Raw genomic sequence first — 288,358 nt, 5'->3', positions numbered from 1 at the left:
ATGCCATCGGCGCCGTACTAAGCCAAGGCGAAGTAGGCAAGGATCGTCCCGTTGCCTATGCCTCAAGGATCCTGCAGGGCGCCGAAGTGAACTATTCTACAATAGAGAAGGAGTGTTTAGCCATAATATTCGCAGTACAGTATTTTAGACCATATATTTACGGCCGAAAATTTACACTAATCACAGACCATAAACCGCTGGTCTGGATGACGTCAGTAAAAGACCCTACGTCGCGCCTCCTCAGATGGCGCCTAAAACTGGCCGAGTTTGAATATAAAGTCGTCTACAAACCCTCTCCCGAAACCCAGTTACGTTGCCCCTCTCATGGAGCACCCCTGGAGGCACATCGCCGCCAAGAGCACCGTTATCAAATCCAGGAACCCCTCTCTTCGATAACCGCCGAAGGAGATGGGCCGACTCGCATCTTATGCCACCGCCTCAGTCAATTCCCCCGAGGAAGAGGAAATCATCGTCAAACTCAACATCTGAACCACCATCGAAAACGCCACCACGCCCTAGGGCGAGTTCAGATGACGATGTCACGTCCGTCACTGTGTTTTTGTTACAGGTACCAGGAGAGAGAAAAGAGAACAGTGACAGACGGACGGTTGAGATATTATGATTAAATGAGGAGTGGTCTTTCGTGCCGAGACAGCCGCGGGCTGTCATATGCACTAGGACAACCGATATTGCTATGGATGCAGTCAAGAAGAGAACGTCCGACGCGGTTACAAGAAGTGTCCCGACAAGAATCACGCGCGAGATGATGCAACGAGAACGGTGAGTTTACAGGATTCAGCAATTATACAAGATATTATACGACTCACCGCAATGTTGTATTAACACCTAATAATATTGTTGCAGCAGGAACTGGCGGTACTGGCAGTAGGTGTCGTACATCGGGTCTTCTATACAGATGTCCTCGAGGTGGGGAAGATCTGGCAGAGTTGCTGCTGCTCTCCTCGGGACGACATTAGTGGCCTTGGATGCTGGCCGCAAGATGACACGTTGATGAGTTGGCAGAGGGACGTCACTGATGATTCGGCAACGGACCCTGGGAACGATGATCGTGTCTCGGCTGTCGTCGTCGTCGGCAATGTCGATCACCTCTGGACAATCGACCGGATGTAGAACTGGCGTCGGAGCTCGCGAGAGGTCCGCGTGGTTGACCTCTTTAGGAGGGTTGCAAGGGCAACCGTATACAGAAACGTAATCGGACGCGTCACACGGAATGTGCTCGGTGGTTCCCAGAAGCTGTCCACTCGGTAGTGGCAATGATTTGATCGAGCACCGCTTTATTTCTCAACGCGCGTCTCAATTTAGCAAGTTGATACTTGCGTCCCGCTCGACGTGGGCGTCGCATGGGTAAGGAATAGTAATGATGGAATATTAATAATAATATAATGAAAATGAACTTCCACTTGTTATTAACCTTTTTGGTAGTTAACTCGCTTCACGTCTATAGTGGCGGCTCAGCGTTTCCACTGCGCTCTTTAGACCAATTCTAGACGTGGCACGAGAACTTCTCTATGACTCGCTTCAAATTCCTTATTGGCGGCTCAGCGTTTCCACTGCGCACTTTAGACCAAGTCCGGATATGTCACGAGTTTAATATATTCTATGCAAGAACTGAATTGGAAGATGGTGTTGAACTAACACAAGAATAACAAGATCGAAGCACTGGTATAACAACGATATATTAAATAAGAACTGGTAAGTACACTGGTATACAATATGTAAGTAGTATTATAATAGGAGTAGTAATTGGATTAATGAATAATGGATATTGTAATATGTTATAGGAATAATGTATGAGAATTAGGACTTGAGTTGAGTTGAGTTAGAGTTGGAATTGGAATTGGAATTAGGAGTGAAGGATCGACACACTTCACTATCGCGGAGCTAGACTGAACACGTCTGCTCTTGAAGTCGGAAGAAGCCGGACTGGCACGTCCGTGCGAGTCGCTCGCTTGGAGCGGACCGTTCGAGTCGCTGTCTGGAGGCGGACTGATGCAAGCGTCCGCTCTGCCTTGCCTCCTTCGGTCGGAGTGGGGATAGCTGACGCTGCAGTCTCTTTGTTCTTCAGTCGTCGGAGTGGGAGAACCGCTGACGCAGCAGCGTCTTCGCTCCCGGGGACTGCACGTGCATTTCTGCTGACGCTGCAGTCTCGTGGCTGTCCTATTGCCCTCTACGAGCGTGGGACTGCTGATGCAGCAGTCTTTGGACTTCTCGACGTTTCTAGAAGCTTCTAGATGCTTCCAGAGTGATGCAATACTTTATTGCATTATGTGTCGTGGTGATGGGTTGAAACTGAGGTAAGGTGTTGATCAAGGTGAAGTTATGGTGATGGGTAGAGACGGAGATAAGGATTAGAACCTTATGTCTAGGGGACGGTGTGTGGATCTTATGCAGATCAGACCTTGTATACATAGTGTGTGTACAAGGCCAACGTCGTACATCGGACGACGTAACACCTCCCAACGCGGAAAAGAAATTTCTTACAAGGAAGAAATTTCTCGCTCAACACTCGACCACACACTCATTCATGCGATGCATCGTCCGGGGGTACTCCGCGCAGGGAGCACAGTTCTCGGCGAGTATTTCCTATATTTGTACGAAACACTGGTCGCACTGAAATGTTGTCGGTGTCGGCACGTGGGGCTGGGGCTGGTTTTGTAATGTCCGACAAGTCGTATTCGCAATGTTCATTTTTCGACTGTCTTTTCTCGGGGTTTAGGGTGGGTGGGGAATCACTTTGTTCACTAACACTTTCACTTGCACTTTTCCTGTATCTTGCTGCATACGTGTAAGTATTGTCCTTTTGCTTCAGGAAGATGAAGAATCTTGTGAGGGAGCTCCATACGGCGACTGCTAGATGCAAACTCCATCCGTAAAGTGAGTGCAATGCAATACCATTGATTATGGTACTTATGATAGTCTTTATTGTTCGGATTGCTATATATATTCCTAGCACTCCGGCACTGATTGAACCAAATGTGGTGAATCCTGACCACAGTTTTTGTGCTGTTGACTCCGCTATCTGTTGCAGGGAGTTTTCGTCAAGCAGGTTGAACATATTAACGTTCCCTGTTGCGTAATCTCTGCCGGATGCTCCTTGGGCGATAGAATTTATTACGGCCACTCTTTCCACTGGAAACATGATGTGGTCCTGTAGTTTGTTGAGATCCTCTTGGGAATAAATTCCGCCTGTTGCGATATTTGTTGGATCCACGTACTTCCACGTGGGTTTGATGAGCGGTTGTAATGTTGCTGGGGCAACGGTCTCTGTGAGTGACGGCGTTAAACGATACCAAATTCCGTTTATTTTGTAGAGAGGCGGCAGGAGTTCATTGCATGGCTTTTCTGTACCTGTGGCAACTATAATATGGTCTCCTGGCTTTAAGAACTTGGAAGAATTCTGGTAAGTGATCGGAAGTTCATCGAAACACTTATCCGTTTTCCGAACTTGTACGGTTACTGGAATGCACTTTATAATATGCACCACTTCTCCAGCTGGAACTGCGACGAATCCTGGTTCTCGCATAATGGCAGCTGCTATTTCTTCCGGTGATGAGTGTAACATCGTTAGTGCGTTTTGAAGGACCTGTTTCTCCAGTTCGCACTTTTGCCGGATGACATCCTGGTACAACTGGGTAAGTTGACTTTTCAGATGTTTTTCTACGTAGATGAACTTACTATTCACGTAGGTGAATATGTCCAGATTGCTTACTATGGTGTGAGTGCGTTCCTTGAATTTACCGGACAGACTTGTATCCAGAATAAAGAGCTTGGGGTGCTCCGTGCGAATAATAATATAACCGCAAATTGATGTACGACCAGATTCTGTCAACGCGAATGTGGTGTCTTCAGATTCCACCATATATAGTGTGGGTGAGAACTTTGTCTTTGTAGAAACTCTGGTAGCTAGTCCTTCGTAGAGAACGTCGTAGCTATTGAACTTGCAGTAATCGTTGGGAACGACGTCCCAGAATGTATGTCCATCTTGCGTATCAAGGCAGCTTCCTTTTGTGAAGGTGCATATTTGTCCTGACTGTAGATGGATCTGACCTGTAGAGAGCTTCACTGTTGCTGTGTAGTCCCTCAGGGTTATTCGAACAATGGCCTGTACAACGACACTGGTCCAAGTGCCGAATGGGTCGTTGTACGTTGTTCCCGCGCATTGCCCGTTGTTTTGAAGTTCTCCCGCCAATGTGAGGCTGCGGGATGTAGTAGAATTGGGCTGGACTCCCGTGACCTGGGCGGTCGGAGTGATGAGGATTGTTCCGGTCTTCTGCAACTCGGAACAGGTTTCACTGGTGGTTGCCAGTAAATATTCTTGTCGTCCGTTCGTGACGATGGAAACATGTGAGTGCATGCCACAATAGAATATCGTGCGGTCGATTTCTATGTGGCACTGGATTACTCTCGTCTGAGTAAACTCTGCTAGTTGTAGCAATTGGATTTTTACTGAGTCCTCCGTGGGCTTGATTTCTTCAGGCTCGCAATCAGGAATATCGATGATGGAGAACGTTGTCGTGTTCAGTGTAGATCCTCCACAATCGTATCCGATGAGGGTGTACACTCGCGTGGCTATAGAGAGTAAGATGGCAACTTGGATCGGCTGCATGATTACAGTTTCGTGTGTGTCTAAGGACTGACGGTCTTCTGAGGCGATTGCTGCTTCGGAGGAGCGGTGTTGCGATGTGATATGCTGATCTTCCAGTGGTGGAAGGAGATTTTGCTGACCAGAGGTTTCGTATTTCGCTCGTTTAATCTGGTAGGGGTATTCGTTATCGCGAGGGTACTCGGATTTATATTTCCTTCTTGCTGACGCGTATTTCGCTGTAGCGCAGAGATTAATTTTATCGTATTCGTTTCGCTTCGCATGGCAACGTGCAGATGGAAGTTGAAAGGAATCGAGTTTCTGTGGATCATCAAAGATATGATTTCGAAGTAAGTTATGAAGTTCTTTTACTTTGGAGGCTTTGATATCCTTCTCTGGTTTAGAACTGTCGCTGGATTTATTGTGCAATATAGAACAGACCTGCTTACATATGGGTCTTGAAGATCTTTGATTGTCGTAGGAATGGAGTTGGTCTTGGAATTGATCGGGCTGGTTACCGGAGTTAGAATAATGATCGGGCTGGTTACCGGAGTTAGTATGAGAATCGGGCTGGTTACCGGAGTTAGTATAAGAATCGGGCTGGTTACCGGAGTTAGTATGAGAATCGGGCTGGTTACCGGAGTTAGAATAAGAATCGGGCTGGTTACCGGAGTTAGAAAGGTCGGGATGGTTACCGAATACGTCGGGACGATACCCGGAGTTAGAAAGGTCAGAATGGTTACCGAATACGTCGGGATGATACCCGGAAGTAGAATGGTCGGGATGGTTACCGAATACGTCGGGATGGTTCCCGGAATTAGAAAGGTCGGGATGGTTACCGAATGCGTCGGGATGATACCCGGAATTAGAAAGGTCGGAAGAGTACGACTCGATTTCTTCCATCTCCAATGGGGGCAATCGAAATGAAACTCTTTCCGACGAGGTGTTAAAACACCGGAGGCTCGCTTTGCCTTTACGATTGGTGACAACGCAGTCACCCAGGAATACATCCGGCGCTACATTAACACGGCGGATATATCCCTGTTTAGGTCCTTCGACGTCGACCGCTATGCACGCAACGGTACGAGGTTCGAGGACGAATTCTTCGGATTTCGGAGGAGTCTTTGTTCGGACTCGATCCTCACGCTCCACGATCCGACTTCTCGCAGTGTACTCCGATATCTCTCGAGTCTCCTTCGATTCCGGCCGGCTTTTCACGGCGTTTTTCTCTAGGGAGTACTCGATCGAATCCCGAGGAGGCATTGAAATAACCTCCGTCACCGGAGCTCTGCAAGGTCTGACCGCGGGTGCACGAGGATTTGAGGAAGACACTCGAACGTTCCTTGCCGAATGTTCCTCACGCTTGGCGGCTGGAGTTTTAACGAGATCGTTGGTCATAGACGAAGGCATTGAAATAACCTCTGCTGCCAATTTATCGCGAGGCTCAGCCGTGGGCGCGCAAGGGTTCGAGAAGGGAACCCGAATGTTTCCTATCGTTATGTATTCATTCGCAAAGGAGATCTCGGCTCCTGTTCTGAAGAAGGGAGAACCGAGGATTCCGTCGATGTTAATTGGGAAGTTTTCTTCCAAGACATGAAATTCGATAGGGTTTTGACCCTGTAAATGTATTTTAATTTGACCTAGAGTTGGAATGGATCCCTCGGTTATTCCTTGGACTTCTATAATGTTCGTATAATCTATAGGTAGATTTGGTTCTAGACTTGACGCACGAATTAAATTGATCTCCGAACCCGTGTCCAACAAAAATTCACACTTCTTTTGTAATTGAGGGGCGGAGATTTTTACGCGCGGAATTGGTGAGTCTGCAGCAAGATTTACTGCTGAGACGAATCGTCGGACAGGTCGTTCGTCCGGATAGCTGTTTGGGTGCGGGCTGTAGTTTGGGTTGAAGATGCGGCCTCCCGCCTTGGGTTGGCTTCGGTCGGGAGGCCGGACTCGTTTCCCGACCTCCTATTATTATTAAAAGCGCGCTTACGGCACTCGTGAATATCGTGCCCGGGGACTTTGCAGTAGTTGCAAAATTTGTTAGGGCTTGAGGGGCGATCTGTGCGACCATCGCGGTATGTGTTTTGGTCGCGAGGATTATTTTCCCATCGCCGTTGCGGCGTCGGGGAGCGATAAGAGTCCCGGTTTAAGTTTCTTGAGGACTGCTGAGACGAGTCCGGTCTGTTATCGCGGCGTTCTTGAGTTCGCTCTGGAATGTCACGAGCGGACTCGTACGTGGAACGCTGGCGATACGGCCGGTTATCAGAGAAGCTGACTCGTTTTTCTTCGCGGATCAGTTCTCGTCGACGAGTCTGGTCTGACTCATACTGCCTGTAAGCAGAGATGGCTGCTTCGAAAACAGTGGCAGGATTTCGCGAAGGGCAATGAAGCACTTCGGCACGCAGCTGGGGAAGGAGACCTCGTAGAAAACAATCTACTACGAAGCGATCTAGTTCTTCGTAATCAAGGCCAATATCTGTGGCATCTTGAATCGCGGTTCGAAGGTCTTTGACGCGATTGATGAAGTCTAGGATGTGCTCGTTTGGAGCTTGGAGTACACTCGCGAGATCGCCACGGTACTGGTCCACGAATTTGTATGGGCCCAGTACTGTACGTAACTTTTCGCATAGTGCAGAAACTGTGAATATGTGCTGGCCTTCTATAGCGGCATAAGCACGATCGTGGAGTTTATTGCAGAGCAATTTTGTGAGGGCACGCTCTGCAGTGGCCGGTACGGTGTCACGCGCGCGTTTGCATGCACGTATGAATTGTAGGACGGAAGACGAAGTTCCGTCGAATCTAGGGACAAGCTCGGCGGCTTGTTTTAGAGCAAAATTGCCAGTAGGTTCATACTGTGGGATTTCGCGTGGCTCTGGCGGTGAAGGTTCCCGCATATTAGAGACGTTACTAGGGCCTGGTGTAGGCGATTGTTGACGTAGGGTTTGACTCGTGATTTGGATGTTGCGAAGCTCTTTTCGTATTTCGTCGAGCATATTTTTTTGGTTTTGTGCGTCTTCTTCATGTTTGAGACGCAATTTGGCAATGAAATCTGTTTCCTCTTTGAGATATTGCTCTCTACGGGCGAGGTCTTGCGCATAAAGGAGTAGCTCTTCCTCGGTCATTGGAGGAAGGTCTGCGTTAGGATCTGCTCGGAGATCCTTTTGAGATCGCGTGATTGGGCGAGACATTTTGAAAGATATGAATGGGATTTAAGAAATGTGAACTTCGCACTGACACGCGTCGGGGCTTATTAATGCAAATATCGGCGACCACTTCGATGTCCTACCGACTGCGCCAAATTTGTCACGTCCGTCACTGTGTTTTTGTTACAGGTACCAGGAGAGAGAAAAGAGAACAGTGACAGACGGACGGTTGAGATATTATGATTAAATGAGGAGTGGTCTTTCGTGCCGAGACAGCCGCGGGCTGTCATATGCACTAGGACAACCGATATTGCTATGGATGCAGTCAAGAAGAGAACGTCCGACGCGGTTACAAGAAGTGTCCCGACAAGAATCACGCGCGAGATGATGCAACGAGAACGGTGAGTTTACAGGATTCAGCAATTATACAAGATATTATACGACTCACCGCAATGTTGTATTAACACCTAATAATATTGTTGCAGCAGGAACTGGCGGTACTGGCAGTAGGTGTCGTACATCGGGTCTTCTATACAGATGTCCTCGAGGTGGGGAAGATCTGGCAGAGTTGCTGCTGCTCTCCTCGGGACGACATTAGTGGCCTTGGATGCTGGCCGCAAGATGACACGTTGATGAGTTGGCAGAGGGACGTCACTGATGATTCGGCAACGGACCCTGGGAACGATGATCGTGTCTCGGCTGTCGTCGTCGTCGGCAATGTCGATCACCTCTGGACAATCGACCGGATGTAGAACTGGCGTCGGAGCTCGCGAGAGGTCCGCGTGGTTGACCTCTTTAGGAGGGTTGCAAGGGCAACCGTATACAGAAACGTAATCGGACGCGTCACACGGAATGTGCTCGGTGGTTCCCAGAAGCTGTCCACTCGGTAGTGGCAATGATTTGATCGAGCACCGCTTTATTTCTCAACGCGCGTCTCAATTTAGCAAGTTGATACTTGCGTCCCGCTCGACGTGGGCGTCGCATGGGTAAGGAATAGTAATGATGGAATATTAATAATAATATAATGAAAATGAACTTCCACTTGTTATTAACCTTTTTGGTAGTTAACTCGCTTCACGTCTATAGTGGCGGCTCAGCGTTTCCACTGCGCTCTTTAGACCAATTCTAGACGTGGCACGAGAACTTCTCTATGACTCGCTTCAAATTCCTTATTGGCGGCTCAGCGTTTCCACTGCGCACTTTAGACCAAGTCCGGATATGTCACGAGTTTAATATATTCTATGCAAGAACTGAATTGGAAGATGGTGTTGAACTAACACAAGAATAACAAGATCGAAGCACTGGTATAACAACGATATATTAAATAAGAACTGGTAAGTACACTGGTATACAATATGTAAGTAGTATTATAATAGGAGTAGTAATTGGATTAATGAATAATGGATATTGTAATATGTTATAGGAATAATGTATGAGAATTAGGACTTGAGTTGAGTTGAGTTAGAGTTGGAATTGGAATTGGAATTAGGAGTGAAGGATCGACACACTTCACTATCGCGGAGCTAGACTGAACACGTCTGCTCTTGAAGTCGGAAGAAGCCGGACTGGCACGTCCGTGCGAGTCGCTCGCTTGGAGCGGACCGTTCGAGTCGCTGTCTGGAGGCGGACTGATGCAAGCGTCCGCTCTGCCTTGCCTCCTTCGGTCGGAGTGGGGATAGCTGACGCTGCAGTCTCTTTGTTCTTCAGTCGTCGGAGTGGGAGAACCGCTGACGCAGCAGCGTCTTCGCTCCCGGGGACTGCACGTGCATTTCTGCTGACGCTGCAGTCTCGTGGCTGTCCTATTGCCCTCTACGAGCGTGGGACTGCTGATGCAGCAGTCTTTGGACTTCTCGACGTTTCTAGAAGCTTCTAGATGCTTCCAGAGTGATGCAATACTTTATTGCATTATGTGTCGTGGTGATGGGTTGAAACTGAGGTAAGGTGTTGATCAAGGTGAAGTTATGGTGATGGGTAGAGACGGAGATAAGGATTAGAACCTTATGTCTAGGGGACGGTGTGTGGATCTTATGCAGATCAGACCTTGTATACATAGTGTGTGTACAAGGCCAACGTCGTACATCGGACGACGTAACAACGACAGCCTTTTGGTATCACCACCCCTAGTACCCGCCTCCAGTCATGAGGAGTCATCCATAACAGGACTAGAGGACATTTTAACCGCCGTCCCCAACCTACTTCCCCAACCAACGGGACCAAACTGGCTCGATGAAGAAGAAGAAACCTTACCCTCCGAGGACGAGGAAGAAGATGAGGAGCCAAGACGCCAAGGGAGAATAACGTACCTCCGCGACCGACTAATTATGAGGAAAGATAATTTAGTATGTTTCACAACCCTGGATGGTCAACCTATAGACCCAGGAGCCGTAGACCTCCATAGACAAAGGAAACTGTCCGACGGTCGAGATCTGACCTTATTCAAAGCAAAGATAAGTAATTTCGGTAGCAACAAGCTGATACAGATACCCATCAAACCATCCCTGACTCACGAGGTTTCAACTGACGACCTAAAAGAATGTTTCCGGACATTACTTGATGTAGCCAACGAACTCAGACTGCGAACATTTTCAATCTCTAAAACCTATATAGATGACAATTCCATGGAGTACGTCTCGAACCTCCTCATCGCGACATTCGAAGACACCCCCGTACACATATTCTTCTGCGCAAACGAAATCCAGATACCGGCCGAAGATAGATGGAATGATATTATCGCAGAAAATCACGTCTCTGCGTACGCAGGGCACAAAGGAATTACAAAAACCCTGAAGAGAATCCGCGAAAGATATTGGTGGAGCGGTATGAAGATCCAGATAACGAACTACGTTAATAACTGCCTCAGTTGCCAACGCAATAAACTGACCAGGGTAAAAACGCGCCTGCCAATGAGAATAACGGATACACCCGGTAGAGCGTTCGATAAGGTGTCCATGGACATTGTAGGGCCCCTTCCAACAACCAACGACGGAAACACATACATCTTAACCATACAGGATCTATTAACGAAACACTCAACCGCAATCCCTCTTAAATCCGCCGATGCCATCAGCACTGCGGACGCATTTATAAACAATTTTATCTGCCGTTTCGGAATACCTAAAGCCATCCTAACGGATCAAGGAGCGAATTTCACAAGTTCCCTGATGAAGGCCATCGCAAAACGATTCAGAATAACTCGGCTGCAAACAACAGCCTTCCACCCTCAAAGCAACGGGTCAATCGAGAGATCCCACCACGTCTTAGCAGAGTACCTGAAGCAATACGTCCATAAGAACAACTGGGACAAATGGGTCGATTTGGCAATGTTTAGTTACAATACGAGTGTCCACGAGGGCACAGATTTCACGCCGCACGAGTTAGTATTCGGCTCTTTGGCACGAGTCCCATCCGCCGATTCCTACTCCTACGAATGCGAAAACGACTCCTATACCCACTACCTCTCCCAATTGCAAAGAAAGATAACCGAAACCCAGATTCGCGCGCGCGGAAACTTAGTCTCCGCGAAAAGGAAATCCAAATCATACTACGATAGAAGAATTAACCCGGTAGAATTCAAGGTGGGAGAACAAGTATTCCTACTCAAAGAACCCTGCAAGGGCAAATTCGACGCGCAATATACGGGTCCTCACGAAATTTGCGACATCCTAGACTCAAACAATGTAAAAATCAAAGTAGGGAACCATTTTAAGATTGTACATGCAAACAAACTCAAGCGTGCGCCGAATAATGCAACGCAAACCCCGCGTCAGCGAAACGTGACACTCATCTGGACGCAGATAAGAAAAGACAAAAGTGACAGTGACACCAGTGATTCCCCACCCACCCAAAACCCAACTATGCAAAATGAACAAAGCGAAATAAGTTGCATAAAACCAGCCCCAGCCCCACGTGCCGACACCGACAACATTTCAGTGCGACCAGTGTTTCGTACAAATATAGGAAATACTCGCCGAGAACTGTGCTCCCTGCGCGGAGTACCCCCGGACGATGCGTCGCATGAATGAGTGTGATATCGAGTGTTGAGCGAGAAATTTCTCCCTTGTAAGAAATTTCTTTTCCGCGTTGGGAGGTGTTACGTCGTCCGATGTACGACGTTGGCCTTGTACACACACTATGTATACAAGGTCTGATCTACATAAGATCCATACACCGTCCCCTAGACATAAGAGCATAGTATTAAGATCTCATTATTGTATTGTTCTAATCCTTATCTCCGTCTCTACCCATCACCATAACTTCACCTTGATCAACACCTTACCTCAGTTTCAACCCATCACCACGACACATAATGCAATAAAGTATTGCATCACTCTGGAAGCATCTAGAAGCTTCTAGAAACGTCGAGAAGTCCAAGGACTGCTGCATCAGCAGTCCCACGCTCGTAGAGGGCAATAGGACAGCCACGAGACTGCAGCGTCAGCAGAAATGCACGTGCAGTCCCCGGGAGCGAAGACGCTGCTGCGTCAGCAGTTCTCCCACTCCGACGACTGAAGAACAAAGAGACTGCAGCGTCAGCTATCCCCACTCCGAACGAAGGAGGCAAGGCAGAGCGGACGCTTGCATCAGTCCGCCTTCAGCCAGCGACTCGCACGGACATGCCAGTCCGGCTTCAAGAGCAGACGTGTTCAGTCTAGCTCCGCGATAGTGAAGTGTGTCGATCCTTCACTCCTAATTCCAATTCCAATTCCAACTCTAACTCAACTCAACTCAAGTCCTAATTCTCATACGTTATTCCTATAACATATTACAATATCCATTATTCATTAATCCAATTACTACTCCTATTATAATACTACATACATATTGTATACCAGTGTACTTACCAGTTCTTATTTAATATATCGTTGTTATACCAGTGCTTCGATCTTGTTATTCTTGTGTTAGTTCAACACCATCTTCCAATTCAGTTCTTGCATCGAATATATTAAACTCGTGACATATCCGGACTTGGTCTAAAGTGCGCAGTGGAAACGCTGAGCCGCCAATAAGGAATTTGAAGCGAGTCATAGAGAAGTTCTCGTGCCACGTCTAGAATTGGTCTAAAGTGCGCAGTGGAAACGCTGAGCCGCCACTATAGACGTGAAGCGAGTTAACTACCAAAAAGGTTAATAACAAGTGGAAGTTCATTTTCATTGTCTTATTAATATTCCGTCATTACTATTCCTTACCTATGCGACGCCCACGTCGAGCGGGACGCAAGTATCAACTTGCTAAATTGAGACGCGCGTTGAGAAATAAAGCGGTGCTCGATCAAATCATTGCCACTACCGAGTGGACAGAACTTCTGGGAACCACCGAGCACATTCCGTGTGACGCGTCCGATTACGTTTCTGTATACGGTTGCCCTTGCAACCCTCCTAAAGAGGTCAACCACGCGGACCTCTCGCGAGCTCCGACGCCAGTTCTGCATCCGGTCGATTGTCCAGAGGTGATCGACATAGCCGACGACGACGACAGCCGAGACACGATCATCGTTCCCAGGGTCCGTTGCCGAATCATCCGTGACGTTCCTCTGCCAGCTCATCAACGTGTCGTCTTGCGGCCAGCATCCAAGGCCACTAACGTCGTCCCGAACCGAGCAGCAGCAACTTTGCCAGATCTTCCCCACCTCGAGGACATCTGTATAGAAGATCCGATGTACGACACCTACTGTCAGTACCGCCAGTTCCTGCTGCAACAATATTATTAGGCGTTAATACAACATTGCGGTGAGTCGTATAATATCTTGTATAATTGTTGAATCCTGTAAACTCACCGTTCTCGTTGCATCCTCTCGCGCGCGATTCTTGTCGGGACACTCTGTTACGTCGTCCGATGTACGACGTTGGCCTTGTACACACACTATGTATACAAGGTCTGATCTGCATAAGATCCATACACCGTCCCCTAGACATAAGAGCATAGTATTAAGATCTCATTATTGTATTGTTCTAATCCTTATCTCCGTCTCTACCCATCACCATAACTTCACCTTGATCAACACCTTACCTCAGTTTCAACCCATCACCACGACACATAATGCAATAAAGTATTGCATCACTCTGGAAGCATCTAGAAGCTTCTAGAAACGTCGAGAAGTCCAAGGACTGCTGCATCAGCAGTCCCACGCTCGTAGAGGGCAATAGGACAGCCACGAGACTGCAGCGTCAGCAGAAATGCACGTGCAGTCCCCGGGAGCGAAGACGCTGCTGCGTCAGCAGTTCTCCCACTCCGACGACTGAAGAACAAAGAGACTGCAGCGTCAGCTATCCCCACTCCGACCGAAGGAGGCAAGGCAGAGCGAACGCTTGCATCAGTCCGCCTTCAGCCAGCGACTCGCACAGACGTGCCTACCTGGCCTCAGCCGCCAGTCCGGCTTCAAGAGCAGACGTGTTCAGTCTAGCTCCGCGATAGTGAAGTGTGTCGATCCTTCACTCCTAATTCCAATTCCAACTCTAACTCAACTCAACTCAAGTCCTAATTCTCATACGTTATTCCTACAACATATTACTATATCCATTATTCATTAATCCAATTACTACTCCTATTATAATACTACTTACATATTGTATACCAGTGTACTTACCAGTTCTTATTTAATATATCGTTGTTATACCAGTGCTTCGATCTTGTTATTCTTGTGTTAGTTCAACACCATCTTCCAATTCAGTTCTTGCATCGAATATATTAAACTCGTGACATATCCGGACTTGGTCTAAAGTGCGCAGTGGAAACGCTGAGCCGCCAATAAGGAATTTGAAGCGAGTCATAAAGTTCTCGTGCCACGTCTAGAATTGGTCTAAAGTGCGCAGTGGAAACGCTGAGCCGCCACTATAGACGCGAAGCGAGTTAACTACCAAAAAGGTTAATAACAAGTGGAAGTTCATTTCATTATATATTATTAATATTCCATCATTACTATTCCTTACCCATGCGACGCCCACGTCGAGCGGGACGCAAGTATCAACTTGCTAAATTGAGACGCGCGTTAAGAAATAAAGCGGTGCTCGAACAAATCATCGCCACTACCGAGTGGACAGAACTTCTGGGAACCACCGAGCACATTCCGTGTGACGCGTCCGATTACGTTTCTGTATACGGTTGCCCTTGCAACCCTCCTAAAGAGGTCAACCACGCGGACCTCTCGCGAGCTCCGACGCCAGTTCTGCATCCGGTCGATCGTCCAGAGGTGATCGACATAGCCGACGACGACGACAGCCGAGACACGATCATCGTCCCCAGGGTCCGTTGCCGAATCATCAGTGACGTCCCTCTGCCAACTCATCAACGTGTCGTCTTGCGGCCAGCATCCAAGGCCACTAACGTCGTCCCGAACCGAGCAGCAGCTCTGCCAGATCTTCCCTCCTCGAGGACATCTGTATAGAAGACCCGATGTACGACACCTACTGCCAGTACCGTCAGTTCCTGCTGCAACAATATTATTAGGCGTTAATACAGCATTGCGGTGAGTCGTATAATGTCTTGTATAATTGCTGAATCCTGTAAACTCACCGTTTTCGTTGCATCATCTCGCGCGTGATTCTTGTCGGACACTTCTTGTAACCGCGTCGGACGTTCTTTTCTTGACTGCATCCATAGCAATATCGGTTGTCCTAGTGCATATGACAGCCCGCGGCTGTCTCGGCACGAAAGACCACTCCTCATTTTAATCATAATATCTCAACCGTCCGTCTGTCACTGTTCTCTTTTCTCTCTCCTGGTACCTGTAACAAAAACACAGTGACGGACGTGACAACTCCTTGTAACCGCGTCGGACGTTCTTTTCTTGACTGCATCCATAGCAATATCGGTTGTCCTAGTGCATATGACAGCCCGCGGCTGTCTCGGCACGAAAGACCACTCCTCATTTTAATCATAATATCTCAACCGTCCGTCTGTCACTGTTCTCTTTTCTCTCTCCTGGTACCTGTAACAAAAACACAGTGACGGACGTGACACAGGAATACATCCGGCGCTACGTTAACACGGCGGATATATCCCTGTTTAGGTCCTTCGACGTCGACCGCTATGCACGCAACGGTACGAGGTTCGAGGACGAATTCTTCGGATTTCGGAGGAGTCTTTGTTCGGACTCGATCCTCACGCTCCACGACCCGACTTCTCGCAGTGTACTCCGATATCTCTCGAGTCTCCTTCGATTCCGGCCGGCTTTTCACGGCGTTTTTCTCTAGGGAGCACTCGATCGAATCCCGAGGAGGCATTGAAATAACCTCCGTCACCGGAGCTCTGCAAGGTCTGACCGCGGGTGCACGAGGATTTGAGGAAGACACTCGAACGTTCCCTGCCGAATGTTCCTCACGCTTGGCGGCTGGAGTTTTAACGAGATCGTTGGTCATAGACGAAGGCATTGAAATAACCTCTGCTGCCAATTTATCGCGAAGCTCAGCCGTGGGCGCGCAAGGGTTCGAGAAGGGAACCCGAATGTTTCCTATCGTTATGGATTGATTCGCAAAGGAGATCTCGGCTCCTGTTCTGAAGAAGGGAGAACCGAGGATTCCGTCGATGTTAATTGGGAAGTTTTCTTCCAAGACATGAAATTCAATAGGGTTTTGACCCTGTAAGTGTATTTTAATTTGACCGAGAGTTGGAATGGATCCCTCGGTTATTCCTTGGACTTCTATAGTGTTCGTATGATCTATAGGTAGATTTGGTTCTAGACTTGACGCACGAATTAAATTGATCTCCGAACCCGTGTCTAGCAAAAATTCACACTTCTTTTGTAATTGAGGGGCGGAGATTTTTACGCGCGGAATTGGTGAGTCTGCAGCAAGATTTACTGCTGAGACGAATCGTCGGAATGGTCGTTCGTCCGGATAGCTGTTTGGGTGCGGGCTGTAGTTTGAGTTGAAGATGCGGCCTCCCGCCTGGGGTTGGCTTCGGTCGGGAGGCCGGACTCGTTTCCCGACCTCCTATTATTATTAAAAGCGCGCTTACGGCACTCGTGAATATCGTGCCCGGGGACTTTGCAGTAGTTGCAAAATTTGTTAGGGCTTGAGGGGCGATCTGTGCGACCATCGCGGTACGTGTTTTGGTCGCGAGGATTATTTTCCCATCGCCGTTGCGGCGTCGGGGAGCGATAAGAGTCCCGGTTTGAGTTTCTCGAGGACTGCTGAGACGAGTCCGGTCTGTTATCGCGGCGTTCTTGAGTTCGCTCTGGAATGTTACGAGCGGACTCGTACGTGGAACGCTGCCGATACGGCCGGTTATCAGAGAAGCTGACTCGTTTTTCTTCGCGGATCAGTTCTCGTCGACGAGTCTGGTCTCACTCATACTGCCTGTAAGCAGAGATGGCTGCTTCGAAAACAGTGGCAGGATTTCGCGAAGGGCAATGAAGCACTTCGGCACGCAGCTGAGGAAGGAGACCTCGTAGAAAACAATCTACTACGAAGCGATCTAGTTCTTCGTAATCAAGGCCAATATCTGTGGCATCTTGAATCGCGGTTCGAAGGTCTTTAACGCGATTGATGAAGTCTAAGATGTGCTCGTTTGGAGCTTGGAGTACACTTGCGAGATCGCCACGGTACTGGTCCACGAATTTGTACGGGCCCAGTACTGTACGTAACTTTTCGCATAGTGCAGAAATTGTGACTATGTGCTCGCCTTCTATAGCGGCATAAGCACGATCGTGGAGTTTATTGCAGAGCAATTTCGTGAGGGCACGCTCTGCAGTGGCCGGTACGGTGTCACGCGCGCGTTTGCATGCACGTATGAATTGTAGGACGGAAGACGAAGTTCCGTCGAATCTAGGGACAAGCTCGGCAGCTTGTTTTAGAGCGAAATTACCAGTAGGTTCATACTGTGGGATTTCGCGTGGCTCTGGCGGTGAAGGTTCCCGCATATTAGAGACGTTACTAGGGCCTGGTGTAGGCGTCTGTTGACGTAGGGTTTGACTCGTGATTTGGATGTTATGAAGCTCTTTTCGTATTTCGTCGAGCATATTCTTTTGGTTTTGTGCGTCTTCTTCATATTTGAGACGCAATTTGGCAATAAAATCAGTTTCTTCTTTGAGATATTGCTCTCTACGGGCGAGGTCTTGTGCGTATAGGAGTAGCTCTTCCTCGGTCATTGGGGGAAGGTCTGCGTTAGGATCTGCTTGGAGATCCCTTTGAGATCGCGTGATAGGGCGAGACATTTTGAAAGATATAAATGGGATTTAAGAAATGTGAACTTCGCACTGACACGCGTCGGGGCTTATTAATGCAAATATCGGCGACCACTTCGATGTCCTACCGACTGCGCCAAATTTGTCACGTCCGTCACTGTGTTTTTGTTACAGGTACCAGGAGAGAGAAAAGAGAACAGTGACAGACGGACGGTTGAGATATGAAGATTAAAATGAGGAGTGGTCTTTCGTGCCGAGACAGCCGCGGGCTGTCATATGCACTAGGACAACCGATATTGCTATGGATGCAGTCAAGAAGAGAACGTCCGACGCGGTTACAAGAAGTGTCCCGACAAGAATCACGCGCGAGATGATGCAACGAGAACGGTGAGTTTACAGGATTCGGCAATTATACAAGACATTATACGACTCACCGCAATGTTGTATTGACGCCTAATAATATTGTTGTAGCAGGAACTGGCGGTACTGACAGTAGGTGTAGTACATCGGATCTTCTATACAGATGTCCTCGAGGTGGGGAAGATCTGGCAGAGTTGCTGCTGCTCGGTTCGGGACGACATTAGTGGCCTTGGATGCTGGCCGCAAGACGACACGTTGGTGAGCTGGCAGAGGAACGTCACGGATGATTCGGCAACGGACCCTGGGAACGATGATCGTGTCTTGGCTGTCGTCGTCGGCTATGTCGATTACCTCAGGACGATCGACCGGATGCAGAACTGGCGTCGGAGCTCGCGAGAGGTCCGCGTGGTTGACCTCTTTAGGAGGGTTGCAAGGGCAACCGTATACAGAAACGTAATCGGACGCGTCACACGGAATGTGCTCGGTGGTTCCTAGAAGTTCTGTCCACTCGGTAGTGGCAATGATTTGATCGAGCACCGCTTTATTTCTCAACGCGCGTCTCAATTTAGCAAGTTGATACTTGCGTCCCGCTCGACGTGGCGTCGCATGGGTAAGGAATAGTAATGATGGAATATTAATAATATAATGAAAATGAAACTCCATTTGTTATTAACCTTTTAGGTAGTTAACTCGCTTCACGTCTATAGCGGCGGCTCAGCGTTTCCACTGCGCTCTTTAGACCAATTCTAGACGTGGCACGAGAACTTCTCTGTGACTCGCTTCAAATTCCTTATTGGCGGCTCAGCGTTTCCACTGCGCACTTTAGACCAAGTCCGGATATGTCACGAGTTTAATATATTCGATGCAAGAACTGAATTGGAAGATGGTGTTGAACGAACACAAGAATAACAAGATCGAAGCACTGGTATAACAACGATATATTAAATAAGAACTGGTAAGTACACTGGTATACAATATGTAAGTAATATTATAATAGAAGTAGTAATTGGATTAATGAATAATGGATATAGTAATATGTTATAGGAATAATGTATGAGAATTAGGACTTGAGTTGAGTTGAGTTAGAGTTGGAATTGGAATTGGAATTAGGAGTGAAGGATCGACACACTTCACTTTCGCGGAGCTAGACTGAACACGTCTGCTCTTGAAGTCGGAAGAAGCCGGACTGGCACGTCCGTGCGAGTCGCTCGCTTGGAGCGGACCGTTCGAGTCGCTGTCTGGAGGCGGACTGATGCAAGCGTCCGCTCTGCCTTGCCTCCTTCGTTCGGAGTGGGGATAGCTGACGCTGCAGTCTCTTTGTTCTTCAGTCGTCGGAGTGGGAGAACCGCTGATGCAGCAGCGTCTTCGCTCCCGGGGACTGCACGTGCATTTCTGCTGACGCTGCAGTCTCGTGGCTGTCCTATTGCCCTCTACGAGCGTGGGACTGCTGATGCAGCAGTCTTTGGACTTCTCGACGTTTCTAGAAGCTTCTAGATGCTTCCAGAGTGATGCAATACTTTATTGCATTATGTGTCGTGGTGATGGGTTGAAACTGAGGTAAGGTGTTGATCAAGGTGAAGTTATGGTGATGGGTAGAGACGGAGATAAGGATTAGAACAATAGAATAATGAGATCTTAATATTATGCTCTTATGTCTAGGGGACGGTGTGTGGATCTTATGCAGATCAGACCTTGTATACATGGTGTGTGTACAAGGCCAACGTCGTACATCGGACGACGTAACAAGGGCACGTTCTATGGATTCGGGGATAGAATCACGCGCGCGTTTGCAGGCGCGGATGAATTTTAGGACGGGAATCGATTGTCACGTCCGTCACTGTGTTTTTGTTACAGGTACCAGGAGAGAGAAAAGAGAACAGTGACAGACGGACGGTTGAGATATTATGATTAAATGAGGAGTGGTCTTTCGTGCCGAGACAGCCGCGGGCTGTCATATGCACTAGGACAACCGATATTGCTATGGATGCAGTCAAGAAGAGAACGTCCGACGCGGTTACAAGAAGTGTCCCGACAAGAATCACGCGCGAGATGATGCAACGAGAACGGTGAGTTTACAGGATTCAGCAATTATACAAGACATTATACGACTCACCGCAATGCTGTATTAACGCCTAATAATATTGTTGCAGCAGGAACTGGCGGTACTGACAGTAGGTGTCGTACATCGGGTCTTCTATACAGATGTCCTCGAGGTGGGGAAGATCTGGCAGAGTTGCTGCTGCTCGGTTCGGGACGACATTGGTGGCCTTGGATGCTGGCCGCAAGATGACACGTTGATGAGCTGGCAGAGGAACGTCACGGATGATTCGGCAACGGACCCTGGGAACGATGATCGTGTCTCGGCTGTCGTCGTCGTCGGCTATGTCGATCACCTCTGGACAATCGACCGGATGCAGAACTGGCGTCGGAGCTCGCGAGAGGTCCGCGTGGTTGACCTCTTTAGGAAGGCTGCAAGGGCAACCGTATACAGAAACGTAATCGGACGCGTCACACGGAATGTGCTCGGTGGTTCCCAGAAGTTCTGTCCACTCGGTAGTGGCAATGATTTGATCGAGCACCGCTTTATTTCTCAACGCGCGTCTCAATTTAGCAAGTTGATACTTGCGTCCCGCTCGACGTGGGCGTCGCATGGGTAAGGAATAGTAATGATGGAATATTAATAATATAATGAAAATGAAACTCCATTTGTTATTAACCTTTTAGGTAGTTAACTCGCTTCACGTCTATAGTGGCGGCTCAGCGTTTCCACTGCGCTCTTTAGACCAATTCTAGACGTGGCACGAGAACTTCTCTGTGACTCGCTTCAAATTCCTTATTGGCGGCTCAGCGTTTCCACTGCGCACTTTAGACCAAGTCCGGATATGTCACGAGTTTAATATATTCTATGCAAGAACTGAATTGGAAGATGGTGTTGAACTAACACAAGAATAACAAGATCGAAGCACTGGTATAACAACGATATATTAAATAAGAACTGGTAAGTACACTGGTATACAATATGTAAGTAATATTATAATAGGAGTAGTAATTGGATTAATGAATAATGGATATTGTAATATGTTATAGGAATAACGTATGAGAATTAGGACTTGAGTTGAGTTGAGTTAGAGTTGGAATTGGAATTGGAATTAGGAGTGAAGGATCGACACACTTCACTTTCGCGGAGCTAGACTGAACACGTCTGCTCTTGAAGCCGGACTGACTCTGAGGCCAGGTAGGCACGTCTGTGCGAGTCGCTGGCTTGTCACGTCCGTCACTGTGTTTTTGTTACAGGTACCAGGAGAGAGAAAAGAGAACAGTGACAGACGGACGGTTGAGATATGAAGATTAAAATGAGGAGTGGTCTTTCGTGCCGAGACAGCCGCGGGCTGTCATATGCACTAGGACAACCGATATTGCTATGGATGCAGTCAAGAAGAGAACGTCCGACGCGGTTACAAGAAGTGTCCCGACAAGAATCACGCGCGAGATGATGCAACGAGAACGGTGAGTTTACAGGATTCAGCAATTATACAAGACATTATACGACTCACCGCAATGCTGTATTAACGCCTAATAATATTGTTGCAGCAGGAACTGGCGGTACTGACAGTAGGTGTCGTACATCGGATCTTCTATACAGATGTCCTCGAGGTGGGGAAGATCTGGCAGAGTTGCTGCTGCTCGGTTTGGGACGACGTTAGTGGCCTTGGATGCTGGCCGCAAGATGACACGTTGATGAGCTGGCAGAGGAACGTCACGGATGATTCGGCAACGGACCCTGGGAACGATGATCGTGTCTCGGCTGTCGTCGTCGTCGGCTATGTTGATCACCTCTGGACAATCGACCGGATGTAGAACTGGCGTCGGAGCTCGCGAGAGGTCCGCGTGATTGACCTCTTTAGGAGGGTTGCAAGGGCAACCGTATACAGAAACGTAATCGGACGCGTCACACGGAATGTGCTCGGTGGTTCCCAGAAGTTCTGTCCACTCGGTAGTGGCAATGATTTGATCGAGCACCGCTTTATTTCTTAACGCGCGTCTCAATTTAGCAAGTTGATACTTGCGTCCCGCTCGACGTGGGCGTCGCATAGGTAAGGAATAGTAATGATGGAATATTAATAATATAATGAAAATGAACTTCCACTTGTTATTAACCTTTTTGGTAGTTAACTCGCTTCACGTCTATAGTGGCGGCTCAGCGTTTCCACTGCGCACTTTAGACCAATTCTAGACGTGGCACGAGAACTTCTCTATGACTCGCTTCAAATTCCTTATTGGCGGCTCAGCGTTTCCACTGCGCACTTTAGACCAAGTCCGGATATGTCACGAGTTTAATATATTCGATGCAAGAACTGAATTGGAAGATGGTGTTGAACTAACACAAGAATAACAAGATCGAAGGACTGGTATAACAACGATATATTAAATAAGAACTGGTAAGTACACTGGTATACAATATGTAAGTAATATTATAATAGGAGTAGTAATTGGATTAATGAATAATGGATATTGTAATATGTTATAGGATTAATGTATGAGAATTAGGACTTGAGTTGAGTTGAGTTAGAGTTGGAATTGGAATTGGAATTAGGAGTGAAGGATCGACACACATCACTTTCGCGGAGCTAGACTGAACACGTCTGCTCTTGAAGTCGGAAGAAGCCGGACTGGCATGTCCGTGCGAGTCGCTCGCTTGGAGCGGACCGTTCGAGTCGCTGGCTGAAGGCGGACTGCTCGAGTCGCGAGATGGAGGCGGACTGATGCAAGCGCCTGCTCTGCCTTGCCTCCTTCGTTCGGAGTGGGGATAGCTGACGCTGCAGTCTCTTTGTTCTTCAGTCGTCGGAGTGGGAGAACCGCTGACGCAGCAGCGTCTTCGCTCCCGGGGACTGCACGTGCATTTCTGCTGACGCTGCAGTCTCGTGGCTGTCCTATTGCCCTCTACGAGCGTGGGACTGCTGATGCAGCAGTCTTTGGACTTCTCGACGTTTCTAGAAGCTTCTAGATGCTTCCAGAGTGATGCAATACTTTATTGCATTATGTGTCGTGGTGATGGGTTGAAACTGAGGTAAGGTGTTGATCAAGGTGAAGTTATGGTGATGGGTAGAGACGGAGATAAGGATTAGAACAATAGAATATATGAGATCTTAATATTATGTTCTTATGTCTAGGGGACGGTGTGTGGATCTTATGTAGATCAGACCTTGTATACATAGTGTGTGTACAAGGCCAACGTCGTACATCGGACGACGTAACACCTCCCAACGCGGAAAAGAAATTTCTTACAAGGAAGAAATTTCTCGCTCAACACTCGACATCACACTCATTCATGCGACGCATCGTCCGGAGGTACTCCGCGCAGGGAGCACAGTTCTCGGCGAGTATTTCCTATATTTGTACGAAACACTGGTCGCACTGAAATGTTGTCGGTGTCGGCACGTGGGGCTGAGGCTGGTTTTGTAATGTCCGACAAGTCGTATTCGCAATGTTCATTTTTCGACTGTCTTTTCTCGGGGTTTAGGGTGGGCGGGGAATCACTTTGTTCACTAACACTTTTACTTTTGTCTTTTCTTATCTGCGTCCAGATGAGTGTCACGTTTCGCTGACGCGGGTTTTGCGTTGGATTATTCGGCGCACGCTTGAGTTTGTTTGCATGTACAATCTTAAAATGGTTCCCTACTTTAATTTTTACATTGTTTGAGTCTAGGATGTCGCAAATTTCGTGAGTACCCGTATATTGCGCATCGAATTTGCCTTTGCGGGGTTCTTTGAGTAGGAATACTTGTTCTATATCTTCCGGTGGTCGAAGGAGATTTTGCCGATGCTGGGCTTCGAATTTCGCTCGCTTATTCTCATAGGAATATCCGTTATCGCGAGGGTACTCGGATTTACATTTCTTTCTTGCTGACGCGTATTTCGCTGTAGCGCAGAGATTAATTTTATCGTATTCGTTTCGCTTCGCATGGCAACGTGCAGATGGAAGTTGAAAGGAATCGAGTTTCTGTGGATCATCAAAGATATGATTTCGAAGTAAGTTATGAAGTTCTTTTACTTTGGAGACTTTGATATCCTTCTCTGGTTTAGAACTGTCACTGGATTTATCGTGCAGTATAGAACAGACCTGCTTACATATGGGTCTTGAAGATCTTTGATTGTCGTAGGAATGGAGTTGGTCTTGGAATTGATCGGGCTGGTTACCGGAGTTAGAATAAGGATCGGGCTGGTTACCGGAGTTAGTATGAGAATCGGGCTGGTTACCGGAGTTAGTATAAGGATCGGGCTGGTTACCGGAGTTAGTATAAGAATCGGGCTGGTTACCGGAGTTAGTATAATGATCGGGCTGGTTACCGGAGTTAGTATAAGAATCGGGCTGGTTACCGGAGTTAGAAAGGTCGGGATGGTTACCGAATACGTCGGGACGATACCCGGAATTAGAAAGGTCGGGATGGTTACCGAATACGTCGGGATGGTTCCCGGAATTAGTAAGGTCGGGATGGTTACCGAATGCGTCGGGATGGTTCCCGGAGTTAGAAAGGTCGGGATGGTTACCGAATACGTCGGGATGATACCCGGAATTAGAAAGGTCGGAAGAGTACGACTCGATTTCTTCCATCTCCAATGGGGGCAATTGAAATGAAACTCTTTCCGACGAGGTGTTAAAACACCGGAGGCTCGCTTTGCCTTTACGATTGGTGACGACGCAATCACCCAGGAATACATCCGGCGCTACGTTAACACGGCGGATATATCCCTGTTTAGGTCCTTCGACGTCGACCGCTATGCACGCAACGGTACGAGGTTCGAGGACGAATTCTTCGGATTTCGGAGGAGTCTTTGTTCGGACTCGACCCTCACGCTCCACGATCCGACTTCTCGCAGTGTACTCCGATATCTCTCGAGTCTCCTTCGATTCCGGCCGGCTTTTCACGGCGTTTTTCTCTAGGGAGCACTCGATCGAATCCCGAGGAGGCATTGAAATAACCTCCGTCACCGGAGCTCTGCAAGGTCTGACCGCGGGTGCACGAGGATTTGAGGAAGACACTCGAACGTTCCTTGCCGAATGTTCCTCACGCTTGACGGCTGGAGTTTTAACGAGATCGTTGGTCATAGACGAAGGCATTGAAATAACCTCTGCTGCCAATTTATCGCGAGGCTCAGCCGTGGGCGCGCAAGGGTTCGAGAAGGGAACCCGAATGTTTCCTATCGTTATGGATTGATTCGCAAAGGAGATCTCGGCTCCTGTTCTGAAGAAGGGAGAACCGAGGATTCCGTCGATGTTAATTGGGAAGTTTTCTTCCAAGACATGAAATTCGATAGGGTTTTGACCCTGTAAGTGTATTTTGATTTGACCGAGAGTTGGAATGGATCCCTCGGTTATTCCTTGGACTTCTATAGTGTTCGTATGATCTATAGGTAGATTTGGTTCTAGACTTGACGCACGAATTAAATTGATCTCCGAACCCGTGTCCAACAAAAATTCACACTTCTTTTGTAATTGAGGGGCGGAGATTTTTACGCGCGGAATTGGTGAGTCTGCAGCAAGATTTACTGCTGAGACGAATCGTCGGACTGGTCGTTCGTCCGGATAGCTGTTTGGGTGCGGGCTGTAGTTTGGGTTGAAGATGCGGCCTCCCGCCTGGGGTTGGCTTCGGTCGGGAGGCCGGACTCGTTTCCCGACCTCCTATTATTATTGAAAGCGCGCTTACGGCACTCGTGAATATCGTGCCCGGGGACTTTGCAGTAGTTGCAAAATTTGTTAGGGCTTGAGGGGCGATCTGTGCGACCATCGCGGTATGTGTTTTGGTCGCGAGGATTATTTTCCCATCGCCGTTGCGGCGTCGGGGAGCGATAAGAGTCCCGGTTTGAGTTTCTTGAGGACTGCTGAGACGAGTCCGGTCTGTTATCGCGGCGTTCTTGGGTTCGCTCTGGAATGTCACGAGGGGACTCGTACGTGGAACGCTGGCGATACGGCCGGTTATCAGAGAAGCTGACTCGTTTTTCTTCGCGGATCAGTTCTCGTCGACGAGTCTGGTCTGACTCATACTGCCTGTAAGCAGAGATGGCTGCTTCGAAAACAGTGGCAGGATTTCGCGAAGGGCAATGAAGCACTTCGGCACGCAGCTGGGGAAGGAGACCTCGTAGAAAACAATCTACTACGAAGCGATCTAGTTCTTCGTAATCAAGGCCAATATCTGTGGCATCTTGAATCGCGGTTCGAAGGTCTTTAACGCGATTGATGAAGTCTAAGATGTGCTCGTTTGGAGCTTGGAGTACACTCGCGAGATCGCCACGGTACTGGTCAACGAATTTGTATGGGCCCAGTACTGTTCGTAATTTCTCGCATAGTGCAGAAATTGTGAATATGTGCTGGCCTTCTATAGCGGCATAAGCACGATCGTGGAGTTTATTGCAGAGCAATTTTGTGAGGGCACGCTCTGCAGTGGCCGGTACGGTGTCACGCGCGCGTTTGCATGCACGTATGAATTGTAGGACGGAAGACGAAGTTCCGTCGAATCTAGGGACAAGCTCGGCAGCTTGTTTTAGAGCGAAATTACCAGTAGGTTCATACTGTGGGATTTCGCGTGGCTCTGGCGGTGAAGGTTCCCGCATATTAGAGGCGTTACTAGGGCCTGGTGTAGGCGTTTGTTGACGTAGGGTTTGACTCGTGATTTGGATGTTGCGAAGCTCTTTTCGTATTTCGTCGAGCATATTCTTTTGGTTTTGTGCGTCTTCTTCATATTTGAGACGCAATTTGGCAATGAAATCTGTTTCCTCTTTGAGGTATTGCTCTCTACGGGCGAGGTCTTGTGCGTATAGGAGTAGCTCTTCCTCGGTCATTGGGGGAAGGTCTGCGTTAGGATCTGCTTGGAGATCCCTTTGAGATCGCGTGATTGGGCGAGACATTTTGGAGGATATAAATGAGATTTAAAATGTGAATTTCGTACTGACACGCGTCGGGGCTTATTAGTGCAAATATCGGCGACCACTTCGATGTCCTACCGACTGCGCCAAATTTGTCACGTCCGTCACTGTGTTTTTGTTACAGGTACCAGGAGAGAGAAAAGAGAACAGTGACAGACGGACGGTTGAGATATGAAGATTAAAATGAGGAGTGGTCTTTCGTGCCGAGACAGCCGCGGGCTGTCATATGCACTAGGACAACCGATATTGCTATGGATGCAGTCAAGAAGAGAACGTCCGACGCGGTTACAAGAAGTGTCCCGACAAGAATCACGCGCGAGATGATGCAACGAGAACGGTGAGTTTACAGGATTCAGCAATTATACAAGACATTATACGACTCACCGCAATGCTGTATTAACGCCTAATAATATTGTTGCAGCAGGAACTGGCGGTACTGACAGTAGGTGTCGTACATCGGATCTTCTATACAGATGTCCTCGAGGTGGGGAAGATCTGGCAGAGTTGCTGCTGCTCGGTTTGGGACGACGTTAGTGGCCTTGGATGCTGGCCGCAAGATGACACGTTGATGAGCTGGCAGAGGAACGTCACGGATGATTCGGCAACGGACCCTGGGAACGATGATCGTGTCTCGGCTGTCGTCGTCGTCGGCTATGTTGATCACCTCTGGACAATCGACCGGATGTAGAACTGGCGTCGGAGCTCGCGAGAGGTCCGCGTGATTGACCTCTTTAGGAGGGTTGCAAGGGCAACCGTATACAGAAACGTAATCGGACGCGTCACACGGAATGTGCTCGGTGGTTCCCAGAAGTTCTGTCCACTCGGTAGTGGCAATGATTTGATCGAGCACCGCTTTATTTCTTAACGCGCGTCTCAATTTAGCAAGTTGATACTTGCGTCCCGCTCGACGTGGGCGTCGCATAGGTAAGGAATAGTAATGATGGAATATTAATAATATAATGAAAATGAACTTCCACTTGTTATTAACCTTTTTGGTAGTTAACTCGCTTCACGTCTATAGTGGCGGCTCAGCGTTTCCACTGCGCACTTTAGACCAATTCTAGACGTGGCACGAGAACTTCTCTATGACTCGCTTCAAATTCCTTATTGGCGGCTCAGCGTTTCCACTGCGCACTTTAGACCAAGTCCGGATATGTCACGAGTTTAATATATTCGATGCAAGAACTGAATTGGAAGATGGTGTTGAACTAACACAAGAATAACAAGATCGAAGGACTGGTATAACAACGATATATTAAATAAGAACTGGTAAGTACACTGGTATACAATATGTAAGTAATATTATAATAGGAGTAGTAATTGGATTAATGAATAATGGATATTGTAATATGTTATAGGATTAATGTATGAGAATTAGGACTTGAGTTGAGTTGAGTTAGAGTTGGAATTGGAATTGGAATTAGGAGTGAAGGATCGACACACATCACTTTCGCGGAGCTAGACTGAACACGTCTGCTCTTGAAGTCGGAAGAAGCCGGACTGGCATGTCCGTGCGAGTCGCTCGCTTGGAGCGGACCGTTCGAGTCGCTGGCTGAAGGCGGACTGCTCGAGTCGCGAGATGGAGGCGGACTGATGCAAGCGCCTGCTCTGCCTTGCCTCCTTCGTTCGGAGTGGGGATAGCTGACGCTGCAGTCTCTTTGTTCTTCAGTCGTCGGAGTGGGAGAACCGCTGACGCAGCAGCGTCTTCGCTCCCGGGGACTGCACGTGCATTTCTGCTGACGCTGCAGTCTCGTGGCTGTCCTATTGCCCTCTACGAGCGTGGGACTGCTGATGCAGCAGTCTTTGGACTTCTCGACGTTTCTAGAAGCTTCTAGATGCTTCCAGAGTGATGCAATACTTTATTGCATTATGTGTCGTGGTGATGGGTTGAAACTGAGGTAAGGTGTTGATCAAGGTGAAGTTATGGTGATGGGTAGAGACGGAGATAAGGATTAGAACAATAGAATATATGAGATCTTAATATTATGTTCTTATGTCTAGGGGACGGTGTGTGGATCTTATGTAGATCAGACCTTGTATACATAGTGTGTGTACAAGGCCAACGTCGTACATCGGACGACGTAACAGGCTGAAGGCGGACTGATGCAAGCGTCCGCTCTGCCTTGCCTCCTTCGTTCGGAGTGGGGATAGCTGACGCTGCAGTCTCTTTGTTCTTCAGTCGTCGGAGTGGGAGAACCGCTGACGCAGCAGCGTCTTCGCTCCCGGGGACTGCACGTGCATTTCTGCTGACGCTGCAGTCTCGTGGCTGTCCTATTGCCCTCTACGAGCGTGGGACTGCTGATGCAGCAGTCTTTGGACTTCTCGACGTTTCTAGAAGCTTCTAGATGCTTCCAGAGTGATGCAATACTTTATTGCATTATGTGTCGTGGTGATGGGTTGAAACTGAGGTAAGGTGTTGATCAAGGTGAAGTTATGGTGATGGGTAGAGACGGAGATAAGGATTAGAACAATAGAATATATGAGATCTTAATATTATGTTCTTATGTCTAGGGGACGGTGTGTGGATCTTATGTAGATCAGACCTTGTATACATAGTGTGTGTACAAGGCCAACGTCGTACATCGGACGACGTAACAGGCTGAAGGCGGACTGATGCAAGCGTCCGCTCTGCCTTGCCTCCTTCGTTCGGAGTGGGGATAGCTGACGCTGCAGTCTCTTTGTTCTTCAGTCGTCGGAGTGGGAGAACCGCTGACGCAGCAGCGTCTTCGCTCCCGGGGACTGCACGTGCATTTCTGCTGACGCTGCAGTCTCGTGGCTGTCCTATTGCCCTCTACGAGCGTGGGACTGCTGATGCAGCAGTCTTTGGACTTCTCGACGTTTCTAGAAGCTTCTAGATGCTTCCAGAGTGATGCAATACTTTATTGCATTATGTGTCGTGGTGATGGGTTGAAACTGAGGTAAGGTGTTGATCAAGGTGAAGTTATGGTGATGGATAGAGACGGAGATAAGGATTAGAACAATAGAATAATGAGATCTTAATACTATGCTCTTATGTCTAGGGGACGGTGTGTGGATCTTATGCAGATCAGACCTTGTATACATGGTGTGTGTACAAGGCCAACGTCGTACATCGGACGACGTAACACCTCCCAACGCGGAAAAGAAATTTCTTACAAGGAAGAAATTTCTCGCTCAACACTCGATATCACACTCATTCATGCGACGCATCGTCCGGAGGTACTCCGCGCAGGGAGCACAGTTCTCGGCGAGTATTTCCTATATTTGTACGAAACACTGGTCGCACTGAAATGTTATCGGTGTCGGCACGTGGGGCTGGGGCTGGTTTTGTAATTTATTTCGCCTTGTTCATTTTGCATAATTGGGTTTTGGGTGGGTGGGGAATCACTGGTGTCACTGTCACTTTTGTCTTTTCTTATCTTCTTCCAGATGAGTGTCACGTTTCGCTGACGCGGGATTTGCGTTAGATTATTCGGCGCACGCTTGAGTTTGTTTGCATGTACAATCTTAAAATGGTTCCCTACTTTAATTTTTACATTGTTTGAGTCTAAGATGTCGCAGATTTCATGTGGACCCGTATATTGCGCATCGAATTTGCCCTTGCAGGGTTCTTTGAGTAGGAATACCTGTTCTATATCTTCCGGTGGTCGAAGGAGATTTTGCTGACCAGAGGTTTCGTATTTCGCTCGTTTAATCTGGTAGGGGTATCCGTTATCGCGAGGGTACTCGGATTTATATTTCTTTCTTGCTGACGCGTATTTCGCTGTAGCGCAGAGATTAATTTTATCGTATTTGTTTCGCTTCGCATGGCAACGTGCAGATTGAAGTTGAAAGGAATCGAGTTTCTGTGGATCATCAAAGATATGATTTTGAAGTAACTCATGAAGTTCTTTTACTTTGGAGGCTTTGATATCCTTCTCTGGTTTAGAACTGTCACTGGGTTTATTGTGCAATATAGAACAGACCTGCTTACATATGGGTCTTGAAGATCTTTGATTGTCGTAGGAATGGAGTCGGTCTTGGAATTGATCGGGCTGGTTACCGGAGTTAGAATAAGGATCGGGCTGGTTACCGGAGTTAGAATAAGAATCGGGCTGGTTACCGGAGTTAGTATAAGAATCGGGCTGGTTACCGGAGTTAGTATGAGAATCGGGCTGGTTACCGGAGTTAGTATAATGATCGGGCTGGTTACCGGAGTTAGTATAAGAATCGGGCTGGTTACCGGAGTTAGTAATGTCGGGATGGTTACCGAATACGTCGGGACGATACCCGGAATTAGAAAGGTCGGGATGGTTACCGAATGCGTCGGGATGATTCCCGGAATTAGAAAGGTCGGGATGGTTACCGAATACGTCGGGATGGTTCCCGGAAGTAGTATAAGAATCGGAAGAGTACGACTCGATTTCTTCCATCTCCAATGGGGGCAATCGAAATGAAACTCTTTCCGACGAGGTGTTAAAACACCGGAGGCTCGCTTTGCCTTTACGATTGGTGACAACGCAGTCACCCAGGAATACATCCGGCGCTACATTAACACGGCGGATATATCCCTGTTTAGGTCCTTCGACGTCGACCGCTATACACGCAACGGTACGAGGTTCGAGGACGAATTCTTCGGATTTCGGAGGAGTCTTTGTTCGGACTCGATCCTCACGCTCCACGATCCGACTTCTCGCAGTGTACTCCGATATCTCTCGAGTCTCCTTCGATTCCGGCCGGCTTTTCACGGCGTTTTTCTCTAGGGAGCACTCGATCGAATCCCGAGGAGGCATTGAAATAACCTCCGTCACCGGAGCTCTGCAAGGTCTGACCGCGGGTGCACGAGGATTTGAGGAAGACACTCGAACGTTCCTTGCCGAATGTTCCTCACGTTTGACGGCTGGAGTTTTAACGAGATCGTTGGTCATAGACGAAGGCATTGAAATAACCTCTGCTGCCAATTTATCGCGAGGCTCAGCCGTGGGCGCGCAAGGGTTCGAGAAGGGAACCCGAATGTTTCCTATCGTTATGGATTGATTCGCAAAGGAGATCTCGGCTCCTGTTCTGAAGAAGGGAGAACCGAGGATTCCGTCGATGTTAATTGGGAAGTTTTCTTCCAAGACATGAAATTCGATAGGGTTTTGACCCTGTAAGTGTATTTTAATTTGACCGAGAGTTGGAATGGATCCCTCGGTTATTCCTTGGACTTCTATAGTGTTCGTATGATCTATAGGTAAATTTGGTTCTAGACTTGACGCACGAATTAAATTGATCTCCGAACCCGTGTCCAACAAAAATTCACACTTCTTTTGTAATTGAGGGGCGGAGATTTTTACGCGCGGAATTGGTGAGTCTGCAGCAAGATTTACTGCTGAGACGAATCGTCGGACTGGTCGTTCGTCCGGATAGTCGTTTGGGTGCGGGCTGTAGTTTGGGTTGAAGATGCGGCCTCCCGCCTGGGGTTGGCTTCGGTCGGGAGGCCGGACTCGTTTCCCGACCTCCTATTATTATTGAAAGCGCGCTTACGGCACTCGTGAATATCTTGCCCGGGGACTTTGCAGTAGTTGCAAAATTTGTTAGGGCTTGAGGGGCGATCTGTGCGACCATCGCGGTATGTGTTTTGGTCGCGAGGATTATTTTCCCATCGCCGTTGCGGCGTCGGGGAGCGATAAGAGTCCCGGTTTGAGTTTCTTGAGGACTGCTGAGACGAGTCCGGTCTGTTATCGCGGCGTTCTTGAGTTCGTTCTGGGATATCACGAGGGGACTCGTACGTGGAACGCGGGCGATACGGCCGGTTATCAGAGAAGCTGACTCGTTTTTCTTCGCGGATCAATTCTCGTCGACGAGTCTGGTCTGACTCATACTGCCTGTAAGCAGAGATGGCTGCTTCGAAAACAGTGGCAGGATTTCGCGAAGGGCAATGAAGCACTTCGGCACGCAGCTGGGGAAGGAGACCTCGTAGAAAACAATCTACTACGAAGCGATCTAGTTCTTCGTAATCAAGGCCAATATCTGTGGCATCTTGAATCGCGGTTCGAAGGTCTTTAACGCGATTGATGAAGTCTAAGATGTGCTCGTTTGGAGCTTGGAGTACACTCGCGAGATCGCCACGGTACTGGTCAACGAATTTGTATGGGCCCAGTACTGTTCGTAATTTCTCGCATAGTGCAGAAATTGTGAATATGTGCTGGCCTTCTATAGCGGCATAAGCACGATCGTGGAGTTTATTGCAGAGCAATTTTGTGAGGGCACGCTCTGCAGTGGCCGGTACGGTGTCACGCGCGCGTTTGCATGCACGTATGAATTGTAGGACGGAAGACGAAGTACCGTCGAATCTAGGGACAAGCTCGGCGGCTTGTTTTAGAGCGAAATTACCAGTAGGTTCATACTGTGGGATTTCGCGTGGCTCTGGCGGTGAAGGTTCCCGCATATTAGAGACGTTACTAGGGCCTGGTGTAGGCGATTGTTGACGTAGGGTTTGACTCGTGATTTGGATGTTATGAAGCTCTTTTCGTATTTCGTCGAGCATATTCTTTTGGTTTTGTGCGTCTTCTTCATATTTGAGACGCAAGTTGGCAATAAAATCAGTTTCTTCTTTGAGATATTGCTCTCTACGGGCGAGGTCTTGCGCGTAAAGGAGTAACTCTTCCTCGGTCATTGGGGGAAGGTCTGCGTTAGGATCTGCTCGGAGATCCTTTTGAGATCGCGTGATTGGGCGAGACATTTTGAAAGATATAAATGGGATTTAAGACATGTGAACTTCGTACTGACACGCGTCGGGGCTTATTAATGCAAATATCGGCGACCACTTCGATGTCCTACCGACTGCGCCAAATTTGTCACGTCCGTCACTGTGTTTTTGTTACAGGTACCAGGAGAGAGAAAAGAGAACAGTGACAGACGGACGGTTGAGATATTATGATTAAATGAGGAGTGGTCTTTCGTGCCGAGACAGCCGCGGGCTGTCATATGCACTAGGACAACCGATATTGCTATGGATGCAGTCAAGAAGAGAACGTCCGACGCGGTTACAAGAAGTGTCCCGACAAGAATCACGCGCGAGATGATGCAACGAGAACGGTGAGTTTACAGGATTCAGCAATTATACAAGACATTATACGACTCACCGCAATGCTGTATTAACGCCTAATAATATTGTTGCAGCAGGAACTGGCGGTACTGACAGTAGGTGTCGTACATCGGGTCTTCTATACAGATGTCCTCGAGGTGGGGAAGATCTGGCAGAGTTGCTGCTGCTCGGTTCGGGACGACATTGGTGGCCTTGGATGCTGGCCGCAAGATGACACGTTGATGAGCTGGCAGAGGAACGTCACGGATGATTCGGCAACGGACCCTGGGAACGATGATCGTGTCTCGGCTGTCGTCGTCGTCGGCTATGTCGATCACCTCTGGACAATCGACCGGATGCAGAACTGGCGTCGGAGCTCGCGAGAGGTCCGCGTGGTTGACCTCTTTAGGAAGGCTGCAAGGGCAACCGTATACAGAAACGTAATCGGACGCGTCACACGGAATGTGCTCGGTGGTTCCCAGAAGTTCTGTCCACTCGGTAGTGGCAATGATTTGATCGAGCACCGCTTTATTTCTCAACGCGCGTCTCAATTTAGCAAGTTGATACTTGCGTCCCGCTCGACGTGGGCGTCGCATGGGTAAGGAATAGTAATGATGGAATATTAATAATATAATGAAAATGAAACTCCATTTGTTATTAACCTTTTAGGTAGTTAACTCGCTTCACGTCTATAGTGGCGGCTCAGCGTTTCCACTGCGCTCTTTAGACCAATTCTAGACGTGGCACGAGAACTTCTCTGTGACTCGCTTCAAATTCCTTATTGGCGGCTCAGCGTTTCCACTGCGCACTTTAGACCAAGTCCGGATATGTCACGAGTTTAATATATTCTATGCAAGAACTGAATTGGAAGATGGTGTTGAACTAACACAAGAATAACAAGATCGAAGCACTGGTATAACAACGATATATTAAATAAGAACTGGTAAGTACACTGGTATACAATATGTAAGTAATATTATAATAGGAGTAGTAATTGGATTAATGAATAATGGATATTGTAATATGTTATAGGAATAACGTATGAGAATTAGGACTTGAGTTGAGTTGAGTTAGAGTTGGAATTGGAATTGGAATTAGGAGTGAAGGATCGACACACTTCACTTTCGCGGAGCTAGACTGAACACGTCTGCTCTTGAAGCCGGACTGACTCTGAGGCCAGGTAGGCACGTCTGTGCGAGTCGCTGGCTGAAGGCGGACTGATGCAAGCGTCCGCTCTGCCTTGCCTCCTTCGTTCGGAGTGGGGATAGCTGACGCTGCAGTCTCTTTGTTCTTCAGTCGTCGGAGTGGGAGAACCGCTGACGCAGCAGCGTCTTCGCTCCCGGGGACTGCACGTGCATTTCTGCTGACGCTGCAGTCTCGTGGGTGTCCTATTGCCCTCTACGAGCGTGGGACTGCTGATGCAGCAGTCTTTGGACTTCTCGACGTTTCTAGAAGCTTCTAGATGCTTCCAGAGTGATGCAATACTTTATTGCATTATGTGTCGTGGTGATGGGTTGAAACTGAGGTAAGGTGTTGATCAAGGTGAAGTTATGGTGATGGATAGAGACGGAGATAAGGATTAGAACAATAGAATAATGAGATCTTAATACTATGCTCTTATGTCTAGGGGACGGTGTGTGGATCTTATGCAGATCAGACCTTGTATACATGGTGTGTGTACAAGGCCAACGTCGTACATCGGACGACGTAACACGATGTTCCGTCGAATTTGGGTACGAGTTCTGCGGCTTGTTTCAACGCGAAATTTCCTGTTGGCTCATATTGCGGGGTTTCGCGTGGCTCTGATAATGAAGGTTCTCGCGTGTTAGAGACGTTACTGGGGCCTGGTGTAGGCGCTTGGTGACGTAAGTTTTGGTTCAAGGCTTGAATATTGTGGAGCTCTTTGCGTATTTCATCGAGCATGTTATTTTGATTCTGTGCGTCTTCTTCATATTTAAGACGCAATTTAGCAATGAATTCGGTTTGCTCTTTTAAATATTCCTCTTTACGGGCGAGATCTTGCGCGTAAAGAAGTAGCTCTTCCTCGGTTGGCGGAGGAAGGTCTTGATTAGGATCCGCTCGGGGATCCGTTTGGGATCGTGTGATTGGGCGAGACATTTTGCGATATTAGTGTGAATTCTTACTCGACACACGATATAGAGAACAAATGTCAGACGTACGAAAACAATTTGTTAATGGTTCAACTACCGGCGACCGTTTTCGTGTCCTACCGACTGCGCCAAATTTTGTTACGTCACGCACCACGTCCTAGGCAAAGAAGATGACCCCAGGAGGCGGCACGTGGAATTGAAGAGGAAACGGTCTTTTACGCCAAGACAGCCAGACGGGCAGTCATATGCGCTAGGACACCGATAGTCATTTGGAAAAACCGGCACCCGCTTGCAGTCAACGCGGATGGCGATACTTATACGTTAACGCAACGAACGCGGTGAGTTGACATGGGGTAAAGATGGATACAAGATACTGATTCTCACCAGTTTGTTGTTACGCCTTAATAATACTGTCGCGGGAGTTGTTTCCTCTGCGCTGCGTAGACCTCGTACTGTGGGTCCTTGATGCAAGTATCTTCCAGGCGAGGAAGATTGGGAAGACGCAACGTAATACGTTGACGTGGTGACAGGAACGTGCTGTTGGTGATGACGCAACGAGGACGTGGCAGGATCACTGTGTCCTGGCTATCGTCGTCGTCAGAGATGTCTATGAGATCGATGATCTCATAGCGGGCAGCTGGTGTATCGTTGTGTCACGTCCGCTGACGTGTTGACGCCTTTCAGCGTCTGTATTATAGTCAAGATACTAGGTTATATTAATAGTTATAAGTACACAGATTATGTAACACGAACACCTAGTCTTAAGATCCTTACATATATAATTTTACTTACCTTTTTATACTTACCTTATACCTGGAATACTTACCGAGCAGTTGACCAAAGTTCTGTATTTTATATTGCATATTTAGTATTTTTAATAACATATTAAAGATTTTATGTTTCTGTTACGATGAACGCGCGAGCGCCTGAGACGCTCGCCAGTACGCTTCACGCGCTAGCGCGCCCCACCACTGTACAGCGGCGCGCCCCACTGCGTCGCTTCCCCCACTCCACCGGCGGCCAGTCGAACGCAGCGAGCGTGCTGAGCAGTCGGGCAGATTCGCTTCTCGACTACGAGCGAGCACAGGCCTCCTTCCGAGCCTGTCTCCTCTCTCCGATTTTCTCCGGTTCTAGTACTTAGAAATATTCCGACGTTGTATCTCATAGAGTTGTACTCTACAGTTTGCTTCAAATATATTTTATTTCCTGAATCTTAAGCCTAGAGTCACATTTATTCACGGGATCCCAGTTCGCCGTTTATTATATTTTATTTCAACTTCGAGTTCCATTTTCGAATCTTCGAAAGTTCTACGAGTGGAACAATCTTCATTCTTCGCATCGAACGAGCAGCTTCGCCGCTCGCAACGCATTCAAACAGTAATTTTCATTACTTCATCAACGAACGCAACGTTCGCATCGAACGAGCCGCTACGCCGCTCGCAACGATTAAATCAGCAATTATCATTGCTACTTATAACGCAAACCAGCAGTTCTCACTGCTTATTCTACAATCGAACGATTCCATCGCTCGCAACAATTGAACGGACGCATCGTTCACTACGTGGATTCATCGTACGCTTTAGCGAGCGTCTTCATATGCAGCAAGGAGAAGCTGAACCTCATCGTACGCTGTAGCGGGCGTTATCGTATGCTGCAAGGAAAAGCTGAAACGCATCGTACGCTTGAGCGAGCGTCTACGTATGCGGTCCGTCGCTTCCTTCTCATCACGACATCGAGGAAGCTCCTCCGCAGACAATTCTTCATAGTATTAACGGCGTTCTTCTCGGTGAGTCCGATTATATTGTATACGCGTGAAATTGTCAAGACTGTAGCTTCGCGGTTCCCGATTCAGACGTGGAAGTACTCGCCGCGTGGTTTCAAAGCTGGAATAATTTCGTGTACGTTTCTATCCGTGTCGCGGTCGGTGAATTTATATATTTTTAACCGTCCGACGTCCCGGGACGTAACAAATTTGGTGGCAGCGGTGGGATAGTCCAGCGATCGCGATGGCAGACGGTCCCTCAGACAATACGCGTGTCACGTCCGTCACTGTGTTTTTGTTACAGGTACCAGGAGAGAGAAAAGAGAACAGTGACAGACGGACGGTTGAGATATTATGATTAAAATGAGGAGTGGTCTTTCGTGCCGAGACAGCCGCGGGCTGTCATATGCACTAGGACAACCGATATTGCTATGGATGCAGTCATGAAGAGAACGTCCGACGCGGTTACAAGAAGTGTCCCGACAAGAATCACGCGCGAGATGATGCAACGGAAACGGTGAGTTTACAGGATTCAGCAATTATACAAGACATTATACGACTCACCGCAATGCTGTATTAACGCCTAATAATATTGTTGCAGCAGGAACTGGCGGTACTGACAGTAGGTGTGGTACATCGGGTCTTCTATACAGATGTCCTCGAGGTGGGGAAGATCTGGCAGAGTTGCTGCTGCTCGGTTCGGGACGACATTAGTGGCCTTGGATGCTGGCCGCAAGACGACACGTTGATGAGTTGGCAGAGGGACGTCACTGATGATTCGGCAACGGACCCTGGGAACGATGATCGTGTCTCGGCTGTCGTCGTCGTCGGCTATGTCGATCACCTCTGGACAATCGACCGGATGCAGAACTGGCGTCGGAGCTCGCGAGAGGTCCGCGTGGTTGACCTCTTTAGGAGGGTTGCAAGGGCAACCGTATACAGAAACGTAATCGGACGCGTCACACGGAATGTGCTCGGTGGTTCCCAGAAGTTCGGTCCACTCGGTAGTGGCAATGATTTGATCGAGCACCGCTTTATTTCTCAACGCGCGTCTCAATTTAGCAAGTTGATACTTGCGTCCCGCTCGACGTGGGCGTCGCATGGGTAAGGAATAGTAATGATGGAATATTAATAATATAATGAAAATGAACTTCCACTTGTTATTAACCTTTTTGGTAGTTAACTCGCTTCACGTCTATAGTGGCGGCTCAGCGTTTCCACTGCGCTCTTTAGACCAATTCTAGACGTGGCACGAGAACTTCTTTATGACTCGCTTCAAATTCCTTATTGGCGGCTCAGCGTTTCCACTGCGCACTTTAGACCAAGTCCGGATATGTCACGAGTTTAATATATTCGATGCAAGAACTGAATTGGAAGATGGTGTTGAACTAACACAAGAATAACAAGATCGGAGCACTGGTATAACAACGGTATATTAAATAAGAACTGGTAAGTACACTGGTATACAATATGTAAGTAGTATTATAATAGAAGTAGTAATTGGATTAATGAATAATGGATATTGTAATATGTTATAGGAATAACGTATGAGAATTAGGACTTGAGTTGAGTTGAGTTAGAGTTGGAATTGGAATTGGAATTAGGAGTGAAGGATCGACACACTTCACTTTCGCGGAGCTAGACTGAACACGTCTGCTCTTGTCGTCGGAAGAAGCCGGACTGGCACGTCCGTGCGAGTCGCTCGCTTGGAGCGGACCGTTCGAGTCGCTGTCTGGAGGCGGACTGATGCAAGCGCCTGCTCTGCCTTGCCTCCTTCGGTCGGAGTGGGGATAGCTGACGCTGCAGTCTCTTTGTTCGTCAGTCGTCGGAGTGGGAGAACCGCTGACGCAGCAGCGTCTTCGCTCCCGGGGACTGCACGTGCATTTCTGCTGACGGTGCAGTCTCGTGGCTGTCCTATTGCCCTCTACGAGCGTGGGACTGCTGATGCAGCAGTCTTTGGACTTCTCGACGTTTCTAGAAGCTTCTAGATGCTTCCAGAGTGATGCAATACTTTATTGCATTATGTGTCGTGGTGATGGGTTGAAACTGAGGTAAGGTGTTGATCAAGGTGAAGTTATGGTGATGGATAGAGACGGAGATAAGGATTAGAACAATAGAATAATGAAATCTTAATACTATGCTCTTATGTCTAGGGGACGGTGTATGGATCTTATGCAGATCAGACCTTGTATACATAGTGTGTGTACAAGGCCAACGTCGTACATCGGACGACGTAACACGCGTACGAAGCAGAAAGGTGGTGAAGTGAAAAACGCGAAAATTACCGAAAGCGAGTTGAACGCGTACAAGGAGTCACTGCGGTTGAAAGAGATTCGAATCAGAAACGAAAGTGAATCCGTGAGACAGAGCCGCGAGTTGCTAGATAAAGATAGAGCCGAAATTACCGCCGCGATCAATAAAGAGCGTGCGGAATTAGACGAGCTACGATCGCAGTTAACACGCGATAAAGAACTCGTTGATAAATTAAAGCAAGGAACTAGTAGTGTACAGACAGAAACCGAGGTTCTTGTCGACGATGAGCTAGAGAATATAGAAACACGCGATAACGTTACGCCGCGACGAGAATTAGAATCGCAGTCATATCCATTGAATAATTATCCGCTCACTACGCGAAGAGATGAAATGCCGCGTATGAACGCTTTTCGAGGCGAGAGCGATTATAATCGTAACGGGATGCCGCCGCCCGAAAATCACGCGCTTGAAAGAGAAGATTCGCGGTTAGTAATGCGCGCCGCGATAGACTCAATTCCAACGTTCGACGGGACAAATATCCCAGTTCTGCAATTTACCAGAGCTTGTCAACGCGCGCGTGACTTGATCCCTCGACACGCAGAGAAAACGTTTGCAAAACTAATTATTAGTAAGCTACGAGGACGCGCATACACCGCCGTAGAAGATGAATTAATAGAATATGTCGCAGATATTTCTAACCGTTTAAAAGATGTATTCGGGCCGCATCATACGGTAGAGTATTATAAAGGAGAATTAACCAGCGTTTATATGTACGCGAATGAACATATTTTACAATTTATCAGTCGTGTGAAAGATCTTCGTTCAGCAATTCTAGACTGTTACCGCTCTTCGCCGAACAAGACTGAAATCGACAAGTTAACACGCGATAGTTTCATTCGTGGTTTAATCCCGCGACTCCGCTCAGAAGTCCGTTCTTTCAGAAACGAAACGTTGCGCACAGTTTTTGACGAAGCTATTGTTAGCTACAAATATCTCGAGCTCGACCGCGTACGCTATGAACGCGCGGATAAACAAGTACGATTTTTAGATTCTTATGAAAATTATCGTTCCGAAAGAAATTCGTCTCCGTATCACCGAGAAAAGAATTATCGCTCAGACTCGCCGTACCAACGCGATAATTTCAATCGTTCTCCGTCGCCGTATCAACGCGATAATTTTAATCGTTCTCCGTCGCCGTATCGACGAAACGATTATTCAAGTAACTCAAGACAAGACTATCGGCGCGAAGAGTCTCCTTATCGAGAACGGTCGAGGATGTTTACACAAGCGTCGCCGGACCGTTACGGTGACGCATACCTGCGAGGGTCGAATCGGTCGACGAGCGCTTCCCCTAACCGTAACGCAGGGACAACACGCGTAGCCCGCGCGGACTTGTATACAAACCGCCCGGCGGGTGATGATTTACGACCTCGGCCTCGAAACGACCAGGGTTCTCATTCAAACTCTTATAACGGAGATGGAAATTTCGAATCTAGAAGTAGAAACGATTCGTACCGCGGTAGAAACGATAGTTATGTTCCGCCTCAGCGTCGCGTACAAAATAGCGATGACTCTCGTCCAGTACGCAAATTTTGCAATTATTGTAGAATCCCAGGGCACGATATCCACGAGTGCCGAAAACGCGAAGCCAATAATCGTAGCCAGTCGGGAAACGTGACATCCCTCCCGTCCGCCGCGAATTATCGACGGGAGGAACAGAATCAGAAATTCGTACGAACGATTTCGAACACGAAGAGCACCGCGGAAAACAACGAGTAACGAAAATTACGCTCGATCCAAACTCTGCCATTCCGCATGTGACTATCTCAATGCCGGAATTAACGCGGACCACCACGGTTATGGTCGACACAGGCGCCGAACCGAATCTGATAAAAGAATCGCTTTTGAAATCGAACGCTATCGTAGACCGACAGAATAAAATTTTCATTACCGGAATAACCGACGAAATTGTTCCGACGCTAGGTTCCACGCAATTAACAATCGCCAATACGCCCGTCGAATTTCAAATCGTCCCAGACGATTTCGGTGTTCCTTCCGACGGCGTCCTTGGATCAGCCTTCCTAACGAGAGGAGCGCTGATCTCATATAAAAACATGAGCGTCAAGTGGCAAGGGAAAGAATTTCCATTCATTCCACGCGGAAGCGAACAGTTAGAATTCCAATCTTCGACCTGCAAGCCAGAGTCTCTCATTGATTCTAGAAGCGAGAATTGGCGTAGAGAAATGCACGCGCCGAGAATGGAGATTCCCGTCGCCAGCATGTATACCGAACACAAAATCGCCGCGAGCAACGTCGATCGAGAATCGAGAAGAGAGGGCCCTTTTCCCACGAGTAATATAAATTCTGACGCTCGCGTACATTTCGATCCTCACACGAGCCACAAGAGAGCGAGCTCTCCCCGTGTTTCGAATCCACCGAGAGGTCCCTGTAATCCAGATATACGAATGCCTCATCAAGGGACAGATTCTCGCGAAATTCAAACGGATTCAGGGTCTTTAGATCTCCGTTGCGACGAAATCACGAATGTACGTAGCATCGATTGCCGTGACGAAGATATAGATTTCTCTTGTCACGTCCTGGCGGGGCTATAAGAGCAAGAGAAGAGAATACCGCGGCCCGGCTACTCTGCTCTTCCACTGACTGACATTTAATAAAAGTGTTGGTCTTTTTATCAACAGACTAGGACCCGATGCCGACACCTGCATGCAGTCTTACACAGATGAAAGATGCACGCGACCCTGAAACATACGCTATAATATGTTCCACTTACTTTTACGCTTCGCTTGTTTGTCGATTGACACGAGACATGAATTCGCAACGGATGAACAGCTACGGTTGCGCTGATGGCCTTGAATACGGTCCTCTCTGCTTGACAGGCGTTGATCCAAATGGCTGGAAACGACCTTCAAGGGTTGACGACTGCGCCAAATTCTGTCACGTCAATATTTGGCAGGAACGACCTCCAATGGTGGACAGCTGGCGGCTACGGTATTGTAGACGGATGCGCTCGTTGAGGAAACGGGCGTGGACGCTGTACGATACCGTGAATCTAACTCACGAATATCGTCCGCGTGATTGACGATATTTTAACTAGCGAAAACGGGCGTGGACGCTGTACGATCCCGTGAATTTATCTCGCGAATATCGTCCGCGTGGTTGACGATATTTTGATTCGAGAAAACGGACGTGGATGCTGCGGAGCTTGCTATGCGAGCAAGTCTATCACTATCACGCACGTACGCGAACACGTAACAGGAAATTGAATAAGGAATACTATTCGCGAACTTTCCAGTGAGAACTCTATCTCTAACTAACAACGTGTCACTTCAAACTACGAAGTTAGGAGCAAGGAAATAATAATTGGGATTTAGATTGACTCTGGTAAAACAAAGTATATTATAAACGTAAAAGAATACAAAGGTAAAGATGCTTATTATTAACGAAATCGAAATACGTACTAAGTACGAAATATGAAACGCAATAAAAATGTTTAATTGAATAAACGAAGTAATATTTGAATTAAACGAATAAGAATACGATATTACTGAATGGTATTAGGGACTGTGTCTAAACAGTATGGATTTGGGAAGATTGTGTCTAAACAATCTGGATTTGGAAAGACTATGTCTAAATAGTCTGGACTTGGAAGATTGACGAAAACTCGACTGACCCACTCGGGTCCCCGGAGAGGACTGGGGAGAATCGAACGTTCGTCGACGAATAACGTTCGTCCGAAAAATGCTGACTTCGCAAAAGGGGACCGTGTCCTCTTTGTGCCGGTCTTCGTCGTAAACAGCGCGATGGCCGCCGCACTAGAGTCAGCAGTTTTCGTTCCCAGTGGTGCAGGACTCGAAAATTAAGTGGTAACCATTGGCGTACCTATTTATTTATTTAAATAAATTGGGACTTAGAATATTTTCGAGCGCTTGCTTTTGCAAGGCGTTTCGATGTAAATTTATATGTCATATGATTAGTTGACATCATTTGTCGACCGATCATATGTTTGAAAATATTCTAAGTACTTTTGAAAATTACCAAAAATCGAAATTTTGGTAAAGTCTAAACAAACGCGAATTGAGAACATAACCTACAAATTTTTAGGTTAGTTTCATGATTTTCGCTCACGAGTCCAATGATATTTCAATCTTCGAGTTTGGGCCATTTTTGGCTATTTTAGGATTTTGACAGATTTTGGATTTTAGGTTATGTTGATGGATTTCAATCAGATGTACGTGGTGTTAAGGATTCATTGTTATGAAGGATTTTTAGGAGTTTTGGAATCTTTAAAGGGGAACGCTCGCTCTTATGTATCTAATTTTACATGTAGTCTTAAAGCTAACGTCGGAGGTGCGACCGACGTCACACTCTCCTATGAGTCCAGGACCGAGGTCCAACAGGAGGCCCCAGCAAATAAATTTCATTGCGAAGGAAAGTATACGTTCACTCAAATCACGGGCTAGCAGTCGAGACGAGGATTTCAGGAAGTTCCTGAGGGAATCGCGTCCCTCTACCGATTTTCACGAAGAAATCGCGGGCATAGCAAGCATCGACCCTCGCCGCGTCATAAATCTTCCCCTTTTCAGACCGCTCAGGTATAAAGGTATCGGAGCCCCTCGCCTTCTCGACGACCGAGCGAACGAAATAATCGATACAGTTGCAATTTCGTGTTTCAAGCGAGTTAGGCCGCGAGCGAAATTCAAAGTAATTATTCTTCGACCGATAGAATTAAGAAGCGATATTGCGGCGGAGACACGCGAGTCTCAAGCGTACTTATCTCAAGCGATAAGACAGGATATAGCGAGCCGCAATTCGATAAGTCGGGAACGAAAATTGTCCGAGGCGAGATTAAATGTATTCCCCCTCTCCCGCATGCGAAACCTGGCCGATAACGCGGTCGAGAAGGATTCACACAAGCTCCAGCAGCTTCAGTCTTTATCCACCACCGGTACAATGAAGATCGCGAATCTACTTATCGTCGCGCTGCTGCACACCTCGTCAGCATTGGTCGGTTACGATTGTGGCGGTAGCACTTTAAACATTACGTCGTTTTCTACCGTCGATAAGCCGAAATGCGACTATACCAATGATCGCCCTACGAATCAAGATGTTCAAATCCAGCTCTTACAAATGGTGGAGTACGACGACACGATGGTACAACAGTGCAAGATAGAAATTGATCGAACAATTTATCACTGCGGCATGCATTCTCATACGTCGGTCGTAAGTAATGGTAGACAGCAATACATCTTGAACGCGCCCAGAGAAATCTGCCGTACAATGCATGAGTCCGGTACGCTGTTCTTGCCCTTGTCAACGCAGATCACAGGTATTCTCGTAAACTCAACGACGTCCAGAAGCGTTACCTTGGCCGGCTCAATCCAACAAGATGGCACCTGTGGAGGAACCACGTACAGCGACCCATTCGGCACTTGGGATAACGCCATTGTCCAAGCGGTCGTGAAAATCACATTGAAGGAAAGACTAGCAACAGTCAAACTTGCAAAAAATGAAATATTCTTACCTTCAGGCCAGCGCTGCAAGCTCAGTAGAGAATATTGCATGGACTCAGAGGATGGCCACTCGTATTGGACGTCTATTCCGACTTCCCAGTGTAAATTCAACGAGTTTGAAATCCTGTACGAGGGGAAAAGCGTGAAGACGACGACTAAAAACGGATCTACACCAATTTACACGGTGACGTCGGGTGACACCGCATTCGCCCTCACTAGCACGGGCCGTACCAGCGTTTGTGGCTACACGCTGAGCAAAACCGAACACCCCAAGCTCCTCATCATTGAAACAACGAAAGAAGGCAAATTCAAGACGGAGAAAAGGACCCGCTTGAACAATATAGATATGTTTGCCTACATTAACACAAAATTCGTCTATGTTGAGAAGCATATTAGAAGCCAATTAACAGACATGTACAGGGACGTAATGCGCCAGAAGTGTAAGCTGGAAAAGCAAGTCCTTCGCAACGCGATCGCATTAATAAATATTTCACCTGCAGAAGTAGCGATGACGATCGTCAAGGAACCAGGCTACATGGCTGTTCAGTCTGGCGAAGTGATCCACATCATAAAGTGCATACCAGTCCAAGTTACTCTCAGGAAGACGGTTGATTGTTATGACGAGCTCCCCGTTCTTCTGAGAAATCAGTCACTGTTCATCACTCCTCGCCATAGAATTCTCACGAAAGTGGGAACAAAAAGAGACTGTAACGAACTGGTCGCGCCCACATTCAGGATTCACGGAACGTGGTACAAAATGACGCCACGTCCCGTGGAAACAGTGCCGCCAACACCGCTGCAACCACTAACGGAATCAGCTTGGCAGTACACCAACCCTGCGAACCTTGCGAATGGAGGAATTTATTCGCAGGAGGAAATTCAGCGACTGAGCGATCACATAATGTTCCCTGTGGAAAAATCTGCAGTAATGAATTCGATCGCACAGGGAGCATCAGGACGAGCCTACGCAGGGGAATCCGTCCAATTATTCGGCCTAATGGACGAAAAGACGCTGACGAAAATAGCAGAGAACGCCGGCGAAAAACTATGGCACGGGTTCGTCGAATTTGGATCGGTCATGGCTGGCGTCATCGGAGTTTACACAGGGCTCAGAATCATCAAGCTGTGTATTAACACCATTCTGAACGGTGTGGCATTGCACAGCGCATACGGTTGCGGAATCCATCTTCTCGCAGCATCATGGAGCGCCCTGACGCACTTCTGCCTCTTCTTAAAGAAGAAAGACGAAGGAAACGAGCTGCCGACAACCAGACGAGAATGCATCACCAACTCAGAAGAAGACTTGACGATCGTAAGCGATCCCAACAAGAAAACTTCCAGTGCAAGTGAGAGTGTCGAAAAACGATTTGTTCGTTTCGAAAAGTTCTCGGTGGACGACTAGTGCACGAAAAATGTTATACATGCGAAAAGTGCAATATCGAACTTGGAATGTTGTATGAAGTATGCAAGTGTGATGTATGATGCGAAAAATAATTTTCAACTGCCGTCGAAAATTATTTTTCCCCCGGGAAGGGAGATGTCACGTCCGCTGACGTGTTGACGCCTTTCAGCGTCTGTATTATAGTCAAGATACTAGGTTATATTAATAGTTATAAGTACACAGATTATGTAACACGAACACCTAGTCTTAAGATCCTTACATATATAATTTTACTTACCTTTTTATACTTACCTTATACCTGGAATACTTACCGAGCAGTTGACCAAAGTTCTGTATTTTATATTGCATATTTAGTATTTTTAATAACATATTAAAGATTTTATGTTTCTGTTACGATGAACGCGCGAGCGCCTGAGACGCTCGCCAGTACGCTTCACGCGCTAGCGCGCCCCACCACTGTACAGCGGCGCGCCCCACTGCGTCGCTTCCCCCACTCCACCGGCGGCCAGTCGAACGCAGCGAGCGTGCTGAGCAGTCGGGCAGATTCGCTTCTCGACTACGAGCGAGCACAGGCCTCCTTCCGAGCCTGTCTCCTCTCTCCGATTTTCTCCGGTTCTAGTACTTAGAAATATTCCGACGTTGTATCTCATAGAGTTGTACTCTACAGTTTGCTTCAAATATATTTTATTTCCTGAATCTTAAGCCTAGAGTCACATTTATTCACGGGATCCCAGTTCGCCGTTTATTATATTTTATTTCAACTTCGAGTTCCATTTTCGAATCTTCGAAAGTTCTACGAGTGGAACAATCTTCATTCTTCGCATCGAACGAGCAGCTTCGCCGCTCGCAACGCATTCAAACAGTAATTTTCATTACTTCATCAACGAACGCAACGTTCGCATCGAACGAGCCGCTACGCCGCTCGCAACGATTAAATCAGCAATTATCATTGCTACTTATAACGCAAACCAGCAGTTCTCACTGCTTATTCTACAATCGAACGATTCCATCGCTCGCAACAATTGAACGGACGCATCGTTCACTACGTGGATTCATCGTACGCTTTAGCGAGCGTCTTCATATGCAGCAAGGAGAAGCTGAACCTCATCGTACGCTGTAGCGGGCGTTATCGTATGCTGCAAGGAAAAGCTGAAACGCATCGTACGCTTGAGCGAGCGTCTACGTATGCGGTCCGTCGCTTCCTTCTCATCACGACATCGAGGAAGCTCCTCCGCAGACAATTCTTCATAGTATTAACGGCGTTCTTCTCGGTGAGTCCGATTATATTGTATACGCGTGAAATTGTCAAGACTGTAGCTTCGCGGTTCCCGATTCAGACGTGGAAGTACTCGCCGCGTGGTTTCAAAGCTGGAATAATTTCGTGTACGTTTCTATCCGTGTCGCGGTCGGTGAATTTATATATTTTTAACCGTCCGACGTCCCGGGACGTAACAGTTGACAGGCGTGGAACGCGAGAGATCCGCGTGGTTGATCTCTGTGTTCAGAATCGGACGGCACGGACAACCGTATACCGATACGTTGTCACGTCCGTCACTGTGTTTTTGTTACAGGTACCAGGAGAGAGAAAAGAGAACAGTGACAGACGGACGGTTGAGATATGAAGATTAAAATGAGGAGTGGTCTTTCGTGCCGAGACAGCCGCGGGCTGTCATATGCACTAGGACAACCGATATTGCTATGGATGCAGTCAAGAAGAGAACGTCCGACGCGGTTACAAGAAGTGTCCCGACAAGAATCACGCGCGAGATGATGCAACGAGAACGGTGAGTTTACAGGATTCGGCAATTATACAAGACATTATACGACTCACCGCAATGTTGTATTGACGCCTAATAATATTGTTGTAGCAGGAACTGGCGGTACTGACAGTAGGTGTAGTACATCGGATCTTCTATACAGATGTCCTCGAGGTGGGGAAGATCTGGCAGAGTTGCTGCTGCTCGGTTCGGGACGACGTTAGTGGCCTTGGATGCTGGCCGCAAGACGACACGTTGATGAGCTGGTAGAGGATCGTCACGGATGGTTCGGCAACGGACCCTGGGAACGATGATCGTGTCTTGGCTGTCGTCGTCGGCTATGTCGATTACCTCAGGACGATCGACCGGATGCAGAACTGGCGTCGGAGCTCGCGAGAGGTCCGCGTGGTTGACCTCTTTAGGAGGGTTGCAAGGGCAACCGTATACAGAAACGTAATCGGACGCGTCACACGGAATGTGCTCGGTGGTTCCTAGAAGTTCTGTCCACTCGGTAGTGGCAATGATTTGATCGAGCACCGCTTTATTTCTCAACGCGCGTCTCAATTTAGCAAGTTGATACTTGCGTCCCGCTCGACGTGGCGTCGCATGGGTAAGGAATAGTAATGATGGAATATTAATAATATAATGAAAATGAAACTCCATTTGTTATTAACCTTTTAGGTAGTTAACTCGCTTCACGTCTATAGCGGCGGCTCAGCGTTTCCACTGCGCTCTTTAGACCAATTCTAGACGTGGCACGAGAACTTCTCTGTGACTCGCTTCAAATTCCTTATTGGCGGCTCAGCGTTTCCACTGCGCACTTTAGACCAAGTCCGGATATGTCACGAGTTTAATGTATTCGATGCAAGAACTGAATTGGAAGATGGTGTTGAACTAACACAAGAATAACAAGATCGAAGCACTGGTATAACAACGATATATTAAATAAGAACTGGTAAGTACACTGGTATACAATATGTAAGTAGTATTATAATAGGAGTAGTAATTGGATTAATGAATAATGGATATTGTAATATGTTGTAGGAATAATGTATGAGTTGAGTTGAGTTGAGTTAGAATTGGAATTGGAATTGGAATTAGGAGTGAAGGATCGACACACTTCACTTTCGCGGAGCTAGACTGAACACGTCTGCTCTTGAAGCCGGACTGACTCTGAGGCCAGGTAGGCACGTCTGTGCGAGTCGCTGGCTGAAGGCGGACTGATGCAAGCGTCCGCTCTGCCTTGCCTCCTTCGTTCGGAGTGGGGATAGCTGACGCTGCAGTCTCTTTGTTCTTCGGTCGTCGGAGTGGGAGAACCGCTGACGCAGCAGCGTCTTCGCTCCCGGGGACTGCACGTGCATTTCTGCTGACGCTGCAGTCTCGTGGCTGTCCTATTGCCCTCTACGAGCGTGGGACTGCTGATGCAGCAGTCTTTGGACTTCTCGACGTTTCTAGAAGCTTCTAGATGCTTCCAGAGTGATGCAATACTTTATTGCATTATGTGTCGTGGTGATGGGTTGAAACTGAGGTAAGGTGTTGATCAAGGTGAAGTTATGGTGATGGGTAGAGACGGAGATAAGGATTAGAACAATAGAATATATGAGATCTTAACATTATGCTCTTATGTCTAGGGGACGGTGTGTGGATCTTATGCAGATCAGACCTTGTATACATAGTGTGTGTACAAGGCCAACGTCGTACATCGGACGACGTAACACCTCCCAACGCGGAAAAGAAATTTCTTACAAGGAAGAAATTTCTCGCTCAACACTCGATCACACACTCATTCATGCGACGCATCGTCCGGGGGTACTCCGCGCAGGGAGCACAGTTCTCGGCGAGTATTTCCTATATTTGTACCAAACACTGGTCGCACTGAAATGTTGTCGGTGTCGGCACGTGGGGCTGGGGCTGGGGCTGATTTTATGCAATTTATTTCGCTTTGTTCATTTTGCATAATTGGGTTTTGGGTGGGTGGGGAATCACTGGTGTCACTGTCACTTTTGTCTTTTCTTATCTTCTTCCAGATGAGTGTCACGTTTCGCTGACGCGGGATTTGCGTTAGATTATTCGGCGCACGCTTGAGTTTGTTTGCATGTGTCACGTCCGTCACTGTGTTTTTGTTACAGGTACCAGGAGAGAGAAAAGAGAACAGTGACAGACGGACGGTTGAGATATGAAGATTAAAATGAGGAGTGGTCTTTCGTGCCGAGACAGCCGCGGGCTGTCATATGCACTAGGACAACCGATATTGCTATGGATGCAGTCAAGAAGAGAACGTCCGACGCGGTTACAAGAAGTGTCCGACAAGAATCACGCGCGAGATGATGCAACGAAAACGGTGAGTTTACAGGATTCAGCAATTATACAAGATATTATACGACTCACCGCAATGCTGTATTAACGCCTAATAATATTGTTGCAGCAGGAACTGGCGGTACTGGCGGTAGGTGTCGTACATCGGGTCCTCTATACAGATGTCCTCGAGGTGGGGAAGATCTGGCAGAGTTGCTGCTGCTCGGTTCGGGACGACATTAGTGGCCTTGGATGCTGGCCGCAAGACGACACGTTGATGAGTTGGCAGAGGAACGTCACTGATGATTCGGCAACGGACCCTGGGAACGATGATCGTGTCTCGGCTGTCGTCGTCGTCGGCTATGTCGATCACCTCCGGATGATCGACCGGATGCAGAACTGGCGTCGGAGCTCGCGAGAGGTCCGCGTGGTTGACCTAGTAGGTGTCGTACATCGGATCTTCTATACAGATGTCCTCGAGGTGGGGAAGATCTGGCAGAGTTGCTGCTGCTCGGTTCGGGACGACGTTAGTGGCCTTGGATGCTGGCCGCAAGACGACACGTTGATGAGCTGGCAGAGGAACGTCACGGATGATTCGGCAACGGACCCTGGGAACGATGATCGTGTCTCGGCTGTCGTCGTCGTCGGCTATGTCGATCACCTCTGGACAATCGACCGGATGTAGAACTGGCGTCGGAGCTCGCGAGAGGTCCGCGTGGTTGACCTCTTTAGGAGGGTTGCAAGGGCAACCGTATACAGAAACGTAATCGGACGCGTCACACGGAATGTGCTCGGTGGTTCCCAGAAGTTCTGTCCACTCGGTAGTGGCAATGATTTGATCGAGCACCGCTTTATTTCTCAACGCGCGTCTCAATTTAGCAAGTTGATACTTGCGTCCCGCTCGACGTGGGCGTCGCATGGGTAAGGAATAGTAATGACGGAATATTAATAAGATAATGAAAATGAACTTCCATTTGTTATTAACCTTTTTGGTAGTTAACTCGCTTCACGTCTATAGTGGCGGCTCAGCGTTTCCACTGCGCACTTTAGACCAATTCTAGACGCGGCACGAGAACTTCTCTATGACTCGCTTCAAATTCCTTATTGGCGGCTCAGCGTTTCCACTGCGCACTTTAGACCAAGTCCGGATATGTCACGAGTTTAATATATTCTATGCAAGAACTGAATTGGAAGATGGTGTTGAACTAACACAAGAATAACAAGATCGAAGCACTGGTATAACAACGATATATTAAATAAGAACTGGTAAGTACACTGGTATACAATATGTAAGTAGTATTATAATAGGAGTAGTAATTGGATTAATGAATAATGGATATAGTAATGTCACGTCCTGGCGGGGCTATAAGAGCAAGAGAAGAGAATACCGCGGCCCGGCTACTCTGCTCTTCCACTGACTGACATTTAATAAAAGTGTTGGTCTTTTTATCAACAGACTAGGACCCGATGCCGACACCTGCATGCAGTCTTACACAGATGAAAGATGCACGCGACCCTGAAACATACGCGATAATATGTTCCACTTACTTTTACGCTTCGCTTGTTTGTCGATTGACACGAGAAATGAATTCGCAACGGATGAACAGCTACGGTTGCGCTGATGGCCTTGAATACGGTCCGCTCTGCTTGACAGGCGTTGATCCAAATGGCTGGAAACGACCTTCAAGGATTGACGACTGCGCCAAACTCTGTCACGTCAATATTTGACAGGAACGACCTCCAATGATTGACAGCTGGCTGCTACGGTATTGTAGACGGATGCGCTCGTTGAGGAAACGGGCGTGGACGCTGTACGATAGCGTGAATCTAACTCACGAATATCGTCCGCGTGATTGACGATATTTTAACTAGCGAAAACGGGCGTGGACGCTGTGCGATCCCGTGAATTTATCTCGCGAATATCGTCCGCGTGGTTGACGATATTTTGATTCGAGAAAACGGACGTGGATGCTGCGGAGCTTGCTATGCGAGCAAGTCTATCACTATCACGCACGTACGCGAACACGTAACAGGAAATTGAATAAGGAATACTATTCGCGAACTTTCCAGTGAGAACTCTATCTCTAACTAACAACGTGTCACTTCAAACTACGAAGTTAGGAGCAAGGAAATAATAATTGGGATTTAGATTGACTCTGGTAAAACAAAGTATATTAATAACGTAAAAGAATACAAAGGTAAAGATGCTTATTATTAACGAAATCGAAATACGTACTAAGTACGAAATATGAAACACAATAAAAATGTTTAATTGAATAAACGAAGTAATATTTGAATTAAACGAATAAGAATACGATATTACTGAATGGTATTAGGGACTGTGTCTAAACAGTATGGATTTGGAAAGATTGTGTCTAAACAATCTGGATTTGGAAAGACTATGTCTAAATAGTCTGGACTTGGAAGATTGACGAAAACTCGACTGACCCACTCGGGTCCCCGGAGAGGACTGGGGAGAATCGAACGTTCGTCGACGAATAACGTTCGTCCGAAAAATGCTGACTTCGCAAAAGGGGACCGTGTCCTCTTTGTGCCGGTCTTCGTCGTAAACAGCGCGATGGCCGCCGCACTAGAGTCAGCAGTTTTCGTTCCCAGTGGTGCAGGACTCGAAAATTAAGTGGTAACCATTGGCGTACCTATTTATTTATTTAAATAAATTGGGACTTAGAATATTTTCGAGCGCTTGCTCTTGCAAGGCGTTTCGATGTAAATTTTATATGTCATATGATTAGTTGACATCATTTGTCGACCGATCATATGTTTGAAAATATTCTAAGTACTTTTGAAAATTACCAAAAATCGAAATTTTGGTAAAGTCTAAACAAACGCGAATTTAGAACATAACCTACAAATTTTTAGGTTAGTTTCATGATTTTCGCTCACGAGTCCAATGATATTTCAATCTTCGAGTTTGGGCCATTTTTGGCTATTTTAGGATTTTGACAGATTTTGGATTTTAGGTTATGTTGATGGATTTCAATCAGATGTACGTGGTGTTAAGGATTCATTGTTATGAAGGATTTTTAGGAGTTTTGGAATCTTTAAAGGGGAACGCTCGCTCTTATGTATCTAATTTTACATGTAGTCTTAAGCTAACGTCGGAGGTGCGACCGACGTCACACCTCCCCCCTTAGAGAAGAGATTTCACGCAGTGGAATCTCTGCCTCTGGGTGGCGGTAGACAGGATGCACTGAAATGTCATCCCTGTCTCGCAACGCTGGGTCAAGGGAATCGCAAATTAACGTTCGTTTCGTCAAGGGAGGACGGGTTCGGAATTCTCCGACACTGGCACTATCACTATCTTTGTCCTCGATGGCCGCTGAAGTCCTGTTGTCTCTCTGCTTCATGAATATAAAGAACCGGGTCAGTGAACTCCAGATGGCGACAACGAGATGCAGGCTCCAGCCGTATAGTGAGTGTAATGCGATGCCGTTAACGATCGTACTGATGATTGTTTTGATCGTGCGGATCGCTACGTACACTCCGATTATTCCAGCACTTATTGATCCGAATGTAGTGAATCCGGACCATAATTTCTGTGCTGTAGACTCCGCTATCTGCTGTAGGGAGTTTTCATCGAGCAGGTTGAACATATTGATGTTTCCTGCTGCGAACTGTCTTCCCGTCGCACCCTGTGCGATTGAATTTATGACTGCTACCTTCTCTACAGGAAACATTATATGATCCTGTAGTTTGTCCAGGTCGTCTTGTGAATAAATGCCTCCCGTTGCCAAGTTCTTCGGATCTATGTATTTCCAGGTTGACTTGGCGAGGGGGTGAAGCTCCGAAGGAGTGATGGCCTCCATCAATGACGGTGTTAGGCGATACCATGTTCCGTGCAGTCTATAATATGGGGGAAGTAGCTCATTGCATGGCTTTTCTGTCCCCGTATTTGAAATGATGTGGTCCCTTGGCTTCAGGAATTTTGATGTGTTCCGATACGTGATGGGTAGCTCATCATAACACCGTTCGGTTTTCCTCACTTGGACCGTGACTGGTATGCACTTTATTATGTGCACTACCTCTCCTGCTGGAACTGCGATAAATCCGACATCCTTCATGATGGCAGTGGCAACTTCTTCGGGTGCTGAATGTAATAATGTGAGGGCGTTCTGGAGAATCTGACGCTCTAGCTCACACTTCTGACGGATTACATCTTTGTAGAGTTGAGAAAATTGTTTCCGGAGGTGCTTCTCCACGTAAACAAATTTGCTGTTGACATACGTGAAGATGTCCAAATTGTTGACCAAGGTGTGTGTTTTCTCCTTGAATTTTCCTGAACTTCCAACTTCCAGAATGAACAGCTTGGGGTGTTCCGTTCGGATTATGACATATCCGCAAACTGACGATCTGCCTGTCTCCGTGAGTGCAAAAGTCGTGTCCTGCGATGCTACGGTATACAGGGTTGGAGAAGGATTCACCTTGGAGGATAGTTTAGTGGCTATCCCTTCGTACAAGACATCATAATTATTGAATTTGCACGAGTCCGTCGGCGTGGTTTCCCAGAACGTATGGCCATCTTGTGCGTCTAAGCAGCTTCCTTTTTGAAGGGGGCAGGTTTGCCCAGTTTGTAGATGAATCTGTCCGGTTGACAATCTGATTGGAGCGATGTAGTCGCGGATCGTGATTCGGACTAAAGCTTGTACCACGACATCGGTCCAAGTCCCAAACGGATCACTATACGTGGTTCCAGCGCAGCTACCATCGTTCTGAATAACTCCTGCTAACGTGAGGCCGTGAGAGGAGGTCGAGTTCGGCTGAATACCTGTGATCTGGGCGGCTGGGGTGATGAATATTGTCCCCGTCGTGTGTAGGCTCGAACAGGTTTCGCTGGAGATCGGTAATATATAGTCTTGTCGACCATTGGATACTACCGAATTATGTGAATGCATGCCACAATAGTATATGGTTCTGTCTATTCCGATATGGCATTGCAAGACACGAGCTTGCGAGAATTCAGCTAGCTGCAGGAGCTGAATTCTTTCTAAATTTTCAGCTGGTGCGATGTCTTCTGGCTCGCAGTTAAGAGTGTCAATAGTTGAATACGTGGTAATATTCAAGGTTGAACCTCCACAGTCATATCCAATGAGTGTTGAGGCTTGCGTGGCAATAGAGAGCAAGATAGCTGCTTGTATCGGCTGCATGGTTGCTGTTATAGCGTTGTCGAGAGACTGATGATCTTCAGGGGTGACGGTTTCTCCTTGAAGATCTCGTTGCGTCGCAGGGATATCGTCTTCCTGCTGTGGAGTGGGGTGATGCTGACCAGAGGTTTTAAATTTCGCTCTTGGGTCGCTGCGATAGTTTATCGTTGGCGTAACGATATTGGAGACTCTGTTAACGCTAGGAAGATTGAATTCGTTTCGCAAGATACATAACGAAAGCTTATAATCAGACTTAGTTGTCTCGGGCGAGTATAATGTATCGGCTTTATTTCTTTTTCTTGCTGACGCGAATCTCGCGGAATTGTATTTGCCAGACGCATGGACTTTGTTTTCGGTCGCACGGATACCTGATCGTTGAAGCTGCAAGAGGTCTTGTTCCGGCGAGGATTTGAAGATAGGAGTTTGTGGCAAAACATAAACTCCTTTTGATTTAACTTTAGGAATAGAAATGTTTTCTAAATTGTTCTCATATGAACATTCTAAAAGTTCATCTGAGGCGAAGGCGTTGATGTTTCTTTCCACACAGGACTTTGAATATAAATCGTCGGGATGGTTACCGGAATTCTTTAAAGTATCGGGATGGCTACCGGAATCGTCGGGATGGTTACCGGAATTATTTAAAGAATCGGGATGGCTACCGGAATCGTCGGGATGGTTACCGGAATTATTTAAAGAATCGGGATGGCTACCGGAATCGTCGGAATGGTTACCGGAATTAATAGAAGACGCGAGTTGATCGTTAACGATCGTCTCGTGCGCGCGGTGTCACGTCCGTCACTGTGTTTTTGTTACAGGTACCAGGAGAGAGAAAAGAGAACAGTGACAGACGGACGGTTGAGATATTATGATTAAAATGAGGAGTGGTCTTTCGTGCCGAGACAGCCGCGGGCTGTCATATGCACTAGGACAACCGATATTGCTATGGATGCAGTCAAGAAAAGAACGTCCGACGCGGTTACAAGAAGTGTCCCGACAAGAATCACGCGCGAGATGATGCAACGAGAACGGTGAGTTTACAGGATTCAACAATTATACAAGATATTATACGACTCACCGCAATGTTGTATTAACGCCTAATAATATTGTTGCAGCAGGAACTGGCGGTACTGACAGTAGGTGTCGTACATCGGATCTTCTATACAGATGTCCTCGAGGTGGGGAAGATCTGGCAGAGTTGCTGCTGCTCGGTTCGGGACGACGTTAGTGGCCTTGGATGCTGGCCGCAAGACGACACGTTGATGAGCTGGCAGAGGAACGTCACGGATGATTCGGCAACGGACCCTGGGAACGATGATCGTGTCTCGGCTGTCGTCGTCGTCGGCTATGTCGATCACCTCTGGACAATCGACCGGATGCAGAACTGGCGTCGGAGCTCGCGAGAGGTCCGCGTGGTTGACCTCTTTAGGAGGGTTGCAAGGGCAACCGTATACAGAAACGTAATCGGACGCGTCACACGGAATGTGCTCGGTGGTTCCCAGAAGTTCTGTCCACTCGGTAGTGGCGATGATTTGTTCGAGCACCGCTTTATTTCTTAACGCGCGTCTCAATTTAGCAAGTTGATACTTGCGTCCCGCTCGACGTGGGCGTCGCATGGGTAAGGAATAGTAATGATGGAATATTAATAATATAATGAAAATGAACTTCCACTTGTTATTAACCTTTTTGGTAGTTAACTCGCTTCACGTCTATAGTGGCGGCTCAGCGTTTCCACTGCGCACTTTAGACCAATTCTAGACGTGGCACGAGAACTTCTCTATGACTCGCTTCAAATTCCTTATTGGCGGCTCAGCGTTTCCACTGCGCACTTTAGACCAAGTCCGGATATGTCACGAGTTTAATGTATTCGATGCAAGAACTGAATTGGAAGATGGTGTTGAACTAACACAAGAATAACAAGATCGAAGCACTGGTATAACAACGATATATTAAATAAGAACTGGTAAGTACACTGGTATACAATATGTAAGTAATATTATAATAGGAGTAGTAATTGGATTAATGAATAATGGATATAGTAATATGTTGTAGGAATAATGTATGAGTTGAGTTGAGTTGAGTTAGAATTGGAATTGGAATTGGAATTAGGAGTGAAGGATCGACACACTTCACTTTCGCGGAGCTAGACTGAACACGTCTGCTCTTGAAGTCGGAAGAAGCCGGACTGGCGGCTGAGGCCAGGTTGGCACGACTGCTCGAGTCGCCGGTCGGAGGCGGACTGCTGCAAGCGTCCGTTCTGCCTTGCCTCCTTCGGTCGGAGTGGGGATAGCTGACGCTGCAGTCTCTTTGTTCTTCAGTCGTCGGAGTGGGAGAACCGCTGACGCAGCAGCGTCTTCGCTCCCGGGGACTGCACGTGCATTTCTGCTGACGCTGCAGTCTCGTGGCTGTCCTATTGCCCTCTACGAGCGTGGGACTGCTGATGCAGCAGTCCTTGGACTTCTCGACGTTTCTAGAAGCTTCTAGATGCTTCCAGAGTGATGCAATACTTTATTGCATTATGTGTCGTGGTGATGGGTTGAAACTGAGGTAAGGTGTTGATCAAGGTGAAGTTATGGTGATGGGTAGAGACGGAGATAAGGATTAGAACAATAGAATATATGAGATCTTAACATTATGCTCTTATGTCTAGGGGACGGTGTGTGGATCATATGCAGATCAGACCTTGTATTCATAGTGTGTGTACAAGGCCAACGTCGTACATCGGACGACGTAACACCTCCCAACGCGGAAAAGAAATTTCTTACAAGGAAGAAATTTCTCGCTCAACACTCGATATCACACTCATTCATGCGAAGCATCGTCCGGGGGTACTCCGCGCAGGGAGCACAGTTCTCGGCGAGTATTTCCTATATTTGTACGAAACACTGGTCGCACTGAAATGTTGTCGGTGTCGGCACGTGGGGCTGGGGCTGGTTTTATGCAACTTATTTCGCTTTGTTCATTTTGCATAGTTGGGTTTTGGGTGGGTGGGGAATCACTGGTGTCACTGTCACTTTTGTCTTTTCTTATCTGTGTCCAGATGAGTGTCACGTTTCGCTGACGCGGGGTTTGCGTTGCATTATTCGGCGCACGCTTGAGTTTGTTTGCATGTACAATCTTAAAATGGTTCCCTACTTTGATTTTTACATTGTTTGAGTCTAGGATGTCGCAAATTTCGTGAGGACCCGTATATTGCGCGTCGAATTTGCCCTTGCAGGGTTCTTTGAGTAGGAATACTTGTTCTCCCACCTTGAATTCTACCGGGTTAATTCTTCTATCGTAGTATGATTTGGATTTCCTTTTCGCGGAGACTAAGTTTCCGCGCGCGCGAATCTGGGTTTCGGTTATCTTTCTTTGCAATTGGGAGAGGTAGTGGGTATAGGAGTCGTTTTCGCATTCGTAGGAGTAGGAATCGGCGGATGGGACTCGTGCCAAAGAGCCGAATACTAACTCGTGCGGCGTGAAATCTGTGCCCTCGTGGACACTCGTATTGTAACTAAACATTGCCAAATCGACCCATTTGTCCCAGTTGTTCTTATGGACGTATTGCTTCAGGTACTCTGCTAAGACGTGGTGGGATCTCTCGATTGACCCGTTGCTTTGAGGGTGGAAGGCTGTTGTTTGCAGCCGAGTTATTCTGAATCGTTTTGCGATGGCCTTCATCAGGGAACTTGTGAAATTCGCTCCTTGATCCGTTAGGATGGCTTTAGGTATTCCGAAACGGCAGATAAAATTGTTTATAAATGCGTCCGCAGTGCTGATGGCATCGGCGGATTTAAGAGGGATTGCGGTTGAGTGTTTCGTTAATAGATCCTGTATGGTTAAGATGTATGTGTTTCCGTCGTTGGTTGTTGGAAGGGGCCCTACAATGTCCATGGACACCTTATCGAACGCTCTACCGGGTGTATCCGTTATTCTCATTGGCAGGCGCGTTTTTACCCTGGTCAGTTTATTGCGTTGGCAACTGAGGCAGTTATTAACGTAGTTCGTTATCTGGATCTTCATACCGCTCCACCAATATCTTTCGCGGATTCTCTTCAGGGTTTTTGTAATTCCTTTGTGCCCTGCGTACGCAGAGACGTGATTTTCTGCGATAATATCATTCCATCTATCTTCGGCCGGTATCTGGATTTCGTTTGCGCAGAAGAATATGTGTACGGGGGTGTCTTCGAATGTCGCGATGAGGAGGTTCGAGACGTACTCCATGGAATTGTCATCTATATAGGTTTTAGAGATTGAAAATGTTCGCAGTCTGAGTTCGTTGGCTACATCAAGTAATGTCCGGAAACATTCTTTTAGGTCGTCAGTTGAAACCTCGTGAGTCAGGGATGGTTTGATGGGTATCTGTATCAGCTTGTTGCTACCGAAATTACTTATCTTTGCTTTGAATAAGGTCAGATCTCGACCGTCGGACAGTTTCCTTTGTCTATGGAGGTCTACGGCTCCTGGGTCTATAGGTTGACCATCCAGGGTTGTGAAACATACTAAATTATCTTTCCTCATAATTAGTCGGTCGCGGAGGTACGTTATTCTCCCTTGGCGTCTTGGCTCCTCATCTTCTTCCTCGTCCTCGGAGGGTAAGGTTTCTTCTTCTTCATCGAGCCAGTTTGGTCCCGTTGGTTGGGGAAGTAGGTTGGGGACGGCGGTTAAAATGTCCTCTAGTCCTGTTATGGATGACTCCTCATGACTGGAGGCGGGTACTAGGGGTGGTGATACCAAAAGGCTGTCGTCATCTGAACTCGCCCTAGGGCGTGGTGGCGTTTTCGATGGTGGTTCAGATGTTGAGTTTGACGATGATTTCCTCTTCCTCGGGGGAATTGACTGAGGCGGTGGCATAAGATGCGAGTCGGCCCATCTCCTTCGGCGGTTATCGAAGAGAGGGGTTCCTGGATTTGATAACGGTGCTCTTGGCGGCGATGTGCCTCCAGGGGTGCTCCATGAGAGGGGCAACGTAACTGGGTTTCGGGAGAGGGCATCAGCGTTAGAATTCGCTTTTCCAGGTTTGTAGACGACTTTATATTCAAACTCGGCCAGTTTTAGGCGCCATCTGAGGAGGCGCGACGTAGGGTCTTTTACTGACGTCATCCAGACCAGCGGTTTATGGTCTGTGATTAGTGTAAATTTTCGGCCGTAAATATATGGTCTAAAATACTGTACTGCGAATATTATGGCTAAACACTCCTTCTCTATTGTAGAATAGTTCACTTCGGCGCCCTGCAGGATCCTTGAGGCATAGGCAACGGGACGATCCTTGCCTACTTCGCCTTGGCTTAGTACGGCGCCGATGGCATATCCAGATGCATCGCAGGTGACGTTAAACGGCTTATCGAAATCCGGGTATTGAAGGACCGGTTCGTCACACAGAGCTTGTCGTAGGTCTTCGAAGGCCTTTTCTTGTTTTGGACCCCATTCGAAATTGTGCTCTTTGGCGAGGAGTTGGGTTAGGGGTTTGGAGATTTTAGCGAAGTCATTAATAAATTTGCGGTAGTACCCTGCAAGGCCTAAAAATTCGCGCACGTTTTTCGCGTTCTTAGGTCGTGGGAAATTTTGTACGGCATTAATTTTCTTTGGACATGGTCTGACGCCGTCTTGACTAATCTGATGTCCCAGGTATGCCACTTCCTTATGAAGGAAGCCGCATTTCGAGGGCTGTAATTTGAGGTTGGCTCCGCGCAGTCGGCGGGCTAGTTTATTGAATTTGGCATAATGTTCTTCTAATGAGCGCGCGTAGATCACGATATCATCGAGGTACACGAAGAGTTCGTTGCCTTGTAGGCCGCAGAGGACTGTGTCCATTAATCTTTGGAAGGTAGCCGGAGCATTACGGAGACCGAATGGCATTCTGTTGAATTCGTAGTGGCCGAAAGGCGTGGAGAAGGCGGTCTTCGCGGCATCCTCCTTCTCCATTCCTATCTGATGGAATCCGCTGGCTAAGTCAAACACACTGAAGTATGCGGCGCTGCCTAACTGATCTAGGATTTCGTTAATGCTAGGTAGCGGGTACGCGTCGGCCACCGATTTCTCGTTTAATGCGCGGTAATCGATTACCATGCGCCATTTTTTGTTACCCTCGGCGTCCGCTTTCTTAGGAACAATCCACAAGGGGGAATTATAAGGTGAGTTAGATGGAACGACTATGTCATTCCGTAAGAGTTCGGACATTTGTTTGTTGATTTCGTCCTTGTGGATTGGTGGGTAGCGATACTGTTTAACATGGATTGGAATATCATCCGTCGTGATGATTCTGTGAGTCACCGCATTTGTTTTTCCCAAACGATCCCCTTGGAGATGGAAAAGATCATTGTGCTTTTCTAACAAAGATTTAACATGGTCCATTTCGTCACCGCTGAGATGATCCATGGGGATAGTTTCTAATAGCTCTTTCACGCGAGCTTCGTGGGAATTTGCGATGGAATAGGTCATTCTGACCTTGCTTTTATCGGGCTGGTTACCGGAGTTAGTATAATGATCGGGCTGGTTACCGGAGTTAGTATGAGAATCGGGCTGGTTACCGGAGTTAGTATGAGAATCGGGCTGGTTACCGGAATTAGTATAATGATCGGGCTGGTTACCGGAGTTAGTATAAGAATCGGGCTGGTTACCGGAGTTAGTAATGTCGGGATGGTTACCGAATACGTCGGGACGATACCCGGAATTAGAAAGGTCGGGATGGTTACCGAATGCGTCGGGATGGTTCCCGGAATTAGTAAGGTCGGGATGGTTACCGAATGCGTCGGGATAGTACCCGGAATTAGAAAGGTCGGGATGGTTACCGAATGCGTCGGGATAGTACCCGGAATTAGAAAGGTCGGAAGAGTACGACTCGATTTCTTCCATCTCCAATGGGGGCAATCGAAATGAAACTCTTTCCGACGAGGTGTTAAAACACCGGAGGCTCGCTTTGCCTTTACGATTGGTGACAACGCAGTCACCCAGGAATACATCCGGCGCTACATTAACACGGCGGATATATCCCTGTTTAGGTCCTTCGACGTCGACCGCTATGCACGCAACGGTACGAGGTTCGAGGACGAATTCTTCGGATTTCGGAGGAGTCTTTGTTCGGACTCGATCCTCACGCTCCACGATCCGACTTCTCGCAGTGTACTCCGATATCTCTCGAGTCTCCTTCGATTCCGGCCGGCTTTTCACGGCGTTTTTCTCTAGGGAGTACTCGATTGAATCCCGAGGAGGCATTGAAATAACCTCCGTCACCGGGGCTCTGCAAGGTCTGACCGCGGGTGCACGAGGATTTGAGGATGACACTCGAACGTTCCTTGCCGAATGTTCCTCACGCTTGGCGGCTGGAGTTTTAACGAGATCGTTGGTCATAGACGAAGGCATTGAAATAACCTCTGCTGCCAATTCATCGCGAGGCTCAGCCGTGGGCGCGCAAGGGTTCGAGAAGGGAACCCGAATGTTTCCTATCGTAATGTATTCATTCGCAAAGGAGATCTCGGCTCCTGTTCTGAAGAAGGGAGAACCGAGGATTCCGTCGATGTTAATTGGGAAGTTTTCTTCCAAGACATGAAATTCGATAGGGTTTTGACCCTGTAAGTGTATTTTAATTTGACCGAGAGTTGGAATGGATCCCTCGGTTATTCCTTGGACTTCTATAGTGTTCGTATAATCTATAGGTAGATTTGGTTCTAGACTTGACGCACGAATTAAATTGATCTCCGAACCCGTGTCTAACAAAAATTCACACTTCTTTTGTAATTGAGGGGCGGAGAGTTTTACGCGCGGAATTGGTGAGTCTGCAGCAAGATTTACTGCTGAGACGAATCGTCGGACTGGTCGTTCGTCCGGATAGCTGTTTGGGTGCGGGCTGTAGTTTGAGTTGAAGATGCGGCCTCCCGCCTGGGGTTGGCTTCGGTCGGGAGGCCGGACTCGTTTCCCGACCTCCTATTATTATTAAAAGCGCGCTTACGGCACTCGTGAATATTGTGACGTCGGTCGCACCTCCGACGTTAGCTTTAAGACTACATGTAAAATTAGATACATAAGAGCGAGCGTTCCCCTTTAAAGATTCCAAAACTCCTAAAAATCCTTCATAACAATGAAACCTTAACACCACGTACATCTGATTGAAATCCATCAACATAACCTAAAATCCAAAATCTGTCAAAATCCTAAAATAGCCAAAAATGGCCCAAACTCGAAGATTAAAATATCATTGGACTCGTGAGCGAAAATCATGAAACTAACCTAAAAATTTGTAGGTTATGTTCTCAATTCGCGTTTGTTTAGACTTTACCAAAATTTCGATTTTTGGTAATTTTCAAAAGTACTTAGAATATTTTCAAACATATGATCGGTCGACAAATGATGTCAACTAATCATATGACATATAAAATTTACATCGAAACGCCTTGCAAAAGCAAGCGCTCGAAAATATTCTAAGTCCCAATTTATTTAAATAAATAAATAGGTACGCCAATGGTTACCACTTAATTTTCGAGTCCTGCACCACTGGGAACGAAAACTGCTGACTCTAGTGCGGCGGCCATCGCGCTGTTTACGACGAAGACCGGCACAAAGAGGACACGGTCCCCTTTTGCGAAGTCAGCATTTTTCGGACGAACGTTGTTCGTCGACGAACGTTCGATTTTCCCCAGTCCTCTCCGGGGACCCGAGTGGGTCAGTCGAGTTTTCGTCAATCTTCCAAGTCCAGACTATTTAGACATAGTCTTTCCAAATCCAGATTGTTTAGACACAATCTTCCCAAATCCATACTGTTTAGACACAGTCCCTAATACCATTCAGTAATATCGTATTCTTATTCGTTTAATTCAAATATTACTTCGTTTATTCAATTAAACATTTTTATTGCGTCTCATATTTCGTACTTAGTACGTATTTCGATTTCGTTAATAATAAGCATCTTTACCGTTGTATTCTTTTACGTTTATAATATACTTTGTTTTACCAGAGTCAATCTAAATCCCAATTATTATTTCCTTGCTCCTAACTTCGTAGTTTGAAGTGACACGTTGTTAGTTAGAGATAGAGTTCTCACTGGAAAGTTCGCGAATAGTATTCCTAATTCAATTTCATGTTTCAACGTGTTCGCGTACGTGCGTGATAGTGATAGACTTGCTCGCATAGCAAGCTCCGCAGCATCCACGTCCGTTTTCTCGAATCAAAATATCGTCAACCACGCGGACGATATTCGCGAGATAAATTCACGGTATCGTACAGCGTCCACGCCCGTTTCCTCAACGAGCGCATCCGTCTACAATACCGTAGCAGCCAGCTGTCAATCATTGGAGGTCGTTCCTGTCAAATATTGACGTGACAGAGTTTGGCGCAGTCGTCAATCCTTGAAGGTCGTTTCCAGCCATTTGGATCAACGCCTGTCGAGCAGAGGGGACCGAATTCAAGGTCATCAGCGCAACCGTAGCCGTTCATCCGTTGCGAATTCATTTCTCGTGTCAATCGACAAACAAGCGAAGCGTAAAAGTAAGTGGAACATATTATCGCGTATGTTTCAGGGTCGCGTGCATCTTTCATCTGTGTAAGACTGCATGCAGGTGTCGGCATCGGGTCCTAGTCTGTTGATAAAAAGACCAACACTTTTATTAAATGTCAGTCAGTGGAAGAGTAGAGTAGCCGGGCCGCGGTATTCTCTTCTCTTGCTCTTATAGCCCCGCCAGGACGTGACAATATCGTGCCCGGGGACTTTGCAGTAGTTGCAAAATTTGTTAGGGCTTGAGGGGCGATCTGTGCGACCATCACGGTATGTGTTTTGGTCGCGAGGATTATTTTCCCATCGCCGTTGCGGCGTCGGGGAGCGATAAGAGTCCCGGTTTGAGTTTCTTGAGGACTGCTGAGACGAGTCCGGTCTGTTATCGCGGCGTTCTTGAGTTCGTTCTGGAATGTCACGAGGGGACTCGTACGTGGAACGCGGGCGATACGGCCGGTTATCAGAGAAGCTGACTCGTTTTTCTTCGCGGATCAGTTCTCGTCGACGAGTCTGGTCTGACTCATACTGCCTGTAAGCAGAGATGGCTGCTTCGAAAACAGTGGCAGGATTTCGCGAAGGGCAATGAAGCACTTCGGCACGCAGCTGGGGAAGGAGACCTCGTAGAAAACAATCTACTACGAAGCGATCTAGTTCTTCATAATCAAGGCCAATATCTGTGGCATCTTGAATCGCGGTTCGAAGGTCTTTGACGCGATTGATGAAGTCTAGGATGTGCTCGTTTGGAGCTTGGAGTACACTCGCGAGATCGCCACGGTACTGGTCAACGAATTTGTATGGGCCCAGTACTGTTCGTAATTTCTCGCATAGTGCAGAAATTGTGAATATGTGCTGGCCTTCTATAGCGGCATAAGCACGATCGTGGAGTTTATTGCAGAGCAATTTTGTGAGGGCACGCTCTGCAGTGGCCGGTACGGTGTCACGCGCGCGTTTGCATGCACGTATGAATTGTAGGACGGAAGACGAAGTTCCGTCGAATCTAGGGACAAGCTCGGCGGCTTGTTTTAGAGCGAAATTACCAGTAGGTTCATACTGTGGGATTTCGCGTGGCTCTGGCGGTGAAGGTTCCCGCATATTAGAGACGTTACTAGGGCCTGGTGTAGGCGATTGTTGACGTAGGGTTTGACTCGTGATTTGGATGTTGCGAAGCTCTTTTCGTATTTCGTCGAGCATTGTCACGTCCTGGCGGGGCTATAAGAGCAAGAGAAGAGAATACCGCGGCCCGGCTACTCTACTCTTCCACTGACTGACATTTAATAAAAGTGTTGGTCTTTTTATCAACAGACTAGGACCCGATGCCGACACCTGCATGCAGTCTTACACAGATGAAAGATGCACGCGACCCTGAAACATACGCGATAATATGTTCCACTTACTTTTACGCTTCGCTTGTTTGTCGATTGACACGAGAAATGAATTCGCAACGGATGAACGGCTACGGTTGCGCTGATGACCTTGAATTCGGTCCCCTCTGCTCGACAGGCGTTGATCCAAATGGCTGGAAACGACCTTCAAGGATTGACGACTGCGCCAAACTCTGTCACGTCAATATTTGACAGGAACGACCTCCAATGATTGACAGCCGGCTGCTACGGTATTGTAGACGGATGCGCTCGTTGAGGAAACGGGCGTGGACGCTGTACGATACCGTGAATCTAACTCACGAATATCGTCCGCGTGATTGACGATATTTTAACTAGCGAAAACGGACGTGGACGCTGTACGATCCCGTGAATTTATCTCGCGAATATCGTCCGCGTGGTTGACGATATTTTGATTCGAGAAAACGGACGTGGATGCTGCGGAGCTTGCTATGCGAGCAAGTCTATCACTATCACGCACGTACGCGAACACGTTGAAACATGAAATTGAATTAGGAATACTATTCGCGAACTTTCCAGTGAGAACTCTATCTCTAACTAACAACGTGTCACTTCAAACTACGAAGTTAGGAGCAAGGAAATAATAATTGGGATTTAGATTGACTCTGGTAAAACAAAGTATATTATAAACGTAAAAGAATACAACGGTAAAGATGCTTATTATTAACGAAATCGAAATACGTACTAAGTACGAAATATGAGACGCAATAAAAATGTTTAATTGAATAAACGAAGTAATATTTGAATTAAACGAATAAGAATACGATATTACTGAATGGTATTAGGGACTGTGTCTAAACAGTATGGATTTGGGAAGATTGTGTCTAAACAATCTGGATTTGGAAAGACTATGTCTAAATAGTCTGGACTTGGAAGATTGACGAAAACTCGACTGACCCACTCGGGTCCCCGGAGAGGACTGGGGAAAATCGAACGTTCGTCGACGAACAACGTTCGTCCGAAAAATGCTGACTTCGCAAAAGGGGACCGTGTCCTCTTTGTGCCGGTCTTCGTCGTAAACAGCGCGATGGCCGCCGCACTAGAGTCAGCAGTTTTCGTTCCCAGTGGTGCAGGACTCGAAAATTAAGTGGTAACCATTGGCGCACCTATTTATTTATTTAAATAAATTGGGACTTAGAATATTTTCGAGCGCTTGCTTTTGCAAGGCGTTTCGATGTAAATTTTATATGTCATATGATTAGTTGACATCATTTGTCGACCGATCATATGTTTGAAAATATTCTAAGTACTTTTGAAAATTACCAAAAATCGAAATTTTGGTAAAGTCTAAACAAACGCGAATTGAGAACATAACCTACAAATTTTTAGGTTAGTTTCATGATTTTCGCTCACGAGTCCAATGATATTTTAATCTTCGAGTTTGGGCCATTTTTGGCTATTTTAGGATTTTGACAGATTTTGGATTTTAGGTTATGTTGATGGATTTCAATCAGATGTACGTGGTGTTAAGGTTTCATTGTTATGAAGGATTTTTAGGAGTTTTGGAATCTTTAAAGGGGAACGCTCGCTCTTATGTATCTAATTTTACATGTAGTCTTAAAGCTAACGTCGGAGGTGCGACCGACGTCACACCTCCCCCCTTAGAGAAGAGATTTCACGCAGTGGAATCTCTGCCTCTGGGTGGCGGTAGACAGGATGCACTGAAATGTCATCCCTGTCTCGCGACGCTGGGTCAAGGGAATCGCAAATTAACGTTCGTTTCGTCAAGGGAGGACGGGTTCGGAATTCTCCGACACTGGCACTATCACTGGCTTCCGCTTAAATGTCACCATTGTCTGAATCGGTGTCATCGCTGGAACTATCGGATATCCAGTCAGGGTCGTCCCGTTGTGCGATCCATCTTGTCGATAGAATCTGTCCGCAAGGGATGCACTCCAATACTGGTGTTTCGGTGCATAGCCTTATTCCGCAATACTCGCATCTATTTGGGATGTTATACATCCGCTGATGCTCCCATCGTTCCACTCTAACAATTCGGGTGTATTGGCTGCAGTTGCGGCACAGCAACTTGCCGTTACAAGCCACTCGAACTATCCCATTGTAACAGATAGTGTTGTTGTATCGTCTCATGTATCGGTGAGCTTTCAGCACGGTCGGCCGTCTTCCTCCCATCGGTCCGCACATCTTTCTGTCGTGGATAGCTATGGGATCCGCAATGTGACTCGGAGCTTGATCGGATGAGGAGTGAAGAGTCTCGTAAGCTGACTCCTCTGGTTGGACCCTTGGCTCGCTATCGTCTTTCTTAGAAGGATCAGAGATTAAGTTTGCAGTTACAATATTTCGCTGACGCGTGTCCTGTCTCGGGCTACCTGGAAGACGTTTAATCTTATTTGCATGGACAATTTTGAAATGGTTTCCTATTCGTAATTTGACATTGTTCGTATCAAGCATTTCTATTATCTCATGCGGTCCAGTATATTGCGCGTCGAATTTTCCTTTACGAGGTTCTTTTAACAAGTATACCTGTTCGCCTACCGTGAACTGCACGGGGTTAATCTTCCTATCATAATAAGTCTTTGATTTCTGCTTTGCCGCTACTAAATTATCGCGCGCGCGGGATTGTGTCTCGCTTATCTTTCTTTGTAGGTCAAAGAGGTAACCTGCGTAGGACTCGTTCTCTACTGCGTAGAGATGGGAATCAGAGGAAGGAACACGGGCCAGGGAACCGAATACCAACTCGTGTGGGGTGAAGTCTGTTCCCTCGTGTACGCTGGTATTGTAGCTAAACATTGCCAAGTTTATCCACTTATCCCAGTTATTTTTGTTGACGTACTGCTTCAAATATTCCGTCAGTACATGATGCGATCTCTCAATGGATCCGTTGCTTTGTGGATGGAAAGCAGTGGTTTGGAGGCGTGTAATCCTGAATCTTTTTGCGATAGCCTTCATAAGGGAGCTTGTGAAGTTAGTCCCTTGATCCGTTAATATTGCCTTAGGCGTTCCAAAGCGACATATCAGGTGGTCGATGAAGGCGTTTGCTGTACTGACGGAGTCGGTAGATTTGAGTGGCACTGCGACGGAGTATTTTGTAAGAAGGTCTTGCATCGTCATTACATACGTGTTGCCATCTTCGGTAGTGGGTAATGGTCCCACGATGTCTAGCGAGACCTTATCAAACGCCCTGCCGGGCGTATCCGTTAACTTCATTGGTAGGCGAGTTTTTACTCTTGTTAACTTGTTACGCTGGCAACTCAGGCAATTGTTAACGTAGTTGGTTACGTCCTTTTTGAGGCTGTTCCACCAGTATTTTTCTCTTATCCTTTTGTATGTCTTGGTTATGCCTTTATGGCCGGCATACGCTGATACATGGTTCTCCGTGATGATCTCCATCCTTCTATCCTCAGCGGGGATTTGGACCTCGTTCGAACAGAGAAATATTTGGACTGGTGTGTCCTCGAATGTTTCTGTGAGTAGATTGATCACGTATTCTCTCGACAAATGGTCGAGGAATGTTTTAGAGATTGAAAAGGATTCCAACGCGAGCTCGTTGACAACGTCGATCAACGTTCTAAGACATTCTTTGAGGTCGTCTGCAGATACCTCATGAAGCGGCGATTGTTTAATCGGTATCTGGATTAACTTGTATTTACCGTGATCTGTTACCCTAGCTCTATGTAGGAGTAAGTCTTGGGATTTGGCCAGTTTGCCTTGTCTATAGAGATCTACGGCCCCGAGATCGATGGGCCGTCCGTCCATCGTTATGAAGCAAACTAAATTGTCCCTTCTCATTATTAATCGGTCCCTTGTATGAATTATTCTTCTTCTACGTGGTGTAGGATTGCTTTCTTCTTCTTCTTCTTCTTCTTCTTCTTCTTCTTCTTCTTCTGAGGGAATACTCTCTTCTCGCTCATCGAAGACATCTGGTCCGGTCAAGGAAGGCGGAAATATAGGAGAAAAGGAAAGAGTTTCTTCGACTCCCAGATCCCGTAGTAATCCTTGATCGGCGATTGAAATAAGAGGCGGGGATGCTGCGCGGGGGTCATCAGAATGCGATGGCGTACCCATCGATGGTCCCGGTGACGAGGCTGCCGATGATCATCTCCTTTTTGGGGGCATTGACTTCGGTGGGGGCATGAGAATTGAATCGTCTCTATCTTTCTTCCTGCGGCGTGCGTCGAAAAGAGGAGTCCCCGGGCTTGACAATGGCGTCCTAGGCGGAGTCGTTTCCTCTGAATCGGTCCATGAGATGGGCAATGCCACCGGATTCCGGGATAGGGCATCCGCATTAGAGTTGGCTCTGCCAGGTTTGTAGATAACCTGGTATTCGAACTCTGCCAATTTTAATCTCCACCGGAGGAGCCGGGATGTGGGATCCTTTACGGATGTCATCCACACCAGCGGTCTGTGATCGGTGATGAGTAAGAATTTCCTGCCGTAAATGTACGGGCGGAAATATTGGACGGCGAATATTATGGCTAAACACTCCTTTTCTATTGTGGAGTAGTTTAGTTCAGCGCCGTGAAGGATACGTGACGCGTACGCGATAGGGCGATCCTTTCCCACGTCGCCTTGGCTTAGGACAGCGCCGATCGCGTACCCTGAGGCGTCGCAAGTTACGTTGAATGGTTTCCCAAAATCTGGGTACTGGAGGACAGGCTCCGTACACAATGCCTGTCGTAAAGTCTCGAAGGCTTCCTCCTGCTTTGACCCCCACACGAATTTCGTGTCCTTGGTAAGGAGTTGGGTGAGGGGTTTGGAAATATGAGCGAATCTATCTATGAATCTGCGGTAATAGCCCGCTAGACCTAAAAATTCGCGGACGTTCTTTGCGTTTTTCGGTCGAGGATAATTTTGGACCGCGTTAATTTTTTTAGGGCATGGCCGTACGCCATCCTCGCTAATCTGGTGTCCTAGGTAAGCTACCTCTCTGTGCAAAAACCCGCATTTAGACGGTTGTAATTTCAAATTGGCGGCTCTCAATCGGCGAGCCAATTTATCAAATTTCGCTTTGTGTTCTTCTAGGGAACGCGCGTATATGACTATATCGTCGAGATAAACGAAGAGTTCGTTACCCTGGAGACCGGTTAGGATCGTATCCATTAGTCGCTGGAACGTAGCCGGCGCATTACGCAATCCGAACGGCATTCTATTATACTGGTAGTGTCCGAACGGAGTTGAGAAGGCGGTTTTTGCGGCGTCCTCCTTTTCCATGCCTATTTGGTGAAACCCGCTTGCCAGATCAAATACGCTAAAATATTTGGCACTACCCAGCTGATCTAAGATCTCGTTTATGCTGGGCAGTGGATAAGCGTCTGCTATTGACTTCTCGTTTAAAGCGCGATAGTCAATTACCATTCTCCATTTCTTATTTCCTTCGGCATCCGCTTTCTTCGGTACGATCCACAAAGGGGAGTTATACGGTGAACTAGAGGGTGCGACTATATCATTTTGTAAGAGTTCACACATTTGTTTGTCGATCTCCTCTTTGTGAATCGGCGGATACCGGTATTGTTTGGTATGTACGGGGATGTCGTCCGTCGTGGGGATTTTATGTGTTACAGCGTTAGTTTTCCCCAGACGATCCCCTTGAAGGTGGAAGAGATCATTATTCTCCTCCAATAAAGATTTGACATGGTCTATCTCGTCGTGATCGAGGTGATCCATGGGAATAGTTTCCATAAGCTCATTAACGCGAGCATTACGGGACTTGGTAATGGAATGGACCCTTTTGGGTATGAATTCGAAGCCTTTCATAAGGGGTTTCGAGTATGAGTGATCGGGATGGTTACCGGAATTGCTTAGGAAATCGGGATGGCTACCGGAATCGTCGGGATGGTTACCGGAATTATTTAAAGAATCGGGATGGCTACCGGAATCGTCGGGATGGTTACCGGAATTATTTAAAGAATCGGGATGGCTACCGGAATCGTCGGAATGGTTACCGGAATTAATAGAAGACGCGAGTTGATCGTTAACGATCGTCTCGTGCGCGCGGCACGCACGAGCATTGAATAAGTCCGAATTGACTTCGGCTTGAATATTCGAAAAGGGAACCTCGATCTCTTCCACCTCCAACGTAGGCAGGGAGAAGGACGCCACTTCGGACGATGCGTTAAAGCATCGCAGGTATGCCTTTCCGTTACGGTTGGTGACTAAACAATCACCTAAGAACACATCGGGTTTTACATCTACTTTTCGCACATACCCTTCGCTTGGGCCCTTTACGTTGACGGCTATGCAGGCGGCGGTACGGCTTTCGATGGAATATTCCCGAGGATTCGAAAAGGGGATACGTAGGTTTTTATACTCTACGCATTCCTTCGCAAATGATATCTCTGCTCCCTCTCTGAAGAAGGGGGAGCCTAAGATACCATCTATATTAATTGGAAAACTGTCAGGCAGAACGTGTAGCGTGACTTTAATGGAATTTGCTAGCTCCGCATTGATATAACCGAGGGTCGCAATTTCTCCTTCTGTCACGCCATGGACGTGTATGACGCTGTCAGTTTTTAGATGAACGTCAGATTTGATACCAGACGCTCGGATTAAGTTGACCTCGGACCCGGTGTCCAAGAGGAACTCACACTCTTTTGAGAAGAGTGACGATTTTGCTTTTATTCGAGGGATAGGGGAGTCCGGCGCGAGATTTATTGCCGAGACTAATTTCGCGGATGGTCGTTCATTCTGCTGACCGTCCGGGTTATCTCTCCTATCTACTCGAATTTCATCTACTGCTGGTCGTCGCTGATGACGGCCAGCTGTGTTGCCTTTTGGCGATTCTCTTGGGATGCCTCCCGTCCTTTGGTCGCGTTTGTCGGGAGGCTTGATTCGTTTCCCGACTCATTTTTATTGTAATATTCGCGGCGGCGACATTCGTGTATGTCATGTCCCGTGCGCTTACAATATTTACAATACTTTTGATTCTCCGTAGGAAAGCGATCGCGACCTGGGGACTGGGAAGCGCGATCTTCGCGTTTATACGTTTCGCGCTGATTTGATTGCGACGGTTCGTGACGTCGCGGAGGAGGAGAGCGATACGCGTCTCTGTTATCGGGTTTCCTGTCTCGCCAGGATTCACGAGGTGAAAAGGAAGGTCGTTGATCTTTCCTTTCCGAAGATCTGTTGCGCTGCTCAGGCGCATTCCTATCATAATAAGAGTTGCTTGATCGCTCTGGTGTGCGATTACGAGAGTCGGAGAATGCAACGCGGCGTCCGTCGTCACGATAACGAACACGGTCAAGCTCGTACTGTTTGTACGCGGTTACTGCTTCGTCGAATATTTTCTGTAATTCGAGTGACGCGCAGAGCCTGACCTCGGCTCGAAGCGCTGGGATAAGACCACGCATGAAACAATCAATTGTGAATTTATCAATCTCGTCTAGATTGGGGACCCCGCGGCCTGAATCTATGATCGCCGTTCTAAGGTCCTTTACTCGCGTAATATAATTCAACACGTGCTCGGACTGTTCCTGGTGTATCGAAGCTAATTCTCCGCGATACTGATCGATGAATTTATATGGGCCTAGTACATCTTTCAGGCGATTGCACAATTCAGAGATTGTGTTAATATTTACGTCTTCAATCGCGGCGTATGCCTGTCCTCTAAGCTTATTGCATACTAATCTAGTGAGGGTACGCTCAGCTGTGGCTGGAACAGCTTCCAAGGCTCGCTTGCACGCGCGAACGAATTGTAGCACGGTTATGGAGGTGCCGTCAAAGGTAGGCACAAGTTCAACCGCTTGTTTAACGGTGAAATTCGAAGAATCGTGCATTATGGGTTCGCGGGGCGCAACGACTGGGCTAGCTGGAATTGATTGAGAATCTCTGGCCGATCGGATTTCTGCTATCTCGCGGCGTATATCCTCGTACGTTTCTCTCTGCTCACGCGTTTCTGTTTCGTATTGCAATTTGAGTTGAGTCAACGCGGCGGTTTGATTAATGAGAGCTGCTTCTCTACGAGCTAAATCTTTCTGGAATTCAATTAATTCCTCTTCCGTAGGAGGAACCTTCTTTCTAGCCTCGCTACGCGTTTCCATGATTGCGTCGCTTGAAAATTTCTAAGTATGAAATTCGCGAAAAATAATCCGACTATATAACGTGGGCGAAGGGGCGTTTTCTAAACCGCCCGTCGCACTTTAACGTTCACTAAAACTCTCGATGAATTTGTACTGAGTACGAACATCGCGAAAAATAATTTGAGTATGTAACGTGGGCGAAAGGGCATTTCCTTCACTGCCCGTCGCACTTTTAACTGACACTATGCTTTCACGGACTCTAAGTCTACTGCGTTAAATTGTCAAACAATGGTTGAACGCGCAGGGGTTCGCGTGCTAACACTGATTCTATTTTTATTCCTCGATGCCGTGCTTCTAACATCGGTGACCAACGACTGTCCTACCGACTGCGCCAAATTTGTCACAACAAATTTTGGCAGAGGTAGGACACATGACGTATCCTACAAAAGTGTTGACGGTGTCTCTAACATCGGTGACCAACGAGTGTCCTACCGACTGCGCCAAATTTGTCACGTCCTGGCGGGGCTATAAGAGCAAGAGAAGAGAATACCGCGGCCCGGCTACTCTACTCTTCCACTGACTGACATTTAATAAAAGTGTTGGTCTTTTTATCAACAGACTAGGACCCGATGCCGACACCTGCATGCAGTCTTACACAGATGAAAGATGCACGCGACCCTGAAACATACGCGATAATATGTTCCACTTACTTTTACGCTTCGCTTGTTTGTCGATTGACACGAGAAATGAATTCGCAACGGATGAACGGCTACGGTTGCGCTGATGACCTTGAATTCGGTCCCCTCTGCTCGACAGGCGTTGATCCAAATGGCTGGAAACGACCTTCAAGGATTGACGACTGCGCCAAACTCTGTCACGTCAATATTTGACAGGAACGACCTCCAATGATTGACAGCCGGCTGCTACGGTATTGTAGACGGATGCGCTCGTTGAGGAAACGGGCGTGGACGCTGTACGATACCGTGAATCTAACTCACGAATATCGTCCGCGTGATTGACGATATTTTAACTAGCGAAAACGGACGTGGACGCTGTACGATCCCGTGAATTTATCTCGCGAATATCGTCCGCGTGGTTGACGATATTTTGATTCGAGAAAACGGACGTGGATGCTGCGGAGCTTGCTATGCGAGCAAGTCTATCACTATCACGCACGTACGCGAACACGTTGAAACATGAAATTGAATTAGGAATACTATTCGCGAACTTTCCAGTGAGAACTCTATCTCTAACTAACAACGTGTCACTTCAAACTACGAAGTTAGGAGCAAGGAAATAATAATTGGGATTTAGATTGACTCTGGTAAAACAAAGTATATTATAAACGTAAAAGAATACAACGGTAAAGATGCTTATTATTAACGAAATCGAAATACGTACTAAGTACGAAATATGAGACGCAATAAAAATGTTTAATTGAATAAACGAAGTAATATTTGAATTAAACGAATAAGAATACGATATTACTGAATGGTATTAGGGACTGTGTCTAAACAGTATGGATTTGGGAAGATTGTGTCTAAACAATCTGGATTTGGAAAGACTATGTCTAAATAGTCTGGACTTGGAAGATTGACGAAAACTCGACTGACCCACTCGGGTCCCCGGAGAGGACTGGGGAAAATCGAACGTTCGTCGACGAACAACGTTCGTCCGAAAAATGCTGACTTCGCAAAAGGGGACCGTGTCCTCTTTGTGCCGGTCTTCGTCGTAAACAGCGCGATGGCCGCCGCACTAGAGTCAGCAGTTTTCGTTCCCAGTGGTGCAGGACTCGAAAATTAAGTGGTAACCATTGGCGCACCTATTTATTTATTTAAATAAATTGGGACTTAGAATATTTTCGAGCGCTTGCTTTTGCAAGGCGTTTCGATGTAAATTTTATATGTCATATGATTAGTTGACATCATTTGTCGACCGATCATATGTTTGAAAATATTCTAAGTACTTTTGAAAATTACCAAAAATCGAAATTTTGGTAAAGTCTAAACAAACGCGAATTGAGAACATAACCTACAAATTTTTAGGTTAGTTTCATGATTTTCGCTCACGAGTCCAATGATATTTTAATCTTCGAGTTTGGGCCATTTTTGGCTATTTTAGGATTTTGACAGATTTTGGATTTTAGGTTATGTTGATGGATTTCAATCAGATGTACGTGGTGTTAAGGTTTCATTGTTATGAAGGATTTTTAGGAGTTTTGGAATCTTTAAAGGGGAACGCTCGCTCTTATGTATCTAATTTTACATGTAGTCTTAAAGCTAACGTCGGAGGTGCGACCGACGTCACATATTCTTTTGGTTTTGTGCGTCTTCTTCATATTTGAGACGCAATTTGGCAATGAAATCTGTTTCCTCTTTGAGATATTGCTCTCTACGGGCGAGGTCTTGCGCATAAAGGAGTAGCTCTTCCTCGGTCATTGGGGGAAGGTCTGCGTTAGGATCTGCTTGGAGATCCCTTTGAGATCGCGTGATTGGGCGAGACATTTTGGAGGATATAAATGAGATTTAAAATGTGAATTTCGTACTGACACGCGTCGGGGCTTATTAATGCAAATATCGGCGACCACTTCGATGTCCTACCGACTGCGCCAAATTTGTCACGTCCGTCACTGTGTTTTTGTTACAGGTACCAGGAGAGAGAAAAGAGAACAGTGACAGACGGACGGTTGAGATATTATGATTAAAATGAGGAGTGGTCTTTCGTGCCGAGACAGCCGCGGGCTGTCATATGCACTAGGACAACCGATATTGCTATGGATGCAGTCAAGAAAAGAACGTCCGACGCGGTTACAAGAAGTGTCCCGACAAGAATCACGCGCGAGATGATGCAACGAGAACGGTGAGTTTACAGGATTCAACAATTATACAAGATATTATACGACTCACCGCAATGTTGTATTAACGCCTAATAATATTGTTGCAGCAGGAACTGGCGGTACTGACAGTAGGTGTCGTACATCGGATCTTCTATACAGATGTCCTCGAGGTGGGGAAGATCTGGCAGAGTTGCTGCTGCTCGGTTCGGGACGACGTTAGTGGCCTTGGATGCTGGCCGCAAGACGACACGTTGATGAGCTGGCAGAGGAACGTCACGGATGATTCGGCAACGGACCCTGGGAACGATGATCGTGTCTCGGCTGTCGTCGTCGTCGGCTATGTCGATCACCTCTGGACAATCGACCGGATGCAGAACTGGCGTCGGAGCTCGCGAGAGGTCCGCGTGGTTGACCTCTTTAGGAGGGTTGCAAGGGCAACCGTATACAGAAACGTAATCGGACGCGTCACACGGAATGTGCTCGGTGGTTCCCAGAAGTTCTGTCCACTCGGTAGTGGCGATGATTTGTTCGAGCACCGCTTTATTTCTTAACGCGCGTCTCAATTTAGCAAGTTGATACTTGCGTCCCGCTCGACGTGGGCGTCGCATGGGTAAGGAATAGTAATGATGGAATATTAATAATATAATGAAAATGAACTTCCACTTGTTATTAACCTTTTTGGTAGTTAACTCGCTTCACGTCTATAGTGGCGGCTCAGCGTTTCCACTGCGCACTTTAGACCAATTCTAGACGTGGCACGAGAACTTCTCTATGACTCGCTTCAAATTCCTTATTGGCGGCTCAGCGTTTCCACTGCGCACTTTAGACCAAGTCCGGATATGTCACGAGTTTAATGTATTCGATGCAAGAACTGAATTGGAAGATGGTGTTGAACTAACACAAGAATAACAAGATCGAAGCACTGGTATAACAACGATATATTAAATAAGAACTGGTAAGTACACTGGTATACAATATGTAAGTAATATTATAATAGGAGTAGTAATTGGATTAATGAATAATGGATATAGTAATATGTTGTAGGAATAATGTATGAGTTGAGTTGAGTTGAGTTAGAATTGGAATTGGAATTGGAATTAGGAGTGAAGGATCGACACACTTCACTTTCGCGGAGCTAGACTGAACACGTCTGCTCTTGAAGTCGGAAGAAGCCGGACTGGCGGCTGAGGCCAGGTTGGCACGACTGCTCGAGTCGCCGGTCGGAGGCGGACTGCTGCAAGCGTCCGTTCTGCCTTGCCTCCTTCGGTCGGAGTGGGGATAGCTGACGCTGCAGTCTCTTTGTTCTTCAGTCGTCGGAGTGGGAGAACCGCTGACGCAGCAGCGTCTTCGCTCCCGGGGACTGCACGTGCATTTCTGCTGACGCTGCAGTCTCGTGGCTGTCCTATTGCCCTCTACGAGCGTGGGACTGCTGATGCAGCAGTCCTTGGACTTCTCGACGTTTCTAGAAGCTTCTAGATGCTTCCAGAGTGATGCAATACTTTATTGCATTATGTGTCGTGGTGATGGGTTGAAACTGAGGTAAGGTGTTGATCAAGGTGAAGTTATGGTGATGGGTAGAGACGGAGATAAGGATTAGAACAATAGAATATATGAGATCTTAACATTATGCTCTTATGTCTAGGGGACGGTGTGTGGATCTTATGCAGATCAGACCTTGTATTCATAGTGTGTGTACAAGGCCAACGTCGTACATCGGACGACGTAACAGCGGCACGCACGAGCATTGAATAAGTCCGAATTGACTTCGGCTTGAATATTCGAAAAGGGAACCTCGATCTCTTCCACCTCCAACGTAGGCAGGGAGAAGGACGCCACTTCGGACGATGCGTTAAAGCATCGCAGGTATGCCTTTCCGTTACGGTTGGTGACTAAACAATCACCTAAGAACACATCGGGTTTTACATCTACTTTTCGCACATACCCTTCGCTTGGGCCCTTTACGTTGACGGCTATGCAGGCGGCGGTACGGCTTTCGATGGAATATTCCCGAGGATTCGAAAAGGGAATACGTAGGTTTTTATACTCTACGCATTCCTTCGCAAATGATATCTCTGCTCCCTCTCTGAAGAAGGGGGAGCCTAAGATACCATCTATATTAATTGGAAAACTGTCAGGCAGAACGTGTAGCGTGTGTTACGTCGTCCGATGTACGACGTTGGCCTTGTACACACACTATGTATACAAGGTCTGATCTACATAAGATCCATACACCGTCCCCTAGACATAAGAACATAATATTAAGATCTCATATATTCTATTGTTCTAATCCTTATCTCCGTCTCTACCCATCACCATAACTTCACCTCGATCAACACCTTACCTCAGTTTCAACCCATCACCACGACACATAATGCAATAACGTATTGCATCACTCTGGAAGCATCTAGAAGCTTCTAGAAACGTCGAGAAGTCCAAAGACTGCTGCATCAGCAGTCCCACGCTCGTAGAGGGCAATAGGACAGCCACGAGACTGCAGCGTCAGCAGAAATGCACGTGCAGTCCCCGGGAGCGAAGACGCTGCTGCGTCAGCGGTTCTCCCACTCCGACGACTGAAGAACAAAGAGACTGCAGCGTCAGCTATCCCCACTCCGAACGAAGGAGGCAAGGCAGAGCGGACGCTTGCATCAGTCCGCCTTCAGCCAGCGACTCGCACAGACGTGCCTACCTGGCCTCAGCCGCCAGTCCGGCTTCTTCCGACTTCAAGAGCAGACGTGTTCAGTCTAGCTCCGCGAAAGTGAAGTGTGTCGATCCTTCACTCCTAATTCCAATTCCAATTCCAACTCTAACTCAACTCAACTCAAGTCCTAATTCTCATACATTAATCCTATAACATATTACAATATCCATTATTCATTAATCCAATTACTACTCCTATTATAATACTACTTACATATTGTATACCAGTGTACTTACCAGTTCTTATTTAATATATCGTTGTTATACCAGTGCTTCGATCTTGTTATTCTTGTGTTAGTTCAACACCATCTTCCAATTCAGTTCTTGCATCGAATATATTAAACTCGTGACATATCCGGACTTGGTCTAAAGTGCGCAGTGGAAACGCTGAGCCGCCAATAAGGAATTTGAAGCGAGTCATAGAGAAGTTCTCGTGCCACGTCTAGAATTGGTCTAAAGTGCGCAGTGGAAACGCTGAGCCGCCACTATAGACGTGAAGCGAGTTAACTACCAAAAAGGTTAATAACAAGTGGAAGTTCATTTTCATTATATTATTAATATTCCATCATTACTATTCCTTACCCATGCGACGCCCACGTCGAGCGGGACGCAAGTATCAACTTGCTAAATTGAGACGCGCGTTGAGAAATAAAGCGGTGCTCGATCAAATCATTGCCACTACCGAGTGGACAGAACTTCTGGGAACCACCGAGCACATTCCGTGTGACGCGTCCGATTACGTTTCTGTATACGGTTGCCCTTGCAACCCTCCTAAAGAGGTCAACCACGCGGACCTCTCGCGAGCTCCGACGCCAGTTCTACATCCGGTCGATTGTCCAGAGGTGATCGACATAGCCGACGACGACGACAGCCGAGACACGATCATCGTTCCCAGGGTCCGTTGCCGAATCATCCGTGACGTTCCTCTGCCAGCTCATCAACGTGTCGTCTTGCGGCCAGCATCCAAGGCCACTAACGTCGTCCCGAACCGAGCAGCAGCAACTTTGCCAGATCTTCCCCACCTCGAGGACATCTGTATAGAAGATCCGATGTACGACACCTACTGTCAGTACCGCCAGTTCCTGCTGCAACAATATTATTAGGCGTTAATACAACATTGCGGTGAGTCGTATAATAACTTGTATAATTGCTGAATCCTGTAAACTCACCGTTCTCGTTGCATTATCTCGCGCGTGATTCTTGTCGGGACACTTCTTGTAACCGCGTCGGACGTTCTTTTCTTGACTGCATCCATAGCAATATCGGTTGTCCTAGTGCATATGACAGCCCGCGGCTGTCTCGGCACGAAAGACCACTCCTCATTTTAATCATAATATCTCAACCGTCCGTCTGTCACTGTTCTCTTTTCTCTCTCCTGGTACCTGTAACAAAAACACAGTGACGGACGTGACAAATTTGGCGCAGTCGGTAGGACATCGAAGTGGTCGCCGATATTTGCATTAACAAGCCCCGACGCGTGTCAGTACGAAGTTCACATTTCTTAAATCCCATTTATATCTTTCAAAATGTCTCGCCCAATCACGCGATCTCAAAAGGATCTCCGAGCAGATCCTAACGCAGACCTTCCTCCAATGACCGAGGAAGAGTTACTCCTTTATGCGCAAGACCTCGCCCGTAGAGAGCAATATCTCAAAGAGGAAACTGATTTTATTGCCAAATTGCGTCTCAAATATGAAGAAGACGCACAAAACCAAAAGAATATGCTCGACGAAATACGAAAAGAGCTTCGCAACATCCAAATCACGAGTCAAACCCTACGTCAACAATCGCCTACACCAGGCCCTAGTAACGTCTCTAATATGCGGGAACCTTCACCGCCAGAGCCACGCGAAATCCCACAGTATGAACCTACTGGCAATTTCGCTCTAAAACAAGCCGCCGAGCTTGTCCCTAGATTCGACGGAACTTCGTCTTCCGTCCTACAATTCATACGTGCATGCAAACGCGCGCGTGACACCGTACCGGCCACTGCAGAGCGTGCCCTCACGAAATTGCTCTGCAATAAACTCCACGATCGTGCTTATGCCGCTATAGAAGGCGAGCACATATCCACAATTTCTGCACTATGCGAAAAGTTACGTACAGTACTGGGCCCATACAAATTCGTGGACCAGTACCGTGGCGATCTCGCGAGTGTACTCCAAGCTCCAAACGAGCACATCTTAGACTTCATCAATCGCGTTAAAGACCTTCGAACCGCGATTCAAGATGCCACAGATATTGGCCTTGATTACGAAGAACTAGATCGCTTCGTAGTAGATTGTTTTCTACGAGGTCTCCTTCCCCAGCTGCGTGCCGAAGTGCTTCATTGCCCTTCGCGAAATCCTGCCACTGTTTTCGAAGCAGCCATCTCTGCTTACAGGCAGTATGAGTCAGACCAGACTCGTCGACGAGAACTGATCCGCGAAGAAAAACGAGTCAGCTTCTCTGATAACCGGCCGTATCGCCAGCGTTCCACGTACGAGTCCGCTCGTGACATTCCAGAGCGAACTCAAGAACGCCGCGATAACAGACCGGACTCGTCTCAGCAGTCCTCGAGAAACTTAAACCGGGACTCTTATCGCTCCCCGACGCCGCAACGGCGATGGGAAAATAATCCTCGCGACCAAAACACGTACCGCGATGGTCGCACAGATCGCCCTTCAAGCTCTAACAAATTTTGCAACTACTGCATAGTCCCCGGGCACGATATTCACGAGTGCCGTAAGCGCGCTTTTAATAATAATAGGAGGTCGGGAAACGAGTCCGGCCTCCCGACCGAAGCCAACCCAAGGCGGGAGGCCGCATCTTCAACCCAAACTACAGCCCGCACCCAAACAACTATCCGGACGAACGACCAGTCCGACGATTCGTCTCAGCAGTAAATCTTGCTGCAGACTCACCAATTCCGCGCGTAAAAATCTCCGCCCCTCAATTACAAAAGAAGTGTGAATTTTTGCTAGACACGGGTTCGGAGATCAATTTAATTCGTGCGTCAAGTCTAGAACCAAATCTACCTATAGATCATACAAACACTATAGAAGTCCAAGGAATAACCGAGGGATCCATTCCAACTCTCGGTCAAATTAAAATACACTTACAGGGTCAAAACCCTATCGAATTTCATGTCTTGGAAGAAAACTTCCCAATTAACATCGACGGAATCCTCGGTTCTCCCTTCTTCAGAAGAGGAGCCGAGATCTCCTTTGCGAATGAATACATAACGATAGGAAACATTCGGGTTCCCTTCTCGAACCCTTGCGCGCCCACGGCTGAGCCTCGCGATGAATTGGCAGCAGAGGTTATTTCAATGCCTTCGTCTATGACCAACGATCTCGTTAAAACTCTAGCCGCCAAGCGTGAGGAACATTCGGCAAGGAACGTTCGAGTGTCATCCTCAAATCCTCGTGCACCCGCGGTCAGACCTTGCAGAGCTCCGGTGACGGAGGTTATTTCAATGCCTCCTCGGGATTCGATCGAGTACTCCCTAGAGAAAAACGCCGTGAAAAGCCGGCCGGAATCGAAGGAGACTCGAGAGATATCGGAGTACACTGCGGGAAGTCGGGTCGTGGAGCGTGAGGATCGAGTCCGAACAAAGACTCCTCCGAAATCCGAAGAATTCGTCCTCGAACCTCGTACCGTTGCGTGCATAGCGGTCGACGTCGAAGGACCCAAACAGGGATATATCCGCCGTGTTAATGTAGCGCCGGATGTATTCCTGGGTGACTGCGTCGTCACCAATCGTAAAGGCAAAGCGAGCCTCCGGTGTTTTAACACCTCGTCGGAAAGAGTTTCATTTCGATTGCCCCCATTGGAGATGGAAGAAATCGAGTCGTACTCTCCCGACCTTTCTAATTCCGGGAACCATCCCGACGTATTCGGTAACCATCCCGACCTTTCTAATTCCGGGTATCATCCCGACGTATTCGGTAACCATCCCGACCATTCTAATTCCGGGTATCATCCCGACGCATTCGGTAACCATCCCGACCTATCCAATTCCGGGTATCATCCCGACGTATTCGGTAACCATCCCGACCTTTCTAATTCCGGGTATCATCCCGACGTATTCGGTAACCATCCCGACCTTTCTAATTCCGGGTATCATCCCGACGCATTCGGTAACCATCCCGACCTTACTAACTCCGGTAACCAGCCCGATTCTTATACTAACTCCGGTAACCAGCCCGATCCTTATACTAACTCCGGTAACCAGCCCGATTCTCATACTAACTCCGGTAACCAGCCCGATTCTTATTCTAACTCCGGTAACCAGCCCGATCTTTATACTAACTCCGGTAACCAGCCCGACTTTTATACTAACTCCGGTAACCAGCCCGATCAATTCCAAGACCAACTCCATTCCTACGACAATCAAAGATCTTCAAGACCCATATGTAAGCAGGTCTGTTCTATATTGCACAATAAACCCAGTGACAGTTCTAAACCAGAGAAGGATATCAAAGCCTCCAAAGTAAAAGAACTTCATAACTTACTTCGAAATCATATCTTTGATGATCCACAGAAACTCGATTCCTTTCAACTTCCATCTGCACGTTGCCATGCGAAGCGAAACGAATACGATAAAATTAATCTCTGCGCTACAGCGAAATACGCGTCAGGAAGAAAGAAATATAAATCCGAGTACCCTCGCGATAAAGGATACCCCTATGGGAATAAGCGAGCGAAATTCGAAGCCCAGCATCGGCAAAATCTCCTTCGACCACCGGAAGATATAGAACAAGTATTCCTACTCAAAGAACCCCGCAAAGGCAAATTCGATGCGCAATATACGGGTCCTCACGTAATTTGCGACATCCTAGACTCAAACAATGTAAAAATTAAAGTAGGGAACCATTTTAAGATTGTACATGCAAACAAACTCAAGCGTGCGCCGAATAATCCAACGCAAACCCCGCGTCAGCGAAACGTGACACTCATCTGGACACAGATAAGAAAAGACAAAAGTGTTAGTGAACAAAGTGATTCCCCACCCACCCTAAACCCCGAGAAAAGACAGTCGAAAAATGAACATTGCGAATACGACTTGTCGGACATTACAAAACCAGCCCCAGCCCCACGTGCCGACACCGACAACATTTCAGTGCGACCAGTGTTTCGTACAAATATAGGAAATACTCGCCGAGAACTGTGCTCCCTGCGCGGAGTACCCCCGGACGATGCATCGCATGAATGAGTGTGTGGTCGAGTGTTGAGCGAGAAATTTCTTCCTTGTAAGAAATTTCTTTTCCGCGTTGGGAGGTGTTACGTCGTCCGATGTACGACGTTGGCCTTGTACACACACTATGTATACAAGGTCTGATCTACATAAGATCCATACACCGTCCCCTAGACATAAGAACATAATATTAAGATCTCATATATTCTATTGTTCTAATCCTTATCTCCGTCTCTACCCATCACCATAACTTCACCTCGATCAACACCTTACCTCAGTTTCAACCCATCACCACGACACATAATGCAATAAAGTATTGCATCACTCTGGAAGCATCTAGAAGCTTCTAGAAACGTCGAGAAGTCCAAAGACTGCTGCATCAGCAGTCCCACGCTCGTAGAGGGCAATAGGACAGCCACGAGACTGCAGCGTCAGCAGAAATGCACGTGCAGTCCCCGGGAGCGAAGACGCTGCTGCGTCAGCGGTTCTCCCACTCCGACGACTGAAGAACAAAGAGACTGCAGCGTCAGCTATCCCCACTCCGAACGAAGGAGGCAAGGCAGAGCGGACGCTTGCATCAGTCCGCCTTCAGCCAGCGACTCGCACAGACGTGCCTACCTGGCCTCAGCCGCCAGTCCGGCTTCTTCCGACTTCAAGAGCAGACGTGTTCAGTCTAGCTCCGCGAAAGTGAAGTGTGTCGATCCTTCACTCCTAATTCCAATTCCAATTCCAACTCTAACTCAACTCAACTCAAGTCCTAATTCTCATACATTAATCCTATAACATATTACAATATCCATTATTCATTAATCCAATTACTACTCCTATTATAATACTACTTACATATTGTATACCAGTGTACTTACCAGTTCTTATTTAATATATCGTTGTTATACCAGTGCTTCGATCTTGTTATTCTTGTGTTAGTTCAACACCATCTTCCAATTCAGTTCTTGCATCGAATATATTAAACTCGTGACATATCCGGACTTGGTCTAAAGTGCGCAGTGGAAACGCTGAGCCGCCAATAAGGAATTTGAAGCGAGTCATAGAGAAGTTCTCGTGCCACGTCTAGAATTGGTCTAAAGTGCGCAGTGGAAACGCTGAGCCGCCACTATAGACGTGAAGCGAGTTAACTACCAAAAAGGTTAATAACAAGTGGAAGTTCATTTTCATTATATTATTAATATTCCATCATTACTATTCCTTACCCATGCGACGCCCACGTCGAGCGGGACGCAAGTATCAACTTGCTAAATTGAGACGCGCGTTGAGAAATAAAGCGGTGCTCGATCAAATCATTGCCACTACCGAGTGGACAGAACTTCTGGGAACCACCGAGCACATTCCGTGTGACGCGTCCGATTACGTTTCTGTATACGGTTGCCCTTGCAACCCTCCTAAAGAGGTCAACCACGCGGACCTCTCGCGAGCTCCGACGCCAGTTCTACATCCGGTCGATTGTCCAGAGGTGATCGACATAGCCGACGACGACGACAGCCGAGACACGATCATCGTTCCCAGGGTCCGTTGCCGAATCATCCGTGACGTTCCTCTGCCAGCTCATCAACGTGTCGTCTTGCGGCCAGCATCCAAGGCCACTAACGTCGTCCCGAACCGAGCAGCAGCAACTTTGCCAGATCTTCCCCACCTCGAGGACATCTGTATAGAAGATCCGATGTACGACACCTACTGTCAGTACCGCCAGTTCCTGCTGCAACAATATTATTAGGCGTTAATACAACATTGCGGTGAGTCGTATAATAACTTGTATAATTGCTGAATCCTGTAAACTCACCGTTCTCGTTGCATTATCTCGCGCGTGATTCTTGTCGGGACACTTCTTGTAACCGCGTCGGACGTTCTTTTCTTGACTGCATCCATAGCAATATCGGTTGTCCTAGTGCATATGACAGCCCGCGGCTGTCTCGGCACGAAAGACCACTCCTCATTTTAATCATAATATCTCAACCGTCCGTCTGTCACTGTTCTCTTTTCTCTCTCCTGGTACCTGTAACAAAAACACAGTGACGGACGTGACACGTGACTTTAATGGAATCTGCTAGCTCCGCATTGATATAACCGAGGGTCGCAATTTCTCCTTCTGTCACGCCATGGACGTGTATGACGCTGTCAGTTTTTAGATGAACGTCAGATTTGATACCAGACGCTCGGATTAAGTTGACCTCGGACCCGGTGTCCAAGAGGAACTCACACTCTTTTGAGAAGAGTGACGATTTTGCTTTTATTCGAGGGATAGGGGAGTCCGGCGCGAGATTTATTGCCGAGACTAATTTCGCGGATGGTCGTTCATTCTGCTGACCGTCCGGGTTATCTCTCCTATCTACTCGAATTTCATCTACTGCTGGTCGTCGCTGATGACGGCCAGCTGTGTTGCCTTTTGGCGATTCTCTTGGGATGCCTCCCGTCCTTTGGTCGCGTTTGTCGGGAGGCTTGATTCGTTTCCCGACTCATTTTTATTGTAATATTCGCGGCGGCGGCATTCGTGTATGTCATGTCCCGTGCGCTTACAATATTTACAATACTTTTGATTCTCCGTAGGAAAGCGATCGCGACCTGGGGACTGGGAAGCGCGATATTCGCGTTTATACGTTTCGCGCTGATTTGATTGCGACGGTTCGTGACGTCGCGGAGGAGGAGAGCGATACGCGTCTCTGTTATCGGGTTTCCTGTCTCGCCAGGATTCACGAGGTGAAAAGGAAGGTCGTTGATCTTTCCTTTCCGAAGATCTGTTGCGCTGCTCAGGCGCATTCCTATCATAATAAGAGTTGCTTGATCGCTCTGGTGTGCGATTACGAGAGTCGGAGAATGCAACGCGGCGTCCGTCGTCGCGATAACGAACACGGTCAAGCTCGTACTGTTTGTACGCGGTTACTGCTTCGTCGAATATTTTCTGTAATTCGAGTGACGCGCAGAGCCTGACCTCGGCTCGAAGCGCTGGGATAAGACCACGCATGAAACAATCAATTGTGAATTTATCAATCTCGTCTAGATTGGGGACCCCTCGGCCTGAATCTATGATCGCCGTTCTAAGGTCCTTTACTCGCGTAATATAATTCAACACGTGCTCGGACTGTCCCTGGTGTATCGAAGCTAATTCTCCGCGATACTGATCGATGAATTTATATGGGCCTAGTACATCTTTCAGGCGGTTGCACAATTCAGAGATTGTGTTAATATTTACGTCTTCAATCGCGGCGTATGCCTGTCCTCTAAGCTTATTGCATACTAATCTAGTGAGGGTACGCTCAGCTGTGGCTGGAACAGCTTCCAAGGCTCGCTTGCACGCGCGAACGAATTGTAGCACGGTTATGGAGGTGCCGTCAAAGGTAGGCACAAGTTCAACCGCTTGTTTAACGGTGAAATTCGAAGAATCGTGCATTATGGGTTCGCGGGGCGCAACGACTGGGCTAGCTGGAATTGATTGAGAATCTCTGGCCGATCGGATTTCTGCTATCTCGCGGCGTATATCCTCGTACGTTACTCTCTGCTCACGCGTTTCTGTTTCGTATTGCAATTTGAGTTGAGTCAACGCGGCGGTTTGATTAATGAGAGCTGCTTCTCTACGAGCTAAATCCTTCTGGAATTCAATTAATTCCTCTTCCGTAGGAGGAACCTTCTTTCTAGCCTCGCTACGCGTTTCCATGATTGCGTCGCTTGAAAATTTCTAAGTATGAAATTCGCGAAAAATAATCCGACTATATAACGTGGGCGAAGGGGCGTTTTCTTGTTACGTCGTCCGATGTACGACGTTGGCCTTGTACACACACTATGTATACAAGGTCTGATCTACATAAGATCCACACACCGTCCCCTAGACATAAGAGCATAGTATTAAGATCTCATTATTCTATTGTTCTAATCCTTATCTCCGTCTTTACCCATCACCATAACTTCACCTTGATCAACACCTTACCTCAGTTTCAACCCATCACCACGACACATAATGCAATAAAGTATTGCATTGTTACGTCGTCCGATGTACGACGTTGGCCTTGTACATACATTATGTATTCAAGGTCTGATCTGCATAAGATCCATACACCGTCCCCTAGACATAAGAACATAATATTAAGATTTCATTATTCTATTGTTCTAATCCTTATCTCCGTCTCTACCCATCACCATAACTTCACCTTGATCAACACCTTACCTCAGTTTCAACCCATCACCACGACACATAATGCAATAAAGTATTGCATCACTCTGGAAGCATCTAGAAGCTTCTAGAAACGTCGAGAAGTCCAAAGACTGCTGCATCAGCAGTCCCACGCTCGTAGAGGGCAATAGGACAGCCACGAGACTGCAGCGTCAGCAGAAATGCACGTGCAGTCCCCGGGAGCAAAGACGCTGCTGCGTCAGCGGTTCTCCCACTCCGACGACTGAAGAACAAAGAGACTGCAGCGTCAGCTATCCCCACTCCGAACGAAGGAGGCAAGGCAGAGCAGGCGCTTGCATGAGTCCGCCTCCAGACAGCGACTCGAACGGTCCGCTCCAAGCGAGCGACTCGCACGGACGTGCCAGTCCGGCTTCTTCCGACTTCAAGAGCAGACGTGTTCAGTCTAGCTCCGCGAAAGTGAAGTGTGTCGATCCTTCACTCCTAATTCCAATTCCAATTCCAATTCTAACTCAACTCAACTCAACTCATACATTATTCCTACAACATATTACTATATCCATTATTCATTAATCCAATTACTACTCCTATTATAATACTACTTACATATTGTATACCAGTGTACTTACCAGTTCTTATTTAATATATATCGTTGTTATACCAGTGCTTCGATCTTGTTATTCTTGTGTTAGTTCAACACCATCTTCCAATTCAGTTCTTGCATCGAATATATTAAACTCGTGACATATCCGGACTTGGTCTAAAGTGCGCAGTGGAAACGCTGAGCCGCCAATAAGGAATTTGAAGCGAGTCATAGAGAAGTTCTCGTGCCACGTCTAGAATTGGTCTAAAGAGCGCAGTGGAAACGCTGAGCCGCCACTATAGACGTGAAGCGAGTTAACTACCAAAAAGGTTAATAACAAGTGGAAGTTCATTTTCATTATATTATTAATATTCCATCATTACTATTCCTTACCCATGCGACGCCCACGTCGAGCGGGACGCAAGTATCAACTTGCTAAATTGAGACGCGCGTTGAGAAATAAAGCGGTGCTCGATCAAATCATTGCCACTACCGAGTGGACAGAACTTCTAGGAACCACCGAGCACATTCCGTGTGACGCGTCCGATTACGTTTCTGTATACGGTTGCCCTTGCAACCCTCCTAAAGAGGTCAACCACGCGGACCTCTCGCGAGCTCCGACGCCAGTTCTGCATCCGGTCGATCGTCCTGAGGTAATCGACATAGCCGACGACGACAGCCAAGACACGATCATCGTTCCCAGGGTCCGTTGCCGAATCATCCGTGACGTTCCTCTGCCAGCTCACCAACGTGTCGTCTTGCGGCCAGCATCCAAGGCCACTAATGTCGTCCCGAACCGAGCAGCAGCAACTCTGCCAGATCTTCCCCACCTCGAGGACATCTGTATAGAAGACCCGATGTACGACACCTACTGTCAGTACCGCCAGTTCCTGCTGCAACAATATTATTAGGCGTTAATACAACATTGCGGTGAGTCGTATAATAACTTGTATAATTGCTGAATCCTGTAAACTCACCGTTCTCGTTGCACTATCTCGCGCGTGATTCTTGTCGGGACACTTCTTGTAACCGCGTCGGACGTTCTTTTCTTGACTGCATCCATAGCAATATCGGTTGTCCTAGTGCATATGACAGCCCGCGGCTGTCTCGGCACGAAAGACCACTCCTCATTTTAATCATAATATCTCAACCGTCCGTCTGTCACTGTTCTCTTTTCTCTCTCCTGGTACCTGTAACAAAAACACAGTGACGGACGTGACAAATTTGGCGCAGTCGGTAGGACATCGAAGTGGTCGCCGATATTTGCATTAATAAGCCCCGATGCGTGTCAGTGCGAAATTCAAATTTCTAAATCCCATTCATATCTTTCAAAATGTCTCGCCCAATCACGCGATCTCAAAGGGATCTCCGAGCAGATCCTAACGCAGACCTTCCCCCAATGACCGAGGAAGAGCTACTCCTATACGCACAAGACCTCGCCCGTAGAGAGCAATATCTCAAAGAAGAAACTGATTTTATTGCCAAATTGCGTCTCAAATATGAAGAAGACGCACAAAACCAAAAGAATATGCTCGACGAAATACGAAAAGAGCTTCATAACATCCAAATCACGAGTCAAAGCCTACGTCAACATTCGCCTACACCAGGCCCTAGTAACGTCTCTAATATGCGGGAACCTTCACCGCCAGAGCCACGCGAAATCCCACAGTATGAACCTACTGGCAATTTCGCTCTAAAACAAGCCGCCGAGCTTGTCCCTAGATTCGACGGAACTTCGTCTTCCGTCCTACAATTCATACGTGCATGCAAACGCGCGCGTGACACCGTACCGGCCACTGCAGAGCGTGCCCTCACGAAATTGCTCTGCAATAAACTCCACGATCGTGCTTATGCCGCTATAGAAGGCCAGCACATATTCACAATTTCTGCACTATGCGAGAAATTACGAACAGTACTGGGCCCATACAAATTCGTTGACCAGTACCGTGGCGATCTCGCGAGTGTACTCCAAGCTCCAAACGAGCACATCTTAGACTTCATCAATCGCGTTAAAGACCTTCGAACCGCGATTCAAGATGCCACAGATATTGGCCTTGATTACGAAGAGCTGGATCGTTTCGTAGTAGATTGTTTTCTACGAGGTCTCCTTCCCCAGCTGCGTGCCGAAGTGCTTCATTGCCCTTCGCGAAATCCTGCCATTGTTTTCGAAGCAGCCATCTCTGCTTACAGGCAGTATGAGTCAGACCAGACTCGTCGACGAGAACTGATCCGCGAAGAAAAACGAGTCAGCTTCTCTGATAACCGGCCGTATCGCCCGCGTTCCACGTACGAGTCCGCTCGTGACATTCCAGAGCGAACTCAAGAACGCCGCGATAACAGACCGGACTCGTCTCAGCAGTCCTCGAGAAACTTAAACCGGGACTCTTATCGCTCCCCGACGCCGCAACGGCGATGGGAAAATAATCCTCGCGACCAAAACACGTACCGCAATGGTCGCACAGATCGCCCCTCAAGCCCTAACAAATTTTGCAACTACTGCAAAGTCCCCGGGCACGATATTCACGAGTGCCGTAAGCGCGCTTTTAATAATAATAGGAGGTCGGGAAACGAGTCCGGCCTCCCGACCGAAGCCAACCCCAGGCGGGAGGCCGCATCTTCAACCCAAACTACAGCCCGCACCCAAACAGCTATCCGGACGAACGACCAGTCCGACGATTCGTCTCAGCAGTAAATCTTGCTGCAGACTCACCAATTCCGCGCGTAAAAATCTCCGCCCCTCAATTACAAAAGAAGTGTGAATTTTTGTTGGACACGGGTTCGGAGATCAATTTAATTCGTGCGTCAAGTCTAGAACCAAATCTACCTATAGATCATACGAACACTATAGAAGTCCAAGGAATAACCGAGGGATCCATTCCAACTCTCGGTCAAATCAAAATACACTTACAGGGTCAAAACCCTGTCGAATTTCATGTCTTGGGAGAAAGCTTCCCAATTAACATCGACGGAATCCTCGGTTCTCCCTTCTTCAGAACAGGAGCCGAAATCTCCTTTGCGAATGAATACATTATGATAGGAAACATTCGGGTTCCCTTCTCGAACCCTTGCGTGCCCACGGCTGAGCCTCGCGATAAATTGGCAGCAGAGGTTATTTCAATGCCTTCGTCTATGACCAACGATCTCGTTAAAACTCCAGCCGCCAAGCGTGAGGAACATTCGGCAAGGAACGTTCGAGTGTCTTCCTCAAATCCTCGTGCACCCGCGGTCAGACCTTGCAGAGCTCCGGTGACGGAGGTTATTTCAATGCCTCCTCGGGATTCGATCAAGTACTCCCTAGAGAAAAACGCCGTGAAAAGCCGGCCGGAATCGAAGGAGACTCGAGAGATATCGGAGTACACTGCGAGAAGTCGGATCGTGGAGCGTGAGGATCGAGTCCGAACAAAGACTCCTCCGAAATCCGAAGAATTCGTCCTCGAACCTCGTACCGTTGCGTGCATAGCGGTCGACGTCGAAGGACCTAAACAGGGATATATCCGCCGTGTTAACGTAGCGCCGGATGTATTCCTGGGTGACTGCGTCGTCACCAATCGTAAGGGCAAAGCGAGCCTCCGGTGTTTTAACACCTCGTCGGAAAGAGTTTCATTTCGATTGCCCCCATTGGAGATGGAAGAAATCGAGTCGTACTCTTCCGACCTTTCTAATTCCGGGTACTATCCCGACGCATTCGGTAACCATCCCGACCTTTCTAATTCCGGGTATCATCCCGACGTATTCGGTAACCATCCCGACCTTTCTAATTCCGGGTATCATCCCGACGCATTCGGTAACCATCCCGACCTTACTAACTCCGGTAACCAGCCCGATTCTTATACTAACTCCGGTAACCAGCCCGATCCTTATACTAACTCCGGTAACCAGCCCGATTCTCATACTAACTCCGGTAACCAGCCCGATTCTTATTCTAACTCCGGTAACCAGCCCGATCTTTATACTAACTCCGGTAACCAGCCCGACTTTTATACTAACTCCGGTAACCAGCCCGATCAATTCCAAGACCAACTCCATTCCTACGACAATCAAAGATCTTCAAGACCCATATGTAAGCAGGTCTGTTCTATATTGCACAATAAACCCAGTGACAGTTCTAAACCAGAGAAGGATATCAAAGCCTCCAAAGTAAAAGAACTTCATAACTTACTTCGAAATCATATCTTTGATGATCCACAGAAACTCGATTCCTTTCAACTTCCATCTGCACGTTGCCATGCGAAGCGAAACGAATACGATAAAATTAATCTCTGCGCTACAGCGAAATACGCGTCAGGAAGAAAGAAATATAAATCCGAGTACCCTCGCGATAAAGGATACCCCTATGGGAATAAGCGAGCGAAATTCGAAGCCCAGCATCGGCAAAATCTCCTTCGACCACCGGAAGATATAGAACAAGTATTCCTACTCAAAGAACCCCGCAAAGGCAAATTCGATGCGCAATATACGGGTCCTCACGTAATTTGCGACATCCTAGACTCAAACAATGTAAAAATTAAAGTAGGGAACCATTTTAAGATTGTACATGCAAACAAACTCAAGCGTGCGCCGAATAATCCAACGCAAACCCCGCGTCAGCGAAACGTGACACTCATCTGGACACAGATAAGAAAAGACAAAAGTGTTAGTGAACAAAGTGATTCCCCACCCACCCTAAACCCCGAGAAAAGACAGTCGAAAAATGAACATTGCGAATACGACTTGTCGGACATTACAAAACCAGCCCCAGCCCCACGTGCCGACACCGACAACATTTCAGTGCGACCAGTGTTTCGTACAAATATAAGAAATACTCGCCGAGAACTGTGCTCCCTGCGCGGAGTACCCCCGGACGATGCGTCGCATGAATGAGTGTGAAAGCGAGTGTTGAGCGAGAAATTTCTTCCTTGTAAGAAATTTCTTTTCCGCGTTGGGAGGTGTTACGTCGTCCGATGTACGACGTTGGCCTTGTACATACATTATGTATTCAAGGTCTGATCTGCATAAGATCCATACACCGTCCCCTAGACATAAGAACATAATATTAAGATTTCATTATTCTATTGTTCTAATCCTTATCTCCGTCTCTACCCATCACCATAACTTCACCTTGATCAACACCTTACCTCAGTTTCAACCCATCACCACGACACATAATGCAATAAAGTATTGCATCACTCTGGAAGCATCTAGAAGCTTCTAGAAACGTCGAGAAGTCCAAAGACTGCTGCATCAGCAGTCCCACGCTCGTAGAGGGCAATAGGACAGCCACGAGACTGCAGCGTCAGCAGAAATGCACGTGCAGTCCCCGGGAGCAAAGACGCTGCTGCGTCAGCGGTTCTCCCACTCCGACGACTGAAGAACAAAGAGACTGCAGCGTCAGCTATCCCCACTCCGAACGAAGGAGGCAAGGCAGAGCAGGCGCTTGCATGAGTCCGCCTCCAGACAGCGACTCGAACGGTCCGCTCCAAGCGAGCGACTCGCACGGACGTGCCAGTCCGGCTTCTTCCGACTTCAAGAGCAGACGTGTTCAGTCTAGCTCCGCGAAAGTGAAGTGTGTCGATCCTTCACTCCTAATTCCAATTCCAATTCCAATTCTAACTCAACTCAACTCAACTCATACATTATTCCTACAACATATTACTATATCCATTATTCATTAATCCAATTACTACTCCTATTATAATACTACTTACATATTGTATACCAGTGTACTTACCAGTTCTTATTTAATATATATCGTTGTTATACCAGTGCTTCGATCTTGTTATTCTTGTGTTAGTTCAACACCATCTTCCAATTCAGTTCTTGCATCGAATATATTAAACTCGTGACATATCCGGACTTGGTCTAAAGTGCGCAGTGGAAACGCTGAGCCGCCAATAAGGAATTTGAAGCGAGTCATAGAGAAGTTCTCGTGCCACGTCTAGAATTGGTCTAAAGAGCGCAGTGGAAACGCTGAGCCGCCACTATAGACGTGAAGCGAGTTAACTACCAAAAAGGTTAATAACAAGTGGAAGTTCATTTTCATTATATTATTAATATTCCATCATTACTATTCCTTACCCATGCGACGCCCACGTCGAGCGGGACGCAAGTATCAACTTGCTAAATTGAGACGCGCGTTGAGAAATAAAGCGGTGCTCGATCAAATCATTGCCACTACCGAGTGGACAGAACTTCTAGGAACCACCGAGCACATTCCGTGTGACGCGTCCGATTACGTTTCTGTATACGGTTGCCCTTGCAACCCTCCTAAAGAGGTCAACCACGCGGACCTCTCGCGAGCTCCGACGCCAGTTCTGCATCCGGTCGATCGTCCTGAGGTAATCGACATAGCCGACGACGACAGCCAAGACACGATCATCGTTCCCAGGGTCCGTTGCCGAATCATCCGTGACGTTCCTCTGCCAGCTCACCAACGTGTCGTCTTGCGGCCAGCATCCAAGGCCACTAATGTCGTCCCGAACCGAGCAGCAGCAACTCTGCCAGATCTTCCCCACCTCGAGGACATCTGTATAGAAGACCCGATGTACGACACCTACTGTCAGTACCGCCAGTTCCTGCTGCAACAATATTATTAGGCGTTAATACAACATTGCGGTGAGTCGTATAATAACTTGTATAATTGCTGAATCCTGTAAACTCACCGTTCTCGTTGCACTATCTCGCGCGTGATTCTTGTCGGGACACTTCTTGTAACCGCGTCGGACGTTCTTTTCTTGACTGCATCCATAGCAATATCGGTTGTCCTAGTGCATATGACAGCCCGCGGCTGTCTCGGCACGAAAGACCACTCCTCATTTTAATCATAATATCTCAACCGTCCGTCTGTCACTGTTCTCTTTTCTCTCTCCTGGTACCTGTAACAAAAACACAGTGACGGACGTGACAGCATCACTCTGGAAGCATCTAGAAGCTTCTAGAAACGTCGAGAAGTCCAAAGACTGCTGCATCAGCAGTCCCACGCTCGTAGAGGGCAATAGGACAGCCACGAGACTGCAGCGTCAGCAGAAATGCACGTGCAGTCCCCGGGAGCGAAGACGCTGCTGCGTCAGCGGTTCTCCCACTCCGACAACTGAAGAACAAAGAGACTGCAGCGTCAGCTATCCCCACTCCGAACGAAGGAGGCAAGGCAGAGCGGACGCTTGCATCAGTCCGCCTCCGACCGGCGACTCGAGCAGTCGTGCCAACCTGGCCTCAGCCGCCAGTCCGGCTTCTTCCGGCTTCAAGAGCAGACGTGTTCAGTCTAGCTCCGCGATAGTGAAGTGTGTCGATCCTTCACTCCTAATTCCAATTCCAATTCCAACTCTAACTCAACTCAACTCAAGTCCTAATTCTCATACATTAATCCTACAACATATTACTATATCCATTATTCATTAATCCAATTACTACTCCAATTATAATACTACTTACATATTGTATATCAGTGTACTTACCAGTTCTTATTTAATATATCGTTGTTATACCAGTGCTTCGATCTTGTTATTCTTGTGTTAGTTCAACACCATCTTCCAATTCAGTTCTTGCATCGAATATATTAAACTCGTGACATATCCGGACTTGGTCTAAAGTGCGCAGTGGAAACGCTGAGCCGCCAATAAGGAATTTGAAGCGAGTCATAGAGAAGTTCTCGTGCCACGTCTAGAATTGGTCTAAAGAGCGCAGTGGAAACGCTGAGCCGCCACTATAGACGTGAAGCGAGTTAACTACCTAAAAGGTTAACAACAAATGGAAGTTCATTTTCATTATATTATTAATATTCCATCATTACTATTCCTTACCCATGCGACGCCCACGTCGAGCGGGACGCAAGTATCAACTTGCTAAATTGAGACGCGCGTTGAGAAATAAAGCGGTGCTCGATCAAATCATTGCCACTACCGAGTGGACAGAACTTCTGGGAACCACCGAGCACATTCCGTGTGACGCGTCCGATTACGTTTCTGTATACGGTTGCCCTTGCAACCCTCCTAAAGAGGTCAACCACGCGGACCTCTCGCGAGCTCCGACGCCAGTTCTGCATCCGGTCGATCGTCCAGAGGTGATCGACATAGCCGACGACGACGACAGCCAAGACACTGTTACGTCGTCCGATGTACGACGTTGGCCTTGTACATACATTATGTATTCAAGGTCTGATCTGCATAAGATCCATACACCGTCCCCTAGACATAAGAACATAATATTAAGATCTCATATATTCTATTGTTCTAATCCTTATCTCCGTTTCTACCCATCACCATAACTTCACCTTGATCAACACCTTACCTCAGTTTCAACCCATCACCACGACACATAATGCAATAAAGTATTGCATCACTCTGGAAGCATCTAGAAGCTTCTAGAAACGTCGAGAAGTCCAAGGACTGCTGCATCAGCAGTCCCACGCTCGTAGAGGGCAATAGGACAGCCACGAGACTGCAGCGTCAGCAGAAATGCACGTGCAGTCCCCGGGAGCGAAGACGCTGCTGCGTCAGCGGTTCTCCCACTCCGACGACTGAAGAACAAAGAGACTGCAGCGTCAGCTATCCCCACTCCGAACGAAGGAGGCAAGGCAGAGCGGACGCTTGCATCAGTCCGCCTCCATCTCGCGACTCGAGCAGTCCGCCTTCAGCCAGCGACTCGCACAGACGTGCCTACCTGGCCTCAGAGTCAGTCCGGCTTCAAGAGCAGACGTGTTCAGTCTAGCTCCGCGAAAGTGAAGTGTGTCGATCCTTCACTCCTAATTCCAATTCCAATTCCAACTCTAACTCAACTCAACTCAACTCCTAATTCTCATACGTTATTCCTATAACATATTACAATATCCATTATTCATTAATCCAATTACTACTCCTATTATAATACTACTTACATATTGTATACCAGTGTACTTACCAGTTCTTATTTAATATATCGTTGTTATACCAGTGCTTCGATCTTGTTATTCTTGTGTTACTTCAACACCATCTTCCAATTCAGTTCTTGCATCGAATATATTAAACTCGTGACATATCCGGACTTGGTCTAAAGTGCGCAGTGGAAACGCTGAGCCGCCAATAAGGAATTTGAAGCGAGTCATAGAGAAGTTCTCGTGCCACGTCTAGAATTGGTCTAAAGTGCGCAGTGGAAACGCTGAGCCGCCATTATAGACGTGAAGCGAGTTAACTACCTAAAAGGTTAATAACAAGTGGAAGTTCATTATATTATTATTATTCCATCATTACTATTCCTTACCCATGCGACGCCCACGTCGAGCGGGACGCAAGTATCAACTTGCTAAATTGAGACGCGCGTTAAGAAATAAAGCGGTGCTCGATCAAATCATTGCCACTACCGAGTGGACAGAACTTCTGGGAACTACCGAGCACATTCCGTGTGACGCGTCCGATTACGTTTCTGTATACGGTTGCCCTTGCAACCCTCCTAAAGAGGTCAACCACGCGGACCTCTCGCGAGCCCCGACGCCAGTTCTACATCCGGTCAATTGTCCAGAGGTGATCGACATAGCCGACGACGACGACAGCCGAGACACGATCATCGTTCCCAGGGTCCGTTGCCGAATCATCCGTGACGTCCCTCTGCCAGCTCATCAACGTGTCGTCTTGCGGCCAGCATCCAAGGCCACTAACGTCGTCCCGAACCGAGCAGCAGCAACTCTGCCAGATCTTCCCCACCTCGAGGACATCTGTATAGAAGATCCGATGTACGACACCTACTGTCAGTACCGCCAGTTCCTGCTGCAACAATATTATTAGGCGTTAATACAACATTGCGGTGAGTCGTATAATATCTTGTATAATTGTTGAATCCTGTAAACTCACCGTTCTCGTTGCATCCTCTCGCGCGCGATTCTTGTCGGGACACTTCTTGTAACCGCGTCGGACGTTCTTTTCTTGACTGCATCCATAGCAATATCGGTTGTCCTAGTGCATATGACAGCCCGCGGCTGTCTCGGCACGAAAGACCACCCCTCATTTTAACCATAATATCTCAACCGTCCGTCTGTCACTGTTCTCTTTTCTCTCTCCTGGTACCTGTAACAAAAACACAGTGACGGACGTGACAAATTTGGCGCAGTCGGTAGGACATCGAAGTGGTCGCCGATATTTGCAGTAATAAGCCGACGCGTGTCAGTGCGAAATTCACATTTCTAAATCCCATTCATATCTTTCAAAATGTCTCGCCCAATCACGCGATCTCAAAGGGTTCTCCAAGCAGATCCTAACGCAGACCTTCCCCCAATGACCGAGGAAGAGCTACTCCTTTATGCGCAAGACCTCGCCCGTAGAGAGCAATATCTCAAAGAGGAAACTGATTTTATTGCCAAATTGCGTCTCAAATATGAAGAAGACGCACAAAACCAAAAAAATATGCTCGACGAAATACGAAAAGAGCTTCGCAACATCCAAATCACGAGTCAAACCCTACGTCAACAAACGCCTACACCAGGCCCTAGTAACGTCTCTAATATGCGGGAACCTTCACCGCCAGAGCCACGCGAAATCCCACAGTATGAACCTACTGGTAATTTCGCTCTAAAACAAGCTGCCGAGCTTGTCCCTAGATTCGACGGAACTTCGTCTTCCGTCCTACAATTCATACGCGCATGCAAACGCGCGCGTGACACCGTACCGGCCACTGCAGAGCGTGCCCTCACAAAATTGCTCTGCAATAAACTCCACGATCGTGCTTATGCCGCTATAGAAGGCGAGCACATATCCACAATTTCTGCACTATGCGAAAAGTTACGTACAGTGCTGGGCCCATATAAATTCGTGGACCAGTACCGTGGCGATCTCGCGAGTGTACTCCAAGCTCCAAACGAGCACATCTTAGACTTCATCAATCGCGTTAAAGACCTTCGAACCGCGATTCAAGATGCCACAGATATTGGCCTTGATTACGAAGAACTAGATCGCTTCGTAGTAGATTGTTTTCTACGAGGTCTCCTTCCCCAGCTGCGTGCCGAAGTGCTTCATTGCCCTTCGCGAAATCCTGCCACTGTTTTCGAAGCAGCCATCTCTGCTTACGGGCAGTATGAGTCAGACCAGACTCGTCGACGAGAATTGATCCGCGAAGAAAAACGAGTCAGCTTCTCTGATAACCGGCCGTATCGCCCGCGTTCCACGTACGAGTCCGCTCGTGACATTCCAGAGCGAACTCAGGAACGCCGCGATAACAGACCGGACTCGTCTCAGCAGTCCTCAAGAAACTCAAACCGGGACTCTTATCGCTCCCCGACGCCGCAACGGCGATGGGAAAATAATCCTCGCGACCAAAACACGTACCGCGATGGTCGCACAGATCGCCCCTCAAGCCCTAACAAATTTTGCAACTACTGCAAAGTCCCCGGGCACGATATTCACGAGTGCCGTAAGCGCGCTTTTAATAATAATAGGAGGTCGGGAAACGAGTCCGGCCTCCCGACCGAAGCCAACCCAAGGCGGGAGGCCGCATCTTCAACCCAAACTACAGCCCGCACCCAAACAGCTATCCGGACGAACGACCAGTCCGACGATTCGTCTCAGCAGTAAATCTTGCTGCAGACTCACCAATTCCGCGCGTAAAAATCTCCGCCCCTCAATTACAAAAGAAGTGTGAATTTTTGTTGGACACGGGTTCGGAGATCAATTTAATTCGTGCGTCAAGTCTAGAACCAAATCTACCTATAGATCATACGAACACTATAGTGTCACGTCCGTCACTGTGTTTTTGTTACAGGTACCAGGAGAGAGAAAAGAGAACAGTGACAGACGGACGGTTGAGATATTATGATTAAAATGAGGAGTGGTCTTTCGTGCCGAGACAGCCGCGGGCTGTCATATGCACTAGGACAACCGATATTGCTATGGATGCAGTCAAGAAAAGAACGTCCGACGCGGTTACAAGGAGTGTCCCGACAAGAATCGCGCGCGAGAGGATGCAACGAGAACGGTGAGTTTACAGGATTCAGCAATTATACAAGACATTATACGACTCACCGCAATGCTGTATTAACGCCTAATAATAGTGTTGCAGCAGGAACTGGCGGTACTGACAGTAGGTGTCGTACATCGGGTCTTCTATACAGATGTCCTCGAGGTGGGGAAGATCCGGCAGAGTTGCTGCTGCTCGGTTCGGGACGACGTTAGTGGCCTTGGATGCTGGCCGCAAGACGACACGTTGATGAGCTGGCAGAGGAACGTCACGGATGATTCGGCAACGGACCCTGGGAACGATGATCGTGTCTCGGCTGTCGTCGTCGTCGGCTATGTCGATCACCTCTGGACAATCGACCGGATGCAGAACTGGCGTCGGAGCTCGCGAGAGGTCCGCGTGGTTGACCTCTTTAGGAGGGTTGCAAGGGCAACCGTATACAGAAACGTAATCGGACGCGTCACACGGAATGTGCTCGGTGGTTCCCAGAAGTTCGGTCCACTCGGTAGTGGCAATGATTTGATCGAGCACCGCTTTATTTCTCAACGCGCGTCTCAATTTAGCAAGTTGATACTTGCGTCCCGCTCGACGTGGGCGTCGCATGGGTAAGGAATAGTAATGATGGAATATTAATAATATAATGAAAATGAAACTCCATTTGTTATTAACCTTTTAGGTAGTTAACTCGCTTCACGTCTATAGTGGCGGCTCAGCGTTTCCACTGCGCTCTTTAGACCAATTCTAGACGTGGCACGAGAACTTCTCTGTGACTCGCTTCAAATTCCTTATTGGCGGCTCAGCGTTTCCACTGCGCACTTTAGACCAAGTCCGGATATGTCACGAGTTTAATATATTCTATGCAAGAACTGAATTGGAAGATGGTGTTGAACTAACACAAGAATAACAAGATCGAAGCACTGGTATAACAACGATATATTAAATAAGAACTGGTAAGTACACTGGTATACAATATGTAAGTAATATTATAATAGGAGTAGTAATTGGATTAATGAATAATGGATATTGTAATATGTTATAGGAATAACGTATGAGAATTAGGACTTGAGTTGAGTTGAGTTAGAGTTGGAATTGGAATTGGAATTAGGAGTGAAGGATCGACACACTTCACTATCGCGGAGCTAGACTGAACACGTCTGCTCTTGAAGTCGGAAGAAGCCGGACTGACTCTGAGGCCAGGTAGGCACGTCTGTGCGAGTCGCTGGCTGAAGGCGGACTGCTCGAGTCGCGAGATGGAGGCGGACTGATGCAAGCGCCTGCTCTGCCTTGCCTCCTTCGTTCGGAGTGGGGATAGCTGACGCTGCAGTCTCTTTGTTCTTCAGTCGTCGGAGTGGGAGAACCGCTGACGCAGCAGCGTCTTCGCTCCCGGGGACTGCACGTGCATTTCTGCTGACGCTGCAGTCTCGTGACTGTCCTATTGCCCTCTACGAGCGTGGGACTGCTGATGCAGCAGTCTTTGGACTTCTCGACGTTTCTAGAAGCTTCTAGATGCTTCCAGAGTGATGCAATACTTTATTGCATTATGTGTCGTGGTGATGGGTTGAAACTGAGGTAAGGTGTTGATCAAGGTGAAGTTATGGTGATGGGTAGAGACGGAGATAAGGATTAGAACAATAGAATAATGAGATCTTAATATTATGCTCTTATGTCTAGGGGACGGTGTATGGATCTTATGTAGATCAGACCTTGTATACATAGTGTGTGTACAAGGCCAACGTCGTACATCGGACGACGTAACACCTCCCAACGCGGAAAAGAAATTTCTTACAAGGAAGAAATTTCTCGCTCAACACTCGATATCACACTCAATCATGCGACGCATCGTCCGGGGGTACTCCGCGCAGGGAGCACAGTTCTCGGCGAGTATTTCCTATATTTGTACGAAACACTGGTCGCACTGAAATGTTGTCGGTGTCGGCACGTGGGGTTGGGGCTGGTTTTATGCAACTTATTTCGCTTTGTTCATTTTGCATAGTTGGGTTTTGGGTGGGTGGGGAATCACTGGTGTCACTGTCACTTTTGTCTTTTCTGATCTGCGTCCAGATGAGTGTCACGTTTCGCTGACGCGGGGTTTGCGTTGGATTATTCGGCGCACGCTTGAGTTTGTTTGCATGTACAATCTTAAAATGGTTCCCTACTTTAATTTTCACATTGTTTGAGTCTAAGATGTCGCAGATTTCATGTGGACCCGTATATTGCGCATCAAATTTGCCCTTGCAGGGTTCTTTGAGTAGGAATACCTGTTCTATATCTTCCGGTGGTCGAAGGAGATTTTGCCGATGCTGGGTTTCGAATTTCGCTCGCTTATTCTCATAGGGATATCCGTTATCGCGAGGGTACTCGGATTTACATTTCTTTCTTGTTGACGCGTATTTCGCTGTAGCGCAGAGATTAATTTTATCGTATTTGTTTCGCTTCGCATGGCAACGTGCAGATGGAAGTTGAAAGGAATCGAGTTTCTGTGGATCATCAAAGATATGATTTCGAAGTAAGTTATGAAGTTCTTTTACTTTGGAGACTTTGATATCCTTCTCTGGTTTAGAACTGTCACTGGATTTATCGTGCAGTATAGAACAGACCTGCTTACATATGGGTCTTGAAGATCTTTGATTGTCGTAGGAATGGAGTTGGTCTTGGAATTGATCGGGCTGGTTACCGGAGTTAGAATAAGGATCGGGCTGGTTACCGGAGTTAGAATAAGAATCGGGCTGGTTACCGGAGTTAGTATGAGAATCGGGCTGGTTACCGGAGTTAGTATAAGAATCGGGCTGGTTACCGGAGTTAGTAATGTCGGGATGGTTACCGAATACGTCGGGACGATACCCGGAATTAGAAAGGTCGGGATGGTTACCGAATGCGTCGGGATAGTACCCGGAATTAGTAAGGTCGGGATGGTTACCGAATGCGTCGGGATAGTACCCGGAATTAGTAAGGTCGGGATGGTTACCGAATGCGTCGGGATAGTACCCGGAATTAGAAAGGTCGGAAGAGTACGACTCGATTTCTTCCATCTCCAATGGGGGCAATCGAAATGAAACTCTTTCCGACGAGGTGTTAAAACACCGGAGGCTCGCTTTGCCTTTACGATTGGTGACGACGCAGTCACCCAGGAATACATCCGACGCTACATTAACACGGCGGATATATCCCTGTTTAGGTCCTTCGACGTCGACCGCTATGCACGCAACGGTACGAGGTTCGAGGACGAATTCTTCGGATTTCGGAGGAGTCTTTGTTCGGACTCGATCCTCACGCTCCACGATCCGACTTCTCGCAGTGTACTCCGATATCTCTCGAGTCTCCTTCGATTCCGGCCGGCTTTTCACGGCGTTTTTCTCTAGGGAGTACTCGATCGAATCCCGAGGAGGCATTGAAATAACCTCCGTCACCGGAGCTCTGCAAGGTCTGACCGCGGGTGCACGAGGATTTGAGGAAGACATTCGAACGTTCCTTGCCGAATGTTCCTCACGCTTGGCGGCTCGAGTTTTAACGAGATCGTTGGTCATAGACGAAGGCATTGAAATAACCTCTGCTGCCAATTTATCGCGAGGCTCAGCCGTGGGCGCGCAAGGGTTCGAGAAGGGAACCCGAATGTTTCCTATCGTAATGTATTCATTCGCAAAGGAGATCTCGGCTCCTGTTCTGAAGAAGGGAGAACCGAGGATTCCGTCGATGTTAATTGGGAAGTTTTCTTCCAAGACATGAAATTCGATAGGGTTTTGACCCTGTAAGTGTATTTTAATTTGACCGAGAGTTGGAATGGATCCCTCGGTTATTCCTTGGACTTCTATAGTGTTTGTATGATCTATAGGTAGATTTGGTTCTAGACTTGACGCACGAATTAAATTGATCTCCGAACCCGTGTCTAACAAAAATTCACACTTCTTTTGTAATTGAGGGGCGGAGATTTTTACGCGCGGGATTGGTGAGTCTGCAGCAAGATTTACTGCTGAGACGAATCTTCGGACTGGTCGTTCGTCCGGATAGCTGTTTGGGTGCGGGCTGTAGTTTGGGTTGAAGATGCGGCCTCCCGCCTGGGGTTGGCTTCGGTCGGGAGGCCGGACTCGTTTCCCGACCTCCTATTATTATTAAAAGCGCGCTTACGGCACTCGTGAATATCGTGCCCGGGGACTTTGCAGTAGTTGCAAAACTTGTTAGGGCTTGAGGGGCGATCTGTGCGACCATCGCGGTACGTGTTTTGGTCGCGAGGATTATTTTCCCATCGCCGTTGCGGCGTCGGGGAGCGATAAGAGTCCCGGTTTGAGTTTCTCGAGGACTGCTGAGACGAGTCCGGTCTGTTATCGCGGCGTTCTTGAGTTCGCTCTGGAATGTCACGAGCGGACTCGTACGTGGAACGCTGGCGATACGGCCGGTTATCAGAGAAGCTGACTCGTTTTTCTTCGCGGATCAGTTCTCGTCGACGAGTCTGGTCTGACTCATACTGCCTGTAAGCAGAGATGGCTGCTTCGAAAACAGTGGCAGGATTTCGCGAAGGGCAATGAAGCACTTCGGCACGCAGCTGGGGAAGGAGACCTCGTAGAAAACAATCTACTACGAAGCGATCCAGCTCTTCGTAATCAAGGCCAATATCTGTGGCATCTTGAATCGCGGTTCGAAGGTCTTTAACGCGATTGATGAAGTCTAAGATGTGCTCGTTTGGAGCTTGGAGTACACTCGCGAGATCGCCACGGTACTGGTCCACGAATTTATATGGGCCCAGCACTGTACGTAACTTTTCGCATAGTGCAGAAATTGTGAATATGTGCTGGCCTTCTATAGCGGCATAAGCACGATCGTGGAGTTTATTGCAGAGCAATTTTGTGAGGGCACGCTCTGCAGTGGCCGGTACGGTGTCACGCGCGCGTTTGCATGCACGTATGAATTGTAGGACGGAAGACGAAGTTCCGTCGAATCTAGGGACAAGCTCGGCGGCTTGTTTTAGAGCGAAATTGCCAGTAGGTTCATACTGTGGGATTTCGCGTGGCTCTGGCGGTGAAGGTTCCCGCATATTAAAAACGTTACCAGGGCCTGGTGTAGGCGTTTGTTGACGTAGGGTTTGACTCGTGATTTGGATGTTATGAAGCTCTTTTCGTATTTCATCGAGCATATTCTTTTGGTTTTGTGCGTCTTCTTCATATTTGAGACGCAATTTGGCAATGAAATCTGTTTCCTCTTTGAGATATTGCTCTCTACGGGCGAGGTCTTGTGCGTATAGGAGTAGCTCTTCCTCGGTCATTGGGGGAAGGTCTGCGTTAGGATCTGCTCGGAGATCCCTTTGAGATCGCGTGATTGGGCGAGACATTTTGAAAGATATAAATGGGATTTAGAAATGTGAACTTCGCACTGACACGCGTCGGGGCTTATTAATGCAAATATCGGCGACCACTTCGTGTCCTACCGACTGCGCCAAATTTGTCACGTCCGTCACTGTGTTTTTGTTACAGGTACCAGGAGAGAGAAAAGAGAACAGTGACAGACGGACGGTTGAGATATTATGATTAAAATGAGGAGTGGTCTTTCGTGCCGAGACAGCCGCGGGCTGTCATATGCACTAGGACAACCGATATTGCTATGGATGCAGTCAAGAAAAGAACGTCCGACGCGGTTACAAGGAGTGTCCCGACAAGAATCGCGCGCGAGAGGATGCAACGAGAACGGTGAGTTTACAGGATTCAGCAATTATACAAGACATTATACGACTCACCGCAATGCTGTATTAACGCCTAATAATAGTGTTGCAGCAGGAACTGGCGGTACTGACAGTAGGTGTCGTACATCGGGTCTTCTATACAGATGTCCTCGAGGTGGGGAAGATCTGGCAGAGTTGCTGCTGCTCGGTTCGGGACGACATTAGTGGCCTTGGATGCTGGCCGCAAGACGACACGTTGGTGAGCTGGCAGAGGAACGTCACGGATGATTCGGCAACGGACCCTGGGAACGATGATCGTGTCTTGGCTGTCGTCGTCGGCTATGTCGATTACCTCAGGACGATCGACCGGATGCAGAACTGGCGTCGGAGCTCGCGAGAGGTCCGCGTGGTTGACCTCTTTAGGAGGGTTGCAAGGGCAACCGTATACAGAAACGTAATCGGACGCGTCACACGGAATGTGCTCGGTGGTTCCCAGAAGTTCGGTCCACTCGGTAGTGGCAATGATTTGATCGAGCACCGCTTTATTTCTCAACGCGCGTCTCAATTTAGCAAGTTGATACTTGCGTCCCGCTCGACGTGGGCGTCGCATGGGTAAGGAATAGTAATGATGGAATATTAATAATATAATGAAAATGAAACTCCATTTGTTATTAACCTTTTAGGTAGTTAACTCGCTTCACGTCTATAGTGGCGGCTCAGCGTTTCCACTGCGCTCTTTAGACCAATTCTAGACGTGGCACGAGAACTTCTCTGTGACTCGCTTCAAATTCCTTATTGGCGGCTCAGCGTTTCCACTGCGCACTTTAGACCAAGTCCGGATATGTCACGAGTTTAATATATTCTATGCAAGAACTGAATTGGAAGATGGTGTTGAACTAACACAAGAATAACAAGATCGAAGCACTGGTATAACAACGATATATTAAATAAGAACTGGTAAGTACACTGGTATACAATATGTAAGTAATATTATAATAGGAGTAGTAATTGGATTAATGAATAATGGATATTGTAATATGTTATAGGAATAACGTATGAGAATTAGGACTTGAGTTGAGTTGAGTTAGAGTTGGAATTGGAATTGGAATTAGGAGTGAAGGATCGACACACTTCACTATCGCGGAGCTAGACTGAACACGTCTGCTCTTGAAGTCGGAAGAAGCCGGACTGACTCTGAGGCCAGGTAGGCACGTCTGTGCGAGTCGCTGGCTGAAGGCGGACTGCTCGAGTCGCGAGATGGAGGCGGACTGATGCAAGCGCCTGCTCTGCCTTGCCTCCTTCGTTCGGAGTGGGGATAGCTGACGCTGCAGTCTCTTTGTTCTTCAGTCGTCGGAGTGGGAGAACCGCTGACGCAGCAGCGTCTTCGCTCCCGGGGACTGCACGTGCATTTCTGCTGACGCTGCAGTCTCGTGACTGTCCTATTGCCCTCTACGAGCGTGGGACTGCTGATGCAGCAGTCTTTGGACTTCTCGACGTTTCTAGAAGCTTCTAGATGCTTCCAGAGTGATGCAATACTTTATTGCATTATGTGTCGTGGTGATGGGTTGAAACTGAGGTAAGGTGTTGATCAAGGTGAAGTTATGGTGATGGGTAGAGACGGAGATAAGGATTAGAACAATAGAATAATGAGATCTTAATATTATGCTCTTATGTCTAGGGGACGGTGTATGGATCTTATGTAGATCAGACCTTGTATACATAGTGTGTGTACAAGGCCAACGTCGTACATCGGACGACGTAACAATAGAAGTCCAAGGAATAACCGAGGGATCCATTCCAACTCTCGGTCAAATTAAAATACACTTACAGGGTCAAAACCCTATTGAATTTCATGTCTTGGAAGAAAACTTCCCAATTAACATCGACGGAATCCTCGGTTCTCCCTTCTTCAGAACAGGAGCCGAGATCTCCTTTGCGAATGAATACATAACGATAGGAAACATTCGGGTTCCCTTCTCGAACCCTTGCGCGCCCACGGCTGAGCCTCGCGATAAATTGGCAGCAGAGGTTATTTCAATGCCTTCGTCTATGACCAACGATCTCGTTAAAACTCCAGCCGCCAAGCGTGAGGAACATTCGGCAGGGAACGTTCGAGTGTCTTCCTCAAGTCCTCGTGCACCCGCGGTCAGACCTTGCAGAGCTCCGGTGACGGAGGTTATTTCAATGCCTCCTCGGGATTCGATCGAGTCCTCCCTAGAGAAAAACGCCGTGAAAAGCCGGCCGGAATCGAAGGAGACTCGAGAGATATCGGAGTACACTGCGAGAAGTCGGATCGTGGAGCGTGAGGATCGAGTCCGAACAAAGACTCCTCCGAAATCCGAAGAATTCGTCCTCGAACCTCGTACCGTTGCGTGTATAGCAGTCGACGTCGAAGGACCCAAACAGGGATATATCCGCCGTGTTAATGTAGCGCCGGATGTATTCCTGGGTGACTGCGTTGTCACCAATCGTAAGGGCAAAGCGAGCCTCCGGTGTTTTAACACCTCGTCGGAAAGAGTTTCATTTCGATTGCCCCCATTGGAGATGGAAGAAATCGAGTCGTACTCTTCCGACCTTTCTAATTCCGGGAACCATCCCGACGTATTCGGTAACCATCCCGACCTTTCTAATTCCGGGTACCATCCCGACGTATTCGGTAACCATCCCGACCTTTCTAATTCCGGGAACTATCCCGACGCATTCGGTAACCATCCCGACCTTTCTAATTCCGGGTATCATCCCGACGCATTCGGTAACCATCCCGACCTTACTAACTCCGGTAACCAGCCCGATTCTTATTCTAACTTCGGTAACCATCCCGACCTTACTAACTCCGGTAACCAGCCCGATTCTTATTCTAACTCCGGTAACCAGCCCGATCCTTATTCTAACTCCGGTAACCAGCCCGATCATTATACTAACTCCGGTAACCAGCCCGATAAAACCAAGGTCAGAATGACCTATTCCATCGCAAATTCCCACGAAGCTCGCGTGAAAGAGCTATTAGAAACTATCCCCATGGATCATCTCAGCGGCGACGAAATGGACCATGTTAAATCTTTGTTAGAAAAGCACAATGATCTTTTCCATCTCCAAGGGGATCGTTTGGGAAAAACAAATGCGGTGACTCACAGAATCATCACGACGGATGATATTCCAATCCATGTTAAACAGTATCGCTACCCACCAATCCACAAGGACGAAATCAACAAACAAATGTCCGAACTCTTACGGAATGACATAGTCGTTCCATCTAACTCACCTTATAATTCCCCCTTGTGGATTGTTCCTAAGAAAGCGGACGCCGAGGGTAACAAAAAATGGCGCATGGTAATCGATTACCGCGCATTAAACGAGAAATCGGTGGCCGACGCGTACCCGCTACCTAGCATTAACGAAATCCTAGATCAGTTAGGCAGCGCCGCATACTTCAGTGTGTTTGACTTAGCCAGCGGATTCCATCAGATAGGAATGGAGAAGGAGGATGCCGCGAAGACCGCCTTCTCCACGCCTTTCGGCCACTACGAATTCAACAGAATGCCATTCGGTCTCCGTAATGCTCCGGCTACCTTCCAAAAATTAATGGACACAGTCCTCTGCGGCCTACAAGGCAACGAACTCTTCGTGTACCTCGACGATATCGTGATCTACGCGCGTTCATTAGAAGAACATTATGCCAAATTCAATAAACTAGCCCGCCGACTGCGCGGAGCCAACCTCAAATTACAGCCCTCGAAATGCGGCTTCCTTCATAAGGAAGTGGCATACCTGGGACATCAGATTAGTCAAGACGGCGTCAGACCATGTCCAAAGAAAATTAATGCCGTACAAAATTTCCCACGACCTAAGAACGCGAAAAACGTGCGCGAATTTCTAGGCCTTGCAGGGTACTACCGCAAATTTATTAATGACTTCGCTAAAATCTCCAAACCCCTAACCCAACTCCTCGCCAAAGAGCACAATTTCGAATGGGGTCCAAAACAAGAAAAGGCCTTCGAAGACCTACGACAAGCTCTGTGTGACGAACCGGTCCTTCAATACCCGGATTTCGATAAGCCGTTTAACGTCACCTGCGATGCATCTGGATATGCCATCGGCGCCGTACTAAGCCAAGGCGAAGTAGGCAAGGATCGTCCCGTTGCCTATGCCTCAAGGATCCTGCAGGGCGCTGAAGTGAACTATTCTACAATAGAGAAGGAGTGCTTAGCAATAATATTCGCAGTACAGTATTTTAGACCATATATCTACGGCCGAAAATTTACACTAATCACAGACCATAAACCGCTGGTCTGGATGACGTCAATAAAAGACCCTACGTCGCGCCTCCTCAGATGGCGCCTAAAACTGGCCGAGTTTGAATATAAAGTCGTCTACAAACCGGGAAAAGCGAATTCTAACGCTGATGCCCTCTCCCGAAACCCAGTTACGTTGCCCCTCTCATGGAGCACCCCTGGAGGCACATCGCCGCCAAGAGCACCGTTATCAAATCCAGGAACCCCTCTCTTCGATAACCGCCGAAGGAGATGGGCCGACTCGCATCTTATGCCACCGCCTCAGTCAATTCCCCCGAGGAAGAGGAAATCATCGTCAAACTCAACATCTGAACCACCATCGAAAACGCCACCACGCCCTAGGGCGAGTTCAGATGACGACAGCCTTTTGGTATCACCACCCCTAGTACCCGCCTCCAGTCAAGAAGAGTCACCCATAACAGGACTAGAGGACATTTTAACCGTCGTCCCCAGCCTAATTCCCCAACCAACGGGACCAAACTGGCTCGATGAAGAAGAAGAAACCTTACCCTCCGAGGACGAGGAAGAAGATGAGGAGCCAAGACGACAAGGGAGAATAACGTACCTCCGCGACCGACTAATTATGAGGAAAGATAATTTAGTATGTTTCACAACCCTGGATGGTCAACCTATAGACCCAGGAGCCGTAGACCTCTGTCACGTCCGTCACTGTGTTTTTGTTACAGGTACCAGGAGAGAGAAAAGAGAACAGTGACAGACGGACGGTTGAGATATGAAGATTAAAATGAGGAGTGGTCTTTCGTGCCGAGACAGCCGCGGGCTGTCATATGCACTAGGACAACCGATATTGCTATGGATGCAGTCAAGAAGAGAACGTCCGACGCGGTTACAAGGAGTGTCCCGACAAGAATCGCGCGCGAGAGGATGCAACGAGAACGGTGAGTTTACAAGATTCAGCAATTATACAAGACATTATACGACTCACCGCAATGCTGTATTAACGCCTAATAATATTGTTGCAGCAGGAACTGGCGGTACTGGCAGTAGGTGTCGTACATCGGGTCTTCTATACAGATGCCCTCGAGGTGGGGAAGATCTGGCAGAGTTGCTGCTGCTCGGTTCGGGACGACATTAGTGGCCTTGGATGCTGGCCGCAAGACGACACGTTGATGAGCTGGCAGAGGAACGTCACGGATGATTCGGCAACGGACCCTGGGAACGATGATCGTGTCTCGGCTGTCGTCGTCGTCGGCTATGTCGATTACCTCAGGACGATCGACCGGATGTAGAACTGGCGTCGGAGCTCGCGAGAGGTCCGCGTGGTTGACCTCTTTAGGAGGGTTGCAAGGGCAACCGTATACAGAAACGTAATCGGACGCGTCACACGGAATGTGCTCGGTGGTTCCCAGAAGTTCGGTCCACTCGGTAGTGGCAATGATTTGATCGAGCACCGTTTTATCTCTCAACGCGCGTCTCAATTTAGCAAGTTGATACTTGCGTCCCGCTCGACGTGGGCGTCGCATGGGTAAGGAATAGTAATGATGGAATAATAATAATATAATGAAAATGAACTTCCACTTGTTATTAACCTTTTTGGTAGTTAACTCGCTTCACGTCAATAGTGGCGGCTCAGCGTTTCCACTGCGCACTTTAGACCAATTCTAGACGTGGCACGAGAACTTCTCTATGACTCGCTTCAAATTCCTTATTGGCGGCTCAGCGTTTCCACTGCGCACTTTAGACCAAGTCCGGATATGTCACGAGTTTAATATATTCGATGCAAGAACTGAATTGGAAGATGGTGTTGAACTAACACAAGAATAACAAGATCGAAGCACTGGTATAACAACAATATATTAAATAAGAACTGGTAAGTACACTGGTATACAATATGTAAGTAGTATTATAATAGGAGTAGTAATTGGATTAATGAATAATGGATATTGTAATATGTTATAGGAATAACGTATGAGAATTAGGACTTGAGTTGAGTTGAGTTAGAGTTGGAATTGGAATTGGAATTAGGAGTGAAGGATCGACACACTTCACTTTCGCGGAGCTAGACTGAACACGTCTGCTCTTGAAGCCGGACTGGCGGCTGAGGCCAGGTAGGCACGTCTGTGCGAGTCGCTGGCTGAAGGCGGACTGATGCAAGCGCCTGCTCTGCCTTGCCTCCTTCGTTCGGAGTGGGGATAGCTGACGCTGCAGTCTCTTTGTTCTTCAGTCGTCGGAGTGGGAGAACCGCTGACGCAGCAGCGTCTTCGCTCCCGGGGACTGCACGTGCATTTCTGCTGACGCTGCAGTCTCGTGGCTGTCCTATTGCCCTCTACGAGCGTGGGACTGCTGATGCAGCAGTCTTTGGACTTCTCGACGTTTCTAGAAGCTTCTAGATGCTTCCAGAGTGATGCAATACTTTATTGCATTATGTGTCGTGGTGATGGGTTGAAACTGAGGTAAGGTGTTGATCAAGGTGAAGTTATGGTGATGGGTAGAGACGGAGATAAGGATTAGAACAATAGAATAATGAGATCTTAATACTATGCTCTTATGTCTAGGGGACGGTGTGTGGATCTTATGCAGATCAGACCTTGTATACATAGTGTGTGTACAAGGCCAACGTCGTACATCGGACGACGTAACACCTCCCAACGCGGAAAAGAAATTTCTTACAAGGAAGAAATTTCTCGCTCAACACCCGACCACACACTCATTCATGCGATGCATCGTCCGGGGGTACTCCGCGCAGGGAGCACAGTTCTCGGCGAGTATTTCCTATATTTGTACGAAACACTGGTCGCACTGAAATGTTGTCGGTGTCGGCACGTGGGGCTGGGGCTGATTTTATGCAATTTATTTCGCTTTGTTCATTTAGCATAATTGGGTTTTGGGTGGGTGGGGAATCACTGGTGTCACTGTCACTTTTGTCTCAGGTGACGAGATTACGGCTTTGGCACAAACACTCTGCATCTCTAGTTTACTTGAGTATTGGTGTCTTCGTCCGAGGAAGAGGTGCTTGAGTTTTCGTCCTCTTCTTCGTCGTCCGTGAGAATTTCGCCTCTTTCTCTTCTTATTCTGGCAGTGTCTGTTGCTGCCCGATCCAGTGCGAGGAGGAAGCTGCAGTGGATGCATTCCAATATTGGGGTTTCCCTCAATATGGGTTTTGTACACGCGTCGCATGCATTCTTCCTTTTCCTTGTAAGAACGTGCGTGTATACGATGACCCTCCTGACTACCGCAGTGAGGCTGCAGGCAAGGCATAGTTCTCTGCCATTTAGGGAGATTCTGTGTCTGCCATTGTAGCAGAATATTCCCTGGTATCTGTAGATGAAGTCTCCGGCTTTGTTCGCCGATGGTCTCGCCGGTTGTAAGTGTCCGCACATGTTGATCGTGTTTGTGGATACTGGACACGATGTGGTAGGCGGCTGGGAACAGGCTGGGATTCTGGCTGTAGGAACTTCTTCGAAGTGCTGCTGTCGTTTGTTCTGTATCTTCCGGCGGTGGAAGGAGATTCTGTCGACGCTGGGTTTCGGATTTCGCTCGCTTATCGGTGTTGACCGGACGCGTGATTATCGCGGATTCTAATTTCGCGTCAGCGGAGGACTCTAATGAAATCTCCTGGGAGGGTTTCTTATCGCAAATCGCAGGAGACGCTACAATCATTGTTCGCGGGTTATTGCAAAGGTATAGTATAATACGAAATTTGTTTCTCCTTTTTGCTGACGCGTATTTTACAGACGTATAATTCCTAGATGGATGGAAATCGCTTTGCGGTGCACGGATACTTGACCGTTGAGACTGGAAGAGATCATGTCCCGGCGAAAAATCAGAGGTAGGTTTTTGAAATGAAATATAGACTCTCTTTGACTTTGATTTAGAAATTATCGCGGGATGATCTTTTATGATCGACTCGTATGCTCGGTCTATACGAGGTAGAGTTTTATGCTTTATTTTATGTAGACGTTCTGTCGTCTTTAGAGAATCAAAGGCGGGGACATTTCCTTTCAACCTAGACTCGGAATAGAAACAATCGGACTTGATACCGGAGCTTGTAGAATAAACCTTCATAGGTTTGAATTCGCGGGAGTCTTCTTTGGACTCTGGATTAAAATTGTCGGGATGGTTACCGAATACGTCGGGATGGTTACCGGAATTGGAAAGGTCGGGATGGTTACCGAATGCGTCGGGATGGTACCCGGAATTAGAAAGGTCGGGATGGTTACCGAATGCGTCGGGATGGTACCCGGAATTAGAAAGGTCGGGATGGTTACCGAATACGTCGGGATGATACCCGGAATTAGAAAGGTCGGAAGAGTACGACTCGATTTCTTCCATCTCCAATGGGGGCAATCGAAATGAAACTCTTTCCGACGAGGTGTTAAAACACCGGAGGCTCGCTTTGCCTTTACGATTGGTGACGACGCAGTCACCCAGGAATACATCCGGCGCTACATTAACACGGCGGATATATCCCTGTTTAGGTCCTTCTACGTCGACCGCTATGCACGCAACGGTACGAGGTTCGAGGACGAATTCTTCGGATTTCGGAGGAGTCTTTGTTCGGACTCGATCCTCACGCTCCACGATCCGACTTCTCGCAGTGTACTCCGATATCTCTCGAGTCTCCTTCGATTCCGGCCGGCTTTTCACGGCGTTTTTCTCTAGGGAGTACTCGATCGAATCCCGAGGAGGCATTGAAATAACCTCCGTCACCGGGGCTCTGCAAGGTCTGACCGCGGGTGCACGAGGATTTGAGGAAGACACTCGAACGTTCCTTGCCGAATGTTCCTCACGCTTGGCGGCTGGAGTTTTAACGAGATCGTTGGTCATAGACGAAGGCATTGAAATAACCTCTGCTGCCAATTCATCGCGAGGCTCAGCCGTGGGCGCGCAAGGGTTCGAGAAGGGAACCCGAATGTTTCCTATTGTTATGGATTGATTCGCAAAGGAGATCTCGGCTCCTGTTCTGAAGAAGGGAGAACCGAGGATTCCGTCGATGTTAATTGGGAAGTTTTCTTCCAAGACATGAAATTCAATAGGGTTTTGACCCTGTAAGTGTATTTTAATTTGACCGAGAGTTGGAATGGATCCCTCGGTTATTCCTTGGACTTCTATAGTGTTCGTATAATCTATAGGTAGATTTGGTTCTAGACTTGACGCACGAATTAAGTTGATCTCCGAACCCGTGTCTAACAAAAATTCACACTTCTCTTGTAATTGAGGGGCGGAGATTTTTACGCGCGGAATTGGTGAGTCTGCAGCAAGATTTACTGCTGAGACGAATCGTCGGACTGGTCGTTCGTCCGGATAGCTGTTTGGGTGCGGGCTGTAGTTTGGGTTGAAGATGCGGCCTCCCGCCTGGGGTTGGCTTCGGTCGGGAGGCCGGACTCGTTTCCCGACCTCCTATTATTATTAAAAGCGCGCTTACGGCACTCGTGAATATCGTGCCCGGGGACTTTGCAGTAGTTGCAAAACTTGTTAGGGCTTGAGGGGCGATCTGTGCGACCATCGCGGTACGTGTTTTGGTCGCGAGGATTATTTTCCCATCGCCGTTGCGGCGTCGGGGAGCGATAAGAGTCCCGGTTTGAGTTTCTTGAGGACTGCTGAGACGAGTCCGGTCTGTTATCGTGGCGTTCTTGAGTTCGCTCTGGAATGTCACGAGCGGACTCGTACGTGGAACGCTGGCGATACGGCCGGTTATCAGAGAAGCTGACTCGTTTTTCTTCGCGGATCAGTTCTCGTCGACGAGTCTGGTCTGACTCATACTGCCTGTAAGCAGAGATGGCTGCTTCGAAAACAGTGGCAGGATTTCGCGAAGGGCAATGAAGCACTTCGGCACGCAGCTGGGGAAGGAGACCTCGTAGAAAACAATCTACTACGAAACGATCCAGCTCTTCGTAATCAAGGCCAATATCTGTGGCATCTTGAATCGCGGTTCGAAGGTCTTTAACGCGATTGATGAAGTCTAAGATGTGCTCGTTTGGAGCTTGGAGTACACTCGCGAGATCGCCACGGTACTGGTCAACGAATTTGTATGGGCCCAGTACTGTTCGTAATTTCTCGCATAGTGCAGAAATTGTGAATATGTGCTGGCCTTCTATAGCGGCATAAGCACGATCGTGGAGTTTATTGCAGAGCAATTTTGTGAGGGCACGCTCTGCAGTGGCCGGTACGGTGTCACGCGCGCGTTTGCATGCACGTATGAATTGTAGGACGGAAGACGAAGTTCCGTCGAATCTAGGGACAAGCTCGGCGGCTTGTTTTAGAGCGAAATTGCCAGTAGGTTCATACTGTGGGATTTCGCGTGGCTCTGGCGGTGAAGATTCCCGCATATTAGAGACGTTACTAGGGCCTGGTGTAGGCGATTGTTGACGTAGGCTTTGACTCGTGATTTGAATGTTGCGAAGCTCTTTTCGTATTTCGTCGAGCATATTTCTTTGGTTTTGTGCGTCTTCTTCATGTTTGAGACGCAATTTGGCAATGAAATCTGTTTCCTCTTTGAGATATTGCTCTCTACGGGCGAGGTCTTGTGCGTATAGGAGTAGCTCTTCCTCGGACATTGGGGGAAGGTCTGCGTTAGGATCTGCTTGGAGATCCCTTTGAGATCGCGTGATTGGGCGAGACATTTTGAAAGATATGAATGGGATTTAAGAAATGTGAACTTCGCACTGACACGCGTCGGGGCTTATTAATGCAAATATCGGCGACCACTTCGATGTCCTACCGACTGCGCCAAATTTGTCACGTCCGTCACTGTGTTTTTGTTACAGGTACCAGGAGAGAGAAAAGAGAACAGTGACAGACGGACGGTTGAGATATGAAGATTAAAATGAGGAGTGGTCTTTCGTGCCGAGACAGCCGCGGGCTGTCATATGCACTAGGACAACCGATATTGCTATGGATGCAGTCAAGAAGAGAACGTCCGACGCGGTTACAAGGAGTGTCCCGACAAGAATCGCGCGCGAGAGGATGCAACGAGAACGGTGAGTTTACAAGATTCAGCAATTATACAAGACATTATACGACTCACCGCAATGCTGTATTAACGCCTAATAATATTGTTGCAGCAGGAACTGGCGGTACTGGCAGTAGGTGTCGTACATCGGGTCTTCTATACAGATGCCCTCGAGGTGGGGAAGATCTGGCAGAGTTGCTGCTGCTCGGTTCGGGACGACATTAGTGGCCTTGGATGCTGGCCGCAAGACGACACGTTGATGAGCTGGCAGAGGAACGTCACGGATGATTCGGCAACGGACCCTGGGAACGATGATCGTGTCTCGGCTGTCGTCGTCGTCGGCTATGTCGATTACCTCAGGACGATCGACCGGATGTAGAACTGGCGTCGGAGCTCGCGAGAGGTCCGCGTGGTTGACCTCTTTAGGAGGGTTGCAAGGGCAACCGTATACAGAAACGTAATCGGACGCGTCACACGGAATGTGCTCGGTGGTTCCCAGAAGTTCGGTCCACTCGGTAGTGGCAATGATTTGATCGAGCACCGTTTTATCTCTCAACGCGCGTCTCAATTTAGCAAGTTGATACTTGCGTCCCGCTCGACGTGGGCGTCGCATGGGTAAGGAATAGTAATGATGGAATAATAATAATATAATGAAAATGAACTTCCACTTGTTATTAACCTTTTTGGTAGTTAACTCGCTTCACGTCAATAGTGGCGGCTCAGCGTTTCCACTGCGCACTTTAGACCAATTCTAGACGTGGCACGAGAACTTCTCTATGACTCGCTTCAAATTCCTTATTGGCGGCTCAGCGTTTCCACTGCGCACTTTAGACCAAGTCCGGATATGTCACGAGTTTAATATATTCGATGCAAGAACTGAATTGGAAGATGGTGTTGAACTAACACAAGAATAACAAGATCGAAGCACTGGTATAACAACAATATATTAAATAAGAACTGGTAAGTACACTGGTATACAATATGTAAGTAGTATTATAATAGGAGTAGTAATTGGATTAATGAATAATGGATATTGTAATATGTTATAGGAATAACGTATGAGAATTAGGACTTGAGTTGAGTTGAGTTAGAGTTGGAATTGGAATTGGAATTAGGAGTGAAGGATCGACACACTTCACTTTCGCGGAGCTAGACTGAACACGTCTGCTCTTGAAGCCGGACTGGCGGCTGAGGCCAGGTAGGCACGTCTGTGCGAGTCGCTGGCTGAAGGCGGACTGATGCAAGCGCCTGCTCTGCCTTGCCTCCTTCGTTCGGAGTGGGGATAGCTGACGCTGCAGTCTCTTTGTTCTTCAGTCGTCGGAGTGGGAGAACCGCTGACGCAGCAGCGTCTTCGCTCCCGGGGACTGCACGTGCATTTCTGCTGACGCTGCAGTCTCGTGGCTGTCCTATTGCCCTCTACGAGCGTGGGACTGCTGATGCAGCAGTCTTTGGACTTCTCGACGTTTCTAGAAGCTTCTAGATGCTTCCAGAGTGATGCAATACTTTATTGCATTATGTGTCGTGGTGATGGGTTGAAACTGAGGTAAGGTGTTGATCAAGGTGAAGTTATGGTGATGGGTAGAGACGGAGATAAGGATTAGAACAATAGAATAATGAGATCTTAATACTATGCTCTTATGTCTAGGGGACGGTGTGTGGATCTTATGCAGATCAGACCTTGTATACATAGTGTGTGTACAAGGCCAACGTCGTACATCGGACGACGTAACACCTCCATAGACAAAGGAAACTGTCCGACGGTCGAGATCTGACCTTATTCAAAGCAAAGATAAGTAATTTCGGTAGCAACAAGCTGATACAGATACCCATCAAACCATCCCTGACTCACGAGGTTTCAACTGACGACCTAAAAGAATGTTTCCGGACATTACTTGATGTAGCCAACGAACTCAGACTGCGAACATTTTCAATCTCTAAAACCTATATAGACGACAATTCCATGGAGTACGTCTCGAACCTCCTCATCGCAACATTCGAAGACACCCCCGTACACATATTCTTCTGCGCAAACGAAATCCAGATACCGGCCGAAGATAGATGGAATGATATTATCGCAGAAAATCACGTCTCTGCGTACGCAGGGCACAAAGGAATTACAAAAACCCTGAAGAGAATCCGCGAAAGATATTGGTGGAGCGGTATGAAGATCCAGATAACGAACTACGTTAATAACTGCCTCAGTTGCCAACGTAATAAACTGACCAGGGTAAAAACGCGCCTGCCGATGAGAATAACGGATACACCCGATAGAGCGTTCGATAAGGTGTCCATGGACATTGTAGGGCCCCTTCCAACAACCAACGACGGAAACACATACATCTTAACCATACAGGATTTATTAACGAAACACTCAACTGCAATCCCTCTTAAATCCGCCGATGCCATCAGCACTGCGGACGCATTTATAAACAATTTTATCTGCCGTTTCGGAACACCTAAAGCCATCCTAACGGATCAAGGAGCGAATTTCACAAGTTCCCTGATGAAGGCCATCGCAAAACGATTCAGAATAACTCGGCTGCAAACAACAGCCTTCCACCCTCAAAGCAACGGGTCAATCGAAAGATCCCACCACGTCTTAGCAGAATACCTGAAGCAATACGTCCACAAAAACAACTGGGACAAATGGGTCGATTTAGCAATGTTTAGTTACAATACAAGTGTCCACGAGGGCACAGATTTCACGCCGCACGAGTTAGTATTCGGCTCTTTGGCGCGAGTCCCATCCGCCGATTCCTACTCCTACGAATGCGAAAACGACTCCTATACCCACTACCTCTCCCAATTGCAAAGAAAGATAACCGAAACCCAGATTCGCGCGCGCGGAAACTTAGTCTCCGCGAAAAGAAAATCCAAATCATACTACGATAGAAGAATTAACCCGGTAGAATTCAAAGTGGGAGAACAAGTATTCCTACTCAAAGAACCCTGCAAGGGCAAATTCGATGCGCAATATACGGGTCCTCACGAAATTTGCGACATCCTAGACTCAAACAATGTAAAAATTAAAGTAGGGAACCATTTTAAGATTGTACATGCAAACAAACTCAAGCGTGCGCCGAATAATCCAACGCAAACCCCGCGTCAGCGAAACGTGACACTCATCTGGACGCAGATAAGAAAAGACAAAAGTGAAAGTGTTAGTGAACAAAGTGATTCCCCACCCACCCTAAACCCCGAGAAAAGACAGTCGAATAATGAACATTGCGAATACGACTTGTCGGACATTACAAAACCAGCCCCAGCCCCACGTGCCGACACCGACAACATTTCAGTGCGACCAGTGTTTCGTACAAATATAGGAAATACTCGCCGAGAACTGTGCTCCCTGCACGGAGTACCTCCGGACGATGCGTCGCATGAATGAGTGTGTGATCGAGTGTTGAGCGAGAAATTTCTTCCTTGTAAGAAATTTCTTTTCCGCGTTGGGAGGTGTTACGTCGTCCGATGTACGACGTTGGCCTTGTACATACATTATGTATTCAAGGTCTGATCTGCATAAGATCCATACACCGTCCCCTAGACATAAGAACATAATATTAAGATCTCATATATTCTATTGTTCTAATCCTTATCTCCGTTTCTACCCATCACCATAACTTCACCTTGATCAACACCTTACCTCAGTTTCAACCCATCACCACGACACATAATGCAATAAAGTATTGCATCACTCTGGAAGCATCTAGAAGCTTCTAGAAACGTCGAGAAGTCCAAGGACTGCTGCATCAGCAGTCCCACGCTCGTAGAGGGCAATAGGACAGCCACGAGACTGCAGCGTCAGCAGAAATGCACGTGCAGTCCCCGGGAGCGAAGACGCTGCTGCGTCAGCGGTTCTCCCACTCCGACGACTGAAGAACAAAGAGACTGCAGCGTCAGCTATCCCCACTCCGAACGAAGGAGGCAAGGCAGAGCGGACGCTTGCATCAGTCCGCCTCCATCTCGCGACTCGAGCAGTCCGCCTTCAGCCAGCGACTCGCACAGACGTGCCTACCTGGCCTCAGAGTCAGTCCGGCTTCAAGAGCAGACGTGTTCAGTCTAGCTCCGCGAAAGTGAAGTGTGTCGATCCTTCACTCCTAATTCCAATTCCAATTCCAACTCTAACTCAACTCAACTCAACTCCTAATTCTCATACGTTATTCCTATAACATATTACAATATCCATTATTCATTAATCCAATTACTACTCCTATTATAATACTACTTACATATTGTATACCAGTGTACTTACCAGTTCTTATTTAATATATCGTTGTTATACCAGTGCTTCGATCTTGTTATTCTTGTGTTACTTCAACACCATCTTCCAATTCAGTTCTTGCATCGAATATATTAAACTCGTGACATATCCGGACTTGGTCTAAAGTGCGCAGTGGAAACGCTGAGCCGCCAATAAGGAATTTGAAGCGAGTCATAGAGAAGTTCTCGTGCCACGTCTAGAATTGGTCTAAAGTGCGCAGTGGAAACGCTGAGCCGCCATTATAGACGTGAAGCGAGTTAACTACCTAAAAGGTTAATAACAAGTGGAAGTTCATTATATTATTATTATTCCATCATTACTATTCCTTACCCATGCGACGCCCACGTCGAGCGGGACGCAAGTATCAACTTGCTAAATTGAGACGCGCGTTAAGAAATAAAGCGGTGCTCGATCAAATCATTGCCACTACCGAGTGGACAGAACTTCTGGGAACTACCGAGCACATTCCGTGTGACGCGTCCGATTACGTTTCTGTATACGGTTGCCCTTGCAACCCTCCTAAAGAGGTCAACCACGCGGACCTCTCGCGAGCCCCGACGCCAGTTCTACATCCGGTCAATTGTCCAGAGGTGATCGACATAGCCGACGACGACGACAGCCGAGACACGATCATCGTTCCCAGGGTCCGTTGCCGAATCATCCGTGACGTCCCTCTGCCAGCTCATCAACGTGTCGTCTTGCGGCCAGCATCCAAGGCCACTAACGTCGTCCCGAACCGAGCAGCAGCAACTCTGCCAGATCTTCCCCACCTCGAGGACATCTGTATAGAAGATCCGATGTACGACACCTACTGTCAGTACCGCCAGTTCCTGCTGCAACAATATTATTAGGCGTTAATACAACATTGCGGTGAGTCGTATAATATCTTGTATAATTGTTGAATCCTGTAAACTCACCGTTCTCGTTGCATCCTCTCGCGCGCGATTCTTGTCGGGACACTTCTTGTAACCGCGTCGGACGTTCTTTTCTTGACTGCATCCATAGCAATATCGGTTGTCCTAGTGCATATGACAGCCCGCGGCTGTCTCGGCACGAAAGACCACCCCTCATTTTAACCATAATATCTCAACCGTCCGTCTGTCACTGTTCTCTTTTCTCTCTCCTGGTACCTGTAACAAAAACACAGTGACGGACGTGACAACACGATCATCGTTCCCAGGGTCCGTTGCCGAATCATCAGTGACGTTCCTCTGCCAACTCATCAACGTGTCGTCTTGCGGCCAGCATCCAAGGCCACTAATGTCGTCCCGAACCGAGCAGCAGCAGCTCTGCCAGATCTTCCCCACCTCGAGGACATCTGTATAGAAGACCCGATGTACGACACCTACTGCCAGTACCGCCAGTTCCTGCTGCAACAATATTATTAGGCGTTAATACAGCATTGCGGTGAGTCGTATAATGTCTTGTATAATTGCTGAATCCTGTAAACTCACCGGTTTCGTTGCATCATCTCGCGCGTGATTCTTGTCGGGACACTCCTTGTAACCGCGTCGGACGTTCTTTTCTTGACTGCATCCATAGCAATATCGGTTGTCCTAGTGCATATGACAGCCCGCGGCTGTCTCGGCACGAAAGACCACTCCTCATTTTAATCATAATATCTCAACCGTCCGTCTGTCACTGTTCTCTTTTCTCTCTCCTGGTACCTGTAACAAAAACACAGTGACGGACGTGACAAATTTGGCGCAGTCGGTAGGACATCGAAGTGGTCGCCGATATTTGCATTAATAAGCTCCGACGCGTGTCAGTGCGAAGTTCACATTTCTTAAATCCCATTCATATCTTTCAAAATGTCTCGCCCAATCACGCGATCTCAAAAGGATCTCCGAGCAGATCCTAACGCAGACCTTCCCCCAATGACCGAGGAAGAGCTACTCCTATACGCACAAGACCTCGCCCGTAGAGAGCAATATCTCAAAGAGGAAACTGATTTTATTGCCAAATTGCGTCTCAAATATGAAGAAGACGCACAAAACCAAAAGAATATGCTCGATGAAATACGAAAAGAGCTTCATAACATCCAAATCACGAGTCAAACCCTACGTCAACAAACGCCTACACCAGGCCCTAGTAACGTCTCTAATATGCGGGAACCTTCACCGCCAGAGCCACGCGAAATCCCACAGTATGAACCTACTGGCAATTTCGCTCTAAAACAAGCCGCCGAGCTTGTCCCTAGATTCGACGGAACTTCGTCTTCCGTCCTACAATTCATACGTGCATGCAAACGCGCGCGTGACACCGTACCGGCCACTGCAGAGCGTGCCCTCACGAAATTGCTCTGCAATAAACTCCACGATCGTGCTTATGCCGCTATAGAAGGCGAGCACATATCCACAATTTCTGCACTATGCGAAAAGTTACGTACAGTGCTGGGCCCATATAAATTCGTGGACCAGTACCGTGGCGATCTCGCGAGTGTACTCCAAGCTCCAAACGAGCACATCTTAGACTTCATCAATCGCGTTAAAGACCTTCGAACCGCGATTCAAGATGCCACAGATATTGGCCTTGATTACGAAGAACTAGATCGCTTCGTAGTAGATTGTTTTCTACGAGGTCTCCTTCCCCAGCTGCGTGCCGAAGTGCTTCATTGCCCTTCGCGAAATCCTGCCACTGTTTTCGAAGCAGCCATCTCTGCTTACAGGCAGTATGAGTCAGACCAGACTCGTCGACGAGAACTGATCCGCGAAGAAAAACGAGTCAGCTTCTCTGATAACCGGCCGTATCGCCCGCGTTCCACGTACGAGTCCGCTCGTGACATTCCAGAGCGAACTCAAGAACGCCGCGATAACAGACCGGACTCGTCTCAGCAGTCCTCAAGAAACTCAAACAGGGACTCTTATCGCTCCCCGACGCCGCAACGGCGATGGGAAAATAATCCTCGCGACCAAAACACGTACCGCGATGGTCGCACAGATCGCCCCTCAAGCCCTAACAAATTTTGCAACTACTGCAAAACCCCCGGGCACGATATTCACGAGTGCCGTAAGCGCACTTTCAATAATAATAGGAGGTCGGGAAACGAGTCCGGCCTCCCGACCGAAGCCAACCCCAGGCGGGAGGCCGCATCTTCAACTCAAACTACAGCCCGCACCCAAACAGCTATCCGGACGAACGACCAGTCCGACGATTCGTCTCAGCAGTAAATCTTGCTGCAGACTCACCAATTCCGCGCGTAAAAATCTCCGCCCCTCAATTACAAAAGAAGTGTGAATTTTTGTTGGACACGGGTTCGGAGATCAATCTAATTCGTGCGTCAAGTCTAGAACCAAACCTACCTATAGATTATACGAACACTATAGAAGTCCAAGGAATAACCGAGGGATCCATTCCAACTCTCGGTCAAATTAAAATACACTTACAGGGTCAAAACCCTATTGAATTTCATGTCTTGGAAGAAAACTTCCCAATTAACATCGACGGAATCCTCGGTTCTCCCTTCTTCAGAACAGGAGCCGAGATCTCCTTTGCGAATGAATCCATAACGATAGGAAACATTCGGGTTCCCTTCTCGAACCCTTGCGCGCCCACGGCTGAGCCTCGCGATGAATTGGCAGCAGAGGTTATTTCAATGCCTTCGTCTATGACCAACGATCTCGTTAAAACTCCAGCCGCCAAGCGTGAGGAACATTCGGCAAGGAACGTTCGAGTGTCTTCCTCAAATCCTCGTGCACCCGCGGTCAGACCTTGCAGAGCTCCGGTGACGGAGGTTATTTCAATGCCTCCTCGGGATTCGATCGAGTACTCCCTAGAGAAAAACGCCGTGAAAAGCCGGCCGGAATCGAAGGAGACTCGAGAGATATCGGAGTACACTGCGAGAAGTCGGATCGTGGAGCGTGAGGATCGAGTCCGAACAAAGACTCCTCCGAAATCCGAAGAATTCGTCCTCGAACCTCGTACCGTTGCGTGCATAGCGGTCGACGTCGAAGGACCCAAACAGGGATATATCCGCCGTGTTAATGTAGCGCCGGATGTATTCCTGGGTGACTGCGTTGTCACCAATCGTAAAGGCAAAGCGAGCCTCCGGTGTTTTAACACCTCGTCGGAAAGAGTTTCATTTCGATTGCCCCCATTGGAGATGGAAGAAATCGAGTCGTACTCTTCCGACCTTTCTAATTCCGGGAACTATCCCGACGTATTCGGTAACCATCCCGACCTTTCTAATTCCGGGTATCGTCCCGACGTATTCGGTAACCATCCCGACCTTTCTAACTCCGGTAACCAGCCCGATCATTATACTAACTCCGGTAACCAGCCCGATTCTCATACTAACTCCGGTAACCAGCCCGATCATTATACTAACTCCGGTAACCAGCCCGATTCTTATTCTAACTCCGGTAACCAGCCCGACGCATTCGGTAACCATCCCGACCTTTTCAATTCCGGTAACCATCCCGACGTATTCGGTAACCATCCCGACAATTTTAATCCAGAGTCCAAAGAAGACTCCCGCGAATTCAAACCTATGAAGGTTTATTCTACAAGCTCCGGTATCGAGTCCGATTGTTTCTATTCCGAGTCTAGGTTGAAAGGAAATGTCCCCGCCTTTGATTCTCTAAAGACGACAGAACGTCTACATAAAATAAAGCATAAAACTCTACCTCGTATAGACCGAGCATACGAGTCGATCATAAAAGATCATCCCGCGATAATTTCTAAATCAGAGTCAAAGAGAGTCTATATTTCATTTCAAAAACCTACCTCTGATTTTTCGCCGGAACATGATCTCTTCCAGTCTCAACGGTCAAGTATCCGTGCACCGCAAAGCGAGTTTCATCCATCTAGGAATTATACGTCTGTAAAATACGCGTCAGCAAAAAGGAGAAACAAATTTCGTATTATACTATACCTCTGCGATAACCCGCGAACATTGATTGTAGCGTCTCCTGCGATTTGCGATAAGAAACCCTCCCAGGAGATTTCATTACAGTCCTCCGCTGACGCGAAATTAGAATCCGCGATAATCACGCGTCCGGTCAACACCGATAAGCGAGCGAAATCCGAAACCCAGCGTCGACAGAATCTCCTTCCACCGCCGGAAGATACAGAACAAACGACAGCAGCACTTCGAAGAAGTTCCTACAGCCAGAATCCCAGCCTGTTCCCAGCCGCCTACCACATCGTGTGCAGTATCCACAAACACAATCAACATGTGCGGACACTTACAACCGGCGAGACCATCGGCGAACAAAGCCGGAGACTTCATCTACAGATACCAGGGAATATTCTGCTACAATGGCAGACACAGAATCTCCCTAAATGGCAGAGAACTATGCCTTGCCTGCAGCCTCACTGCGGTAGTCAGGAGGGTCATCGTATACACGCACGTTCTTACAAGGAAAAGGAAGAACGCATGCGACGCGTGTACAAAACCCATACTGAGGGAAACCCCAATATTGGAATGCATCCACTGCAGTTTCCTCCTCGCACTGGATCGGGCAGCAACAGACACTGCCAGAATAAGAAGAGAAAGAGGCGAAATTCTCACGGACGACGAAGAAGAGGACGAAGACACCAATACTCAAGCAAATTAGAGATGCAGAGTGTTTGTGCCAAAGCCGTAATCTCGTCACCTGAGACAAAAGTGACAGTGACACCAGTGATTCCCCACCCACCCAAAGACCCAATTATGCAAAATGAACAAAGCGAAATAAATTGCATAAAACCAGCCCCAGCCCCACGTGCCGACACCGACAACATTTCAGTGCGACCAGTGTTTCGTACAAATATAGGAAATACTCGCCGAGAACTGTGCTCCCTGCGCGGAGTACCCCCGGACGATGCGTCGCATGAATGAATGTGGAAGCGAGTGTTGAGCGAGAAATTTCTTCCTCGTAAGAAATTTCTTTTCCGCGTTGGGAGGTGTTACGTCGTCCGATGTACGACGTTGGCCTTGTACACACACTATGTATACAAGGTCTGATCTACATAAGATCCACACACCGTCCCCTAGACATAAGAGCATAGTATTAAGATCTCATTATTCTATTGTTCTAATCCTTATCTCCGTCTTTACCCATCACCATAACTTCACCTTGATCAACACCTTACCTCAGTTTCAACCCATCACCACGACACATAATGCAATAAAGTATTGCATCACTCTGGAAGCATCTAGAAGCTTCTAGAAACGTCGAGAAGTCCAAAGACTGCTGCATCAGCAGTCCCACGCTCGTAGAGGGCAATAGGACAGCCACGAGACTGCAGCGTCAGCAGAAATGCACGTGCAGTCCCCGGGAGCGAAGACGCTGCTGCGTCAGCGGTTCTCCCACTCCGACAACTGAAGAACAAAGAGACTGCAGCGTCAGCTATCCCCACTCCGAACGAAGGAGGCAAGGCAGAGCGGACGCTTGCATCAGTCCGCCTCCGACCGGCGACTCGAGCAGTCGTGCCAACCTGGCCTCAGCCGCCAGTCCGGCTTCTTCCGGCTTCAAGAGCAGACGTGTTCAGTCTAGCTCCGCGATAGTGAAGTGTGTCGATCCTTCACTCCTAATTCCAATTCCAATTCCAACTCTAACTCAACTCAACTCAAGTCCTAATTCTCATACATTAATCCTACAACATATTACTATATCCATTATTCATTAATCCAATTACTACTCCAATTATAATACTACTTACATATTGTATATCAGTGTACTTACCAGTTCTTATTTAATATATCGTTGTTATGTTACGTCGTCCGATGTACGACGTTGGCCTTGTACACACACTATGTATACAAGGTCTGATCTGCATAAGGTCCATACACCGTCCCCTAGAAATAAGAGCATAGTATTAAGATCTCATTATTCTATTATTCTAATCCTTATCTCCGTCTCTACCCATCACCATAACTTCACCTTGATCAACACCTTACCTCAGTTTCAACCCATCACCACGACGCATAATGCAATAAAGTATTGCATCACTCTGGAAGCATCTAGAAGCTTCTAGAAACGTCGAGAAGTCCAAGGACTGCTGCATCAGCAGTCCCACGCTCGTAGAGGGCAATAGGACAGCCACGAGACTGCAGCGTCAGCAGAAATGCACGTGCAGTCCCCGGGAGCGAAGACGCTGCTGCGTCAGCGGTTCTCCCACTCCGACGACTGAAGAACAAAGAGACTGCAGCATCAGCTATCCCCACTCCGACCGAAGGAGGCAAGGCAGAACGGACGCTTGCATCAGTCCGCCTCCGACCGGCGACTCGAGCAGTCGTGCCAACCTGGCCTCAGCCGCCAGTCCGGCTTCTTCCGACTTCAAGAGCAGACGTGTTCAGTCTAGCTCCGCGATAGTGAAGTGTGTCGATCCTTCACTCCTAATTCCAATTCCAATTCCAACTCTAACTCAACTCAACTCAAGTCCTAATTCTCATACGTTATTCCTATAACATATTACAATATCCATTATTCATTAATCCAATTACTACTCCTATTATAATACTACTTACATATTGTATACCAGTGTACTTACCAGTTCTTATTTAATATATCGTTGTTATACCAGTGCTTCGATCTTGTTATTCTTGTGTTAGTTCAACACCATCTTCCAATTCAGTTCTTGCATCGAATATATTAAACTCGTGACATATCCGGACTTGGTCTTGTCACGTCCGTCACTGTGTTTTTGTTACAGGTACCAGGAGAGAGAAAAGAGAACAGTGACAGACGGACGGTTGAGATATTATGATTAAAATGAGGAGTGGTCTTTCGTGCCGAGACAGCCGCGGGCTGTCATATGCACTAGGACAACCGATATTGCTATGGATGCAGTCAAGAAAAGAACGTCCGACGCGGTTACAAGGAGTGTCCCGACAAGAATCGCGCGCGAGAGGATGCAACGAGAACGGTGAGTTTACAGGATTCAACAATTATACAAGATATTATACGACTCACCGCAATGTTGTATTAACGCCTAATAATATTGTTGCAGCAGGAACTGGCGGTACTGACAGTAGGTGTCGTACATCGGATCTTCTATACAGATGTCCTCGAGGTGGGGAAGATCTGGCAAAGTTGCTGCTGCTCGGTTCGGGACGACGTTAGTGGCCTTGGATGCTGGCCGCAAGACGACACGTTGATGAGCTGGCAGAGGAACGTCACGGATGATTCGGCAACGGACCCTGGGAACGATGATCGTGTCTCGGCTGTCGTCGTCGTCGGCTATGTCGATCACCTCTGGACAATCGACCGGATGCAGAACTGGCGTCGGAGCTCGCGAGAGGTCCGCGTGGTTGACCTCTTTAGGAGGGTTGCAAGGGCAACCGTATACAGAAACGTAATCGGACGCGTCACACGGAATGTGCTCGGTGGTTCCCAGAAGTTCTGTCCACTCGGTAGTGGCAATGATTTGATCGAGCACCGCTTTATTTCTCAACGCGCGTCTCAATTTAGCAAGTTGATACTTGCGTCCCGCTCGACGTGGGCGTCGCATAGGTAAGGAATAGTAATGACGGAATATTAATAAGACAATGAAAATGAACTTCCACTTGTTATTAACCTTTTTGGTAGTTAACTCGCTTCACGTCTATAGTGGCGGCTCAGCGTTTCCACTGCGCACTTTAGACCAATTCTAGACGTGGCACGAGAACTTCTCTATGACTCGCTTCAAATTCCTTATTGGCGGCTCAGCGTTTCCACTGCGCACTTTAGACCAAGTCCGGATATGTCACGAGTTTAATATATTCGATGCAAGAACTGAATTGGAAGATGGTGTTGAACTAACACAAGAATAACAAGATCGAAGCACTGGTATAACAACGATATATTAAATAAGAACTGGTAAGTACACTGGTATACAATATGTATGTAGTATTATAATAGGAGTAGTAATTGGATTAATGAATAATGGATATTGTAATATGTTATAGGAATAACGTATGAGAATTAGGACTTGAGTTGAGTTGAGTTAGAGTTGGAATTGGAATTGGAATTAGGAGTGAAGGATCGACACACTTCACTATCGCGGAGCTAGACTGAACACGTCTGCTCTTGAAGCCGGACTGGCATGTCCGTGCGAGTCGCTGGCTGAAGGCGGACTGATGCAAGCGTCCGCTCTGCCTTGCCTCCTTCGTTCGGAGTGGGGATAGCTGACGCTGCAGTCTCTTTGTTCTTCAGTCGTCGGAGTGGGAGAACCGCTGACGCAGCAGCGTCTTCGCTCCCGGGGACTGCACGTGCATTTCTGCTGACGCTGCAGTCTCGTGGCTGTCCTATTGCCCTCTACGAGCGTGGGACTGCTGATGCAGCAGTCCTTGGACTTCTCGACGTTTCTAGAAGCTTCTAGATGCTTCCAGAGTGATGCAATACTTTATTGCATTATGTGTCGTGGTGATGGGTTGAAACTGGGGTAAGGTGTTGATCAAGGTGAAGTTATGGTGATGGGTAGAGACGGAGATAAGGATTAGAACAATAGAATAATGAGATCTTAATACTATGCTCTTATGTCTAGGGGACGGTGTGTGGATCTTATGCAGATCAGACCTTGTATACATAGTGTGTGTACAAGGCCAACGTCGTACATCGGACGACGTAACACCTCCCAACGCGGAAAAGAAATTTCTTACAAGGGAGAAATTTCTCGCTCAACACTCGATATCACACTCATTCATGCGACGCATCGTCCGGGGGTACTCCGCGCAGGGAGCACAGTTCTCGGCGAGTATTTCCTATATTTGTACGAAACACTGGTCGCACTGAAATGTTGTCGGTGTCGGCACGTGGGGCTGGGGCTGGTTTTATGCAACTTATTTCGCTTTGTTCATTTTGCATAGTTGGGTTTTGGGTGGGTGGGGAATCACTGGTGTCACTGTCACTTTTGTCTTTTCTTATCTGCGTCCAGATGAGTGTCACGTTTCGCTGACGCGGGGTTTGCGTTGCATTATTCGGCGCACGCTTGAGTTTGTTTGCATGTACAATCTTAAAATGGTTCCCTACTTTGATTTTTACATTGTTTGAGTCTAGGATGTCGCAAATTTCGTGAGGACCCGTATATTGCACGTCGAATTTGCCCTTGCAGGGTTCTTTGAGTAGGAATACTTGTTCTCCCACCTTGAATTCTACCGGGTTAATTCTTCTATCGTAGTATGATTTGGATTTCCTTTTCGCGGAGACTAAGTTTCCGCGCGCGCGAATCTGGGTTTCGGTTATCTTTCTTTGCAATTGGGAGAGGTAGTGGGTATAGGAGTCGTTTTCGCATTCGTAGGAGTAGGAATCGGCGGATGGGACTCGTGCCAAAGAGCCGAATACTAACTCGTGCGGCGTGAAATCTGTGCCCTCGTGGACACTCGTATTGTAACTAAACATTGCCAAATCGACCCATTTGTCCCAGTTGTTCTTATGGACGTATTGCTTCAGGTACTCTGCTAAGACGTGGTGGGATCTCTCGATTGACCCGTTGCTTTGAGGGTGGAAGGCTGTTGTTTGCAGCCGAGTTATTCTGAATCGTTTTGCGATGGCCTTCATCAGGGAACTTGTGAAATTCGCTCCTTGATCCGTTAGGATGGCTTTAGGTATTCCGAAACGGCAGATAAAATTGTTTATAAATGCGTCCGCAGTGCTGATGGCATCGGCGGATTTAAGAGGGATTGCGGTTGAGTGTTTCGTTAATAGATCCTGTATGGTTAAGATGTATGTGTTTCCGTCGTTGGTTGTTGGAAGGGGCCCTACAATGTCCATGGACACCTTATCGAACGCTCTACCGGGTGTATCCGTTATTCTCATTGGCAGGCGCGTTTTTACCCTGGTCAGTTTATTGCGTTGGCAACTGAGGCAGTTATTAACGTAGTTCGTTATCTGGATCTTCATACCGCTCCACCAATATCTTTCGCGGATTCTCTTCAGGGTTTTTGTAATTCCTTTGTGCCCTGCGTACGCAGAGACGTGATTTTCTGCGATAATATCATTCCATCTATCTTCGGCCGGTATCTGGATTTCGTTTGCGCAGAAGAATATGTGTACGGGGGTGTCTTCGAATGTCGCGATGAGGAGGTTCGAGACGTACTCCATGGAATTGTCATCTATATAGGTTTTAGAGATTGAAAATGTTCGCAGTCTGAGTTCGTTGGCTACATCAAGTAATGTCCGGAAACATTCTTTTAGGTCGTCAGTTGAAACCTCGTGAGTCAGGGATGGTTTGATGGGTATCTGTATCAGCTTGTTGCTACCGAAATTACTTATCTTTGCTTTGAATAAGGTCAGATCTCGACCGTCGGACAGTTTCCTTTGTCTATGGAGGTCTACGGCTCCTGGGTCTATAGGTTGACCATCCAGGGTTGTGAAACATACTAAATTATCTTTCCTCATAATTAGTCGGTCGCGGAGGTACGTTATTCTCCCTTGGCGTCTTGGCTCCTCATCTTCTTCCTCGTCCTCGGAGGGTAAGGTTTCTTCTTCTTCATCGAGCCAGTTTGGTCCCGTTGGTTGGGGAAGTAGGTTGGGGACGGCGGTTAAAATGTCCTCTAGTCCTGTTATGGATGACTCCTCATGACTGGAGGCGGGTACTAGGGGTGGTGATACCAAAAGGCTGTCGTCATCTGAACTCGCCCTAGGGCGTGGTGGCGTTTTCGATGGTGGTTCAGATGTTGAGTTTGACGATGATTTCCTCTTCCTCGGGGGAATTGACTGAGGCGGTGGCATAAGATGCGAGTCGGCCCATCTCCTTCGGCGGTTATCGAAGAGAGGGGTTCCTGGATTTGATAACGGTGCTCTTGGCGGCGATGTGCCTCCAGGGGTGCTCCATGAGAGGGGCAACGTAACTGGGTTTCGGGAGAGGGCATCAGCGTTAGAATTCGCTTTTCCAGGTTTGTAGACGACTTTATATTCAAACTCGGCCAGTTTTAGGCGCCATCTGAGGAGGCGCGACGTAGGGTCTTTTACTGACGTCATCCAGACCAGCGGTTTATGGTCTGTGATTAGTGTAAATTTTCGGCCGTAAATATATGGTCTAAAATACTGTACTGCGAATATTATGGCTAAACACTCCTTCTCTATTGTAGAATAGTTCACTTCGGCGCCCTGCAGGATCCTTGAGGCATAGGCAACGGGACGATCCTTGCCTACTTCGCCTTGGCTTAGTACGGCGCCGATGGCATATCCAGATGCATCGCAGGTGACGTTAAACGGCTTATCGAAATCCGGGTATTGAAGGACCGGTTCGTCACACAGAGCTTGTCGTAGGTCTTCGAAGGCCTTTTCTTGTTTTGGACCCCATTCGAAATTGTGCTCTTTGGCGAGGAGTTGGGTTAGGGGTTTGGAGATTTTAGCGAAGTCATTAATAAATTTGCGGTAGTACCCTGCAAGGCCTAAAAATTCGCGCACGTTTTTCGCGTTCTTAGGTCGTGGGAAATTTTGTACGGCATTAATTTTCTTTGGACATGGTCTGACGCCGTCTTGACTAATCTGATGTCCCAGGTATGCCACTTCCTTATGAAGGAAGCCGCATTTCGAGGGCTGTAATTTGAGGTTGGCTCCGCGCAGTCGGCGGGCTAGTTTATTGAATTTGGCATAATGTTCTTCTAATGAGCGCGCGTAGATCACGATATCATCGAGGTACACGAAGAGTTCGTTGCCTTGTAGGCCGCAGAGGACTGTGTCCATTAATCTTTGGAAGGTAGCCGGAGCATTACGGAGACCGAATGGCATTCTGTTGAATTCGTAGTGGCCGAAAGGCGTGGAGAAGGCGGTCTTCGCGGCATCCTCCTTCTCCATTCCTATCTGATGGAATCCGCTGGCTAAGTCAAACACACTGAAGTATGCGGCGCTGCCTAACTGATCTAGGATTTCGTTAATGCTAGGTAGCGGGTACGCGTCGGCCACCGATTTCTCGTTTAATGCGCGGTAATCGATTACCATGCGCCATTTTTTGTTACCCTCGGCGTCCGCTTTCTTAGGAACAATCCACAAGGGGGAATTATAAGGTGAGTTAGATGGAACGACTATGTCATTCCGTAAGAGTTCGGACATTTGTTTGTTGATTTCGTCCTTGTGGATTGGTGGGTAGCGATACTGTTTAACATGGATTGGAATATCATCCGTCGTGATGATTCTGTGAGTCACCGCATTTGTTTTTCCCAAACGATCCCCTTGGAGATGGAAAAGATCATTGTGCTTTTCTAACAAAGATTTAACATGGTCCATTTCGTCACCGCTGAGATGATCCATGGGGATAGTTTCTAATAGCTCTTTCACGCGAGCTTCGTGGGAATTTGCGATGGAATAGGTCATTCTGACCTTGCTTTTATCGGGCTGGTTACCGGAGTTAGTATAATGATCGGGCTGGTTACCGGAGTTAGTATGAGAATCGGGCTGGTTACCGGAGTTAGTATGAGAATCGGGCTGGTTACCGGAATTAGTATAATGATCGGGCTGGTTACCGGAGTTAGTATAAGAATCGGGCTGGTTACCGGAGTTAGTAATGTCGGGATGGTTACCGAATACGTCGGGACGATACCCGGAATTAGAAAGGTCGGGATGGTTACCGAATGCGTCGGGATGGTTCCCGGAATTAGTAAGGTCGGGATGGTTACCGAATGCGTCGGGATAGTACCCGGAATTAGAAAGGTCGGGATGGTTACCGAATGCGTCGGGATAGTACCCGGAATTAGAAAGGTCGGAAGAGTACGACCCGATTTCTTCCATCTCCAATGGGGGCAATCGAAATGAAACTCTTTCCGACGAGGTGTTAAAACACCGGAGGCTCGCTTTGCCTTTACGATTGGTGACAACGCAGTCACCCAGGAATACATCCGGCGCTACATTAACACGGCGGATATATCCCTGTTTAGGTCCTTCGACGTCGACCGCTATGCACGCAACGGTACGAGGTTCGAGGACGAATTCTTCGGATTTCGGAGGAGTCTTTGTTCGGACTCGATCCTCACGCTCCACGATCCGACTTCTCGCAGTGTACTCCGATATCTCTCGAGTCTCCTTCGATTCCGGCCGGCTTTTCACGGCGTTTTTCTCTAGGGAGTACTCGATTGAATCCCGAGGAGGCATTGAAATAACCTCCGTCACCGGGGCTCTGCAAGGTCTGACCGCGGGTGCACGAGGATTTGAGGATGACACTCGAACGTTCCTTGCCGAATGTTCCTCACGCTTGGCGGCTGGAGTTTTAACGAGATCGTTGGTCATAGACGAAGGCATTGAAATAACCTCTGCTGCCAATTCATCGCGAGGCTCAGCCGTGGGCGCGCAAGGGTTCGAGAAGGGAACCCGAATGTTTCCTATCGTAATGTATTCATTCGCAAAGGAGATCTCGGCTCCTGTTCTGAAGAAGGGAGAACCGAGGATTCCGTCGATGTTAATTGGGAAGTTTTCTTCCAAGACATGAAATTCGATAGGGTTTTGACCCTGTAAGTGTATTTTAATTTGACCGAGAGTTGGAATGGATCCCTCGGTTATTCCTTGGACTTCTATAGTGTTCGTATAATCTATAGGTAGATTTGGTTCTAGACTTGACGCACGAATTAAATTGATCTCCGAACCCGTGTCTAACAAAAATTCACACTTCTTTTGTAATTGAGGGGCGGAGATTTTTACGCGCGGAATTGGTGAGTCTGCAGCAAGATTTACTGCTGAGACGAATCGTCGGACTGGTCGTTCGTCCGGATAGCTGTTTGGGTGCGGGCTGTAGTTTGAGTTGAAGATGCGGCCTCCCGCCTGGGGTTGGCTTCGGTCGGGAGGCCGGACTCGTTTCCCGACCTCCTATTATTATTGAAAGTGCGCTTACGGCACTCGTGAATATCGTGCCCGGGGGTTTTGCAGTAGTTGCAAAATTTGTTAGGGCTTGAGGGGCGATCTGTGCGACCATCGCGGTACGTGTTTTGGTCGCGAGGATTATTTTCCCATCGCCGTTGCGGCGTCGGGGAGCGATAAGAGTCCCTGTTTGAGTTTCTTGAGGACTGCTGAGACGAGTCCGGTCTGTTATCGCGGCGTTCTTGAGTTCGCTCTGGAATGTCACGAGCGGACTCGTACGTGGAACGCGGGCGATACGGCCGGTTATCAGAGAAGCTGACTCGTTTTTCTTCGCGGATCAGTTCTCGTCGACGAGTCTGGTCTGACTCATACTGCCTGTAAGCAGAGATGGCTGCTTCGAAAACAGTGGCAGGATTTCGCGAAGGGCAATGAAGCACTTCGGCACGCAGCTGGGGAAGGAGACCTCGTAGAAAACAATCTACTACGAAGCGATCTAGTTCTTCGTAATCAAGGCCAATATCTGTGGCATCTTGAATCGCGGTTCGAAGGTCTTTAACGCGATTGATGAAGTCTAAGATGTGCTCGTTTGGAGCTTGGAGTACACTCGCGAGATCGCCACGGTACTGGTCCACGAATTTGTATGGGCCCAGTACTGTACGTAACTTTTCGCATAGTGCAGAAATTGTGAGTATGTGCTCGCCTTCTATAGCGGCATAAGCACGATCGTGGAGTTTATTGCAGAGCAATTTCGTGAGGGCACGATCTGCAGTGGCCGGTACGGTGTCACGCGCGCGTTTGCATGCACGTATGAATTGTAGGACGGAAGACGAAGTTCCGTCGAATCTAGGGACAAGCTCGGCGGCTTGTTTTAGAGCGAAATTACCAGTAGGTTCATACTGTGGGATTTCGCGTGGCTCTGGCGGTGAAGGTTCCCGCATATTAGAGACGTTACTAGGGTCTGGTGTAGGCGATTGTTGACGTAGGCTTTGACTCGTGATTTGGATGTTATGAAGCTCTTTTCGTATTTCGTCGAGCATATTCTTTTGGTTTTGTGCGTCTTCTTCATATTTGAGACGCAATTTGGCAATAAAATCAGTTTCTTCTTTGAGATATTGCTCTCTACGGGCGAGGTCTTGCGCATAAAGGAGTAACTCTTCCTCGGTCATTGGAGGAAGGTCTGCGTTAGGATCTGCTCGGAGATCCTTTTGAGATCGCGTGATTGGGCGAGACATTTTGAAAGATATGAATGGGATTTAAGAAATGTGAACTTCGCACTGACACGCGTCGGGGCTTATTAATGCAAATATCGGCGACCACTTCGTTGTCCTACCGACTGCGCCAAATTTGTCACGTCCGTCACTGTGTTTTTGTTACAGGTACCAGGAGAGAGAAAAGAGAACAGTGACAGACGGACGGTTGAGATATTATGATTAAAATGAGGAGTGGTCTTTCGTGCCGAGACAGCCGCGGGCTGTCATATGCACTAGGACAACCGATATTGCTATGGATGCAGTCAAGAAAAGAACGTCCGACGCGGTTACAAGGAGTGTCCCGACAAGAATCGCGCGCGAGAGGATGCAACGAGAACGGTGAGTTTACAGGATTCAACAATTATACAAGATATTATACGACTCACCGCAATGTTGTATTAACGCCTAATAATATTGTTGCAGCAGGAACTGGCGGTACTGACAGTAGGTGTCGTACATCGGATCTTCTATACAGATGTCCTCGAGGTGGGGAAGATCTGGCAAAGTTGCTGCTGCTCGGTTCGGGACGACGTTAGTGGCCTTGGATGCTGGCCGCAAGACGACACGTTGATGAGCTGGCAGAGGAACGTCACGGATGATTCGGCAACGGACCCTGGGAACGATGATCGTGTCTCGGCTGTCGTCGTCGTCGGCTATGTCGATCACCTCTGGACAATCGACCGGATGCAGAACTGGCGTCGGAGCTCGCGAGAGGTCCGCGTGGTTGACCTCTTTAGGAGGGTTGCAAGGGCAACCGTATACAGAAACGTAATCGGACGCGTCACACGGAATGTGCTCGGTGGTTCCCAGAAGTTCTGTCCACTCGGTAGTGGCAATGATTTGATCGAGCACCGCTTTATTTCTCAACGCGCGTCTCAATTTAGCAAGTTGATACTTGCGTCCCGCTCGACGTGGGCGTCGCATAGGTAAGGAATAGTAATGACGGAATATTAATAAGACAATGAAAATGAACTTCCACTTGTTATTAACCTTTTTGGTAGTTAACTCGCTTCACGTCTATAGTGGCGGCTCAGCGTTTCCACTGCGCACTTTAGACCAATTCTAGACGTGGCACGAGAACTTCTCTATGACTCGCTTCAAATTCCTTATTGGCGGCTCAGCGTTTCCACTGCGCACTTTAGACCAAGTCCGGATATGTCACGAGTTTAATATATTCGATGCAAGAACTGAATTGGAAGATGGTGTTGAACTAACACAAGAATAACAAGATCGAAGCACTGGTATAACAACGATATATTAAATAAGAACTGGTAAGTACACTGGTATACAATATGTATGTAGTATTATAATAGGAGTAGTAATTGGATTAATGAATAATGGATATTGTAATATGTTATAGGAATAACGTATGAGAATTAGGACTTGAGTTGAGTTGAGTTAGAGTTGGAATTGGAATTGGAATTAGGAGTGAAGGATCGACACACTTCACTATCGCGGAGCTAGACTGAACACGTCTGCTCTTGAAGCCGGACTGGCATGTCCGTGCGAGTCGCTGGCTGAAGGCGGACTGATGCAAGCGTCCGCTCTGCCTTGCCTCCTTCGTTCGGAGTGGGGATAGCTGACGCTGCAGTCTCTTTGTTCTTCAGTCGTCGGAGTGGGAGAACCGCTGACGCAGCAGCGTCTTCGCTCCCGGGGACTGCACGTGCATTTCTGCTGACGCTGCAGTCTCGTGGCTGTCCTATTGCCCTCTACGAGCGTGGGACTGCTGATGCAGCAGTCCTTGGACTTCTCGACGTTTCTAGAAGCTTCTAGATGCTTCCAGAGTGATGCAATACTTTATTGCATTATGTGTCGTGGTGATGGGTTGAAACTGGGGTAAGGTGTTGATCAAGGTGAAGTTATGGTGATGGGTAGAGACGGAGATAAGGATTAGAACAATAGAATAATGAGATCTTAATACTATGCTCTTATGTCTAGGGGACGGTGTGTGGATCTTATGCAGATCAGACCTTGTATACATAGTGTGTGTACAAGGCCAACGTCGTACATCGGACGACGTAACAGTCTAAAGTGCGCAGTGGAAACGCTGAGCCGCCAATAAGGAATTTGAAGCGAGTCATAGAGAAGTTCTCGTGCCACGTCTAGAATTGGTCTAAAGTGCGCAGTGGAAACGCTGAGCCGCCACTATAGACGTGAAGCGAGTTAACTACCAAAAAGGTTAATAACAAATGGAAGTTAATTTTCATTATATTATTAATATTCCATCATTACTATTCCTTACCCATGCGACGCCCACGTCGAGCGGGACGCAAGTATCAACTTGCTAAATTGAGACGCGCGTTGAGAAATAAAGCGGTGCTCGATCAAATCATTGCCACTACCGAGTGGACCGAACTTCTGGGAACCACCGAGCACATTCCGTGTGACGCGTCCGATTACGTTTCTGTATACGGTTGCCCTTGCAACCCTCCTAAAGAGGTCAACCACGCGGACCTCTCGCGAGCTCCGACGCCAGTTCTGCATCCGGTCGATTGTCCAGAGGTGATCGACATAGCCGACGACGACGACAGCCGAGACACGATCATCGTTCCCAGGGTCCGTTGCCGAATCATCAGTGACGTTCCTCTGCCAGCTCATCAACGTGTCGTCTTGCGGCCAGCATCCAAGGCCACTAACGTCGTCCCGAACCGAGCAGCAGCAACTTTGCCAGATCTTCCCCACCTCGAGGACATCTGTATAGAAGATCCGATGTACGACACCTACTGTCAGTACCGCCAGTTCCTGCTGCAACAATATTATTAGGCGTTAATACAACATTGCGGTGAGTCGTATAATATCTTGTATAATTGTTGAATCCTGTAAACTCACCGTTCTCGTTGCATCCTCTCGCGCGCGATTCTTGTCGGGACACTCCTTGTAACCGCGTCGGACGTTCTCTTCTTGACTGCATCCATAGCAATATCGGTTGTCCTAGTGCATATGACAGCCCGCGGCTGTCTCGGCACGAAAGACCACTCTTCAATTACTCTTCATATCTCCACCGTCCGTCTGTCACTGTTCTTGAGTGCCATCCTTTTCTCTCTCTTGGTACCTGTAACAAAAACACAGTGACGGACGTGACAAATTTGGCGCAGTCGGTAGGACATCGAAGTGGTCGCCGATATTTGCATTAATAAGCCCCGATGCGTGTCAGTGCGAAATTCAAATTTCTAAATCCCATTCATATCTTTCAAAATGTCTCGCCCAATCACGCGATCTCAAAGGGATCTCCGAGCAGATCCTAACGCAGACCTTCCCCCAATGACCGAGGAAGAGCTACTCCTATACGCACAAGACCTCGCCCGTAGAGAGCAATATCTCAAAGAAGAAACTGATTTTATTGCCAAATTGCGTCTCAAATATGAAGAAGACGCACAAAACCAAAAGAATATGCTCGACGAAATACGAAAAGAGCTTCATAACATCCAAATCACGAGTCAAAGCCTACGTCAACATTCGCCTACACCAGGCCCTAGTAACGTCTCTAATATGCGGGAACCTTCACCGCCAGAGCCACGCGAAATCCCACAGTATGAACCTACTGGCAATTTCGCTCTAAAACAAGCCGCCGAGCTTGTCCCTAGATTCGACGGAACTTCGTCTTCCGTCCTACAATTCATACGTGCATGCAAACGCGCGCGTGACACCGTACCGGCCACTGCAGAGCGTGCCCTCACAAAATTGCTCTGCAATAAACTCCACGATCGTGCTTATGCCGCTATAGAAGGCCAGCACATATTCACAATTTCTGCACTATGCGAGAAATTACGAACAGTACTGGGCCCATACAAATTCGTTGACCAGTACCGTGGCGATCTCGCGAGTGTACTCCAAGCTCCAAACGAGCACATCCTAGACTTCATCAATCGCGTTAAAGACCTTCGAACCGCGATTCAAGATGCCACAGATATTGGCCTCGATTACGAAGAACTAGATCGCTTCGTAGTAGATTGTTTTCTACGAGGTCTCCTTCCCCAGCTGCGTGCCGAAGTGCTTCATTGCCCTTCGCGAAATCCTGCCACTGTTTTCGAAGCAGCCATCTCTGCTTACAGGCAGTATGAGTCAGACCAGACTCGTCGACGAGAACTGATCCGCGAAGAAAAACGAGTCAGCTTCTCTGATAACCGGCCGTATCGCCCGCGTTCCACGAATGAATCCGTTCGTGACATTCCAGAGCGAACTCAAGAACGCCGCGATAACAGACCGGACTCGTCTCAGCAGTCCTCGAGAAACTTAAACCGGGACTCTTATCGCTCCCCGACGCCGCAACGGCGATGGGAAAATAATCCTCGCGACCAAAACACATACCGCGATGGTCGCACAGATCGCCCCTCAAGCCCTAACAAATTTTGCAACTACTGCAAAACCCCCGGGCACGATATTCACGAGTGCCGTAAGCGCACTTTCAATAATAATAGGAGGTCGGGAAACGAGTCCGGCCTCCCGACCGAAGCCAACCCCAGGCGGGAGGCCGCATCTTCAACCCAAACTACAGCCCGCACCCAAACAGCTATCCGGACGAACGACCAGTCCGAAGATTCGTCTCAGCAGTAAATCTTGCTGCAGACTCACCAATCCCGCGCGTAAAAATCTCCGCCCCTCAATTACAAAAGAAGTGTGAATTTTTGTTGGACACGGGTTCGGAGATCAATTTAATTCGTGCGTCAAGTCTAGAACCAAATCTACCTATAGATCATACGAACACTATAGAAGTCCAAGGAATAACCGAGGGATCCATTCCAACTCTCGGTCAAATTAAAATACACTTACAGGGTCAAAACCCTATTGAATTTCATGTCTTGGAAGAAAACTTCCCAATTAACATCGACGGAATCCTCGGTTCTCCCTTCTTCAGAACAGGAGCCGAGATCTCCTTTGCGAATCAATCCATAACAATAGGAAACATTCGGGTTCCCTTCTCGAACCCTTGCGCGCCCACGGCTGAGCCTCGCGATGAATTGGCAGCAGAGGTTATTTCAATGCCTTCGTCTATGACCAACGATCTCGTTAAAACTCCAGCCGCCAAGCGTGAGGAACATTCGGCAAGGAACGTTCGAGTGTCTTCCTCAAATCCTCGTGCACCCGCGGTCAGACCTTGCAGAGCTCCGGTGACGGAGGTTATTTCAATGCCTCCTCGGGATTCGATCGAGTACTCCCTAGAGAAAAACGCCGTGAAAAGCCGGCCGGAATCGAAGGAGACTCGAGAGATATCGGAGTACACTGCGAGAAGTCGGGTCGTGGAGCGTGAGGATCGAGTCCGAACAAAGACTCCTCCGAAATCCGAAGAATTCGTCCTCGAACCTCGTACCGTTGCGTGCATAGCGGTCGACGTCGAAGGACCTAAACAGGGATATATCCGCCGTGTTAATGTAGCGCCGGATGTATTCCTGGGTGACTGCGTCGTCACCAATCGTAAAGGCAAAGCGAGCCTCCGGTGTTTTAACACCTCGTCGGAAAGAGTTTCATTTCGATTGCCCCCATTGGAGATGGAAGAAATCGAGTCGTACTCTTCCGACCTTTCTAATTCCGGGTACTATCCCGACGCATTCGGTAACCATCCCGACCTTACTAATTCCGGGTACTATCCCGACGCATTCGGTAACCATCCCGACCTTACTAATTCCGGGAACCATCCCGACGCATTCGGTAACCATCCCGACCTTACTAATTCCGGGAACCATCCCGACGCATTCGGTAACCATCCCGACCTTACTAATTCCGGGTACTATCCCGACGCATTCGGTAACCATCCCGACCTTTCTAATTCCGGTAACCAGCCCGACGCATTCGGTAACCATCCCGACCTTTCTAACTCCGGTAACCAGCCCGATCCTTATACTAACTCCGGTAACCAGCCCGATCTTTATACTAACTCCGGTAACCAGCCCGACTTTTATACTAACTCCGGTAACCAGCCCGATCAATTCCAAAACCAACTCCATTCCTACGACAATCAAAGATCTTCAAGACCCATATGTAAGCAGGTCTGTTCTATATTGCACAATAAACCCAGTAACAGTTCTAAACCAGAGAAGGATATCAAAGCCTCCAAAGTAAAAGAACTTCATAAGTTACTTCGAAATCATATCTTTCATGATCCACAGAAACTCGATTCCTTTCAACTTCCATCTGCATGTTGCCATGCGAGGCGAAACAAATACGATAAAATTAATCTCTGCGCTACAGCGAAATACGCGTCAGCAAGAAGGAAATATAAATCCGAGTACCCTCGCGATAACGGATACCCCTACCAGATTAAACGAGCGAAATACGAAACCTCTGGTCAGCAAAATCTCCTTCCACCACTGGAAGATCAACATATCACATCGCAACACCGCTCCTCCGAAGCAGCAATCGCCTCAGAAGACCGTCAGTCCTTAGACACACACGAAACTGTAATCATGCAGCCGATCCAAGTTGCCATCTTACTCTCTATAGCCACGCGAGTGTACACCCTCATCGGATACGATTGTGGAGGATCTACACTGAACACGACAACGTTCTCCATCATCGATATTCCTGATTGCGAGCCTGAAGAAATCAAACCCACGGAGGACTCAGTAAAAATCCAATTGCTGCAACTAGCAGAATTTACTCAGACGAGAGTAATCCAGTGCCACATAGAAATCGACCGCACGATATTCTATTGTGGCATGCACTCACATGTTTCCATCGTCACGAACGGACGACAGGAATATTTACTGGCAACCACCAGTGAAACCTGTTCCGAGTTGCAGAAAACCGGAACAATCCTCATCACTCCGACCGCCCAGGTCACGGGAGTCCAGCCCAATTCTACTACATCCCGCAGCCTCACATTGGCGGGAGAACTTCAAAATAACGGGCAATGCGCAGGAACAACGTACAACGACCCATTCGGCACTTGGACCAGTGTCGTTGTACAGGCCATTGTTCGAATAACCCTGAGGGACTACACAGCAACAGTGAAACTCTCTACAGGTCAGATCCATCTACAGTCAGGACAAATATGCACCTTCACAAAAGGAAGCTGCCTTGATACGCAAGATGGACATACATTCTGGGACGTCGTTCCCAATGATTACTGCAAGTTCAATAGCTACGACGTTCTCTACGAAGGACTAGCTACCAGAGTTTCTACAAAGACAAAGTTCTCACCTACATTATATATGGTGGAATCTGAAGACACCACATTCGCGTTGACAGAATCTGGTCGTACATCAATTTGCGGTTATATTATTATTCGCACGGAGCACCCCAAGCTCTTTATTCTGGATACAAGTCTGTCCGGTAAATTCAAGGAACGCACTCACACCATAGTAAGCAATCTGGACATATTCACCTACGTGAATAGTAAGTTCATCTACGTAGAAAAACATCTGAAAAGTCAACTTACCCAGTTGTACCAGGATGTCATCCGGCAAAAGTGCGAACTGGAGAAACAGGTCCTTCAAAACGCACTAACGATGTTACACTCATCACCTGAAGAAATAGCAGCTGCCATTATGCGAGAACCAGGATTCGTCGCAGTTCCAGCTGGAGAAGTGGTGCATATTATAAAGTGCATTCCAGTAACCGTACAAGTTCGGAAAACGGATAAGTGTTTCGATGAACTTCCGATCACTTACCAGAATTCTTCCAAGTTCTTAAAGCCAGGAGACCATATTATAGTTGCCACAGGTACAGAAAAGCCATGCAATGAACTCCTGCCGCCTCTCTACAAAATAAACGGAATTTGGTATCGTTTAACGCCGTCACTCACAGAGACCGTTGCCCCAGCAACATTACAACCGCTCATCAAACCCACATGGAAGTACGTGGATCCAACAAATATCGCAACAGGCGGAATCTATTCCCAAGAGGATCTCAACAAACTACAGGACCACATCATGTTTCCAGTGGAAAGAGTGGCCGTAATAAATTCTATCGCCCAAGGAGCATCCGGCAGAGATTACGCAACAGGAAACGTTAATATGTTCAACCTGCTTGACGAAAACTCCCTGCAACAGATAGCGGAATCAACAGCACAAAAACTGTGGTCAGGATTCACCACATTTGGTTCAATCAGTGCTGGAGTGCTAGGAATATATATAGCAATCCGAACAATAAAGACTATCATAAGTACCATAATCAATGGTATTGCATTGCACTCACTTTACGGATGGAGTTTGCATCTAGCAGTCGCCGTATGGAGCTCCCTCACAAGATTCTTCATCTTCCTGAAGCAAAAGGACAATACTTACACGTATGCAGCAAGATACAGGAAAAGTGCAAGTGAAAGTGTTAGTGAACAAAGTGATTCCCCACCCACCCTAAACCCCGAGAAAAGACAGTCGAATAATGAACATTGCGAATACGACTTGTCGGACATTACAAAACCAGCCCCAGCCCCACGTGCCGACACCGATAACATTTCAGTGCGACCAGTGTTTCGTACAAATATAGGAAATACTCGCCGAGAACTGTGCTCCCTGCGCGGAGTACCCCCGGACGATACGTCGCATGAATGAGTGTGATATCGAGTGTTGAGCGAGAAATTTCTTCCTTGTAAGAAATTTCTTTTCCGCGTTGGGAGGTGTTACGTCGTCCGATGTACGACGTTGGCCTTGTACACACACTATGTATACAAGGTCTGATCTGCATAAGATCCATATGTTACGTCGTCCGATGTACGACGTTGGCCTTGTACACACACCATGTATACAAGGTCTGATCTACATAAGATCCATACACCGTCCCCTAGACATAAGAGCATAGTATTAAGATTTCATTATTCTATTGTTCTACTCCTTATCTCCGTCTCTACCCATCACCATAACTTCACCTTGATCAACACCTTACCTCAGTTTCAACCCATCACCACGACACATAATGCAATAAAGTATTGCATCACTCTGGAAGCATCTAGAAGCTTCTAGAAACGTCGAGAAGTCCAAAGACTGCTGCATCAGCAGTCCCACGCTCGTAGAGGGCAATAGGACAGCCACGAGACTGCAGCGTCAGCAGAAATGCACGTGCAGTCCCCGGGAGCAAAGACGCTGCTGCGTCAGCGGTTCTCCCACTCCGACGACTGAAGAACAAAGAGACTGCAGCGTCAGCTATCCCCACTCCGACCGAAGGAGGCAAGGCAAAGCGGACGCTTGCATCAGTCCGCCTCCAGACAGCGACTCGAACGGTCCGCTCCAAGCGAGCGGCTCGCACGGACGTGCCAGTCCGGCTTCTTCCGACTTCAAGAGCAGACGTGTTCAGTCTAGCTCCGCGAAAGTGAAGTGTGTCGATCCTTCACTCCTAATTCCAATTCCAATTCCAACTCTAACTCAACTCAACTCAAGTCCTAATTCTCATACGTTATTCCTATAACACATTACAATATCCATTATTCATTAATCCAATTACTACTCCTATTATAATATTACTTACATATTGTATACCAGTGTACTTACCAGTTCTTATTTAATATATCGTTGTTATACCAGTGCTTCGATCTTGTTATTCTTGTGTTAGTTCAACACCATCTTCCAATTCAGTTCTTGCATCGAATATATTAAACTCGTGACATATCCGGACTTGGTCTAAAGTGCGCAGTGGAAACGCTGAGCCGCCAATAAGGAATTTGAAGCGAGTCATAGAGAAGTTCTCGTGCCACGTCTAGAATTGGTCTAAAGAGCGCAGTGGAAACGCTGAGCCGCCACTATAGACGTGAAGCGAGTTAACTACCTAAAAGGTTAACAACAAATGGAAGTTCATTTTCATTATCTTATTAATATTCCGTCAATACTATTCCTTACCTATGCGACGCCCACGTCGAGCGGGACGCAAGTATCAACTTGCTAAACTGAGACGCGCGTTAAGAAATAAAGCGGTGCTCGATCAAATCATTGCCACTACCGAGTGGACAGAACTTCTGGGAACCACCGAGCACATTCCGTGTGACGCGTCCGATTACGTTTCTGTATACGGTTGCCCGTGCAACCCTCCTAAAGAGGTCAACCACGCGGACCTCTCGCGAGCTCCGACGCCAGTTCTACATCCGGTCGATTGTCCAGAGGTGATCGACATAGCCGACGACGACGACAGCCGAGACACGATCATCGTTCCCAGGGTCCGTTGCCGAATCATCAGTGACGTCCCTCTGCCAACTCATCAACGTGTCGTCTTGCGGCCAGCATCCAAGGCCACTAATGTCGTCCCGAACCGAGCAGCAGCAACTCTGCCAGATCTTCCCCACCTCGAGGACATCTGTATAGAAGACCCGATGTACGACACCTACTGTCAGTACCGCCAGTTCCTGCTGCAACAATATTATTAGGCGTTAATACAGCATTGCGGTGAGTCGTATAATGTCTTGTATAATTGCTGAATCCTGTAAACTCACCGTTCTCGTTGCATCCTCTCGCGCGCGATTCTTGTCGGGACACTCCTTGTAACCGCGTCGGACGTTCTCTTCTTGACTGCATCATAGCAATATCGGTTGTCCTAGTGCATATGACAGCCCGCGGCTGTCTCGGCACGAAAGACCACTCCTCATTTTAATCATAATATCTCAACCGTCCGTCTGTCACTGTTCTCTTTTCTCTCTCCTGGTACCTGTAACAAAAACACAGTGACGGACGTGACAAATTTGGCGCAGTCGGTAGGACATCGAAGTGGTCGCCGATATTTGCACTAATAAGCCCCGACGCGTGTCAGTACGAAATTCACATTTTAAATCTCATTTATATCCTCCAAAATGTCTCGCCCAATCACGCGATCTCAAAGGGATCTCCAAGCAGATCCTAACGCAGACCTTCCCCCAATGACCGAGGAAGAGCTACTCCTATACGCACAAGACCTCGCCCGTAGAGAGCAATACCTCAAAGAGGAAACAGATTTCATTGCCAAATTGCGTCTCAAATATGAAGAAGACGCACAAAACCAAAAGAATATGCTCGACGAAATACGAAAAGAGCTTCGCAACATCCAAATCACGAGTCAAACCCTACGTCAACAAACGCCTACACCAGGCCCTAGTAACGCCTCTAATATGCGGGAACCTTCACCGCCAGAGCCACGCGAAATCCCACAGTATGAACCTACTGGTAATTTCGCTCTAAAACAAGCTGCCGAGCTTGTCCCTAGATTCGACGGAACTTCGTCTTCCGTCCTACAATTCATACGTGCATGCAAACGCGCGCGTGACACCGTACCGGCCACTGCAGAGCGTGCCCTCACAAAATTGCTCTGCAATAAACTCCACGATCGTGCTTATGCCGCTATAGAAGGCCAGCACATATTCACAATTTCTGCACTATGCGAGAAATTACGAACAGTACTGGGCCCATACAAATTCGTTGACCAGTACCGTGGCGATCTCGCGAGTGTACTCCAAGCTCCAAACGAGCACATCCTAGACTTCATCAATCGCGTCAAAGACCTTCGAACCGCGATTCAAGATGCCACAGACATTGGCCTTGATTACGAAGAACTAGATCGCTTCGTAGTAGATTGTTTTCTACGAGGTCTTCTTCCCCAGCTGCGTGCCGAAGTGCTTCATTGCCCTTCGCGAAATCCTGCCACTGTTTTCGAAGCAGCCATCTCTGCTTACAGGCAGTATGAGTCAGACCAGACTCGTCGACGAGAACTGATCCGCGAAGAAAAACGAGTCAGCTTCTCTGATAACCGGCCGTATCGCCAGCGTTCCACGTACGAGTCCGCTCGTGACATTCCAGAGCGAACTCAAGAACGCCGCGATAACAGACCGGACTCGTCTCAGCAGTCCTCGAGAAACTTAAACCGGGACTCTTATCGCTCCCCGACGTCGCAACGGCGATGGGAAAATAATCCTCGCGACCAAAACACGTACCGCGATGGTCGCACAGATCGCCCTTCAAGCCCTAACAAATTTTGCAACTACTGCAAAGTCCCCGGGCACGATATTCACGAGTGCCGTAAGCGCGCTTTCAATAATAATAGGAGGTCGGGAAACGAGTCCGGCCTCCCGACCGAAGCCAACCCCAGGCGGGAGGCCGCATCTTCAACTCAAACTACAGCCCGCACCCAAACAGCTATCCGGACGAACGACCAGTCCGACGATTCGTCTCAGCAGTAAATCTTGCTGCAGACTCACCAATTCCGCGCGTAAAAATCTCCGCCCCTCAATTACAAAAGAAGTGTGAATTTTTGTTGGACACGGGTTCGGAGATCAATTTAATTCGTGCGTCAAGTCTAGAACCAAATCTACCTATAGATCATACGAACACTATAGAAGTCCAAGGAATAACCGAGGGATCCATTCCAACTCTCGGTCAAATTAAAATACACTTACAGGGTCAAAACCCTATTGAATTTCATGTCTTGGAAGAAAACTTCCCAATTAACATCGACGGAATCCTCGGTTCTCCCTTCTTCAGAACAGGAGCCGAGATCTCCTTTGCGAATGAATACATTATGATAGGAAACATTCGGGTTCCCTTCTCGAACCCTTGCGCGCCCACGGCTGAGCCTCGCGATAAATTGGCAGCAGAGGTTATTTCAATGCCTTCGTCTATGACCAACGATCTCGTTAAAACTCCAGCCGCCGAGCGTGAGGAACATTCGGCAAGGAACGTTCGAGTGTCTTCCTCAAATCCTCGTGCACCCGCGGTCAGACCTTGCAGAGCTCCGGTGACGGAGGTTATTTCAATGCCTCCTCGGGATTCGATCGAGTACTCCCTAGAGAAAAACGCCGTGAAAAGCCGGCCGGAATCGAAGGAGACTCGAGAGATATCGGAGTACACTGCGAGAAGTCGGGTCGTGGAGCGTGAGGATCGAGTCCGAACAAAGACTCCTCCGAAAACCGAAGAATTCGTCCTCGAACCTCGTACCGTTGCGTGCATAGCGGTCGACGTCGAAGGACCTAAACAGGGATATATCCGCCGTGTTAATGTAGCGCCGGATGTATTCCTGGGTGACTGCGTCGTCACCCATCGTAAAGGCAAAGCGAGCCTCCGGTGTTTTAACACCTCGTCGGAAAGAATTTCATTTCGATTGCCCCCATTGGAGATGGAAGAAATCGAGTCGTACTCTTCCGACCTTTCTACTTCCGGGTATCATCCCGACGTATTCGGTAACCATCCCGACCTTTCTACTTCCGGGTATCATCCCGACGCATTCGGTAACCATCCCGACCTTTCTAACTCCGGTAACCAGCCCGATTCTTATTCTAACTCCGGTAACCAGCCCGATCATTATTCTAACTCCGGTAACCATCCCGACGCATTCGGTAACCATCCCGACCTTTTCAATTCCGGTAACCATCCCGACGTATTCGGTAACCATCCCGACAATTTTAATCCAGAGTCCAAAGAAGACTCCCGCGAATTCAAACCTATGAAGGTTTATTCTACAAGCTCCGGTATCAAGTCCGATTGTTTCTATTCCGAGTCTAGGTTGAAAGGAAATGTCCCCGCCTTTGATTCTCTAAGGACGACAGAACGTCTACATAAAATAAAGCATAAAACTCTACCTCGTATAGACCGAGCATACGAGTCGATCATAAAAGATCATCCCGCGATAATTTCTAAATCAGAGTCAAAGAGAGTCTATATTTCATTTCAAAAACCTACCTCTGATTTTTCGCCGGAACATGATCTCTTCCAGTCTCAACGGTCAAGTATCCGTGCACCGCAAAGCGATTTCCATCCATCTAGGAATTATACGTCTGTAAAATACGCGTCAGCAAAAAGGAGAAACAAATTTCGTATTATACTATACCTTTGCAATAACCCGCGAACAATGATTGCAGAGTCTCCTGCGATTTGCGATAAGAAACCCTCCCAGGAGATTTCATTACAGTCCTCCGCTGACGCGAAATTAGAATCCGCGATAATCACGCGTCCGGTCAACACCGATAAGCGAGCGAAATCCGAAACCCAGCGTCGACAGAATCTCCTTCGACCACCGGAAGATATAGAACAGGTATTCCTACTCAAAGAACCCTGCAAGGGCAAATTCGATGCGCAATATACGGGTCCTCACGAAATTTGCGACATCCTAGACTCAAACAATGTAAAAATTAAAGTAGGGAACCATTTTAAGATTGTACATGCAAACAAACTCAAGCGTGCGCCGAATAATCTAACGCAAACCCCGCGTCAGCGAAACGTGACACTCATCTGGAAGAAGATAAGAAAAGACAAAAGTGACAGTGACACCAGTGATTCCCCACCCACCCAAAACCCAACTATGCAAAATGAACAAAGCGAAATAAATTGCATAAAACCAGCCCCAGCCCCACGTGCCGATACCGACAACATTTCAGTGCGACCAGTGTTTCGTACAAATATAGGAAATACTCGCCGAGAACTGTGCTCCCTGCGCGGAGTACCTCCGGACGATGCGTCGCATGAATGAGTGTGTGATCAAGTGTTGAGCGAGAAATTTCTTCCTTGTAAGAAATTTCTTTTCCGCGTTGGGAGGTGTTACGTCGTCCGATGTACGACGTTGGCCTTGTACACACACCATGTATACAAGGTCTGATCTACATAAGATCCATACACCGTCCCCTAGACATAAGAGCATAGTATTAAGATTTCATTATTCTATTGTTCTACTCCTTATCTCCGTCTCTACCCATCACCATAACTTCACCTTGATCAACACCTTACCTCAGTTTCAACCCATCACCACGACACATAATGCAATAAAGTATTGCATCACTCTGGAAGCATCTAGAAGCTTCTAGAAACGTCGAGAAGTCCAAAGACTGCTGCATCAGCAGTCCCACGCTCGTAGAGGGCAATAGGACAGCCACGAGACTGCAGCGTCAGCAGAAATGCACGTGCAGTCCCCGGGAGCAAAGACGCTGCTGCGTCAGCGGTTCTCCCACTCCGACGACTGAAGAACAAAGAGACTGCAGCGTCAGCTATCCCCACTCCGACCGAAGGAGGCAAGGCAAAGCGGACGCTTGCATCAGTCCGCCTCCAGACAGCGACTCGAACGGTCCGCTCCAAGCGAGCGGCTCGCACGGACGTGCCAGTCCGGCTTCTTCCGACTTCAAGAGCAGACGTGTTCAGTCTAGCTCCGCGAAAGTGAAGTGTGTCGATCCTTCACTCCTAATTCCAATTCCAATTCCAACTCTAACTCAACTCAACTCAAGTCCTAATTCTCATACGTTATTCCTATAACACATTACAATATCCATTATTCATTAATCCAATTACTACTCCTATTATAATATTACTTACATATTGTATACCAGTGTACTTACCAGTTCTTATTTAATATATCGTTGTTATACCAGTGCTTCGATCTTGTTATTCTTGTGTTAGTTCAACACCATCTTCCAATTCAGTTCTTGCATCGAATATATTAAACTCGTGACATATCCGGACTTGGTCTAAAGTGCGCAGTGGAAACGCTGAGCCGCCAATAAGGAATTTGAAGCGAGTCATAGAGAAGTTCTCGTGCCACGTCTAGAATTGGTCTAAAGAGCGCAGTGGAAACGCTGAGCCGCCACTATAGACGTGAAGCGAGTTAACTACCTAAAAGGTTAACAACAAATGGAAGTTCATTTTCATTATCTTATTAATATTCCGTCAATACTATTCCTTACCTATGCGACGCCCACGTCGAGCGGGACGCAAGTATCAACTTGCTAAACTGAGACGCGCGTTAAGAAATAAAGCGGTGCTCGATCAAATCATTGCCACTACCGAGTGGACAGAACTTCTGGGAACCACCGAGCACATTCCGTGTGACGCGTCCGATTACGTTTCTGTATACGGTTGCCCGTGCAACCCTCCTAAAGAGGTCAACCACGCGGACCTCTCGCGAGCTCCGACGCCAGTTCTACATCCGGTCGATTGTCCAGAGGTGATCGACATAGCCGACGACGACGACAGCCGAGACACGATCATCGTTCCCAGGGTCCGTTGCCGAATCATCAGTGACGTCCCTCTGCCAACTCATCAACGTGTCGTCTTGCGGCCAGCATCCAAGGCCACTAATGTCGTCCCGAACCGAGCAGCAGCAACTCTGCCAGATCTTCCCCACCTCGAGGACATCTGTATAGAAGACCCGATGTACGACACCTACTGTCAGTACCGCCAGTTCCTGCTGCAACAATATTATTAGGCGTTAATACAGCATTGCGGTGAGTCGTATAATGTCTTGTATAATTGCTGAATCCTGTAAACTCACCGTTCTCGTTGCATCCTCTCGCGCGCGATTCTTGTCGGGACACTCCTTGTAACCGCGTCGGACGTTCTCTTCTTGACTGCATCATAGCAATATCGGTTGTCCTAGTGCATATGACAGCCCGCGGCTGTCTCGGCACGAAAGACCACTCCTCATTTTAATCATAATATCTCAACCGTCCGTCTGTCACTGTTCTCTTTTCTCTCTCCTGGTACCTGTAACAAAAACACAGTGACGGACGTGACACATACACCGTCCCCTAGAAATAAGAGCATAGTATTAAGATCTCATTATTCTATTATTCTAATCCTTATCTCCGTCTCTACCCATCACCATAACTTCACCTTGATCAACACCTTACCTCAGTTTCAACCCATCACCACGACACATAATGCAATAAAGTATTGCATCACTCTGGAAGCATCTAGAAGCTTCTAGAAACGTCGAGAAGTCCAAGGACTGCTGCATCAGCAGTCCCACGCTCGTAGAGGGCAATAGGACAGCCACGAGACTGCAGCGTCAGCAGAAATGCACGTGCAGTCCCCGGGAGCGAAGACGCTGCTGCGTCAGCGGTTCTCCCACTCCGACGACTGAAGAACAAAGAGACTGCAGCATCAGCTATCCCCACTCCGACCGAAGGAGGCAAGGCAGAACGGACGCTTGCATCAGTCCGCCTCCGACCGGCGACTCGAGCAGTCGTGCCAACCTGGCCTCAGCCGCCAGTCCGGCTTCTTCCGACTTCAAGAGCAGACGTGTTCAGTCTAGCTCCGCGATAGTGAAGTGTGTCGATCCTTCACTCCTAATTCCAATTCCAATTCCAACTCTAACTCAACTCAACTCAAGTCCTAATTCTCATACGTTATTCCTATAACATATTACAATATCCATTATTCATTAATCCAATTACTACTCCTATTATAATACTACTTACATATTGTATACCAGTGTACTTACCAGTTCTTATTTAATATATCGTTGTTATACCAGTGCTTCGATCTTGTTATTCTTGTGTTAGTTCAACACCATCTTCCAATTCAGTTCTTGCATCGAATATATTAAACTCGTGACATATCCGGACTTGGTCTAAAGTGCGCAGTGGAAACGCTGAGCCGCCAATAAGGAATTTGAAGCGAGTCATAGAGAAGTTCTCGTGCCACGTCTAGAATTGGTCTAAAGTGCGCAGTGGAAACGCTGAGCCGCCACTATAGACGTGAAGCGAGTTAACTACCAAAAAGGTTAATAACAAATGGAAGTTAATTTTCATTATATTATTAATATTCCATCATTACTATTCCTTACCCATGCGACGCCCACGTCGAGCGGGACGCAAGTATCAACTTGCTAAATTGAGACGCGCGTTGAGAAATAAAGCGGTGCTCGTGTTACGTCGTCCGATGTACGACGTTGGCCTTGTACATACACTATGTATACAAGGTCTGATCTGCATAAGATCCACACACCGTCCCCTAGACATAAGAGCATAGTATTAAGATCTCATATATTCTATTGTTCTAATCCTTATCTCCGTCTCTACCCATCACCATAACTTCACCTTGATCAACACCTTACCTCAGTTTCAACCCATCACCACGACACATAATGCAATAAAGTATTGCATCACTCTGGAAGCATCTAGAAGCTTCTAGAAACGTCGAGAAGTCCAAAGACTGCTGCATCAGCAGTCCCACGCTCGTAGAGGGCAATAGGACAGCCACGAGACTGCAGCGTCAGCAGAAATGCACGTGCAGTCCCCGGGAGCGAAGACGCTGCTGCGTCAGCGGTTCTCCCACTCCGACGACTGAAGAACAAAGAGACTGCAGCGTCAGCTATCCCCACTCCGACCGAAGGAGGCAAGGCAGAGCGGACGCTTGCATCAGTCCGCCTCCATCTCGCGACTCGAGCAGTCCGCCTCCATCTCGCGACTCGAGCAGTCCGCCTTCAGACAGCGACTCGAACGGTCCGCTCCAAGCGAGCGACTCGCACGGACGTGCCAGTCCGGCTTCTTCCGACTTCAAGAGCAGACGTGTTCAGTCTAGCTCCGCGATAGTGAAGTGTGTCGATCCTTCACTCCTAATTCCAATTCCAATTCCAACTCTAACTCAACTCAACTCAAGTCCTAATTCTCATACGTTATTCCTATAACATATTACAATATCCATTATTCATTAATCCAATTACTACTCCTATTATAATATTACTTACATATTGTATACCAGTGTACTTACCAGTTCTTATTTAATATATCGTTGTTATACCAGTGCTTCGATCTTGTTATTCTTGTGTTAGTTCAACACCATCTTCCAATTCAGTTCTTGCATAGAATATATTAAACTCGTGACATATCCGGACTTGGTCTAAAGTGCGCAGTGGAAACGCTGAGCCGCCAATAAGGAATTTGAAGCGAGTCACAGAGAAGTTCTCGTGCCACGTCTAGAATTGGTCTAAAGAGCGCAGTGGAAACGCTGAGCCGCCACTATAGACGTGAAGCGAGTTAACTACCTAAAAGGTTAATAACAAATGGAGTTTCATTTTCATTATATTATTAATATTCCATCATTACTATTCCTTACCCATGCGACGCCCACGTCGAGCGGGACGCAAGTATCAACTTGCTAAATTGAGACGCGCGTTGAGAAATAAAGCGGTGCTCGATCAAATCATTGCCACTACCGAGTGGACCGAACTTCTGGGAACCACCGAGCACATTCCGTGTGACGCGTCCGATTACGTTTCTGTATACGGTTGCCCTTGCAACCCTCCTAAAGAGGTCAACCACGCGGACCTCTCGCGAGCTCCGACGCCAGTTCTGCATCCGGTCGATTGTCCAGAGGTGATCGACATAGCCGACGACGACGACAGCCGAGACACGATCATCGTTCCCAGGGTCCGTTGCCGAATCATCAGTGACGTCCCTCTGCCAACTCATCAACGTGTCGTCTTGCGGCCAGCATCCAAGGCCACTAACGTCGTCCCGAACCGAGCAGCAGCAACTCTGCCAGATCTTCCCCACCTCGAGGACATCTGTATAGAAGATCCGATGTACGACACCTACTGTCAGTACCGCCAGTTCCTGCTGCAACAATATTATTAGGCGTTAATACAGCATTGCGGTGAGTCGTATAATGTCTTGTATAATTGCTGAATCCTGTAAACTCACCGTTTTCGTTGCATCATCTCGCGCGTGATTCTTGTCGGACACTTCTTGTAACCGCGTCGGACGTTCTCTTCTTGACTGCATCCATAGCAATATCGGTTGTCCTAGTGCATATGACAGCCCGCGGCTGTCTCGGCACGAAAGACCACTCCTCATTTTAATCATAATATCTCAACCGTCCGTCTGTCACTGTTCTCTTTTCTCTCTCCTGGTACCTGTAACAAAAACACAGTGACGGACGTGACAAATTTGGCGCAGTCGGTAGGACATCGAAGTGGTCGCCGATATTTGCATTAATAAGCCCCGACGCGTGTCAGTACGAAGTTCACATTTCTTAAATCCCATTCATATCTTTCAAAATGTCTCGCCCAATCACGCGATCTCAAAAGGATCTCCGAGCAGATCCTAACGCAGACCTTCCTCCAATGACCGAGGAAGAGTTACTCCTTTACGCGCAAGACCTCGCCCGTAGAGAGCAATATCTCAAAGAAGAAACTGATTTTATTGCCAAATTGCGTCTCAAATATGAAGAAGACGCACAAAACCAAAAGAATATGCTCGACGAAATACGAAAAGAGCTTCATAACATCCAAATCACGAGTCAAAGCCTCCAAAGTAAAAGAACTTCATAACTTACTTCGAAATCATATCTTTGATGATCCACAGAAACTCGATTCCTTTCAACTTCCATCTGCACGTTGCCATGCGAAGCGAAACAAATACGATAAAATTAATCTCTGCGCTACAGCGAAATACGCGTCAGCAAGAAAGAGATATAAATCCGAGTACCCTCGCGATAACAGATACCCCTACCAGATTAAACGAGCGAAATACGAAACCTCTGGTCAGCAAAATCTCCTTCCACCACTGGAAGATCAGCATATCACATCGCAACACCGCTCCTCCGAAGCAGCAATCGCCTCAGAGGACCGTCAGTCTTTAGACACACACGAAACTGTAATCATGCAGCCGATCCAAGTTGCCATCTTACTCTCTATAGCCACGCGAGTGTACACCCTCATCGGATACGATTGTGGAGGATCTACACTGAACACGACAACGTTCTCCATCATCGATATTCCTGATTGCGAGCCTGAAGAAATCAAGCCCACGGAGGACTCAGTAAAAATCCAATTGCTACAACTAGCAGAATTTACTCAGACGAGAGTAATCCAGTGCCACATAGAAATCGACCGCACGATATTCTATTGTGGCATGCACTCACATGTTTCCATCGTCACGAACGGACGACAGGAATATTTACTGGCAACCACCAGTGAAACCTGTTCCGAGTTGCAGAAGACCGGAACAATCCTCATCACTCCGACCGCCCAGGTCACGGGAGTCCAGCCCAATTCTACTACATCCCGCAGCCTCACATTGGCGGGAGAACTTCAAAATAACGGGCAATGCGCGGGAACAACGTACAACGACCCATTCGGCACTTGGACCAGTGTCGTTGTACAGGCCATTGTTCGAATAACCCTAAGGGACTACACAGCAACAGTGAAGCTCTCTACAGGTCAGATCCATCTACAGTCAGGACAAATATGCTCCTTCACAAAAGGAAGCTGCCTTGATACGCAAGATGGACATACATTCTGGGATGTCGTTCCCAACGATTACTGCAAGTTCAATAGCTACGACGTTCTCTACGAAGGACTAGCTACCAGAGTTTCTACGAAGACAAAGTTCTCACCCACACTATATATGGTGGAATCTGAAGACACCACATTCGCGTTGACAGAATCTGGTCGTACATCAATTTGCGGTTATATTGTCACGTCCGTCACTGTGTTTTTGTTACAGGTACCAGGAGAGAGAAAAGAGAACAGTGACAGACGGACGGTTGAGATATGAAGATTAAAATGAGGAGTGGTCTTTCGTGCCGAGACAGCCGCGGGCTGTCATATGCACTAGGACAACCGATATTGCTATGGATGCGGTCAAGAAGAGAACGTCCGACGCGGTTACAAGAAGTGTCCCGACAAGAATCACGCGCGAGATGATGCAACGAAAACGGTGAGTTTACAGGATTCGGCAATTATACAAGACATTATACGACTCACCGCAATGTTGTATTGACGCCTAATAATATTGTTGTAGCAGGAACTGGCGGTACTGACAGTAGGTGTAGTACATCGGGTCTTCTATACAGATGTCCTCGAGGTGGGGAAGATCTGGCAGAGTTGCTGCTGCTCGGTTCGGGACGACATTAGTGGCCTTGGATGCTGGCCGCAAGACGACACGTTGATGAGTTGGCAGAGGGACGTCACTGATGATTCGGCAACGGACCCTGGGAACGATGATCGTGTCTCGGCTGTCGTCGTCGTCGGCTATGTCGATCACCTCTGGACAATCGACCGGATGCAGAACTGGCGTCGGAGCTCGCGAGAGGTCCGCGTGGTTGACCTCTTTAGGAGGGTTGCAAGGGCAACCGTATACAGAAACGTAATCGGACGCGTCACACGGAATGTGCTCGGTGGTTCCCAGAAGTTCGGTCCACTCGGTAGTGGCAATGATTTGATCGAGCACCGCTTTATTTCTCAACGCGCGTCTCAATTTAGCAAGTTGATACTTGCGTCCCGCTCGACGTGGGCGTCGCATGGGTAAGGAATAGTAATGATGGAATATTAATAATATAATGAAAATGAACTTCCACTTGTTATTAACCTTTTTGGTAGTTAACTCGCTTCACGTCTATAGTGGCGGCTCAGCGTTTCCACTGCGCACTTTAGACCAATTCTAGACGTGGCACGAGAACTTCTCTATGACTCGCTTCAAATTCCTTATTGGCGGCTCAGCGTTTCCACTGCGCACTTTAGACCAAGTCCGGATATGTCACGAGTTTAATATATTCGATGCAAGAACTGAATTGGAAGATGGTGTTGAACTAACACAAGAATAACAAGATCGAAGCACTGGTATAACAACGATATATTAAATAAGAACTGGTAAGTACACTGGTATACAATATGTAAGTAGTATTATAATAGGAGTAGTAATTGGATTAATGAATAATGGATATTGTAATATGTTATAGGAATAACGTATGAGAATTAGGACTTGAGTTGAGTTGAGTTAGAGTTGGAATTGGAATTGGAATTAGGAGTGAAGGATCGACACACTTCACTATCGCGGAGCTAGACTGAACACGTCTGCTCTTGAAGTCGGAAGAAGCCGGACTGGCGGCTGAGGCCAGGTAGGCACGTCTGTGCGAGTCGCTGGCTGAAGGCGGACTGATGCAAGCGTTCGCTCTGCCTTGCCTCCTTCGGTCGGAGTGGGGATAGCTGACGCTGCAGTCTCTTTGTTCTTCAGTCGTCGGAGTGGGAGAACTGCTGACGCAGCAGCGTCTTTGCTCCCGGGGACTGCACGTGCATTTCTGCTGACGCTGCAGTCTCGTGGCTGTCCTATTGCCCTCTACGAGCGTGGGACTGCTGATGCAGCAGTCTTTGGACTTCTCGACGTTTCTAGAAGCTTCTAGATGCTTCCAGAGTGATGCAATACTTTATTGCATTATGTGTCGTGGTGATGGGTTGAAACTGAGGTAAGGTGTTGATCAAGGTGAAGTTATGGTGATGGGTAGAGGCGGAGATAAGGATTAGAACAATAGAATATATGAGATCTTAATATTATGCTCTTATGTCTAGGGGACGGTGTGTGGATCTTATGTAGATCAGACCTTGTATACATAGTGTGTGTACAAGGCCAACGTCGTACATCGGACGACGTAACACCTCCCAACGCGGAAAAGAAATTTCTTACAAGGAAGAAATTTCTCGCTCAACACTCGATCACACTCTCATTCATGCGACGCATCGTCCGGAGGTACTCCGCGCAGGGAGCACAGTTCTCGGCGAGTATTTCCTATACTTGTACGAAACACTGGTCGCACTGAAATGTTATCGGTGTCGGCACGTGGGGCTGGGGCTGGTTTTGTAATGTCCGACAAGTCGTATTCGCAATGTTCATTTTTCGACTGTCTTTTCTCGGGGTTTAGGGTGGGTGGGGAATCACTTTGTTCACTAACACTTTCACTTGCACTTTTCCTGTATCTGACTGTATACGTGTAAGTATTGTCCTTTTGCTTCAGGAAGATGAAGAATCTTGTGAGGGAGCTCCATACGGCGACTGCTAGATGCAAACTCCATCCGTAAAGTGAGTGCAATGCAATACCATTGATTATGGTACTTATGATAGTCTTTATTGTTCGGATTGCTATATATATTCCTAGCACTCCGGCACTGATTGAACCAAATGTGGTGAATCCTGACCACAGTTTTTGTGCTGTTGACTCCGCTATCTGTTGCAGGGAGTTTTCGTCAAGCAGGTTGAACATATTAACGTTCCCTGTTGCGTAATCTCTGCCGGATGCTCCTTGGGCGATAGAATTTATTACGGCCACTCTTTCCACTGGAAACATGATGTGGTCCTGTAGTTTGTTGAGATCCTCTTGGGAATAAATTCCGCCTGTTGCGATATTTGTTGGATCCACGTACTTCCACGTGGGTTTGATGAGCGGTTGTAATGTTGCTGGGGCAACGGTCTCTGTGAGTGACGGCGTTAAACGATACCAAATTCCGTTTATTTTGTAGAGAGGCGGCAGGAGTTCATTGCATGGCTTTTCTGTACCTGTGGCAACTATAATATGGTCTCCTGGCTTTAAGAACTTGGAAGAATTCTGGTAAGTGATCGGAAGTTCATCGAAACACTTATCCGTTTTCCGAACTTGTACGGTTACTGGAATGCACTTTATAATATGCACCACTTCTCCAGCTGGAACTGCGACGAATCCTGGTTCTCGCATAATGGCAGCTGCTATTTCTTCCGGTGATGAGTGTAACATCGTTAGTGCGTTTTGAAGGACCTGTTTCTCCAGTTCGCACTTTTGCCGGATGACATCCTGGTACAACTGGGTAAGTTGACTTTTCAGATGTTTTTCTACGTAGATGAACTTACTATTCACGTAGGTGAATATGTCCAGATTGCTTACTATGGTGTGAGTGCGTTCCTTGAATTTACCGGACAAACTTGTATCCAGAATAAAGAGCTTGGGGTGCTCCGTGCGAATAATAATATAACCGCAAATTGATGTACGACCAGATTCTGTCAACGCGAATGTGGTGTCTTCAGATTCCACCATATATAGTGTAGGTGAGAACTTTGTCTTTGTAGAAACTCTGGTAGCTAGTCCTTCGTAGAGAACGTCGTAGCTATTGAACTTGCAGTAATCGTTGGGAACGACGTCCCAGAATGTATGTCCATCTTGCGTATCAAGGCAGCTTCCTTTTGTGAAGGAGCATATTTGTCCTGACTGTAGATGGATCTGACCTGTAGAGAGCTTCACTGTTGCTGTGTAGTCCCTCAGGGTTATTCGAACAATGGCCTGTACAACGACACTGGTCCAAGTGCCGAATGGGTCGTTGTACGTTGTTCCCGCGCATTGCCCGTTATTTTGAAGTTCTCCCGCCAATGTGAGGCTGCGGGATGTAGTAGAATTGGGCTGGACTCCCGTGACCTGGGCGGTCGGAGTGATGAGGATTGTTCCGGTCTTCTGCAACTCGGAACAGGTTTCACTGGTGGTTGCCAGTAAATATTCCTGTCGTCCGTTCGTGACGATGGAAACATGTGAGTGCATGCCACAATAGAATATCGTGCGGTCGATTTCTATGTGGCACTGGATTACTCTCGTCTGAGTAAATTCTGCTAGTTGTAGCAATTGGATTTTTACTGAGTCCTCCGTGGGCTTGATTTCTTCAGGCTCGCAATCAGGAATATCGATGATGGAGAACGTTGTCGTGTTCAGTGTAGATCCTCCACAATCGTATCCGATGAGGGTGTACACTCGCGTGGCTATAGAGAGTAAGATGGCAACTTGGATCGGCTGCATGATTACAGTTTCGTGTGTGTCTAAGGACTGACGGTCTTCTGAGGCGATTGCTGCTTCGGAGGAGCGGTGTTGCGATGTGATATGCTGATCTTCCAGTGGTGGAAGGAGATTTTGCTGACCAGAGGTTTCGTATTTCGCTCGTTTAATCTGGTGGGGGTATCTGTTATCGCGAGGGTACTCGGATTTATATTTCTTTCTTGCTGACGCGTATTTCGCTGTAGCGCAGAGATTAATTTTATCGTATTTGTTTCGCTTCGCATGGCAACGTGCAGATGGAAGTTGGAAGGAATTGAGTTTCTGTGGATCATCAAAGATATGATTTCGAAGTAAGTTATGAAGTTCTTTTACTTTGGAGGCTTTGATATCCTTCTCTGGTTTAGAACTGTCGCTGGATTTATTGTGCAATATAGAACAGACCTGCTTACATATGGGTCTTGAAGATCTTTGATTGTCGTAGGAATGGAGTTGGTCTTGGAATTGATCGGGCTGGTTACCGGAGTTAGAATAATGATCGGGCTGGTTACCGGAGTTAGTATAAGAATCGGGCTGGTTACCGGAGTTAGTATAATGATCGGGCTGGTTACCGGAGTTAGAATTGTCGGGATGGTTACCGAATGCGTCGGGATGGTTCCCGGAATTAGAAAGGTCGGGATGGTTACCGAATACGTCGGGATGATTCCCGGAATTAGAAAGGTCGGGATGGTTACCGAATGCGTCGGGATGGTTCCCGGAATTAGAAAGGTCGGGATGGTTACCGAATACGTCGGGATGATACCCGGAAGTAGAAAGGTCGGAAGAGTACGACTCGATTTCTTCCATCTCCAATGGGGGCAATCGAAATGAAACTCTTTCCGACGAGGTGTTAAAACACCGGAGGCTCGCTTTGCCTTTACGATTGGTGACAACGCAGTCACCCAGGAATACATCCGGCGCTACGTTAACACGGCGGATATATCCCTGTTTAGGTCCTTCGACGTCGACCGCTATTCACGCAACGGTACGAGGTTCGAGGACGAATTCTTCGGATTTCGGAGGAGTCTTTGTTCGGACTCGATCCTCACGCTCCACGATCCGACTTCTCGCAGTGTACTCCGATATCTCTCGAGTCTCCTTCGATTCCGGCCGGCTTTTCACGGCGTTTTTCTCTAGGGAGTACTCGATCGAATCCCGAGGAGGCATTGAAATAACCTCCGTCACCGGGGCTCTGCAAGGTCTGACCGCGGGTGCACGAGGATTTGAGGAAGACACTCGAACGTTCCTTGCCGAATGTTCCTCACGCTTGGCGGCTGGAGTTTTAACGAGATCGTTGGTCATAGACGAAGGCATTGAAATAACCTCTGCTGCCAATTTATCGCGAGGCTCAGCCGTGGGCGCGCAAGGGTTCGAGAAGGGAACCCGAATGTTTCCTATCGTAATGTATTCATTCGCAAAGGAGATCTCGGCTCCTGTTCTGAAGAAGGGAGAACCGAGGATTCCGTCGATGTTAATTGGGAAGTTTTCTTCCAAGACATGAAATTCAATAGGGTTTTGACCCTGTAAGTGTATTTTAATTTGACCGAGAGTTGGAATGGATCCCTCGGTTATTCCTTGGACTTCTATGGTGTTCGTATAATCTATAGGTAGATTTGGTTCTAGACTTGACGCACGAATTAAATTGATCTCCGAACCCGTGTCCAACAAAAATTCACACTTCTTTTGTAATTGAGGGGCGGAGATTTTTACGCGCGGAATTGGTGAGTCTGCAGCAAGATTTACTGCTGAGACGAATCGTCGGACTGGTCGTTCGTCCGGATAGCTGTTTGGGTGCGGGCTGTAGTTTGGGTTGAAGACGCGGCCTCCCGCCTGGGGTTGGCTTCGGTCGGGAGGCCGGACTCGTTTCCCGACCTCCTATTATTATTAAAAGCGCGCTTACGGCACTCGTGAATATCGTGCCCGGGGACTTTGCAGTAGTTGCAAAATTTGTTAGGGCTTGAGGGGCGATCTGTGCGACCATCGCGGTACGTGTTTGGGTCGCGAGGATTATTTTCCCATCGCCGTTGCGGCGTCGGGGAGCGATAAGAGTCCCGGTTTAAGTTTCTCGAGGACTGCTGAGACGAGTCCGGTCTGTTATCGCGGCGTTCTTGAGTTCGCTCTGGAATGTCACGAGCGGACTCGTACGTGGAACGCTGGCGATACGGCCGGTTATCAGAGAAGCTGACTCGTTTTTCTTCGCGGGTCAGTTCTCGTCGACGAGTCTGGTCTGACTCATACTGCCTGTAAGCAGAGATGGCTGCTTCGAAAACAGTGGCAGGATTTCGCGAAGGGCAATGAAGCACTTCGGCACGCAGCTGGGGAAGGAGACCTCGTAGAAAACAATCTACTACGAAGCGATCTAGTTCTTCGTAATCAAGGCCAATATCTGTGGCATCTTGAATCGCGGTTCGAAGGTCTTTAACGCGATTGATGAAGTCTAAGATGTGCTCGTTTGGAGCTTGGAGTACACTCGCGAGATCGCCACGGTACTGGTCAACGAATTTGTATGGGCCCAGTACTGTTCGTAATTTCTCGCATAGTGCAGAAATTGTGAATATGTGCTGGCCTTCTATAGCGGCATAAGCACGATCGTGGAGTTTATTGCAGAGCAATTTTGTGAGGGCACGCTCTGCAGTGGCCGGTACGGTGTCACGCGCGCGTTTGCATGCGCGTATGAATTGTAGGACGGAAGACGAAGTTCCGTCGAATCTAGGGACAAGCTCGGCGGCTTGTTTTAGAGCGAAATTACCAGTAGGTTCATACTGAGGGATTTCGCGTGGCTCTGGCGGTGAAGGTTCCCGCATATTAGAGACGTTACTAGGGCCTGGTGTAGGCGTTTGTTGACGTAGGGTTTGACTCGTGATTTGGATGTTGCGAAGCTCTTTTCGTATTTCGTCGAGCATATTCTTTTGGTTTTGTGCGTCTTCTTCATATTTGAGACGCAATTTGGCAATGAAATCTGTTTCCTCTTTGAGATATTGCTCTCTACGGGCGAGGTCTTGCGCGTATAGGAGTAGGTCTTCCTCGGTCATTGGGGGAAGGTCTGCGTTAGGATCTGCTTGGAGATCCCTTTGAGATCGCGTGATTGGGCGAGACATTTTGAAAGATATAAATGGGATTTAAGAAATGTGAACTTCGTACTGACACGCATCGGGGCTTATTAATGCAAATATCGGCGACCACTTCGATGTCCTACCGACTGCGCCAAATTTGTCACGTCCGTCACTGTGTTTTTGTTACAGGTACCAGGAGAGAGAAAAGAGAACAGTGACAGACGGACGGTTGAGATATGAAGATTAAAATGAGGAGTGGTCTTTCGTGCCGAGACAGCCGCGGGCTGTCATATGCACTAGGACAACCGATATTGCTATGGATGCGGTCAAGAAGAGAACGTCCGACGCGGTTACAAGAAGTGTCCCGACAAGAATCACGCGCGAGATGATGCAACGAAAACGGTGAGTTTACAGGATTCGGCAATTATACAAGACATTATACGACTCACCGCAATGTTGTATTGACGCCTAATAATATTGTTGTAGCAGGAACTGGCGGTACTGACAGTAGGTGTAGTACATCGGGTCTTCTATACAGATGTCCTCGAGGTGGGGAAGATCTGGCAGAGTTGCTGCTGCTCGGTTCGGGACGACATTAGTGGCCTTGGATGCTGGCCGCAAGACGACACGTTGATGAGTTGGCAGAGGGACGTCACTGATGATTCGGCAACGGACCCTGGGAACGATGATCGTGTCTCGGCTGTCGTCGTCGTCGGCTATGTCGATCACCTCTGGACAATCGACCGGATGCAGAACTGGCGTCGGAGCTCGCGAGAGGTCCGCGTGGTTGACCTCTTTAGGAGGGTTGCAAGGGCAACCGTATACAGAAACGTAATCGGACGCGTCACACGGAATGTGCTCGGTGGTTCCCAGAAGTTCGGTCCACTCGGTAGTGGCAATGATTTGATCGAGCACCGCTTTATTTCTCAACGCGCGTCTCAATTTAGCAAGTTGATACTTGCGTCCCGCTCGACGTGGGCGTCGCATGGGTAAGGAATAGTAATGATGGAATATTAATAATATAATGAAAATGAACTTCCACTTGTTATTAACCTTTTTGGTAGTTAACTCGCTTCACGTCTATAGTGGCGGCTCAGCGTTTCCACTGCGCACTTTAGACCAATTCTAGACGTGGCACGAGAACTTCTCTATGACTCGCTTCAAATTCCTTATTGGCGGCTCAGCGTTTCCACTGCGCACTTTAGACCAAGTCCGGATATGTCACGAGTTTAATATATTCGATGCAAGAACTGAATTGGAAGATGGTGTTGAACTAACACAAGAATAACAAGATCGAAGCACTGGTATAACAACGATATATTAAATAAGAACTGGTAAGTACACTGGTATACAATATGTAAGTAGTATTATAATAGGAGTAGTAATTGGATTAATGAATAATGGATATTGTAATATGTTATAGGAATAACGTATGAGAATTAGGACTTGAGTTGAGTTGAGTTAGAGTTGGAATTGGAATTGGAATTAGGAGTGAAGGATCGACACACTTCACTATCGCGGAGCTAGACTGAACACGTCTGCTCTTGAAGTCGGAAGAAGCCGGACTGGCGGCTGAGGCCAGGTAGGCACGTCTGTGCGAGTCGCTGGCTGAAGGCGGACTGATGCAAGCGTTCGCTCTGCCTTGCCTCCTTCGGTCGGAGTGGGGATAGCTGACGCTGCAGTCTCTTTGTTCTTCAGTCGTCGGAGTGGGAGAACTGCTGACGCAGCAGCGTCTTTGCTCCCGGGGACTGCACGTGCATTTCTGCTGACGCTGCAGTCTCGTGGCTGTCCTATTGCCCTCTACGAGCGTGGGACTGCTGATGCAGCAGTCTTTGGACTTCTCGACGTTTCTAGAAGCTTCTAGATGCTTCCAGAGTGATGCAATACTTTATTGCATTATGTGTCGTGGTGATGGGTTGAAACTGAGGTAAGGTGTTGATCAAGGTGAAGTTATGGTGATGGGTAGAGGCGGAGATAAGGATTAGAACAATAGAATATATGAGATCTTAATATTATGCTCTTATGTCTAGGGGACGGTGTGTGGATCTTATGTAGATCAGACCTTGTATACATAGTGTGTGTACAAGGCCAACGTCGTACATCGGACGACGTAACAATATTATTATTCGCACGGAGCACCCCAAGCTCTTTATTCTGGATACAAGTCTGTCTGGTAAATTCAAGGAACGCACTCACACCATAGTAAGCAATCTGGACATATTCACCTACGTGAATAGTAAGTTCATCTACGTAGAAAAACATCTGAAAAGTCAACTTACCCAGTTGTACCAGGATGTCATCCGGCAAAAGTGCGAACTGGAGAAACAGGTCCTTCAAAACGCACTAACGATGTTACACTCATCACCGGAAGAAATAGCAGCTGCCATTATGCGAGAACCAGGATTCGTCGCAGTTCCAGCTGGAGAAGTGGTGCATATTATAAAGTGCATTCCAGTAACCGTACAAGTTCGGAAAACGGATAAGTGTTTCGATGAACTTCCGATCACTTACCAGAATTCTTCCAAGTTCTTAAAGCCAGGAGACCATATTATAGTTGCTACAGGTACAGAAAAGCCATGCAATGAACTCCTGCCGCCTCTCTACAAAATAAACGGAATTTGGTATCGTTTAACGCCGTCACTCACAGAGACCGTTGCCCCAGCAACATTACAACCGCTCATCAAACCCACGTGGAAGTACGTGGATCCAACAAATATCGCAACAGGCGGAATTTATTCCCAAGAGGATCTCAACAAACTACAGGACCACATCATGTTTCCAGTGGAAAGAGTGGCCGTAATAAATTCTATCGCCCAAGGAGCATCCGGCAGAGATTACGCAACAGGGAACGTTAATATGTTCAACCTGCTTGACGAAAACTCCCTGCAGCAGATAGCGGAGTCAACAGCACAAAAACTGTGGTCAGGATTCACCACATTTGGTTCAATCAGTGCCGGAGTGCTAGGAATATATATAGCAATCCGAACAATAAAGACTATCATAAGTACCATAATCAATGGTATTGCATTGCACTCACTTTACGGATGGAGTTTGCATCTAGCAGTCGCCGTATGGAGCTCCCTCACAAGATTCTTCATCTTCCTGAAGCAAAAGGACAATACTTACACGTATACAGCAAGATACAGGAAAAGTGCAAGTGAAAGTGTTAGTGAACAAAGTGATTCCCCACCCACCCTAAAACCCGAGAAAAGACAGTCGAAAAATGAACATTGCGAATACGACTTGTCGGACATTACAAAACCAGCCCCAGCCCCACGTGCCGACACCGACAACATTTCAGTGCGACCAGTGTTTCGTACAGATATAGGAAATACTCGCCGAGAACTGTGCTCCCTGCGCGGAGTACCCCCGGACGATGCGTCGCATGAATGAGTGTGAGGTCGAGTGTTGAGCGAGAAATTTCTCCCTTGTAAGAAATTTCTTTTCCGCGTTGGGAGGTGTTACGTCGTCCGATGTACGACGTTGGCCTTGTACATACACTATGTATACAAGGTCTGATCTGCATAAGATCCACACACCGTCCCCTAGACATAAGAGCATAGTATTAAGATCTCATATATTCTATTGTTCTAATCCTTATCTCCGTCTCTACCCATCACCATAACTTCACCTTGATCAACACCTTACCTCAGTTTCAACCCATCACCACGACACATAATGCAATAAAGTATTGCATCACTCTGGAAGCATCTAGAAGCTTCTAGAAACGTCGAGAAGTCCAAAGACTGCTGCATCAGCAGTCCCACGCTCGTAGAGGGCAATAGGACAGCCACGAGACTGCAGCGTCAGCAGAAATGCACGTGCAGTCCCCGGGAGCGAAGACGCTGCTGCGTCAGCGGTTCTCCCACTCCGACGACTGAAGAACAAAGAGACTGCAGCGTCAGCTATCCCCACTCCGACCGAAGGAGGCAAGGCAGAGCGGACGCTTGCATCAGTCCGCCTCCATCTCGCGACTCGAGCAGTCCGCCTCCATCTCGCGACTCGAGCAGTCCGCCTTCAGACAGCGACTCGAACGGTCCGCTCCAAGCGAGCGACTCGCACGGACGTGCCAGTCCGGCTTCTTCCGACTTCAAGAGCAGACGTGTTCAGTCTAGCTCCGCGATAGTGAAGTGTGTCGATCCTTCACTCCTAATTCCAATTCCAATTCCAACTCTAACTCAACTCAACTCAAGTCCTAATTCTCATACGTTATTCCTATAACATATTACAATATCCATTATTCATTAATCCAATTACTACTCCTATTATAATATTACTTACATATTGTATACCAGTGTACTTACCAGTTCTTATTTAATATATCGTTGTTATACCAGTGCTTCGATCTTGTTATTCTTGTGTTAGTTCAACACCATCTTCCAATTCAGTTCTTGCATAGAATATATTAAACTCGTGACATATCCGGACTTGGTCTAAAGTGCGCAGTGGAAACGCTGAGCCGCCAATAAGGAATTTGAAGCGAGTCACAGAGAAGTTCTCGTGCCACGTCTAGAATTGGTCTAAAGAGCGCAGTGGAAACGCTGAGCCGCCACTATAGACGTGAAGCGAGTTAACTACCTAAAAGGTTAATAACAAATGGAGTTTCATTTTCATTATATTATTAATATTCCATCATTACTATTCCTTACCCATGCGACGCCCACGTCGAGCGGGACGCAAGTATCAACTTGCTAAATTGAGACGCGCGTTGAGAAATAAAGCGGTGCTCGATCAAATCATTGCCACTACCGAGTGGACCGAACTTCTGGGAACCACCGAGCACATTCCGTGTGACGCGTCCGATTACGTTTCTGTATACGGTTGCCCTTGCAACCCTCCTAAAGAGGTCAACCACGCGGACCTCTCGCGAGCTCCGACGCCAGTTCTGCATCCGGTCGATTGTCCAGAGGTGATCGACATAGCCGACGACGACGACAGCCGAGACACGATCATCGTTCCCAGGGTCCGTTGCCGAATCATCAGTGACGTCCCTCTGCCAACTCATCAACGTGTCGTCTTGCGGCCAGCATCCAAGGCCACTAACGTCGTCCCGAACCGAGCAGCAGCAACTCTGCCAGATCTTCCCCACCTCGAGGACATCTGTATAGAAGATCCGATGTACGACACCTACTGTCAGTACCGCCAGTTCCTGCTGCAACAATATTATTAGGCGTTAATACAGCATTGCGGTGAGTCGTATAATGTCTTGTATAATTGCTGAATCCTGTAAACTCACCGTTTTCGTTGCATCATCTCGCGCGTGATTCTTGTCGGACACTTCTTGTAACCGCGTCGGACGTTCTCTTCTTGACTGCATCCATAGCAATATCGGTTGTCCTAGTGCATATGACAGCCCGCGGCTGTCTCGGCACGAAAGACCACTCCTCATTTTAATCATAATATCTCAACCGTCCGTCTGTCACTGTTCTCTTTTCTCTCTCCTGGTACCTGTAACAAAAACACAGTGACGGACGTGACACTCGATCAAATCATTGCCACTACCGAGTGGACCGAACTTCTGGGAACCACCGAGCACATTCCGTGTGACGCGTCCGATTACGTTTCTGTATACGGTTGCCCTTGCAACCCTCCTAAAGAGGTCAACCACGCGGACCTCTCGCGAGCTCCGACGCCAGTTCTGCATCCGGTCGATTGTCCAGAGGTGATCGACATAGCCGACGACGACGACAGCCGAGACACGATCATCGTTCCCAGGGTCCGTTGCCGTGTCACGTCCGTCACTGTGTTTTTGTTACAGGTACCAGGAGAGAGAAAAGAGAACAGTGACAGACGGACGGTTGAGATATTATGATTAAAATGAGGAGTGGTCTTTCGTGCCGAGACAGCCGCGGGCTGTCATATGCACTAGGACAACCGATATTGCTATGGGTGCAGTCAAGAAGAGAACGTCCGACGCGGTTACAAGAAGTGTCCCGACAAGAATCACGCGCGAGATGATGCAACGAAAACGGTGAGTTTACAGGATTCAGCAATTATACAAGACATTATACGACTCACCGCAATGCTGTATTAACGCCTAATAATATTGTTGCAGCAGGAACTGGCGGTACTGGCAGTAGGTGTGGTACATCGGGTCTTCTATACAGATGTCCTCGAGGTGGGGAAGATCTGGCAGAGTTGCTGCTGCTCGGTTCGGGACGACATTAGTGGCCTTGGATGCTGGCCGCAAGACGACACGTTGATGAGTTGGCAGAGGGACGTCACTGATGATTCGGCAACGGACCCTGGGAACGATGATCGTGTCTCGGCTGTCGTCGTCGTCGGCTATGTCGATCACCTCTGGACAATCGACCGGATGTAGAACTGGCGTCGGAGCTCGCGAGAGGTCCGCGTGGTTGACCTCTTTAGGAGGGTTGCAAGGGCAACCGTATACAGAAACGTAATCGGACGCGTCACACGGAATGTGCTCGGTGGTTCCCAGAAGTTCTGTCCACTCGGTAGTGGCAATGATTTGATCGAGCACCGCTTTATTTCTCAACGCGCGTCTCAATTTAGCAAGTTGATACTTGCGTCCCGCTCGACGTGGGCGTCGCATGGGTAAGGAATAGTAATGATGGAATATTAATAATATAATGAAAATTAACTTCCATTTGTTATTAACCTTTTTGGTAGTTAACTCGCTTCACGTCTATAGTGGCGGCTCAGCGTTTCCACTGCGCACTTTAGACCAATTCTAGACGTGGCACGAGAACTTCTCTATGACTCGCTTCAAATTCCTTATTGGCGGCTCAGCGTTTCCACTGCGCACTTTAGACCAAGTCCGGATATGTCACGAGTTTAATATATTCGAAGCAAGAACTGAATTGGAAGATGGTGTTGAACTAACACAAGAATAACAAGATCGAAGCACTGGTATAACAACGATATATTAAATAAGAACTGGTAAGTACACTGGTATACAATATGTAAGTAGTATTATAATAAGAGTAGTAATTGGATTAATGAATAATGGATATAGTAATATGTTGTAGGATTAATGTATGAGAATTAGGAGTTGAGTTGAGTTGAGTTAGAGTTGGAATTGGAATTGGAATTAGGAGTGAAGGATCGACACACTTCACTATCGCGGAGCTAGACTGAACACGTCTGCTCTTGAAGTCGGAAGAAGCCGGACTGGCACGTCCGTGCGAGTCGCTCGCTTGGAGCGGACCGTTCGAGTCGCTGTCTGGAGGCGGACTGATGCAAGCGTTCGCTCTGCCTTGCCTCCTTCGGTCGGAGTGGGGATAGCTGACGCTGCAGTCTCTTTGTTCTTCAGTCGTCGGAGTGGGAGAACTGCTGACGCAGCAGCGTCTTTGCTCCCGGGGACTGCACGTGCATTTCTGCTGACGCTGCAGTCTCGTGGCTGTCCTATTGCCCTCTACGAGCGTGGGACTGCTGATGCAGCAGTCTTTGGACTTCTCGACGTTTCTAGAAGCTTCTAGATGCTTCCAGAGTGATGCAATACTTTATTGCATTATGTGTCGTGGTGATGGGTTGAAACTGAGGTAAGGTGTTGATCAAGGTGAAGTTATGGTGATGGGTAGAGACGGAGATAGGGATTAGAACAATAGAATATATGAGATCTTAATATTATGTTCTTATGTCTAGGGGACGGTGTATGGATCTTATGCAGATCAGACCTTGTATACATAGTGTGTGTACAAGGCCAACGTCGTACATCGGACGACGTAACACCTCCCAACGCGGAAAAGAAATTTCTTACAAGGAAGAAATTTCTCGCTCAACACTCGATCACACACTCATTCATGCGACGCATCGTCCGGAGGTACTCCGCGCAGGGAGCACAGTTCTCGGCGAGTATTTCCTATACTTGTACGAAACACTGGTCGCACTGAAATGTTATCGGTGTCGGCACGTGGGGCTGGGGCTGGTTTTGTAATGTCCGACAAGTCGTATTCGCAATGTTCATTTTTCGACTGTCTTTTCTCGGGGTTTAGGGTGGGTGGGGAATCACTTTGTTCACTAACACTTTCACTTGCACTTTTCCTGTATCTGACTGTATACGTGTAAGTATTGTCCTTTTGCTTCAGGAAGATGAAGAATCTTGTGAGGGAGCTCCATACGGCGACTGCTAGATGCAAACTCCATCCGTAAAGTGAGTGCAATGCAATACCATTGATTATGGTACTTATGATAGTCTTTATTGTTCGGATTGCTATATATATTCCTAGCACTCCGGCACTGATTGAACCAAATGTGGTGAATCCTGACCACAGTTTTTGTGCTGTTGACTCCGCTATCTGTTGCAGGGAGTTTTCGTCAAGCAGGTTGAACATATTAACGTTCCCTGTTGCGTAATCTCTGCCGGATGCTCCTTGGGCGATAGAATTTATTACGGCCACTCTTTCCACTGGAAACATGATGTGGTCCTGTAGTTTGTTGAGATCCTCTTGGGAATAAATTCCGCCTGTTGCGATATTTGTTGGATCCACGTACTTCCACGTGGGTTTGATGAGCGGTTGTAATGTTGCTGGGGCAACGGTCTCTGTGAGTGACGGCGTTAAACGATACCAAATTCCGTTTATTTTGTAGAGAGGCGGCAGGAGTTCATTGCATGGCTTTTCTGTACCTGTGGCAACTATAATATGGTCTCCTGGCTTTAAGAACTTGGAAGAATTCTGGTAAGTGATCGGAAGTTCATCGAAACACTTATCCGTTTTCCGAACTTGTACGGTTACTGGAATGCACTTTATAATATGCACCACTTCTCCAGCTGGAACTGCGACGAATCCTGGTTCTCGCATAATGGCAGCTGCTATTTCTTCCGGTGATGAGTGTAACATCGTTAGTGCGTTTTGAAGGACCTGTTTCTCCAGTTCGCACTTTTGCCGGATGACATCCTGGTACAACTGGGTAAGTTGACTTTTCAGATGTTTTTCTACGTAGATGAACTTACTATTCACGTAGGTGAATATGTCCAGATTGCTTACTATGGTGTGAGTGCGTTCCTTGAATTTACCGGACAAACTTGTATCCAGAATAAAGAGCTTGGGGTGCTCCGTGCGAATAATAATATAACCGCAAATTGATGTACGACCAGATTCTGTCAACGCGAATGTGGTGTCTTCAGATTCCACCATATATAGTGTAGGTGAGAACTTTGTCTTTGTAGAAACTCTGGTAGCTAGTCCTTCGTAGAGAACGTCGTAGCTATTGAACTTGCAGTAATCGTTGGGAACGACGTCCCAGAATGTATGTCCATCTTGCGTATCAAGGCAGCTTCCTTTTGTGAAGGAGCATATTTGTCCTGACTGTAGATGGATCTGACCTGTAGAGAGCTTCACTGTTGCTGTGTAGTCCCTCAGGGTTATTCGAACAATGGCCTGTACAACGACACTGGTCCAAGTGCCGAATGGGTCGTTGTACGTTGTTCCCGCGCATTGCCCGTTATTTTGAAGTTCTCCCGCCAATGTGAGGCTGCGGGATGTAGTAGAATTGGGCTGGACTCCCGTGACCTGGGCGGTCGGAGTGATGAGGATTGTTCCGGTCTTCTGCAACTCGGAACAGGTTTCACTGGTGGTTGCCAGTAAATATTCCTGTCGTCCGTTCGTGACGATGGAAACATGTGAGTGCATGCCACAATAGAATATCGTGCGGTCGATTTCTATGTGGCACTGGATTACTCTCGTCTGAGTAAATTCTGCTAGTTGTAGCAATTGGATTTTTACTGAGTCCTCCGTGGGCTTGATTTCTTCAGGCTCGCAATCAGGAATATCGATGATGGAGAACGTTGTCGTGTTCAGTGTAGATCCTCCACAATCGTATCCGATGAGGGTGTACACTCGCGTGGCTATAGAGAGTAAGATGGCAACTTGGATCGGCTGCATGATTACAGTTTCGTGTGTGTCTAAGGACTGACGGTCTTCTGAGGCGATTGCTGCTTCGGAGGAGCGGTGTTGCGATGTGATATGCTGATCTTCCAGTGGTGGAAGGAGATTTTGCTGACCAGAGGTTTCGTATTTCGCTCGTTTAATCTGGTGGGGGTATCTGTTATCGCGAGGGTACTCGGATTTATATTTCTTTCTTGCTGACGCGTATTTCGCTGTAGCGCAGAGATTAATTTTATCGTATTTGTTTCGCTTCGCATGGCAACGTGCAGATGGAAGTTGGAAGGAATTGAGTTTCTGTGGATCATCAAAGATATGATTTCGAAGTAAGTTATGAAGTTCTTTTACTTTGGAGGCTTTGATATCCTTCTCTGGTTTAGAACTGTCGCTGGATTTATTGTGCAATATAGAACAGACCTGCTTACATATGGGTCTTGAAGATCTTTGATTGTCGTAGGAATGGAGTTGGTCTTGGAATTGATCGGGCTGGTTACCGGAGTTAGAATAATGATCGGGCTGGTTACCGGAGTTAGTATAAGAATCGGGCTGGTTACCGGAGTTAGTATAATGATCGGGCTGGTTACCGGAGTTAGAATTGTCGGGATGGTTACCGAATGCGTCGGGATGGTTCCCGGAATTAGAAAGGTCGGGATGGTTACCGAATACGTCGGGATGATTCCCGGAATTAGAAAGGTCGGGATGGTTACCGAATGCGTCGGGATGGTTCCCGGAATTAGAAAGGTCGGGATGGTTACCGAATACGTCGGGATGATACCCGGAAGTAGAAAGGTCGGAAGAGTACGACTCGATTTCTTCCATCTCCAATGGGGGCAATCGAAATGAAACTCTTTCCGACGAGGTGTTAAAACACCGGAGGCTCGCTTTGCCTTTACGATTGGTGACAACGCAGTCACCCAGGAATACATCCGGCGCTACGTTAACACGGCGGATATATCCCTGTTTAGGTCCTTCGACGTCGACCGCTATGCACGCAACGGTACGAGGTTCGAGGACGAATTCTTCGGATTTCGGAGGAGTCTTTGTTCGGACTCGATCCTCACGCTCCACGATCCGACTTCTCGCAGTGTACTCCGATATCTCTCGAGTCTCCTTCGATTCCGGCCGGCTTTTCACGGCGTTTTTCTCTAGGGAGTACTCGATCGAATCCCGAGGAGGCATTGAAATAACCTCCGTCACCGGGGCTCTGCAAGGTCTGACCGCGGGTGCACGAGGATTTGAGGAAGACACTCGAACGTTCCTTGCCGAATGTTCCTCACGCTTGGCGGCTGGAGTTTTAACGAGATCGTTGGTCATAGACGAAGGCATTGAAATAACCTCTGCTGCCAATTTATCGCGAGGCTCAGCCGTGGGCGCGCAAGGGTTCGAGAAGGGAACCCGAATGTTTCCTATCGTAATGTATTCATTCGCAAAGGAGATCTCGGCTCCTGTTCTGAAGAAGGGAGAACCGAGGATTCCGTCGATGTTAATTGGGAAGTTTTCTTCCAAGACATGAAATTCAATAGGGTTTTGACCCTGTAAGTGTATTTTAATTTGACCGAGAGTTGGAATGGATCCCTCGGTTATTCCTTGGACTTCTATGGTGTTCGTATAATCTATAGGTAGATTTGGTTCTAGACTTGACGCACGAATTAAATTGATCTCCGAACCCGTGTCCAACAAAAATTCACACTTCTTTTGTAATTGAGGGGCGGAGATTTTTACGCGCGGAATTGGTGAGTCTGCAGCAAGATTTACTGCTGAGACGAATCGTCGGACTGGTCGTTCGTCCGGATAGCTGTTTGGGTGCGGGCTGTAGTTTGGGTTGAAGACGCGGCCTCCCGCCTGGGGTTGGCTTCGGTCGGGAGGCCGGACTCGTTTCCCGACCTCCTATTATTATTAAAAGCGCGCTTACGGCACTCGTGAATATCGTGCCCGGGGACTTTGCAGTAGTTGCAAAATTTGTTAGGGCTTGAGGGGCGATCTGTGCGACCATCGCGGTACGTGTTTTGGTCGCGAGGATTATTTTCCCATCGCCGTTGCGGCGTCGGGGAGCGATAAGAGTCCCGGTTTAAGTTTCTCGAGGACTGCTGAGACGAGTCCGGTCTGTTATCGCGGCGTTCTTGAGTTCGCTCTGGAATGTCACGAGCGGACTCGTACGTGGAACGCGGGCGATACGGCCGGTTATCAGAGAAGCTGACTCGTTTTTCTTCGCGGATCAGTTCTCGTCGACGAGTCTGGTCTGACTCATACTGCCTGTAAGCAGAGATGGCTGCTTCGAAAACAGTGGCAGGATTTCGCGAAGGGCAATGAAGCACTTCGGCACGCAGCTGGGGAAGGAGACCTCGTAGAAAACAATCTACTACGAAGCGATCTAGTTCTTCGTAATTAAGGCCAATGTCTGTGGCATCTTGAATCGCGGTTCGAAGGTCTTTGACGCGATTGATGAAGTCTAGGATGTGCTCGTTTGGAGCTTGGAGTACACTCGCGAGATCGCCACGGTACTGGTCAACGAATTTGTATGGGCCCAGTACTGTTCGTAATTTCTCGCATAGTGCAGAAATTGTGAATATGTGCTCGCCTTCTATAGCGGCATAAGCACGATCGTGGAGTTTATTGCAGAGCAATTTCGTGAGGGCACGCTCTGCATTGGCCGGTACGGTGTCACGCGCGCGTTTGCATGCACGTATGAATTGTAGGACGGAAGACGAAGTTCCGTCGAATCTAGGGACAAGCTCGGCGGCTTGTTTTAGAGCAAAATTGCCAGTAGGTTCATACTGTGGGATTTCGCGTGGCTCTGGCGGTGAAGGTTCCCGCATATTAGAGACGTTACTAGGGCCTGGTGTAGGCGATTGTTGACGTAGGCTTTGACTCGTGATTTGGATGTTATGAAGCTCTTTTCGTATTTCGTCGAGCATATTCTTTTGGTTTTGTGCGTCTTCTTCATATTTGAGACGCAATTTGGCAATAAAATCAGTTTCCTCTTTGAGATATTGCTCTCTACGGGCGAGGTCTTGCGCATAAAGGAGTAGCTCTTCCTCGGTCATTGGAGGAAGGTCTGCGTTAGGATCTGCTCGGAGATCCTTTTGAGATCGCGTGATTGGGCGAGACATTTTGAAAGATATGAATGGGATTTAAGAAATGTGAACTTCGTACTGACACGCGTCGGGGCTTATTAATGCAAATATCGGCGACCACTTCGACGTCCTACCGACTGCGCCAAATTTGTCACGTCCGTCACTGTGTTTTTGTTACAGGTACCAGGAGAGAGAAAAGAGAACAGTGACAGACGGACGGTTGAGATATTATGATTAAAATGAGGAGTGGTCTTTCGTGCCGAGACAGCCGCGGGCTGTCATATGCACTAGGACAACCGATATTGCTATGGGTGCAGTCAAGAAGAGAACGTCCGACGCGGTTACAAGAAGTGTCCCGACAAGAATCACGCGCGAGATGATGCAACGAAAACGGTGAGTTTACAGGATTCAGCAATTATACAAGACATTATACGACTCACCGCAATGCTGTATTAACGCCTAATAATATTGTTGCAGCAGGAACTGGCGGTACTGGCAGTAGGTGTGGTACATCGGGTCTTCTATACAGATGTCCTCGAGGTGGGGAAGATCTGGCAGAGTTGCTGCTGCTCGGTTCGGGACGACATTAGTGGCCTTGGATGCTGGCCGCAAGACGACACGTTGATGAGTTGGCAGAGGGACGTCACTGATGATTCGGCAACGGACCCTGGGAACGATGATCGTGTCTCGGCTGTCGTCGTCGTCGGCTATGTCGATCACCTCTGGACAATCGACCGGATGTAGAACTGGCGTCGGAGCTCGCGAGAGGTCCGCGTGGTTGACCTCTTTAGGAGGGTTGCAAGGGCAACCGTATACAGAAACGTAATCGGACGCGTCACACGGAATGTGCTCGGTGGTTCCCAGAAGTTCTGTCCACTCGGTAGTGGCAATGATTTGATCGAGCACCGCTTTATTTCTCAACGCGCGTCTCAATTTAGCAAGTTGATACTTGCGTCCCGCTCGACGTGGGCGTCGCATGGGTAAGGAATAGTAATGATGGAATATTAATAATATAATGAAAATTAACTTCCATTTGTTATTAACCTTTTTGGTAGTTAACTCGCTTCACGTCTATAGTGGCGGCTCAGCGTTTCCACTGCGCACTTTAGACCAATTCTAGACGTGGCACGAGAACTTCTCTATGACTCGCTTCAAATTCCTTATTGGCGGCTCAGCGTTTCCACTGCGCACTTTAGACCAAGTCCGGATATGTCACGAGTTTAATATATTCGAAGCAAGAACTGAATTGGAAGATGGTGTTGAACTAACACAAGAATAACAAGATCGAAGCACTGGTATAACAACGATATATTAAATAAGAACTGGTAAGTACACTGGTATACAATATGTAAGTAGTATTATAATAAGAGTAGTAATTGGATTAATGAATAATGGATATAGTAATATGTTGTAGGATTAATGTATGAGAATTAGGAGTTGAGTTGAGTTGAGTTAGAGTTGGAATTGGAATTGGAATTAGGAGTGAAGGATCGACACACTTCACTATCGCGGAGCTAGACTGAACACGTCTGCTCTTGAAGTCGGAAGAAGCCGGACTGGCACGTCCGTGCGAGTCGCTCGCTTGGAGCGGACCGTTCGAGTCGCTGTCTGGAGGCGGACTGATGCAAGCGTTCGCTCTGCCTTGCCTCCTTCGGTCGGAGTGGGGATAGCTGACGCTGCAGTCTCTTTGTTCTTCAGTCGTCGGAGTGGGAGAACTGCTGACGCAGCAGCGTCTTTGCTCCCGGGGACTGCACGTGCATTTCTGCTGACGCTGCAGTCTCGTGGCTGTCCTATTGCCCTCTACGAGCGTGGGACTGCTGATGCAGCAGTCTTTGGACTTCTCGACGTTTCTAGAAGCTTCTAGATGCTTCCAGAGTGATGCAATACTTTATTGCATTATGTGTCGTGGTGATGGGTTGAAACTGAGGTAAGGTGTTGATCAAGGTGAAGTTATGGTGATGGGTAGAGACGGAGATAGGGATTAGAACAATAGAATATATGAGATCTTAATATTATGTTCTTATGTCTAGGGGACGGTGTATGGATCTTATGCAGATCAGACCTTGTATACATAGTGTGTGTACAAGGCCAACGTCGTACATCGGACGACGTAACAGCCGAATCATCAGTGACGTTCCTCTGCCAGCTCATCAACGTGTCGTCTTGCGGCCAGCATCCAAGGCCACTAACGTCGTCCCGAACCGAGCAGCAGCAACTTTGCCAGATCTTCCCCACCTCGAGGACATCTGTATAGAAGATCCGATGTACGACACCTACTGTCAGTACCGCCAGTTCCTGCTGCAACAATATTATTAGGCGTTAATACAACATTGCGGTGAGTCGTATAATATCTTGTATAATTGTTGAATCCTGTAAACTCACCGTTCTCGTTGCATCCTCTCGCGCGCGATTCTTGTCGGGACACTCCTTGTAACCGCGTCGGACGTTCTCTTCTTGACTGCATCCATAGCAATATCGGTTGTCCTAGTGCATATGACAGCCCGCGGCTGTCTCGGCACGAAAGACCACTCTTCAATTACTCTTCATATCTCCACCGTCCGTCTGTCACTGTTCTTGAGTGCCATCCTTTTCTCTCTCTTGGTACCTGTAACAAAAACACAGTGACGGACGTGACAGTTATACCAGTGCTTCGATCTTGTTATTCTTGTGTTAGTTCAACACCATCTTCCAATTCAGTTCTTGCATCGAATATATTAAACTCGTGACATATCCGGACTTGGTCTAAAGTGCGCAGTGGAAACGCTGAGCCGCCAATAAGGAATTTGAAGCGAGTCATAGAGAAGTTCTCGTGCCACGTCTAGAATTGGTCTAAAGAGCGCAGTGGAAACGCTGAGCCGCCACTATAGACGTGAAGCGAGTTAACTACCTAAAAGGTTAACAACAAATGGAAGTTCATTTTCATTATATTATTAATATTCCATCATTACTATTCCTTACCCATGCGACGCCCACGTCGAGCGGGACGCAAGTATCAACTTGCTAAATTGAGACGCGCGTTGAGAAATAAAGCGGTGCTCGATCAAATCATTGCCACTACCGAGTGGACAGAACTTCTGGGAACCACCGAGCACATTCCGTGTGACGCGTCCGATTACGTTTCTGTATACGGTTGCCCTTGCAACCCTCCTAAAGAGGTCAACCACGCGGACCTCTCGCGAGCTCCGACGCCAGTTCTGCATCCGGTCGATCGTCCAGAGGTGATCGACATAGCCGACGACGACGACAGCCAAGACACGATCATCGTTCCCAGGGTCCGTTGCCGAATCATCAGTGACGTTCCTCTGCCAACTCATCAACGTGTCGTCTTGCGGCCAGCATCCAAGGCCACTAATGTCGTCCCGAACCGAGCAGCAGCAGCTCTGCCAGATCTTCCCCACCTCGAGGACATCTGTATAGAAGACCCGATGTACGACACCTACTGCCAGTACCGCCAGTTCCTGCTGCAACAATATTATTAGGCGTTAATACAGCATTGCGGTGAGTCGTATAATGTCTTGTATAATTGCTGAATCCTGTAAACTCACCGGTTTCGTTGCATCATCTCGCGCGTGATTCTTGTCGGGACACTCCTTGTAACCGCGTCGGACGTTCTTTTCTTGACTGCATCCATAGCAATATCGGTTGTCCTAGTGCATATGACAGCCCGCGGCTGTCTCGGCACGAAAGACCACTCCTCATTTTAATCATAATATCTCAACCGTCCGTCTGTCACTGTTCTCTTTTCTCTCTCCTGGTACCTGTAACAAAAACACAGTGACGGACGTGACATTCTAAACCGCCCGTCGCACTTTAACGTTCACTAAAACTCTCGATGAATTTGTACTGAGTACGAACATCGCGAAAAATAATTTGAGTATGTAACGTGGGCGAAAGGGCATTTCCTTCACTGCCCGTCGCACTTTTAACTGACACTATGCTTTCACGGACTCTAAGTCTACTGCGTTAAATTGTCAAACAATGATGGAACGCGCAGGGGTTCGCGTGCTAACACTGATTCTATTTTTATTCCTCGATGCCGTGCTTCTAACATCGGTGACCAACGACTGTCCTACCGACTGCGCCAAATTTGTCACAACAAATTTTGGCAGAGGTAGGACACATGACGTATCCTACAAAAGTGTTGACGGTGTCTCTAACATCGGTGACCAACGAGTGTCCTACCGACTGCGCCAAATTTGTCACGTCCTGGCGGGGCTATAAGAGCAAGAGAAGAGAATACCGCGGCCCGGCTACTCTGCTCTTCCACTGACTGACATTTAATAAAAGTGTTGGTCTTTTTATCAACAGACTAGGACCCGATGCCGACACCTGCATGCAGTCTTACACAGATGAAAGATGCACGCGACCCTGAAACATACGCGATAATATGTTCCACTTACTTTTACGCTTCGCTTGTTTGTCGATTGACACGAGAAATGAATTCGCAACGGATGAACAGCTACGGTTGCGCTGATGGCCTTGAATACGGTCCGCTCTGCTTGACAGGCGTTGATCCAAATGGCTGGAAACGACCTTCAAGGATTGACGACTGCGCCAAACTCTGTCACGTCAATATTTGACAGGAACGACCTCCAATGATTGACAGCTGGCTGCTACGGTATTGTAGACGGATGCGCTCGTTGAGGAAACGGGCGTGGACGCTGTACGATAGCGTGAATCTAACTCACGAATATCGTCCGCGTGATTGACGATATTTTAACTAGCGAAAACGGGCGTGGACGCTGTGCGATCCCGTGAATTTATCTCGCGAATATCGTCCGCGTGGTTGACGATATTTTGATTCGAGAAAACGGACGTGGATGCTGCGGAGCTTGCTATGCGAGCAAGTCTATCACTATCACGCACGTACGCGAACACGTAACAGGAAATTGAATAAGGAATACTATTCGCGAACTTTCCAGTGAGAACTCTATCTCTAACTAACAACGTGTCACTTCAAACTACGAAGTTAGGAGCAAGGAAATAATAATTGGGATTTAGATTGACTCTGGTAAAACAAAGTATATTAATAACGTAAAAGAATACAAAGGTAAAGATGCTTATTATTAACGAAATCGAAATACGTACTAAGTACGAAATATGAAACACAATAAAAATGTTTAATTGAATAAACGAAGTAATATTTGAATTAAACGAATAAGAATACGATATTACTGAATGGTATTAGGGACTGTGTCTAAACAGTATGGATTTGGAAAGATTGTGTCTAAACAATCTGGATTTGGAAAGACTATGTCTAAATAGTCTGGACTTGGAAGATTGACGAAAACTCGACTGACCCACTCGGGTCCCCGGAGAGGACTGGGGAGAATCGAACGTTCGTCGACGAATAACGTTCGTCCGAAAAATGCTGACTTCGCAAAAGGGGACCGTGTCCTCTTTGTGCCGGTCTTCGTCGTAAACAGCGCGATGGCCGCCGCACTAGAGTCAGCAGTTTTCGTTCCCAGTGGTGCAGGACTCGAAAATTAAGTGGTAACCATTGGCGTACCTATTTATTTATTTAAATAAATTGGGACTTAGAATATTTTCGAGCGCTTGCTCTTGCAAGGCGTTTCGATGTAAATTTTATATGTCATATGATTAGTTGACATCATTTGTCGACCGATCATATGTTTGAAAATATTCTAAGTACTTTTGAAAATTACCAAAAATCGAAATTTTGGTAAAGTCTAAACAAACGCGAATTTAGAACATAACCTACAAATTTTTAGGTTAGTTTCATGATTTTCGCTCACGAGTCCAATGATATTTCAATCTTCGAGTTTGGGCCATTTTTGGCTATTTTAGGATTTTGACAGATTTTGGATTTTAGGTTATGTTGATGGATTTCAATCAGATGTACGTGGTGTTAAGGATTCATTGTTATGAAGGATTTTTAGGAGTTTTGGAATCTTTAAAGGGGAACGCTCGCTCTTATGTATCTAATTTTACATGTAGTCTTAAGCTAACGTCGGAGGTGCGACCGACGTCACAGTTGCAAGGGCAACCGTATACAGAAACGTAATCGGACGCGTCACACGGAATGTGCTCGGTGGTTCCCAGAAGTTCTGTCCACTCGGTAGTGGCAATGATTTGATCGAGCACCGCTTTATTTCTCAACGCGCGTCTCAATTTAGCAAGTTGATACTTGCGTCCCGCTCGACGTGGGCGTCGCATGGGTAAGGAATAGTAATGACGGAATATTAATAAGATAATGAAAATGAACTTCCATTTGTTATTAACCTTTTTGGTAGTTAACTCGCTTCACGTCTATAGTGGCGGCTCAGCGTTTCCACTGCGCACTTTAGACCAATTCTAGACGCGGCACGAGAACTTCTCTATGACTCGCTTCAAATTCCTTATTGGCGGCTCAGCGTTTCCACTGCGCACTTTAGACCAAGTCCGGATATGTCACGAGTTTAATATATTCTATGCAAGAACTGAATTGGAAGATGGTGTTGAACTAACACAAGAATAACAAGATCGAAGCACTGGTATAACAACGATATATTAAATAAGAACTGGTAAGTACACTGGTATACAATATGTAAGTAGTATTATAATAGGAGTAGTAATTGGATTAATGAATAATGGATATAGTAATATGTTGTAGGAATAATGTATGAGAATTAGGAGTTGAGTTGAGTTGAGTTAGAGTTGGAATTGGAATTGGAATTAGGAGTGAAGGATCGACACACTTCACTTTCGCGGAGCTAGACTGAACACGTCTGCTCTTGAAGCCGGACTGGCGGCTGAGGCCAGGTAGGCACGTCTGTGCGAGTCGCTGGCTGAAGGCGGACTGATGCAAGCGTTCGCTCTGGCTTGCCTCCTTCGGTCGGAGTGGGGATAGCTGACGCTGCAGTCTCTTTGTTCTTCAGTCGTCGGAGTGGGAGAACTGCTGACGCAGCAGCGTCTTTGCTCCCGGGGACTGCACGTGCATTTCTGCTGACGCTGCAGTCTCGTGGCTGTCCTATTGCCCTCTACGAGCGTGGGACTGCTGATGCAGCAGTCTTTGGACTTCTCGACGTTTCTAGAAGCTTCTAGATGCTTCCAGAGTGATGCAATACTTTATTGCATTATGTGTCGTGGTGATGGGTTGAAACTGAGGTAAGGTGTTGATCAAGGTGAAGTTATGGTGATGGGTAGAGACGGAGATAAGGATTAGAACAATAGAATATATGAGATCTTAATATTATGCTCTTATGTCTAGGGGACGGTGTGTGGATCTTATGCAGATCAGACCTTGTATACATAGTGTGTGTACAAGGCCAACGTCGTACATCGGACGACGTAACACCTCCCAACGCGGAAAAGAAATTTCTTACAAGGAAGAAATTTCTCGCTCAACACTCGATATCACACTCATTCATGCGACGCATCGTCCGGAGGTACTCCGCGCAGGGAGCACAGTTCTCGGCGAGTATTTCTTATATTTGTACGAAACACTGGTCGCACTGAAATGTTGTCGGTGTCGGCACGTGGGGCTGGGGCTGGTTTTGTAATGTCCGACAAGTCGTATTCGCAATGTTCATTTTTCGACTGTCTTTTCTCGGGGTTTAGGGTGGGTGGGGAATCACTTTGTTCACTAACACTTTCACTTGCACTTTTCCTGTATCTTGCTGCATACGTGTAAGTATTGTCCTTTTGCTTCAGGAAGATGAAGAATCTTGTGAGGGAGCTCCATACGGCGACTGCTAGATGCAAACTCCATCCGTAAAGTGAGTGCAATGCAATACCATTGATTATGGTACTTATGATAGTTTTTATTATTCGGATTGCTATATATATTCCTAGCACTCCGGCACTGATTGAACCAAATGTGGTGAATCCTGACCACAGTTTTTGTGCTGTTGACTCCGCTATCTGTTGCAGGGAGTTTTCGTCAAGCAGGTTGAACATATTAACGTTCCCTGTTGCGTAATCTCTGCCGGATGCTCCTTGGGCGATAGAATTTATTACGGCCACTCTTTCCACTGGAAACATGATGTGGTCCTGTAGTTTGTTGAGATCCTCTTGGGAATAGATTCCGCCTGTTGCGATATTTGTTGGATCCACGTACTTCCACGTGGGTTTGATGAGCGGTTGTAATGTTGCTGGGGCAACGGTCTCTGTGAGTGACGGCGTTAAACGATACCAAATTCCGTTTATTTTGTAGAGAGGCGGCAGGAGTTCATTGCATGGCTTTTCTGTACCTGTGGCAACTATAATATGGTCTCCTGGCTTTAAGAACTTGGAAGAATTCTGGTAAGTGATCGGAAGTTCATCGAAACACTTATCCGTTTTCCGAACTTGTACGGTTACTGGAATGCACTTTATAATATGCACCACTTCTCCAGCTGGAACTGCGACGAATCCTGGTTCTCGCATAATGGCAGCTGCTATTTCTTCCGGTGATGAGTGTAACATCGTTAGTGCGTTTTGAAGGACCTGTTTCTCCAGTTCGCACTTTTGCCGGATGACATCCTGGTACAACTGGGTAAGTTGACTTTTCAGATGTTTTTCTACGTAGATGAACTTACTATTCACGTAGGTGAATATGTCCAGATTGCTTACTATGGTGTGAGTGCGTTCCTTGAATTTACCGGACAAACTTGTATCCAGAATAAAGAGTTTGGGGTGCTCCGTGCGAATAATAATATAACCGCAAATTGATGTACGACCAGATTCTGTCAACGCGAATGTGGTGTCTTCAGATTCCACCATATATAGTGTAGGTGAGAACTTTGTCTTTGTAGAAACTCTGGTAGCTAGTCCTTCGTAGAGAACGTCGTAGCTATTGAACTTGCAGTAATCGTTGGGAACGACGTCCCAGAATGTATGTCCATCTTGCGTATCAAGGCAGCTTCCTTTTGTGAAGGTGCATATTTGTCCTGACTGTAGATGGATCTGACCTGTAGAGAGCTTCACTGTTGCTGTGTAGTCCCTCAGGGTTATTCGAACAATGGCCTGTACAACGACACTGGTCCAAGTGCCGAATGGGTCGTTGTACGTTGTTCCCGCGCATTGCCCGTTATTTTGAAGTTCTCCCGCCAATGTGAGGCTGCGGGATGTAGTAGAATTGGGCTGGACTCCCGTGACCTGGGCGGTCGGAGTGATGAGGATTGTTCCGGTCTTCTGCAACTCGGAACAGGTTTCGCTGGTGGTTGCCAGTAAATATTCTTGTCGTCCGTTCGTGACGATGGAAACATGTGAGTGCATGCCACAATAGAATATCGTGCGGTCGATTTCTATGTGGCACTGGATTACTCTCGTCTGAGTAAATTCTGCTAGTTGTAGCAATTGGATTTTTACTGAGTCCTCTGTGGGCTTGATTTCTTCAGGCTCGCAATCAGGAATATCGATGATGGAGAACGTTGTCGTGTTCAGTGTAGATCCTCCACAATCGTATCCGATGAGGGTGTACACTCGCGTGGCTATAGAGAGTAAGATGGCAACTTGGATCGGCTGCATGATTACAGTTTCGTGTGTGTCTAAGGACTGACGGTCCTCTGAGGCGATTGCTGCTTCGGAGGAGCGGTGTTGCGATGTGATATGCTGATCTTCCAGTGGTGGAAGGAGATTTTGCTGACCAGAGGTTTCGTATTTCGCTCGTTTAATCTGGTAGGGGTATCTGTTATCGCGAGGGTACTCGGATTTATATCTCTTTCTTGCTGGCGCGTATTTCGCTGTAGCGCAGAGATTAATTTTATCGTATTTGTTTCGCTTCGCATGGCAACGTGCAGATGGAAGTTGAAAGGAATCGAGTTTCTGTGGATCATCAAAGATATGATTTCGAAGTAAGTTATGAAGTTCTTTTACTTTGGAGGCTTTGATATCCTTCTCTGGTATAGAACTGTCACTGGATTTATCGTGCAGTATAGAACAGACCTGCTTACATATGGGTCTTGAAGATCTTTGATTGTCGTAGGAATGGAGTTGGTCTTGGAATTGATCGGGCTGGTTACCGGAGTTAGAATAATGATCGGGCTGGTTACCGGAGTTAGAATAAGAATCGGGCTGGTTACCGGAGTTAGTATAAGAATCGGGCTGGTTACCGGAGTTAGTAATGTCGGGATGGTTACCGAATACGTCGGGACGATACCCGGAATTAGAAAGGTCGGGATGGTTACCGAATACGTCGGGATGGTTCCCGGAATTAGAAAGGTCGGGATGGTTACCGAATGCGTCGGGATGATACCCGGAATTAGAAAGGTCGGGATGGTTACCGAATGCGTCGGGATAGTTCCCGGAAGTAGAAAGGTCGGAAGAGTACGACTCGATTTCTTCCATCTCCAATGGGGGCAATCGAAATGAAACTCTTTCCGACGAGGTGTTAAAACACCGGAGGCTCGCTTTGCCTTTACGATTGGTGACGACGCAGTCACCCAGGAATACATCCGGCGCTACGTTAACACGGCGGATATATCCCTGTTTAGGTCCTTCGACGTCGACCGCTATGCACGCAACGGTACGAGGTTCGAGGACGAATTCTTCGGATTTCGGAGGAGTCTTTGTTCGGACTCGATCCTCACGCTCCACGACCCGACTTCTCGCAGTGTACTCCGATATCTCTCGAGTCTCCTTCGATTCCGGCCGGCTTTTCACGGCGTTTTTCTCTAGGGAGCACTCGATCGAATCCCGAGGAGGCATTGAAATAACCTCCGTCACCGGAGCTCTGCAAGGTCTGACCGCGGGTGCACGAGGATTTGAGGAAGACACTCGAACGTTCCCTGCCGAATGTTCCTCACGCTTGGCGGCTGGAGTTTTAACGAGATCGTTGGTCATAGACGAAGGCATTGAAATAACCTCTGCTGCCAATTTATCGCGAAGCTCAGCCGTGGGCGCGCAAGGGTTCGAGAAGGGAACCCGAATGTTTCCTATCGTTATGGATTGATTCGCAAAGGAGATCTCGGCTCCTGTTCTGAAGAAGGGAGAACCGAGGATTCCGTCGATGTTAATTGGGAAGTTTTCTTCCAAGACATGAAATTCAATAGGGTTTTGACCCTGTAAGTGTATTTTAATTTGACCGAGAGTTGGAATGGATCCCTCGGTTATTCCTTGGACTTCTATAGTGTTCGTATGATCTATAGGTAGATTTGGTTCTAGACTTGACGCACGAATTAAATTGATCTCCGAACCCGTGTCTAGCAAAAATTCACACTTCTTTTGTAATTGAGGGGCGGAGATTTTTACGCGCGGAATTGGTGAGTCTGCAGCAAGATTTACTGCTGAGACGAATCGTCGGAATGGTCGTTCGTCCGGATAGCTGTTTGGGTGCGGGCTGTAGTTTGAGTTGAAGATGCGGCCTCCCGCCTGGGGTTGGCTTCGGTCGGGAGGCCGGACTCGTTTCCCGACCTCCTATTATTATTAAAAGCGCGCTTACGGCACTCGTGAATATCGTGCCCGGGGACTTTGCAGTAGTTGCAAAATTTGTTAGGGCTTGTGGGGCGATCTGTGCGACCATCGCGGTACGTGTTTTGGTCGCGAGGATTATTTTCCCATCGCCGTTGCGGCGTCGGGGAGCGATAAGAGTCCCGGTTTGAGTTTCTCGAGGACTGCTGAGACGAGTCCGGTCTGTTATCGCGGCGTTCTTGAGTTCGCTCTGGAATGTTACGAGCGGACTCGTACGTGGAACGCTGCCGATACGGCCGGTTATCAGAGAAGCTGACTCGTTTTTCTTCGCGGATCAGTTCTCGTCGACGAGTCTGGTCTGACTCATACTGCCTGTAAGCAGAGATGGCTGCTTCGAAAACAGTGGCAGGATTTCGCGAAGGGCAATGAAGCACTTCGGCACGCAGCTGAGGAAGGAGACCTCGTAGAAAACAATCTACTACGAAGCGATCTAGTTCTTCGTAATCAAGGCCAATATCTGTGGCATCTTGAATCGCGGTTCGAAGGTCTTTAACGCGATTGATGAAGTCTAAGATGTGCTCGTTTGGAGCTTGGAGTACACTTGCGAGATCGCCACGGTACTGGTCCACGAATTTGTACGGGCCCAGTACTGTACGTAACTTTTCGCATAGTGCAGAAATTGTGACTATGTGCTCGCCTTCTATAGCGGCATAAGCACGATCGTGGAGTTTATTGCAGAGCAATTTCGTGAGGGCACGCTCTGCAGTGGCCGGTACGGTGTTGTGACGTCGGTCGCACCTCCGACGTTAGCTTTAAGACTACATGTAAAATTAGATACATAAGAGCGAGCGTTCCCCTTTAAAGATTCCAAACCTCCTAAAAATCCTTCATAACAATGAATCCTTAACACCACGTACATTTGATTGAAATCCATCAACATAACCTAAAATCCAAAATCTGTCAAAATCCTAAAATAGCCAAAAATGGCCCAAACTCGAAGATTGAAATATCATTGGACTCGTGAGCGAAAATCATGAAACTAACCTAAAAATTTGTAGGTTATGTTCTCAATTCGCGTTTGTTTAGACTTTACCAAAATTTCGATTTTTGGTAATTTTCAAAAGTACTTAGAATATTTTCAAACATATGATCGGTCGACAAATGATGTCAACTAATCATATGACATATAAAATTTACATCGAAACGCCTTGCAAGAGCAAGCGCTCGAAAATATTCCAAGTCCCAATTTATTTAAATAAATAAATAGGTACGCCAATGGTTACCACTTAATTTTCGAGTCCTGCACCACTGGGAACGAAAACTGCTGACTCTAGTGCGGCGGCCATCGCGCTGTTTACGACGAAGACCGGCACAAAGAGGACACGGTCCCCTTTTGCGAAGTCAGCATTTTTCGAACGAACGTTGTTCGTCGACGAACGTTCGATTCTCCCCAGTCCTCTCCGGGGACCCGAGTGGGTCAGTCGAGTTTTCGTCAATCTTCCAAGTCCAGACTATTTAGACATAGTCTTTCCAAATCCAGATTGTTTAGACACAATCTTTCCAAATCCATACTGTTTAGACACAGTCCCTAATACCATTCAGTAATATCGTATTCTTATTCGTTTAATTCAAATATTACTTCGTTTATTCAATTAAACATTTTTATTGTGTTTCATATTTCGTACTTAGTACGTATTTCGATTTCGTTAATAATAAGCATCTTTACCTTTGTATTCTTTTACGTTATTAATATACTTTGTTTTACCAGAGTCAATCTAAATCCCAATTATTATTTCCTTGCTCCTAACTTCGTAGTTTGAAGTGACACGTTGTTAGTTAGAGATAGAGTTCTCACTGGAAAGTTCGCGAATAGTATTCCTTATTCAATTTCCTGTTACGTGTTCGCGTACGTGCGTGATAGTGATAGACTTGCTCGCATAGCAAGCTCCGCAGCATCCACGTCCGTTTTCTCGAATCAAAATATCGTCAACCACGCGGACGATATTCGCGAGATAAATTCACGGGATCGCACAGCATCCACGCCCGTTTTCGCTAGTTAAAATATCGTCAATCACGCGGACGATATTCGTGAGTTAGATTCACGGTATCGTACAGCGTCCACGCCCGTTTCCTCAACGAGCGCATCCGTCTACAATACCGTAGCAGCCAGCTGTCAATCATTGGAGGTCGTTCCTGTCAAATATTGACGTGACAGAGTTTGGCGCAGTCGTCAATCCTTGAAGGTCGTTTCCAGCCATTTGGATCAACGCCTGTCAAGCAGAGCGGACCGTATTCAAGGCCATCAGCGCAACCGTAGCTGTTCATCCGTTGCGAATTCATGTCTCATGTCAATCGACAAACAAGCGAAGCGTAAAAGTAAGTGGAACATATTATCGCGTATGTTTCAGGGTCGCGTGCATCATTCATCTGTGTAAGACTGCATGCAGGTGTCGGCATCGGGTCCTAGTCTGTTGATAAAAAGACCAACACTTTTATTAAATGTCAGTCAGTGGAAGAGTAGAGTAGCCGGGCCGCGGTATTCTCTTCTCTTGCTCTTATAGCCCCGCCAGGACGTGACAAATTTGGCGCAGTCGGTAGGACACTCGTTGGTCACCGATGTTAGAGACACCGTCAACACTTTTGTAGGATACGTCATGTGTCCTACCTCTGCCAAAATTTGTTGTGAAAAATTTGGCGCAGTCGGTAGGACACTTGTTGGTCACCGATGTTAGAAGCACGGCATCGAGGAATAAAAATAGAATCAGTGTTAGCACGCGAACCCCTGCGCGTTCCATCATTGTTTGACAATTTAACGCAGTAGACTTAGAGTCCGTGAAAGCATAGTGTCAGTTAAAAGTGCGACGGGCAGTGAAGGAAATGCCCTTTCGACCACGTTACTGTTACGTCCCGGGACGTCGGACGGTTAAAAATATATAAATTCACCGACCGCGACACGGATAGAAACGTACACGAAATTATTCCAGCTTTGAAACCACGCGGCGAGTACTTCCACGTCTGAATCGGGAACCGCGAAGCTACAGTCTTGACAATTTCACGCGTATACAATATAATCGGACTCACCGAGAAGAACGCCGTTAATACTATGAAGAATTGTCTGCGGAGGAGCTTCCTCGATGTCGTGATGAGAAGGAAGCGACGGACCGCATACGTAGACGCTCGCTCAAGCGTACGATGCGTTTCAGCTTTTCCTTGCAGCATACGATAACGCCCGCTACAGCGTACGATGAGGTTCAGCTTCTCCTTGCTGCATATGAAGACGCTCGCTAAAGCGTACGATGAATCCACGTAGTGAACGATGCGTCCGTTCAATTGTTGCGAGCGATGGAATCGTTCGATTGTAGAATAAGCAGTGAGAACTGCTGGTTTGCGTTATAAGTAGCAATGATAATTGCTGATTTAATCGTTGCGAGCGGCGTAGCGGCTCGTTCGATGCGAACGTTGCGTTCGTTGATGAAGTAATGAAAATTACTGTTTGAATGCGTTGCGAGCGGCGAAGCTGCTCGTTCGATGCGAAGAATGGAGATTGTTCTACTCGTAGAACTTTCGAAGATTCGAAAATGGAACTCGAAGTTGAAATAAAATATAATAAACGGCGAACTGGGATCCCGTGAATAAATGTGACTCTAGGCTTAAGATTCAGGAAATAAAATATATTTGAAGCAAACTGTAGAGTACAACTCTATGAGATACAACGTCGGAATATTTCTAAGTACTAGAACCGGAGAAAATCGGAGAGAGGAGACAGGCTCGGAAGGAGGCCTGTGCTCGCTCGTAGTCGAGAAGCGAATCTGCCCGACTGCTCAGCACGCTCGCTGCGTTCGACTGGCCGCCGGTGGAGTGGGGGAAGCGACGCAGTGGGGCGCGCCGCTGTACAGTGGTGGGGCGCGCTAGCGCGTGAAGCGTACTGGCGAGCGTCTCAGGCGCTCGCGCGTTCATCGTAACAGAAACATAAAATCTTTAATATGTTATTAAAAATACTAAATATGCCATATAAAATACAGAACTTTGGTCAACTGCTCGGTAAGTATTCCAGGTATAAGGTAAGTATAAAAAGGTAAGTAAAATTATATATGTAAGGATCTTAAGACTAGGTGTTCGTGTTACATAATCTGTGTACTTATAACTATTAATATAACCTAGTATCTTGACTATAATACAGACGCTGAAAGGCGTCAACACGTCAGCGGACGTGACATCTCCCTTCCCGGGGGAAAAATAATTTTCGACGGCAGTTGAAAATTATTTTTCGCATCATACATCACACTTGCATACTTCATACAACATTCCAAGTTCGATATTGCACTTTTCGCATGTATAACATTTTTCGCGCACTAGTCGTCCACCGAGAACTTTTCCGAATCGACTAAATCGTTTTCGTCACTATCACCAACACTTGGGGATTTCTCGTTCAGATCGTTGGCGGTCGCCAAGTCTTCCTCTGAATTGATGACGTACTTCTTTGTGATCGTAAGTAATCCGTCTCCCTCGTCCTCTGAAGGTAGTGTTGGTGAAGGTGGAGGTGTAGATGGGAGGCTCCGCTCCTTGTCCTCCTCCAGTATCATCTGTCGCAATGTTTCCGGGATTAATTGCATTGCGATGGCCAGTTCGAGTGTGCATTCTGTGCACGCCAGTGGAGGTTTCTGAGCACAGATTTTCCTCTTGCAGGTGTCGCACTCGTTCTTCAGGCTTGTCTGTATAGAGTGTATATGGAACACTTCTACATTCTTCAAGCTGTGGCCGCAGTCTTCGCAAAACTCCCTGCCCTCGCTGTTTGCAATAATTTTCCCTTTGAAACAGTAATAGCCCTGGATACTGGATACGTAATCCCAGAGTTTTTGCAGGACCTTCCTGTGTCGGTATGCTAGAGCTGTTTCTGCGTTGGTTTCGGTTTCCCCCTCGGAGTCGCTTTCCGAATCGTCCAAGTCCTTCATCCCGGCTTCGTATTGGATCTCCCTCAGGTAAACCAATATCGTAGCTAAGTCCTCGCTGCATTCGAGGCATTCTGGGATTGGCTGCTCCTTGCATAGCTTTTGTTCGCAGACATGGCACTTGTTGTCCATGTCGATCAACATCTCGTGAACGTCCTCGGGCGTCACGCTGTCCTGCATTAGGCTGCACTCCTTGCAAAATTGCTGCTTCTGCTCGTTTCGATATATTTCCCCTACGTAGCAGCGATAGTCGTCGAAGGCTTCCAGGTACTCGGCGCGCTTGTCGGCCAGTGTTCTGGGTGTTCCCTGACTCATCGTTGTGGTGAACTGGTTGACCGTTGGGGGGTGTTGACTGCGTGAGGTCCTTGAGCGCACTGAGCGTGGGACCCGTGTGTCGGTTCCTCCTGCGTCCAGTGGTAGGAGAGGGAGAGGGGGTAAACACGGCTGTGTTTATGTTTGGCGGCTCGAGCGGTTTCGCTTTCCCTCGGGCTGCGCTCGTTGTTATGATCGAGAAGGCGGTTGCCTTCTTCGCACGCTTGAGTTTGTTTACGTGGACTATACGAGTCCCTTTCTTAAACGTTATTTCTACGTTATTGTCGCTTAACATTTTTACTACTTTGTACGGTCCCGTGTATTCGGCGTCGAACTTATTCTTACGCGGTTCCTTTAGTAAAAATACGTCGTCTCCGACGGTAAAGCTTTGCTCGTTGACCTTTCGGTCGTAGTATTTTTTTGATCGTAACTTCGCATTTTCTAAATTCTCTCGGGCCCTGCCCAGCGTTCCTTCAATTTTCGTCTGCAGATCTTCTAAGTACCCGTTATATGACTCATTCGTTAGATCGTTCATTACCGTGTTAGCTGAAGGCGTGCGCGCCGTGGTGCCGAACACGAGTTCATGCGGCGTGAAAAGCGTGCCCTCGTGTACGCTGGTGTTGTATGAAAACATTGCTAGCGGTAACCATTCATCCCAATTATCGCGCTCGGTATACTGTTTTAGATATTCCGTCAGCACGTGATGGGATCGTTCTATCGAGCCATTCGACTGAGGTCTAAATGCGGTCGTTTTGAATCGTGTAATTTTGAATTTCTTCGCTATGTTCTTCATGAGCGAGCTCAAGAAGTTGGTCCCCTGGTCTGTAAGAATCGCTTTAGGAGCCCCGAAACGACAAATAAAGTGCTCTGTGAATGCTTGCGCGGTATCTATCGCCGTCGCGGATTTCAGCGGGATAGCGAGTGAATATTTCGTCAAGAGGTCCTGGATCGTTAATACGTAGTTAAAGCCGTTAGGGGATTGCGGAAGCGGGCCTACTATGTCCATAGAGATCTTGTCGAAAGATTTGCCAGGTGTATCGGTAATCACCATCGGCTGTCGCGTCTTAACTCTGACCAATTTTAGCCTTTCGCACGACCGACAAGAATTGACGAAATTCTGAACGTCTTTCTTGAGAGAAGACCAGAAATACTTTTCCCGTATCCTGCGATACGTCTTAGTGATGCCTTTATGGCCAGCAAAGGCAGAGCAATGATTTTCGATCATTATGTCCGTGCGCTGCTCTGGAGGAGGAATAATGATTTCGTTTGAACATATGAAAATCTGAGTCTGTGTCTGAGAGAAAAGTTTTAGTATCGTTTTCTGTATATCTGGCCATGCCGTATCGTCAATGAACGTCTTAGATACGCTAAACGAGGTGAGCTGAAGCTCTAAAACGACGTCGAGGAGGGATCTGAAGGATTCCAATAAATCCTCGTACGGAGCCGTGTGCATTGGCGTTTCCTTGACCGGTAGAATAATCAATTTCTTTTCGTTAGATAGGTTAAGTACTTTCGCCCTGCATAAAGCTGGCGGAGAAAATGAAGGGATTTTATTCGCCACGACCAGGTCTGTTGCTCCTGTATCCAGTGGCTGTCCGTCCATTGTCATGAAAATTACCAAATTGTCATTCCTCATTGTGAGGCGGTCTCGTGTATGTATTATTGTACGGCGTGTCAGCGACGCTTGTTCATTGTGAGACTCAAAAATGTCGTCCGATTCTGAGGTCGTCGGTAAGTCTCGTTCGTCATTGTCGACGGAATTTATTTCTCTGCGAGACGGAGAACTGATCGTGGACGAACGAGGTGTTGCATGCTTTGGCGAAGGAGACCTCGGCGAGGGAGTGGACAGAGGCAGTGGACGGGTGGACGGCGTTTCCGATTTCGTGCCTTTCTTCGATACGGCATCGAAAAGGCCGGAGGAATCTGAGTCGTCGACGGTAGACATCGCGAGCGCGGGTACAGGATTTCGCGAGAGGGCGTCCGCGTTAAGATTCGTTTTCCCCGACTTGTACGTGATTCTATAGTCAAATTCTGCTAATTTCAACCTCCATCGTAATAAGCGAGACGTGGGGTCCTTCACTGAATTCATCCAGACCAAGGGCTGGTGATCAGTTATTAGATTGAATTTATGGCCGTACACGTACGGTCGGAAGTATTGGGTACAGTAAATAATAGCCAAGCATTCCTTTTCTATAGTTGAATAATTCAACTCGGCCCCATTTAGAAGTCTTGAGGCGTATGCGATAGGACGATCTTTACCCGGTTCATCCTGACTAAGAACACCTCCGATCGCGTAGCCGGATGCGTCGGTCGTAATATTAAATTCTTTGCTGAAGTCCGGGTACTGCAGCAATGGTTCCGTTGTCAATATTTCACGCAGCGTACTGAATGCCTCCTCGTGTTTGGCCTCCCACACAAATTTACAATCTTTTTTGAGAAGGCTCGCGAGGGGTTTAGAGATCTGCGAAAATTTCGGAATAAACCGTCGGTAGTAGCCCGCCAGACCCAGGAATTCTCGAATCCCTTTCACGTTTTTTGGTCTGGGGAAGTTTTTGACGGCGGAGATTTTCTTGGGGCAAGGCTTTACGCCTTCTTCGCCAATTACGTGTCCCAAATACGCGACTTCGCGGTGCAGAAACCCGCATTTGGAGGGCTGCAACTTAAGGTTGGCTTCGCGTAGCCTGTGAGCCAATTTATTAAATTTTGTTAGATGTTCTGCAAGGCTGCGCGCGTAAATGACGATATCATCTAAGTATACAAACAGTTCGATGCCTTGCAGACCCGTGAGCACATTATCCATTAATCGCTGGAATGTAGCCGGCGCGTTTCTTAAACCGAAAGGCATGCGTTTGAATTCGTAATGGCCATAAGGCGTCGAAAATGCCGTTTTAGCCGCGTCGCTCGGCTCCATTCCGATCTGGTGAAACCCGTTGGCCAGGTCGAACACACTAAAATATTTCGCGCTGCCCAGTTGGTCGAGAATTTCCAAAATACTGGGGAGCGGGTACGCGTCCGGAACAGATTTCTCATTTAACGCTCGGAAATCTATAACCATACGCCAACGCTTATTCCCGTGTTCATCGGCCTTCTTCGGTACAATCCATAGCGGGCTATTATACGGGGACGTCGACGGAGTGACGATATCCTGCTCAAGCAATTCTTTCATTTGCTTGTTTATTTCGTCGCGGTGTATCGGCGGGTACCGATATTGTTTCACGTGAATTGGCGTTTTGTCCGTCGTTATGATTTCGTGTTGAACCTTATTGGTTTTCCCTAATCTATCGCCGGGGAGGTGAAAGAGGTCGTGGTTCTCTCGTATTAGACCGTCCACGTGCCGGCGTTCTTCGTCGTTCAAGTGATTGGTATTAATAATACTGAGAATTTCTTCATACCGCTCAGGAAGTGAGCGCGTTCCTGCATTAGGACCCGACATTGAAAAGACCTTAGCAGAGTCGAGACCGTCGAGATTTACGATATCTTCCACCTCTTCTAACTCTAAGTTCGGTACAGGAATATCTACCGGCTGATCTGTTATATTTATGCAACGTATGAAAGCTTTACCATCGGAAATTTTCGCGATGCATTCAGGCATTAGTATGCCGGGGGCGATTTCTCGCCTTCGCAGATACCCGATCTCGGGGCCAGTGGCATTTACCGCGATGCACACTGCCGATCGTGGTTCAATATGGCAATTCTTGCTTGAGGCGAAGGAGAATTTATTACCAAGCCAATTGACGCTCTGGTCTTGGTAAGAAATTTCGGCTCCTTTCATTAAAAACGCCGAGCCGAGGACGCCGTCGGAAGGGACACCGAAGTGGTCCGGGACGATGTGAAATTCGACGGGCGTATCGGCGATGGTTAATTGCGTAGATCCCAAAGTCGGAACAATTTCGTCGGTTATTCCGGTTACGAAGATTCTATTCTGTCGGTCTACGATAGCGTTCGATTTCAAAAGCGATTCTTTTATCAGATTCGGTTCGGCGCCTGTGTCGACCATAACCGTGGTGGTCCGCGTTAATTCCGGCATTGAGATAGTCACATGCGGAATGGCAGAGTTTGGATCGAGCGTAATTTTCGTTACTCGTTGTTTTCCGCGGTGCTCTTCGTGTTCGAAATCGTTCGTACGAATTTCTGATTCTGTTCCTCCCGTCGATAATTCGCGGCGGACGGGAGGGATGTCCCGTTTCCCGACTGGCTACGATTATTGGCTTCGCGTTTTCGGCACTCGTGGATATCGTGCCCTGGGATTCTACAATAATTGCAAAATTTGCGTACTGGACGAGAGTCATCGCTATTTTGTACGCGACGCTGAGGCGGAACATAACTATCGTTTCTACCGCGGTACGAATCGTTTCTACTTCTAGATTCGAAATTTCCATCTCCGTTATAAGAGTTTGAATGAGAACCCTGGTCGTTTCGAGGCCGAGGTCGTAAATCATCACCCGCCGGGCGGTTTGTATACAAGTCCGCGCGGGCTACGCGTGTTGTCCCTGCGTTACGGTTAGGGGAAGCGCTCGTCGACCGATTCGACCCTCGCAGGTATGCGTCACCGTAACGGTCCGGCGACGCTTGTGTAAACATCCTCGACCGTTCTCGATAAGGAGACTCTTCGCGCCGATAGTCTTGTCTTGAGTTACTTGAATAATCGTTTCGTCGATACGGCGACGGAGAACGATTAAAATTATCGCGTTGATACGGCGACGGAGAACGATTGAAATTATCGCGTTGGTACGGCGAGTCTGAGCGATAATTCTTTTCTCGGTGATACGGAGACGAATTTCTTTCGGAACGATAATTTTCATAAGAATCTAAAAATCGTACTTGTTTATCCGCGCGTTCATAGCGTACGCGGTCGAGCTCGAGATATTTGTAGCTAACAATAGCTTCGTCAAAAACTGTGCGCAACGTTTCGTTTCTGAAAGAACGGACTTCTGAGCGGAGTCGCGGGATTAAACCACGAATGAAACTATCGCGTGTTAACTTGTCGATTTCAGTCTTGTTCGGCGAAGAGCGGTAACAGTCTAGAATTGCTGAACGAAGATCTTTCACACGACTGATAAATTGTAAAATATGTTCATTCGCGTACATATAAACGCTGGTTAATTCTCCTTTATAATACTCTACCGTATGATGCGGCCCGAATACATCTTTTAAACGGTTAGAAATATCTGCGACATATTCTATTAATTCATCTTCTACGGCGGTGTATGCGCGTCCTCGTAGCTTACTAATAATTAGTTTTGCAAACGTTTTCTCTGCGTGTCGAGGGATCAAGTCACGCGCGCGTTGACAAGCTCTGGTAAATTGCAGAACTGGGATATTTGTCCCGTCGAACGTTGGAATTGAGTCTATCGCGGCGCGCATTACTAACCGCGAATCTTCTCTTTCAAGCGCGTGATTTTCGGGCGGCGGCATCCCGTTACGATTATAATCGCTCTCGCCTCGAAAAGCGTTCATACGCGGCATTTCATCTCTTCGCGTAGTGAGCGGATAATTATTCAATGGATATGACTGCGATTCTAATTCTCGTCGCGGCGTAACGTTATCGCGTGTTTCTATATTCTCTAGCTCATCGTCGACAAGAACCTCGGTTTCTGTCTGTACACTACTAGTTCCTTGCTTTAATTTATCAACGAGTTCTTTATCGCGTGTTAACTGCGATCGTAGCTCGTCTAATTCCGCACGCTCTTTATTGATCGCGGCGGTAATTTCGGCTCTATCTTTATCTAGCAACTCGCGGCTCTGTCTCACGGATTCACTTTCGTTTCTGATTCGAATCTCTTTCAACCGCAGTGACTCCTTGTACGCGTTCAACTCGCTTTCGGTAATTTTCGCGTTTTTCACTTCACCACCTTTCTGCTTCGTACGCGTATTGTCTGAGGGACCGTCTGCCATCGCGATCGCTGGACTATCCCACCGCTGCCACCAAATTTGTTACGTCCCGGGACGTCGGACGGTTAAAAATATATAAATTCACCGACCGCGACACGGATAGAAACGTACACGAAATTATTCCAGCTTTGAAACCACGCGGCGAGTGTTACGTCGTCCGATGTACGACGTTGGCCTTGTACACACACTATGTATACAAGGTCTGATCTACATAAGATCCACACACCGTCCCCTAGACATAAGAGCATAGTATTAAGATCTCATTATTGTATTGTTCTAATCCTTATCTCCGTCTCTACCCATCACCATAACTTCACCTTGATCAACACCTTACCTCAGTTTCAACCCATCACCACGACACATAATGCAATAAAGTATTGCATCACTCTGGAAGCATCTAGAAGCTTCTAGAAACGTCGAGAAGTCCAAAGACTGCTGCATCAGCAGTCCCACGCTCGTAGAGGGCAATAGGACAGCCACGAGACTGCAGCGTCAGCAGAAATGCACGTGCAGTCCCCGGGAGCGAAGACGCTGCTGCGTCAGCGGTTCTCCCACTCCGACGACTGAAGAACAAAGAGACTGCAGCGTCAGCTATCCCCACTCCGACCGAAGGAGGCAAGGCAGAGCGGACGCTTGCATCAGTCCGCCTTCAGCCAGCGACTCGAACGGTTCGCTCCAAGCGAGCGACTCGCACGGACGTGCCAGTCCGGCTTCTTCCGACTTCAAGAGCAGACGTGTTCAGTCTAGCTCCGCGAAAGTGAAGTGTGTCGATCCTTCACTCCTAATTCCAATTCCAATTCCAACTCTAACTCAACTCAACTCAAGTCCTAATTCTCATACGTTATTCCTATAACACATTACAATATCCATTATTCATTAATCCAATTACTACTCCTATTATAATATTACTTACATATTGTATACCAGTGTACTTACCAGTTCTTATTTAATATATCGTTGTTATACCAGTGCTTCGATCTTGTTATTCTTGTGTTAGTTCAACACCATCTTCCAATTCAGTTCTTGCATCGAATATATTAAACTCGTGACATATCCGGACTTGGTCTAAAGTGCGCAGTGGAAACGCTGAGCCGCCAATAAGGAATTTGAAGCGAGTCATAGAGAAGTTCTCGTGCCACGTCTAGAATTGGTCTAAAGAGCGCAGTGGAAACGCTGAGCCGCCACTATAGACGTGAAGCGAGTTAACTACCAAAAAGGTTAATAACAAGTGGAAGTTCATTTTCATTATATTATTAATATTCCATCATTACTATTCCTTACCCATGCGACGCCCACGTCGAGCGGGACGCAAGTATCAACTTGCTAAATTGAGACGCGCGTTGAGAAATAAAGCGGTGCTCGATCAAATCATTGCCACTACCGAGTGGACAGAACTTCTGGGAACCACCGAGCACATTCCGTGTGACGCGTCCGATTACGTTTCTGTATACGGTTGCCCTTGCAACCCTCCTAAAGAGGTCAACCACGCGGACCTCTCGCGAGCTCCGACGCCAGTTCTACATCCGGTCGATTGTCCAGAGGTGATCGACATAGCCGACGACGACGACAGCCGAGACACGATCATCGTTCCCAGGGTCCGTTGCCGAATCATCCGTGACGTTCCTCTGCCAGCTCATCAACGTGTCGTCTTGCGGCCAGCATCCAAGGCCACTAACGTCGTCCCGAACCGAGCAGCAGCAGCTCTGCCGGATCTTCCCCACCTCGAGGACATCTGTATAGAAGATCCGATGTACGACACCTACTGTCAGTACCGCCAGTTCCTGCTGCAACAATATTATTAGGCGTTAATACAACATTGCGGTGAGTCGTATAATATCTTGTATAATTGTTGAATCCTGTAAACTCACCGTTCTCGTTGCACCCTCTCGCGCGCGATTCTTGTCGGGACACTTCTTGTAACCGCGTCGGACGTTCTTTTCTTGACTGCATCCATAGCAATATCGGTTGTCCTAGTGCATATGACAGCCCGCGGCTATCTCGGCACGAAAGACCACTCCTCATTTTAACCATAATATCTCAACCGTCCGTCTGTCACTGTTCTCTTTTCTCTCTCCTGGTACCTGTAACAAAAACACAGTGACGGACGTGACAAATTTGGCGCAGTCGGTAGGACATCGAAGTGGTCGCCGATATTTGCATTAATAAGCCCGACGCGTGTCAGTGCGAAATTCACATTTCTAAATCCCATTCATATCTTTCAAAATGTCTCGCCCAATCACGCGATCTCAAAGGGATCTCCAAGCAGATCCTAACGCAGACCTTCCCCCAATGACCGAGGAAGAGCTACTTCTATACGCACAAGACCTCGCCCGTAGAGAGCAATATCTCAAAGAGGAAACTGATTTTATTGCCAAATTGCGTCTCAAATATGAAGAAGACGCACAAAACCAAAAGAATATGCTCGACGAAATACGAAAAGAGCTTCATAACATCCAAATCACGAGTCAAACCCTACGTCAACAGACGCCTACACCAGGCCCTAGTAACGTCTCTAATATGCGGGAACCTTCACCGCCAGAGCCACGCGAAATCCCACAGTATGAACCTACTGGTAATTTCGCTCTAAAACAAGCCGCCGAGCTTGTCCCTAGATTCGACGGAACTTCGTCTTCCGTTCTACAATTCATACGCGCATGCAAACGCGCGCGTGACACCGTACCGGCCACTGCAGAGCGTGCCCTCACAAAATTGCTCTGCAACAAACTCCACGATCGTGCTTATGCCGCTATAGAAGGCCAGCACATATTCACAATTTCTGCACTATGCGAGAAATTACGAACAGTACTGGGCCCATACAAATTCGTTGACCAGTACCGTGGCGATCTCGCGAGTGTACTCCAAGCTCCAAACGAGCACATCTTAGACTTCATCAATCGCGTCAAAGACCTTCGAACCGCGATTCAAGATGCCACAGATATTGGCCTTGATTACGAAGAACTAGATCGCTTCGTAGTTGATTGTTTTCTACGAGGTCTCCTTCCCCAGCTGCGTGCCGAAGTGCTTCATTGCCCTTCGCGAAATCCTGCCACTGTTTTCGAAGCAGCCATCTCTGCTTACAGGCAGTATGAGTCAGACCAGACTCGTCGACGAGAACTGATCCGCGAAGAAAAACGAGTCAGCTTCTCTGATAACCGGCCGTATCGCCAGCGTTCCACGTACGAGTCCGCTCGTGACATTCCAGAGCGAACTCAAGAACGCCGCGATAACAGACCGGACTCGTCTCAGCAGTCCTCGAGAAACTTAAACCGGGACTCTTATCGCTCCCCGACGCCGCAACGGCGATGGGAAAACAATCCTCGCGACCAAAACACGTACCGCAATGGTCGCACAGATCGCCCCTCAAGCCCTAACAAATTTTGCAACTACTGCAAAGTCCCCGGGCACGATATTCACGAGTGCCGTAAGCGCGCTTTTAATAATAATAGGAGGTCGGGAAACGAGTCCGGCCTCCCGACCGAAGCCAACCCAAGGCGGGAGGCCGCATCTTTAACCCAAACTACAGCCCGCACCCAAACGGCTATCCGGACGAACGACCAGTCCGACGATTCGTCTCAGCAGTAAATCTTGCTGCAGACTCACCAATTCCGCGCGTAAAAATCTCCGCCCCTCAATTACAAAAGAAGTGTGAATTTTTGCTAGACACGGGTTCGGAGATCAATTTAATTCGTGCGTCAAGTCTAGAACCAAATCTACCTATAGATCATACGAACACTATAGAAGTCCAAGGAATAACCGAGGGATCCATTCCAACTCTCGGTCAAATTAAAATACACTTACAGGGTCAAAACCCTATTGAATTTCATGTCTTGGAAGAAAACTTCCCAATTAACATCGACGGAATCCTCGGTTCTCCCTTCTTCAGAACAGGAGCCGAGATCTCCTTTGCGAATGAATACATTACGATAGGAAACATTCGGGTTCCCTTCTCGAACCCTTGCGCGCCCGCGGCTGAGCCTCGCGATAAATTGGCAGCAGAGGTTATTTCAATGCCTTCGTCTATGACCAACGATCTCGTTAAAACTCCAGCCGCCAAGCGTGAGGAACATTCGGCAAGGAACGTTCGAGTGTCTTCCTCAAATCCTCGTGCACCCGCGGTCAGACCTTGCAGAGCCCCGGTGACGGAGGTTATTTCAATGCCTCCTCGGGATTCGATCGAGTACTCCCTAGAGAAAAACGCCGTGAAAAGCCGGCCGGAATCGAAGGAGACTCGAGAGATATCGGAGTACACTGCGAGAAGTCGGGTCGTGGAGCGTGAGGATCGAGTCCGAACAAAGACTCCTCCGAAATCCGAAGAATTCGTCCTCGAACCTCGTACCGTTGCGTGCATAGCGGTCGACGTCGAAGGACCTAAACAGGGATATATCCGCCGTGTTAATGTAGCGCCGGATGTATTCCTGGGTGACTGCGTTGTCACCAATCGTAAAGGCAAAGCGAGCCTCCGGTGTTTTAACACCTCGTCGGAAAGAGTTTCATTTCGATTGCCCCCATTGGAAATGGAAGAAATCGAGTCGTACTCTTCCGACTTTTCTACTTCCGGGTATCATCCCGACGCATTCGGTAACCATCCCGACCTTTCTAATTCCGGGTATCATCCCGACGCATTCGGTAACCATCCCGACCTTACTAATTCCGGGAACCATCCCGACGCATTCGGTAACCATCCCGACCTTTCTAATTCCGGGTATCGTCCCGACGCATTCGGTAACCATCCCGACATTACTAACTCCGGTAACCAGCCCGATTCTTATTCTAACTCCGGTAACCAGCCCGATCCTTATTCTAACTCCGGTAACCAGCCCGATCAATTCCAAGACCAACTCCATTCTTACGACAATCAAAGATCTTCAAGACCCATATGTAAGCAGGTCTGTTCTATATTGCACAATAAATCCAGCGACAGTTCTAAACCAGAGAAGGATATCAAAGCCTCCAAAGTAAAAGAACTTCATAACTTACTTCGAAATCATATCTTTGATGATCCACAGAAACTCGATTCCTTTCAACTTCCATCTGCACGTTGCCATGCGAAGCGAAACAAATACGATAAAATTAATCTCTGCGCTACAGCGAAATGCGCGTCAGCAAGAAAGAAATATAAATCCGAGTACCCTCGCGATAACAGATACCCCTACCAGATTAAACGAGCGAAATACGAAACCTCTGGTCAGCAAAATCTCCTTCCACCACTGGAAGATCAGCATATCACATCGCAACACCGCTCCTCCGAAGCAGCAATCGCCTCAGAAGACCGTCAGTCCTTAGACACACACGAAACTGTAATCATGCAACCGATCCAAGTTGCCATCTTACTCTCTATAGCCACGCGAGTGTACACCCTCATCGGATACGATTGTGGAGGATCTACACTGAACACGACAACGTTCTCCATCATCGATATTCCTGATTGCGAGCCTGAAGAAATCAAGCCCACAGAGGACTCAGTAAAAATCCAATTGCTACAACTAGCAGAATTTACTCAGACGAGAGTAATCCAGTGCCACATAGAAATCGACCGCACGATATTCTATTGTGGCATGCACTCACATGTTTCCATCGTCACGAACGGACGACAAGAATATTTACTGGCAACCACCAGTGAAACCTGTTCCGAGTTGCAGAAGACCGGAACAATCCTCATCACTCCGACCGCCCAGGTCACGGGAGTCCAGCCCAATTCTACTACATCCCGCAGCCTCACATTGGCGGGAGAACTTCAAAATAACGGGCAATGCGCGGGAACAACATACAACGACCCATTCGGCACTTGGACCAGTGTCGTTGTACAGGCCATCGTTCGAATAACCCTGAGGGACTACACAGCAACAGTGAAGCTCTCTACAGGTCAGATCCATCTACAGTCAGGACAAATATGCACCTTCACAAAAGGAAGCTGCCTTGATACACAAGATGGACATACATTCTGGGACGTCGTTCCCAACGATTACTGCAAGTTCAATAGCTACGACGTTCTTTACGAAGGACTAGCTACCAGAGTTTCTACAAAGACAAAGTTCTCACCTACACTATATATGGTGGAATCTGAAGACACCACATTCGCGTTGACAGAATCTGGTCGTACATCAATTTGCGGTTATATTATTATTCGCACGGAGCACCCCAAGCTCTTTATTCTGGATACAAGTTTGTCCGGTAAATTCAAGGAACGCACTCACACCATAGTAAGCAATCTGGACATATTCACCTACGTGAATAGTAAGTTCATCTACGTAGAAAAACATCTGAAAAGTCAACTTACCCAGTTGTACCAGGATGTCATCCGGCAAAAGTGCGAACTGGAGAAACAGGTCCTTCAAAACGCACTAACGATGTTACACTCATCACCGGAAGAAATAGCAGCTGCCATTATGCGAGAACCAGGATTCGTCGCAGTTCCAGCTGGAGAAGTGGTGCATATTATAAAGTGCATTCCAGTAACCGTACAAGTTCGGAAAACGGATAAGTGTTTCGATGAACTTCCGATCACTTACCAGAATTCTTCCAAGTTCTTAAAGCCAGGAGACCATATTATAGTTGCCACAGGTACGGAAAAGCCATGCAATGAACTCCTGCCGCCTCTCTACAAAATAAACGGAATTTGGTATCGTTTAACGCCGTCACTCACAGAGACCGTTGCCCCAGCAACATTACAACCGCTCATCAAACCCACGTGGAAGTACGTGGATCCAACAAATATCGCAACAGGCGGAATTTATTCCCAAGAGGATCTCAACAAACTACAGGACCACATCATGTTTCCAGTGGAAAGAGTGGCCGTAATAAATTCTATCGCCCAAGGAGCATCCGGCAGAGATTACGCAACAGGGAACGTTAATATGTTCAACCTGCTCGACGAAAACTCCCTGCAACAGATAGCGGAGTCAACAGCACAAAAACTGTGGTCAGGATTCACCACATTTGGTTCAATCAGTGCCGGAGTGCTAGGAATATATATAGCAATCCGAACAATAAAGACTATCATAAGTACCATAATCAATGGTATTGCATTGCACTCACTTTACGGATGGAGTTTGCATCTAGCAGTCGCCGTATGGAGCTCCCTCACAAGATTCTTCATCTTCATGAAGCAAAAGGACAATACTTACACGTATACAGCAAGATACAGGAAAAGTGCAAGTGAAAGTGTTAGTGAACAAAGTGATTCCCCACCCACCCTAAACCCCGAGAAAAGACAGTCGAAAAATGAACATTGCGAATACGACTTGTCGGACATTACAAAACCAGCCCCAGCCCCACGTGCCGACACCGACAACATTTCAGTGCGACCAGTGTTTCGTTCAAATATAGAAAATACTCGCCGAGAACTGTGCTCCCTGCGCGGAGTACCTCCGGACGATGCGTCGCATGAATGAGTGTGATATCGAGTGTTGAGCGAGAAATTTCTTCCTTGTAAGAAATTTCTTTTCCGCGTTGGGAGGTGTTACGTCGTCCGATGTACGACGTTGGCCTTGTACACACACTATGTATACAAGGTCTGATCTACATAAGATCCACACACCGTCCCCTAGACATAAGAGCATAGTATTAAGATCTCATTATTGTATTGTTCTAATCCTTATCTCCGTCTCTACCCATCACCATAACTTCACCTTGATCAACACCTTACCTCAGTTTCAACCCATCACCACGACACATAATGCAATAAAGTATTGCATCACTCTGGAAGCATCTAGAAGCTTCTAGAAACGTCGAGAAGTCCAAAGACTGCTGCATCAGCAGTCCCACGCTCGTAGAGGGCAATAGGACAGCCACGAGACTGCAGCGTCAGCAGAAATGCACGTGCAGTCCCCGGGAGCGAAGACGCTGCTGCGTCAGCGGTTCTCCCACTCCGACGACTGAAGAACAAAGAGACTGCAGCGTCAGCTATCCCCACTCCGACCGAAGGAGGCAAGGCAGAGCGGACGCTTGCATCAGTCCGCCTTCAGCCAGCGACTCGAACGGTTCGCTCCAAGCGAGCGACTCGCACGGACGTGCCAGTCCGGCTTCTTCCGACTTCAAGAGCAGACGTGTTCAGTCTAGCTCCGCGAAAGTGAAGTGTGTCGATCCTTCACTCCTAATTCCAATTCCAATTCCAACTCTAACTCAACTCAACTCAAGTCCTAATTCTCATACGTTATTCCTATAACACATTACAATATCCATTATTCATTAATCCAATTACTACTCCTATTATAATATTACTTACATATTGTATACCAGTGTACTTACCAGTTCTTATTTAATATATCGTTGTTATACCAGTGCTTCGATCTTGTTATTCTTGTGTTAGTTCAACACCATCTTCCAATTCAGTTCTTGCATCGAATATATTAAACTCGTGACATATCCGGACTTGGTCTAAAGTGCGCAGTGGAAACGCTGAGCCGCCAATAAGGAATTTGAAGCGAGTCATAGAGAAGTTCTCGTGCCACGTCTAGAATTGGTCTAAAGAGCGCAGTGGAAACGCTGAGCCGCCACTATAGACGTGAAGCGAGTTAACTACCAAAAAGGTTAATAACAAGTGGAAGTTCATTTTCATTATATTATTAATATTCCATCATTACTATTCCTTACCCATGCGACGCCCACGTCGAGCGGGACGCAAGTATCAACTTGCTAAATTGAGACGCGCGTTGAGAAATAAAGCGGTGCTCGATCAAATCATTGCCACTACCGAGTGGACAGAACTTCTGGGAACCACCGAGCACATTCCGTGTGACGCGTCCGATTACGTTTCTGTATACGGTTGCCCTTGCAACCCTCCTAAAGAGGTCAACCACGCGGACCTCTCGCGAGCTCCGACGCCAGTTCTACATCCGGTCGATTGTCCAGAGGTGATCGACATAGCCGACGACGACGACAGCCGAGACACGATCATCGTTCCCAGGGTCCGTTGCCGAATCATCCGTGACGTTCCTCTGCCAGCTCATCAACGTGTCGTCTTGCGGCCAGCATCCAAGGCCACTAACGTCGTCCCGAACCGAGCAGCAGCAGCTCTGCCGGATCTTCCCCACCTCGAGGACATCTGTATAGAAGATCCGATGTACGACACCTACTGTCAGTACCGCCAGTTCCTGCTGCAACAATATTATTAGGCGTTAATACAACATTGCGGTGAGTCGTATAATATCTTGTATAATTGTTGAATCCTGTAAACTCACCGTTCTCGTTGCACCCTCTCGCGCGCGATTCTTGTCGGGACACTTCTTGTAACCGCGTCGGACGTTCTTTTCTTGACTGCATCCATAGCAATATCGGTTGTCCTAGTGCATATGACAGCCCGCGGCTATCTCGGCACGAAAGACCACTCCTCATTTTAACCATAATATCTCAACCGTCCGTCTGTCACTGTTCTCTTTTCTCTCTCCTGGTACCTGTAACAAAAACACAGTGACGGACGTGACACGAGTACTTCCACGTCTGAATCGGGAACCGCGAAGCTGTCACGTCCGTCACTGTGTTTTTGTTACAGGTACCAGGAGAGAGAAAAGAGAACAGTGACAGACGGACGGTTGAGATATTATGATTAAAATGAGGAGTGGTCTTTCGTGCCGAGACAGCCGCGGGCTGTCATATGCACTAGGACAACCGATATTGCTATGGATGCAGTCAAGAAAAGAACGTCCGACGCGGTTACAAGGAGTGTCCCGACAAGAATCGCGCGCGAGAGGATGCAACGAGAACGGTGAGTTTACAGGATTCAACAATTATACAAGATATTATACGACTCACCGCAATGTTGTATTAACGCCTAATAATATTGTTGCAGCAGGAACTGGCGGTACTGACAGTAGGTGTCGTACATCGGATCTTCTATACAGATGTCCTCGAGGTGGGGAAGATCTGGCAAAGTTGCTGCTGCTCGGTTCGGGACGACGTTAGTGGCCTTGGATGCTGGCCGCAAGACGACACGTTGATGAGCTGGCAGAGGAACGTCACGGATGATTCGGCAACGGACCCTGGGAACGATGATCGTGTCTCGGCTGTCGTCGTCGTCGGCTATGTCGATCACCTCTGGACAATCGACCGGATGCAGAACTGGCGTCGGAGCTCGCGAGAGGTCCGCGTGGTTGACCTCTTTAGGAGGGTTGCAAGGGCAACCGTATACAGAAACGTAATCGGACGCGTCACACGGAATGTGCTCGGTGGTTCCCAGAAGTTCTGTCCACTCGGTAGTGGCAATGATTTGATCGAGCACCGCTTTATTTCTCAACGCGCGTCTCAATTTAGCAAGTTGATACTTGCGTCCCGCTCGACGTGGGCGTCGCATAGGTAAGGAATAGTAATGACGGAATATTAATAAGACAATGAAAATGAACTTCCACTTGTTATTAACCTTTTTGGTAGTTAACTCGCTTCACGTCTATAGTGGCGGCTCAGCGTTTCCACTGCGCACTTTAGACCAATTCTAGACGTGGCACGAGAACTTCTCTATGACTCGCTTCAAATTCCTTATTGGCGGCTCAGCGTTTCCACTGCGCACTTTAGACCAAGTCCGGATATGTCACGAGTTTAATATATTCGATGCAAGAACTGAATTGGAAGATGGTGTTGAACTAACACAAGAATAACAAGATCGAAGCACTGGTATAACAACGATATATTAAATAAGAACTGGTAAGTACACTGGTATACAATATGTATGTAGTATTATAATAGGAGTAGTAATTGGATTAATGAATAATGGATATTGTAATATGTTATAGGAATAACGTATGAGAATTAGGACTTGAGTTGAGTTGAGTTAGAGTTGGAATTGGAATTGGAATTAGGAGTGAAGGATCGACACACTTCACTATCGCGGAGCTAGACTGAACACGTCTGCTCTTGAAGCCGGACTGGCATGTCCGTGCGAGTCGCTGGCTGAAGGCGGACTGATGCAAGCGTCCGCTCTGCCTTGCCTCCTTCGTTCGGAGTGGGGATAGCTGACGCTGCAGTCTCTTTGTTCTTCAGTCGTCGGAGTGGGAGAACCGCTGACGCAGCAGCGTCTTCGCTCCCGGGGACTGCACGTGCATTTCTGCTGACGCTGCAGTCTCGTGGCTGTCCTATTGCCCTCTACGAGCGTGGGACTGCTGATGCAGCAGTCCTTGGACTTCTCGACGTTTCTAGAAGCTTCTAGATGCTTCCAGAGTGATGCAATACTTTATTGCATTATGTGTCGTGGTGATGGGTTGAAACTGAGGTAAGGTGTTGATCAAGGTGAAGTTATGGTGATGGGTAGAGACGGAGATAAGGATTAGAACAATAGAATAATGAGATCTTAATACTATGCTCTTATGTCTAGGGGACGGTGTGTGGATCTTATGCAGATCAGACCTTGTATACATAGTGTGTGTACAAGGCCAACGTCGTACATCGGACGACGTAACACCTCCCAACGCGGAAAAGAAATTTCTTACAAGGAAGAAATTTCTCGCTCAACACTCGCTTTCACATTCATTCATGCGACGCATCGTCCGGGGGTACTCCGCGCAGGGAGCACAGTTCTCGGTGAGTATTTCCTATATTTGTACGAAACACTGGTCGCACTGAAATGTTGTCGGTGTCGGCACGTGGGGCTGGGGCTGGTTTTATGCAACTTATTTCGCTTTGTTCATTTTGCATAGTTGGGTTTTGGGTGGGTGGGGAATCACTGGTGTCACTGTCACTTTTGTCTCAGGTGACGAGATTACGGCTTTGGCACAAACACTCTGCATCTCTAATTTGCTTGAGTATTGGTGTCTTCGTCCGAGGAAGAGGTGCTTGAGTTTTCGTCCTCTTCTTCGTCGTCCGTGAGAATTTCGCCTCTTTCTCTTCTTATTCTGGCAGTGTCTGTTGCTGCCCGATCCAGTGCGAGGAGGAAGCTGCAGTGGATGCATTCCAATATTGGGGTTTCCCTCAATATGGGTTTTGTACACGCGTCGCATGCGTTCTTCCTTTTCCTTGTAAGAACGTGCGTGTATACGATGACCCTCCTGACTACCGCAGTGAGGCTGCAGGCAAGGCATAGTTCTCTGCCATTTAGGGAGATTCTGTGTCTGCCATTGTAGCAGAATATTCCCTGGTATCTGTAGATGAAGTCTCCGGCTTTGTTCGCCGATGGTCTCGCCGGTTGTAAGTGTCCGCACATGTTGATCGTGTTTGTGGATACTGGACACGATGTGGTAGGCGGCTGGGAACAGGCTGGGATTCAGGCTGTAGGAACTTCTTCGAAGTGCTGCTGTCGTTTGTTCTGTATCTTCCGGCGGTGGAAGGAGATTCTGTCGACGCTGGGTTTCGGATTTCGCTCGCTTATCGGTGTTGACCGGACGCGTGATTATCGCGGATTCTAATTTCGCGTCAGCGGAGGACTGTAATGAAATCTCCTGGGAGGGTTTCTTATCGCAAATCGCAGGAGACGCTACAATCATTGTTCGCGGGTTATTGCAAAGGTATAGTATAATACGAAATTTGTTTCTCCTTTTTGCTGACGCGTATTTTACAGACGTATAATTCCTAGATGGATGGAAATCGCTTTGCGGTGCACGGATACTTGACCGTTGAGACTGGAAGAGATCATGTTCCGGCGAAAAATCAGAGGTAGGTTTTTGAAATGAAATATAGACTCTCTTTGACTCTGATTTAGAAATTATCGCGGGATGATCTTTTATGATCGACTCGTATGCTCGGTCTATACGAGGTAGAGTTTTATGCTTTATTTTATGTAGACGTTCTGTCGTCTTTAGAGAATCAAAGGCGGGGACATTTCCTTTCAACTTAGACTCGGAATAGAAACAATCGGACTTGATACCGGAGCTTGTAGAATAAACCTTCATAGGTTTGAATTCGCGGGAGTCTTCTTTGGACTCTGGATTAAAATTGTCGGGATGGTTACCGGAATTGAAAAGGTCGGGATGGTTACCGAATGCGTCGGGATGGTTACCGGAGTTAGTATGAGAATCGGGCTGGTTACCGGAGTTAGAATAATGATCGGGCTGGTTACCGGAGTTAGTATAAGAATCGGGCTGGTTACCGGAGTTAGTATTGTCGGGATGGTTACCGAATGCGTCGGGATGATACCCGGAATTGGAAAGGTCGGGATGGTTACCGAATACGTCGGGATGATACCCGGAATTAGAATGGTCGGGATGGTTACCGAATACGTCGGGATGATACCCGGAAGTAGTATAAGAATCGGAAGAGTACGACTCGATTTCTTCCATCTCCAATGGGGGCAATCGAAATGAAACTCTTTCCGACGAGGTGTTAAAACACCGGAGGCTCGCTTTGCCTTTACGATTGGTGACGACGCAGTCACCCAGGAATACATCCGGCGCTACGTTAACACGGCGGATATATCCCTGTTTAGGTCCTTCGACGTCGACCGCCATGCACGCAACGGTACGAGGTTCGAGGACGAATTCTTCGGATTTCGGAGGAGTCTTTGTTCGGACTCGATCCTCACGCTCCACGATTTGACTTCTCGCAGTGTACTCCGATATCTCTCGAGTCTCCTTCGATTCCGGCCGGCTTTTCACGGCGTTTTTCTCTAGGGAGTACTCGATCGAATCCCGAGGAGGCATTGAAATAACCTCCGTCACCGGAGCTCTGCAAGGTCTGACCGCGGGTGCACGAGGATTTGAGGAAGACACTCGAACGTTCCTTGCCGAATGTTCCTCACGCTTGGCGGCTGGAGTTTTAACGAGATCGTTGGTCATAGACGAAGGCATTGAAATAACCTCTGCTGCCAATTTATCGCGAGGCTCAGCCGTGGGCGCGCAAGGGTTCGAGAAGGGAACCCGAATGTTTCCTATCGTAATGTATTCATTCGCAAAGGAGATCTCGGCTCCTGTTCTGAAGAAGGGAGAACCGAGGATTCCGTCGATGTTAATTGGGAAGTTTTCTTCCAAGACATGAAATTCGATAGGGTTTTGACCCTGTAAGTGTATTTTAATTTGACCGAGAGTTGGAATGGATCCCTCGGTTATTCCTTGGACTTCTATAATGTTCGTGTGATCTATAGGTAGATTTGGTTCAAGACTTGACGCACGAATTAAATTGATCTCCGAACCCGTGTCCAACAAAAATTCACACTTCTTTTGTAATTGAGGGGCGGAGATTTTTACGCGCGGAATTGGTGAGTCTGCAGCAAGATTTACTGCTGAGACGAATCGTCGGACTGGTCGTTCGTCCGGATAGTCGTTTGGGTGCGGGCTGTAGTTTGGGTTGAAGATGCGGCCTCCCGCCTTGGGTTGGCTTCGGTCGGGAGGCCGGACTCGTTTCCCGACCTCCTATTATTATTAAAAGCGCGCTTACGGCACTCGTGAATATCGTGCCCGGGGACTTTGCAGTAGTTGCAAAATTTGTTAGAGCTTGAAGGGCGATCTGTGCGACCATCGCGGTACGTGTTTTGGTCGCGAGGATTATTTTCCCATCGCCGTTGCGGCGTCGGGGAGCGATAAGAGTCCCGGTTTAAGTTTCTCGAGGACTGCTGAGACGAGTCCGGTCTGTTATCGCGGCGTTCTTGAGTTCGCTCTGGAATGTCACGAGCGGATTCGTTCGTGGAACGCGGGCGATACGGCCGGTTATCAGAGAAGCTGACTCGTTTTTCTTCGCGGATCAGTTCTCGTCGACGAGTCTGGTCTGACTCATACTGCCTGTAAGCAGAGATGGCTGCTTCGAAAACAGTGGCAGGATTTCGCGAAGGGCAATGAAGCACTTCGGCACGCAGCTGGGGAAGGAGACCTCGTAGAAAACAATCTACTACGAAGCGATCTAGTTCTTCGTAATCAAGGCCAATATCTGTGGCATCTTGAATCGCGGTTCGAAGGTCTTTAACGCGATTGATGAAGTCTAAGATGTGCTCGTTTGGAGCTTGGAGTACACTCGCGAGATCGCCACGGTACTGGTCAACGAATTTGTATGGGCCCAGTACTGTTCGTAATTTCTCGCATAGTGCAGAAATTGTGAATATGTGCTGGCCTTCTATAGCGGCATAAGCACGATCGTGGAGTTTATTGCAGAGCAATTTCGTGAGGGCACGCTCTGCAGTGGCCGGTACGGTGTCACGCGCGCGTTTGCATGCACGTATGAATTGTAGGACGGAAGACGAAGTACCGTCGAATCTAGGGACAAGCTCGGCGGCTTGTTTTAGAGCAAAATTGCCAGTAGGTTCATACTGTGGGATTTCGCGTGGCTCTGGCGGTGAAGGTTCCCGCATATTAGAGACGTTACTAGGGCCTGGTGTAGGCGATTGTTGACGTAGGGTTTGACTCGTGATTTGGATGTTATGAAGCTCTTTTCGTATTTCGTCGAGCATATTCTTTTGGTTTTGTGCGTCTTCTTCATATTTAAGACGCAATTTGGCAATAAAATCAGTTTCTTCTTTGAGATATTGCTCTCTACGGGCGAGGTCTTGCGCATAAAGGAGTAACTCTTCCTCGGTCATTGGAGGAAGGTCTGCGTTAGGATCTGCTCGGAGATCCTTTTGAGATCGCGTGATTGGGCGAGACATTTTGAAAGATATAAATGGGATTTAAGAAATGTGAACTTCGCACTGACACGCGTCGGGGCTTATTAATGCAAATATCGGCGACCACTTCGATGTCCTACCGACTGCGCCAAATTTGTCACGTCCGTCACTGTGTTTTTGTTACAGGTACCAGGAGAGAGAAAAGAGAACAGTGACAGACGGACGGTTGAGATATTATGATTAAAATGAGGAGTGGTCTTTCGTGCCGAGACAGCCGCGGGCTGTCATATGCACTAGGACAACCGATATTGCTATGGATGCAGTCAAGAAAAGAACGTCCGACGCGGTTACAAGGAGTGTCCCGACAAGAATCGCGCGCGAGAGGATGCAACGAGAACGGTGAGTTTACAGGATTCAACAATTATACAAGATATTATACGACTCACCGCAATGTTGTATTAACGCCTAATAATATTGTTGCAGCAGGAACTGGCGGTACTGACAGTAGGTGTCGTACATCGGATCTTCTATACAGATGTCCTCGAGGTGGGGAAGATCTGGCAAAGTTGCTGCTGCTCGGTTCGGGACGACGTTAGTGGCCTTGGATGCTGGCCGCAAGACGACACGTTGATGAGCTGGCAGAGGAACGTCACGGATGATTCGGCAACGGACCCTGGGAACGATGATCGTGTCTCGGCTGTCGTCGTCGTCGGCTATGTCGATCACCTCTGGACAATCGACCGGATGCAGAACTGGCGTCGGAGCTCGCGAGAGGTCCGCGTGGTTGACCTCTTTAGGAGGGTTGCAAGGGCAACCGTATACAGAAACGTAATCGGACGCGTCACACGGAATGTGCTCGGTGGTTCCCAGAAGTTCTGTCCACTCGGTAGTGGCAATGATTTGATCGAGCACCGCTTTATTTCTCAACGCGCGTCTCAATTTAGCAAGTTGATACTTGCGTCCCGCTCGACGTGGGCGTCGCATAGGTAAGGAATAGTAATGACGGAATATTAATAAGACAATGAAAATGAACTTCCACTTGTTATTAACCTTTTTGGTAGTTAACTCGCTTCACGTCTATAGTGGCGGCTCAGCGTTTCCACTGCGCACTTTAGACCAATTCTAGACGTGGCACGAGAACTTCTCTATGACTCGCTTCAAATTCCTTATTGGCGGCTCAGCGTTTCCACTGCGCACTTTAGACCAAGTCCGGATATGTCACGAGTTTAATATATTCGATGCAAGAACTGAATTGGAAGATGGTGTTGAACTAACACAAGAATAACAAGATCGAAGCACTGGTATAACAACGATATATTAAATAAGAACTGGTAAGTACACTGGTATACAATATGTATGTAGTATTATAATAGGAGTAGTAATTGGATTAATGAATAATGGATATTGTAATATGTTATAGGAATAACGTATGAGAATTAGGACTTGAGTTGAGTTGAGTTAGAGTTGGAATTGGAATTGGAATTAGGAGTGAAGGATCGACACACTTCACTATCGCGGAGCTAGACTGAACACGTCTGCTCTTGAAGCCGGACTGGCATGTCCGTGCGAGTCGCTGGCTGAAGGCGGACTGATGCAAGCGTCCGCTCTGCCTTGCCTCCTTCGTTCGGAGTGGGGATAGCTGACGCTGCAGTCTCTTTGTTCTTCAGTCGTCGGAGTGGGAGAACCGCTGACGCAGCAGCGTCTTCGCTCCCGGGGACTGCACGTGCATTTCTGCTGACGCTGCAGTCTCGTGGCTGTCCTATTGCCCTCTACGAGCGTGGGACTGCTGATGCAGCAGTCCTTGGACTTCTCGACGTTTCTAGAAGCTTCTAGATGCTTCCAGAGTGATGCAATACTTTATTGCATTATGTGTCGTGGTGATGGGTTGAAACTGAGGTAAGGTGTTGATCAAGGTGAAGTTATGGTGATGGGTAGAGACGGAGATAAGGATTAGAACAATAGAATAATGAGATCTTAATACTATGCTCTTATGTCTAGGGGACGGTGTGTGGATCTTATGCAGATCAGACCTTGTATACATAGTGTGTGTACAAGGCCAACGTCGTACATCGGACGACGTAACAAAGCTACAGTCTTGACAATTTCACGCGTATACAATATAATCGGACTCACCGAGAAGAACGCCGTTAATACTATGAAGAATTGTCTGCGGAGGAGCTTCCTCGATGTCGTGATGAGAAGGAAGCGACGGACCGCATACGTAGACGCTCGCTCAAGCGTACGATGCGTTTCAGCTTTTCCTTGCAGCATACGATAACGCCCGCTACAGCGTACGATGAGGTTCAGCTTCTCCTTGCTGCATATGAAGACGCTCGCTAAAGCGTACGATGAATCCACGTAGTGAACGATGCGTCCGTTCAATTGTTGCGAGCGATGGAATCGTTCGATTGTAGAATAAGCAGTGAGAACTGCTGGTTTGCGTTATAAGTAGCAATGATAATTGCTGATTTAATCGTTGCGAGCGGCGTAGCGGCTCGTTCGATGCGAACGTTGCGTTCGTTGATGAAGTAATGAAAATTACTGTTTGAATGCGTTGCGAGCGGCGAAGCTGCTCGTTCGATGCGAAGAATGGAGATTGTTCTACTCGTAGAACTTTCGAAGATTCGAAAATGGAACTCGAAGTTGAAATAAAATATAATAAACGGCGAACTGGGATCCCGTGAATAAATGTGACTCTAGGCTTAAGATTCAGGAAATAAAATATATTTGAAGCAAACTGTAGAGTACAACTCTATGAGATACAACGTCGGAATATTTCTAAGTACTAGAACCGGAGAAAATCGGAGAGAGGAGACAGGCTCGGAAGGAGGCCTGTGCTCGCTCGTAGTCGAGAAGCGAATCTGCCCGACTGCTCAGCACGCTCGCTGCGTTCGACTGGCCGCCGGTGGAGTGGGGGAAGCGACGCAGTGGGGCGCGCCGCTGTACAGTGGTGGGGCGCGCTAGCGCGTGAAGCGTACTGGCGAGCGTCTCAGGCGCTCGCGCGTTCATCGTAACAGAAACATAAAATCTTTAATATGTTATTAAAAATACTAAATATGCCATATAAAATACAGAACTTTGGTCAACTGCTCGGTAAGTATTCCAGGTATAAGGTAAGTATAAAAAGGTAAGTAAAATTATATATGTAAGGATCTTAAGACTAGGTGTTCGTGTTACATAATCTGTGTACTTATAACTATTAATATAACCTAGTATCTTGACTATAATACAGACGCTGAAAGGCGTCAACACGTCAGCGGACGTGACATTACATACTCAAATTATTTTTCGCGATGTTCGTACTCAGTACAAATTCATCGAGAGTTTTAGTGAACGTTAAAGTGCGACGGGCGGTTTAGAAAACGCCCCTTCGCCCACGTTATATAGTCGGATTATTTTTCGCGAATTTCATACTTAGAAATTTTCAAGCGACGCAATCATGGAAACGCGTAGCGAGGCTAGAAAGAAGGTTCCTCCTACGGAAGAGGAATTAATTGAATTCCAGAAAGATTTAGCTCGTAGAGAAGCAGCTCTCATTAATCAAACCGCCGCGTTGACTCAACTCAAATTGCAATACGAAACAGAAACGCGTGAGCAAAGAGTAACGTACGAGGATATACGCCGCGAGATAGCAGAAATCCGATCGGCCAGAGATTCTCAATCAATTCCAGCTAGCCCAGTCGTTGCGCCCCGCGAACCCATAATGCACGATTCTTCGAATTTCACCGCTAAACAAGCGGTTGAACTTGTGCCTACCTTTGACGGCACCTCCATAACCGTGCTACAATTCGTTCGCGCGTGCAAGCGAGCCTTGGAAGCTGTTCCAGCCACAGCTGAGCGTACCCTCACTAGATTAGTATGCAATAAGCTTAGAGGACAGGCATACGCCGCGATTGAAGACGTAAATATTAACACAATCTCTGAATTGTGCAACCGCCTGAAAGATGTACTAGGCCCATATAAATTCATCGATCAGTATCGCGGAGAATTAGCTTCGATACACCAGGGACAGTCCGAGCACGTGTTGAATTATATTACGCGAGTAAAGGACCTTAGAACGGCGATCATAGATTCAGGCCGCGGGGTCCCCAATCTAGACGAGATTGATAAATTCACAATTGATTGTTTCATGCGTGGTCTTATCCCAGCGCTTCGAGCCGAGGTCAGGCTCTGCGCGTCACTCGAATTACAGAAAATATTCGACGAAGCAGTAACCGCGTACAAACAGTACGAGCTTGACCGTGTTCGTTATCGTGACGACGGACGCCGCGTTGCATTCTCCGACTCTCGTAATCGCACACCAGAGCGATCAAGCAACTCTTATTATGATAGGAATGCGCCTGAGCAGCGCAACAGATCTTCGGAAAGGAAAGATCAACGACCTTCCTTTTCACCTCGTGAATCCTGGCGAGACAGGAAACCCGATAACAGAGACGCGTATCGCTCTCCTCCTCCGCGACGTCACGAACCGTCGCAATCAAATCAGCGCGAAACGTATAAACGCGAAGATCGCGCTTCCCAGTCCCCAGGTCGCGATCGCTTTCCTACGGAGAATCAGAAGTATTGTAAATATTGTAAGCGCACGGGACATGACATACACGAATGTCGCCGCCGCGAATATTACAGTAGAAATGAGTCGGGAAACGAATCAAGCCTCCCGACAAACGCGACCAAAGGACGGGAGGCATCCCAAGAGAATCGCCAAAAGGCAACACAGCTGGCCGTCATCAGCGACGACCAGCAGTAGATGAAATTCGAGTAGATAGGAGAGATAACCCGGTCGGTCAGCAGAATGAACGACCATCCGCGAAATTAGTCTCGGCAATAAATCTCGCGCCGGACTCCCCTATCCCTCGAATAAAAGCAAAATCGTCACTCTTCTCAAAAGAGTGTGAGTTCCTCTTGGACACCGGGTCCGAGGTCAACTTAATCCGAGCGTCTGGTATCAAATCTGACGTTCATCTAAAAACTGACAGCGTCATACACGTCCATGGCGTGACAGAAGGAGAAATTGCGACCCTCGGTTATATCAATGCGGAGCTAGCAGATTCCATTAAAGTCACGCTACACGTTCTGCCTGACAGTTTTCCAATTAATATAGATGGTATCTTAGGCTCCCCCTTCTTCAGAGAGGGAGCAGAGATATCATTTGCGAAGGAATGCGTAGAGTATAAAAACCTACGTATTCCCTTTTCGAATCCTCGGGAATATTCCATCGAAAGCCGTACCGCCGCCTGCATAGCCGTCAACGTAAAGGGCCCAAGCGAAGGGTATGTGCGAAAAGTAGATGTAAAACCCGATGTGTTCTTAGGTGATTGTTTAGTCACCAACCGTAACGGAAAGGCATACCTGCGATGCTTTAACGCATCGTCCGAAGTGGCGTCCTTCTCCCTGCCTACGTTGGAGGTGAAAGAGATCGAGGTTCCCTTTTCGAATATTCAAGCCGAAGTCAATTCGGACTTATTCAATGCTCGTGCGTGCCGCGCGCACGAGACGATCGTTAACGATCAACTCGCGTCTTCTATTAATTCCGGTAACCATCCCGACGATTCCGGTAGCCATCCCGATACTTTAAATAATTCCGGTAACCATTCCGACGATTCCGGTAGCCATCCCGATTCTTTAAATAATTCCGGTAACCATCCCGACGATTCCGGTAGCCATCCCGATTCTTTAAATAATTCCGGTAACCATCCCGACGATTCCGGTAGCCATCCCGATTCTTTAAAGAATTCCGGTAACCATCCCGACGATTTATATTCAAAGTCCTGTGTGGAAAGAAACATCAACGCCTTCGCCTCATATGAACTTTTAGAATGTTCATATGAGAACAATTTAGAAAACATTTCTATTCCTAAAGTTAAATCAAAAGGAGTTTATGTTTTGCCGCAAACTCCTATCTTCAAATCCTCGCCGGAACAACACCTCTTGCAGCTTCAACGATCAGGTATCCGTGCGACCGAAAACAAAGTCCATGCGTCTGGCAAATACAATTCCGCGAGATTCGCGTCAGCAAGAAAAAGAAATAAAGCCGATACATTATACTCGCCCGAGACAACTAAGTCTGATTATAAGCTTTCGTTATGTATCTTGCGAAACGAATTCAATCTTCCTAGCGTTAACAGAGTCTCCAATATCGTTACGCCAACGATAAACTATCGCAGCGACCCAAGAGCGAAATTTAAAACCTCTGGTCAGCATCACCCCACTCCACAACAGGAAGACGATATCCCTGCGACGCAACGAGATCTTCAAGGAGAAACCGTCACCCCTGAAGATCATCAGTCTCTCGACAACGCTATAACAGCAACCATGCAGCCGATACAAGCAGCTATCTTGCTCTCTATTGCCACGCAAGCCTCAACACTCATTGGATATGACTGTGGAGGTTCAACCTTGAATATTACCACGTATTCAACTATTGACACTCTTAACTGCGAGCCAGAAGACATCGCACCAGCTGAAAATTTAGAAAGAATTCAGCTCCTGCAGCTAGCTGAATTCTCGCAAGCTCGTGTCTTGCAATGCCATATCGGAATAGACAGAACCATATACTATTGTGGCATGCATTCACATAATTCGGTAGTATCCAATGGTCGACAAGACTATATATTACCGATCTCCAGCGAAACCTGTTCGAGCCTGCACACGACGGGGACAATATTCATCACCCCAGCCGCCCAGATCACAGGTATTCAGCCGAACTCGACCTCCTCTCACGGCCTCACGTTAGCAGGAGTTATTCAGAACGATGGTAGCTGCGCTGGAACCACGTATAGTGATCCGTTTGGGACTTGGACCGATGTCGTGGTACAAGCTTTAGTCCGAATCACGATCCGCGACTACATCGCTCCAATCAGATTGTCAACCGGACAGATTCATCTACAAACTGGGCAAACCTGCCCCCTTCAAAAAGGAAGCTGCTTAGACGCACAAGATGGCCATACGTTCTGGGAAACCACGCCGACGGACTCGTGCAAATTCAATAATTATGATGTCTTGTACGAAGGGATAGCCACTAAACTATCCTCCAAGGTGAATCCTTCTCCAACCCTGTATACCGTAGCATCGCAGGACACGACTTTTGCACTCACGGAGACAGGCAGATCGTCAGTTTGCGGATATGTCATAATCCGAACGGAACACCCCAAGCTGTTCATTCTGGAAGTTGGAAGTTCAGGACAATTCAAGGAGAAAACACACACCTTGGTCAACAATCTGGACATCTTCACGTATGTCAACAGCAAATTTGTTTACGTGGAGAAGCACCTCCGGAAACAATTTTCTCAACTCTACAAAGATGTAATCCGTCAGAAGTGTGAGCTAGAGCGTCAGATTCTCCAGAACGCCCTCACATTATTACATTCAGCACCCGAAGAAGTTGCCACTGCCATCATGAAGGATGTCGGATTTATCGCAGTTCCAGCAGGAGAGGTAGTGCACATAATAAAGTGCATACCAGTCACGGTCCAAGTGAGGAAAACCGAACGGTGTTATGATGAGCTACCCATCACGTATCGGAACACATCAAAATTCCTGAAGCCAAGGGACCACATCATTTCAAATACGGGGACAGAAAAGCCATGCAATGAGCTACTTCCCCCATATTATAGACTGCACGGAACATGGTATCGCCTAACACCGTCATTGATGGAGGCCATCACTCCTTCGGAGCTTCACCCCCTCGCCAAGTCAACCTGGAAATACATAGATCCGAAGAACTTGGCAACGGGAGGCATTTATTCACAAGACTTACTCCTACATAGAGCTAGGGTAACAGATCACGGTAAATACAAGTTAATCCAGATACCGATTAAACAATCGCCGCTTCATGAGGTATCTGCAGACGACCTCAAAGAATGTCTTAGAACGTTGATCGACGTTGTCAACGAGCTCGCGTTGGAATCCTTTTCAATCTCTAAAACATTCCTCGACCATTTGTCGAGAGAATACGTGATCAATCTACTCACAGAAACATTCGAGGACACACCAGTCCAAATATTTCTCTGTTCGAACGAGGTCCAAATCCCCGCTGAGGATAGAAGGATGGAGATCATCACGGAGAACCATGTATCAGCGTATGCCGGCCATAAAGGCATAACCAAGACATACAAAAGGATAAGAGAAAAATACTGGTGGAACAGCCTCAAAAAGGACGTAACCAACTACGTTAACAATTGCCTGAGTTGCCAGCGTAACAAGTTAACAAGAGTAAAAACTCGCCTACCAATGAAGTTAACGGATACGCCCGGCAGGGCGTTTGATAAGGTCTCGCTAGACATCGTGGGACCATTACCCACTACCGAAGATGGCAACACGTATGTAATGACGATGCAAGACCTTCTTACAAAGTACTCCGTCGCAGTGCCGCTCAAATCTACCGACTCCGTCAGTACAGCAAACGCCTTCATCGACCACCTGATATGTCGCTTTGGAACGCCTAAGGCAATATTAACGGATCAAGGGACTAACTTCACAAGCTCCCTTATGAAGGCTATCGCAAAAAGATTCAGGATTACACGCCTCCAAACCACTGCTTTCCACCCACAAAGCAACGGATCCATTGAGAGATCGCATCATGTACTGACGGAATATTTGAAGCAGTACGTCAACAAAAATAACTGGGATAAATGGATAAACTTGGCAATGTTTAGCTACAATACCAGCGTACACGAGGGAACAGACTTCACCCCACACGAGTTGGTATTCGGTTCCCTGGCCCGTGTTCCTTCCTCTGATTCCCATCTCTACGCAGTAGAGAACGAGTCCTACGCAGGTTACCTCTTTGACCTACAAAGAAAGATAAGCGAGACACAATCCCGCGCGCGCGATAATTTAGTAGCGGCAAAGCAGAAATCAAAGACTTATTATGATAGGAAGATTAACCCCGTGCAGTTCACGGTAGGCGAACAGGTATACTTGTTAAAAGAACCTCGTAAAGGAAAATTCGACGCGCAATATACTGGACCGCATGAGATAATAGAAATGCTTGATACGAACAATGTCAAATTACGAATAGGAAACCATTTCAAAATTGTCCATGCAAATAAGATTAAACGTCTTCCAGGTAGCCCGAGACAGGACACGCGTCAGCGAAATATTGTAACTGCAAACTTAATCTCTGATCCTTCTAAGAAAGACGATAGCGAGCCAAGGGTCCAACCAGAGGAGTCAGTTTACGAGACTCTTCACTCCTCATCCGATCAAGCTCCGAGTCACATTGCGGATCCCATAGCTATCCACGACAGAAAGATGTGCGGACCGATGGGAGGAAGACGGCCGACCGTGCTGAAAGCTCACCGATACATGAGACGATACAACAACACTATCTGTTACAATGGGATAGTTCGAGTGGCTTGCAACGGCAAGTTGCTGTGCCGCAACTGCAGCCAATACACCCGAATTGTTAGAGTGGAACGATGGGAGCATCAGCGGATGTATAACATCCCAAACAGATGCGAGTACTGTGGAATAAGGCTATGCACCGAAACACCAGTATTGGAGTGCATCCCTTGCGGACAGATTCTATCGGCAAGATGGATCGCACAACGGGACGACCCTGACTGGATATCCGATAGTTCCAGCGATGACACCGATTCAGACAATGGTGACATTTAAGCGGAAGATAGTGATAGTGCCAGTGTCGGAGAATTCCGAACCCGTCCTCCCTTGACGAAACGAACGTTAAATTGCGATTCCCTTGACCCAGCGTTGCGAGACAGGGATGACATTTCAGTGCATCCTGTCTACCGCCACCCAGAGGCAGAGATTCCACTGCGTGAAATCTCTTCTCTAAGGGGGGAGGTGTGACGTCGGTCGCACCTCCGACGTTAGCTTTAAGACTACATGTAAAATTAGATACATAAGAGCGAGCGTTCCCCTTTAAAGATTCCAAACGTCCTAAAAATCCTTCATAACAATGAATCCTTAACACCACGTACATTTGATTGAAATCCATCAACATAACCTAAAATCCAAAATCTGTCAAAATCCTAAAATAGCCAAAAATGGCCCAAACTCGAAGATTGAAATATCATTGGACTCGTGAGCGAAAATCATGAAACTAACCTAAAAATTTGTAGGTTATGTTCTCAATTCGCGTTTGTTTAGACTTTACCAAAATTTCGATTTTTGGTAATTTTCAAAAGTACTTAGAATATTTTCAAACATATGATCGGTCGACAAATGATGTCAACTAATCATATGACATATAAAATTTACATCGAAACGCCTTGCAAGAGCAAGCGCTCGAAAATATTCCAAGTCCCAATTTATTTAAATAAATAAATAGGTACGCCAATGGTTACCACTTAATTTTCGAGTCCTGCACCACTGGGAACGAAAACTGCTGACTCTAGTGCGGCGGCCATCGCGCTGTTTACGACGAAGACCGGCACAAAGAGGACACGGTCCCCTTTTGCGAAGTCAGCATTTTTCGAACGAACGTTGTTCGTCGACGAACGTTCGATTCTCCCCAGTCCTCTCCGGGGACCCGAGTGGGTCAGTCGAGTTTTCGTCAATCTTCCAAGTCCAGACTATTTAGACATAGTCTTTCCAAATCCAGATTGTTTAGACACAATCTTTCCAAATCCATACTGTTTAGACACAGTCCCTAATACCATTCAGTAATATCGTATTCTTATTCGTTTAATTCAAATATTACTTCGTTTATTCAATTAAACATTTTTATTGTGTTTCATATTTCGTACTTAGTACGTATTTCGATTTCGTTAATAATAAGCATCTTTACCTTTGTATTCTTTTACGTTATTAATATACTTTGTTTTACCAGAGTCAATCTAAATCCCAATTATTATTTCCTTGCTCCTAACTTCGTAGTTTGAAGTGACACGTTGTTAGTTAGAGATAGAGTTCTCACTGGAAAGTTCGCGAATAGTATTCCTTATTCAATTTCCTGTTACGTGTTCGCGTACGTGCGTGATAGTGATAGACTTGCTCGCATAGCAAGCTCCGCAGCATCCACGTCCGTTTTCTCGAATCAAAATATCGTCAACCACGCGGACGATATTCGCGAGATAAATTCACGGGATCGCACAGCATCCACGCCCGTTTTCGCTAGTTAAAATATCGTCAATCACGCGGACGATATTCGTGAGTTAGATTCACGGTATCGTACAGCGTCCACGCCCGTTTCCTCAACGAGCGCATCCGTCTACAATACCGTAGCAGCCAGCTGTCAATCATTGGAGGTCGTTCCTGTCAAATATTGACGTGACAGAGTTTGGCGCAGTCGTCAATCCTTGAAGGTCGTTTCCAGCCATTTGGATCAACGCCTGTCAAGCAGAGCGGACCGTATTCAAGGCCATCAGCGCAACCGTAGCTGTTCATCCGTTGCGAATTCATGTCTCATGTCAATCGACAAACAAGCGAAGCGTAAAAGTAAGTGGAACATATTATCGCGTATGTTTCAGGGTCGCGTGCATCATTCATCTGTGTAAGACTGCATGCAGGTGTCGGCATCGGGTCCTAGTCTGTTGATAAAAAGACCAACACTTTTATTAAATGTCAGTCAGTGGAAGAGTAGAGTAGCCGGGCCGCGGTATTCTCTTCTCTTGCTCTTATAGCCCCGCCAGGACGTGACAGTGTCACGCGCGCGTTTGCATGCACGTATGAATTGTAGGACGGAAGACGAAGTTCCGTCGAATCTAGGGACAAGCTCGGCAGCTTGTTTTAGAGCGAAATTACCAGTAGGTTCATACTGTGGGATTTCGCGTGGCTCTGGCGGTGAAGGTTCCCGCATATTAGAGACGTTACTAGGGCCTGGTGTAGGCGTCTGTTGACGTAGGGTTTGACTCGTGATTTGGATGTTATGAAGCTCTTTTCGTATTTCGTCGAGCATATTCTTTTGGTTTTGTGCGTCTTCTTCATATTTGAGACGCAATTTGGCAATAAAATCAGTTTCTTCTTTGAGATATTGCTCTCTACGGGCGAGGTCTTGTGCGTATAGGAGTAGCTCTTCCTCGGTCATTGGGGGAAGGTCTGCGTTAGGATCTGCTTGGAGATCCCTTTGAGATCGCGTGATAGGGCGAGACATTTTGAAAGATATAAATGGGATTTAAGAAATGTGAACTTCGCACTGACACGCGTCGGGGCTTATTAATGCAAATATCGGCGACCACTTCGATGTCCTACCGACTGCGCCAAATTTGTCACGTCCGTCACTGTGTTTTTGTTACAGGTACCAGGAGAGAGAAAAGAGAACAGTGACAGACGGACGGTTGAGATATGAAGATTAAAATGAGGAGTGGTCTTTCGTGCCGAGACAGCCGCGGGCTGTCATATGCACTAGGACAACCGATATTGCTATGGATGCAGTCAAGAAGAGAACGTCCGACGCGGTTACAAGAAGTGTCCCGACAAGAATCACGCGCGAGATGATGCAACGAGAACGGTGAGTTTACAGGATTCGGCAATTATACAAGACATTATACGACTCACCGCAATGTTGTATTGACGCCTAATAATATTGTTGTAGCAGGAACTGGCGGTACTGACAGTAGGTGTAGTACATCGGATCTTCTATACAGATGTCCTCGAGGTGGGGAAGATCTGGCAGAGTTGCTGCTGCTCGGTTCGGGACGACATTAGTGGCCTTGGATGCTGGCCGCAAGACGACACGTTGGTGAGCTGGCAGAGGAACGTCACGGATGATTCGGCAACGGACCCTGGGAACGATGATCGTGTCTTGGCTGTCGTCGTCGGCTATGTCGATTACCTCAGGACGATCGACCGGATGCAGAACTGGCGTCGGAGCTCGCGAGAGGTCCGCGTGGTTGACCTCTTTAGGAGGGTTGCAAGGGCAACCGTATACAGAAACGTAATCGGACGCGTCACACGGAATGTGCTCGGTGGTTCCTAGAAGTTCTGTCCACTCGGTAGTGGCAATGATTTGATCGAGCACCGCTTTATTTCTCAACGCGCGTCTCAATTTAGCAAGTTGATACTTGCGTCCCGCTCGACGTGGCGTCGCATGGGTAAGGAATAGTAATGATGGAATATTAATAATATAATGAAAATGAAACTCCATTTGTTATTAACCTTTTAGGTAGTTAACTCGCTTCACGTCTATAGCGGCGGCTCAGCGTTTCCACTGCGCTCTTTAGACCAATTCTAGACGTGGCACGAGAACTTCTCTGTGACTCGCTTCAAATTCCTTATTGGCGGCTCAGCGTTTCCACTGCGCACTTTAGACCAAGTCCGGATATGTCACGAGTTTAATATATTCGATGCAAGAACTGAATTGGAAGATGGTGTTGAACGAACACAAGAATAACAAGATCGAAGCACTGGTATAACAACGATATATTAAATAAGAACTGGTAAGTACACTGGTATACAATATGTAAGTAATATTATAATAGAAGTAGTAATTGGATTAATGAATAATGGATATAGTAATATGTTATAGGAATAATGTATGAGAATTAGGACTTGAGTTGAGTTGAGTTAGAGTTGGAATTGGAATTGGAATTAGGAGTGAAGGATCGACACACTTCACTTTCGCGGAGCTAGACTGAACACGTCTGCTCTTGTCGTCGGAAGAAGCCGGACTGGCACGTCCGTGCGAGTCGCTCGCTTGGAGCGGACCGTTCGAGTCGCTGTCTGGAGGCGGACTGATGCAAGCGTCCGCTCTGCCTTGCCTCCTTCGTTCGGAGTGGGGATAGCTGACGCTGCAGTCTCTTTGTTCTTCGGTCGTCGGAATGGGAGAACCGCTGACGCAGCAGCGTCTTCGCTCCCGGGGACTGCACGTGCATTTCTGCTGACGGTGCAGTCTCGTGGATGTCCTATTGCCCTCTACGAGCGTGGGACTGCTGATGCAGCAGTCCTTGGACTTCTCGACGTTTCTAGAAGCTTCTAGATGCTTCCAGAGTGATGCAATACTTTATTGCATTATGTGTCGTGGTGATGGGTTGAAACTGATGTAAGGTGTTGATCAAGGTGAAGTTATGGTGATGGGTAGAGACGAAGATAAGGATTAGAACAATAGAATAATGAAGATCTTAATGCTATGCTCTTATGTCTAGGGGACGGTGTGTGGATCTTATGCAGATCAGACCTTGTATACATAGTGTGTGTACAAGGCCAACGTCGTACATCGGACGACGTAACACCTCCCAACGCGGAAAAGAAATTTCTTACATGGGAGAAATTTCTCGCTCAACACTCGCTTTCACATTCATTCATGCGACGCATCGTCCGGGGGTACTCCGCGCAGGGAGCACAGTTCTCGGCGAGTATTTCCTATATTTGTACGAAACACTGGTCGCACTGAAATGTTGTCGGTGTCGGCACGTGGGGCTGGGGCTGATTTTATGCAATTTATTTCGCTTTGTTCATTTTGCATAATTGGGTTTTGGGTGGGTGGGGAATCACTGGTGTCACTGTCACTTTTGTCTTTTCTTATCTTCTTCCAGATGAGTGTCACGTTTCGCTGACGCGGGGTTTGCGTTAGATTATTCGGCGCACGCTTGAGTTTGTTTGCATGTACAATCTTAAAATGGTTCCCTACTTTAATTTTTACATTGTTTGAGTCTAGGATGTCGCAAATTTCGTGAGGACCCGTATATTGCTCATCGAATTTGCCCTTGCAGGGTTCTTTGAGTAGGAATACTTGTTCTATATCTTCCGGTGGTCGAAGGAGATTTTGTCGATGCTGGGCTTCGAATTTCGCTCGCTTATTCCCATAGGGGTATCTGTTATCGCGAGGGTACTCGGATTTATATCTCTTTCTTGCTGACGCGTATTTCGCTGTAGCGCAGAGATTAATTTTATCGTATTTGTTTCGCTTCGCATGGCAACGTGCAGATGGAAGTTGAAAGGAATCGAGTTTCTGTGGATCATCAAAGATATGATTTCGAAGTAAGTTATGAAGTTCTTTTACTTTGGAGGCTTTGATATCCTTCTCTGGTTTAGAACTGTCGCTGGATTTATTGTGCAATATAGAACAGACCTGCTTACATATGGGTCTTGAAGATCTTTGATTGTCGTAAGAATGGAGTTGGTCTTGGAATTGATCGGGCTGGTTACCGGAGTTAGAATAAGGATCGGGCTGGTTACCGGAGTTAGTATAAGGATCGGGCTGGTTACCGGAGTTAGTATAAGAATCGGGCTGGTTACCGGAGTTAGTATAAGAATCGGGCTGGTTACCGGAGTTAGAAAGGTCGGGATGGTTACCGAATACGTCGGGATGGTTCCCGGAATTAGAAAGGTCGTGATGGTTACCGAATGCGTCGGGATGATACCCGGAATTAGAAAGGTCGGGATGGTTACCGAATGCGTCGGGATAGTTCCCGGAAGTAGAAAGGTCGGAAGAGTACGACTCGATTTCTTCCATCTCCAATGGGGGCAATCGAAATGAAACTCTTTCCGACGAGGTGTTAAAACACCGGAGGCTCGCTTTGCCTTTACGATTGGTGACGACGCAGTCACCCAGGAATACATCCGGCGCTACGTTAACACGGCGGATATATCCCTGTTTAGGTCCTTCGACGTCGACCGCTATGCACGCAACGGTACGAGGTTCGAGGACGAATTCTTCGGATTTCGGAGGAGTCTTTGTTCGGACTCGATCCTCACGCTCCACGACCCGACTTCTCGCAGTGTACTCCGATATCTCTCGAGTCTCCTTCGATTCCGGCCGGCTTTTCACGGCGTTTTTCTCTAGGGAGCACTCGATCGAATCCCGAGGAGGCATTGAAATAACCTCCGTCACCGGAGCTCTGCAAGGTCTGACCGCGGGTGCACGAGGATTTGAGGAAGACACTCGAACGTTCCCTGCCGAATGTTCCTCACGCTTGGCGGCTGGAGTTTTAACGAGATCGTTGGTCATAGACGAAGGCATTGAAATAACCTCTGCTGCCAATTTATCGCGAAGCTCAGCCGTGGGCGCGCAAGGGTTCGAGAAGGGAACCCGAATGTTTCCTATCGTTATGGATTGATTCGCAAAGGAGATCTCGGCTCCTGTTCTGAAGAAGGGAGAACCGAGGATTCCGTCGATGTTAATTGGGAAGTTTTCTTCCAAGACATGAAATTCAATAGGGTTTTGACCCTGTAAGTGTATTTTAATTTGACCGAGAGTTGGAATGGATCCCTCGGTTATTCCTTGGACTTCTATAGTGTTCGTATGATCTATAGGTAGATTTGGTTCTAGACTTGACGCACGAATTAAATTGATCTCCGAACCCGTGTCTAGCAAAAATTCACACTTCTTTTGTAATTGAGGGGCGGAGATTTTTACGCGCGGAATTGGTGAGTCTGCAGCAAGATTTACTGCTGAGACGAATCGTCGGAATGGTCGTTCGTCCGGATAGCTGTTTGGGTGCGGGCTGTAGTTTGAGTTGAAGATGCGGCCTCCCGCCTGGGGTTGGCTTCGGTCGGGAGGCCGGACTCGTTTCCCGACCTCCTATTATTATTAAAAGCGCGCTTACGGCACTCGTGAATATCGTGCCCGGGGACTTTGCAGTAGTTGCAAAATTTGTTAGGGCTTGAGGGGCGATCTGTGCGACCATCGCGGTACGTGTTTTGGTCGCGAGGATTATTTTCCCATCGCCGTTGCGGCGTCGGGGAGCGATAAGAGTCCCGGTTTGAGTTTCTCGAGGACTGCTGAGACGAGTCCGGTCTGTTATCGCGGCGTTCTTGAGTTCGCTCTGGAATGTTACGAGCGGACTCGTACGTGGAACGCTGCCGATACGGCCGGTTATCAGAGAAGCTGACTCGTTTTTCTTCGCGGATCAGTTCTCGTCGACGAGTCTGGTCTGACTCATACTGCCTGTAAGCAGAGATGGCTGCTTCGAAAACAGTGGCAGGATTTCGCGAAGGGCAATGAAGCACTTCGGCACGCAGCTGAGGAAGGAGACCTCGTAGAAAACAATCTACTACGAAGCGATCTAGTTCTTCGTAATCAAGGCCAATATCTGTGGCATCTTGAATCGCGGTTCGAAGGTCTTTAACGCGATTGATGAAGTCTAAGATGTGCTCGTTTGGAGCTTGGAGTACACTTGCGAGATCGCCACAGTACTGGTCCACGAATTTGTACGGGCCCAGTACTGTACGTAACTTTTCGCATAGTGCAGAAATTGTGACTATGTGCTCGCCTTCTATAGCGGCATAAGCACGATCGTGGAGTTTATTGCAGAGCAATTTCGTGAGGGCACGCTCTGCAGTGGCCGGTACGGTGTCACGCGCGCGTTTGCATGCACGTATGAATTGTAGGACGGAAGACGAAGTTCCGTCGAATCTAGGGACAAGCTCGGCAGCTTGTTTTAGAGCGAAATTACCAGTAGGTTCATACTGTGGGATTTCGCGTGGCTCTGGCGGTGAAGGTTCCCGCATATTAGAGACGTTACTAGGGCCTGGTGTAGGCGTCTGTTGACGTAGGGTTTGACTCGTGATTTGGATGTTATGAAGCTCTTTTCGTATTTCGTCGAGCATATTCTTTTGGTTTTGTGCGTCTTCTTCATATTTGAGACGCAATTTGGCAATAAAATCAGTTTCTTCTTTGAGATATTGCTCTCTACGGGCGAGGTCTTGTGCGTATAGGAGTAGCTCTTCCTCGGTCATTGGGGGAAGGTCTGCGTTAGGATCTGCTTGGAGATCCCTTTGAGATCGCGTGATAGGGCGAGACATTTTGAAAGATATAAATGGGATTTAAGAAATGTGAACTTCGCACTGACACGCGTCGGGGCTTATTAATGCAAATATCGGCGACCACTTCGATGTCCTACCGACTGCGCCAAATTTGTCACGTCCGTCACTGTGTTTTTGTTACAGGTACCAGGAGAGAGAAAAGAGAACAGTGACAGACGGACGGTTGAGATATGAAGATTAAAATGAGGAGTGGTCTTTCGTGCCGAGACAGCCGCGGGCTGTCATATGCACTAGGACAACCGATATTGCTATGGATGCAGTCAAGAAGAGAACGTCCGACGCGGTTACAAGAAGTGTCCCGACAAGAATCACGCGCGAGATGATGCAACGAGAACGGTGAGTTTACAGGATTCGGCAATTATACAAGACATTATACGACTCACCGCAATGTTGTATTGACGCCTAATAATATTGTTGTAGCAGGAACTGGCGGTACTGACAGTAGGTGTAGTACATCGGATCTTCTATACAGATGTCCTCGAGGTGGGGAAGATCTGGCAGAGTTGCTGCTGCTCGGTTCGGGACGACATTAGTGGCCTTGGATGCTGGCCGCAAGACGACACGTTGGTGAGCTGGCAGAGGAACGTCACGGATGATTCGGCAACGGACCCTGGGAACGATGATCGTGTCTTGGCTGTCGTCGTCGGCTATGTCGATTACCTCAGGACGATCGACCGGATGCAGAACTGGCGTCGGAGCTCGCGAGAGGTCCGCGTGGTTGACCTCTTTAGGAGGGTTGCAAGGGCAACCGTATACAGAAACGTAATCGGACGCGTCACACGGAATGTGCTCGGTGGTTCCTAGAAGTTCTGTCCACTCGGTAGTGGCAATGATTTGATCGAGCACCGCTTTATTTCTCAACGCGCGTCTCAATTTAGCAAGTTGATACTTGCGTCCCGCTCGACGTGGCGTCGCATGGGTAAGGAATAGTAATGATGGAATATTAATAATATAATGAAAATGAAACTCCATTTGTTATTAACCTTTTAGGTAGTTAACTCGCTTCACGTCTATAGCGGCGGCTCAGCGTTTCCACTGCGCTCTTTAGACCAATTCTAGACGTGGCACGAGAACTTCTCTGTGACTCGCTTCAAATTCCTTATTGGCGGCTCAGCGTTTCCACTGCGCACTTTAGACCAAGTCCGGATATGTCACGAGTTTAATATATTCGATGCAAGAACTGAATTGGAAGATGGTGTTGAACGAACACAAGAATAACAAGATCGAAGCACTGGTATAACAACGATATATTAAATAAGAACTGGTAAGTACACTGGTATACAATATGTAAGTAATATTATAATAGAAGTAGTAATTGGATTAATGAATAATGGATATAGTAATATGTTATAGGAATAATGTATGAGAATTAGGACTTGAGTTGAGTTGAGTTAGAGTTGGAATTGGAATTGGAATTAGGAGTGAAGGATCGACACACTTCACTTTCGCGGAGCTAGACTGAACACGTCTGCTCTTGTCGTCGGAAGAAGCCGGACTGGCACGTCCGTGCGAGTCGCTCGCTTGGAGCGGACCGTTCGAGTCGCTGTCTGGAGGCGGACTGATGCAAGCGTCCGCTCTGCCTTGCCTCCTTCGTTCGGAGTGGGGATAGCTGACGCTGCAGTCTCTTTGTTCTTCGGTCGTCGGAATGGGAGAACCGCTGACGCAGCAGCGTCTTCGCTCCCGGGGACTGCACGTGCATTTCTGCTGACGGTGCAGTCTCGTGGATGTCCTATTGCCCTCTACGAGCGTGGGACTGCTGATGCAGCAGTCCTTGGACTTCTCGACGTTTCTAGAAGCTTCTAGATGCTTCCAGAGTGATGCAATACTTTATTGCATTATGTGTCGTGGTGATGGGTTGAAACTGAGGTAAGGTGTTGATCAAGGTGAAGTTATGGTGATGGGTAGAGACGGAGATAAGGATTAGAACAATAGAATAATGAGATCTTAATGCTATGCTCTTATGTCTAGGGGACGGTGTGTGGATCTTATGCAGATCAGACCTTGTATACATAGTGTGTGTACAAGGCCAACGTCGTACATCGGACGACGTAACAACGTAATCTGACGCGTCACACTCGATATTCTCGGTCGTGACGTGATCGACGCATGAGGAGAGAGGAGCGAAAGGAACTTGGTTTAACAACTCCTTCTCAAGAAATCCTTTATAGGAATTTTGTCTATGTTCTGAATGAAAAAGGGAAAATTGGCCAGGGGTTCCCCGGAGGCGCTGGCCAGCGGTATTCCACCTGTGACTTTAATAAAATATAGTTATTGAAAAGGTCCGCTCGTTCATTGACACTACCCAAGCGGAGCGGACGAACTGGCCTCCAAGCCGGGTCACTGTGTAACGAACGAGGGCACTGTTAGAACTGTCACTATAGATCTAGCACTGCACGTATTCCTTGTGTGAACTGTCACTTGATGGAGACTTGATCGAACACTTGACCGAGAAAACACTTGACCGATCAAAATGTCGCTTGCAGACGTATTGTCTCGGCGGAGCTGTAAGCTTCTCCCTTTGTGACCGAGTTTCAATACTCAACAAGTGCACGATTGCTAATGGAAACAATTGTTCAAAATGTCGCTTGCAGACGTATTGTCTCGGCGGAGCTGTAAGCTTCTCCCTTTGTGACCGAGTTTCAATACTCTACAAGTGCACGATAAACGAAGATATAGTTTGAATATCGGAGAGAAATAGGTCACTGAATTGATTGAATTGTAAGAGAAGTCACTCGCGAAGTTCTGGTAAAATAAGATATATTATAATAATAACTTGGTTACACTTGGTTACAATTGTATTAATATAAATGTGAATATGAATTAAATGAATTAATTGCGTAGGAGTTAGTAAATGAATTAGTATTGGAATAGAGACTGCGTTGAGTCGGAATTGGTATTGAGTTTGAATTAGAATTGGAATTAGATTTGGAATTGGAATTGTAGAACAAACGTCGATGAACGTCGAAGCGCGAATTAGAAGAGCGCAGGTCGACACGTCTGCTCACTTCGCTGGCTTGGGCCAGACTGACTGATGTCGTTGTGTGAGAATGGAGTGAGCGCAGACCGACACGTCCGCTCACTTCGCTGGCTAGCACCAGACTGATACAAGAGGCAGCTCTGCGTAGCCTCCTTCGCTCGGAGTGGGGGTTGCTGACGTTGCAGTCCCTTTGTCCTCGCTCGTCGGAGTGGTGACGGGTGCAAGACTGCTGACGTTGCAGTCTCTTTGTCCTCGCTCTCGACAGAGTGGTGACGCGTGCAAGACTGCTGACGTTGCGATCTCTTTGTTCTCGAGGTGGCGTTTACTCGAGCGGAGTTGAGGATTTGAACAAGTTGTAAGTGTAGATGAGGGTTTGAACAAGTGAAAGTAAGTTCGGAGTGATGGTTGGGTTTAGAACAATTGGGAGAGTCGAGATTTAAGTAGTGATGGGTATTAGAACAAGTTTAGGAAAAGTCGTGGGTGAAGTAGTGATGGGTTTAAGATGTATTAGAATTAGAACAAGAGTTTGATAGCGATGGGTTTAAGAGATGTTAGATTTAGAACAAGAGTTTGATAGCGATGGGTTTAAGAGGTATTATGTACTTAATATTTAATCTTAACCTAGAATCGAGGTACGGTCCTCGATTCGACCAACGTCGGAGGTCGTCCGACGTAACATTTGGGATGCGCATGGCTAGTCGAGCAAAATCACGTGCGAGAGGATGCATCCCGCAGGGTAGTCGAGTAAAAACACGTGCGAGAGGATGCATCCCGCAGGCTAGTCGAGTAATAACACGTGCGAGAGGATGCATCCCGCAGGCTAGTCGAGCAAAAACACGTGCGAGAGGATGCATCCCGCAGGCTAGTCGAGCAAAAACACGTGCGAGAGGATGCATCCCGCAGGCTAGTCGAGCACAAACACCTGCGAGGTTTTGTGGGATGCGCATGCGCAGGTTTTTTGGGATGCGCATGGCTAGTCGAGCAAAATCACGTGCGAGAGGATGCATCCCTCAGGGTAGTCGAGTAAAAACACGTGCGAGAGGATGCATCCCGCAGGCTAGTCGAGTAAAAACACGTGCGAGAGGATGCATCCCGCAGGCTAGTCGAGCAAAAACACGTGCGAGAGGATGCATCCCGCAGGCTAGTCGAGCATGTTACGTCACGCCCCACGTCCTAGGCAAAGAAGATGACCCCAGGAGGCGGCACGTGGAATTGAAGAGGAAACGGTCTTTTACGCCAAGACAGCCAGACGGGCAGTCATATGCGCTAGGACACCGATAGTCATTTGAGACCGACACCCGCTAGCAGTCAACGCGGATGGCGATACTTCTACGCTGACGCAACCAACGCGGTGAGTTGACATGGAACAAAAGGGGTTACAAAAGATACGAATTCTCACCGGTTAGTTGTTGTATCTTAGTAGTACTGTTGAAGGAGCTGAGCTCGTCGGTCAGCATGGGTCTGGTATAACGGGTCGTCCAGACAGATCTCATCGAGATGAGGAAGGTTTGGCAGCTGTCTCGCTGGGGTACGCACGACAATGCGTCTGTTGGACGGTAGGTACTCGTCCTTGATGATCCTACAGCGAACGTGCGGCAAGATTATGGTGCTCCTGCTGTCATCGTCATCAGAGCTGGTGACGAGATCAATGACCTCGTAACGAGCGGCAGGCGGGTTGTTGTTGTCACTGGACAGGTTTATGGTATTCCTGACGTCGTCGTCGTCGTCAGAGATGTCAACGAGATCGGCTATCTCGTAGCGTGTTACGTCGTCCGATGTACGACGTTGGCCTTGTACACACACTATGTATACAAGGTCTGATCTGCATAAGATCCATACACCGTCCCCTAGACATAAGAACATAATATTAAGATCTCATTATTCTGTTGTTCTAATCCTTATCTCCGTCTCTACCCATCACCATAACTTCACCTTGATCAACACCTTACCTCAGTTTCAACCCATCACCACGACACATAATGCAATAAAGTATTGCATCACTCTGGAAGCATCTAGAAGCTTCTAGAAACGTCGAGAAGTCCAAAGACTGCTGCATCAGCAGTCCCACGCTCGTAGAGGGCAATAGGACAGCCACGAGACTGCAGCGTCAGCAGAAATGCACGTGCAGTCCCCGGGAGCGAAGACGCTGCTGCGTCAGCGGTTCTCCCACTCCGACGACTGAAGAACAAAGAGACTGCAGCGTCAGCTATCCCCACTCCGAACGAAGGAGGCAAGGCAGAGCGGGCGCTTGCATCAGTCCGCCTTCAGCCAGCGACTCGCACAGACGTGCCTACCTGGCCTCAGAGTCAGTCCGGCTTCTTCCGACTTCAAGAGCAGACGTGTTCAGTCTAGCTCCGCGAAAGTGAAGTGTGTCGATCCTTCACTCCTAATTCCAATTCCAATTCCAACTCTAACTCAACTCAACTCAAGTCCTAATTCTCATACGTTATTCCTATAACACATTACAATATCCATTATTCATTAATCCAATTACTACTCCTATTATAATATTACTTACATATTGTATACCAGTGTACTTACCAGTTCTTATTTAATATATCGTTGTTATACCAGTGCTTCGATCTTGTTATTCTTGTGTTAGTTCAACACCATCTTCCAATTCAGTTCTTGCATCGAATATATTAAACTCGTGACATATCCGGACTTGGTCTAAAGTGCGCAGTGGAAACGCTGAGCCGCCAATAAGGAATTTGAAGCGAGTCATAGAGAAGTTCTCGTGCCACGTCTAGAATTGGTCTAAAGAGCGCAGTGGAAACGCTGAGCCGCCACTATAGACGTGAAGCGAGTTAACTACCAAAAAGGTTAATAACAAGTGGAAGTTCATTTTCATTATATTATTAATATTCCATCATTACTATTCCTTACCCATGCGACGCCCACGTCGAGCGGGACGCAAGTATCAACTTGCTAAATTGAGACGCGCGTTAAGAAATAAAGCGGTGCTCGATCAAATCATTGCTACTACCGAGTGGACAGAACTTCTGGGAACCACCGAGCACATTCCGTGTGACGCGTCCGATTACGTTTCTGTATACGGTTGCCCTTGCAACCCTCCTAAAGAGGTCAACCACGCGGACCTCTCGCGAGCTCCGACGCCAGTTCTACATCCGGTCGATTGTCCAGAGGTGATCGACATAGCCGACGACGACGACAGCCGAGACACGATCATCGTTCCCAGGGTCCGTTGCCGAATCGTCAGTGACGTCCCTCTGCCAACTCATCAACGTGTCGTCTTGCGGCCAGCATCCAAGGCCACTAATGTCGTCCCGAACCGAGCAGCAGCAACTCTGCCAGATCTTCCCCACCTCGAGGACATCTGTATAGAAGACCCGATGTACGACACCTACTGCCAGTACCGCCAGTTCCTGCTGCAACACTATTATTAGGCGTTAATACAGCATTGCGGTGAGTCGTATAATGTCTTGTATAATTGCTGAATCCTGTAAACTCACCGTTTTCGTTGCATCATCTCGCGCGTGATTCTTGTCGGACTCTTCTTGTAACCGCGTCGGACGTTCTTTTCTTGACTGCATCCATAGCAATATCGGTTGTCCTAGTGCATATGACAGCCCGCGGCTGTCTCGGCACGAAAGACCACTCCTCATTTTAATCATAATATCTCAACCGTCCGTCTGTCACTGTTCTCTTTTCTCTCTCCTGGTACCTGTAACAAAAACACAGTGACGGACGTGACAAATTTGGCGCAGTCGGTAGGACACGAAGTGGTCGCCGATATTTGCATTGATAAGCTCCGACGCGTGTCAGTGCGAAGTTCACATTTCTTAAATCCCATTTATATCTTTCAAAATGTCTCGCCCAATCACGCGATCTCAAAAGGATCTCCGAGCAGATCCTAACGCAGACCTTCCTCCAATGACCGAGGAAGAGCTACTCCTATACGCACAAGACCTCGCCCGTAGAGAGCAATATCTCAAAGAGGAAACAGATTTCATTGCCAAATTGCGTCTCAAACATGAAGAAGACGCACAAAACCAAAAAAATATGCTCGACGAAATACGAAAAGAGCTTCGCAACATTCAAATCACGAGTCAAAGCCTACGTCAACAATCGCCTACACCAGGCCCTAGTAACGTCTCTAATATGCGGGAACCTTCACCGCCAGAGCCACGCGAAATCCCACAGTATGAACCTACTGGCAATTTCGCTCTAAAACAAGCCGCCGAGCTTGTCCCTAGATTCGACGGAACTTCGTCTTCCGTCCTACAATTCATACGCGCATGCAAACGCGCGCGTGACACCGTACCGGCCACTGCAGAGCGTGCCCTCACAAAATTGCTCTGCAATAAACTCCACGATCGTGCTTATGCCGCTATAGAAGGCCAGCACATATTCACAATTTCTGCACTATGCGAGAAATTACGAACAGTACTGGGCCCATACAAATTCGTTGACCAGTACCGTGGCGATCTCGCGAGTGTACTCCAGGCTCCAAACGAGCACATCTTAGACTTCATCAATCGCGTTAAAGACCTTCGAACCGCGATTCAAGATGCCACAGATATTGGCCTTGATTACGAAGAACTAGATCGCTTCGTAGTAGATTGTTTTCTACGAGGTCTCCTTCCCCAGCTGCGTGCCGAAGTGCTTCATTGCCCTTCGCGAAATCCTGCCACTGTTTTCGAAGCAGCCATCTCTGCTTACAGGCAGTATGAGTCAGACCAGACTCGTCGACGAGAACTGATCCGCGAAGAAAAACGAGTCAGCTTCTCTGATAACCGGCCGTATCGCCAGCGTTCCACGTACGAGTCCCCTCGCGACATTCCAGAGCGAACTCAAGAACGCCGCGATAACAGACCGGACTCGTCTCAGCAGTCCTCAAGAAACTTAAACCGGGACTCTTATCGCTCCCCGACGCCGCAACGGCGATGGGAAAATAATCCTCGCGACCAAAACACGTACCGCGATGGTCGCACAGATCGCCCCTCAAGCCCTAACAAGTTTTGCAACTACTGCAAAGTCCCCGGGCACGATATTCACGAGTGCCGTGTCACGTCCGCTGACGTGTTGACGCCTTTCAGCGTCTGTATTATAGTCAAGATACTAGGTTATATTAATAGTTATAAGTACACAGATTATGTAACACGAACACCTAGTCTTAAGATCCTTACATATATAATTTTACTTACCTTTTTATACTTACCTTATACCTGGAATACTTACCGAGCAGTTGACCAAAGTTCTGTATTTTATATTGCATATTTAGTATTTTTAATAACATATTAAAGATTTTATGTTTCTGTTACGATGAACGCGCGAGCGCCTGAGACGCTCGCCAGTACGCTTCACGCGCTAGCGCGCCCCACCACTGTACAGCGGCGCGCCCCACTGCGTCGCTTCCCCCACTCCACCGGCGGCCAGTCGAACGCAGCGAGCGTGCTGAGCAGTCGGGGAGATTCGCTTCTCGACTACGAGCGAGCACAGGCCTCCTTCCGAGCCTGTCTCCTCTCTCCGATTTTCTCCGGTTCTAGTACTTAGAAATATTCCGACGTTGTATCTCATAGAGTTGTACTCTACAGTTTGCTTCAAATATATTTTATTTCCTGAATCTTAAGCCTAGAGTCACATTTATTCACGGGATCCCAGTTCGCCGTTTATTATATTTTATTTCAACTTCGAGTTCCATTTTCGAATCTTCGAAAGTTCTACGAGTAGAACAATCTCCATTCTTCGCATCGAACGAGCAGCTTCGCCGCTCGCAACGCATTCAAACAGTAATTTTCATTACTTCATCAACGAACGCAACGTTCGCATCGAACGAGCCGCTACGCCGCTCGCAACGATTAAATCAGCAATTATCATTGCTACTTATAACGCAAACCAGCAGTTCTCACTGCTTATTCTACAATCGAACGATTCCATCGCTCGCAACAATTGAACGGACGCATCGTTCACTACGTGGATTCATCGTACGCTTTAGCGAGCGTCTTCATATGCAGCAAGGAGAAGCTGAACCTCATCGTACGCTGTAGCGGGCGTTATCGTATGCTGCAAGGAAAAGCTGAAACGCATCGTACGCTTGAGCGAGCGTCTACGTATGCGGTCCGTCGCTTCCTTCTCATCACGACATCGAGGAAGCTCCTCCGCAGACAATTCTTCATAGTATTAACGGCGTTCTTCTCGGTGAGTCCGATTATATTGTATACGCGTGAAATTGTCAAGACTGTAGCTTCGCGGTTCCCGATTCAGACGTGGAAGTACTCGCCGCGTGGTTTCAAAGCTGGAATAATTTCGTGTACGTTTCTATCCGTGTCGCGGTCGGTGAATTTATATATTTTTAACCGTCCGACGTCCCGGGACGTAACAGCCGTAAGCGCGCTTTTAATAATAATAGGAGGTCGGGAAACGAGTCCGGCCTCCCGACCGAAGCCAACCCCAGGCGGGAGGCCGCATCTTCAACCCAAACTACAGCCCGCACCCAAACAGCTATCCGGACGAACGACCAGTCCGACGATTCGTCTCAGCAGTAAATCTTGCTGCAGACTCACCAATTCCGCGCGTAAAAATCTCCGCCCCTCAATTACAAAAGAAGTGTGAATTTTTGTTGGACACGGGTTCGGAGATCAATTTAATTCGTGCGTCAAGTCTAGAACCAAATCTACCTATAGATCATACGAACACTATAGAAGTCCAAGGAATAACCGAGGGATCCATTCCAACTCTCGGTCAAATTAAAATACACTTACAGGGTCAAAACCCTATCGAATTTCATGTCTTGGAAGAAAACTTCCCAATTAACATCGACGGAATCCTCTGTCACGTCCTGGCGGGGCTATAAGAGCAAGAGAAGAGAATACCGCGGCCCGGCTACTCTGCTCTTCCACTGACTGACATTTAATAAAAGTGTTGGTCTTTTTATCAACAGACTAGGACCCGATGCCGACACCTGCATGCAGTCTTACACAGATGAAAGATGCACGCGACCCTGAAACATACGCGATAATATGTTCCACTTACTTTTACGCTTCGCTTGTTTGTCGATTGACACGAGAAATGAATTCGCAACGGATGAACAGCTACGGTTGCGCTGATGGCCTTGAATACGGTCCGCTCTGCTTGACAGGCGTTGATCCAAATGGCTGGAAACGACCTTCAAGGATTGACGACTGCGCCAAACTCTGTCACGTCAATATTTGACAGGAACGACCTCCAATGATTGACAGCTGGCTGCTACGGTATTGTAGACGGATGCGCTCGTTGAGGAAACGGGCGTGGACGCTGTACGATAGCGTGAATCTAACTCACGAATATCGTCCGCGTGATTGACGATATTTTAACTAGCGAAAACGGGCGTGGACGCTGTGCGATCCCGTGAATTTATCTCGCGAATATCGTCCGCGTGGTTGACGATATTTTGATTCGAGAAAACGGACGTGGATGCTGCGGAGCTTGCTATGCGAGCAAGTCTATCACTATCACGCACGTACGCGAACACGTAACAGGAAATTGAATAAGGAATACTATTCGCGAACTTTCCAGTGAGAACTCTATCTCTAACTAACAACGTGTCACTTCAAACTACGAAGTTAGGAGCAAGGAAATAATAATTGGGATTTAGATTGACTCTGGTAAAACAAAGTATATTAATAACGTAAAAGAATACAAAGGTAAAGATGCTTATTATTAACGAAATCGAAATACGTACTAAGTACGAAATATGAAACACAATAAAAATGTTTAATTGAATAAACGAAGTAATATTTGAATTAAACGAATAAGAATATGATATTACTGAATGGTATTAGGGACTGTGTCTAAACAGTATGGATTTGGAAAGATTGTGTCTAAACAATCTGGATTTGGAAAGACTATGTCTAAATAGTCTGGACTTGGAAGATTGACGAAAACTCGACTGACCCACTCGGGTCCCCGGAGAGGACTGTGGAGAATCGAACGTTCGTCGACGAATAACGTTCGTCCGAAAAATGCTGACTTCGCAAAAGGGGACCGTGTCCTCTTTGTGCCGGTCTTCGTCGTAAACAGCGCGATGGCCGCCGCACTAGAGTCAGCAGTTTTCGTTCCCAGTGGTGCAGGACTCGAAAATTAAGTGGTAACCATTGGCGTACCTATTTATTTATTTAAATAAATTGGGACTTAGAATATTTTCGAGCGCTTGCTCTTGCAAGGCGTTTCGATGTAAATTTTATATGTCATATGATTAGTTGACATCATTTGTCGACCGATCATATGTTTGAAAATATTCTAAGTACTTTTGAAAATTACCAAAAATCGAAATTTTGGTAAAGTCTAAACAAACGCGAATTGAGAACCTAACCTACAAATTTTTAGGTTAGTTTCATGATTTTCGCTCACGAGTCCAATGATATTTCAATCTTCGAGTTTGGGCCATTTTTGGCTATTTTAGGATTTTGACAGATTTTGGATTTTAGGTTATGTTGATGGATTTCAATCAAATGTACGTGGTGTTAAGGATTCATTGTTATGAAGGATTTTTAGGAGTTTTGGAATCTTTAAAGGGGAACGCTCGCTCTTATGTATCTAATTTTACATGTAGTCTTAAAGCTAACGTCGGAGGTGCGACCGACGTCACACCTCCCCCCTTAGAGAAGAGATTTCACGCAGTGGAATCTCTGCCTCTGGGTGGCGGTAGACAGGATGCACTGAAATGTCATTCCTGTCTCGCAACGCTGGGTCAAGGGAATCGCAAATTAACGTTCGTTTCGTCAAGGGAGGACGGGTTCGGAATTCTCCGACACTGGCACTATCACTGGCTTCCGCTTAAATGTCACCATTGTCTGAATCGGTGTCATCGCTGGAACTATCGGATATCCAGTCAGGGTCGTCCCGTTGTGCGATCCATCTTGCCGATAGAATCTGTCCGCAAGGGATGCACTCCAATACTGGTGTTTCGGTGCATAGCCTTATTCCGCAATACTCGCATCTATTTGGGATGTTATACATCCGCTGATGCTCCCATCGTTCCACTCTAACAATTCGGGTGTATTGGCTGCAGTTGCGGCACAGCAACTTGCCGTTGCAAGCCACTCGAACTATCCCATTGTAACAGATAGTGTTGTTGTATCGTCTCATGTATCGGTGAGCTTTCAGCACAGTCGGCCGTCTTCCTCCCATCGGTCCGCACATCTTTCTGTCGTGGATAGCTATGGGATCCGCAATGTGACTCGGAGCTTGATCGGATGAGGAGTGAAGAGTCTCGTAAGCTGACTCCTCTGGTTGGACCCTTGGCTCGCTATCGTCTTTCTTAGAAGGATCAGAGATTAAGTTTGCAGTTACAATATTTCGCTGACGCGTGTCCTGTCTCGGGCTACCTGGAAGACGTTTAATCTTATTTGCATGGACAATTTTGAAATGGTTTCCTATTCGTAAGCATTTCTATTATCTCATGCGGTCCAGTATATTGCGCGTCGAATTTTCCTTTACGAGGTTCTTTTAACAAGTATACCTGTTCGCCTACCGTGAACTGCACGGGGTTAATCTTCCTATCATAATAAGTCTTTGATTTCTGCTTTGCCGCTACTAAATTATCGCGCGCGCGGGATTGTGTCTCGCTTATCTTTCTTTGTAGGTCAAAGAGGTAACCTGCGTAGGACTCGTTCTCTACTGCGTAGAGATGGGAATCAGAGGAAGGAACACGGGCCAGGGAACCGAATACCAACTCGTGTGGGGTGAAGTCCGTTCCCTCGTGTACGCTGGTATTGTAGCTAAACATTGCCAAGTTTATCCATTTATCCCAGTTATTTTTGTTGACGTACTGCTTCAAATATTCCGTCAGTACATGATGCGATCTCTCAATGGATCCGTTGCTTTGTGGATGGAAAGCAGTGGTTTGGAGGCGTGTAATCCTGAATCTTTTTGCGATAGCCTTCATAAGGGAGCTTGTGAAGTTAGTCCCTTGATCCGTTAATATTGCCTTAGGCGTTCCAAAGCGACATATCAGGTGGTCGATGAAGGCGTTTGCTGTACTGACGGAGTCGGTAGATTTGAGCGGCACTGCGACGGAGTATTTTGTAAGAAGGTCTTGCATCGTCATTACATACGTGTTGCCATCTTCGGTAGTGGGTAATGGTCCCACGATGTCTAGCGAGACCTTATCAAACGCCCTGCCGGGCGTATCCGTTAACTTCATTGGTAGGCGAGTTTTTACTCTTGTTAACTTGTTACGCTGGCAACTCAGGCAATTGTTAACGTAGTTGGTTACGTCCTTTTTGAGGCTGTTCCACCAGTATTTTTCTCTTATCCTTTTGTATGTCTTGGTTATGCCTTTATGGCCGGCATACGCTGATACATGGTTCTCCGTAATGATCTCCATCCTTCTATCCTCAGCGGGGATTTGGACCTCGTTCGAACAGAGAAATATTTGGACTGGTGTGTCCTCGAATGTTTCTGTGAGTAGATTGATCACGTATTCTCTCGACAAATGGTCGAGGAATGTTTTAGAGATTGAAAAGGATTCCAACGCGAGCTCGTTGACAACGTCGATCAACGTTCTAAGACATTCTTTGAGGTCGTCTGCAGATACCTCATGAAGCGGCGATTGTTTAATCGGTATCTGGATTAACTTGTATTTACCGTGATCTGTTACCCTAGCTCTATGTAGGAGTAAGTCTTGGGATTTGGCCAGTTTGCCTTGTCTATAGAGATCTACGGCCCCGAGATCGATGGGCCGTCCGTCCATCGTTATGAAGCAAACTAAATTGTCCTTTCTCATTATTAATCGGTCTCTTGTATGAATTATTCTTCTTCTACGTGGTGTAGGATTGCTTTCTTCTTCTTCTTCTTCTTCTTCTGAGGGAATACTCTCTTCTCGCTCATCGAAGACATCTGGTCCGGTCAAGGAAGGCGGAAATATAGGAGAAAAGGAAAGAGTTTCTTCGACTCCCAGATCCCGTAGTAATCCTTGATCGGCGATTGAAATAAGAGGCGGGGATGCTGCGCGGGGGTCATCAGAATGCGATGGCGTACCCATCGATGGTCCCGGTGACGAAGCTGCCGATGATCTTCTCGTTTTTGGGGGCATTGACTTCGGTGGGGGCATGAGAATTGAATCGTCTCTATCTTTCTTCCTGCGGCGTGCGTCGAAAAGAGGAGTCCCCGGGCTTGACAATGGCGTCCTAGGCGGAGTCGTTTCCTCTGAATCGGTCCATGAGATGGGCAATGCCACCGGATTCCGGGATAGGGCATCCGCATTAGAGTTGGCTCTGCCAGGTTTGTAGATAACCTGGTATTCGAACTCTGCCAATTTTAATCTCCACCGGAGGAGCCGGGATGTGGGATCCTTTACGGATGTCATCCACACCAGCGGTCTGTGATCGGTGATGAGTAAGAATTTCCTGCCGTAAATGTACGGGCGGAAATATTGGACGGCGAATATTATGGCTAAACACTCCTTTTCTATTGTGGAGTAGTTTAGTTCAGCGCCGTGAAGGATACGTGACGCGTACGCGATAGGGCGATCCTTTCCCACGTCGCCTTGGCTTAGGACAGCGCCGATCGCGTACCCTGAGGCGTCGCAAGTTACGTTGAATGGTTTCCCAAAATCTGGGTACTGGAGGACAGGCTCCGTACACAATGCCTGTCGTAAAGTCTCGAAGGCTTCCTCCTGCTTTGACCCCCACACGAATTTCGTATCCTTGGTAAGGAGTTGGGTGAGGGGTTTGGAAATATGAGCGAATCTATCTATGAATCTGCGGTAATAGCCCGCTAGACCTAAAAATTCGCGGACGTTCTTTGCGTTTTTCGGTCGAGGATAATTTTGGACCGCGTTAATTTTTTTAGGGCATGGCCGTACGCCATCCTCGCTAATCTGGTGTCCTAGGTAAGCTACCTCTCTGTGCAAAAACCCGCATTTAGACGGTTGTAATTTCAAATTGGCGGCTCTCAATCGGCGAGCCAATTTATCAAATTTCGCTTTGTGTTCTTCTAGGGAACGCGCGTATATGACTATATCGTCAAGATAAACGAAGAGTTCGTTACCCTGGAGACCGGTTAGGATCGTATCCATTAGTCGCTGGAACGTAGCCGGCGCATTACGCAATCCGAACGGCATTCTATTATACTGGTAGTGTCCGAACGGAGTTGAGAAGGCGGTTTTTGCGGCGTCCTCCTTTTCCATGCCTATTTGGTGAAACCCGCTTGCCAGATCAAATACGCTAAAATATTTGGCACTACCCAGCTGATCTAAGATCTCGTTTATGCTGGGCAGTGGATAAGCGTCTGCTATTGACTTCTCGTTTAAAGCGCGATAGTCAATTACCATTCTCCATTTCTTATTTCCTTCGGCATCCGCTTTCTTCGGTACGATCCACAAAGGGGAGTTATACGGTGAACTAGAGGGTGCGACTATATCATTTTGTAAGAGTTCACACATTTGTTTGTCGATCTCCTCTTTGTGAATCGGCGGATACCGGTATTGCTTGGTATGTACGGGGATGTCGTCCGTCGTGGGGATTTTATGTGTTACAGCGTTAGTTTTCCCCAGACGATCCCCTTGAAGGTGGAAGAGATCATTATTCTCCTCCAATAAAGATTTGACATGGTCTATCTCGTCGTGATCGAGGTGATCCATGGGAATAGTTTCCATAAGCTCATTAACGCGAGCATTACGGGACTTGGTAATGGAATGGACCCTTTTGGGTATGAATTCGAAGCCTTTCATAAGGGGTTTCGAGTATGAGTGATCGGGATGGTTACCGGAATTGCTTAGGAAATCGGGATGGCTACCGGAATCGTCGGGATGGTTACCGGAATTATTTAAAGAATCGGGATGGCTACCGGAATCGTCGGGATGGTTACCGGAATTATTTAAAGAATCGGGATGGCTACCGGAATCGTCGGGATGGTTACCGGAATTATTTAAAGAATCGGGATGGCTACCGGAATCGTCGGGATGGTTACCGGAATTATTTAAAGAATCGGGATGGCTACCGGAATCGTCGGGATGGTTACCGGAATTGATAGAAGACGCGAGTTGATCGTTAACGATCGTCTCGTGCGCGCGGCACGCACGAGCATTGAATACGTCCGAATTGACTTCGGCTTGAATATTCGAAAAGGGAACCTCGATCTCTTCCACCTCCAACGTAGGCAGGGAGAAGGACGCCACTTCGGACGATGCGTTAAAGCATCGCAGGTATGCCTTTCCGTTACGGTTGGTGACTAAACAATCACCTAAGAACACATCGGGTTTTACATCTACTTTTCGCACATACCCTTCGCTTGGGCCCTTTACGTTGACGGCTATGCAGGCGGCGGTACGGCTTTCGATGGAATATTCCCGAGGATTCGAAAAGGGAATACGTAGGTTTTTATACTCTACGCATTCCTTCGCAAATGATATCTCTGCTCCCTCTCTGAAGAAGGGGGAGCCTAAGATACCATCTATATTAATTGGAAAACTGTCAGGCAGAACGTGTAGCGTGACTTTAATGGAATCTGCTAGCTCCGCATTGATATAACCGAGGGTCGCAATTTCTCCTTCTGTCACGCCATGGACGTGTATGACGCTGTCAGTTTTTAGATGAACGTCAGATTTGATACCAGACGCTCGGATTAAGTTGACCTCGGACCCGGTGTCCAAGAGGAACTCACACTCTTTTGAGAAGAGTGACGATTTTGCTTTTATTCGAGGGATAGGGGAGTCCGGCGCGAGATTTATTGCCGAGACTAATTTCGCGGATGGTCGTTCATTCTGCTGACCGTCCGGGTTATCTCTCCTATCTACTCGAATTTCATCTACTGCTGGTCGTCGCTGATGACGGCCAGCTGTGTTGTGTTACGTCCCGGGACGTCGGACGGTTAAAAATATATAAATTCACCGACCGCGACACGGATAGAAACGTACACGAAATTATTCCAGCTTTGAAACCACGCGGCGAGTACTTCCACGTCTGAATCGGGAACCGCGAAGCTACAGTCTTGACAATTTCACGCGTATACAATATAATCGGACTCACCGAGAAGAACGCCGTTAATACTATGAAGAATTGTCTGCGGAGGAGCTTCCTCGATGTCGTGATGAGAAGGAAGCGACGGACCGCATACGTAGACGCTCGCTCAAGCGTACGATGCGTTTCAGCTTTTCCTTGCAGCATACGATAACGCCCGCTACAGCGTACGATGAGGTTCAGCTTCTCCTTGCTGCATATGAAGACGCTCGCTAAAGCGTACGATGAATCCACGTAGTGAACGATGCGTCCGTTCAATTGTTGCGAGCGATGGAATCGTTCGATTGTAGAATAAGCAGTGAGAACTGCTGGTTTGCGTTATAAGTAGCAATGATAATTGCTGATTTAATCGTTGCGAGCGGCGTAGCGGCTCGTTCGATGCGAACGTTGCGTTCGTTGATGAAGTAATGAAAATTACTGTTTGAATGCGTTGCGAGCGGCGAAGCTGCTCGTTCGATGCGAAGAATGGAGATTGTTCTACTCGTAGAACTTTCGAAGATTCGAAAATGGAACTCGAAGTTGAAATAAAATATAATAAACGGCGAACTGGGATCCCGTGAATAAATGTGACTCTAGGCTTAAGATTCAGGAAATAAAATATATTTGAAGCAAACTGTAGAGTACAACTCTATGAGATACAACGTCGGAATATTTCTAAGTACTAGAACCGGAGAAAATCGGAGAGAGGAGACAGGCTCGGAAGGAGGCCTGTGCTCGCTCGTAGTCGAGAAGCGAATCTCCCCGACTGCTCAGCACGCTCGCTGCGTTCGACTGGCCGCCGGTGGAGTGGGGGAAGCGACGCAGTGGGGCGCGCCGCTGTACAGTGGTGGGGCGCGCTAGCGCGTGAAGCGTACTGGCGAGCGTCTCAGGCGCTCGCGCGTTCATCGTAACAGAAACATAAAATCTTTAATATGTTATTAAAAATACTAAATATGCAATATAAAATACAGAACTTTGGTCAACTGCTCGGTAAGTATTCCAGGTATAAGGTAAGTATAAAAAGGTAAGTAAAATTATATATGTAAGGATCTTAAGACTAGGTGTTCGTGTTACATAATCTGTGTACTTATAACTATTAATATAACCTAGTATCTTGACTATAATACAGACGCTGAAAGGCGTCAACACGTCAGCGGACGTGACAGTTGCCTTTTGGCGATTCTCTTGGGATGCCTCCCGTCCTTTGGTCGCGTTTGTCGGGAGGCTTGATTCGTTTCCCGACTCATTTCTACTGTAATATTCGCGGCGGCGACATTCGTGTATGTCATGTCCCGTGCGCTTACAATATTTACAATACTTCTGATTCTCCGTAGGAAAGCGATCGCGACCTGGGGACTGGGAAGCGCGATCTTCGCGTTTATACGTTTCGCGCTGATTTGATTGCGACGGTTCGTGACGTCGCGGAGGAGGAGAGCGATACGCGTCTCTGTTATCGGATTTCCTGTCTCGCCAGGATTCACGAGGTGAAAAGGAAGGTCGTTGATCTTTCCTTTCCGAAGATCTGTTGCGCTGCTCAGGCGCATTCCTATCATAATAAGAGCTGCTTGATCGCTCTGGTGTGCGATTACGAGAGTCGGAGAATGCAACGCGGCGTCCGTCGTCACGATAACGAACACGGTCAAGCTCGTACTGTTTGTACGCGGTTACTGCTTCGTCGAATATTTTCTGTAATTCGAGTGACGCGCAGAGCCTGACCTCGGCTCGAAGCGCTGGGATAAGACCACGCATGAAACAATCAATTGTGAATTTGTCAATCTCGTCTAGATTGGGGACCCCGCGGCCTGAATCTATGATCGCCGTTCTAAGGTCCTTTACTCGCGTAATATAATTCAACACGTGCTCGGACTGTCCCTGGTGTATCGAAGCTAATTCTCCGCGATACTGATCGATGAATTTATATGGGCCTAGTACATCTTTCAGGCGGTTGCACAATTCAGAGATTGTGTTAATATTTACGTCTTCAATCGCGGCGTATGCCTGTCCTCTAAGCTTATTGCATACTAATCTAGTGAGGGTACGCTCAGCTGTGGCTGGAACAGCTTCCAAGGCTCGCTTGCACGCGCGAACGAATTGTAGCACGGTTATGGAGGTGCCGTCAAAGGTAGGCACAAGTTCAACCGCTTGTTTAACGGTGAAATTCGAAGAATCGTGCATTATGGGTTCGCGGGGCGCAACGACTGGGCTAGCTGGAATTGATTGAGAATCTCTGGCCGATCGGATTTCTGCTATCTCGCGGCGTATATCCTCGTACGTTACTCTCTGCTCACGCGTTTCTGTTTCGTATTGCAATTTGAGTTGAGTCAACGCGGCGGTTTGATTAATGAGAGCTGCTTCTCTACGAGCTAAATCCTTCTGGAATTCAATTAATTCCTCTTCCGTAGGAGGAACCTTCTTTCTAGCCTCGCTACGCGTTTCCATGATTGCGTCGCTTGAAAATTTCTAAGTATGAAATTCGCGAAAAATAATCCGACTATATAACGTGGGCGAAGGGGCGTTTTCTAAACCGCCCGTCGCACTTTAACGTTCACTAAAACTCTCGATGAATTTGTACTGAGTACGAACATCGCGAAAAATAATTTGAGTATGTAACGTGGGCGAAAGGGCATTTCCTTCACTGCCCGTCGCACTTTTAACTGACACTATGCTTTCACGGACTCTAAGTCTACTGCGTTAAATTGTCAAACAATGATGGAACGCGCAGGGGTTCGCGTGCTAACACTGATTCTATTTTTATTCCTCGATGCCGTGCTTCTAACATCGGTGACCAACGACTGTCCTACCGACTGCGCCAAATTTGTCACAACAAATTTTGGCAGAGGTAGGACACATGACGTATCCTACAAAAGTGTTGACGGTGTCTCTAACATCGGTGACCAACGAGTGTCCTACCGACTGCGCCAAATTTGTCACGTCCTGGCGGGGCTATAAGAGCAAGAGAAGAGAATACCGCGGCCCGGCTACTCTGCTCTTCCACTGACTGACATTTAATAAAAGTGTTGGTCTTTTTATCAACAGACTAGGACCCGATGCCGACACCTGCATGCAGTCTTACACAGATGAAAGATGCACGCGACCCTGAAACATACGCGATAATATGTTCCACTTACTTTTACGCTTCGCTTGTTTGTCGATTGACACGAGAAATGAATTCGCAACGGATGAACAGCTACGGTTGCGCTGATGGCCTTGAATACGGTCCGCTCTGCTTGACAGGCGTTGATCGAAATGGCTGGAAACGACCTTCAAGGATTGACGACTGCGCCAAACTCTGTCACGTCAATATTTGACAGGAACGACCTCCAATGATTGACAGCTGGCTGCTACGGTATTGTAGACGGATGCGCTCGTTGAGGAAACGGGCGTGGACGCTGTACGATAGCGTGAATCTAACTCACGAATATCGTCCGCGTGATTGACGATATTTTAACTAGCGAAAACGGGCGTGGACGCTGTGCGATCCCGTGAATTTATCTCGCGAATATCGTCCGCGTGGTTGACGATATTTTGATTCGAGAAAACGGACGTGGATGCTGCGGAGCTTGCTATGCGAGCAAGTCTATCACTATCACGCACGTACGCGAACACGTAACAGGAAATTGAATAAGGAATACTATTCGCGAACTTTCCAGTGAGAACTCTATCTCTAACTAACAACGTGTCACTTCAAACTACGAAGTTAGGAGCAAGGAAATAATAATTGGGATTTAGATTGACTCTGGTAAAACAAAGTATATTAATAACGTAAAAGAATACAAAGGTAAAGATGCTTATTATTAACGAAATCGAAATACGTACTAAGTACGAAATATGAAACACAATAAAAATGTTTAATTGAATAAACGAAGTAATATTTGAATTAAACGAATAAGAATACGATATTACTGAATGGTATTAGGGACTGTGTCTAAACAGTATGGATTTGGAAAGATTGTGTCTAAACAATCTGGATTTGGAAAGACTATGTCTAAATAGTCTGGACTTGGAAGATTGACGAAAACTCGACTGACCCACTCGGGTCCCCGGAGAGGACTGTGGAGAATCGAACGTTCGTCGACGAATAACGTTCGTCCGAAAAATGCTGACTTCGCAAAAGGGGACCGTGTCCTCTTTGTGCCGGTCTTCGTCGTAAACAGCGCGATGGCCGCCGCACTAGAGTCAGCAGTTTTCGTTCCCAGTGGTGCAGGACTCGAAAATTAAGTGGTAACCATTGGCGTACCTATTTATTTATTTAAATAAATTGGGACTTAGAATATTTTCGAGCGCTTGCTCTTGCAAGGCGTTTCGATGTAAATTTTATATGTCATATGATTAGTTGACATCATTTGTCGACCGATCATATGTTTGAAAATATTCTAAGTACTTTTGAAAATTACCAAAAATCGAAATTTTGGTAAAGTCTAAACAAACGCGAATTGAGAACCTAACCTACAAATTTTTAGGTTAGTTTCATGATTTTCGCTCACGAGTCCAATGATATTTCAATCTTCGAGTTTGGGCCATTTTTGGCTATTTTAGGATTTTGACAGATTTTGGATTTTAGGTTATGTTGATGGATTTCAATCAAATGTACGTGGTGTTAAGGATTCATTGTTATGAAGGATTTTTAGGAGTTTTGGAATCTTTAAAGGGGAACGCTCGCTCTTATGTATCTAATTTTACATGTAGTCTTAAAGCTAACGTCGGAGGTGCGACCGACGTCACACCTCGGTTCTCCCTTCTTCAGAACAGGAGCCGAGATCTCCTTTGCGAATGAATACATAACGATAGGAAACATTCGGGTTCCCTTCTCGAACCCTTGCGCGCCCACGGCTGAGCCTCGCGATGAATTGGCAGCAGAGGTTATTTCAATGCCTTCGTCTATGACCAACGATCTCGTTAAAACTCCAGCCGCCAAGCGTGAGGAACATTCGGCAAGGAACGTTCGAGTGTCATCCTCAAATCCTCGTGCACCCGCGGTCAGACCTTGCAGAGCTCCGGTGACGGAGGTTATTTCAATGCCTCCTCGGGATTCGATCGAGTACTCCCTAGAGAAAAACGCCGTGAAAAGCCGGCCGGAATCGAAGGAGACTCGAGAGATATCGGAGTACACTGCGAGAAGTCGGATCGTGGAGCGTGAGGATCGAGTCCGAACAAAGACTCCTCCGAAATCCGAAGAATTCGTCCTCGAACCTCGTACCGTTGCGTGCATAGCGGTCGACGTCGAAGGACCCAAACAGGGATATATCCGCCGTGTTAATGTAGCGCCGGATGTATTCCTGGGTGACTGCGTCGTCACCAATCGTAAAGGCAAAGCGAGCCTTCGGTGTTTTAACACCTCGTCGGAAAGAGTTTCATTTCGATTGCCCCCATTGGAGATGGAAGAAATCGAGTCGTACTCTTCCGACCTTTCTAATTCCGGGTATCATCCCGACGCATTCGGTAACCATTCCGACCTTTCTAATTCCGGGAACCATCCCGACGTATTCGGTAACCATCCCGACCATTCTACTTCCGGGTATCATCCCGACGTATTCGGTAACCATCCCGACCTTTCTAACTCCGGTAACCAGCCCGATCTTTATACTAACTCCGGTAACCAGCCCGATTCTCATACTAACTCCGGTAACCAGCCCGATCATTATACTAACTCCGGTAACCAGCCCGATAAAACCAAGGTCAGAATGACCTATTCCATCGCAAATTCCCACGAAGCTCGCGTGAAAGAGCTATTAGAAACCATCCCCATGGATCATCTCAGCGGCGACGAAATGGACCATGTTAAATCTTTGTTAGAAAAGCACAATGATCTTTTCCATCTCCAAGGGGATCGTTTGGGGAAAACAAATGCGGTGACTCACAGAATCATCACGACGGATGATATTCCAATCCATGTTAAACAGTATCGCTACCCACCAATCCACAAGGACGAAATCAACAAGCAAATGTCCGAACTCTTACGGAATGACATAGTCGTTCCATCTAACTCACCTTATAATTCCCCCTTGTGGATTGTTCCTAAGAAAGCGGACGCCGAGGGTAACAAAAAATGGCGCATGGTAATCGATTACCGCGCATTAAACGAGAAGTCGGTGGCCGACGCGTACCCGCTACCTAGCATTAACGAAATCCTAGATCAGTTAGGCAGCGCCGCATACTTCAGTGTGTTTGACTTAGCCAGCGGATTCCATCAGATAGGAATGGAGAAGGAGGATGCCGCGAAGACCGCCTTCTCCACGCCTTTCGGCCACTACGAATTCAACAGAATGCCATTCGGTCTCCGTAATGCTCCGGCTACCTTCCAAAGATTAATGGACACAGTCCTCTGCGGCCTACAAGGCAACGAACTCTTCGTGTACCTCGATGATATCGTGATCTACGCGCGTTCATTAGAAGAACATTATGCCAAATTCAATAAACTAGCCCGCCGACTGCGCGGAGCCAACCTCAAATTACAGCCCTCGAAATGCGGCTTCCTTCATAAGGAAGTGGCATACCTGGGACATCAGATTAGTCAAGACGGCGTCAGACCATGTCCAAAGAAAATTAATGCCGTACAAAATTTCCCACGACCTAAGAACGCGAAAAACGTGCGCGAATTTCTAGGCCTTGCAGGGTACTACCGCAAATTTATTAATGACTTCGCTAAAATCTCCAAACCCCTAACCCAACTCCTCGCCAAAGAGCACAATTTCGAATGGGGTCCAAAACAAGAAAAGGCCTTCGAAGACCTACGACAAGCTCTGTGTGACGAACCGGTCCTTCAATACCCGGATTTCGATAAGCCGTTCAACGTCACCTGCGATGCATCTGGTTATGCCATCGGCGCCGTACTAAGCCAAGGCGAAGTAGGCAAGGATCGTCCCGTTGCCTATGCCTCAAGGATCCTGCAGGGCGCTGAAGTGAACTATTCTACAATAGAGAAGGAGTGCTTAGCAATAATATTCGCAGTACAGTATTTTAGACCATATATTTACGGCCGAAAATTTACACTAATCACAGACCATAAACCGCTGGTCTGGATGACGTCAGTAAAAGACCCTACGTCGCGCCTCCTCAGATGGCGCCTAAAACTGGCCGAGTTTGAATATAAAGTCGTCTACAAACCTGGAAAAGCGAATTCTAACGCTGATGCCCTCTCCCGAAACCCAGTTACGTTGCCCCTCTCATGGAGCACCACTGGAGGCACATCGCCGCCAAGAGCACCGTTATCAAATCCAGGAACCCCTCTCTTCGATAACCGCCGAAGGAGATGGGCCGACTCGCATCTTATGCCACCGCCTCAATCAATTCCCCCGAGGAAGAGGAAATCATCGTCAAACTCAACATCTGAACCACCATCGAAAACGCCACCACGCCCTAGGGCGAGTTCAGATGACGACAGCCTTTTGGTATCACCACCCCTAGTACCCGTCTCCAGTCAAGAGGAGTCACCCATAACAGGACTAGAGGACATTTTAACCGCCGTCCCCAGCCTAATTCCCCAACCAACGGGACCAAACTGGCTCGATGAAGAAGAAGAAACCTTACCCTCCGAGGACGAGGAAGAAGATGAGGAGCCAAGACGACAAGGGAGAATAACGTACCTCCGCGACCGACTAATTATGAGGAAAGATAATTTAGTATGTTTCACAACCCTGGATGGTCAACCTATAGACCCAGGAGCCGTAGACCTCCATAGACAAAGGAAACTGTCCGACGGTCGAGATCTGACCTTATTCAAAGCAAAGATAAGTAATTTCGGTAGCAACAAGCTGATACAGATACCCATCAAACCATCCCTGATTCACGAGGTTTCAACTGACGACCTAAAAGAATGTTTCCGGACATTACTTGATGTAGCCAACGAACTCAGACTGCGAACATTTTCAATCTCTAAAACCTATATAGATGACAATTCCATGGAGTACGTCTCGAACCTCCTCATCGCAACATTCGAAGACACCCCCGTACACATATTCTTCTGCGCAAACGAAATCCAGATACCGGCCGAAGATAGATGGAATGATATTATCGCAGAAAATCACGTCTCTGCGTACGCAGGGCACAAAGGAATTACAAAAACCCTGAAGAGAATCCGCGAAAGATATTGGTGGAGCGGTATGAAGATCCAGATAACGAACTACGTTAATAACTGCCTCAGTTGCCAACGTAATAAACTGACCAGGGTAAAAACGCGCCTGCCGATGAGAATAACGGATACACCCGGTAGAGCGTTCGATAAGGTGTCCATGGACATTGTAGGGCCCCTTCCAACAACCAACGACGGAAACACATACATCTTAACCATACAGGATCTATTAACGAAACACTCAACCGCAATCCCACTCAAATCCGCCGATGCCATCAGCACTGCGGATGCATTTATAAACAATTTTATCTGTCGTTTCGGAACACCTAAAGCCATCCTAACGGATCAAGGAGCAAATTTCACAAGCTCCCTGATGAAGGCCATCGCAAAACGATTCAGAATAACTCGGCTGCAAACAACAGCCTTCCACCCTCAAAGCAACGGGTCAATCGAGAGATCCCACCACGTCTTAGCAGAATACCTGAAGCAATACGTCCACAAAAACAACTGGGACAAATGGGTCGATTTAGCAATGTTTAGTTACAATACAAGTGTCCACGAGGGCACAGATTTCACGCCGCACGAGTTAGTATTCGGCTCTTTGGCACGAGTCCCATCCGCCGATTCCTACTCCTACGAATGCGAAAACGACTCCTATACCCACTACCTCTCCCAATTGCAAAGAAAGATAACCGAAACCCAGATTCGCGCGCGCGGAAACATAGTCTCCGCGAAAAGAAAATCCAAATCATACTACGATAGAAGAATTAACCCGGTAGAATTCAAGGTGGGAGAACAAGTATTCCTACTCAAAGAACCCTGCAAGGGCAAATTCGATGCGCAATATACGGGTCCACATGAAATCTGCGACATCTTAGACTCAAACAATGTGAAAATTAAAGTAGGGAACCATTTTAAGATTGTACATGCAAACAAACTCAAGCGTGCGCCGAATAATCCAACGCAAACCCCGCGTCAGCGAAACGTGACACTCATCTGGACGCAGATCAGAAAAGACAAAAGTGTTAGTGAACAAAGTGATTCCCCACCCACCCTAAACCCCGAGAAAAGACAGTCGAATAATGAACATTGCGAATACGACTTGTCGGACATTACAAAACCAGCCCCAGCCCCACGTGCCGACACCGACAACATTTCAGTGCGACCAGTGTTTCGTACAAATATAAGAAATACTCGCCGAGAACTGTGCTCCCTGCGCGGAGTACCTCCGGACGATGCGTCGCATGAATGAGTGTGATATCGAGTGTTGAGCGAGAAATTTCTTCCTTGTAAGAAATTTCTTTTCCGCGTTGGGAGGTGTTACGTCGTCCGATGTACGACGTTGGCCTTGTACACACACTATGTATACAAGGTCTGATCTGCATAAGATCCATACACCGTCCCCTAGACATAAGAACATAATATTAAGATCTCATTATTCTGTTGTTCTAATCCTTATCTCCGTCTCTACCCATCACCATAACTTCACCTTGATCAACACCTTACCTCAGTTTCAACCCATCACCACGACACATAATGCAATAAAGTATTGCATCACTCTGGAAGCATCTAGAAGCTTCTAGAAACGTCGAGAAGTCCAAAGACTGCTGCATCAGCAGTCCCACGCTCGTAGAGGGCAATAGGACAGCCACGAGACTGCAGCGTCAGCAGAAATGCACGTGCAGTCCCCGGGAGCGAAGACGCTGCTGCGTCAGCGGTTCTCCCACTCCGACGACTGAAGAACAAAGAGACTGCAGCGTCAGCTATCCCCACTCCGAACGAAGGAGGCAAGGCAGAGCGGGCGCTTGCATCAGTCCGCCTTCAGCCAGCGACTCGCACAGACGTGCCTACCTGGCCTCAGAGTCAGTCCGGCTTCTTCCGACTTCAAGAGCAGACGCGTTCAGTCTAGCTCCGCGAAAGTGAAGTGTGTCGATCCTTCACTCCTAATTCCAATTCCAATTCCAACTCTAACTCAACTCAACTCAAGTCCTAATTCTCATACGTTATTCCTATAACACATTACAATATCCATTATTCATTAATCCAATTACTACTCCTATTATAATATTACTTACATATTGTATACCAGTGTACTTACCAGTTCTTATTTAATATATCGTTGTTATACCAGTGCTTCGATCTTGTTATTCTTGTGTTAGTTCAACACCATCTTCCAATTCAGTTCTTGCATCGAATATATTAAACTCGTGACATATCCGGACTTGGTCTAAAGTGCGCAGTGGAAACGCTGAGCCGCCAATAAGGAATTTGAAGCGAGTCATAGAGAAGTTCTCGTGCCACGTCTAGAATTGGTCTAAAGAGCGCAGTGGAAACGCTGAGCCGCCACTATAGACGTGAAGCGAGTTAACTACCAAAAAGGTTAATAACAAGTGGAAGTTCATTTTCATTATATTATTAATATTCCATCATTACTATTCCTTACCCATGCGACGCCCACGTCGAGCGGGACGCAAGTTTCAACTTGCTAAATTGAGACGCGCGTTAAGAAATAAAGCGGTGCTCGATCAAATCATTGCTACTACCGAGTGGACAGAACTTCTGGGAACCACCGAGCACATTCCGTGTGACGCGTCCGATTACGTTTCTGTATACGGTTGCCCTTGCAACCCTCCTAAAGAGGTCAACCACGCGGACCTCTCGCGAGCTCCGACGCCAGTTCTACATCCGGTCGATTGTCCAGAGGTGATCGACATAGCCGACGACGACGACAGCCGAGACACGATCATCGTTCCCAGGGTCCGTTGCCGAATCGTCAGTGACGTCCCTCTGCCAACTCATCAACGTGTCGTCTTGCGGCCAGCATCCAAGGCCACTAATGTCGTCCCGAACCGAGCAGCAGCAACTCTGCCAGATCTTCCCCACCTCGAGGACATCTGTATAGAAGACCCGATGTACGACACCTACTGCCAGTACCGCCAGTTCCTGCTGCAACACTATTATTAGGCGTTAATACAGCATTGCGGTGAGTCGTATAATGTCTTGTATAATTGCTGAATCCTGTAAACTCACCGTTTTCGTTGCATCATCTCGCGCGTGATTCTTGTCGGACTCTTCTTGTAACCGCGTCGGACGTTCTTTTCTTGACTGCATCCATAGCAATATCGGTTGTCCTAGTGCATATGACAGCCCGCGGCTGTCTCGGCACGAAAGACCACTCCTCATTTTAATCATAATATCTCAACCGTCCGTCTGTCACTGTTCTCTTTTCTCTCTCCTGGTACCTGTAACAAAAACACAGTGACGGACGTGACAAGCGACCAGCAGACGGTTTGGTGACAGGTGAAGAACGCGAGAGGTCCGCGTGGTTGATCTCTGTTGATACTTTCGGCCTGCACGACGTGTACGACGCATAAGGGATAGGTATGGAAGGAACTGTTTCGGAAGAGTTAATACTCTGAAAATCCTTTTGTCGGATTTTGTCTAAGTCCCAAACGTGAAAGAAAAATTGGCCAGGGGTTCCCCGTAGGCGCTGGCCAGAGGTAATTTACCTGACTCGAAAATGTCCACTCGTTAATCGGCACTACCCAGCAGGGCAGACGAACTGGCCTCCGAGCCGGGTCACCGTGCGACAACGAGGGCACTATTAAAACAGTCACTTCACTTTAGACACTGATATGTTTCCTTTCACAAACTGTCACTTTAACTTCGATAATCTTTTGACTAAGTGTCACCTCGTTGACGTATTGCCTCGGCGGAGCTGTAAGCTTCTCCCTTTGTGACCGAGGTTGAACACGTAAGCGAGAGCTCAATTATTTATTATTAATATTAAATGCGTTTATCTGATTTGGAAAGTTATTATTTCCAAACGTCTACTCGTCAAACACTACTTCTCAGCGGAGCGGACGAACTGACCTCCAAGCCGAGTTCTGTATGATTAACGAGGGCACGATTCGAATTTCGAAAAGAAACTGTCACTGGATTTAGTAGAATGATGTGGAAATCAACTTCACGTAGCACTGGTAAAATATAATATATATATTGAAATAAAGAACGTTGAGTACACTTGAGTATAAACTTGGTAGTAATAATAATAAATGAATTAAACGTAATAATCGTATACGGAGTATGAGTTAGTAAGAGTTAGAATTGGAATTGATTTAGGAATTGAATTGGAATGGATTTGGAATAGAATAGTAGAACAAACGTCGATGAACGTCGAAGCGCGAATTAGAAGAGCGCAGATCGACACGTCTGCTCGCTTCGCTGGCTTGGGCCAGACTGACTGATGTCGTTGTGTGAGAATGGAGTGAGCGCAGACCGACACGTCCGCTCACTTCGCTGGCTAGCACCAGACTGATGCAAGAGGCAGCTCTGCGTTGCCTCCTTCGCTCGGAGTGGGGGTTGCTGACGCTGCAGTCCCTTTGTCCTCGCTCGTCGGAGTGGTGACGGGTGCAAGACTGCTGACGTTGCAGTCTCTTTGTCCTTGCTCTCGACAGAGTGGTGACGCGTGCAAGACTGCTGACGTTGCGATCTCTTTGTTCTCGAGGTGGCGTTTACTCGAGCGGAGTTGAGGATTTGAACAAGTTGTAAGTATAGATGAGGGTTTGAACAAGTGAAAGTAAGTTCGGAGTGATGGTTGGGTTTAGAACAATTGGGAGAGTCGAGATTTAAGTAGTGATGGGTATTAGAACAAGTTTAGGAAAAGTCGTGGGTGAAGTAGTGATGGGTTTAAGATGTATTAGAATTAGAACAAGAGTTTGATAGCGATGGGTTTAAGAGATATTAGATTTAGAACAAGAGTTTGATAGCGATGGGTTTAAGAGGTATTATGTACTTAATATTTAATCTTAGCCTAGAATCGAGGTACGGTCCTCGATTCGACCAACGTCGGAGGTCGTCCGACGTAACACCTCCCTCGCCGGAGAAGAGATTTCTCGGAGTGAAATGAGTAAATGAATTTGTGCTGTGGATAGCTTTATCGGTGCAATGTAGTCCCGTATCGTGATGCGTATTATGGCTTGCACCACGACGTCCGTCCAGGTTCCAAAAGGATCGTTGTAGGTTGTGCCTGAGCAGCTTCCGTCATTCTTGATTTCTCCTGCCATTGTGAGGCTACGAGAGGTTGTGGAATTTGGCTGGACTCCTGTGATCTGTGCCGCTGGCGTAATATACAGAGTTCCAGTAGTGTGTAGATTAGAGCATGTTTCACTGGTGGTGGTTAGGAGATACTCTTGTCTACCATTGGCGACGACGGAATTATGCGAATGCATGCCACAGTAGTAGATCGTTCTGTCTATTTCAATGTGGCATTGGAGGACTCGGGCTTGCGAAAACTCGGCTAGCTGCAGAAGTTGAATTCGCTCTAAACTCTCGATCGGTGTGACATCTTCGGGTTCGCAATTCAGGTTATCGATGGTAGAGTACGTAGTGACGTTGAGTGTCGGTCCACCGCAATCATATCCAATGAGGGTATAAACTTGCGTGGTAATGGTGCATAGGATGGCAACTTGTAACGGATACATGTTTGTGGTTGCGAAATTGTCTGAAGACTGGAGCTCCTCTGGAATGATCCTATCTTCCGAGGGGCTGAGTCGTGATGCGACAAGCTTATCTTCCGGCTGTAGAAGGAGATTTTGTCGACGCTGGGTTTCGGATTTCGCTCGTTTGTCGGTGTTGACCGGACGCGTGATTAACGCGGATTCTAATTTCGCGTCAGCGGAGGACTGTAATGAAATCTCCTGGGAGGGTTTCTTATCGCAAGTCGCAGGAGATGCTACAATCATTGTTCGCGGGTTATCGCAGAGGTATAGTATAATACGAAATTTGTTTCTCCTTTTTGCTGACGCGTATTTTACAGACGTATAATTCCTAGATGGATGAAACTCGCTTTGCGGTGCACGGATACTTGACCGTTTAGATTGGAAGAGATCATGTTCCGGCGAAAAATCAGAGGTAGGTTTTTGAAATGAAATATAGACTCTCTTTGACTCTGATTTAGAAATTATCGCGGGATGATCTTTTATGATCGACTCGTATACTCGGTCTATACGAGGTAGAGTTTTATGCTTTATTTTATGTAGACGTTCTGTCGTCTTTAGAGAATCAAAGGCGGGGACATTTCCTTTCAACCTAGACTCGGAATAGAAACAATCGGACTTGATACCGGAGCTTGTAGAATAAACCTTCATAGGTTTGAATTCGTGGGAGTCTTCTTTGGACTCTGGATTAAAATTGTCGGGATGGTTACCGAATACGTCGGGATGGTTACCGGAATTAGAAAGGTCGGGATGGTTACCGAATGCGTCGGGATAGTACCCGGAATTAGTTGAATAACGCTCGATCTCTTCCACCTCTAACACGGGTAATCGGAATGAGATCGGACGCGGAGATGTGTTGAAACATCTGAGGCTCGCTTTGCCTCCGCGATTAGTGACTACACAGTCACCGAGGAATACATCCGGCGCTACGCTGACGCGGCGGATATATCCCTGTTTCGGGCCCTGTACGCTGACTGCAATGCAGGCGGCTGTTCGGGGCTCAACGGCAAACTCATTAGAGTCTGCTGCAGTCCTTGATTCGGACTGTTGATTTTGATTTTTGCGCTTATCGACCGGTTCCTCTACGATATTATTCGATGTGATACGAATCTCTCCCGGTTGCACCCGACGTTTTGAGAGAGGGAATGTTTCTTCCTCTGTCCTTGCGGCGTGCTTTTCAAGAGAGACCTCCGTTTTCGGAGAAGGCATTGAAATAACCCTCGTCATTGAACTATCGCGGGGCTCAGTCGGCAGTGCGCGTGAATTAGAGAACGGAATAGAAATGTTTCCGATTAAAACAAATTGCCTTGCAAAGGAAATCTCAGCTCCTCCTATAAAGAAGGGCGAGCCGAGAATTCCGTTAACACTGACTGGAAAATAGTCCCCGAGCACGTGGAATTTGACAGGGATTGTCCCTTGAATGAATATAACGACTTCGCCGAGTGTTACTATGGAACCCTCGGTTATTCCATGAACTTCGATCGTGCTCGTGGGATCAATGGTTATCCCAGGTTTTAAACTAGACGCGCGTATCAAATTGACTTCCGAGCCCGTGTCTAATAAGAATTCACTTTTCTCGCGAAGCTGAGGGGCGGAGATTTGTACGCGCGGGATCGGCGAGTCTACTGCGAGGTTAACTGCAGAGACGAATCGTCGATCTGGTCTTCGGGGAGCTCGTTCGTTCGAACGGCGGTCTGCGTGAATGTTTGGTTGCGCTTTGTTGGGGCGGCCTCCCGCTGTTGATTCGTTCCTGTCGGGAGGCCTGACTCGTTTCCCGAGCGCAGGTTATTGTTATAGGCTCTTTTTCGACATTCGTGAATGTCATGCCCGGGAGTTTTGCAATAGTTGCAAAACTTGCGGGGCTCTCCCGAACGTCTGTCGCGATTTGAATTCGGGTCCCGGTTTCCGCGCTGCGGGTTTTGTTCGCGAGGGGTTTCGGATCGCCACTGCGGAGTTGGAGAACGATAAGAGTTGCGGTTCGAGTTTCTCCACGAGTCTCGACGTTGGTCGGACCCGTTATCGCGACGCTCATCCGGTCTGTTGTCGCGACGTTCAGGGATGCGTTCGCGAGAATTGAAATTGTCAGAAGAGCGTGGGCGATAGGAGCTTCTGTTATCTGAGAAGCTTACCTTGCGGGAATCGTCACGATTAGATTCGCGACGACGGTTTTGATACAGCTCATATTGCTTATATGCAGAGATGGCTGCTTCGAAGATCTCTGCCGAATTCTGAGAACGGCAATGCAAAACTTCGCTGCGAAGTTGTGGGAGTAGACCGCGAAGGAAGCACTCGACTGTGAAACGATCGATTTCTCTGTAGTCGTAATGTCCTTCGGTAGAATCGCTGATGGCGGTTCGTAAATCTTTGACTCGATTTATGAAGTCAAGAATATGCTCATTGTTGCCCTGGGCTACGCTTGCCAATTCGCCACGGTACTGGTCCACGAATTTGTAGGGTCCCAGTACTGTTCGTAGCTTATCGCAAAGTTGTGAGATCGTACGTATGTTTTCGCCTTCAATGGCAGCGTACGCACGATCGGAAAGTTTATTGCAGATTAGTTTAGTAAGGGTGTCACGTCCGTCACTGTGTTTTTGTTACAGGTACCAGGAGAGAGAAAAGAGAACAGTGACAGACGGACGGTTGAGATATTATGATTAAAATGAGGAGTGGTCTTTCGTGCCGAGACAGCCGCGGGCTGTCATATGCACTAGGACAACCGATATTGCTATGGATGCAGTCAAGAAAAGAACGTCCGACGCGGTTACAAGAAGTGTCCCGACAAGAATCGCGCGCGAGAGGGTGCAACGAGAACGGTGAGTTTACAGGATTCAACAATTATACAAGATATTATACGACTCACCGCAATGTTGTATTAACGCCTAATAATATTGTTGCAGCAGGAACTGGCGGTACTGACAGTAGGTGTCGTACATCGGATCTTCTATACAGATGTCCTCGAGGTGGGGAAGATCCGGCAGAGCTGCTGCTGCTCGGTTCGGGACGACGTTAGTGGCCTTGGATGCTGGCCGCAAGACGACACGTTGATGAGCTGGCAGAGGAACGTCACGGATGATTCGGCAACGGACCCTGGGAACGATGATCGTGTCTCGGCTGTCGTCGTAGTCGGCTATGTCGATCACCTCTGGACAATCAACCGGATGTAGAACTGGCGTCGGAGCTCGCGAGAGGTCCGCGTGGTTGACCTCTTTAGGAGGGTTGCAAGGGCAACCGTATACAGAAACGTAATCGGACGCGTCACACGGAATGTGCTCGGTGGTTCCCAGAAGTTCTGTCCATTCGGTAGTGGCAATGATTTGATCGAGCACCGCTTTATTTCTCAACGCGCGTCTCAATTTAGCAAGTTGATACTTGCGTCCCGCTCGACGTGGGCGTCGCATGGGTAAGGAATAGTAATGATGGAATATTAATAATATAATGAAAATGAACTTCCACTTGTTATTAACCTTTTTGGTAGTTAACTCGCTTCACGTCTATAGTGGCGGCTCAGCGTTTCCACTGCGCTCTTTAGACCAATTCTAGACGTGGCACGAGAACTTCTCTATGACTCGCTTCAAATTCCTTATTGGCGGCTCAGCGTTTCCACTGCGCACTTTAGACCAAGTCCGGATATGTCACGAGTTTAATATATTCGATGCAAGAACTGAATTGGAAGATGGTGTTGAGCTAACACAAGAATAACAAGATCGAAGCACTGGTATAACAACGATATATTAAATAAGAACTGGTAAGTACACTGGTATACAATATGTAAGTAATATTATAATAGGAGTAGTAATTGGATTAATGAATAATGGATATAGTAATATGTTGTAGGAATAATGTATGAGTTGAGTTGAGTTGAGTTAGAGTTGGAATTGGAATTGGAATTAGGAGTGAAGGATCGACACACTTCACTTTCGCGGAGCTAGACTGAACACGTCTGCTCTTGAAGTCGGAAGAAGCCGGACTGGCACGTCCGTGCGAGTCGCTCGCTTGGAGCGGACCGTTCGAGTCGCTGTCTGGAGGCGGACTGATGCAAGCGTCCGCTCTGCCTTGCCTCCTTCGTTCGGAGTGGGGATAGCTGACGCTGCAGTCTCTTTGTTCTTCAGTCGTCGGAGTGGGAGAACCGCTGATGCAGCAGCGTCTTCGCTCCCGGGGACTGCACGTGCATTTCTGCTGACGCTGCAGTCTCGTGGCTGTCCTATTGCCCTCTACGAGCGTGGGACTGCTGATGCAGCAGTCTTTGGACTTCTCGACGTTTCTAGAAGCTTCTAGATGCTTCCAGAGTGATGCAATACTTTATTGCATTATGTGTCGTGGTGATGGGTTGAAACTGAGGTAAGGTGTTGATCAAGGTGAAGTTATGGTGATGGGTAGAGACGGAGATAAGGATTAGAACAATAGAATAATGAGATCTTAATATTATGCTCTTATGTCTAGGGGACGGTGTGTGGATCTTATGCAGATCAGACCTTGTATACATGGTGTGTGTACAAGGCCAACGTCGTACATCGGACGACGTAACACCTCCCAACGCGGAAAAGAAATTTCTTACAAGGAAGAAATTTCTCGCTCAACACTCGATATCACACTCATTCATGCGACGCATCGTCCGGAGGTACTCCGCGCAGGGAGCACAGTTTTCGGCGAGTATTTCCTATATTTGTACGAAACACTGGTCGCACTGAAATGTTGTCGGTGTCGGCACGTGGGGCTGGGGCTGGTTTTGTAATGTCCGACAAGTCGTATTCGCAATGTTCATTTTGCATAGTTGGGTTTTGGGTGGGTGGGGAATCACTGGTGTCACTGTCACTTTTGTCTCAGGTGACGAGATTACGGCTTTGGCACAAACACTCTGCATCTCTAATTTGCTTGAGTATTGGTGTCTTCGTCCGAGGAAGAGGTGCTTGAGTTTTCGTCCTCTTCTTCGTCGTCCGTGAGAATTTCGCCTCTTTCTCTTCTTATTCTGGCAGTGTCTGTTGCTGCCCGATCCAGTGCGAGGAGGAAACTGCAGTGGATGCATTCCAATATTGGGGTTTCCCTCAGTATGGGTTTTGTACACGCGTCGCATGCGTTCTTCCTTTTCCTTGTAAGAACGTGCGTGTATACGATGACCCTCCTGACTACCGCAGTGAGGCTGCAGGCAAGGCATAGTTCTCTGCCATTTAGGGAGATTCTGTGTCTGCCATTGTAGCAGAATATTCCCTGGTATCTGTAGATGAAGTCTCCGGCTTTGTTCGCCGATGGTCTCGCCGGTTGTAAGTGTCCGCACATGTTGATTGTGTTTGTGGATACTGGACACGATGTGGTAGGCGGCTGGGAACAGACTGGGATTCTGGCTGTAGGAACTTCTTCGAAGTGCTGCTGTTGTTTGTTCTGTATCTTCCGGCGGTGGAAGGAGATTCTGTCGACGCTGGGTTTCGGATTTCGCTCGCTTATCGGTGTTGACCGGACGCGTGATTATCGCGGATTCTAATTTCGCGTCAGCGGAGGACTGTAATGAAATCTCCTGGGAGGGTTTCTTATCGCAAATCGCAGGAGACGCTACAATCAATGTTCGCGGGTTATCGCAGAGGTATAGTATAATACGAAATTTGTTTCTCCTTTTTGCTGACGCGTATTTTACAGACGTATAATTCCTAGATGGATGAAACTCGCTTTGCGGTGCACGGATACTTGACCGTTGAGACTGGAAGAGATCATGTTCCGGCGAAAAATCAGAGGTAGGTTTTTGAAATGAAATATAGACTCTCTTTGACTCTGATTTAGAAATTATCGCGGGATGATCTTTTATGATCGACTCGTATGCTCGGTCTATACGAGGTAGAGTTTTATGCTTTATTTTATGTAGACGTTCTGTCGTCTTTAGAGAATCAAAGGCGGGGACATTTCCTTTCAACCTAGACTCGGAATAGAAACAATCGGACTTGATGCCGGAGCTTGTAGAATAAACCTTCATAGGTTTGAATTCGCGGGAGTCTTCTTTGGACTCTGGATTAAAATTGTCGGGATGGTTACCGTGTTACGTCGTCCGATGTACGACGTTGGCCTTGTACACACACTATGTATACAAGGTCTGATCTACATAAGATCCACACACCGTCCCCTAGACATAAGAGCATAATATTAAGATCTCATTATTGTATTGTTCTAATCCTTATCTCCGTCTCTACCCATCACCATAACTTCTCCTTGATCAACACCTTACCTCAGTTTCAACCCATCACCACGACACATAATGCAATAAAGTATTGCATCACTCTGGAAGCATCTAGAAGCTTCTAGAAACGTCGAGAAGTCCAAAGACTGCTGCATCAGCAGTCCCACGCTCGTAGAGGGCAATAGGACAGCCACGAGACTGCAGCGTCAGCAGAAATGCACGTGCAGTCCCCGGGAGCAAAGACGCTGCTGCGTCAGCGGTTCTCCCACTCCGACGACTGAAGAACAAAGAGACTGCAGCGTCAGCTATCCCCACTCCGACCGAAGGAGGCAAGGCAGAGCGGACGCTTGCATCAGTCCGCCTCCGACCGGCGACTCGAGCAGTCGTGCCAACCTGGCCTCAGCCGCCAGTCCGGCTTCTTCCGACTTCAAGAGCAGACGTGTTCAGTCTAGCTCCGCGATAGTGAAGTGTGTCGATCCTTCACTCCTAATTCCAATTCCAATTCCAACTCTAACTCAACTCAACTCAAGTCCTAATTCTCATACGTTATTCCTATAACATATTACAATATCCATTATTCATTAATCCAATTACTACTCCTATTATAATACTACTTACATATTGTATACCAGTGTACTTACCAGTTCTTATTTAATATATCGTTGTTATACCAGTGCTTCGATCTTGTTATTCTTGTGTTAGTTCAACACCATCTTCCAATTCAGTTCTTGCATCGAATATATTAAACTCGTGACATATCCGGACTTGGTCTAAAGTGCGCAGTGGAAACGCTGAGCCGCCAATAAGGAATTTGAAGCGAGTCATAGAGAAGTTCTCGTGCCACGTCTAGAATTGGTCTAAAGTGCGCAGTGGAAACGCTGAGCCGCCACTATAGACGTGAAGCGAGTTAACTACCAAAAAGGTTAATAACAAGTGGAAGTTCATTTTCATTATATTATTAATATTCCATCATTACTATTCCTTACCCATGCGACGCCCACGTCGAGCGGGACGCAAGTATCAACTTGCTAAATTGAGACGCGCGTTGAGAAATAAAGCGGTGCTCGATCAAATCATTGCCACTACCGAGTGGACCGAACTTCTGGGAACCACCGAGCACATTCCGTGTGACGCGTCCGATTACGTTTCTGTATACGGTTGCCCTTGCAACCCTCCTAAAGAGGTCAACCACGCGGACCTCTCGCGAGCTCCGACGCCAGTTCTGCATCCGGTCGATTGTCCAGAGGTGATCGACATAGCCGACGACGACGACAGCCGAGACACGATCATCGTTCCCAGGGTCCGTTGCCGAATCATCAGTGACGTTCCTCTGCCAGCTCATCAACGTGTCGTCTTGCGGCCAGCATCCAAGGCCACTAACGTCGTCCCGAACCGAGCAGCAGCAACTTTGCCAGATCTTCCCCACCTCGAGGACATCTGTATAGAAGATCCGATGTACGACACCTACTGTCAGTACCGCCAGTTCCTGCTGCAACAATATTATTAGGCGTTAATACAACATTGCGGTGAGTCGTATAATATCTTGTATAATTGTTGAATCCTGTAAACTCACCGTTCTCGTTGCATCCTCTCGCGCGCGATTCTTGTCGGGACACTCCTTGTAACCGCGTCGGACGTTCTCTTCTTGACTGCATCCATAGCAATATCGGTTGTCCTAGTGCATATGACAGCCCGCGGCTGTCTCGGCACGAAAGACCACTCTTCAATTACTCTTCATATCTCCACCGTCCGTCTGTCACTGTTCTTGAGTGCCATCCTTTTCTCTCTCTTGGTACCTGTAACAAAAACACAGTGACGGACGTGACAAATTTGGCGCAGTCGGTAGGACATCGAAGTGGTCGCCGATATTTGCATTAATAAGCCCCGACGCGTGTCAGTACGAAGTTCACATTTCTTAAATCCCATTCATATCTTTCAAAATGTCTCGCCCAATCACGCGATCTCAAAAGGATCTCCGAGCAGATCCTAACGCAGACCTTCCTCCAATGACCGAGGAAGAGCTACTCCTTTATGCGCAAGACCTCGCCCGTAGAGAGCAATATCTCAAAGAGGAAACTGATTTTATTGCCAAATTGCGTCTCAAATATGAAGAAGACGCACAAAACCAAAAGAATATGCTCGACGAAATACGAAAAGAGCTTCATAACATCCAAATCACGAGTCAAACCCTACGTCAACAAACGCCTACACCAGGCCCTAGTAACGTCTCTAATATGCGGGAACCTTCACCGCCAGAGCCACGCGAAATCCCACAGTATGAACCTACTGGCAATTTTGCTCTAAAGCAAGCCGCCGAGCTTGTCCCTAGATTCGACGGAACTTCGTCTTCCGTCCTACAATTCATACGTGCATGCAAACGCGCGCGTGACACCGTACCGGCCACTGCAGAGCGTGCCCTCACGAAATTGCTCTGCAATAAACTCCACGATCGTGCTTATGCCGCTATAGAAGGCGAGCACATAGTCACAATTTCTGCACTATGCGAAAAGTTACGTACAGTACTGGGCCCGTACAAATTCGTGGACCAGTACCGTGGCGATCTCGCAAGTGTACTCCAAGCTCCAAACGAGCACATCCTAGACTTCATCAATCGCGTTAAAGACCTTCGAACCGCGATTCAAGATGCCACAGATGTTGGCCTCGATTATGAAGAACTAGATCGCTTCGTAGTAGATTGTTTTCTACGAGGTCTCCTTCCCCAGCTGCGTGCCGAAGTGCTTCATTGCCCTTCGCGAAATCCTGCCACTGTTTTCGAAGCAGCCATCTCTGCTTACAGGCAGTATGAGTCAGACCAGACTCGTCGACGAGAACTGATCCGCGAAGAAAAACGAGTCAGCTTCTCTGATAACCGGCCGTATCGCCCGCGTTCCACGTACGAGTCCGCTCGTGACATTCCAGAGCGAACTCAAGAACGCCGCGATAACAGACCGGACTCGTCTCAGCAGTCCTCGAGAAACTTAAACCGGGACTCTTATCGCTCCCCGACGCCGCAACGGCGATGGGAAAATAATCCTCGCGACCAAAACACATACCGCGATGGTCGCACAGATCGCCCCTCAAGCCCTAACAAATTTTGCAACTACTGCAAAGTCCCCGGGCACGATATTCACGAGTGCCGTAAGCGCGCTTTTAATAATAATAGGAGGTCGGGAAACGAGTCCGGCCTCCCGACCGAAGCCAACCCCAGGCGGGAGGCCGCATCTTCAACCCAAACTACAGCCCGCACCCAAACAGCTATCCGGACGAACGACCAGTCCGACGATTCGTCTCAGCAGTAAATCTTGCTGCAGACTCACCAATCCCGCGCGTAAAAATCTCCGCCCCTCAATTACAAAAGAAGTGTGAATTTTTGTTGGACACGGGTTCGGAGATCAATTTAATTCGTGCGTCAAGTCTAGAACCAAATCTACCTATAGATCATACGAACACTATAGAAGTCCAAGGAATAACCGAGGGATCCATTCCAACTCTCGGTCAAATTAAAATACACTTACAGGGTCAAAACCCTATTGAATTTCATGTCTTGGAAGAAAACTTCCCAATTAACATCGACGGAATCCTCGGTTCTCCCTTCTTCAGAACAGGAGCCGAGATCTCCTTTGCGAATCAATCCATAACAATAGGAAACATTCGGGTTCCCTTCTCGAACCCTTGCGCGCCCACGGCTGAGCCTCGCGATGAATTGGCAGCAGAGGTTATTTCAATGCCTTCGTCTATGACCAACGATCTCGTTAAAACTCCAGCCGCCAAGCGTGAGGAACATTCGGCAAGGAACGTTCGAGTGTCTTCCTCAAATCCTCGTGCACCCGCGGTCAGACCTTGCAGAGCTCCGGTGACGGAGGTTATTTCAATGCCTCCTCGGGATTCGATCGAGTACTCCCTAGAGAAAAACGCCGTGAAAAGCCGGCCGGAATCGAAGGAGACTCGAGAGATATCGGAGTACACTGCGAGAAGTCGGGTCGTGGAGCGTGAGGATCGAGTCCGAACAAAGACTCCTCCGAAATCCGAAGAATTCGTCCTCGAACCTCGTACCGTTGCGTGCATAGCGGTCGACGTCGAAGGACCTAAACAGGGATATATCCGCCGTGTTAATGTAGCGCCGGATGTATTCCTGGGTGACTGCGTCGTCACCAATCGTAAAGGCAAAGCGAGCCTCCGGTGTTTTAACACCTCGTCGGAAAGAGTTTCATTTCGATTGCCCCCATTGGAGATGGAAGAAATCGAGTCGTACTCTTCCGACCTTTCTAATTCCGGGTACTATCCCGACGCATTCGGTAACCATCCCGACCTTACTAATTCCGGGTACTATCCCGACGCATTCGGTAACCATCCCGACCTTACTAATTCCGGGAACCATCCCGACGCATTCGGTAACCATCCCGACCTTACTAATTCCGGGAACCATCCCGACGCATTCGGTAACCATCCCGACCTTACTAATTCCGGGTACTATCCCGACGCATTCGGTAACCATCCCGACCTTTCTAATTCCGGTAACCAGCCCGACGCATTCGGTAACCATCCCGACCTTTCTAACTCCGGTAACCAGCCCGATCCTTATACTAACTCCGGTAACCAGCCCGATCTTTATACTAACTCCGGTAACCAGCCCGATTCTCATACTAACTCCGGTAACCAGCCCGATTCTTATTCTAACTCCGGTAACCAGCCCGATCTTTATACTAACTCCGGTAACCAGCCCGACTTTTATACTAACTCCGGTAACCAGCCCGATCAATTCCAAAACCAACTCCATTCCTACGACAATCAAAGATCTTCAAGACCCATATGTAAGCAGGTCTGTTCTATATTGCACAATAAACCCAGTAACAGTTCTAAACCAGAGAAGGATATCAAAGCCTCCAAAGTAAAAGAACTTCATAAGTTACTTCGAAATCATATCTTTCATGATCCACAGAAACTCGATTCCTTTCAACTTCCATCTGCATGTTGCCATGCGAGGCGAAACAAATACGATAAAATTAATCTCTGCGCTACAGCGAAATACGCGTCAGCAAGAAGGAAATATAAATCCGAGTACCCTCGCGATAACGGATACCCCTACCAGATTAAACGAGCGAAATACGAAACCTCTGGTCAGCAAAATCTCCTTCCACCACTGGAAGATCAACATATCACATCGCAACACCGCTCCTCCGAAGCAGCAATCGCCTCAGAAGACCGTCAGTCCTTAGACACACACGAAACTGTAATCATGCAGCCGATCCAAGTTGCCATCTTACTCTCTATAGCCACGCGAGTGTACACCCTCATCGGATACGATTGTGGAGGATCTACACTGAACACGACAACGTTCTCCATCATCGATATTCCTGATTGCGAGCCTGAAGAAATCAAACCCACGGAGGACTCAGTAAAAATCCAATTGCTGCAACTAGCAGAATTTACTCAGACGAGAGTAATCCAGTGCCACATAGAAATCGACCGCACGATATTCTATTGTGGCATGCACTCACATGTTTCCATCGTCACGAACGGACGACAGGAATATTTACTGGCAACCACCAGTGAAACCTGTTCCGAGTTGCAGAAAACCGGAACAATCCTCATCACTCCGACCGCCCAGGTCACGGGAGTCCAGCCCAATTCTACTACATCCCGCAGCCTCACATTGGCGGGAGAACTTCAAAATAACGGGCAATGCGCAGGAACAACGTACAACGACCCATTCGGCACTTGGACCAGTGTCGTTGTACAGGCCATTGTTCGAATAACCCTGAGGGACTACACAGCAACAGTGAAACTCTCTACAGGTCAGATCCATCTACAGTCAGGACAAATATGCACCTTCACAAAAGGAAGCTGCCTTGATACGCAAGATGGACATACATTCTGGGACGTCGTTCCCAATGATTACTGCAAGTTCAATAGCTACGACGTTCTCTACGAAGGACTAGCTACCAGAGTTTCTACAAAGACAAAGTTCTCACCTACATTATATATGGTGGAATCTGAAGACACCACATTCGCGTTGACAGAATCTGGTCGTACATCAATTTGCGGTTATATTATTATTCGCACGGAGCACCCCAAGCTCTTTATTCTGGATACAAGTCTGTCCGGTAAATTCAAGGAACGCACTCACACCATAGTAAGCAATCTGGACATATTCACCTACGTGAATAGTAAGTTCATCTACGTAGAAAAACATCTGAAAAGTCAACTTACCCAGTTGTACCAGGATGTCATCCGGCAAAAGTGCGAACTGGAGAAACAGGTCCTTCAAAACGCACTAACGATGTTACACTCATCACCTGAAGAAATAGCAGCTGCCATTATGCGAGAACCAGGATTCGTCGCAGTTCCAGCTGGAGAAGTGGTGCATATTATAAAGTGCATTCCAGTAACCGTACAAGTTCGGAAAACGGATAAGTGTTTCGATGAACTTCCGATCACTTACCAGAATTCTTCCAAGTTCTTAAAGCCAGGAGACCATATTATAGTTGCCACAGGTACAGAAAAGCCATGCAATGAACTCCTGCCGCCTCTCTACAAAATAAACGGAATTTGGTATCGTTTAACGCCGTCACTCACAGAGACCGTTGCCCCAGCAACATTACAACCGCTCATCAAACCCACATGGAAGTACGTGGATCCAACAAATATCGCAACAGGCGGAATCTATTCCCAAGAGGATCTCAACAAACTACAGGACCACATCATGTTTCCAGTGGAAAGAGTGGCCGTAATAAATTCTATCGCCCAAGGAGCATCCGGCAGAGATTACGCAACAGGAAACGTTAATATGTTCAACCTACTTGACGAAAACTCCCTGCAACAGATAGCGGAATCAACAGCACAAAAACTGTGGTCAGGATTCACCACATTTGGTTCAATCAGTGCTGGAGTGCTAGGAATATATATAGCAATCCGAACAATAAAGACTATCATAAGTACCATAATCAATGGTATTGCATTGCACTCACTTTACGGATGGAGTTTGCATCTAGCAGTCGCCGTATGGAGCTCCCTCACAAGATTCTTCATCTTCCTGAAGCAAAAGGACAATACTTACACGTATGCAGCAAGATACAGGAAAAGTGCAAGTGAAAGTGTTAGTGAACAAAGTGATTCCCCACCCACCCTAAACCCCGAGAAAAGACAGTCGAATAATGAACATTGCGAATACGACTTGTCGGACATTACAAAACCAGCCCCAGCCCCACGTGCCGACACCGACAACATTTCAGTGCGACCAGTGTTTCGTACAAATATAGGAAATACTCGCCGAGAACTGTGCTCCCTGCGCGGAGTACCCCCGGACGATGCGTCGCATGATTGAGTGTGATATCGAGTGTTGAGCGAGAAATTTCTTCCTTGTAAGAAATTTCTTTTCCGCGTTGGGAGGTGTTACGTCGTCCGATGTACGACGTTGGCCTTGTACACACACTATGTATACAAGGTCTGATCTACATAAGATCCACACACCGTCCCCTAGACATAAGAGCATAATATTAAGATCTCATTATTGTATTGTTCTAATCCTTATCTCCGTCTCTACCCATCACCATAACTTCTCCTTGATCAACACCTTACCTCAGTTTCAACCCATCACCACGACACATAATGCAATAAAGTATTGCATCACTCTGGAAGCATCTAGAAGCTTCTAGAAACGTCGAGAAGTCCAAAGACTGCTGCATCAGCAGTCCCACGCTCGTAGAGGGCAATAGGACAGCCACGAGACTGCAGCGTCAGCAGAAATGCACGTGCAGTCCCCGGGAGCAAAGACGCTGCTGCGTCAGCGGTTCTCCCACTCCGACGACTGAAGAACAAAGAGACTGCAGCGTCAGCTATCCCCACTCCGACCGAAGGAGGCAAGGCAGAGCGGACGCTTGCATCAGTCCGCCTCCGACCGGCGACTCGAGCAGTCGTGCCAACCTGGCCTCAGCCGCCAGTCCGGCTTCTTCCGACTTCAAGAGCAGACGTGTTCAGTCTAGCTCCGCGATAGTGAAGTGTGTCGATCCTTCACTCCTAATTCCAATTCCAATTCCAACTCTAACTCAACTCAACTCAAGTCCTAATTCTCATACGTTATTCCTATAACATATTACAATATCCATTATTCATTAATCCAATTACTACTCCTATTATAATACTACTTACATATTGTATACCAGTGTACTTACCAGTTCTTATTTAATATATCGTTGTTATACCAGTGCTTCGATCTTGTTATTCTTGTGTTAGTTCAACACCATCTTCCAATTCAGTTCTTGCATCGAATATATTAAACTCGTGACATATCCGGACTTGGTCTAAAGTGCGCAGTGGAAACGCTGAGCCGCCAATAAGGAATTTGAAGCGAGTCATAGAGAAGTTCTCGTGCCACGTCTAGAATTGGTCTAAAGTGCGCAGTGGAAACGCTGAGCCGCCACTATAGACGTGAAGCGAGTTAACTACCAAAAAGGTTAATAACAAGTGGAAGTTCATTTTCATTATATTATTAATATTCCATCATTACTATTCCTTACCCATGCGACGCCCACGTCGAGCGGGACGCAAGTATCAACTTGCTAAATTGAGACGCGCGTTGAGAAATAAAGCGGTGCTCGATCAAATCATTGCCACTACCGAGTGGACCGAACTTCTGGGAACCACCGAGCACATTCCGTGTGACGCGTCCGATTACGTTTCTGTATACGGTTGCCCTTGCAACCCTCCTAAAGAGGTCAACCACGCGGACCTCTCGCGAGCTCCGACGCCAGTTCTGCATCCGGTCGATTGTCCAGAGGTGATCGACATAGCCGACGACGACGACAGCCGAGACACGATCATCGTTCCCAGGGTCCATTGCCGAATCATCAGTGACGTTCCTCTGCCAGCTCATCAACGTGTCGTCTTGCGGCCAGCATCCAAGGCCACTAACGTCGTCCCGAACCGAGCAGCAGCAACTTTGCCAGATCTTCCCCACCTCGAGGACATCTGTATAGAAGATCCGATGTACGACACCTACTGTCAGTACCGCCAGTTCCTGCTGCAACAATATTATTAGGCGTTAATACAACATTGCGGTGAGTCGTATAATATCTTGTATAATTGTTGAATCCTGTAAACTCACCGTTCTCGTTGCATCCTCTCGCGCGCGATTCTTGTCGGGACACTCCTTGTAACCGCGTCGGACGTTCTCTTCTTGACTGCATCCATAGCAATATCGGTTGTCCTAGTGCATATGACAGCCCGCGGCTGTCTCGGCACGAAAGACCACTCTTCAATTACTCTTCATATCTCCACCGTCCGTCTGTCACTGTTCTTGAGTGCCATCCTTTTCTCTCTCTTGGTACCTGTAACAAAAACACAGTGACGGACGTGACAACCGAATACGTCGGGATGGTTACCGAATACGTCGGGATGGTTACCGGAATTGAAAAGGTCGGGATGGTTACCGAATGCGTCGGGATGGTTACCGGAGTTAGAATAAGAATCGGGCTGGTTACCGGAGTTAGAAAGGTCGGGATGGTTACCGAATGCGTCGGGACGATACCCGGAAGTAGAAAGGTCGGGATGGTTACCGAATGCGTCGGGATGGTTCCCGGAATTAGAATGGTCGGGATGGTTACCGAATACGTCGGGATGATACCCGGAATTAGAAAGGTCGGAAGAGTACGACTCGATTTCTTCCATCTCCAATGGGGGCAATCGAAATGAAACTCTTTCCGACGAGGTGTTAAAACACCGGAGGCTCGCTTTGCCTTTACGATTGGTGACGACGCAGTCACCCAGGAATACATCCGGCGCTACATTAACACGGCGGATATATCCCTGTTTAGGTCCTTCGACGTCGACCGCTATGCACGCAACGGTACGAGGTTCGAGGACGAATTCTTCGGATTTCGGAGGAGTCTTTGTTCGGACTCGATCCTCACGCTCCACGATCCGACTTCTCGCAGTGTACTCCGATATCTCTCGAGTCTCCTTCGATTCCGGCCGGCTTTTCACGGCGTTTTTCTCTAGGGAGTACTCGATCGAATCCCGAGGAGGCATTGAAATAACCTCCGTCACCGGGGCTCTGCAAGGTCTGACCGCGGGTGCACGAGGATTTGAGGAAGACACTCGAACGTTCCCTGCCGAATGTTCCTCACGCTTGGCGGCTGGAGTTTTAACGAGATCGTTGGTCATAGACGAAGGCATTGAAATAACCTCTGCTGCCAATTTATCGCGAGGCTCAGCCGTGGGCGCGCAAGGGTTCGAGAAGGGAACCCGAATGTTTCCTATCATAATGTATTCGTTCGCAAAGGAGATCTCGGCTCCTGTTCTGAAGAAGGGAGAACCGAGGATTCCGTCGATGTTAATTGGGAAGTTTTCTTCCAAGACATGAAATTCGATAGGGTTTTGACCCTGTAAGTGTATTTTAATTTGACCGAGAGTTGGAATGGATCCCTCGGTTATTCCTTGGACTTCTATAGTGTTCGTATGATCTATAGGTAGATTTGGTTCTAGACTTGACGCACGAATTAAATTGATCTCCGAACCCGTGTCCAACAAAAATTCACACTTCTTTTGTAATTGAGGGGCGGAGATTTTTACGCGCGGAATTGGTGAGTCTGCAGCAAGATTTACTGCTGAGACGAATCGTCGGACTGGTCGTTCGTCCGGATAGCCGTTTGGGTGCGGGCTGTAGTTTGGGTTGAAGATGCGGCCTCCCGCCTTGGGTTGGCTTCGGTCGGGAGGCCGGACTCGTTTCCCGACCTCCTATTATTATTAAAAGCGCGCTTACGGCACTCGTGAATATCGTGCCCGGGGACTTTGCAATAGTTGCAAAATTTGTTAGGGCTTGAGGGGCGATCTGTGCGACCATCGCGGTACGTGTTTTGGCCGCGAGGATTATTTTCCCATCGCCGTTGCGGCGTCGGGGAGCGATAAGAGTCCCGGTTTAAGTTTCTTGAGGACTGCTGAGACGAGTCCGGTCTGTTATCGCGGCGTTCTTGAGTTCGCTCTGGAATGTCACGAGGGGACTCGTACGTGGAACGCTGGCGATATGGCCGGTTATCAGAGAAGCTGACTCGTTTTTCTTCGCGGATCAGTTCTCGTCGACGAGTCTGGTCTGACTCATACTGCCTGTAAGCAGAGATGGCTGCTTCGAAAACAGTGGCAGGATTTCGCGAAGGGCAATGAAGCACTTCGGCACGCAGCTGGGGAAGGAGACCTCGTAGAAAACAATCTACTACGAAGCGATCTAGTTCTTCGTAATCAAGGCCAATATCTGTGGCATCTTGAATCGCGGTTCGAAGGTCTTTAACGCGATTGATGAAGTCTAAGATGTGCTCGTTTGGAGCTTGGAGTACACTCGCGAGATCGCCACGGTACTGGTCCACGAATTTGTATGGGCCCAGTACTGTTCGTAATTTCTCGCATAGTGCAGAAATTGTGAATATGTGCTGGCCTTCTATAGCGGCATAAGCACGATCGTGGAGTTTATTGCAGAGCAATTTCGTGAGGGCACGCTCTGCAGTGGCCGGTACGGTGTCACGCGCGCGTTTGCATGCACGTATGAATTGTAGGACGGAAGACGAAGTACCGTCGAATCTAGGGACAAGCTCGGCGGCTTGTTTTAGAGCGAAATTACCAGTAGGTTCATACTGTGGGATTTCGCGTGGCTCTGGCGGTGAAGGTTCCCGCATATTAGAGACGTTACTAGGGCCTGGTGTAGGCGATTGTTGACGTAGGGTTTGACTCGTGATTTGGATGTTATGAAGCTCTTTTCGTATTTCGTCGAGCATATTCTTTTGGTTTTGTGCGTCTTCTTCATATTTGAGACGCAATTTGGCAATAAAATCAGTTTCTTCTTTGAGATATTGCTCTCTACGGGCGAGGTCTTGCGCGTAAAGGAGTAACTCTTCCTCGGTCATTGGGGGAAGGTCTGCGTTAGGATCTGCTTGGAGATCCCTTTGAGATCGCGTGATTGGGCGAGACATTTTGGAGGATATAAATGAGATTTAAAATGTGAATTTCGTACTGACACGCGTCGGAGCTTATTAATGCAAATATCGGCGACCACTTCGATGTCCTACCGACTGCGCCAAATTTGTCACGTCCGTCACTGTGTTTTTGTTACAGGTACCAGGAGAGAGAAAAGAGAACAGTGACAGACGGACGGTTGAGATATTATGATTAAAATGAGGAGTGGTCTTTCGTGCCGAGACAGCCGCGGGCTGTCATATGCACTAGGACAACCGATATTGCTATGGATGCAGTCAAGAAAAGAACGTCCGACGCGGTTACAAGAAGTGTCCCGACAAGAATCGCGCGCGAGAGGGTGCAACGAGAACGGTGAGTTTACAGGATTCAACAATTATACAAGATATTATACGACTCACCGCAATGTTGTATTAACGCCTAATAATATTGTTGCAGCAGGAACTGGCGGTACTGACAGTAGGTGTCGTACATCGGATCTTCTATACAGATGTCCTCGAGGTGGGGAAGATCCGGCAGAGCTGCTGCTGCTCGGTTCGGGACGACGTTAGTGGCCTTGGATGCTGGCCGCAAGACGACACGTTGATGAGCTGGCAGAGGAACGTCACGGATGATTCGGCAACGGACCCTGGGAACGATGATCGTGTCTCGGCTGTCGTCGTAGTCGGCTATGTCGATCACCTCTGGACAATCAACCGGATGTAGAACTGGCGTCGGAGCTCGCGAGAGGTCCGCGTGGTTGACCTCTTTAGGAGGGTTGCAAGGGCAACCGTATACAGAAACGTAATCGGACGCGTCACACGGAATGTGCTCGGTGGTTCCCAGAAGTTCTGTCCATTCGGTAGTGGCAATGATTTGATCGAGCACCGCTTTATTTCTCAACGCGCGTCTCAATTTAGCAAGTTGATACTTGCGTCCCGCTCGACGTGGGCGTCGCATGGGTAAGGAATAGTAATGATGGAATATTAATAATATAATGAAAATGAACTTCCACTTGTTATTAACCTTTTTGGTAGTTAACTCGCTTCACGTCTATAGTGGCGGCTCAGCGTTTCCACTGCGCACTTTAGACCAATTCTAGACGTGGCACGAGAACTTCCCTATGACTCGCTTCAAATTCCTTATTGGCGGCTCAGCGTTTCCACTGCGCACTTTAGACCAAGTCCGGATATGTCACGAGTTTAATATATTCGATGCAAGAACTGAATTGGAAGATGGTGTTGAGCTAACACAAGAATAACAAGATCGAAGCACTGGTATAACAACGATATATTAAATAAGAACTGGTAAGTACACTGGTATACAATATGTAAGTAATATTATAATAGGAGTAGTAATTGGATTAATGAATAATGGATATAGTAATATGTTGTAGGAATAATGTATGAGTTGAGTTGAGTTGAGTTAGAGGTGGAATTGGAATTGGAATTAGGAGTGAAGGATCGACACACTTCACTTTCGCGGAGCTAGACTGAACACGTCTGCTCTTGAAGTCGGAAGAAGCCGGACTGGCACGTCCGTGCGAGTCGCTCGCTTGGAGCGGACCGTTCGAGTCGCTGTCTGGAGGCGGACTGATGCAAGCGTCCGCTCTGCCTTGCCTCCTTCGTTCGGAGTGGGGATAGCTGACGCTGCAGTCTCTTTGTTCTTCAGTCGTCGGAGTGGGAGAACCGCTGATGCAGCAGCGTCTTCGCTCCCGGGGACTGCACGTGCATTTCTGCTGACGCTGCAGTCTCGTGGCTGTCCTATTGCCCTCTACGAGCGTGGGACTGCTGATGCAGCAGTCTTTGGACTTCTCGACGTTTCTAGAAGCTTCTAGATGCTTCCAGAGTGATGCAATACTTTATTGCATTATGTGTCGTGGTGATGGGTTGAAACTGAGGTAAGGTGTTGATCAAGGTGAAGTTATGGTGATGGGTAGAGACGGAGATAAGGATTAGAACAATAGAATAATGAGATCTTAATATTATGCTCTTATGTCTAGGGGACGGTGTGTGGATCTTATGCAGATCAGACCTTGTATACATGGTGTGTGTACAAGGCCAACGTCGTACATCGGACGACGTAACAAGGGCACGTTCTATGGATTCGGGGATAGAATCACGCGCGCGTTTGCAGGCGCGGATGAATTTTAGGACGGGAATCGATGTTCCGTCGAATTTGGGTACGAGTTCTGCGGCTTGTTTCAACGCGAAATTTCCTGTTGGCTCATATTGCGGGGTTTCGCGTGGCTCTGATAATGAAGGTTCTCGCGTGTTAGAGACGTTACTGGGGCCTGGTGTAGGCGCTTGGTGACGTAAGTTTTGGTTCAAGGCTTGAATATTGTGGAGCTCTTTGCGTATTTCATCGAGCATGTTATTTTGATTCTGTGCGTCTTCTTCATATTTAAGACGCAATTTAGCAATGAATTCGGTTTGCTCTTTTAAATATTCCTCTTTACGGGCGAGATCTTGCGCGTAAAGAAGTAGCTCTTCCTCGGTTGGCGGAGGAAGGTCTTGATTAGGATCCGCTCGGGGATCCGTTTGGGATCGTGTGATTGGGCGAGACATTTTGCGATATTAGTGTGAATTCTTACTCGACACACGATATAGAGAACAAATGTCAGACGTACGAAAACAATTTGTTAATGGTTCAACTACCGGCGACCGTTTTCGTGTCCTACCGACTGCGCCAAATTTTGTTACGTCACGCACCACGTCCTAGGCAAAGAAGATGACCCCAGGAGGCGGCACGTGGAATTGAAGAGGAAACGGTCTTTTACGCCAAGACAGCCAGACGGGCAGTCATATGCGCTAGGACACCGATAGTCATTTGGAAAAACCGGCACCCGCTTGCAGTCAACGCGGATGGCGATACTTATACGTTAACGCAACGAACGCGGTGAGTTGACATGGGGTAAAGATGGATACAAGATACTGATTCTCACCAGTTTGTTGTTACGCCTTAATAATACTGTCGCGGGAGTTGTTTCCTCTGCGCTACGTAGACCTCGTACTGTGGGTCCTTGATGCAAGTATCTTCCAGGCGAGGAAGATTGGGAAGACGCAACGTAATACGTTGACGTGGTGACAGGAACGTGCTGTTGGTGATGACGCAACGAGGACGTGGCAGGATCACTGTGTCCTGGCTATCGTCGTCGTCAGAGATGTCTATGAGATCGATGATCTCATAGCGGGCAGCTGGTGTATCGTTGACAGGCGTGGAACGCGAGAGATCCGCGTGGTTGATCTCTGTGTTCAGAATCGGACGGCACGGACAACCGTATACCGATACGTTGTCACGTCCGTCACTGTGTTTTTGTTACAGGTACCAGGAG

The sequence above is a fragment of the Lasioglossum baleicum genome, unplaced genomic scaffold (genome assembly GCF_051020765.1).
Source record: "Lasioglossum baleicum unplaced genomic scaffold, iyLasBale1 scaffold0075, whole genome shotgun sequence".
NCBI classification, from domain to species: domain Eukaryota; kingdom Metazoa; phylum Arthropoda; class Insecta; order Hymenoptera; family Halictidae; genus Lasioglossum; species Lasioglossum baleicum.
Note: the sequence above shows the minus strand (reverse complement) of the source record.